The 261,151-nt window shown below is 41.4% G+C and overlaps 1 protein-coding gene across 1 annotated transcript; it reads left to right on the forward strand.

Annotated features, from left to right (window-relative positions):
- Window positions 1-36,212: 36,212 nt before the first annotated feature.
- Window positions 36,213-241,552, forward strand: RALYL (RALY RNA binding protein like). The gene is made up of 8 exons (XM_054985052.1): window positions 36,213-36,471; window positions 178,171-178,246; window positions 185,052-185,084; window positions 205,092-205,139; window positions 207,130-207,293; window positions 211,954-212,067; window positions 218,344-218,522; window positions 241,521-241,552. Exons 1-8 carry the CDS (start codon window positions 36,216-36,218, stop codon window positions 241,536-241,538), a joined length of 888 nt encoding a protein of 295 aa, XP_054841027.1. The 5' UTR covers window positions 36,213-36,215; the 3' UTR covers window positions 241,539-241,552.
- Window positions 241,553-261,151: the final 19,599 nt, after the last annotated feature.

A 261,151-nucleotide genomic window follows, 5' to 3' on the forward strand; every position in this document is an offset into this window, starting at 1 on the left:
GTGTTCTAAAGGGTAGCCCTGACAACATGCTTTTGCCTCTCCTTATGAACATCAGGGTTGTGTTTATTATGGAATAAAATTATGCCCTTTATAGCTAGCAGCCTTTCTTGAAATATTAAACGGGTCAGAGACCATATAAATGTCCCCTACAGGTTGGATGCAGTGGCTCTTCTTTTTCCAATTTACTGACAAAAATGTTGTTTCCTGCTCCTTCGTTCCCTCAAATCAAACTCTCTGCATCATCCTGACCTTTCCAGTTTTGTTCACAATGCCAGTCTAAGGTTTTTAAAAATGTGCTAACTGACCACTCACACAGTGTGGGAGTGGTACTAGCCAGGCATTTAGTTTATACTGAATGTTTAACTTTATTTTGCTATAGGTAATTAAAATACTGTTGTAACATTATCAGCAGAGCACAGGTGGCCTTTATATTGGGGTAGCATTTAAGCATATCCACTTAACCACCAAAGAAACATAGTAGAAGTTCAAGGTGTAGCTCTTCTATGTAACAACTTTTATTAAAAATTTAATAGATATGTTTATATGCTTTTTATTTGGTGAGAACTGTTTGGTTGGATTTGGGGGTGTGGTTTAATGGATAATTTAAAATTTGGCTTTTGAGTATACTTGAAAAATAATGAAAATTACATCTATGGAATGTGCTTGGGTTGGAAAGATTACCTGGAACATTATTTGGATTCACAAATGCACTAATCTAACTTAGAAGTCTGTACCACTGCAGGCTACAGGTTGGATGACATACAGTTGAATGTTGCTGCCATTCCAGTAGAAAATTAGTATAGTTTTCTCCCTAACATGCTAGTTTTCTGTGTCCAGAGGGTTTTTTTAAATCCAGGAAATCATGTGATCCCCATCTATATTCTGAAGTATAGTTGAACTTTATGATTTTAATGATTATATAGATTGGTTGTTCTGGATGAGCTAGCCAAACAAAGCATTCACAAAATTTTCTTTGGAATGAGAAACTACCAAAGGTAGAACAGCAAAGTAGAAAAGAAAGACCATTTGGGTAGATGCTAGTTCAGCAGATTGAGGAAGAGGTGTTCTAGCCTCCCCTGGCCTGTTCTACACAGAAGAAACTCTGGCAGGGGCTTCCTTGCCTACAGAATGAGGAGCTCACAAGTTTTATCATTCTTGTGACTGCCACTAAAAACATACTATGTTCTTATACATAGTGAGCTATGGCACCAGTTATTTCCTAGATATAATACTCCTTAGAAATATTCACTTATTAGGATTTCCTAAGGAATACTTGTAAGATTAATTACGATAGCAGGTACATTTATGAAAACTGAAGTGCAAGATGAGAGTGGGTCTCACCATTCTGCCTGGAGCGACCTATTCAAGCAAAATGAAATTTTCACTCTGTCAGGTGTAGAGATGGGCACGAAGAGAAAAAAAAATGAACATGATGTTTGTTGTTCATTGCCATTCATGAACAGGGACTCATGAACAACCACGAACATGGCCCTGTTCATGAACATGTTTGTGGTTGGCTGTTAGTGGGGGCCAGCAGGCTCTCCTCCAGCCATCATCCAAGTCAAGATCCCTACCGCACCACTCCCAGAAACCTGACCTGAGCAGGCAGCAGGAAAGGTACCAATAATAAATAATAGCTTGACCCAGAGCCTGGCAGCAGCGCTGGAACTTGAAGGGGTAGATCCCTATCCCACCACACACAAAGAAAATTCAAGCTCCAATGCACTCTATCAAAATGCCAACAGCAACTGTCTCTCTCCCTCTCCACTGTCTGTAAAGTTAGAGCTGGGAGCCCCCCTCCCCCCTGGTCTTTGCTCCCTTGTTGTAACAAATTTGGAGCTCCACACTTGAAAGGAAGACCTACCTATCAAGCTAAATTGGGCTTAAATTGGGGTTTCCAGGGCAACAGTAGGAGTTCAGACAGAGTTCAGATAATCCCTGCCTACATTTCCAAGGGAATTGATTGCAGGTGCCAGACTGTCTTGCTTGACAAACAGCAACGAATGAGGTTTACAACAACCACCTGTCCGTTTAGAATGGGGCCTCACAAACAGCTTGTTCGCGAACAGCAGATTGGGCTGTTCGTGGCTTTTTTTTGTTCGTATTGCTGTTTGTGCCTATCTCTACTCAGGTGTCATCTTCAGTGGTGATCTTCCAAGTTGTTTACCTAAAAGGGCCCAAATGGTCATGCTACCTACATGAATCTCAGATTATCTCGTGGATCCAAAGGTTTTCTAGGATCTGTCCTGACTGGAATTGATTGGGACTTTAGCCAGTACAACGTATGCTTCTTTACCACATCCTTATGAAATGACATCCAAGTACTGGACATTAAAATGAATTCACTGAAACTAACTGCGGAAACACAAACACACATTATTTATATATTGTATAATTCTGGTTTACTTTTGTAATTCTGAAAATGAATTAAATACAATAGTTAATGGTTACAATTTTATTTTACAATATTAAATTGTGAGCACAAAACAATACTTTTTATGTTATAATGAAATATTTCAGTCTTTATATATAAATTCTTCATTATATTTTACTTGCAGATCTGTTTGTAATATTCATGCAGTTTAGATCAGTGAACACACATTATTTATACTTTCAAATAAAAATGCTCAGTAAGTCAGTCTGTCAGCAGGCCAGTCTCTTAGAAGAATGAAAGGTGTAATGGGGAGAAGAATCTGCATTTATCTTTATTACATCTTTACTGCATGCAAATTTATAGCCTAAAATAAATTGTGTGTAACAGACAAGCTACTACATCACATCACTGTACCAGAGACGTAGATCTAACAAATTCCAATATGAAAGTCTAAATATAATTTCATATTTTTAATGATACATTTCAGGTTCGTTCCAGGAGGTAATGCTGGGGGACTGCTCCTCACCACAATATTTATGCCTTTGGGGATCCTTGTCTCCCATGCTGTTTAATATGTACATGAAACCAGTGAGGGATGTTATTCAGGGTTTTATAGATTATAGCCGTCCAAATCCTAGTGCAGGCTGTCAGGTTCCACTAAGGGCACCGCCCTGTGAGATGCCAGCATGCCTGACTTCAGCCTTAAAAGACCTTCAGGGAATATGTGGGATCCCGCTTTGTGGAAGGTGTGTGTGGGGGTATACCTCACCCTCTCAGTCCACTCTCAAGTCCCTTCAACCTGACATTGTCCCAGCTGCCTTCCATGACAGTTATCCCCATCCAGCTGTCGGTCTTACTCCTCCTCCCTCTCCTCCCCCTCCACCACCTCTCCACTGTTCTCTCATATTCTCTCCCTCTCCCCTCCCCTCCCCTCCCCTCCACTCCACTCCACTCCACTCCTACACAACAACCCACCCTGCCCTGTGGGTGGACTTCTCTTATACTCTTTCCCTCATTCCTGGCCCTACCTGCCAGCCACACCCCTCTTTTGCCCTCTAGCCTTGGCCTTGGCTGCCTCATGCAGCTGCACCTGGGGTAGCTAGTCTGGCTGCTTTGGGCAGCTACAGCTGTGTTCTCTTGGCTGGCTGCCAAGCCTCTGCTCTGAGCTTCAGGACTCCTGGGCAGCTACAGCTGTGCTCTCTTGGCTGGCTGCCAAGCCTCCTCTGCTTGGAGCTTCCAGCAGCCTCAGCTGATCCCTATTATTCTCTTCCTCCCTCTTTGCAGTTTGGGGCATGGCCCTGTGCTGTTTCTGCTGCCCTGCTGGTAAAGGTTGCTGTCTAGCTGGATGTCCCTATCTCTTGTGCCTTTCCCCTCTACCCTGGTCCCCTCCTGGCTGTCCTTACTCCCCCTGTCAGGGCTCTTAGTCTCCCACTGGAGGGTCCGGGGGCAGATCCTCAGACCCTGGACACAGTCCATGATGAGTCTTCCATAGTTTTCTTGACTTGTGTATAATATTCTACTAAAGGCTCTCTTATGCACTCTCTCTGTCTTGCTCCCTCTGTAGGTGTAATGATGCAAATGAACAGGTCTCTGGAATTGCCAATAGGTTGAATAGAGGTCAATAAACTTAAACTAAAAGATGAATGCATAATAGTTGGGTGACTGACTCATTCCCCCAGTAGACTAGGTTTGAGATGCTATTGAATCTACCCATACCCCTGCAGATGAGCATTCATGTGTCATTCATGGCATTTGTCAGGAAATATGATAGTTTATTGAATTAAGTGTAAGGGTGGTGTTCATGTTTTACTAAAAATGGCCAGTTCTCAATTAACAAACCTCAATGCTGTGTGTGCTTAGCTTAGTGCAGAATCAGTTATTGAGTGTTTGGTTTTAAGAACTCAAATATACAGTGTATTTCATATCCCATAAGAATTGTGCTTTTCAGAAGGAGGGATATTTTATGATAAAAGAAAAGGCAAGAACATTTGTCAGGGTTGGGGGTGGAAACGAGGGTTTTTGTGTGATGCTGGCAATGTTGCTAGTTCACTTCCAGGTAAAACTCATAAGTTACAAGGATAGCTGTAGGAATAGCTGACATTCTGTGATCAAACCATAGACTTTCCAGCAATTCCTAGAGCTACCTAATGATGACATTGAGCAACATTCGTGATGTTGCTGTTTTTAATTTTGTTTCCTGCCACTACTTGAAGTGGTGGAGCGCAACAGAATTTGCTGATGTGGGGCCTGGCAATCTTATGTTTAAATCACAATGATTATGCTTGATTAATGTGTTTATATAAGTGATGGGGTAAAATGTTGTTGTTGTGATCTGGAGAACCACTGGTGTATCATCTATGAGAAGTGAGAAAAGTAAATTACACAAGCCATTAATAGGGAATCATCTCCTTATAGACATACTTAGTTTCTATGTGTAAACAAAGAGTCAAAGACCTGCCCAGTTACTTACCATACAATGGGAGGTTGGACTTCTCCAAGCCATATGGAACACTACTTTTGAAAGTCAGAGACATTTCAAAAGCTATTTGGGCTTATGAAACAAACCTATTTCGGAAGAAAAAGTACCACTGACTCACATGAGCCTTGAGCACACTTAGGTCTAGTTAAGTTAGTTCATTTTTATCCTTCCCTGGCTCCAAGGAGCTCAAAGCATGTATATGGTTCCCTTCTCCTTGATTTTATCTTCACAACAACACTATGAGGCATGTGAAAGAGTGACTGGCAGAGTGGGGATTTGACCCTAGGTCTCCCAGATGCTAGCCTTACACTGTAATAGTTAAGAAATCCACTTAGGACTTCTGGGATGAAGCAGTGAATTTACGGCAGCTGAGTTTTACAAGCTCTCTGCCGTGACCTTCCTGGTTCCTTGGGACTTGAGAATTCGGGCCCCCAAGTCCCCCCCCAGAGAGGGGAAGCAGGCTGGAACAAGGTGAAAGAGCTCAAGGGGTCTGGCAACCCCTGAGCAGTCCCAACACCAGTTCTGAAAGCAAGGACCAACAAAGGAGCCAATATGGCTACGAAGCTGCCAAAACCGAAGTCCGACAAGTCAAAATGAACTACAGTGAATAAAGCAGATTCCTAACAAGACAGATAAAAACAACTCGAAGACAGCTCAAGAGATTCCACAATGCTTTCCATCAAGTAAGGAGATTGTTTTATGGTTTTATGAGGGCTAACCAGCCTGACTGCGAGGCGGCTGCCTGGGGCAAAGCTGGGAGGAGGGAGAGATGGAGAGAGATTGTAAAGAGATTCTCTTAGCAGACGGCTGGAAAGCAATAAATCTTTGAACATAATTAACAAAACAAAGCTGATGACTTTGGACATAACACCTATAACGTAATTTGAAATGGCTTCCTGGGAAGAAGGAAGTATTTTCTAAATTGCAAGAAATTTCTAAATTAATGACTGAACTATTAATTAAAGCAGACGGGATATTTGGAGTAGACATGGATAAAAGTAAGACAAAAAATGACAATACAGAAGAAATCTCTAAAGAGACAGATCTAACTGAAAGAAAAATAGAGCAAAATGAGAAAAAATATAATCTACAAACTGAACAACTGTACCAGTACATCTTCTTGACGATACAAGGCAGTAGCAAGAAAGGGGCGGAGCTACGAAGCAGACCTGCAAAGAGAGAACCTAGCATTCTACTACTGAAAGTGGAAAAAAGAGTGCAGCAGATTTCAAAGCAGAAAAATGAACAGACCCTCGTCAGAATTGGCTGGAAGATAAGGAAATCCACCTTTGGCGGTGCAGATGGCATAAGGACTGGATGTACCATTTTACAGGAAGAAAGAAGAAAAAACAAAGATAAGACTCAGATTAGGAAGGAGAAACTCGGATTATGACCTAGATTTCCTCTATATGTTTAATGATATGCAATACAGATTTAATGAAAGTTTTAGCGGCTCTATATTATAATAGATTTTGAATATCTACTGTCAAAGGGATAGTGATGATGTGATAACTGGGCCCTTGGAGCTTTTTAACTATTCTTAAATTATAGTCCTCTCTCCAGAATATAAAAGAGTGGTTAAGCTAAATGACTATCTGCTCTTCTCAACCTTATGATTATGAGAACCCAAGTAAATAAGTGCAGATGGTTAAGACAAAACAGATGAAGGAGCTACTCTTTCTAAAATGTAAAACTGTGTTTTACCCATATAGTTATGTGGCCATTCCAGCCTCATCAATATGAAAACACAAGTAAATAAGTTTGGCTGGAACAAAATAGAGGAAAGAGATATTCCCTATAGAATATAAAATTGTCTTTAAGCCAAATATTGATTTGGCCTCCCCACCCTTATTACTATGAAAACCTAAGTACACAAGTTTAGAAGGCTTGGCCAGAACAGATGTAAGAAAGAGGGGAAATTAGCACAAAAATGCTCCCTTTATATATTGATGTATACCATTATTTTGCTGATATATTTTGTTCTACTATTTCTATCTCCTACTCCTGGAATGACTAAGGGATTAATATCTCTGGCTAAAATGCAAACGATGGGAAAGGTGATCTATCTATAATATACACAAAAGAAAAGATTATTAGAAATGACATAAGAAATAGAGTAAGTGGATTAAAAAGCATAGAAATTAAATAATGACTATAGAAAATAAAAGGGAAACTTGAAGGTATATGGGGCGTTAATTACTTATTTAGTGGCTTTTTGTATTTGGATTAATGGATATATGTCTTGTATATGAATCTGCTAAATGTTTGTGTCTTGTTGTAACCCTTCCCTGACTAATCCATAGTGCTGTGTGGAGAATGTTCATTCTCCCTAATTGATCACTGTATAACAACCCCCAGTTTACTGACTAAGATCATATCTTTATTTATTTGTTCCAAGCATCGGGTAAGAAACTTGTATCCCTAGCCAAGAATCCTTGTGTTGTATTTAGAGCTTTTTATTACAATTAATCTAATTATTCTTGAAATGATTAAATAAGCAGGAATCACAAAAATATACAGATAACACTGGCATATGTCAAAGAGATTAGGCATACATGTCTTATTCTACTTAACTTTAATTAATTGTAATGTATAAAATTCTTACCAGAGCCTTTGCAGAAAGATTATTGTCTTTCTGAAATCCAAATCTGAAGACTTGGGCAGGGGGCAGGTAATAAAGTGCACGTAGCTTATATAGACCCAATTACACACAACCTTATTAAGCATATGGTCCATATCCTATAAAGGCATGATGAGATTTACCTCAGAAAAAATGTGGGCAAATGTTTTTTATATCTGCAAATAAGAAGGAGAGGCAGGTTCATCCAATGCTGCTCCTCCCTGCCATGGTGCATTTTGTCTATGAAGGTCTTCCCCTTAGAGAGGATTTTTGGGCAGCACAGGAAGCTGCTTTGGTGAAAAGGAAGGTGGGGAAGGATCTGCCTCCATGACTTCTTTCCCTTCTGCTATCATCAGTATCTATTAATATGTGTTAGATGGTTGCATTGTCTCAAAAAGTGTTACGAGAGCCTGTAAGTGATTGAAAATGGACATGTAAATTTATCACATTTGTATCTTGCCTCTCCACTAAGAAGCTCAGTGTGGCATACATGGTGGTGATCTGATTTTATCCTCATAAAACTCTATGAAACAGGTTAGGCTTTGATGCAGGAACTGGTCCAGTGTCACTCTTAAGCCATAAGGCTTACTGAGTGACACTGGACCAGTTCCTGCATCAAAGCCTAACCTATTTCATTGGTTTTTTGTTTCAGTGATTTTTATGCCATGGCCTCCTTGCTCTCCACTCTCTGGATTATGTTGCCGTGGGTTGTATACCACAATATCCCTTGCAGAAGCAGAAAGCACTTCCCTCATGTTGAGGGGGAAACTTTCAAGAATTTCCAGAGATTTTTCCCACTCTAATTGCTTGGGGGGGGCAGATATGTGCTAAAATCCAGTCCAATGTCTGTTAATAGCCATAGCAATGCTAGCAATGCTGTAAGCATCCTATATTGTTCCCAAAACTCAACTCTCAGAAGCATTTTTTCATGAAGCCTGGTTAGCTGAAGAAGATGAGAAGTGGGAAATAACCATTCTGCTAGAGGAGCTCCATTTATGCTTCTTTGAATCCAAACACATAGCACCAGTTATTAGAATTAAAGAATGGTGTGATGGAACCTGCACCACTTATTTGACATGTGTGAACAATCCCGTAAGGAAGCAGAAGGTCATACATTTTATTTAAAATTACCTGCTGGAAAGCATGTAGACTTCATATGTATTGAGAATATTGTTTGGTGAAATACATTAAATGAATTGAATTATTTTATCGTATTTTATGCAACTGCTTTTTTTTACATCTTAACAGCTCTTTAGAGCTTGATTGGACTAACCTTGATTCAGAGGGAAAAGAAAAGCCTGTCTATTGAATTCTTCTGTGCTTATGGCAGCCTCCCAGAGCTGCTTTCTAATGTCTAAGTATAAACAGCTCAAAAATTCCTAGAGCTCAGCATTTGATAAGTTCAGAATACATGGGGTTTTAGGTAGCCAAGTCAATCTTTGGCAACCTGCTAAAACTTCAAAATCAAGAATAATTAGTAATTTCTTCTAAAATAAACAATCACTGACCAAAGATTGTGCAAAGAACACATTTCAGATTCAGGGGCAGCAGGAGTCATAAAACTATTAAACAAGAGTACTGCATTAATTCCATTTTTATCCAATAAGGCAAAAATAATTTTAATTAAAGCACTCTGGCATAATCTGGATTGTTGATGAAGCTATAGGTCTCTAAACAGCTTTCAAATAATAAGTGGGTTCCAGGCCTACTTTGGGGGGCTAAAATTCAATTTGTAATCATCTGAAAAATCTGTCAGTGGTTTATGGGAAAGTTTTATAAAACTACAGTAGAACTGCATATTCAGAGATACAGCCATTCCATGTCACAGAGAATATTCTGTTATGGTCAAAGTTCACACAGGAAGAATTGTGGCTTATCTGTTAAATGCATATGTATAGAAGGGAACAGTCTTGCTTGTGTAAATACAATTTATGTTATGTATAGTTTTACTGATGAAGCATGCAAGAGACAGAAAGTTTAATTCTTGCAAATATATTCCCAGAGCAAAGGTATTAGAGTGTTTTCTCATGTTTTTAAGAAAGGCATACTAATTTGCTTCAACTGAATTATTTATACATAAAGTGTCAGAAAAAAGAGGGCACAATTTGATTAGAAAGCTGTCTTTATAAAGCTGGACGTTGATTGCTGACTCCAGAGAAACTGAGAGGGAATAATTCTCCACGGCTGTTTGAATATTTACCAACGTCCATGAGTGACAGTAATTCCTATGAAGGACTTTAAGCATAATCTTTAAATTAAGGATGAAAATGATGAAAATGAAAAGGAGTTACTATCAGTTTTCATACTTCCCTCCTATTTTTCTTGAATTCAATCTCTTAAGTATTTTGTCAAAAAAAGGATTGAAATGAAAGTTTTTATACTAATATGTGAGGAATGGAAGAATTTACATTAGTTATGTCAGCAATCCTTACAGGTATGTACGAAGTGTTTTATAATTCTTATGAATCATAAGTGTATTTATTCAGAAATAATATGTATATGTATATGTATGTATATATATATACACACATACATACACACACACACACACACACCTTCACAGAGATCAGTGGATTTACTATCAAGAGTGCACAGAATTGTGGCCAACCCTGTTAATGATTTCATTAACGAAAGCCCTACTGTCTTCAATGGTGTATATGTCTGTTTCAGAAGCAACATCAAAGCACAGATGACTGCTTTTGGACTGTATATTCTTTTGCTTCTTATTTGCTCTTCCTTAATGAGAATTCTTCTCTTAAAGTAACAGACACATTCTAGAACTTCTTTTTAATTAACTTCATATATACCCCAACTTATTTCAGAACGAGGACCCAAAGTGGCTTATAGAATTTTCCTCTACTCCATTTTAACACCACAACAGTTCTGTGAGGTATCTTATGCTCAGTGTGTGTGACTGGCAGAGTAGGGATTTGAAGCTGGGTCTTCCAGACCCTAGTCCAATACTCAAACTGCTACATCCCTCAGATATAGCATATATCATATTGTATCGTATTATATCAGTAGGCACTCTATATCACCAAACAGTAAGTTCAAAAGGAAACATTATCAATTTTGATAATGGGAGAAATGGGATTCCTATAATGTATGGTTTGCTTGCAAAATGCACTAGTAGAGCATAGATGGAGTCATGATGAGGCACACCTACAAGGACAGCAGATCCACTGTTCCACATCAGATTTTTGTGTTCAGCTAGTTATAGTTGTCCGTTTTGCTCTCTGTATTCTGACATCATGACAAAGTTTTATCTGTGATGGGCATGAACACAGCTTGGTGCTGTATGATGTTACATATCTTTATTGCTTCAGCACAGCCATAGCAAATAACAAGGAAATTACAAAATTATTAATACAAATTACTACATCATAAATTTAAACCAAAAATGACAAACTCCATCAAGACATTTAAATCCATAAAATCCATACGATCATGTAATGTATTTAGTACCACTAAAGGGAACTTATTAATACCTTTAAGTAAAATAAAACTTACTTCCATAGTCTTGACTGTATTTTGTTTACTGATGTTACAAACTTTGCCACTTGCATTGTAATCCATTTATCCTTATCTGCCAGCAACACCACCAATTTATCTTGCTCTGACCTCCCTGGCACTTGTTGCAGAATATTTCTAAGATATTTCTCCCGAATAGTTGCAAATCTCGGGCATTGAAACATAACATGGGCCATATCTTCAATGGATTTATGATCACAGGAGCACACACAATCGGCAAGTGGGGTCTTGTTATAACAGCCTTTCAGTACTGCCAAATGAAGTATATTCATCCGGGCCCTAGTAAACGACGTTCTATATTCTGTGACTGTTAGGTCATCAAAATAAGATGGCCGGGTTATAGGATGGGATATAAGATGTTTATATAGAGTTGTTGAACTCATAATACCTAGCAACCCCTGATCTTGCTGTGCACTTATGTCCGATAGTCTCTGTTTAATTAGAGATCTAGCAGCTATAAAGTCGTAACTCCTTAAATATTCTTCGGATAATCCTAATTTAGCCAATAGGGACAGTACCTGGGATTTCCATGATGTATCTTTCATCTCTTCATATGCCATTGTTACCAAAAGTGATGCTTGGGAGAAAAAAATCTTCAACCAAAAGTATATAACAAGTTTATGCACTGTTGTTGTTACTGGTGGCAAGGCCAGCTCTGATCTGACCATAACTGATGATGTGGAATTTGGGACTCCCAACATCATACGTGCAAATTTATTTTGTATTATTTCCAATGGATATAGATTTCCAAATCCCCAGATTGGTGCACCATATAACATTTGGGGGAGTAATTTAGATTTAAATATTTCCAAGGTGGGGGATACTAATGAACCACCTTTTGTTCTATGAAATCTGTATAGGCCAGATAATACTTTATTAAGTTTCTGTCTTGTTAAATCAATGTGAGTTGTCCATGACCCTGTTTGATAAAAATTAATCCCTAAATATTTATAGGTGGTCACCTGATCTAATAAGTTACCATCCATTTTCCATCTATGTCACTGCATTCGCTTGCTAAAAACCACAACCTTTGTTTTAGCATAGTTGACCTGGAGTAAATTCCTTTTACAGTATAGACTAAATTGATTTAACAATCTTCTAAGACCAATTTGTGTATAAGCAATGAGTAATGTGTCATCTGCATATAAAAGCACAGATATGGCCTTGCTACCAAGCCTTGCTGGAAAATACTATCCTCCTGTAAGGGCCTCCACCATGTCATTTATATAAAGGTTGAAAAGTAATGGTGCTAAAATACAACCTTGACGAACTCCTTTTGACGTTTTTACAGAATCAGATAGCTGACCATGTAGGCCAAGTCTAACTTTTATTAAAGTATTAGAGTAAAGTCCTTTTATTCGTTCCAGCAGTTTATTTTCTATTCCCAGCTTACACAACTTCAACCAGAGGTGCTGCCTAGAAATTGAATCAAATGCCGCATTAAGGTCTATAAAAGCGACATATAGTTGTCTCGATTGTTTATGCACATATTTATTTATAAGAGTCTGTAATACGAAACAATGGTCAATAGTTGAACATCCCTGCCTAAATCCTATTTGCTCTGGTGCCAATAGGGATTTTTCTGTCACCCATTCCTCTAACTTTAGGTAAAGATGTCTAGCGTATAATTTCCCTATAACATCCAGGAGTGAAATTGGTCTATAATTAGATGGGTCTTTTCTTTCCCCCTTTTTATATATAGGTACAATAATAGACGTCGTCCATTCATTGGGAATTTTGCCAGTATTATCAATATGTGTAAATAGAGTAGCCAGAACCGGTGCCCACCATTCTTGAAAGGACTTAAGGATGTCAGGGGAAATTAAATTTTCCCCAGGGGCCTTATTGCTCTTGATCATAGCTATTAGAGATTTTATTTCGTTAGGAGTAACATGGGACCAAGCAGGTACAGGATCTAATAGATTTGCTGTATGTTTGTCCCTCTCCCCTCAAACACAGAGCATGATAGAAGGTTTCAGAGCTCTTGTGCAAGCGTAAACATAAGGCAGAGAACTGCTTGCGCTGAGTCAAACTTACTGTATCCCAAATATGTGTATTTCTGCTTGCACAAGATATTTTACAACCAATTTCTGTGTCCTGTAATATATAGGGAAGAAAGTACTAGGCATTGCATAAGTTCTTATACAAGCAGAACTGTGCTGTCCGTTTAAATTTTCATTTGTGTGTCTCTGGATCCAAGCCCAGTATTCTAATTCTCAGTTTAAGCCCAATCTAGAATCCTACTTTGTGAGGACAAAACGAATTCTAGTTTGCCCAGATGCCTATGTTCAACGGCACAGCAAATTGGAGTTTGATTCGAGGCTTCCTAAACCTAGAAGCTGTGACTTACTCTCTGCATGCAAGGGAAGCACACAGGTACAGCAACAAGCTATGCGTGTGCTCATCATGTCCAAACCTGTTTATTGAGATGCCTGAATTAGGTCTCTGTCTGTGTCAACCTACAAACCTATTTTTTTTACAGATGCTCATGCATCTTCTTCTCCCCTCATCTGGGATGATGATATTACTTTTTCTAAGCTCTTGTTCAAGGATGAACCCAGCCATCAGGAGACCATTTCTACAGCCATTAAAGAATATTAATATTCTCTGTCAAATTCCTGTCAAGTGGTGTAGACTCATTTGTTCAACTCCCATTAGGGCCAAATCATTTTGATAAATATCTTTCACAGTACTCAGTCACATAAGAGTATGTATTCCATTATAGGATAAGTTCTATTAAATTTAAACATCCTTAAGTAATTGGGCAACTGATTTGAAAACCCTCATTATTCCATCCATAATGTAAAGCTATCAAAAGCACTACATGTACCGATTCCAGAGGTGTTATGTCTGCTGCAGCAAAATTAAACATAAGTCCAATAGAACCTTAAAGGTTAACAAGTTTATAAGTGACATGCATTTCTTAGTCTTTAAGGGTTTGCTGGATTCCTGTTTAATTTTACTGCATATATTGAATACTTTTTCTGACAGAATCCAGATAAAGTCTTGGACCACAAGTATAAACAATAGGTTATTTGTTTAGTTTATAATAGTAAGGTAAGTAATTAACAACATGTGTGATTAAAATAGGTAATGCAAGGCTTATTCCATCTCAAAATGCCACTAAAGAAAGTGAAGTATAGTAAAATTCTGTTAAACATCTGTGATGGACTCAGCTTCAAATGCTGAGATTGCTGGACAGTAAAGAGGATGATTGATATGTTCTTTCCCCCCTCCCACAATGTGGCTAACCTGGAATGGCAGTTGGAGATGGAATGTTGAGGGGTTGACAGTTGGAGTAAACAAAAGAGTGAGAGGAGTTGGAGTCTGGCTTCTGACCAGAGAGGTTCAGCCAGAGAATCCTCTGAGTGAGGAAGGGAAGGTGTTCCCTTAAAAGTGAAATCAGTTCCTGAAGCACTTGTAGTCCTTGGACTAAAGTGAGAAAGACAGCACTAACTCTTGCATAGACACAAGAGATCGGGGAATTATAGTGGGCCAAGGAAGGGGGTAGAAAGGAGTCTCCCCTTTGGCAATAGGAACAGGGTTATAGCTCATAACTAGAGATGGGCACAAACGGGGGAAAACCCCCATTGCATTTCACGAACTGCGAACTTTCATGAACCTGCCCCAGTTTGCAAATTGGTTCGTTTGGTTTGTGAAAATGTCACATCCAGGTCAGCAAATCGCCAGCAAATCTTCAAAATGTCATTAATGTTACTGCTTTCTCTCTCAGCTGTGAGGCTGGAAGGAATACAAATTAACAATAGCTCACAGATGCTGCTTTACTGTTTTTATTTCTGATATTGACAATATATTTGCTTTTTGAAAATTTTCATAGCCATTATCAGTAAAACATCATGATCCTGGCACAGCCTCAATCACACACAATCTCGATTACACCAGTTACTGCCCAAAGGATGTGTTGCCACTTTACAGTAATTTCCGAAGCAAGAAGCTACAAATACAGTAGAAACTATTTTGGAAGAAGGCAGAGCTGGAAATGATGGAGTGGCTGTTTCCTGCTGCCACTGAAAATGACCTGAAATTAAAATAATTATATAGTGTATATTTCTGTACCAACATCCAATCTGACTGGAAATGGAAGGATATTTTAGTAATGGTGCAACCTGCCTGATGTGAACTACATTAATGGGGAATATGGCTTATGTTTCCTGGTGATGCTTTGAGGTCTCATTTCCTTTGGTATTTTACAGCATGTCAGCATATGCTGTATATCAATGCATCTTGCCAATCATCTCACCTTTGGCATATGCTCCATAACCTGTTTTTCCAAGTCTGAAATGTTATTTTAGGTTATTTTTTTCATTGCCTCTAATTCAACATCCATTGTGTGTAATTTTAGGGTGGGTAAATGATTCCAAAGAATTATAATCAGACTCAGCTTGTTAGAGTATAAAGCTCTGGTTGTTAATCACAATCTTTTAAACAAAAGCTAACCCCCAGTAAAACACAGATGGCATGCCATTATCACTTCAAACTCCCTAAATCTCCAGTTGCCAGTGTTGCTTCAAGAGGACGTCATTCAGCTTCTTCAGCAGTGTTTCTTCAAAATGATAACCATTTGATTTGATAGCCTCTCAGATTCATGACAGCTTCTTTAATCCCCTCAAAGAAAAAATAACCCTTTTTCGCTCTCTCTAAATGAGGGTTTTATTATTTATTTGTTTTTTATTTACGTCGTTTATAGTCTGCCATTCTCACTAAGATTCAAGGCGGATGTGAGATTAGCACCCAGACATAGACATATATGTAAAAAAGCAATTTGTGCAACACGCAAAGGGCTACTGTGACTCTAAAAGGCTACTCAGTGGCCATTTTGTCTCATGCCATCATGGCCAGACAATTTACTTTAGGCAGAAGGCCTTCTGCAGCTTATTGGAAAAATCTTGAGGTGATTCATCTCCGGCCCTGCTTATAGTTTTATTTCTTATTCTACTGGATAGAAGCCTATCCTGCGAATCCTGGAATGTAGCAGGTTGCTAGATCACCATGTGTGAAATGGAGAAGGACATCTACTTGGAGTCAATTGTTTGGCCTAAATGGCTTGGCAACATCTTGCCTGATGGCATGGGTACAAGACAGTGGCATAGGTATAAGGGGAGGATATAAGGAGCCCTTAGCAACCTGCTTTATTAAAAGCAAAACTGCAGCCAAAGAGCGTTACGGTTACTTACGGAAAAACAGTCTTATAAAAATGCACAAAAGTATATATTACTCAGGAATGACTTTTCTGTAATTGGTAATAGATGTTCAGAAGGTTGATTGGTAACGGAAGTTTAAAAGAGCCCATACATCCCTGTTGAGAAATGAACATTAAGGTTGCAGTAGGTCATAAAATAAGTAGCTGCTTGTTGTCTTTTTCAATGTTACTGACCTAAATAAAAGCCAGCTGCTGTACATCAAAGGTTAGAACAAATCATAGCATCACTGTCAAGCCTTTGGGCACGGATTGCTAATAAGAATGATGAACTATACAATACATCTCCCAGTCCACTGCACTGCCTCAAACCCTGCACTGTGGTCAGAGATAAAATACATATGTTTACAAAAGATGAATTGCAGCACCGAAGGACCTGAGCTGTGCAAGCCTAAGTGAGTTCTGCCCTTCTAAGCCTATTGACATCAGTGGACTGGTAAGGTTATAACTCTGTTTAGGATTCCACTGTGAGACTGACAAGCAACATTATTCTAGGGAGGCATAAATTGAAACTACTGGTCCTAGTTCTGTTGCATTTTTTATATCAGTAGAACATTTTCAGGAGTCCAGAACCCAATCCCATATTTGACACTTCACAGAAGTAATATTTTTTAAATAGGATCTTGTTTGCCTGTGACTGCTTTACAGAATGCTATTGGGTGTTAATTAATGTTGCCATTATCATTCTCTTGCTGCCGGTTGGCCTATCAGGAGTTTTGCCTGGATGTTTGGTGCTTTGGATCCTGCCTCTCTAAATTTATCTCAGGTTTAACCTTTGACTTAGGTCTTCATTTGTCAAGAAGCTTTAATTTTAATTTTAGCGTTGCTATGCTCCAGTCTTACCAGATGGTTCTCTATGGTCCAATAACCACAAAACAAGATTTATGAAGGTTAAAATAGTGTTCTCGTTCAGACAGTTTCTAACAGTCACCACTTTGGAACTCTATTTGGGTGTAAAGGCAACCCATAAATGTTTCAAATAGAAAAAAAAATAACATAAAGGGTTAAAAGACATAACTGAAAATGCTTATGTGCAGATTTGATTCTGAAAGGCACAATAAAAACATTGTGGTAGCTAGGTCTAGGTTTGCAAGTAGGGTTGTCAGGTACCCTGGAGCCCAACTTGGAGGACAGGAGGGGTAGTGGGGAGGGTGCTGGGGAGGGACTGCGTGTGGGGGTCTTGTTATTCCTGGCAAAATCTCAAAAGTGCAGGAGCACACTCCGGAGGTACTGAGCCCATTCCCCCCCCACCGCCGGCCCAGTGAGTGGCGAGAGGGGGCAGGGGCAGGTGCTCCCACTACGGGACTGATAACCCTATTTGCAAGGCACAATTGCTGCTTTTTCAGGTACAACAGATAGTTTATTATTAATAAAAGAGGATTTTTACCAACCATAGTATACAAAGTACATTTACTCAGAAGTAAGTTCTGTGGAGTTCAGCTTGCTTTAGTCCTAACTATGTATGTATGCATTGGATTCCTGTCTTGGTTTCTAAGACAGCAATCCTAAGCATACCTACTTGGAAGTAAATCTAGTATTATTAAATGGGACTTACTCCCAGAGAATTGTCCTTAGGATTGCAGCTTCAGTCTTTCATAGTAGCATTTCATATTAAATATTTTCAACAAAAAAGCATTTTCTTACAATGCTTGGTTTCATTAGCACATAGCAAGTCATTGAAATTTAGGAATAATTTTTGTCCTTTTAGCACTGATGGGTTGTGCAATCAAGTCCTTTGAACCAGAGCTTTTGAAAAGAGCAAATATAATGAGCGATGTTCAAATGCAAATTGAATTAGTTTGTTGCTTTCATTAATTGATCTCCTTTGAATTAATTTTGAAACTTTATATGTTTGCTTTCTCTTAAAACCTGATTTATTCATGATGTTATTCTCTTGTGCTTTGAGATAGCCTCTGTCTAATCATGCGTTTTCAATGAGATAAAACTTTCAGAGTTTTAATGAGGGTTCTTATATATGACTTTTAAAAAAAAGGCTGTGGGGATTATAAAATATTGGAAAAAGTGTGTCTATTTATGAAAATTTCATCAATTTAAGGGTCCAGAAAAAGCCTGTCAACAGTATTTCATCTGCAAGCACTGTTTGTTTGTTTTTCCTGGCATTTATTATAAGGCTTGAGTAGATCAGATAGTCTGTATATTATGCAGAACAACTCTTGGGAGTGTATTTTCAATTTTTATTTAGGTATTAAACCAAAAGATTAGTGCCAAAGTGCCAAGACTTGATGTCAGCCAGAATTAAAGACAATTGGATCTTGTCACAAGGAATTCTTACTGCTATCATTGCAGGTGACGTACCCATTTCAAACAGGTAGAGGTTCTGATACATAACATCAAGGGACCACCAACAGCAGCTCATGGATCCTAGTTTCCAGAATGCTCTGGGGAGTTTTAGGATGGCACATGCTCTGTTGAGGGTGTACTGGGAGCTTGGAATGAAAATGTCAAGAAACGAATTTGTCCCAGTCTGATGGTGGTTGTGGATTTTCCGGGCTGTATAACCGTGGTCTTGGCATTGTAGTTCCTGACGTTTCACCAGCAGCTGTGGCTGGCATCTTCAGGGGTGTAGCACCAAAAGACAGAGATCTCTTGGTGTCACAGTGTGGAGACAATGTTGGCAGGTCATTTATATCTACTCAGGAGGGGTGGGGTTGAGCTGAGTCATCCTGTAAGAGTTTCCCAGGGTGTGGAATGATAATGGAGGGAGGCTTCACTGTATCCTGAGGATACTGTATCCTGACTATTCATAGAGCATGGTTTCCAGTCCTGAAAAACACCAGGTTAACAAAACACTCTATACCCGACAATAGCCCTGCAGAGAAGATTAGCACATCATGCACCAATCCATATGCAAAAGAACCTCCTCAGGATACAGTGAAGCCTCCCTCCATTAGCATTCCACACCCTGGGAAACTCTTACAGGATGACTCAGCTCAACCCCACCCCTCCTGAGTAGATATAAATGACCTGCCAACATCTTTTCCACACTGTGACACTGAGAGATCTCTGTCTTTTGGTGCTACACCTCTGAAGATGCCAGCCACAGCTGCTGGCAAAATGTCAGGAACTACAATGCCAAGACCACGGCTATACAGCCCGGAAAATCCACAACAACCATCGTTCTCCAGCTGTGAAAGTATTCGACAATATATTGTCCCAGTCTGTTTCTTGGTTCAGTTCAGGCTTTGTAAAGTCATCCTGACTCAGTAGTTCCAGAGCTGGGATTGAACTATGCAGGTGCAATGAGTTCATAGCTTCAAGGTCTTGTGCATACATGGCATCATTCTAGCAAAGGACCTTGGGTGAGAGTACATGCACTGTCCTTGATTGGTTAATTGGGATCAGGCCAGTGGCTACATTTTTGGATAAAACAAGGGTCCTCATTCTAGCTTGCACCCTATTGCTTTTGGATTCCATATGGTTTTCTGTTAGGATTTCTGTTACCTGTTTTTGTGTTCTGGACTTGCTCATCTGGATTGGTGTCAATCCAGCATCTTTGTCTCTGGATTTTGAGACTTTGGAACTCTCTTTGTACTATTTTGTTTTAGCCTGAAAAATAACCTTGGGATGGAAGACTGAAAGTCTGTGTTACAGTGCAATCCTAAGAAGAGTCACTCAAGTCTAAGCCCATTGATTTCATTGGGCTTAGACTGGAATAACTCTGCTCAGGATCACACTGTTAGTTTTAGTTAAATAATTTTTTTTATTTTCCTCTCTGCTTCCACATTTCTATGTCTGAACCATTTTGCACTTCTGTTAATAAACTCCTTTGTATGTTCTTTTGGGATTTGAAAACTTCAGTCTTAATTCAGTTCTTTGGCTACAGCTACCTAAATAATTGTTTTGAAATTCAGTCTGGAGATGTCCTACTCTGCAGGGCTGCCTTCTTGGTAAAAACCTGATAGGGCTGGGAACTTGCCTCTCGGTTCCATAACCGAGTCAGAGAGGCTGATGGCAGTGAGTTGTTACCCTGGAAATGAGGAACCATTCCTAGTTTTTAGTGTTTTGTTCTAGAACTCCCACTCGGGCCAGCCATTCGTGACAGTAAAGCTCTGCGATGATATCAAAAAGATTACTTCTCATTGACTTCATCCATTCTTGTGGTAGAAGCCATCCCCATTTTTTACCAGGATGCTGATTGACCTTACAAGGGCTGGAAGATCTACAAGGACACTGGCAGAAAACTTGTACTGAATCCAACAGAACATTTCATAGAGCTCACTGGAAAACCTGTGAAGTGATAGCAACAAAGAAATATTTGTCTACAAACATTTCATCAGCTAGCTCACGGCCATCCAAATTGTTTAAGGTATCTCAACACCTCTTAACTCTTAAATCTGAGCCCTTTTCTGAGACAATTAACTGTGATACCTTTGCTGAGGTTTTTTTAGAATTAATGTTGTTTACACTTCATTACTCACAATGGAAAAAAGTTTTAATTGCCTGAATTAATGAATAGATGCCTTTACAGAAGGCATGCTACTGGTTCTGTTCGAATAATATTACTAGAAAGCAGTAATAGTGAGAGGATCGCCTGTAGTCAAACCCCATAAGCTCCTCAGTGCAGCACTGTTCAAATTCAGGATTAGCGAAGCCTGTAAAGATAAACAGTAGGGTGTGAGAGAAGATGTCAAGATTATCACTGTGATTATCTGTATTTTTGAAATACACCACAACTGTTGGAGGGATGCAAGTTTTCAGCTCTGCTTTTTGAAAATCTTCCCTGCTACTGTAACTGAAAGGCAGGTCACAAATATTGTTACAACGCACTGTTGAAATGCAGTTGCGTGGACTTGTAGCCTTAGGAGAAATGCCATGGATTCCCCACCCCACCCCACCCCACCCCACCCCGCTGCCCCTTTTCTGGATCAGCTGTTTTATTTTCTAGTAGTGCAGTGCTCTTTTTAATGGTAGATAAAAGAGCGCAGTACTGAATAAAGATTTTATGAGCCTAGCTAGGTAAGATGTAAAATGGGATCTAAAGGTTTTGTTCAGTAAAAGCTCAATAGATGGTGTTTTTAAATGTTTATTATGTATGAATTTTGAAATAAAATGTCCCTTTATGCATTTACACAGGTACAATACAATAAATTTTTAAACTGGTGTATATTCATTGAAAACAATATACACAAAAAACATTTCAAATCAATCCTGCTATAACACAAATCTTTACCAAAAATTCTATGATACTTACAACAGAAAGAAGGCAACCTGTATATTGAATCAAGTTCTAGCTTTATCTGTAATGTACGTCCTCTCCTCCCCTTTGTTCAAATTGTGCTAAGCGTATGGTTCACAGGCGCATCCAGCTTCCATTATGTGAATTCCAATTCACATCACAGGACTGTAGTAGACTTGTTAACATTTTTAATGATCATCGTTTTGAAATAACTGAAGAGAAAGGTCAGATTCTATTCATTTGAGATTGATTTCATACTTAGTATCTGCCTGTAAAGTTGCTGAAAATGTCTCTTGAACTTCTTGTTATACAACTTAATCAAAATATCATCAGGTCTCATATCTATACAAGTGATATCCATAATTATGATGACCCATAATTTACCTGTCAATCTGTTAATTTTAACAAAGATACAACTCCACTTTTCCATGGAGAAGGTTAATTAGAAACATAGAGCTGGAATCAAAAAGAGTCCAGTAGCACCTTTAAGACTAACCAATTTTATTGTAGCATAAGCTTTCGAGAATCAAGTTCTCTTCGTCAGATGCATGATCCGAACTGGTGGGAACCAAAGGGTAATCTAATCCAATACCCTGCATAATGCAGGAAATTCACCAGCAAACCCCCCCCCCAACTCACTCACTGACCCCTGCCCTATACCCAGAGGAAGACATCTGGCCTGGAGGAAAATTCCTTTCTGGTCCCAAAGTGGCATTACCCTGGAAATGTAAAAAAGGGCCACGAGAGCCTAGCACCAGCTCATCCCTTCCTGCCCTCCCTCTCACAATCTGCCTAAATTCATACTGATTTATAGAATCAGGTTTGTTGTCAGATGGCCATCTAGCCTTTTCTTAAAAACTTCCAGAGGGAGAGCTTACCACCTCCTTGAGGAAGTTTGTTCCACTGAGGACCCACTCTGTCAGGAAGTTCTTCCTAATGTTTAGCTGAAAACTCATTTGCTTTAATTTTAACCTGTTAGTTTTGATCTGACCCTCTGAGGCAACAAAACAAGTCCGCTCCATCCTCTATGTGACAGCCCTTCAAATACTTGAAAATGGCTATCATATCACCTCTCAATCGCCCTCTCTCCAGGCGAAATATGCCAGCTCCTTCAATATTTCCTCATAGGATTTAATTTCCAGATCCCTAACCATCTTTGTTCCCTTTGGACATGTTCCATCTTACCAACATCCTTCTTAAACTGTGATGCCCCAAACTGAAAACAGTTCTCCAAGCGTGGGCTAAGAAGAACAGAGTAAAATGATACCATCACTTTGTGTGATCTGTACATTGTGCTTCTGTTGATGCAGCCAAAATCCCATTTGCCTTTTTAGCTACAGCATCACACTGCTGACTCATGTTCAGTGTATGATCTATAAGACCCCTAGATCCTTTTCACATGTACTACTGCCAAGACAAGTCTCCCCCATCCTATAATTATGAATTTGACTTTTCTTACCTAAATGCTGAAATTTACATTTCTCTATTGAAATTCATTTTGTTACTTTTAGCTCTTTTTTTTCATCTGTTGGTTTACTCTACAATTGGTTTACTTTACAAACCAATTGTATCTTCACTAGTGAGCTTTTCATTTTAGGCCCAGTACACAAACACAAGCAACCATGTGGACACTGCTGTATATACTGAGCCATTGTGTATGGTCCCCTCATAATCTGGATCTTGACATGTTCACCATGCCATCTCAGCCACCAATAAAACAGAACCAACAATATAGGAAAAACTGGAGAATCTGTTGGGTGAGTGGTTGCATACTTTTAATGCAGTTCATCTGACGCTTGCTGAAGAACCTAGGGATTATCCTGAATCCAGCACTACTGTTGGAGAAACAAGTCATGAACTAGACATGAATGAGATGGATAATGAATAAGACTCAGAGTTCTAGGGTGAGATGATGCTCATGATTACTATGTAGAGAAACTGGAGAGGTGTTTCCATTCATTGCGATTGTACTATATTCCACAAAACTAGGCTACATAAATAGCTTTAGAAGGCAGCACCAACTGCCAGACATGTACAGGGTACAATGTTTCGCAGATCTTTGGGGCTATAAATTAAATATCTTGAATTTAGGATGGCTGTGCCTATACCTGTAGAATAGCTTCTGTCAACAGACATCAAGACCTTGGCCCACTATTTACACAAGTTATTCTATAGCTAGGCATGGATAAATAAAGATGTCACCCTAGCAAATGCTCTTCTGACCTATACAAGAAAAATACTGGCAACAGTGACACCTTGAACTTTCTCAATTTCCTGAATGAATGGGAAAACACATCATAAAGAAAGCTTAACACATTGCAAGGGATGTGTTTGAGTTATATTGCCACCTTGAATGTTGTTGTACACCATGTCCAGGTTTGCTTCTAAGTCCAAGTTAGTATTAATTATGCAAAGCCAAGCATATCCTACTGAGATCTTGCTCCACACAACTACATGCTGGGTACACCACAATATTTGTGGATGTTTCTAAGCACAAGCCAGCTAGCCTCTTTACTCATTTTACCCTATTTATTGGGGTTTCCCCCTTGCATTTGGATAAAAAAGCATAATGTAATACTTAGACCTGGAACAAATGCTTCAATACACATACATTCCTACTAATTACAGGAAATTTTAATTGAGTAATAACTGCAACAAATATGTAATATGGAATTAAACAAAACAGCAACATATTGAGGAGGAAGAGGAGGAGTGTTGGTTTATAATCTTTCCTTGAGCAGGTGCTCACAATATTTGTATAAAAATGATGGCATACAAGTTTTTTTTTTAAAAAAATGAGAACAGACATTAAAGGAACCAGATTATCCTTCAAAACACATCAATTCTAAAGAGAGTTTCAGTGATTGTTTTAAAATGAGAAAGAAAGAATAGATATCTCATGAAAATTGCACATCTGTGTAATTATAAATTACACATCTGTGACTTGTCACAATGAAGGCATGGTTTTGCCTATTATCTTAAAGTACAATAGCAGTATCTCCTAACCACGAGGCAGCCTCCATGGTGAAGTTTCAGGAACAGGTTTTTTTACCAGTCTGGCTTTCAGAACTCTGTCTGTGTTTGATCATAATAGCCCTCTTTACTGTTCCAGTTTATAGATGAAATGTAATCATTTGGCCACACTTTGGAGACAAAGGAAACAAAAAGCAACAGTAGCATCTTTCAGCTTTGTGATGGGGAGACAGGAATGTGATTGAATGCATATCTGGAGGCAGTGGAATATCTTGCATGTATGAGTGTGGGAGCCCTATCTGGATGACTGTGTGGGAATATAAAGTGTTACCTAGAATATTTTGAGTGGTTAGGCACGTTGGGTTTTCTGAAAATAGTTTTTAAACCACCAGTATCCACCAGATATAAATTCATTTTTGACGCAATAGAAATATTAAATAGTAGTAATAAATACTTTGTCATAAATACTAGTCTAATAACAAATTATAGAAAAGTTTTTGTGATGTGAAAACTGGAATCAGAGAAAATATTTCATGCAAATGTCTGTTGAATCAAACCAAAATGAAAACCTGTTTTCTACAGTCTAATAGTGATGGCAAAAAGGCAATATTCTATAGCATTGCAAAGAAGACTACATTGTTATACACCCTGCAAAAAATGCTGCTCTTTGATTCTCAAAAAACTAATACCCAAACTCTAAGCAATTCTATTCAATTAGATACTGTAATTATTTTGTTTGTTCTAACGTTTACCTTTGGACCTTCAGTTCCTCCTTATGTTACTTTAAAACTTATACTTTAGGAGAGCTTACACTCACACAGACTTCAAGTATTCTCTACTTTACCCAGGCTTTTACCTTGAGAATACCTTCCTTTTTTGTTTGAGTGACCTATATATTCCTGCCTTCCTAACTCCCTCAAAAGGTTTTTGCTGCCATGATAGACTTTCATCTTAGACCTCCTCAGTTTAACTGGTAATATAGGAAGGCTTGCTATAAATGGTAGTTTGACATAACGGTCAACATGTGACAGTGGTTGTAAGGTAAAAAAAGGATTTTTTTTAAACGAAGTAGAATTTATTTATAACTACCTAAATATGATGGTTGCCAGAGGACATTTCATAGAAAAAGAGCTGCAGGAACTCATGAGCTATGCTCATGAGCTCATTAGCATATGCTACACTCCTTGATTGGGCCAAAATGGCCAGGATCTGGCTGCTGCCAGATGGGGGAGTGTTCCCCCACCTGGCAGTGGCCTGATCACGGCCCTTTGGCCCCAATCCAGGCCCAAAACAGGCCCAAAACAGCCCAGATCGGATTAGTGCTGGGCAGGGGAGGGGTTCCCCACCAGGCACTGACCCAATCCTGGCTGTTTTGGTCCTCATTCCTGGCCAAAACAGGCCCCAAATGGCCAAGAATGGCTATTTGGGCCCGGATCAGGGCCAAAACAGCCAGGACCAGTCAATGCCAGGCAGGGGAGGGTTTCCCCACCTGGCACCGACTTGATCCCAGGCGTTCCAGCCCCAATCCCATCGGGAATGGGGCCAAAATGGCCCAAAATGGCCATTTTGGGCCCATTTCAGCCCAGATCAGGGCCGAAATGGCTGGGACTGGGTCGGTGCTGGGAGGGGGAGGCTTCCCCTGCCCAGCACCAACACAATCTCAGCCGTTTCGGACTCAATCCCAGCAGAAAATGGCCCCAAATAGCCCAAAGTGGCCATTTTGGTACTTTCAGGCCCAGGTCATGGCCCGGATTGGGCCGGAGCTGGGCAGAGGAACCCTCCCCTGCCTGGCACTGACCAGATGCAGGCAGTTTTGGCCCTGATCCAGGCTCAAAAGGGCCCCAAAAGGGCTGAAAATGGTCCTTTTGGGCCAGCATAGGGGCTGAAATGACCAGGGTTGGGTTGCTGCCAGGCGGGGGAGGCTTCCCCCACCCAACACTGACCATATCCGGGCCCATTCGGCCCCAATCCAGGCCAAAACAGGCCCCAAATGGCCATTTTGTGCCCGTTCCAGCCCAGATCGTGGACAAAACAGCCGGGATCGGGTCAGTGCCGGGACTGAGATCGGGTCGGGAAGGTTTCCTTGCCCAGCACTGACCTGATCCAGGCCATTTGTGCTCTGATTTGGGCCATTTTGGCTCCAATCAAGGCCTAAACGGCCCTTAAATCAGGTGGGCGAGGCCACCTTACTTGGGGGAACTGCCGGAATGCTGTTCCAGTGTGTTCCCCTTCAAAACGTGCTGTGATGGTTGCAGAGTATTTATAAGTGTGTTCGTTTCAGAAGAGTTTTTAAGCTTGACGGTTCCGAATACAGCTATATAGTCATAGACCCAGTAACAAAGACTTATCTTCTACACAAATCTTCACTAACAGAACCTGTTAACAGAACGTATTAAATGATGTGGAAACTACTCAGTAGGAATATACTTACAACTGCAGGCAGTACACAGTCGTATAGTCTGCAGTCCCTATCCCTTTATCAATGCAACGTATTGCTTACTGTTTCATAACAATTGTTCTAATATTTAAATTATTGCTGTTGTATAACACCCTAGTACTCTGTAGAAGGGTGGAGTATCATTTTAACCAACAAATAAGCTAGAACTGCAGGTAAGTCCCTCCAGATAGGTAAAATGACAGTCTCATGTCAGATGGAAAACAGGTGGTCACTCAGAAACCCTGGCCCAAGACTGTGTAGAGTTTTAATGGTCAGCACCAGCACATTGAATTGGTAGCAGCAGAAAGCTTGAAGTCAGTGCAATTGCTATAAAATGGGGACAGAGATTTTGTGTTGCTGTGTCCTTGATCAATTCCATGGCTGCTGCATTCTGTACCAGCTCAAGGTTCAGACCTGTTTTCAAATGCTGTTGTAGGAATAAAGTAGAAGTTCTGTGTGACTGATTTTTGTAAGTTCTGAGATAGAGTTCATGTAAAGAATTTGAAAAATACTATGATATCAAAATAACAGTGTTCAAAAACAATGGGTGAACATTTTAATTTTCAAGGACGTTCCATTGGTGACCTAAAAGCTGCAGTTCTCAAGAGGAGAAACTTCAAAGGGGAATTACTACATGAGATAGTTGAAATTGAATTTATTTGCAAGTTTGGAACAGTAACCTCCCCCCCCCCCACGCCCAGGGCTGAATCAAGACAGGATTTTTTCATGCACTACAGATGATAATTTTCTACACTGCACCACTGTTCTATCAAGATAATTACAACATGTATTATATCTTACTTCCTGACACTCTAATTTGCAATACTACCACCATCCCCTGCCTGGATTTTAAAAACTCTTACCTTTTTGTACTACTTTTATATGATGGAATTTTGACTCTTGAAAGCTCATACCCTAGAAATCTAGTTGGTCTCTAAAGTTCAACTTGACTTTAATCTATGTGTTAACAGTCTATCTTTCCCACTTCGTTGTTAGCACGCTCTGGTTGTCAGTTATGCTCAGTGCTCTCTTTCGTGTGTGATGTGCCGTAGTCACCACCATCAGTGTTATGTACATTAAGATGTAAGGACAAAGCAATATAATTCCATGCCATGCACGTTGATATATAAGGTGTGTATTCCATAGCTAGGGCTCTGTATTGTGGATGGTGTGCAGTGATTAGATGCAGAGTAGTTGAATTCCTACCCAGTCCACTGCAGTTCTGGTTTCAGAGGAGTGAGAGACAGTTTTCTTGGTGACTCCATTTTTGTGAGCTAAAAAATGTACAAGAAGCAAAAAGCAATATACTAGTCTATCTGACTTTATTCAGTGTATAAAATGGTACTGATGTTTTTAATACCTTGAATTGCATTATGTATAACTGACTATGTTTTCATTGAATTTGATTACACGCTGATTGCAGATGTTCTTCAAAGCAACTCAATCTTGATTATAAGTAACATTTTGCCAGATGTTGTGAAGTTAGAAACTAGAGTGTCAGAGCCAAGTGTAGGTGCCAGACATTTCAGAGAAATTGAAATGCACCCACTTACCAATTTCAGAAATTAGGTCTTTTATGCAGCTAAGCATTCCATTAATGTTAAGAGGCTTCTTCTTCTGTGCTGTTGTTATGTTACTGCTCGGGTTCGTTTTGGAGCTCACAAAAAATGATATGCCTTTTCTCCTTCTGTACACATTGAATCAAATCTTATTCATCCAACTCCTATTCTAACTAGTTGCATTAGTAAAGGAAAAAGAACAAACTGGAGGGGTTCATTTCTTTTAGAATTAGAATGTATACCTTGGCCGTTTCCAGATGGCTTACCTGCCTCCGGAACATTGCGCCATCTTGCAGGGAAAACGCAAAATATCGCGTTTTCTCGTGCGAGTTTTGCGCGACGTTTTCGCGTTTTCCCCACAAGATGGCGCTACGTTCCGGAGGCAGGTAAGCAGTCTGGAAACGGCCCTTCATTAGGTGATCAAAAATAATGAATCCTATCATGGCTTTATCCATTTAGGCCATGCATATTTTGTTGCAGTTGGAAAGTCATCTTCTCCAAAAGTTAGGAATCTGTACTGGCAGCTGATATGGGAGAAAAGTTAGGAGTAAGCTTTAGACCATCCTTCTTTTTGTTCCTTGGTGTGGCAATGGTTTCATACAAAGAAAATTTAAGCAAACATAATTCTCCATTTCACTTGCAGATTTTTAATATGTTAGTACAGGATTGATTTATCACGTCCCCTTTTCCTCATCTTGAAAAATAATGATTAAATTATATTAACAGGTTGGGTTCATTCACCACCACAATATCTTCTCTATTGCATTAAAATAAGTTTTTCAAGTGAGTTCAGTAATATCAATTCCAGGTCTTTTAAGAAGCAGAATCCTTGAAACAGTGATAGACATGGGGAACTGAAGGCGTTTGCCAAGCTTGAAACTTGTTCACAAACTAATTAAATGAAATCTTCAACAATATCAACTGCACTGTTGCTGCAATACCAACAACCACCACCCAGCAAACAAACCAGTTGCTATATAGTTCAGCTGTGGTCATAACAACAGCTTAGATAAGAGATTGACAAAACTATTTTTAATTGTTGGTTTGAATGCTGATTTTTTCTATTTTAATCCAATAATAGTTTATGAACAGACAAGACAAATCTTCCCACATACCTGAAAAATGTCCCAGGTTTACAGAAGAATCTAAAATCTAAATTAAAAAAAAAACCCAAATGGTAAATGGAGCACCTGTAGCTTTAACCCGATGCCTTCAGTAGCTGTTGCTAGGCAATCATAACAGTTTAGTTAGTATTCCAGGTTTCATTTCCATCAGGAAAAGGCATGGGGCAGGGTTTCCTTTCCAGGGCTGTTTTGGCATTTGAGGCTCATTGGACCCAAGCCCAGAAACAATCACATGGCCACTTGATTCTGCATGACTTGCATGACTCACTCAAGCCTGGCTGCTTGCTCCTGTTCAGCAACGGCCCCCACTCCCACAAAACCCATTACAGTGGTTAGAGTTTCAGAGTAGGATGTGGGAGACTGAAGTTCAAATCACCCCTCTGCTGTGGAAGCTCAGTGGGTGACTTTGGTCCAGTCCCACACTCTCAGCCTAACCTACTTCTCAGGGTTGTTGTGAGGATAATATAGAAGTGAGGAGAATGATGTAAGCTGCTTTGGGTTCCCATTGTGAAGAAAGGCAGCATATAAATAAACTGAGAAATATAGATGGAGATGGGGGACAGATAAAAGGTAAGTTCTTTAGTGGGTTTGAAGGAGTGAGGGAGGTAGGGAAAGGTGAACATATAGGGGCTACCAGGAGGAGGCAACAAGGAAACAGTGTGGGAAAGGGGATACAAAGAAAAGTGAAGTATCCCCTGCCAGTCCTTGCAGCTTCTCCACCATGCCACTGGGGCCAGCACAGTTGGGGGGATAGGCCATACAACTGGGCCATAGGGGAGAGGCTGCCAGAGGGGGAGAGGGAAAGGTGAAGACTGGGGCAGACATAGGTGGGTGGGAAGGAAAGAAGGATAGCTGTTTTGAAATGGATTCGAACCCCATTTACAGACAATCCTGAAATTATGTCTCAGATGTCAATTTCTGCTCAGGGCTGGCACAAGATGTTTTGGCACTCTGGGCAGTCTGTGCTGCTGTCTGTCCTCCTCCCCTGTCACCCATCCTATTAGGAAGCTGCCCTCATTTTCCTTCTGGCTGGGAAATCTTCACTTCTCAGTACTGTTACCCCCTGCCCACCTTCAACTAGGATCTGGGAGACTGAGGTTTAAATTCGCAATCTGCCATGGAAGCACAATGGGTGACCTTGGGCCAGACAGACACTCTCAGCCTAGCCTACCTCACAGGTTTGTTGTGAGGATAAAAAGGAGAATGGGAGGATGTTGTAAGCCACTGTAGAGAGAAGTGGGATACAAATGAGGTACTATAAAAAGAAGTGCCTTGCCAATACCTGGTGGGAGGGAAAGTTGTCTGTTTATCTGCAAGAGGCAGAGGCCCCACCGCTACAGACCCTCAGCCAACTGAGTGCGAGGAAGAGTGATGGACGGGCCAGTGGGATGCTGATATAGAGCAGCTTGTGTAAACAAACAGCTGGTACCCAGAACTGCTCTGGAACCTTTTTCTTTTCTTTTTTGGGGGGTGAGGGTCCTCCTTCAGGCACACTTAACTGGATGAGGGAAGGCAAAACAGATGCATTGGTGGCAGCACCAGCAACCTTGACCCAGCTGCCTTCCTTTATGTCAAGTTGGGTAGCTGTGATCCTGACACTGCCATGCCTGCCTGTACACAACCATGCACAGCTCTAGGCTGGATGGATGATAGCAGCTAGGCAGGCCAGAACATGATGTTCATTGTTCGTTGCCATCCATGAACAGGGACTCACAAACAACCACGAACATGGCCCTGTTCACGAACATGTTCATGGTTGGTTGTTGTGGATTTTCCAGGCTGTATAGCTGTGGTCTTGGCATTGTAGTTCCTGACGTTTTGCCAGTAGCTGTGACTGGCATCTTCAGAGGTGTAGCACCAAAAGACAGAGATCTCTCAGTGTCACAGTGTGGAGATGATGTTGGCAGGTAATTTATATCTACTCAGGAAGGTGGTTTGGGGCTGAGTCATCCTGTAAGAGTCATGGTTCATGGTTGGCTGTTCGTCATTCTGTAAGAGTCATGTTTATGGTTGGCTGTTTGTGGAGGCCAGCAGGCTCTCCTCCAGCCATCACCCAAGTTTGGTCAAGATCCCTACCGCACCACTCCCAGAAAACTGACCTTATCAAATCCCATAGATTTCAGTACTGCCTATACACTGATGACATCCAGCTCTTCCCATGAACTTTTTTACTCCATCCAGTTTCATATCTCCAATTACCTACATGATGCTCCTGAAATTACAACTGATCTCCAGGCCATAGAGATCAGTTCCCCTGGAGAAAATGGCTGCTTTGGAGAGTGGACTCCATGGATTATACCCTGCTGTGGTCACTCCCTTCCCTAAATCTTGTCCTCTCCATGCTCCAACCCTCAAATTTCCAGGGATTTCCCAACCTGGAGCTGGCAACCAGAAGGCCTGTACAAAAATAATTTTCAGCCAATAATTAATGCCAGCTTTTGATAAAGTGTACAGCTGACCTGCAACCACTGCCCCTTTTTGCTCTCTGGGGTGTCTGAGGTTCACCAGTGGCAGTCCAAGAATCCTTCTGGCATATGCTGTAGGGTATGGTATATCTTAGGAATGATCTTGAGTCTGATTAAGGAGTGAAAAAGTTTATTCAGGGGTGATAGTTTTAAATGAGGGATCCATTTAATATTAGATCTAGGATTAACCATTATTTGGATGAAAATTATATGATAAACTGCAGAAACATGGGTTTTATTTAATTATTTCCATGAAATATATTATAGATAATGGTCTCTCTGGGTCCCTGAGTATCAGTTTAGTTTCTCTGTTTTTGCCCAAGACCCTGTAGGATCCACTAAAATGTGTATCTTTTTAGATATGGGCACAGGGATCAGATTAGAGAACATGCATATATTTCAGTTATATGATTCTGTAGGTGAAGTTGTGAGTGACTCTAGTTTGTCAGTGTATGCAAATTCATGTTGTTTGTATGATAAAAATACTTAATATGCCTTTTTTCTCACTGCTATGGAGATGCCTTTCTTTTTTGAAATATGGAAATTCAAACAATTGTGTTGTACTTCTTCCCTGCAGGCAATCAAATCTCAGTTATGCAAACATTAATATTATTCTTACTTTTTACAATTTCTGCAATGCATTTGCCTGGTTGCATATTTTAATATGAGAACGACCATCAGACAAATCCTTTTCTTTGTGATAGAAAGTGTGGTGCATTTTGCAATGCTAATTTGGCTATCAGAAAAATAGTTCAGGGTCTGTTCACAATTTATTCAAACCGTAGCAAAAGAAAACTGAATGTAAAATGTGACATTGTTATGGAATAAAACAAAGCAAATGCTCTAGTAATTCCTGTGTATAACCAATAGCATTATGGAAGGCATTTAGGTCTGGGATTGGCTGACTTGCATGGCTACTTCTGTTTTTTTATTAAAACTCTAAATTGCGTCTTTGTGTGTTAAATTTACAAACCAAAGTGTAGTCTTGGAATTTCTGTACAGTTAGATTTGCTACATGATCTTCAACATACTTAAGAACTAAGTATTGACCCTTTCCACTGCTAGCTAGGTTTTGGAGGAGTTTCATGTTTCTTATTTTTGTATAATAAAGGCCTCTGCTCAAAGAATGTCTCCTTCAAACACTCCTCTGTATCATACTCCATTGAAGCCTTTCTCCAGCCTGTAGAGCCTTTCTCCAGTTTTGCAGCTTCTACCAGAAGAAGAGCTACTGAAGTTGGATGACAGCTTCTTAGGCTGGAGGAAGGCTACAGTGTTCAGATACAGGTTTACGGTATAAAAGTCTACTAAATTTGTTATGTCAGTCCAGTTAAAATGTATAAATATGGCTATCAGGTGCATTGTTCTTCTTATCTGTCTTCCCCCAGCCAAGTACATAATCTTTGTCTGGTTTTAGGACAATATCATCTAGAGTTGCATTGTAACTGGCTTCGCAATCTTGTTTGTTATGGCTGTTTTATAGATTTGCTGTAATGCCCGGATTGGATGGCTTAATAAACAGTTATTTTTGTTGTTGTGCCCACTTTACCCTGCTTTAGAATCCTGGTTTGTAGACAACTCCCCCCTCTCAAAATTAGAGGTGAGCACGAAACACAAAAAACCCAAACCATGCGGTTCGTGGTTCGTGCATTTTCATGAACCACAAACATCCATGAACTGGGGCAAGTTCACAAACCAGTTCGTGGTTCGTGAGGTTTAAATGCCCCTTTCTGTGCCACTTCGGGAGATCCCCAACAAGCAGCTGATCATTTAAACAGCGGGGCTGTTTAAATGGCCGCTTCAAGTTGCGGGGAAATGGCCATTTAAAGAGCGGGTGGGGCTTGGCTGGCTGGCCGGGAACTCCCTGCAGGGTAGCCAAGCCCCGCTGTTTAAATGGCCATCCAAGCCTCACCCACTCTTTAAATGGGCATTTCCCTGCCGCTCCGAGCTGCTGGGGAATGGCCATTTTAAACAGCGGGGTTTTGCTGGCCAGCCAGGAACTCCTGGCCAGCCAGCCAATCCCCACTCACAGTTTAAATGGCTATTTCCCTGCCACTTGGGGTGGCGGGGAAATGGCCATTTAAACTGCAGGTGGGGCTTGGCTGGCTGGCCGACCGGGAACTCCTGGCCGGGCAGCCAAGCCCAACTGTTTAGATGATCAGCTGCTTATCGGGGATTTCCCTGACAAGCAGCTGATCTGTGGGTTTAAATGCCCCTTTGCGTGCCGCTTTGCAGTGGCATGCAAAGGGCATATCGGTTTAACATGAACCAAATGAATCAGTAGACCAGATCTTGGAAGTTCGTGGTAAAGAGCTTCCATGAACCGCTGGTTATTTTTGGTTCGTGTTCTGTTTTGTGCCTATTTCTACTAAAAATTGTTGAAGAGGAAATTCTAAGGACCTGACAAATTGTGGTTAGTTGTAAACCAATACATTTTTCATTCTTGGCGTAGTGCACAAGTAGAAGATTGGGGGAGGAAAAGTGTGTGAGCCCGATGACTTCCTTGACTTGATCTTCTTGTGATTTCTTTGGCATGTGACTGTAGCCCAAATAATAATGGTTGATGGTCCAGATACAGAATCATTTTTGAATATTGGTTTGTCACATCAATCTGCCGTACCAGGTGGTTTTCACCTTGCCATCACAAAATCTTTGAACCAGAGTGATTCAGCTGTGTGCAGAGAACTATAACATAACATAATGACATAAATAAAATATAAGGGGGGTGCTGGTCTTGTGGGGCAAGCTGTTACCCACCAAATAACTTTTCATGTGGAATTGTTGCCAACAGAATTCAATTTCAAGTGGTCTCTACACCAATTAATGTTTATTTACAATGGCCCAAAACATGAATACTTAACCACATTTTTAGTATTTTAGAAATACTATTATTTCTTTTTCCTCTTGAGGTTTTTAAGTTGAGTACCATCTCAGCTTTAAAGCTTACTTGAAAAACCATAGTGATAGGATTTAAAATGTTACTCCCACAAAGCAGAAAAGAACAGCAACTTAACACTTGGTTTTGCCCAGAAAGAAATTCTATATACTTAATTGCTATATAAATGGCATCTTATTCACTGAAGTTGTTTTTCAGTCTTAAGAAATATGTGTTTTTGGAAGTTTGTTACATAGTTAGCTGATAAATACAAAACTCATATGACTAAGGTTGGTTTGAAAATACACTGTTGAAGCTGACAAATGACAGATGGCATATTTATTAAGAAAACAACATTTAAATATTGATTTCCACAACACTCTTAAAAGTCTCCTTTTTATGTAAACAATTTAAACAAATTGAGAGTTCTGGAAGTGTTTCTTAGCAATTAGTTGCCCCAAAGTAGTCGTAGAATGGCAGAACATGTTTTGAAAGTTTAGGATAACTGCCTAGAAAGTAGTGGTTATTCTGTTAATTATATTAGAGTTCCCTGCTTTCCTGGATGTTTTTTAAATAAAAAGACCGCATAAACATGATATAAAATTATTTAATGTAACTACTGCTTCTATCAATTTATGTGTAGCTACAAAAAGAATTCAAACCATTCTCTCTCCAGGACACAACCACACAGTCTTAATGCACAAAAAAGACCCTGCTGTGTCGTTGGAAGAAAATTAGCTGTTCGTTCTGTTTCTACTATTAACATATTTTTGTTTACCCTTCTGAGTTGTTCTGAAAAGAAGAAATTGCTAGTTCTTAATGGAAACCTATTGATCGCATGAGGCAGCTGTATATAAACTGCTCTGCACTTCTTGCAATGACCTGTAGTATTTAACAGGCTGCAAAAGATAAATGTGTACTGATAGACATGAGCCAGATAAAGAAAGAAAAGCCTTTCGACATTGTTGAGATTCTCTCTCCATCCGACTTTGAATGTTCAGTTCATTGACGCACAGAAATGTTTTAGGCCCTTCCTTTATATGATGAAGATGGATAGATATTTAACAAGCTGGTGACTGACTATTCAGTTGATGAATATGGACAAAGTGGTCAATTGTAAATGGACAGATTTATGAGTATACTTTTATATCCCTAAAAATATAGGATTTTAAATTGGCTTTGGGGACTCGACTTTGCCTTTTCTTATTGTTAATTGTGATTAGAATATATATTATTCTCATTTGTCTATCTTGAGACTCAAATCGGTTATTAATTAATTTCTATACCTGATCAGAGCTGATTGTGTGAAGTTAAAACATAATTTTTCGTCATCTTGTTTTAAGGACTGAAGTCAACTGAGCCAACCATGACTGGCAAAACACAGACCAGTAATGTCACCAATAAGAACGACCCCAAGTCCATCAACTCCAGAGTCTTCATCGGCAATCTCAACACAGCCATTGTCAAAAAGGGTGACATAGAGGCAATCTTTGCAAAGTATGGAAAAATTGTTGGCTGCTCAGTCCACAAAGGTTACGCTTTTGTACAGTACATGAGTGAGAGGCACGCAAGAGCTGCAGTGGCAGGAGAAAATGCCAGGATCATCGCAGGGCAGCCACTAGGTGAGTACTTACATGCTATTTCATGTATTCATTTATTGTATATACCCCTGAAGTTTCATCCATCTCAATAGGAGCAAACAACATTTGCCACTTTGCCCACATTATGTATTTGATGCAAAATACATTTTGTTTTTCCTACCAGTTTATATTACTTTTTCAGTGATCTTCCAGATTTCATGATATTAGTGAATAATGCAAGAAGGGAATCAGCATTTGTGCCAAACTAGCAGGTTAGGGGCAGGCTGTGTATTACATGCTATTATGGAAATCTCTGATTTTGAGAGGAGTAGATACGTGGTGAGGGAAGGAATAAATCTTTCCTCATCAACCATGTTCCTCCTCAACAGCTGTCCCCCCACTCCGTATTTTCCAGGTACATAATGTGGTATTTGTTCATTGAGTGAGACGGTAGTCAAATTTATCTACAATAAACAGGTTTAAAAACCAAGTAGAAAAGTGTATTGCATGCCTAAAACATTCCCCAACACATAGAAGGTAGGCCAGTGTGTTGCCCACTGAAGACATGGGGTTTACTGTGAAACTTTTCAAATTGGTCTAAAATCAGGCTTCTGAGTTGCTAGGAGAAGGTAGTATTTCAGGGGGAGAAATCTATCAGAGAGCAAATAACATGCAGGACGTAATGTAATGATGTAAAATGAAATGTGGCTATCAAGAGCTTGGTTCAAAAAGCTTCATCTCTCTGCTGCCTATAAAATGCAGCCAGGAATTATGAAATGCTGTAGGCCTTGGTGTGCTGGTTTGCTGCCCAGCAATCGTAAATTTCACTCAACGTCTCTCGTAGCAATTGTGTGAGATCTATTTTGTTACTTGTTTATTGATGTATAGCTACTTGTTTGTGGAAACTTTATATTTGTTTTATATGATTTGCCTTTAAAATGAATGATTGAAACCAGCAGCTACCAAGTACAATTTGATTTTCTAGATAACTAACAGAGTTAAGAACATGTTCCATAAACTGTGATCCTCACCATGGAACAAATTTGGGTAAGCAGGGAACTGTTAAAATTCACCTCACAATAGCATCAGTGTACGTAGCAGATGACAGACTCCTCCTACAGCTATATCAATATTGTGGTTAAATTTCTAGTTGGCTAATGGAGGTCCCTGTTCACTTAAAGTACAACAGCTGTCTAAAGAGAAGTGTTGATTGAAAGTTGTTACTGGACTATTTAAAATGGTACTGGCCAAAAAAAAAGTTCATAGTGCTCTCTGTGAGTCAGCTTCATTTACAACAGCAGTTACTACTAGATGAATCCTAATCATTTCCTACCAGTTTTTTCTTTACCAAACCGTAAGATCCCTTCCCCTCCCTGGCTGTCACAGAATAGCATAATTGCCGATGAACAGAATAGATACACAAAAATGCAGTGAAGATCTGAAGAGCACATTGTCTGTATGATGGTTGATTGGATATAACAAATACAATGCCTGTGAATCTGATCACAACCTTTTTCTTTTGGAAAAGAAACTTCCAGACAGTCTTATCCGAAGAACAATCTCAAACATGCAGTATTTATTCCATGCTCACATATATGCATATCACTGTTCATATCTTGAAATGACTGAAGCAGCCTTTAGAAATAAATAGCTTGATATGTGCATCAGAGGACCCAACCCATGAAACACTTCACATTTTGAAAATAGTTTTGGGCAGGTATCTGTGTGGGTCTGCAACAGAATAAAAGGATTGGAGTCTAGTGGAACCTTAAAGACCTTCAGAAGGAAGTTTGACAAATACGTTCGAAGTGTTTTGTCAGAAGTCAGCATTATGCAACCACATGATCTATTGATAGAAGTACCATGGGCTAGGCAGGGGGCATGTGTGGATTTTTAGGGGTTGTATTAGATAATTGGGAATTTTATTCTAACCATCATTGAATTATGTTGCCTGTAGAGTTATCTCTGAATTGCTTCAGTTCCTTATTGTTGCACATCTACAGACAACCAATTACAATGAAGCAAGAGCACACCATGACCTCAGAATACAACTTTAATTCCTTAAAAGAGCTTTACAGTTTCTCCTTTTTTGGCTGGAGTTATTTGAAGCTACCACAGATATTCATTATGCATTGGTGAAAGGGGAAGAAAAAAGTGCTCAGAAATCTAACTCTGGAAACATTCAGTCCCTTGCTAGGAATAACAAAGGATTGACTACAGCTGCTTTGGTTGGTGTCCTTTAAAACTAATAAATTAGTTACACTGCGTTTCCATCCTGTTTTGTCTCTGTAAGTATTATTCTCGTACACCAGTCTTCAGGTCCAAATTAGACACAGTCTCCAAGTATCTACTGAGCACTGACTGACATATGGCCTCAGGCAAAATGGCAGTTACAGATAATTATTTTGGACAACATACTCTATTGCACAACCTCTTGGGAAGTACGGGAGCCCGGCAGGGCTTTCTAAATCATGACAACCCAAGAAACTATATGAAGTTTGGGGCAGGTAATAAAGAACCCTTTTAGCAAGAATGCAACATGTACTTTTGTTGTAAACTAAATTGATGTGGCGATAGGGCCATTCTTTTCCTGCACATGTCCTGTGTCCTTGCTCTGAACATGTCTTTTGTATCTTGTGCTTGCAGTGGAAGTGAAACACCCTAGCCATGTGTGCAGATTTGGTAATCAGTTCCTCTCTACAGCCTGAGTGTCCTGTACAGCATGAGAAATGTCACATGTTTATAACAGCTGCAGACTGCAGTCTCGTTTCTGAAAGAGAAGACAACTTTCCTGTACAAAACTATTTATGTGCACATAAATACTTGCAAGGAATTCAAATGTGCATGCTTTCTTTTCAATGTATAGTCCACTTCTGGAAAAGGCAGTCCTAAATACGGGTTTTGCAACTAGGGTTGAGTAAATTCCCTCAGTTCCACACAGGTATTGTTCTGTGGTTCCAATATTATTTGTGATCCATTCCAATTGTCTTCCAGCAAGAAAGGAGGATTTCAGTAAGCTGATAACAAATGTTAAGCAACAAAAACGTTTATTTCATTGCAGTTTATAAATATATTGGAAAAAATGGCTTCCCTGAATTTTTTTTGTTTCATTGCATTCCACAAAAGCATATCATAATTGCCACTGTGGAATACAGAAACAAAAACCCTTTAAAAGTAAGCTGTTGTCTGGTGAAAAATATAACTTTTTCATTGTGATTAAATGTCAAATGAGGATTCTGTTCACTTGTTTCTGTTTTTACTTTTTCTGTAACACTATAACATAAAAGAGCAAAAAAAGGTAGTATGTATGTTCGTATTAACAGTGCTAATTTTGAAGGAGTTTATTTAATTTTCATTATTTGTTTATTATTCCTTATGCATTCATATGCTAAATTCCAACAAAATGATTTTTGCTGTGGTAACACAGGACTTCAAAACCTAGGAGAAGTTTGGCACAGCACAATTTTGCAAGCAACCCTATTTGAAACTCATCTTATTCCAAAAGGACTTATGCAAAAAGGACTTCCTTATTACCTGACATCATAGTGGACACACATCTACATATGATCTGCAATGGACTGTAATCTTAAAGTGCTTGTGTGGGACTTACCAGCTTTTTTAACCATGCCATAGTCTATCTGACAGAGGTTTTTATAATACATTATACTAACACTTTTCCTGGCCTCAGTAGTCCAGGCTAACCCAATCTCACCAGATCTCAGAAGCTAAGCAGGCTTGGTCTTGGTTTGTAATTGGATGGGAGATTGCCAAGGCAAACCTTGGTTGTTATGCAGAGGTAGGCAATGACAAAGCACCTCTGTTAGTCTTTTGCCTTGAAAACGCCAGCAAGGGTCACCATAAGGGGACACTGACTTGACGGTACATTCTACCACCATCATACATACCTCTACATTTTATTTAATAATTTACATCTGTCACTCTGTCTGTCTCCCATCCCCAGTCAATGAGACTTATGTATAGGAGTAAGCATTCTAATCTGACTCATGTAGGTGATAAGTTATGTCTAATTTTCAGTAAATTATTCCCTATGCCTACATTATAGGGGACAATTTATTAAAAATTATATTTGAAATGAGTGGCTAGAATACTTAGTTCTACATGCAAGTACAATTAATTTGAACAGTTCTGACATGACACCACCTTGAGCTTGACATTGAAAAGGAAATAGTAGAAATCTCTATTCCCAGCTAAAATAAAAATGTTGGATAATGTTATTCTTACCTGTTAACTTGCTTCAAATAACATTATGCTTGGTAAATGTGAATAAGGCAGTATGTAATGAAGCTTAAAACTTTAAAAGTAATATGTGAGAGGACTAATTCACACTTCTGTGACAACATAGCATGACATTTGACCTTGCTTATAAATGTTCTACTGTTTAAAACTTCTTCTCTTGACATCAGGGGATGTAGTTTGGAACCATGACTCCCAGCAAGCAGGCTTTGGAATCTTCGCCTTTTCACTGTGAGGACAATCTTTCTGTACAAGAGTTCAGAGTTTCTCAAGAGCACCAACTTGGCCACAGTATGGACTCTACTATGCGTTTTAGTCCTCCCCAGGACCATTTCACTTGCATCAGATCCTTTAGTGGGAAACACTAAGGTCTTCAGACTGACAGACTTTCCATGCTGAGAGACAATTCTCTTGCCATGCTAATATCTTGCACCTTTTCCTCACATTACTTTCTTTGGCTTTGGATTACCTTGGGCTTCATTTCCTGCTCTTTTGCTCTCCAGTTCCAGCTTTGCTAGGCTGTTGTCTGGTGCAGACTATACTACCTGTGTATGGCTCCATTGGAATAAGAGGACTCCCCCAGACTTCGATACTTGGGGCCAGCCCCATCACCCTGACATGGGAAACTTTAGCTGTATGTCATATATTCTCTAGACCGATCTCCTGGCTTTAATACTTTACAGTGCTCCCCAAGATGCAGATGCTACCATCCAAACATAGATTTAAAGTTAAAAGCATATTGTACTCAAACAAACTGAAGCACACTTAACAGCTGGAGTGTGACATTTATGTCTAAGCAACACATTTGTACAGATAGTGTGATTTACTGTGTGGTACACAGCCATAGTAGTAGAATGAGCTATGTGCTGAATGTTTTACTAAGTCAAAGTGGAATTACCTACAAACTGTGCCCTAAAAATGACAATTAACTGCCAAATAAATGGTACTAAAAATAGTTTAAGAGCCTGAATCAGCAGAACAGATCCATAACTTCTTGTAGCATGTATAGTCCCATAAGAACCATTATCTGCCAGAGATGTTGGCTCTTTGTGCAACTGATTTATTGATCCTATATTCGCCAAGTGTATTCCTGGTATTTATAGAATATTTCATGAATCAAGGCCTGCCTTTTATTTTCTGTAGGATGGCTGATTTAGAAAAAATTTAATATACTATAATCAAACTGAGAAACAAACTAGTACTACGACATTTCTCTAGGCACAGTCCTTCCTCTTCTGGGTAAGCATTGAATCATGATAAATGGGTAGGGGGGTAGGTTACATCGGGGTATATGGCCTTGCTGAGGAAAAATAAGCCTTTGTTCCTTTTAAAGAAAACTTTCTTAACTTTCAAACATATAAATTAAACATGGCACAAATTTGAACTTAAGAAGAACCCTTCTGGATCATATCGAAAAGTTCCATCTGGTTCAGCATCCTGTTTTCCACAGCATCCAATAAGATGCTACAGGAAGACATAAGAGCAGGGGTTGGAGACCAACATTTGCCCATTATTGCATTCTGACAGCTGCTATTCAAAGCTATTCTGGCTCCTAAACATCAAATTTACATTTAGCTAACAATGCTTATAGCTGATTGACCCATTCTTCATAAAAACAATTACAAATCAAAACTGGAAGTACCAATCAAGGTTCTGCTTAAAAAAAACCCAGGAGTGCTGGTATATTACTTTTGAAATACGTTTTAAAAGCATATATTTGTTGGTTGAAGATCATTATTGTGAATATGCATTAGTCACGCAGTTTCTGTTAACGAGCCACGTAACAGCTTATGTGGGTAAGCATTTATCTTTTACCTTGAAACAAAATCTTACAAAACAAAATTCAGACCTTGAGAGAGGAGGATTGTTACATGTCTTCAGTGATAGTTATGCACATCTGTGGAACGATCCTTGGTCACCATGAGAGGTTTACTGAGGTACAACTTAAAATCTACACAACACATCCAGAAGCAACACATATACCTACAGCAGACAACAGATACTTCATAATACTGCCCTAAGAACTCTGAATTTTTACTTTCCATACATTGACATAAAGTATTAATATAATCAATTATGACGGTCAGACCAGGAATCACCTGGGACATGCTGCCATTTTGTAGAATGAATCTCTGCCAGAGAACTCTTTATACTAGTGCCGTGGAGACACAATTTTTCTGGGGGGGATGTTGGCAACTAATGCCCCAGGAGCCATTATGGCTTAGGGAGAAAAATCACAGAGGAGGCTGGTTTCCCACTTTCCCTCTTGCTGCAGGGGTCCCAGTACTGCTGTTAAAAGGAACTCCCCAAGGTGACTCACGCTAGATAATGATGGCAGATCTCTGGAAGAAGAGAGGTGTGTTGTGTTTTAATAGCTGCTTTGCAAGTTTTCACATTGTTAATATTTGGAAATTTGTCCCATTAGAGAGACTGTAATTTGTTGCTACATGGATTCGGCCCTTTAGACCTGATGGGAGCAGAAGAAAAGGAGAAAGATGAAAGAGAAAGTAAAGTAGGGCATGTAACAGAAGAATAAAACCACATGTTATTTATTCTGCCTGTGTTGTCTCCTTGCCTCCATTAAGCCACAAAAAAAGTGTCTTCTGTGCAGTCCCACATGGGAACTGTGCATGTGCTGGCCAGTAATGGACGTTCTAAAGCTCCTAAAGGCATAAGATGTTCGCCTAGCCTTTCCCCAAGGGTGAGAGGCTCCCTCAGTACTTCTTTAGCCACTGCTGAAGAAGGATGTCTCATTCCTTGGTTTTCACCTGTAGATGACAGTTAGGGCCTTCAGCGCCATGGCATCTTCAAGAAGTATTCGAGTTGTGGAACTAAGATGGCCCAATTGGATGGGGACAACAAATGCCTGCTATGTCCAGGCGAAGGCCATGACACATTGTGCTGTGTGGTCTGTAAACAATTTACACCCAAGGTATGCCAATTTACACCCAAGTCACAACTGAAATCAGCTCTTTGGGAGTCATCCCTGAAGGGCACTACTGACTGAGCATAATGCCACAGATAACAGACCACAGCACCCAGAATGGGCTTCCTTGGTCCCTCCAGCGTGCTCAGCACCTATTATTGCTGAGAAGGACTAGTCTGTTCCAGTTGCTCCCTTGACAGTTCCACTTTGGTGCCAGTCAGAGCTGCCTTGGAAAAAGGCTAAGCTCAAAGCAAAGCATGATGATAAACCATCAACTTCAAAGTCTCAAAAGAGGATAAAAATCCCCCTCTTCAGTTTCGACTACAGCAGTTGCATGGAATCCATCCAGGATTCTGAGAACTCCCATCTGCAACCCCCAACCGGCGTCCCACTTTGGTTCTATCCCTTTCAGAGGGTGAGATTCCAGAAGTCATAGAATTGTCGACAACCACTTCTCCATTACCACCATCACCAATATGTCCTGTGGAAAGACAGAGGGCTTCCTGGGGCCCATCTGAGGATGACAATAGCTTGGAATTGGCTCCTCTTCATAGATGCCCTCGATTCCATTATTCTCCATAGGGTTTCCTGTATCATTACTACATTTGTGGGTTTGAAGACTCACCGGGCATGTACCCATCTCCTCATTACTTCTTCCATGACAAAGACCCTTATGTTGCAGTTCACTCAGAACCTAAAAATAAAACTAAATCTACATCGGTTCCAGCCACAATTCCTGAAGACGACACTGTCCCAGAACTGACATTAAACCACAATACACAGGCTGATGAGGACTCTGAGTTCGGTTCCAATTTTGCTTCAGAATAATCTCCACCAGAATTCCTTATTGAAGATTCTGCTGTGTCCCCGTGTGAGGATCTCCGCTTGTACACCAAGCAGTTAGTCCAGATGGTGAGATCCCTGGACTTTGAAGTGACCTGTTCTACTCTGACCTGGTCAGATTCAGTCTTCAAGATCCTGCACTCGGAAGCAGTCAGACTGGTGGTATTTCCAATCGTGCAAGGCATGCTTAATGTGACAAAAGATGTATGGTCTAGGCTGACTTCAACTCTGGCAACATCGAAAAAGCTGGACAGTATGTCCTCCAAAGAAGCACAGGCCATTCAGCTTGGAATGATAAGGACGGCAGGAAACTAGACATACTGGGTAGAAATTGTTATGCTTCTACAGCCTTAACCTTTAGAATTGGGAATTATGAGGCCATTATGGCCAGCTATCAAGTTTTCCTGTGGGAAATGATTGGCCCATACTTAAGCCTAATGCCTAATGATAAGCAAAGTTTTTCAAAGAGTGGCTCTAAGGCTCTCCAAACAACAAATTAATATAGCTAGACATATTGAAGATTGTTCTTCCAGAGCTATGGCCTCCATAATTGGAATACATAGGTATGTGTGGCTCAGAACCACAACATTAGTTCCTCACCATGGGATGAGGGTAGAATACCTTCCCTCTGAATGTACAGACCTATTTTCATCCACTATGGATTATGCATGGAAATGATTAAAGATGATAAGGTGACAGCACAGTCATTGGGTATCACACCTCTTTACCCAAATGCTTTTAGACAGAAATTTCCCCCAAGGACATATACACCTTATAGCAATAAACACATTCGGTTCCCAGCCGATGAATGCACTGCCCAGAGGTTCTCAACAGCCTTCTTCCTCAGCCTCTGTTCAACCTTGGAGGAAATACTTCCGAGCCAAATCAAAGGACAGCTCGCAATCTTCAAGGGATCAGTCTGGGTGCAACAAAAAACATTTTTAATGCCAAGCCATCTTGTGTCATGTCAGTCAACCACTCACTTTCTCTACAGGCCTGGGAGTCGATCACCAGGAGGCTTGGGCTGTTATCCATATTCAGTCAAGGCTACTGCCTGGAGTTCCAAGACAATTCTGCCCAACATTCCCCTTCTGTCCAACCCTCTCCATCCTCCCACCTTACTCTTAGAGGAAGTGCAGTCATCACATCATAGAACCATTCCATTCGGTTGTACCGATGGGGTGTTTTCCCGCTATTGTCAACAAAAAGTCAGAAAGCTCCCACCCAATTTTAGACCTCTGTTCCTTAAACAACTTTATAGTTTTCAAAAAGTTCAGAATGTTGTTGTTAAAAGATGCTTTACCGCTGTTGAAACCTTAAGATTGGTTCATTACTGTCGACTTAAAGGATGCATATTTTTATGTTTCAATACATGTTCACTACAAAAAGTTCCTTTGCTTTCAATGTGGCTTGGAGAATTTCCTTTCTGCTCTCCTCTGCCCTTTGTATTTTTATGAAAGTAATGGCAGTAATAGTAAGCCATTTCAGTGTGAAAAGGTGCATCATTTTTCCCTATCTCAACTATTGGCTTCTAGTGGGCTGCTCCAGAGAATCCCTGTCTCAGGACATCTCTGGTCCTGACCATCCTCCACCAGCTGGGCCTGAGGGTCAATATGGAGAATTCATCCCTGGTTCTCCAGCAAAAGATAATATTTGTGGGGGCAATCTTGGGCTCTCCTCCCTAGCCCTTGCTTTCTCTACCATGGAAAGGATAGGGAAATTTCTCAATCTGAACAAGGTCCTTTCGTACAGATATCAAAATGCAAAACAAATTCAAAGACTGGCCTTTCTGACACTGATATTTCCATTCACCAGGTTGACGCTTTGTCCCCTGCAGAACTGGTTCATCAGGGTTATCCACCCACACCAACAGAATCTATACAGGTGATTCTCTGTCCCAAGGTTCATCTACAGATCCCTGGAGTGGTTGAACAACAAACAAAAGCCTTTTAGTGGGGACCCCCTTTGGATCCTCCCCAGTTCACATAGCGATCTCTGCCCAAGAAAAGTTCTACTGGTGGAAGAGACTGCTGATGGAAGAGGCAAGCAGGGTGCTGTTGACCATTATCTCCTCTTTACTGCAATGTCCTGTTTTGCACAGCTTTAGTCCATCAGGCATTGTTAACCCCAGCATTGCCTTTTCATTTTAGGTGGAAAGGTGGAAAGATCCTTCTCTGCCATCACTTTCTGCTAGTAATGCATAGGATCTTATTATATATGCATATATTGAAGAAAGTCACACAAATTTGATGTATTCTTTTATATATTTACCATAGTAGCCATAATAGTCAAAAAGACAACTACCATTTTGAAAGAGGCTTGCATTTTTGGCTGTAAAAACACTGTAGTGAAGATATGAACAAAAACTCTTAAGTATGCACGCATCTCTCTGTGGTTGAACTGCAGTCATTGCATATATTCTGATGCATAAATCATTAGTGAGTTGTATATACAGCTGCCTGAGCATTTTAGCATGCTGGCTGCTATCATTTGCTCATTGAGCAAACCTGAGAGGCCCTTAAACTTTTAGAACAGTGTTTATGTGCAAATAACTAGAAAAACTCAGTGGCACTTTTGTATGTCCCAAATGGACACCAGGTGGTATTTGGAAAAAGAGGTTTAGGTGGACAATAACATTTGAGTGGAAAGCTGCACTAAGCTACCATCAAAATGTCCAGGTGAAACTGGAACTGCTGTGTTGGATGGAGATCAAGGAAGAAAGATAAAAGACAGTTTACTAATGTGCAGCATTTGTACATACTGGTGGTCTGTCGTGTCTAGTACTTTCTCCTCCCTCCATTGCTATGGTACCAGACTTCTTTAGGATAAAAGAATATTTTAGGAGAACCAGGGCTTTTTTTCAGGGGGAACATGGGGGAACGGAGTTCCGGAACCTCTTGAAAATGGTCACGTGGCTGGTGGCCCTGCCCCCGATCTCCAGACAGAGGGGAGTTGAGATTGCCCTCCGTGCCGCTCAGTGGCTCAGAGGGTGATCTCAACTCCCCTCTGTCTGGAGATCAGGGGGCGGGGCCACCAGCCATGTGACCATTTTCTCTGAGGGCAACCCACTGAGTTCCACCACCTCTTTTCCTAGAAAAAAAGCCCTGAGGAGAACTATATACTTAGGATTTTCAAGGGGGTGTTTTGAAGGAGGGTATCAAGCTTGGTAAAATGGCTCCTCCAGTGATGGAGAAGTGCTGGTTGCAACTGTAGTCGGTGTACCTGAAAATTTTCTTCTTGGTATTCTATGTAGGTCCACCTTCTAAGGGAAATATTCTATCTGAAAAATGATCATAATGAATGCAACACACACATACACACAATCAGCTGTTGCCTATTAACTTTTTTGCTTCTACTAGGTTTTTCTTTCCTTGCTTGAAACAATTCTATTTTCTATGTATTGTCGAAGGCTTTCACGGCCGGAGAACGATGGTTGTTGGGGGTTTTCCGGGCTGTCTTGCCGTGGTCTTGGCATTGTAGTTCCTGACGTTTCGCCAGCAGCTGTGGCTGGCATCTTCAGAGGTGTAGCACCAAAAGACAGAGATCTCTCAGTGTCACAGTGTGGAAAAGATGTAGGTCATTTGTATCTACTCAGGAGGGGTGGGGTTGAGCTGAGTCATTCTGTAAGAGTTTCCCAGGGTGTGGAATGCTAATGGCGGGAGGCTTCACTGTATCCTGAGGCGGTTCTTTTGCATATGGATTGGTGCTTGATGTGCTAATCTTCTCTGCAGGGCTATTGTCGGGTGTGGAGTGTTTTGTTGGCCTGGTGTTTTTCAGAACTGGAGCCCATGCTCTGTTCATTCTTAAGGTTTCTTCTTTCCTGTTGAAGTTTTGCTTATGCTTGTGAATTTCAATGGCTTCCCTGTGCAGTCTGACAAAGTAGTTGGAAGTGTTGTCCAGTATTTTGGTGTCCTGGAATAAGATACTGTGCCCTGTTTGAGTTAGGCTATGTTCAGCCACTGCTGATTTTTCAGGCTGTCCAAGTCTGCAGTGTCTTTCATGTTCTTTTATTCTTGTCTGGATGCTACGCTTTGTGGTCCCGATGTAAACTTGTCCACAGCTGCAGGGTATACGGTATACTCCTGCAGAGGTGAGGGGATCTCTGCTGTCTTTTGCTGATCGTAGCATCTGTTGTATTTTTCGGGTGGGTCTGAATACTGCTTGAAGGTTATGCTTTTTCATAAGCTTTCCCATCTGATCAGTAATTCCTTTGATATATGGCAAAAACACTTTTCCTGTAGGAGACTGTTTTTCTTTGGTTGTTTGATTCATCCTGGGTTTGATTGCTCTTCGGATTTCATTTCTGGAGTAGCCATTTGCCTGAAGTGCGTGGTTTAGATGATTAATTTCCTCATTGAGAAAGCGCGGCTCACATATCCGTCTTGCACGATCCACTAATGTTTTCATTATGCCTCTTTTCTGTCGGGGGTGGTGATTGGAGTTTTTGTGTAAGTACCGATCAGTGTGAGTTGGTTTCCTGTAGACCTTGTGACCTAACTGAAAGTTTGCTTTGCGGATGACCAAGGTATCCAGGAATGAGAGTTTTCCCTCATTTGATGTCAAAGATTCAGCAGATTTCATCAACAAAATCAGTTCTCTGAAACTCAATCCACAAGACATACTTGTCAGTTTTGATGTTGTATCCCTGTTTACCAAGGTTCCAGTAAAAGACACTATTGCACTGATTAATCAGATTTTCCCAGAGGATGTAACAGCCTTATTCCATCATTGTCTGACAACCAGTTACTTCCAATGGGACAACGAATTCTATGAACAGATGGATGGGGTGGCCATGGGGAGCCCACTCAGCCCAGTTATAGCAAACTTCTACATGGAACATTTTGAAAAAACAGCTCTAGAATCAGCACCCCACAAACCCAGTGTTTGGTTCCGGTTTGTGGATGATACATTCATCATTTGGAGCCATGGGGAGGAAGAATTGATGGAGTTTTTGAATCATCTCAACAACATCCACCTGAACATACAATTCACAATGGAGAAAGAAAGTGAGGGAAAACTCTCATTCCTGGATACCTTGGTCATCCGCAAAGCAAACTTTCAGTTAGGTCACAAGGTCTACAGGAAACCAACTCACACTGATCGGTACTTACACAAAAACTCCAATCACCACCCCCGACAGAAAAGAGGCATAATGAAAACATTAGTGGATCGTGCAAGACGGATATGTGAGCCGCGCTTTCTCAATGAGGAAATTAATCATCTAAACCACGCACTTCAGGCAAATGGCTACTCCAGAAATGAAATCCGAAGAGCAATCAAACCCAGGATGAATCAAACAACCAAAGAAAAACAGTCTCCTACAGGAAAAGTGTTTTTGCCATATATCAAAGGAATTACTGATCAGATGGGAAAGCTTATGAAAAAGCATAACCTTCAAGCAGTATTCAGACCCACCCGAAAAATACAACAGATGCTACGATCAGCAAAAGACAGCAGAGATCCCCTCACCTCTGCAGGAGTATACCGTATACCCTGCAGCTGTGGACAAGTTTACATCGGGACCACAAAGCGTAGCATCCAGACAAGAATAAAAGAACATGAAAGACACTGCAGACTTGGACAGCCTGAAAAATCAGCAGTGGCTGAACATAGCCTAACTCAAACAGGGCACAGTATCTTATTCCAGGACACCAAAATACTGGACAACACTTCCAACTACTTTGTCAGACTGCACAGGGAAGCCATTGAAATTCACAAGCATAAGCAAAACTTCAACAGGAAAGAAGAAACCTTAAGAATGAACAGAGCATGGGCTCCAGTTCTGAAAAACACCAGGCCAACAAAACACTCCACACCCGACAATAGCCCTGCAGAGAAGATTAGCACATCAAGCACCAATCCATATGCAAAAGAACCGCCTCAGGATACAGTGAAGCCTCCCGCCATTAGCATTCCACACCCTGGGAAACTCTTACAGAATGACTCAGCTCAACCCCACCCCTCCTGAGTAGATACAAATGACCTACATCTTTTCCACACTGTGACACTGAGAGATCTCTGTCTTTTGGTGCTACACCTCTGAAGATGCCAGCCACAGCTGCTGGCGAAACGTCAGGAACTACAATGCCAAGACCACGGCAAGACAGCCCGGAAAACCCCCAACAACCATAATTCTATTTTCTTTTTATCCTTGATACAACAACTGCAAACATTTTATTGGAAGATACATACAAAAGGAAGTATATTTTCCTTGAATGCGTAGGCTTGTATTTCATCATTTTGGCAATGCATTAACTAAAGATAAAATGCATTAGTCATTAGGCTAATCCTTTCATAGCCCCAGAAGTTGTTTTGCAGAATTATCTCAAGCTCTTTGCCTTTCTGGAAGTGTTTTCAGCCAGGTCCACTAAACTACATGTTGATTATTCTATTTAGCACATCCATAATGATGTGAAAGGAATATTCAGTTAACTGAGCCAAATGAGACCACCCAAATTGGACCACTACTACTTTCCCATGATAGGAATTTACTTGCATCATGAGTGGGTTTTTTTCACCTATATAATACCAGTTCGTTTAATACTCTGTATGCACAACAAAATTAATCCCGTTCACCTCACCCGTTATTTCTTCTCTTATTTTAAATAATATTAAGATGATTGGATCCAACAGCATGTTGTTGTTTTTGTTAATGATCCAACCAATTTATCTGCTGGTGAAAAGGTAAGGTGCATCCTCCCCCCTTGACAATCAAAAATGCCATGCTGGGGATCATGATGAGATCTACAAAAGACAGGTGTAATGTGAGCTGGATTAAGGAAGGGTATTAAGTAAGAGTGAGTGAAAAACCTCACTGGATCAAACCCATTATTTGTACTATGTCATTCTTATGCATATTTTTTGTTACATTCCAATGTATAAAATAATTTTTAAAGAAATAAAGTGCTTTCAGAAATCACGAGTGCCAGAATGACACATCTTGTCAGTATAATAGTATAAAGAATGCGCAAGTTGGTTGTTGTGGGTTTTCCAGGCTGTATTGCCGTGGTCTTGGCATTGTAGTTCCTGACGTTTCGCCAGCAGCTGTGGCTGGCATCTTCAGAGGTGTAGCACCAAAAGACAGAGATCTCTCAGTGTCACAGTTTTTCTACGAAATGACCCCTGGACTTAAGAACGAAATTGAGATAATTCTGGCGAAACGTCAGGAACTACAATGCCAAGACCACGGCAATACAGCCCGGAAAACCCACAACAACAGTGCGCAAATTCTTTGTCCATCTTTTAGTGAGAGCTTCTACTTTAAAATGTAAACTCTCCCCCCTTCAAAACTGAAAAATCTTTAATGAATCTTGCTTAATACTTACTTTGTGTGCATATTGAGAAACGGGTTATTATATAATGAAAGAATGTTAACTAAGTTAATAGCTATAGTGTTAGAAGAGGACTTAAAGCCATGCTTATGAAGCAGCTTTTGTTGGCACAGAGCTTAAATTTGAAGAGTTTCTTTCTGTTATAACTCAGTCAATTAATTGGAATGGTGCTGAAATTCAGGAAACTGCCGCATCATATTTTATTGTAATTTCATGCTTGTTCCCTCTGAAATTGCACACAGTATGACTAGGAATACAAATAGAAAATAAAGATCTGTGCCGTACTGGAATCTGTTGGAGCCAGCTCTTTAATCTAGTTGTCTTCAGAGTGTGAATTATCTTGTGCGGTTGCACAAGGCACAATCTTATCCCCCATGTTATTCAACCTGTATATAAAGCCTTTAGGAGAAATCATCCATAGCTATTGTTAGAAGCAAGGCTTTTTTTTGAGGTAGAATGCCCCGGAAGGTGTTCCAGCAGTTCTGGAATCTGCCCATATGATTCCTTCCTCCTTCAGCCCCGTGGGCTCTCAAGAGGAGCCTAAGCTGCTTTGAGTTCATTCTGCTTTCTTTTCATTCCTCTGAGTGTGTGTGTGTGTGTGTATGAGAGAGAGAGAGAGAGAGATCAGATGCTGCTCAGGCCTGATGCGGGCTCTGCAGAAGAGGTTAAGCTGCTTTGAGTTCATTCTACTTTCTTTTCATTCCTATATGAGAGAGAGAGAGAGAGAGCAAGCTGGGGCCCAGTGCGGGCTCTGCAGTGGAGACTAAGCTGCTTTGAGTTCATTTTGCTTTTTTTCATTCCTCTGTGTGTGTGAGAGAGAGGGAGAGAGAGAGCGCAAGCTGGGGCCCAGCATGGGCTCTGCAGAGGAGGCTAAGGTACTTTGAGTTCATTCTGCTTTCATTTCATTCATTGGGTTTTGTGGTTGTGTGTGCTGCTTTGAGTTCATTCTGTTTTATTTTCATTGGGGGAGTGGGTGGGTGGGGCTGTGTGTGTATGTATGCTGCTTTGAGTTCATTCTGCTTTCTTTTCATGAGGGTGGGAGCTGTGTATGTGTGCGTGCGTGCTGCTTTGAGTTCATTCTGCTTTTCATATTGTGGGAGCTGTGTATGCTGCTTTGAGTTCATTCTGCTTTCTTTTCATGCGGATGGCTGGGGCTGTGCATGTATGTGTGTGTGTTGCTTTAATTCTTTTATTGACTGAAGTTGGCATTGTTATGGTTCCCACAGCTTTTGAATGCAGATTGGTTCTGGGTTAGTTAAATATATCGGTTATGGTTATTTGTATTAGTTAAAATATCAGTTATGGTTATTCCAGTTTTATGCTAGGAATGGATAGCTGTGTCCAGGTCACAGAAGGCTTTCATCAATATATTCATCAACATATATGTGTTCTTAAGTCCAGGGGTCATTTTGTAGAAAAAGAGCTGGAGGAATTCATTAGCATAACTCATCAGCATATGCCATGCCCCTTGACATCACCGGAAATGTTTCATTAGCATAACTGATTTGCATATGCCACACCCTCTGGCATTACCTATCCTGGCTGTTTTGGACCCAATCCTGGACATTCAGGGCCGAAATTAGGCCCAAAATGGCAAAAGGGGGCTGAAAATGGCCAAAAAGGGGCCCAAAATGGTCAGGAATGGGCTGCTGCTGAGCAGGAAAGTGATCCACCACCCATCAGAGGCCCAATCTGGGCCGTTTTGGCCCCAATCCAGGACGAAATGGGTCCTAAATGGCCAAGAGTCAGGTGGGTGGGGCCACCTGACATATGACCTCTTTTGGGAACTGCCGGAACTGTGTTCTGGCACGTTCCCCCTTGAAATGACCCCTGCTTATGTCTTAATAGCTGTAACTCAAATGGTTCTCCTCACCCTCAGCTGATTAACATCACTGAAATTGCAGTGGGCATATGGGTGTTAAGGAAGTTTTTATGAATATTGTTTGTCTGGGACATTGGAATATTTATGAGCATTTCACAATGTCACAATCGCTTAGCCATTGGTAAGGTAGAGTTGGAAGGCAACAAAAAAAAGCCATTTTAAACTAAGTATGAATCTAATGCAGCTAAAGTTGAGTATCTTCTTTTGAATTGCTCCAGTAAAGCAAAACCCTCCATGAAAATTTGACAATTCAGTATTCATTAGATTAGGGATTTCAGACACTGTGGAATTTTGAGAAAGAATTTTGGATTTTTTCCCCCTTCGCTGGCAGAGGGAATCTTTTAGAATTTAGATTTGTGAGATGGGTTTTGGATTTTTAGAGGCCTCCTCCTCCTTGCACATTTTAAAATATGATTCCAAAGAAATGAAATGTTTGGGAAAGGGAATGGAAGATTTTACTTTTTGTAGAGGATACATAAAGGAAAAAAACACTTTCTCGTAATAGTTTAATTTTCCAAGCTTACTAACATTTATCTCATTGTAATGCATTGTGCTGGCTTCCGGGAAATGGCATCACTTCTGGGAGCAGTATCATTTCCGGGAGTGACGCCATCACACATGTCCGGGAGCGAGCACACAGTTTGCGCATACACATGTGGTAAAAAAGAGTTCCACCACCTCTTTTCACAGAAAAAAAAGCCCTGGTTAGAAATCAAACCCTACCCTCCTGCTAATAGGGAAGTTTATGAATATGGCTATATCTTCAACCCTCTTGTCAGGGCTTGCCGCCGCTGCCGCTGGGCGTGGCATTGGGCGGTCTGCTCCTGACGTCATAGGGGGGCCAGGGATGCTGCAGGACCCTGCTCTGTTAAAGGAGGGGCGGTATACCTCACCCAGACTCCCTCTCAGTCCACTCGCTGGCCTGCTCAACCTGGCCTGCTTGCCCCCTGTGTCCTTCTTCATCCCCTCCTTCCAGAACTCTCCTCCAAACCTCCACTCTTGCATTGCACCACTCTCACTCCACATTATCACTCCTTACTCACATCCACCACCACAGGGCTCTTCCCAGCCAGCTTTTATAGGGCTTCCTTCTACTGCCCCACCCCTCTTCCAGCCCAGTCTTGGGCTGCACCAAGCAGTTGCAGCTGGGGTAGCTGATCTGACCCCACTGACCAGCACCAGCTGTGCCTTGTTCCCTGGCTGCCCAGCCTCCCTGCCTTGGCTGATTGCTGAAGGCCTGTCCAGCTGCAGTCCCCTGGCTAGCAGCTCGGCCTCCCTGGCTGAGCTGATGGCTGAAGGTGGGTCCAGCTGCGGCTCCTTGGCTGGTTGCCCAGGGTTTCCTGCAGAGTGCCTCCAATAGCCCCACCTGGAGTGGCTTGGCTTTTGGCAACTCCTGGGCCAGGCTACTATTTTCTAGCTGGGGCGTGGCTTTGGGCTGTTGGGGCTGCTGCTGCTTCTCCTCCTTAGGTAAGGTCTTTGGGTGGGTGACTGCTGGGCCCCCAATCCCTCTGCCCTTGCCCCCTTCTGCCTTGCTTAGTCCCCTTTCCTTCCCCAGGGGAGTGGGACTCGCTGGCTTCTCTCTGTCTCCCCCTGACTCCTGAAGCCCTGGGCCTTTGCCTCTTGCCCCTGGCGCTGGCAGGTTCTGGCTCCATTTGCCCGTGGGAGGGGATGACCTGCTGTCCCCAGGCTGCCCCCTCTGCTTGCCAGTCAGACCGGTTGACCTACTGCCTGCTGGCTGACCGGTTGACCTGCTGGCTGCTGGCTGCCCCCTCTGTTTGCCCGTCAGCCCGGTTGACCTGCTGTTCCCTCTTGTCAAGTCTGGGGGCTGGGGCTCAGACCCCGGACACCTCTCATGTGCTTCAAGCACAAGACATGCTGCCTGACCAGGCAGAACAGTTCCTGATCTGGCTAGAAGGGAAAGGTACTGGAATGTGAGTCATAGGCAAGGTTGACTAGCTGCCCCACACCCTAGAGATGTCCAAATATTTAAAGACAAAATAGGTCTTCCAAGAGTTCCTCAGTTAATCTCATCCATACCCTTTCGAGCTTCCTCCTCCTCCTCCCCTAATCAAGGCTACTCAGGGATCTGACAGCCCTTCGTATCCAACAATCATGGGTCATCAATCACTTTTCTTACCTTTAGTAACACCCAGAGGGTCCAATCAAGTCTTTCCTATTTTATTGTCTCATCTCCAGAGACAGCCATTAAGCCATTGTTTTGGGGCAGAAGATGTGATCCTGCTCAGGGTATGTTCCACAGTATAACTGGAATGCCCTACCATGTGCTAAGTGTGTGTGTGTGTGCGCGTCCGTCCATCCCTGGTTGCTATGCACACTCTCAGATGCATATCTGAGTCTTCTCCTTCTTGCTTCAAAGCGCTGGTCGCTCAGCCGCTACTCTCTATGGACGTCCTCTATCTCCTAGACTGGTAAATATCACCTGGCCCTGAATCTCCCTCTTCCTCCAAATTTTCTTAGTTAGCTCTGTGTGTATGTTGTGTGTGATGTGATGTGATATGTGTGTGTGTACTCTTGCTGCCCCTTTAATAAAACCATTCTTGTTGAACACCCACCTGGTTCTTTTAGAGAGTTCTTTAAGGGAATGATATTGATATACATTGGTGGAGATCCTGCTAGTTACCCCCTCTTGCTGCGTCTTCTTGAATGCTAATTTCCCTCCAACTCGCAAAGAGACACCCCCCCCCCCAATTTGGGTAACACTATGGAATTGGATGCCATCATCATGCAGATGATACCCAAGACTATATCTTGCTATCCAAATCCTCTGGTGAGGCAGTAGAGGTCCTGAGTCGCTGCTTGACAGTTGTGGTCAAATAGCTGAAAGGAGATAAAACTGAAACTGAACCAAGACAAGATAAAAGTGATGCTTTGGGGGAAAACAGAAATCTTGACTGACATTGTGCTTTCCCCTTTCAGTAGCGTTCAGTTGATCCTGTCTGACTTCGCTAAGATGCTAGGGATCATACTGGATCCAGCACTGCTGCTAGAGAAACAAGTAAATGCAGCTGCAAAAAAGGTCTCCTGCCAACTCAGACAAGCCTGGAAGATGGCCTCCCCTACCTTAACATGGCAACCTGGATTCACACCTGAGTAACATCAAGCCTAGGCTACTGCAATACATTCTGCATATGTCTGCACTCAATAACAACTTGGAGACTCCAGATGATGCAGAACTCTGCAGCTCACTTATTATCAGGAGCTAGGTGGAACATGCATATTACTCCTGCAGTAACTCTATTGCCCACTCATTAGTTACTGGGCTCATTTCAAAATTTTGATTATTGCATATAGAAAGCCCTTCATGGCCTTAATTCCTCATATCTGCCGGTCGGTCGGTTGTGGGACTCCACTAATTGAATTGATTAAAAACTTTGAGTTTTACTGTCACTATTAAGGCTTGTCTATTAATGTGGTGAAAGCCAAGGTCATGATATTTAGTAAAAGGAAAGGGGGGAAATCTTCAGATGGTATATAGCAGGCCAATCTATGGAACAGGTTAACCAATTTAAATACCCGGGAATCGATTTTGAAGCATCCCTTGAATGGAAAACACATTTGGATTTGGCAAAAAATACTGTCTTGAGAGTAGGGAGGACAATTGTAAAATATTTTTATACATTGGGAGGTGAATCGGTCCCCTTGGCTTTAAAGGTATATAATGCTAAGGTTCTAAATCAATTTTTGTATGGTGCAGAAATCTGGATTCAGGCTGCTTCTAAGAGAATGAATTACATCCAGTATGATTTTTTACAACGCTTATTGACTACTCCCAGATGTGTTTTGGGAATAGCTCTGAGAGCTGAATTGGGCGAAATATCGATGGAAGCTAAGGCATAGATAAAAAGCATTTCTTTTTAAAGTAAAGATTTTAATATCTGAGGGAGGGCCCATTCTACTTGGACTCATCCAGGCAGATAAATATAATAATGAACAACACAAGGGAAACGCCCGGATAGTAAGAGCGCAAACAAACAACGATTCCGGGAATCAACAGTTAATAACAATTCATTTTCATTTTATAGTGCAAAAGTGCCAATGTGCAAAGTGCAAAGATACAGAACAATAAATATAATAAATACAATAAGAACTTATGTTTCTCGTGTCCAATTGATCATGGAATAATGATGTCCAAAAAGGGAATAGCATGAAAACCCACACAGGGGCTGAACATAGAGTCACAATATGGGATAAGAGATGACCCCAGTCCAAATTGTAGTAAAATCCAAACGTGCCGACGGGATTATGCGAGCATCTTATACAATTCCCGTTTCGTATAGATGATACTTCTTCCTGGGCACAGTTAATTCTGGACTGTAACAAAAATATAATCTCTTCTTAAAATTGTGAAATTTCCTTAAAACATTCAACAACAATTTATCACAATACATACTTACTGGTCACCATATGAATAGATACACCAATGTGACAGTACATATGTTCATCCCAACTTCAATACTTCAATACATCACAGCAATGAACAATAGCATGGACATGAAACATACAGGAAGAGGGAACCTCCTAAATACATAATTAACAAATGAATTGATTAATAGGTCCTGTCATCAGGGACCACAAAACTTACAGCAATCATACAGCCATCAGATAGTAAAACTTACAGATAGTAAAACTTACACACAGCTAACAAGTAAACCCATCATATCTATGTATCTGAACTGGTTACCTAGTTGGGCTTATACTATTGTGCAAGGAGAAGTGGAAGGATTACTGGGGAAAGTGGAAACAATACCGGCAAATTTCAATGTTACCCCAAAAAGCAGGAATAGTCAATTTCATTATTAAGCCCGCCCGGGGCCAGGCTCCGCAATTTGAAAATCCACCTCGTTTCCAATTGCAATAGTCTCCTAGGACTATCTTCAGTGAATGGTTCTTTAATCATGTCGGCCACTGTAACCCTAAGGTCCCCCAAGCTATGATGATAATTCAAATAATGCAAGACCAGAGGTGCCTCCCTGACTTGGTTCCTTATCCTGGACACATGCTCCTGGACTCTGATTTTGAGCGGACGCGTAGTGCTGCCCACGTAATACAGTGGGCAGCTGCACTGGATGACATAAACCACGTATGAAGACCTGCATGTGGTAAAGCCGCGGCAATATTCCTGTCTATCCCTAATTATTTCCTCAAATTTAACCATATATGGGCAGACATTACAATCCCCGCATCTAAAATGTCCCTTGGGAGCCGTTCCACCACGATTCTGAGAAGGATCGTAACGTTCAAATTCAGAACGTGTTAGTATATCCTTGAGAGATTTAGTTCTACGGAGGCCGATAGCTGGACTGACTTCACACCCAGGGATATTATCTATTAAATGCCAATGCTTCCGAATAATGCGGGAAATTGGGGTAGCCAAAGTTGTGTAATTAAGAGCCCACTTTAAACGGTTATTGCCTACGCGGGATTTTGGAACAAGTAATTGTTCCCGTGGCGTGCCCATAGCTCGATTTTTTGCCGAGCTGATCGCTGGCAATGGGTAACCCCTGCTAGAAAATGCCCGTTCTAATTGGGTGCAGCTGGTCCTAAAGTCCCCTGTATTGGAGGAATTTCGCTTCAGCCTCAGGAACTGGCCCACTGGGATATTGTATTTCAAGCGTTGCGGGTGGAAGGAGGAAAAATGGAGGTATGAGCACCTATCTGTGCCTTTCTTAAAGGGCCGCACGCCAAGTTTCCTATCGTTAATTTTATAGACACTAACGTCCAAGTAGTTAATGCATGCGCTGCTACCCTGCCAGGTAAACTTGATATCAGGGCTGATGGTATTTACCCATCTGCCAAACTGCTCTCCAATCTCCCGAGTCCTAATAATGGCCATGATGCCATCAATATAACGACAATAATATACAATATTGTCCTTAAGAGGGTTGTTGTCCCTGTTCAAAATGTAATCTCTCTCCAGTTGGGCCATAAAGAGGTTGGCGATGCTGGGAGCGGCAGCACACCCCATCGCCACCCCTTTAGTTTGATAATAGAAAACCCCATCAAACTTGAAATAATTCCGCTCTAATATAATATCTAAGATGTTAAGAAGAAATGGAGTAGAGGGGCTTTGATTAGATCTAGTTAGTAAAGATGTTTCTACCACAGCCCTCGCCCCGTCGTGGGGGATCGAGGTATATAATGAGACCACGTCCAGTGTCATCAAAAAAGCGGTGCTGGGGAGCTCCAATTGCTCCACCGAAGAAATAAAGTGCATCGTATCCCGTAAATATGCCTCAGTCTGGACCACAAGTGGCTGTAAAAAGTGGTCCAAAAAAATGGAAAGTGGTTCCATAACATAAGTTCTTATTGTATTTATTATATTTATTGTTCTGTATCTTTGCACTTTGCACATTGGCACTTTTGCACTATAAAATGAAAATGAATTGTTATTAACTGTTGATTCCCGGAATCGTTGTTTGTTTGTTTAGATAAATATAATAGTCAATGGGATCAACTATTGGGAAAGAAAATGAAATGTCTAGGAATAACAAACAATATGATCAAGACTACAGAACCAAAGATATAATTAGGCAAATAAAAGTATGTGTCAGAAAGTTGAACATTACTAGTACGTCTGTTAGGGCATGGAGGGTATGTTTGACACTTCACTTAGTATTGCCCTCCTGATGCAACTGCTGAAGTATTTTTATCCTCTGACAGTACCAAAGCTCAAAAGAGCTTTTACTCTAGCATTGTGACACTGAGAGATCTCTGTCTTTTGGTGCTACACCTCTGAAGATGCCAGCCACAGCTGCTGGCGAAACGTCAGGAACTGCAATGCCAAGACCACGGCAATACAGCCCGGAAAACCCACAACAACCATCGTTTTCCGGCCGTGAAAGCCTTCGACAATACATAGAACTTTTAAAATCAGGTAATTAGCTATACTGTAAGAAATGGTTCAGAGGGATGCCTTGGTAAAGGGGGAAGGTACTATAGATTATTCTACTGGGTTCTACTGGTTGATGTACATTTTAACATTGTTATAGATGTCATGTTTAACTACTTAAGCTTTGTTTCAGCAATGTTTTCATCTAGATTTCATCTGTGTTTGAATTTGTTTTCAAACTTCTGTAAACCATGCTCTATTGTAATCCATACCCTTGCAATATTATACAGCAATTTATTTTCTCCTATATGAAATTAATGGCAGAATGGAAAAAGAACTTCTACTGGGACTGGAGCAGGAAGAAAGGAAGGACTCCAGAACAATGGAGAGGCAATTTCGATAAAGAAATCTCAAATCAAGACAATTGCTAAAAGAGGGCTTGGACCTAAGAGAAGAAGAAAAAGATGGATCTCATACGTTCCTCCATGAAACCATTCTGTGCTTCTGAACTACACTTTAGGCAATTGGAAGTGGGTGGGTTTTGTTTTGTTTTCCAAATGATTTATCTTCATGAATAAATTTCTCCATTGACCAGGATTTTGAGGAACCTCAGAACACTGCAGAGTGTTCTAGGGCACTTGGTTCATACTGGGCTATTTTTCAGCCCTCTCTTAGTTCTCATGACCTGCTTGTATGTTCCAGAGCACACCCTTTGATCCTTTATGGTTGAACATCATAGGTGGGGCTATCAGTTTGAAGGGGGAAGCTGCCTCATCTGTTGTTACTGGTTTTTTCATGTGGAATTTCTGGTAAATCTCCAAGGAACCTTAGGTTTCCCTGAACACAGTTTGACATATTCTATATTAAACCCGTTCTTTATACTGAGAAGCAACTTGTAGGGGCTGTTTGGAGACCCTGCATTCTGAGGGTCACTTTCAGGAAAGCTAGTGTGGAATTTTCAAAATATAATGAATGCCAAGAACCTAGTAGTGTATGTGTTTATTCACCAGTGAGAGATCACTAGCAGTGCATCAGGAGATTGCAAAAAATATATATTGAACTAATCTTCATTTAAAGAAGATACGTCATTTTATGTTAAATTTAGATATGGACAAAATTTGGAACTTGGAGAGATTCTTAGAATCAGGTGGACATATAGCTCGGTCTGTATGATCTATTCACCATGTGGATGCCAACCCATCCCCAACCATATTGTTTATCTGAACTCAATACAACATCCAGGGCATCGTATAATAAGGGTTGTTTATCCTGCCTCTATCAGTTGTCCCGCATTGAGGTTGAGGTGTTACTCACAATTACGTTAGAATGCCTAACAGCAAGTATTCAGCTGTAGCTGGCATTTGTGGCTTCTACAATGTTGAAAATGGCATTGGGTTACTAAAAGTTACTTTTAACTAGACTAGAATGCTGGCTGATTTTTAGAGTAATAACACAAAATTGGCTTTCTTAAAATTTAGCCAGTTATTTTCATGGAATACATATACTCTTTATTCAGTCACCATGTCAAAAATAGAGTTTTTTCCCCCTGTTGTATGCTTCAGGGAATAATGCCTCCACTAGGTTGGTACTACCTTTGAATATGCCATTTTATGTTAAATTCAGATATGGACTTAAAATTTGGGGCTTGGAGAGAGAGAGAGACGTGATTAGGGGGAAATAATGGTAGTCATTCAGGTTCAAGCAAATACTTTTCAAGTGTAATTCCTGGAAGAACAGCTTAATGCAACTGTACAGCTGCACAACATGTCCCTTGATTATGGTTGATTCAGATCTTTATTTATTTAGGTAAAAGCAGCTTTACTATTTTCCCATTCCTCGTGACCTTTATGTCTCATTTAGTCTGGAAATTGACTGCTGCTCAGCATTTTCCCTCCGTACTAAAAGCTGTTACTCTGCAGGGTTTATATTTAAAGCATGCCAAGCAGCTATTTGCAGGGCTGGAGGAAGAAAGGGGCTGCCTGTCACACCACTTATGGGCTTTATTTATTGTAGCGGTTGCTTGGAAAAGAGTCCCCACCATCCACATGCCATTATGTGGCTAGCAGGAAAGGCTTTTGTTTTTCTTAGTTCAGATTTTTTTTTTACTGAGAAGCTTAAATGTTTGGGGTGAATGCCACACGATTAACTTGGGAATGCCTCCCAGTGCAAATCAGTAAACAAGGGACAGGTTGGCAACTGGGTGACGTGCCAGTGCATGGTGGATGAGTCAAGCTGCCCACTCCTGACTTTACACTTCACAGAATCTGCCTGAGAAGCTGATCCGGAGATTGATTTTCATGAAATGAGACAATGCTAAATCTGTGTGGGTTTTAAAATCTATGTTTTCTGTAAATTAAGGGCACCATTCATGACTTATTTGAACACACAACATTTTTTACATTATGCCTGAACTCACAATCCTCCCACCCCTCCAGTCAATGAACATAGAAGGGGGATGAGTATGAGTGTGCTACCCCCACGCCTTTCTATATGTGATCACCACCTTGTAAGCATAGTGTCTACATGCAGAGGGAAAGTATTTGTGTAATCATCGCTCCCATTATTGAAAGAGCTGTTTTTTGAACATGCCTGGTCGCAGGGAGGAAACCTGTGCACATGAAGTCATGTTCATGAGTTGGCAATTACATGGAAGTGTAGGTTGGGGCAGCGCAGCCACACATACTCCTCTTCTACATTTACTAAGTGAACATGCAGAGGGATAATGAATCAGAACATCAGTTAATTAAGCTAAGTATCTGCCTGGCATCAGTGCTCAGTCTTTTGCATCACCTCCTATATGATCCTTTTAACTGGGGATGCCACGGAGTGAACCACAGAGTCCCAGCTCATCCCCAGACCTCTTAAGCTCAAAGCAAGTCTGTATGATGGGCTTTTAAAGTATATAGAAAGGGCAAAAATAAACATCTAGATGGCACTAGGCATGCCATTCGGTACAATCAGTTATTAAGTAGGCATTTCATGACTGTCCTTCATTTGCTACCCCCTGTGGCCTGGTTTGTCATATATTGGTTTGTCATATATTGCAACCAAAACAGCATTCTCACAAATGCAAGTGCTATATATTTATTATGTGACATCCAGTGCTGGTTTGATTGATCGTTCATGTTTTTACAAATCGTAGTTCAGTTGGACAGCAATTAAGTTTGCCAAAGGCGCCTCTGAGAAGGGACGGGAAGGTTGGCCAGAATATGTATGTATGTATGTATGTATGTATGTATGTATGTATGTATGTATGTATGTATGTATGTATGTATGTATGTATGTATTTGGCTTATAGCCCACCCTTTCCACAAGTAGACTCGGTGACTTCCAACAAGATACACAGTTAAAAAATACAATTAAAACATTATAACCACATTGATCCAAATAATATGAAAAAGCAAATCAGGCTACTGCAAAGTCACCAGAAACCATGAGTACTGCCATGATGTAAATCCAGGGCAGCTGCAAAAGGAGGGCATGGCTGTTAGAAGGGGGACAAGATGGTGGCCCCTAGTCAAAGGCCAAGCAGAACACCTCTGTCTCACAGGCCCTGCGGAACTGTAGAAGGTCCTGCAGGGCCCAGATCTCCATCGGGGTCTGCCCCAATCCAGGTGTCACCGCAAATCATCTGTTAGGGCAACCAGAGCCATCTCTGTACTATCGTTGGCCAGAAGCTGGACTGGAGAGGGTCCAGGGTAGAGGAATCATCTAAGAATACCTGTAGCTGTTCCACCACCGCCCTCTCAGTTACCTTGCCCTGGAACGGAAGATTTGAAACTGGGCAAAATTGGCTGGATCAACCAAATCCAGTTATGTTTTTTTTAATAAGGGCCTCACCACTGTCTCCTTCAATGAGTCTGGGAAAATCCCAGAGCTCAAAGACAAATTAATGATGTCATCTAAAGGGGCCCGGATCCCGGCATCACCAGCTTTCACCAGCCATAACGGGCACAGGTCCAGTGGGCAAGTGATAGGCTTCACAAAATACAGGACCCTATCCACCTCATACTGGGAGAGTAGCCTGAACTGATCCAATATCAACCCTGAAGGTGGCCAAGGGGCCTCTAGTTCACATACTGTCTCAAGCAGATCCCAGCAGAACAAGAAGATCTTATCCACAAAAAAAGCTTCCAAATACCTCACAGCTTAGTGCTGAATTAATCATCTAACAAGCCTCCAGGGGGCATCAGATCCCACAGGGCATTCTGGAAACTAATTGGGTCCATTAGACACTGTGAGCAAGCATAAATGCACTCGTCGCCCAAGCAGGAGGGGTCAAGGTGCCCCAAGTTTCAGGATGAAATGGTCTGACCATGGCACTGCCATCTGCACATCCAGATCCACCTGTATCCCCATCCCAAAGATCAAGTCCAGCATGTGACCTGCCCAGTGCGTGGGAACTGAAACAAACTGGGAGAGTCGGCATGGACATTGAAATCACCCAAGATAAAAAGTTTAGGGTGTTCTAAAGTTGAGTTGGCTACTGCCTCAGCAGGTCAGGCAAGCAGCTGCTGGTGTGTTGGGTGATTGGTACACCAGACAGATAGCTATAATCTCCTCAGCATCCCACATCAGGGTCACACAATCAATGCTGGCAATCTTTGGAGTGGAGAGCAGACTGATGGAGAAAGACTCTTGCATGAGCACCCCCACCACCACACCCAGCCACTATCCCAAGACTGGTGAAGGACTGAGAATCCTAAGTGCCAGCTCTTTTAAAGCGACAGTCTTGCCTTCTCGTGCCCAGGTCTCAGTCACGCATACCAAGTCCACCTTCTCCATTGCAAAAAATTTCTGGAAAATTGCAGTCTTATTATTTATAGACCTGGCATTGCACAACAGCAGCGTCAGAAGAGGGCTTTTCTTAATCCTAGCCACGCCCCCCAGCAGCATCCCTCGGGATGAGACAAGGTTGGAAGGGGTCCAAGCATAACCATATATCCAGCTCCTTCCCTTACAAAACCTATCCCCATTGCCATATTTCTCTCGCTCCATAAGCACTGGGATCCCCAAAGCCATACTGACCCTGTATATTGGAGACTTCTAAGCACCTCCTGCAGCCACCCTACAATACTTTACACAATGTGACCTGGGCAAATATTAAAACAAACTGCCCTAACTTTCTAATTTAATCTCTCAACACCTGCCTCCTAATCTAATAAACAACTCACTTCCCTAAATAAATCCCTAGTCAGAGCAGGTCTATTTAATAGACAGCAGAGGGCTATCGTGACACAGAGTGGCAAGCTGCAGTACTGCAGCCTACACTCTGCTCACGACCTGATTTGGCTCCTGCCGGAAGCTGGGTTCAGGTAGTCAGCTCAACGTTGACTTAGCCTTCCATCCTTCTGAGGTCAGTAAAATGAGTACTTAGATTCCTGGGGGTAAAGTGTAGTTGACTGGTGAAGGCAATGGCAAACCACCCTGTAAAAAGTCTGCCAAGAAAATGTCATGATGCAACGTCCCCCTATGGGTCAGTAATGACTCATGGGGACTAACTTTACCTTTAGAGGGTTATTCTAATACTGCCTACAATAGGCAATACAAACCAGTGGACAATCCCGCTACCCAACCAACCCAGCCCTAACACAGACATCAGAGGGAGGACAGGCGAGGACAGAGGGAGGACAGATTACCCCAAATACAATTTCAATAGGAACAGAATTTCAGCATTTCCTCAAAGTGGATTGCTGACAAGTACTATTTCACAGTTACTACTAATATTCTGGTAACTGGAGACACTACTAGAGCCAGTTTGGTGGGGTGGTTAAGAGCAGCAGGAATCTAATCTGGAGAACCAGGTTTGATTCCCTACTCCACTTGAAGCCAGTTGGGTGATCTTGGGTCAGACACAGCTTCTCAGAGCACTCTCAGCCCCCCCCCCCACCTCACAGGGTGATTGTTGTGGGGATAATAATATAATAATAATGGCTCTGAGTGGCCATTAAGTTGTCCTGAAGGGTGGTATATAAATCAAATGATGTTGTTGTTGTGACTTCAAAAGAGTTGGATTTGGCCCAGGACTCATAAAAACATAAGCCCTGCTAGATCAGACCAGTGGTCCATCTAGTATAGCATCCTGTCTCACACCGTGGCTGACCAATTACTATGGAAGGCCAACAATAGGGCATATAGTCCATGGCCTTCCACAGATGTTGCCTCTAGCACTGGTATTCAGATGTGTACTGAACCAGAGTTCCCTTAGATGTACATCTTTCTGACTTCAGCCTTCCCAACTCATAAAAGGGTATCCTAAATAAAGATAGGCACAAACCTGAATACGAACCAAAAAACCCGACAAACCAACCCGGTTCATGGTTCGCGAACCAGTGGTTCATGGAAGCTCGTTTCCACGAACTTTCATGAACTGGTCTACTGGTTCGTTTGGTCCCTATTGGTCCCTTTAAACTATCAGGTGGCAGGGGGAGATCCCACCCTTGCTGCCTGCCAGCTGATAGTTTAAAGGGTCCTGCCGCTTGCAAGTGGCAGGGCCCTTTAAATGCCCAAATCTCACAAGCCCCAGCCTCCCAGCCCCACACTTACTTTGTCTTCTTCGTGGCCGTGGCTTCCTCCCCCTCCTCTCGCAAGGGGCAGGAAGGCCATTTTTGGCTTCCTCCACCTTTGCACGGGCCCACAAAGCAGCGGAGGAGGCTGAAAACAGCCTTCCCGCCCCTCAAATGGCCGCCGCCAAAAACGGCCTTCCCGCCCCTCAAATGGCTGCCACAGTAGCCATTTGAGGGGCGGGAAGGCCATTTTCGGCCTCCTTTGCTACCACACAGGCCTGCAGGGCGGCAAAGTAGGCCAAAAATGGCCTTTTCGCCCCTCAAATGGCCACCATAGGGGCGGGATGGCTGTTTCCGGCCTCCTTTGCCATCTCGCAGGTCCGCAGGGCAGCAAAGGAGGCCAAAAATGACCTTCTTTCCCCTCAAATGGTCGCGGCTGCATTTGTGGGGTTTGGGCCATTTAAAGGGCCCTGCTGCTTGCAAACTGTCAGCTGGCAGGCAGTGGGGGAACTTGCCCCAGTTCGTGGGAGTTTGTGGTTCCTGGTTCATGGAAACCCACAGACCATGAACTGCATGGTTCTTTGTATTGTCGAAGGCTTTCACGGCCGGAGAACGATGGTTGTTGTGGGTTTTCCGGGCTGTATTGCCGTGGTCTTGGCATTGTAGTTCCTGACGTTTCGCCAGCAGCTGTGGCTGGCATCTTCAGTGACACTGAGAGATCTCTGTCTTTTGGTGCTACACCTCTGAAGATGCCAGCCACAGCTGCTGGTGAAACATCAGGAACTACAATGCCAAGACCACGGCAATACAACCCAGAAAACCCACAACAACCATGCATGATTCTTGTTTTTTGTGGTTTGTGCCCATGTCTAATTCTAAGCCACTCAGCCTTGTAGTTTGTTCTGCACCCTTCCTCTTTGTTGTTTTCTGGATATTTGTTCCTCACCTGGATGACCAATTCTTAGTTGGTTTTGGTTTCGAACTTCTTCTACCTGGGGAACAAATCAGCTCTTTCTCATCCTGCCCTGGACCTCAGTGCAATGGACTCTTCACTTTGGGAGAAACAAAAATAGTATGTTTTCATTTCTCTCTTTGTTTTGCCTTATATTTCCCCCATACCCCAATTGGGCAACATCCAGCGGCAGCATTGCTAGGATTCTGTTACTGTACTGCAGTACTGTTTTATTGTTTTGATCTGCCTTGCATTTCAGTTTTTCTTTGTATCTTGTTATGGAAATAAACATTGTATTATTTGAGACTCTCTATGTTTGTTTTATATTTCCTTCTTAACTAGAGTTCTGTATCAGATCAGGTCCCAGGAATACACTATATTGATTGGTCGCAAATAATTGTCTTGGTGATACTATCTGATCCAACATGTGTAGAGGACACTTTGCACATTATAGACACTACTCATGGAATGATTTGGATAATATTGTGGGACCCCACTGTTCATTGCCCTCCATTGAGAAAACTGTCCATTTATTCCAGCTCTCTGCCTACCCTTCTCTTCGTTTTGTCTAACCAATTTTTAATCCATAAGAGGACCTGTACTGCTCCAACTGCTAAGCTTACTCAGAAGTCTTTGGTGAGGTACCTTGTCAAAAGCCTTTTGGAAGTCCAAGGTATAATATCTACTGAATCTCCATTATCTGCATGTGTGTTTACTTACTAAAATAACTCCAAAAGCTTGGTGAAGCCATGCTGACTTTCCATCAGCAAGTTTTTCTTTTCAGTGTGCTTAATAATTCTATTTAAATCTTTTAACATTTTTCCGACCAATTCACCTGGAACGGTCTATAGGCTAACTGCCATGTGATTTCCAGGTTCCCTTCTGGAGCACTTTTAAAAATCAGCATAACATTTGCTACTATCCAGTTCTCTGGTACAGTGGCTGATTTTAGCAACAACTTACGTATACTGATTAGTAGATCAACAATTTCACATTTAGGTTACTTAAGAATAGAGATGGGCATGACCTGAATTACGATTTGAAAAAAACCTCGATAATGGCGTTTGTGCCATCGGGATCGGGCTGATCGATTCCGTCCATGGCAACTGATCCAGCAGTCAGGTGGGGCGCTTGCTCGGGTCTTGATTGGATCGATCGGTTTCTGTTCGGGATTGCAGACACTCTGGCGCCAGCCATCTATTCCCGGGGAAACGGAGCCCTGGGGAAATGGAGCCAGGGGAATGCCTGAGCTGTTTCCCCTCCTTCTGTCACCCTGGAAACGTGAATGGAAGGCCAGCTTTCCTTGATCAGCAGGGCTTTCTTCCAACCACGGAGCAGCCAGCAACGTGCCCATCTTGTCACCATGTGGGAGAAAAGAGGGGAGGGCGGGGGAAGGAGTGTTCTTCTGTAGCCATGGGCACTCGAATCTCATCCCTGCAAAGCCTGAGAGGCAGCTCTTACGGCCAAACACAGCCCTCCTGCGTTGCAGACCCAGGCTTATTGTGAGTGAAAAGGTGGCTTCCTGAGAAAAATATAAGCAAAGTGATTGGGAGAGGAATGGGTTAAGAGAGAGAGAAGCAAAAGCTGTTTTGCGCTCCTCCTGAGTTAATTCAGTGCCGTTGAAAGAGTTAAGAAGAGATCTCTTCTCAGTGTTAACTCTTTCAAAAAACCCTTGCTTTGAGAGCAGCTATCAAGCTGTTTTGCGCTCCTCTCCTAGTTCATTCAGTGCTGAAAGAGTTAACTGAAAAGAGATATATCTCTCCTCCTCCTGGCTTCTCAGCCCAGTGCCTGCCTGCTTTTTGCAAGAAGTTGGTATGTGATTTGATGTTTCATTTGTGTTTTTCCTATTTAAAAAACCATAGGATCCACGAGGATCCGTGTGGATCCTGGTTTTACTTTCTTCCTGTTTAAAATATGCTTTTGGAAGACTGGCTGCTTGCTTTTAAAATCGGGTGGGATGTAGGATTCTATCCCTGCTTTTTTTTAAAAGCTGGCTGAAACTTGTTAACGGGGTGTCTCTCTCTCTCTCTCTATTTGGAGAGGCAGGGATGGGTTAAAAACTTTCCCCCCCTCTGCTCTAAGTGTGTGCGTGTGTGTGTGTGTGTGAGAGAAAACTCTGGGTTAAAAACTTTCCCCCCCTGCTCTAAGTATGTGTGTGTGTGTGAGAGAGAGAAAACGTTCCCTCCCTGATGAGGGGAGGCGGCTCGTCGCCAGGTTAAAAACTCCCCCCCCCCTCTGCTCTAAGTGCGTGCATGTGTGTGTGTGAGAAAACATCCCCTCCCTGAGGGGATGTGGCTCGTCGCTGGGTTAAAAACTTTTTTCCCCATCTGCTTTAAGTGTGTGTGGGGGGGTCGCCCCTCCGATCCCAGATTGGAAACGGGACTTGATCGGAGTGAATCGGAGAACTGGGGTCGTCACCAGCATGGATCCACGAACAGCTTGATCAGTATTTTTTTTTGGATTGTGCCCATGTCTACTTAAGAATCCTCAGATGTATGTCGTTTGGACTTGGATACATACTGGTTTTTAATTCTTGTTGAAATTCTAGTAGCTTATTCCCAGCTAATTTATTTTGTAATTCATAAACTGGTTCTCACTTAGAATTGCTACTCTGTTCCAATCCATACGTCATGTAAAGCCAATAAAATTAAAACCATGATTGGCAGTATTTTTTAATGTTTATGCAACTGTCTAGTTTCTGTATTCAGTTGTGTCATGTTGGACAAATCTTTGGGAGTGCTCTCAGAATGCTTCTCTTTCATAATAACAAAAGACACAAGAGTTTCCAAGGCATGACTATATGGCCATGCTGTATTTACATTGAACAAAGTTTTGCCTAAGATACACAGTGCCCTACCTGCTCCTAATGCCTTGTCCTTCCAGCTGTCAGTTGCATATGTAAGAAACACTACATTTGTGCAGCTGAGATAAGAAATTGTTTATTTTAAAAGTCTGCAGCTTCAACACATTTCCCATCTTTATGCTTTATAATATTTACAGCATTGAAAAACATACAAAATCCTACTGATACAGCACTGATCATTGTGACTATAAGCCTGATACAGAACGAAGCAGATTTCTGATTGTGTAGCATTAGTTAACAATTCATGTTGCACAATGAGTAACAGTTGTTTAGTGATCTCTTTGACATTTTGTGCGGGAGAACATTGCTTCTCTTGAAAGGATGTTGATCACAATCTTACATTTCTTTCAGTTGATTTGTTCTTCTGGTTATACTTCTGAATTCAGTTGTATTTTTTTAGCTATCCAGCACAAAGATTTTAGAATAATTGTTCACAGATTGTCACATGCTGTGGAAAGATTCTTCTATAAGCACAGTAATTTTGCAGTCTGATACTCAAGTATAGTTGGCATTATAATTGCACTAGGGAAGGCAAGAATAACACCTGGTGTATCCTTCGCAATAGGTTTTGGTCAAGTAGTTTGTCATTGCTTATTAAATGCTGTGACATTTTCACATATAAAAGAAAACAGTCTGTAGGAAGATATTTGCATTTGATCCAGAGCCCTTGGTGAGTCTTGGCCACGCATTTCTAATGGCAAAATTCAACACAAAGGGGATGTTTACTCAAAATGCCCCCTGAAGTGAAAAGAAATGTTTTTGTGGGTATGAATTCTCTACTGGTGGAGGCTTTTTCTGCAAAATTGTCTCCAGGTGCAATGCTGGCGTTGCTTCAGCGTGCTCTGGAACCAACTGAGAGCTTAAATATTAGGAGGTGAAAGACCCATGAACTGGCACCCAGGATAAAACTGTTCCCCACTCAGGTACAGAAGTGTGTTAGTGTAGCTGGGCTGGAATGCCTCCTTCTAATTCAGGACTTAGTGTGGTAGTGAAAGCATGCCCACTGAACTGCAGATAGTTCCAGAGACAAATGATCAGGGAACAGGATAGCCTTCCATCCTATCCTTCTGATCTTTCTTGGGAGCCCCTAATAGGATGGCTGCCTCCTGAGGTAGGTCCTAGACCATATTTTTAGATCCTTCCTAGGACAAAAAGGGATGGAAATCCTTGGATATGATAGGCATTAATCAAGGGCACTATTGGAGTGAGGCCTGCTAAAATTCCCCAGTGGTCCTAATGAATGGAGAAACAGATCCCACCTCACCCCCCCACCCCTGCACACTGTGTCCCAAATTCAGGCCATTTGCATTGTTCCACAGAATGAAATGAGATCCATTGAGAACCATTACTACCTTATTACCATATACTGGAAATATATGGATTGCACTGTATCGGTTTATTAATATGATTCATGTAATCAAGATTGAGTTCCTTTTTTCTTTCTAAAGGAGAACTGATTCTCAGACATGTAAGTGATGTATTTAACATGTTACTGATATACATTAGTTCCTTTCATGTATTCTTACAGATCCTTCAGTACTGACAATTATTTGCTAGGATATTTGTATCTCTTGATGCTGTTCCCTAGAAACTAATTAGCATTTCATTGTGCAAGTACTTCTGCTTACATGGTGTTTTTGAACTAAAAATTTTGCTAATCTCTCTGTTAATTTATTCTAAAATGTCATAAATAATGTAAAAAAGAGAGAAATTAGATGGTAGGTAACATTTTAAGATAATTGTATTTTAATTGCAAAATTACTAAGCAGTTCCCATAAATTACATATCACATCCACATAACTACAAAGTGAATTAATTCATTATGATTAATGTAACAGAAAAAGCCACAAGAATGAATGATCACTGGCCACTTATTTTTTTAAGGATTTCCAGAGTAGGTTAACACCCTAGATGCTTATTAACATTAATTAATAACATAAATCCTTCTAAAGCATACTGAGACACATTGACAATCAATTGAAAAGTCAGGTTAATTAATTATTGGGTGTCTTTAAAATGAAGAGAAATAAAATTACTGCAAAGGGGCATTCTAAAAAATTCTTCCTCTGCTGTCTGTCAACAATCTCTTTTAATATTTTGAATTAGTGCTGTTTCCTCACGGTCTAAAAAGAGCACGATACTCATGGAAGGCTGCCACTGTAGGCTTCCTCCCGTGATTTTTGACGCTATCCGTTTACAAAACATCACAAACAGGATTTATGGCGTTTTGTAAACGGATGGTGTCAAAAACCACACAAGGAAGTCAGCAGTGGCAGCAGCAGCCTTCCGTGAGTATGCTCTTTTTAGACTGTGAGGAAACGGCTCAAACTGTACAGACTATTGGGAAATTTAAAAAGTCATTATAAAGGAACAATTACCTTATGAAGGTACAAATCACTAAGCTTTTATATTCCAGTCAAAATGGTAAACCTATCAGATTGACCTGTCACTTGAAAAATGGAACAACTTCTAGAAGTTTTTCTTACACACACCTCTTTTTCCAACACAGATACATACGGCATTTATTATAGTTCTTATATTGAATTTTCATAGATAGGTTAACTAGGCAAGTGTGTGTAGGATTGCTCAAAATTGGATTTAATCTGTCTTTGCTTGAGCTTTTAAGAGATGGTGCTTAGATACTACTGTTGATCCCATAGCTGCTAGTTAGTGAGGTTTAGCTATGTCTGTAGATTGCCTTAATTCCATGATTATTAATTTTGAATTTGCATTTTATGTTTTATAGTCTGTCTTTACAGAAGCAGTTAAAATAGCTAGACCACTTCATTTATCAAATTATTGTTTTGACGTTGCAATTGGTTACATTCAAGTTTTGAGCTAGCATTGCGTATTTGAATATTTAAATACAGTGTTGGTTAGCTGCTGTGAGCATTTTGTTTAAAGGGAGGATAAATAAAAGAAACAAAGCTCCTTAGCTTGGAACTGCACAGCTGGTGGCCTTCACATGGCTAGGAAACCAAGTTACTATTTTTCTGAAGAAAAATTAAAGAGAAGGAGACTGAAGTAGGAGTGGTTGACTGTTCTGGCAATTCAGTGCTAATGTTTTAAAAGTCTCCTGCCTGTTGAGCTGCATGTCCTCATCTGAAATTCAGTAGCCCTCCCATAAGAAGATAAAACCCAATGCTTTCTAATCGTTGGGATTTTCCCCCTTGATGTCACTAGTGTTTGGAGTCAAAGGGTTAGAGCCTGTATTTACACAAGTGAAAAGAAATAACACCACAAGATCACCACCAACCCCCGCAGCAGGTCCTATGAGAGGGGGGGGTGTCAGCAGGTGCATCGCACCAGGACCCTGAAAACACTTTCCTGAGACTCAGGATTACATGGCAATGGGGTGCAGCAAGGAGAGAGGGCTGAGCAAAATCACTCTCCCTCAAACTTACATCAGTGCAGCAAGCCCTGAGGCCTGTTTGCTCAGGTGTTCAAGAGCCAGAGAGCAGGATTTTGCCCTGTACCACTTTTTTTACTGCATCCACCATGCCAATTGGTACTTTGTCCATAAGGGTCACTCAGGCCTCAGCACACAGATTTGGGAGCATAAGGGGATGATGAGGAAAGGGATGATGAGGGAAGATCCTGTTGCACAAGCTCCTTCCACTTGTGCAACTGTAGGATACAACCCTAAATATTTACTGACCAACAATTCCTTGCATAGTGGGCTTACAATCTTTTTATCATCTGATTCCCCACCTCTCACATTTCATTTAGGTTTCTGTGTTTGATGATTTTCATTCCTTACTTACGTTCATTTCTTTTTATGTTCATTTCTTTCTCTAAGAAAGAAAGAAATATGTAAAGGATAGGTATGAAGGCCAAAAAAAGTCCTTCCTGTTCTTTCATATAACAATATTGGTTTTCATGAGCCCACTAAAACATCTCGCCTTTCATGGCAGTAGACTCTTAAATGCATTATCAAATACCAGTACCAGTCTATTAACAGTCTCTATATCATGCTGCAGCTCTGGCGGTGAGCTTCAGTGTGGAGATGTGGGTGGACAGCTCAGTCAATGAAAGGCTATCCTTTCTAGACCTGATTCTCTTGTGACAAGGATGGCTCATTCTTGACACACAGGTGAATCACAAAGGAAGCTCTCTGCCATGATAGATATGTACTTGGACATCTGTTCCTTCTCATTAATCAGGCTTAGAAAAATGACAGGAAAAATTACAACATGTCTATCTACAGTTCCATGTTGAGGTGCGGTAGGGTGAAAATGAGCTTTGCAATCTGAGCCATATTGGTTGTACTTAAAGGAGACATAAATACACAATTCAAAACAAGAATGACATAATAAGTAGTATTAGCAATATTTACATCAATGTGATTACAGTTACACTGTAATCTAATAAAATCCTTAGCACACTAAAGATTAAATATTTGCCCTAAGGCATGCAGTGAAAACCCTCCTGTCTTTAAGACCCAAGACCTGACCTGATAAATTTCAGGTAGAATGAAATTGGATAAACATGGAAGCATCCCAAAGAAGAATCTCTCAGTTATGCAAGATAACCTCACTCTATTACTTGATTTCAGTGTGAAGATTTCAGTGTGAAGATTTCAGTGTTAGCACTCTCCGTTTCTGTGACTCCAGGCTTTAACAGTTAAACTTGGCACCTTAAATTTAACTGCCCTCTCCCCCAAAATAAATAAGTAACTAGTGGAACTCTTGCAAAATTGTTGATATATGCTCCCAGTAGTAAATGCCATTTACCAGAATGGCTGCCACTGTGTAACCCAACAGATGCTTCTTATCAGTCTTCAAGTGCAACACTATGCATTACACATTACAATAACCAAGTTGAAAGGTTAGCAGAGCATGAACAACAATGGCAGAGGCCCTCTTTTCCATCAATAAGTATAGCTATAATAGTAGCTGATAAAATGCTCTACAGTGAGCCCTGTGGCCCAGAGTGGTAAGCTGCAGTACTGCAGCCCAAGCTCTACTCACGACCTGAGTTCTATCCTGGCGGAAGCCAGCTCAGAATTGACTCAGCCTTCCATCCTTCCGAGGTCGGTAAAATGAGTGCCCAGTTTCCTGGGAGTAAAGTGTAGATGACTGGGGAAGGCAACGGAAAACCACCCCGTAACAAGTCTGCCAAGAGAACGTTGTGATGCGACGTCCCCCATGGGTCAGTAATGACTCAGTGCTTGCATAGGGGACTACCTTTACCTGTTACCTAAAATGCTCTACAGACCATTGGGATCCATCAGAAGAAGGTACTAATGGTAAAAGATTTTCTGCACTTGGTTCTTCCCCCAGAAGTTATTTCCAACTGCATAAAAGTTGATCCCAGAGTCATGGGTCCATGTGGAATTACAGCTACATGAGTCATTGAGCTGCAGTGTGGAGGAAGAAGGGGAGAACATGAGCATGGCAGCTTTAAGTGCACAAAAGGAATGTACATAGGTTCCATCCTCAGGACTGGAAATGCTCCTGTTTAAAACATTCCTAATCACAGTGGCAGTTTATACTATGCTCACATTGCACAAACAGGCATAGGTGGGGACCAAGTATGCTTGTTCCTGCTCTTACTCCTTGCACTTTCTTTCTACGTTATATATTAAGTGAACAGGGCATCTGACTTCAGACAAGTGTCATGGAAAAAACATTAAAGATTATCCAGAGCACCTCATAAAAGGGGGGGGGGGCAGCTGTTAGGAACAACTGTAACATCTTTGCATCAACTGTTTATAGAATGAACTGATTACCAAGAGTTGCACTATGCAAGTGTTCTTTTGCTCTTCTTCAGATGGGCTGATAGTGCAACTCAGATGCGGTGTGTGTGTTGTATAATTATTAGCTTCCTCTTGACAAAGAAAGGAGGCAGCTCTGCTCCAAATAGTTGGAGCCTGAGAGTTGGGTTTGCTGTCCCTGTTGGTTCAAGCTATTCTTACCCCTTGCTTGCAAGTAACTGTTAAAAACAAGTCTCCACTCTCATACAGGAAACAGAAAGGGATGAGTAAAATGTACTTGCTCTAGAATTCTAGACTAGATTGATCTTGGTTGCAAATATTTGATGTGCTAATATTTGAAGCCTTTTTGTTCAAATTGGCTTTTCATAGTGTGAAACATACCTTTCTTGGTTTTTAAAAGCTATGGATTTTTCTTTTATTGATGTTATGCATGTTCTGGATCTCTCTTGGAATGTTCAGAATTTTAAAAAATCAAGTAAAATCATCACAATGTCCTAATTATTACAACTGTACCCATTGTAGCTCCATCTTGGTACACAGAGACATTTTCATACTTACATTTCGTCCTGCAAAACAGATTTCAAAACATTTTGCTGTAGACGTGCATCTTTAAAAGCATTTAAGATTTTAATGAGAATTATATTAATTTTGTAATTATAGCTTTTTTAAAAAAATCTGATCCAGATGATTTTCCTATTCCTTGAAAAAGTGTGTGGCAGTGAGATGTTTCTCAAGTACAACTTTTTCTATCAGTGCTTTCTAAAAAAATAATTTGGAGTCTTTTATTTTCATTGTTAGTGATGTTTTAGATATAAGTTCTTTTTACTGAATCAGGTTGCTGAGGTTACAATGCAACATACACACAGGATTTGTATAAGTTCCCAATATTTCTCTCTTACACTGTATCTACAACTTGTTCCCTTAAAGAGAATACCATTCTTCAAAGAATGCTCTGTTTATAATGCCTTCAGCAACGATCCAATATTATGAGTTTAGATAATGTTATACTGAAAGCGGTTTTGGAGGCAGTTAATCTGAAAATCACCTTTGGTATCTAAAAGTAGTTCAGACAAAGGCAAACAGGTGCTTAGAGTATCATGACTTTAGTCATTGCTCTCTGCCAATCATCCTATTTGTCCTCCTTCTTTTTGGTTTAGTGACGGTTGATTCAAACATGCTTCAATAAAGTAATCAAACATCTACCATTTCCTGAAGCCATGTAATTGCTGTTTGTCTCACTCAAATACCTTGTCCAATTTGGAGCATCTCAACCACATTTAACTGGTCTAGATTGGAAAACCTGATAAGTAGCAATTTATGGCAGCCAATCTGTCCAGGAATGCTACCTGTCCATTTCTGCTATCTTAGAACTGAAAATAAAATAATGGGTCCAAGTTAGAGATCCTGACAGGCTCTTATTTCTGACTGTCAGATTGGCTCAACTACATCTTGTCATTTTGTCCCTTTGCCACAAACCCTATTAGTGATTTAGGTAGGGAATACTTACAGATAACAATTTTGACGGCTACACTGTCCAAAAATTCTGTCTTTCCATTTCTCTCCTGCCTTAAGAATTTATAACCTCAGCTTTCATACAGTAGACAATTTTAAAGTATCTTTATGTGAAACTTTCACCCTAGGTGAAAACTTAACATTTTGAGAGTCAATGCATGAATTCTATCCTTATTTTTCACATGGGTGGAGTTTTCAAATAGGTGTTTTCAAAGAAACACTCTTCACTGTACAGCATCTGCCTGAGAACTTAATTACCGTAGTTAAGCAGCTACTCTTATATGACTGTTAACGACTGCATTGTTTATACTCTGTAATTGATTCAATTTTAGTATCAGGCATGGAGAAGACATTCAGAAAAAATAATACAAATAGAAAAACTCCAAATCAACATCACACATTGGATGGGGCATTTAATGGAACACCCACTTTCCTGTCATGTAGACATGTGGAGTAACCAAAACTTGCCCACAGAACAGTTGGTTTTGAGGGTTTACGTACACTGAATGGGTTAATCCAATCCCTGAAAAAAACCCTGTTCAGACATATCCTTTATGAACATGAGTAATGTTGACCTCTATGTGAAAACAGAGGTGAAGATCACAGGTGTTCCTTCCTTTCCCATCCCCACCAGCAGTTTCAATTGCAGGAAAATTGATTCCCTCATTTGTAGCACCAATGTGGAGTAATTAGTAGCCATGGCAGGTCAGGAAGCTGTGGTGGGAATGGGGCAAAATCAGAAACCTTTCATCAGCATAGTCTTCCCTTTCACTGCAGCCTCTCCCCGATCTGGCTGTTACTCCATGTTTGTCCTGCGATCCCAGGGTTGGAATGGTAGCTGATGGGAGGGGAACTAGGGAAGATCCATAATCATCAATGCCTCTACAGATGGATTGCTGGATCCAACTCAGAGACGGTGGTTTGGACCCAAAGTCCTACAAACAGAGGTAGTGTATCTCTCCTGACTTCCCCTCTCCTAGCAAACCTCAGTGCCCCTGAAAAACTGCTGAGAATCATGGAGGCAGAATTAATTGGAACAGTCCCCTGATTTTTGCACAAGTAGAGCCCCTACCCCACCCCTGCATGGGGGCAGCCTTGCTGTGCTCAGACATGAGTGAGGGGCCAATTCCTCCTTGCTGCAGATTTCCTTGCCATATATATATTCTCAGGATGATTACATGATCCTTGACGATGGCTTTTGCAGGATACAGATGCCGTTGAGGAAGGGACAATTCTCTGCTGTAAACACTTCCCATTCAAGAGCCTCTTGATTCAACCCAAAGTGAGTTCCAGTACAACATTCCATGGTTTCTCACTAGTATTACGAGCCTCCAGGTGGAACCTGGAGTTCTCCTGGAACTGATCTCTAGACAACAGAGGTCAACACTTTTGCAGAAAACTACATTTTAAGAGGACAGACTCCAGAATATCACATCTCTGCTAAGCTCCCTCCTATCCCCAAACTCTGCCTTCCCCAGGCACTGCCCCCACATCTCCAGGGATTTCCCAAGCCAGAGTTGGCAGCCCTAGTTCTCACTATTTGTTTTCAGTGGGCTTGTCTGGATAAAGGTGTTAAATTAACAAATATACTTATTTTAGAGAGAGGCTATAAATGGTCCTTGTGTTTTCCCAAGAAAACAATATTCCCTTTGATGTTCTGAGTGCTATGAATAAGTGGACATTTTCTTGCTGCTTAGTGTAAATAAATACTTTAGTTCAATGTTTTGTTGTAACTTTTATTTGTAATGGATTTACTGCTCCTGAGACTATATAATATATGCTGGTTGGTAAGCATTTCCAAAATACCCGATAATGTATTACTATTTCATGACATGCCACCAGAGGAAACATATTTTCCAGAAATAAGGATAGCAGCAACGTTCACGGCAGATATTCCACCTTGCAAAAACGTATCCTAGTCTGACAAGCAGATTTATCTGAACAATCCAGACACCAAGCAACCGCCAGCTGAGACACTGATTGGCATGTAGAGTGATGATTTCTGGCCAATCACCTCCAAGACAGTCAAAAGTAAGGGTTTTTTTTATCACTCAACCACTTTAGTTGTCTTCTTACTTATTGAACTTGGGGTTGTACCCAGGAGCTGACAGGTATTTTCCCAAGAAGCAGTACAAATTTCCTTCACAATGCCATTATCTGACAGTGTTAAGGGTCCCCCATACAGAGCATTTGACAGAAAGGCTATCAGACAAGGAGGTAAAACAGTTGCACTTGGCCCAGCGTTGGACTTCCTAGAGGGAAAGAAACATTCAATCTTACAACGCGGGTCTGACTGACACTATCCAAGTATTTGGCAAAGTGTTCTCAAAAGTTCAAGCAGAGAATAGTGTTGATTGACTAAAGCTGAGGAAGAGGCTAAATGTCAGCCTTTCAAGTCTGAAGTTGTGGCAACTCTAACAGGCTGGCAGCTGGAGTGAATTCGAGAATGAAAACTGACAAAGAATAGAAGAGGATTTTTTTAAAAAGAAGGACTGAGTTACATATTTTAAAGTGAATCCATGGGTTGATTTTTTAAATATGTTATTACTTGTAGAGAAAATAAGGATGCAGTTAATACAGGAGAAGGCAATTCAAAGTGGAGAAGGCAATCCAAAATAACAATGTCCTTTGTTGGATCTTTGGATCTATTGAACAGATTGGTTGCCTGATGAATGAAACCTCACATCAAATGTAGAATTCCCAGTTGTCCTCTACTCTATTAGCATATTTCCAGTGTCCTTTTGCTCATACTGTATTAGTTAGTAGAGGTGTGTGCTGAGAAAATTTTCATCTGTTTCAAGTCTAAACTAACTATTTGCTGTTACTGTTTTTTTAGGGGGAGGGGGAGCATTGCCAGTTTGGCTTGAATCCGTTTGTTGTTTTATTGTTATCATGAGTTTTGGCCCCGTTCTTTTCAATGAGGCCTTCAAGACTCTTTGGGACAGCTGATTTTGCAGTTAATGGCACCAAAATTGCATGGACCATAGTTCTCCCTCTAAACCATCAACCCACACACAACAACAGGGTTCAGTGTTTACAGATCCCGAAAAATGCTTGGGGAAGATGTGAATGTGAAGTGAATTTAATGTTGGCTGTGCATGTGTACACTCTTCTTTTTAGGACGGTTGGGGAAACAAGGCAGCTGTTTTCACTCTTAACCAAAAACTGCATGACCATTAGTCCCCCTCCCTCTACACCATCAATCCACCAGTTTTTTTCCTTAAGTACACTACACACACACACACAACAGCTGGCAAGTGTCAGCGGGCGAACACTATGTTGGGAAACTGGCAAACAGTCGCAGGGTATTGGTGGTGGGCTTACACCCAAGCAGGAGAGCACTCCGCAGCAAAAAAAAATTTAAAATCCTACGTTAGGTTTTTTCTTTTTTTAAGTGATGATAGTAACAATAAAACGCTACCTTTGCATCCTGCTGTTGCCTGTTTCTGCCATGTTTCCTTGTCCTTTGCAGTTTAATTCCTACAATAAGGCAAATCCTTCCTTTTGACACTCAGCGTTCCGCTGCAAACTAGGATCTGTGGTGTTCTCACTTAATAGCCAAGAGCCCTGATGGGAGTGTGAGAGACAAACCAGTGCCATTGATGTACATCTCTCTGGCCAACCTGCATCCTCCCTGAAGGAGACCTCCACGCGAGACCTGTCCAGTTCAGTATTTTTCCTTACGATTTTTGCATGGCAAATGAAGGGGAAAATATCTTCCTTAATCTATTGTGTATTTTTAATCTCAGTGTGCTACAACTACTGGAGTCGTCTTCTGATGTTGCATAGTGGCTGCTGTTTTGTAAGCCTTAACTGCTCCATTCCCACAAGGAAACGGCACAGAGAGACTTCCATTTCTTGCTGAAAGTGACACATGGAGGAGATACAAGAATGTAGCTCTTTCATGGCACTCTACTGCCACCTCCAGATACCTTTCTAGATTACCTGGAGGAAATGGTTGATGAGTATGTTCTCGTGTCTCATACTCTTAGGATCAAACTAGATGAGTTTTTGGGAAGTAGTTTCTGAATTTCCCTTCTCCAACTCATGTTCTATGCAGTCAGAGAATGTCATTTTAAAGATTAGAGGGGGGGCTTTTCTACTTCAAACTTGTAATTGGGGGAAGAAGGACTCCTATCTTCTCATAGTGTTTTGAGAAACTGAAATGGCCCCTAGCAGGGAGATATTTTCAAAACCAATGGAGCTAACATGAAGGTAACGTGTTGTCTGTCATCTCCCCAGGTGCCTGTTCCACAAGTTATGGCCCTTTCATGTTCCTTGTTGCCCTGCTGAGGTTTAAAGAAACAAGAAAAAGCCATTTGCCACTCTTTTCAGTTGTTGGGAATCTGAAAAAGGTCACATTCCTCTTCTTCCTTCCAGAGGGAAAATGTGTGTGTATATGTGTGTGTATGCATGTGCACTTATGGGGTGACTCCCCACTGAAGGCTTCTGTACACACACAAGATACACAGAAACCTGCCTTATACTGAATTAGGCCAGTTTTCCATCAAGGTCAGTATTGTCTACTCAGACTGTTACCCAAATGGGAAGGGGTCTCCTGGTGAGTTGGGAGAATTAGCATATAAGGAGAAGTAGCGACGGGGAATAACTAGCAGGATCTCCACCAGTGTATACCAGGATCATTCCCTTAGAGAACTCTGTCTGAAAGAGCCAGGTGGGTGTTTAACTGGAATTTTTTTTTATTAAAATGGCAGCAAAAACAAACACAGGAGAAACCACATACATATACACAGAGCTAAATGGAAAAACAGAAAGGAAAAGGGAGAAGAGATTCAAGGTCAGGTGATATTTACCAGTCTGGAAGATAGAAAGTTAGCAACTGAGCAGCCAGTGTTTCGTGGCAAGAAGGCTCAGATGTCTGAGAATGTGTATAAGATCCCAGGACATACACAGTGATTAGCACATGGCAGGGCAGTTCAATTATACTATGGAACAGGATTGTGTCTTCTGCTCTAAAAACAATAGCTTAATGGCTGTCTCCAGAGGTGAGACAGTAAAACAGGAAAGACTTGATTATACCTTCCTGAGTGTTACTAAAGGTGATTGTTGACCCGCAGTTGTTGGATAGGAAGGGCTATCAGATCCCTGAGTAGCCTTGATTAGGAAGGTGGATGAGGGAAGAGCGGAAAGGTGTGGAGAAAACTCCTGGAAGATCTCTTTTGTCCTTACATCTTTGCACATCTCCAGGGTGTGGGGCTGCTAACCAGTCCTGCCTCATGACTCACCTTCCAGTAACTCTCCCTTCCAGCCAGATCTGGAACTGTTCTGCCTAGCCAGACAATGAGCCATGTGCTTGAAGCCCATGAAGAGAAGGGTTTATGATAGCCATGTTCCTAAACTTCCCTATTAGCATGAGGGTATGGCTTGACTGCTAACAAGACTAGCAGCGACTCTCCGGGGTCTCAGGCTGAGGCCTTTCACATCACCCATGGCCTGGACTTTTGACCTGGATATGCCAGGGGCTGACCATAGAGCCTTTGGAACTCAAAGCCTTCTACTGAACTACAGCCCCTTGCCAAGCTCTTTCCAAAATTATAGCCAGCACAAGTTGCCATAACTTACTGACATCATATTAAATTAGTCTTTCTGGAATTTTGGTTACTTAGGAGGAATAATAAAGTATCAAACCATTTTTATTATCTACAGTTTCTCTTTCCCATAAGACTCCATAGGCAACAGCTTCTTATTTCTAACTTTCAATGAATCAGCTGCAAATTAAGATGCCATTTTCTGTCAGAAGAACTAAAAAAAAATGCATGTTGAAGCTGATGTATAAATATAATCTGGTAACATCACATATCGAAAACCTTAGTATCTATTAAATCATGGCTGTTTTTCTCTAAGGTAAGAGATCAGAGGGAGCTCGACAGCCCTGTGGTGATCCAATACACATTTTATTCATGCTAAGGGGATTTAAATGAACAGAAACACATGATGTTTTGCCAGAAAAAGGAAGCAGAAGGCTATATTTGCATATTATACAGTTGGATGCAAAGCCATCAATCATCATATTATCTGTACATTGAGAATGATAAATGGCTTTCATTGTGATGAGAGAATTTAATCACATGAGAGCTGAAGAGGGCACGTAGCACAAATGCTTCATCGACAGAAGCAATATTTTTTCATTAAGCATATACATCTAAGCATGCCTCTAAAACAGCACTGTGAATTTGCATACACACACAGGTAACTTTGAAAAAGGTCAAAAACAAGCCAATTTTCACCGAAAGAGACTAGGTTAAACAAATGGGGGAAGCATACTGTGGAACTCTTTTACCGGATTTAGAGCATTTGAAAATGAGTGCTTTGTCAGAATCTCATCCCTATGTAATTCTTTACACTGAGGGGGATAAGAAATGTAGGCAATGGCATCAAAAGCATGGATTTTCATACCATGAGTGGAATTGGCCATGTTGATCCCTATTGCTATAGAAGACTTCAGCAGGGGAGGAGGGGATAGAAGCAGCCCTCCCCATCAAAAACAACTTCAGTTGTGCTATGGTAAGGGGAAAGCGTAGTCAAACCCTGCCAATCCTATCAACCCATCTTATCAACACACAAACGTTATCTCCTTGCATACTGGTTCCACTGTTTAGCTTGCGTCTGCTGTGCTCCAATCAGCATTGACTGTAAGCACCTGTCAGTGTCAAGCTGGGATGTTGGGTAACTTAGAAGGATCTGTGAGAAGAAAGTGTATTTTGGCAGGATTGTGAACAGAAATTCTCTAGAAGAGATAAGTATGAAATGGGAAGACAGGCATGTATAGTACTCAAGGCCGATGCTTGGGAAAGGAGCCAATGTGGTTACGGAAGTCAGAAAGAAAGAGAAACATCACAGGCCTAAGGAGAAGCATGAACTGGCTGACAGCCAGCTTGCAACACATTCTGACTTGGGAGGCTGGAACAACAGTAACCAAGGAAGGAACAGTGACCTTTACTTCCAATGTAAGTACAACGTGCTTAGGAGAGAGCAAGAAGGCAGAGAGGGAAGCCCTTCCACGCCCTCCAGATGCAAATAGGCTGCGTAAGGTTCAGCAGTGGTGGAAACAGAGAAGCCTACATGGTCAGAAGTAATCTGGTAATTAAAAAGGTTCCAGTTATACACTTAACATTAATAGTTATGTCTTATTTTATTGTATGAGTGTATTTGCTGAGGCAAACAGGAGTCATATGGCCTTTTGGTTAATGGTAAGTGCAAACGTGAGCCACAGAGTGAGTACCACTGAACTAAACAATAAAAGCGGAAGGCTGAATGAAAAAAGAATTACACCAACATTAAAGGTTTTTTTAAAAAAGGTATTAAACCATAGTCATAGTTGAGACACACACACATATATTTTACCTGAGACAAAGTGCTTTGAATTGAGAGGTGAACATCAAACAACTGGGACCACAACTGGAAGGCTATCCTTGTTGCATCTGGCTTAACTTCCAAAGATGGTGGAAGGTGGAAAATAGCCTCTGACCTTAATATTATTTACTTTAGCTGACAGTGGCTTCCAGAGTCTTCGGCAGAGAAGGGTCATTAGCAGCACTTAATATCGGTAACCCTGTAACTAGAAATGCCACTACAGGGTGTGGAGGGCAGGGACTGATCCTGTAACTGGAAATGCCAGAGACTTTCTGCACACAAAGCATCACCTCTGCCTCTGAGCCACGTCTCCTCCATAACAGGGGTGGGTGGCAAGTTAGTTTTTCCATCATACTTCCTCAATAAACTCTGTGCTCTCAGGAATAGTTTGGGATAACAAAAGTGGATCTTTATATATTGTTTGAAGGATTATATTCAGTGACACATGTTTATCCATCCTATTATTCTCGAGAAATTTCCCTGTCACTGTGCATTTACTAGTATGCCATGCACTACCACATGTTCTTTTCAGTAAATGTTTGGTGCTATGATATATTGACAATATCCTTTTCTCATTTGTTACATCGCCAAAAAACAGCATTGCTTCGTCAAAAATATTTGCAGTAGGGAAACGATCAGATACCCAGTTCAGACCTGTATAACACACGGATCATTTTTCAATAATTTCTACACATATAGTTCCTGTCTGCTCAAAGTTCTTGATGAGAAAACCTGTGCAATTTAAAATGTGCTAAGTGGATACAGGTATGGGTAGCTTAAGGAACTCTTTTCTGTTGAGGACAACTGTTGGCATTCAGCAGGTGCAGAAGATCACTTGGGGGTGAGTGGGAGACAGCTGTTCTCCCCTCCTTCAGAGCTTTCTAATCACTTTCTTGCCCTTCCCTTTTAAGCTACTAGAGCAGCTTCTCTCCTTCTCTTTCACCTTTGTACCTTTGCTTTGGATGTACCTGTGTACCTTTGCCCTACTTTCCCATCTGCTTCTTCTCCTCTTCCCATATGCATGCACACATGTACACCTGCTCTGGCCATGAAAGCAGTGGGCTGTTGAGTAGGGATGCTGCAAAATTTGCAGTAAACACGTTCAATAGCTGGATTTACAGTTAAATCAAATAGTCTACACATGTCTAACCTCTAACGTAAGGAATGCTGCTCTGGGTGTGTCAAAAATGCACTCAGATGCAAACCCGAATAACTTTATTATCGAGATCTTTTTTGCCTGATGTATACCAGAGTCCCAGATTTGAGGTGGTACAATAAGAGTTAAAGTGGGCTAGTTCCCAGGAAGCAGTTGAAGAGAGTTAAACATGAAATTCAGATTTTAGTATAACCAGGGCTTTTTTTCTGGGAAAAGAGGTGGTAGAACTCAGTGGGTTGCCCTCAGAGAAAATGGTCACATGGCTGGTGGCCCTGCCCCCTGATCTCCAGACAGAGGGGAGTTTAGATTGCCCTCCGTGCCACTTGCGGCACGGAGGGCACTCTAAACTCCCCTCTGTCTGGAGATCAGGGGGCGGGGCCACCAGCCATGTGACCATTTTCAAGAGGTTCCAGAACTCTGTTCCCCTGCGTTCCCCCTGAAAAAAAGCCCTGAATATAACTAAATAAATGAACGGGTGTAGCAGCAGTTACAAGAATTAAGAAGATAACTCCTATGAAAATGTAGAAGAACAGTGGACTGTTGAAAAACATAAAGAAAAGATGTGCATAAGTAAACATAAGAGCCTGCCCTGAAGATTCCAGTGGAAAAGGTGATGCAAAGAAGTGTTACATGTCTTGGGAGCAAGCTGGAAATGTTAGGCAGCACTTGCGCTTTCTTGGGAATCTGAACCAACAGAACTAGGAACCTTGGGTTTGTGAAGCAAAACAATTGAGCAGGTTTGGGGAGGGGGGCTATACTTCTACTTCAAAAGTGTGGAAAGAGGTATGAACAGCAGGGGCAAGGAATATGAACCTCCTTTGGTATTGGATGTAGACCAGAAAATCTGAAATGTGCTGGAGAATTGTAGCCTATAACAACTTGGCAGGAAAAATATAGTATAGGGAGGGGGTTTGTATGGATGTTCATAGTTGCCAGAAGGGACATATGACAAGAGAAGTATGGATAGGTGTCAATTAAGAGTAGATTGATGAGAATAACTCCCGTTGATCAGGATGTTCTCCAGTGGAGGAAACTACCTTGAATTGTAATAGACCATTTGGTCTGTTTTTATTCTGTGTATGGGAAACACAGAAACAGGAAAAGAGAGAATAAATTTCCTTTATTGAGATGTTGTTATGTTCTTGTATAAATGCAAGACTGATTTATCCATACAGCTGGTACCACGGGGAGATCAATTGAACCACAGCTAACACTGTAAGAGAGTGAGGGGAACTAGGTTACTGAAGTCTTTTCCATGCTCCTTGTTATGCAAGCCAGTTGTGCATGAAAACTATTATCTTATTAAAAATGCTTGACACAGTTCTATGCAAAAATACAAAATTTTACTTAGTGCACAAAATGAACTCGAAGTGGGCGATGAAGCAAAACCTGCTTAAACAACCGTGGTATAATGTATACCACACCCTCACCTCGAAAGGGGGGGGGGAACATTCAAACCAATGCCCAATGTGCACAGAGCCGATACAATTGTAATCAGGCAGAAAAGCCTATACAAAAATACATCCACGAACCAATACACTTGTTACAGAATAACACGTGTATGTCGCCAGAATCACTGGTCAATGAAAATTCAATTCATAAACTGTAGTAGAAACATTCAAATTGTAACCGCAACGGGTTAGCTAGCAAGAGGTCCCGTTTCCGGTTTCCCCTTCTTCAGAGCAGTTACAAAGAAAGCAAAATTAAAGCAGTTCATACTGTCCCCCCCCCCCTTTTCGAGGTGAGGGTGTGATATACATTATACCACGGTTGTTTAAGCAGGTTTTTCTTCATCGCCCACTTAGAGTTCATTTTGTGCACTAAGTAAAATTTTGTATTTTTGCATAGAACTGTGTCAAACATTTTTAATAAGATAATAGTTAGTAGGTGACGGTTATATTGTTTGTTTTGGTGCATTCATCCGTTACTCTCTCTCTACCTGGATGTTCTAGTTGTGCATGAAAGGCTGGCTTCCTTTTGCTTGTTAGGGTCACATAGATGACAACTGCCTGCTTGATTCCTATTCTCAGCAGAGACCAAATGAAGAAATAAAATAATACAGTGATTTCTCCTTCTGGAGTGTTTTGCTAGGTGTCTCAGCTTCTGTGTGAACGTGCCAATACGATAGCATGGCTTCTCGCTACACTACTATGTTTGAAGGTAGTAATCAGACATGAGCCAAGCACTTAGTCTTTATTTATTTATTTATTTATTGATTGATTGATTGATTGATTGATTGATTGATTGATTGATTTATTTTTCAGATTTTAAAATCGCCTCTCCCTCAAAATGAGGGCTGAAGTGGTTTACAACATTAAAAATGGTTTGTGCTGAGCAGCCATGAATGTCTGCTGAACCGGTTTGGTCAGGTTGTCACAAAACTCCACATAGACAAAGATGCTGCTTTTTAAAACTGATCAGCAGCCGCAAGTATCACTAAGGACTCCTTAGATGGACACTAAAGGGAAGGGTTTTATTGAAACACATCATTTATTGATGTCTGATTTATCTGATCTAATTTTCTATTTAAACTACCCACTGAGCAGAGCAGTTATGCAGCAAGGATGGGGAGGTAGTAGATCTCAACTGGGCTGTGTTAGAAACCACATACACCAAAAGCCAGTTGCATTGTACTGCATAGTTAATAAGGAATATAGTAAAACAACAAAGAGTTCAACAAACTATTAAACTCGTGTTGAAAAATCACGTCTCTGTTTGCAACTGGCGAACCAGACACAAGCTGAACTGGAGGCTATTTGAGCATCTCTACTGTTGGCTGTTTTGCACTGCATCGTAGGTGCAATTTTCCCCTTCTAAGGAAAACTCAGGGGTAACCATATTTTTCTCCTGCAGAGCAAGTTCAAGTTGGGGGGGGCAGTTGTTTGCTTGGAAAGACACCAGAGGAAAGGTTCCCTCCCCCCACCCTGAGCACTGCAGACCTGCTTTGAAATGCTGTAATTTATGTACAAGCAGTCATTTTGTTACTGGCTTCACCACTGAACCACTGTTTTGTGACTGGTAGCTCCCAAGGGTCTTTTAAAAAAACTAATTAGCTCCCAGAAACATGTTCCACCATGCCATTAACTTGGACTGGAAACTTTTTTCTGACATCTCCCCTGCCCTGCTTACCTGAGATCTTGAATTACGGATGCTGGTGATTTGATTTAAGCAAACTGATCCATAAAAGTAGTAGGATAAATCATCTCATGGCAAATGGGCATATGCTTAGAAAGATAGGTTCTTAACTGGTGCAAAAAATCATATGAACTGAAGCACGGTTCACCTTTACAGCTTTTTCTCTTACCTGTTCCAATCCTATGTTTCTGTAGCAAACTTGCACCAAGACACAATGTAGCTTTCCTTGTGATCCTACCCTATCATCTATTGAACCACCTGAAAACCAGGAAGTGCATTATGGCATTCCAGCAAAACATGTAATGGATGTGCTCCTGGGGAATCTCATTCCAGAAGGAAAAAAACTGACTGCAAAGCACAGATATTTATGCATTGCTGAGATGCAAGTTATGCAAAAGTCAAGGTTATAATGATACATTTTGTCTCCAAGCAAGTGGGGAAGGCAGAGCCAACATTCTGGTAAGGGACTTTTGCTTGCCGTTCTACATAGGAGACAGCTGCTATGTCACTGAGTCAGCAGGAAGAAGGTGCTGTATTAGTCACATGAAATTACCAGAAAAGGAGGTGACATGTTAATGAAACAGGATAGTAACAAATGAATCAAATCTTTTTTTGTTCAGTCTGAATTATTACGCAAACCAATGAAGCTTGTGTGCGAGTTCTGTTTAAATTAACGTGATTGGTATTAGGGGGCACGGTACTCTGCCTTGGATCCTTGCTTCCAGTTGTGCTGTGCCTTTTCCATTGCAGAAGCAGTCTTCTGCTACCGCATTCATTCCTCTCACACTAGAAGCCTTATGCAAGGCCAGCATCATTCAAGGATCCAAAGTGCAACTTGTGCCAGAGGAAAGTGCTATGGAGCAGAGACCAGTTCCACAACAGATGAAGAGGTGCCAATGAAAGCAAGGTTTAAGATCCAACTCGTTGAAGCCGCAGTCCTGAACTTACTTATCTGGAAGTAAATGTGGGTAAAATCAGATTTATTGGCAAGTTAACAGGATCAGGGTGTAATTTTTTTTTTAAAAAAAAGCTGGGAATAAACACTTGGAACACCTGCCTTTGTATATGAAGTGAAGGGCATAAAATCACAGCCTTGAAAGTGGTAGGTTCATGTACAAAGATAAGTCAATGCTATTATGCAGTTCAACAGCTGCTTTTGGGACATATTGATGCAGATAAAATCTAGTATAAGATTAATGCCTGGGCAGCTTCTTGTCTGAATAAATACACTGGAGAGGACTATCCTAGCAATTGGGACCAAACCACAGGATGCTGCTTCTTGGGATATTCATCTCATCTCCTCACACCTCACCTTCTGACATCAGGTCAAAGTATTTCTGTTTTGAAAGGCAGATAAAGGGATTTGTTGAATTGGAATCTACTCTGCTGCAGTTGTTTTTCGATGTTCACAGTTACTCTATTGTAATGATACTTGATTCTGCTATTTTTGTCATCTCAAATTATATGGTTTTTATGGTTGTTTTAAAAACTTTGTAAGCTACTCCCTAGTACCATCATCAGTAAAAATTTAATGCATGGAATTTGATACTGACATTATATCCAGATCACTGTGTGGAATTAACCTACTTGGGCAGGGCAGGGGGGGGTATTCTATCCTTTCTGGAAGAAGAATAAGACTGTAAGAATTCTGTATTTTGTAAGAATAAGAAAAAGACTGGTGAATCTAATCCAGTTTTTTGTTTTACATAGTTGCCAACAAGACCTTCTAGAAAACCTACAAGCTTCCCTTGTTTTTTGCCCCTCAGCAATTGGTATTCAGAGGCATATGGTCTCTGAGAATGGAGGTGCATCACCCATCATACAGCCATATTGCTTCAGTTCCATTCAACTGGAACTTGGGCATTTTGCTGAAACACATGGCTGTTCTCTGTTAAGAATATTAAAAGATGCATTTCACCTCTTGTTCACTGACATACACATCATAGAAAATAAATTTTAGAAACCATTTTCATTGTACATGAAATGTTATCCTTATTCATTAAAAAGTTGCCTTGCAGCCATCTTATGATCTGTGTTAAGATTAATTGCAGTTGCTGTTTATAGTTTGTACATCAATTGTACTGACACTATAGAATTTGATCACTGCTAAGAACATTGTTCCATTCCTACTGACTTTAATGGAGTTCTGGATATTTGGAAAATCTGGATTGTCTAAATTCCAAATCTGAATTCCAGATTTGGATTTTGGTACTAGTATACATCCCTATAATATTCTTCCTTCTACTCACTTCCTCATGGTCCACTTAAGAGACAAAATATATTTCTGATATACAACATAAAAAAGAAACATTTATTATCACTATAGCCCAACATTTATTTATTTTTATTTATTTACTTTATTTGTACCCCCATCTTTCTCCCTAGCGTGACCTGAAGTCTCTCACATTATTTTCTTCTCCTCCATTTTATCTTCTAACCAACACTGTGAGGTAGGTTAGGCTGAAAGAGCATGACTGGCCAAGGTCACCCAGCAAACTTCCATGGCAGGGCAGGTTTCAAATCTGGGCCTCCCAGATTCCAGTCCAGCACTCAAACTACTGTGCTATGCTGACAAGGGTGATTATTCTTATTTTTAAATGTACAGGTGCATAAATCTAGGATTAAGACTCTCTCATTTTAAAGAAGATACTTGAACAAAACTATCTCTTTATCTAGTGATTATTTTAACACGCTGCTTAAGGATGCTGAAGTCTACCTATGTACAGATTGACCATATAGACAACACTGATTAACGCAATGGCTGCTTCTAAGTGATAAAACAATTTGTTTTTATTCAGAAAGATCAGCTGCTGATAGATACAATGCCAAAAGAGCTTATTTTAGCCAACCTGTTTGCTAATCACAGTAAACAAGATTTAATTAAACAGATCAATTGTTTGACATAGAAGCCCTACAGCACAGCCCGCACTGCCTTACCCTGTGCTGGTGCTGAGACTGAGGGCTGGCCCCGCATGTTGGGGGTGCCCCACACCCGACCTAGTGAGCAGAATTGCTCCACCCATGACCTGTGAAGGCCTCCCACTGCTCCTGGGTGACTGGCCCGGGTCGGGCAGCCAAGGTCACTGCTTTTGCCTTGGATCCAGCTGCCATTCCTGCAAAATACACGCTTGTAAAGCTGCGAGACCAATCCCCGTAAGAGCAAGCCTTCGAACGGTTAGTGCAAGCCGCTGCCTGCCTGCAAGCAGCACTCCATCCCCCCTTCTTCACCTGTTGTGGTGTGCCGTGTGGCTGGGCCCTGTGGGCCAAGCGGCCCAGTGGGCCAGCACCCCAGCCGGTAAGCATCATTCTCTAAGCCTGGCTCCCCCACAGCCCTTCCCAGCAAGGCAGCCCTGAAGTAAATGAGTAGCATTGCTTCCATTGCATTGATGATGGTGATGAGGCTGGCCGCTGAATGAAGGGTGGCCCATCCCTCCCCCCAGGTTGAGGAGTCCAGTGGCCAGCCCCTCCACTGTGCCCATGCCATCCTCCCCATTCCCCACCTGGGACTGCCATTTTGCTCCCCACACAGCCCAGAGGCTGCCACGCTGTGGCTGCCACCACAGCTGGGCCCCAGACTCTCTGTCATTGCGCCATGTTCTGTTGCATGGGGCCTGCCCCAGGGGCTTCCGGCTGCCCCATGGCCCAGCTGACCCCATGGTCTGTGGCTGACATGGCTCTGGGAGGATTTTGAGCATGCGGCCCTCTGCTCTATGGCCCCTACTGTCACTACGCCACCCACAGCCCTGTGGGGGGAGGCGGCCTGCTGCCCAGCCCAGTCTCAGCTCAAGGCTTGGATTGGCTCCAGCCTGGGGGGGAAGGTAAGCACAGCTGAACTGAAGCACAGACTCGGGCCCACAGGAGTGCCGAGGCAGCCACCAGGCAAGTGTGGCGTATCACTGCCAAGCTGTGGGCCCACTCCTGCTCAGCCTGGGAATGAGGCAGGAGAGCCACAAGACAAGCTTGCGCCGCACAGCCAAGCCGCTGTTCTGGGCCTGAGACGGCTCTACAGAGAGGGTTGGGGGAGAGCTAAGGCCAGCTGGGCTGTGGCCTAGCCTCCTGCTGCACTGCCAAAGTGGTGGCCATGGAGGTGCGGGCAGCCACAGCCCCGACTCCAGGGAAGGTGAAGTGGCCATGGCCCAGTACAACGTCCCCAGATGGGGGCTACGAGGCAAGCATGCACCACCAAGCCGAGCCACTGCTTGAGGCCTGTAACAGCTCAGGGAGGAGAAGGAGGTGAGCACAGCCCCATCTGTTCAGCGGTGCGTTGCCCGGCCAAGCTGCGGCCGGGCAAAACAACTCAGCCGGCAGCCACAAGGCAAGCATGCACTGCCAGGCCGAACTGCCACTCAAGAGCAGCTGCAGGCCCAGCTACGCTCCGAGCTCCACTTGGCCTCAGAGAACAACATGGCCACTGGGCAAGCCCATGCCACCCGGCCAGTCCGTTGCCTGTCCCTTTACCCCAGCCGTGAGCCCTGAGGCAGGGGCACGCTGCCTGGCCAAGCTGCCACTCCAGGCCAGGGCCACCTCAGGAGCACAGCTCCAGCTGATCCGCAGTCCCACTTCCCGCTGCACTGCCAAGGCCGCTGCCATGGAGGCATGGGCTGCGAGCCCAGCCACAGCCCCATCTCCTTCCCGCCTGAGCCGGCGAGGACCCTGTGGCAAGTGCGCATGCTGCCTGGCTGAGCCGTAGCCCAAGGCCCATCTCTGTGCAGTAGTCCTGGATCTATGGGGGGACATGATAAAAAGCAGGAAAAACCCGGGAGGGGCTTCCAGCATGGGAGGGGGGCATCCCAACCCACAGCAGGGTGGAGGGGGTGTCAGGAAAGGACCAGTCTTCCCACTCAATTGCACATGCTCTGGACCCTAAGAGCAAGCTTACCTGAGTCAAAAAGAAAAGCATCCTGCTCTTGCTGGTGCTGCGCTGGAATGGCACCAGCACATGTTGTCTCAGAAGAGGACTCACTGCTCCTCCTCTTCCTCCTCTGGACCACGCCTGCTTCCACCTCAGCCTGGCCCTTGGTGGCAACTTTGCCCACAACCTTTGCAAGGTCTGCAAGTTTGCTTTAACATGGTAATCTCAAGCAAGTTATCAATCTATTGAAGTCAATGGGTTTAGAAAGGTATAACTTGCTTCACATGGCAGTGTAAATTACTTCCAGATACACCATAGTCAACTCCCTCAAAGTAACTGAATACCTTATAAGTTTGAATGAACATTTATGAATATGTGAAACGACCTTCTTCCAAGCTGGACCATCAGTCCATTTTGCCAGTAAACTCAGATTCATGAATTGGAGATGCCAGAGACTGAGAGCCAAACTAGACGAGATGAATTACATGAAGTCATGTGAGTGTCTAGAATCATGTCTGTTCCTACCTGCCCATGTCCATTTTACCCCTGGTGAACACCTGTCCTGTAGCTCTAGTCCATGCACGTGTCGGGTAACTGGTGTGGTCGCAATTGCAAGTGTCCATAGTCATAATCAGTGAGTCACCATTGCAGAGCAGCTTCTGCTTCCCTCTCCCCTCTTTTTGCCCTTAGATCTGACTTACACTCAAACTATTTTGCTTTTAATCTGGCAGGTTTTAAATTCACCCGTTTTCTAGTTGATGGCGCCACTTCCCTATTCCTCTTTCCAGCACCCTCCTCTCCTCTTAACTTCCTCCTCCTCCTCTTCATGCAGCATCTTTGGTCAGGATAAGGATGAGGTTCGAAGAAAGATTGTGGCAACGCAATTAAGCATCTGGGCAAAACTTCAGAAACATGCCTGATACATGAACCTGAAAAAGATGGGGTGGGGGTACTCATTCTCCAGTTCAGCTTGGCAATACAGAGCAATTTTGGGCATTGTTTCCAATGAGAAATGCGATTTGGGGCTTTCCAGAGGTCTGGGGGGTATTTTATGACTGAATTTTACCAAATCTGCTGGGAACCTACTTCTAGCTGTTCTCTAAAGACTTGCCAAGTTTAATGAAGATTGGACTGGGGGGGGGGGGGTCCCCAGCCACCTTCAATCTCCATTATTCCCCATGGGGAAAACTAGGGGAGCTATCTAGGGGGCGGGGGTAGGGGTGGCATTTGCAAGCAAAATTCACCAAATTTGCAGGGGAGCTAGTCCTATCTGTCCCCTAAAGACCTCTTAAGTTTCAGGGAGATTGGACCCCAGGAAAGGCATGATCTATGGGTTTCCCCAGTTCCTGTCAGTATTTCTTCACAATAGGAAAAATCGGAGTGGCTGATGGCACCTTCTTTGGGGGACTCTAAAATGACCTTCCCAAGGCCCAAATTCCACCAAATTTGCAAGGGAACTAGTTCTATCTGTCCCCTAACACCTCCCCCCGAGTTTCAGGGAGAATCAACCCTGGGAAAGGCATGATCTATGGGTTTCCCCATTTCCTGTCAATTTTTCCTCGCAATAGGAGCGAATGGGGTGGCACCGTCTTTGGGGGGCCAAAAATGCTTCCCCAAGGTCCAGTCTCCCTGAAACTTGGAAGATCTTTAGAGGACAGTTAGAAATAGGTCTTCTGAAAACGTTGTAGATTTGTTTTGCAAACTGCCACCCTCATCCCCCTGGATAGCCCCCATAGTTTTCCCTATAGGTAATAATGGAGATCGGATATGGCTGGGGACAAACATGCAGGAAACAGTTGCTTCTGGTTGACAGCAGGAAAAACTCCCACAGCTCCTGAAGTGGGGATCACCCACCTCTCTTTGCATAGATGCTCCCCTTTCCTGGTGGGCCGAGCTGCAAGATCTCAGCAGAAGTGTGGAACCCCCATTTTTTGCCCTCCCCAGGACACCTGGCAGGTTTTTTCCCCTGATATGTCCAACTGAGTAAACAAGTCTCCCGTGCAGAAAAGCTACAGGGGAAGGTTTGAGCATGTGCAGAAAGAAGTTGTATCATGGGATACTATCTCTCATCTGGAAGGAATGGGGAAGAAACACATGCCAGTCCAAGCACAGGATCAAGTGCAGATCAAGTGCAGTGTGGCTGCGGTGTGCAAGTGAACAGGGAAAACGTGTAAGTACATTCACATGTCGTACACATGTAATTTGTCTCGTGTAGTTTGGCTCTGAATCTAGCACCTTTTGCAAGCAAAGCACGTTTCATCACCAAATCATGGCCTTTCATCAAGCTTTTATACCATAATTTAAAAAAAAGCCTTTATGCAAGAATTGAAATTTAAAAGCAGCACACATAAGGATGCTCTTACTTACCCAAAACAACCATTAGTGTCATTGCAGCTGTGCATATCCATAGGACAGAATGGAAATTGTCTGTATATTCCTTTAAACTTTTGCCATGGTAAGGCAAGGCTCAGTTCATAAGAACAAAATGTTGTGTGCTTCCTTGTGCAAGTAAATCTTCACTTCTCATGAAGCAACCATTTTAGTATTGATTCAGTAGTGATGTTCTATAGGCTTTAGAAATGAGGGTCATTCCCTATCACCAAAATAAAAATAAGGACCGCCCGAGAGATATAATTATCGAGATACCAGATCAAAGAACAAGAAGAAAGATAATGGAAGAAGCCAGAACACGAGGATCATTCAAATGTGAAGGCAAATTGGTATATATTTTTGCTGATCTACCAAAGGAAGTACTTGCAAAAAGAAGAGAACTCAAGCCAATTTCTGAGACTCTGCAAAGAGCGAACAGAAGATATAAATGGCTGGATCAATGCAAACTTATGGTCTTTCATCAAGGCAAAAGGTATACAGCAACAGATATAGACACGGGACTGGAGTTACTAAACACAGTCGGGCTGGAAACGCCGATGGAGACGAACAAGCAAAACCAAAAAAGAAAATCTTCTGAACTACTATCCCCTCAGAAAGGGAGCAAGATCCCCATCAGAGACACTTGAATTATCTTATCATTGTCTCTCAACGTATTGGTAAAATGATTGATAGTATAACAGCCTGTTTAAATAAGAAGTGGTGTAAATGTAGATAGAAGTACAAACTCAGAGGTTTTTGGGGGAGGGGGGGGCTCTTAACATAGCTCATATAGATCTGTTTAGCTCTCATAAGTGGATAAGGAGGGAGGTTGATTTCCACAACCGGTGAGTGAAGTTAACTCATCAGTTTGAGAGGGCTAACCTTGAATAAATTTTAATAGGAATATAGTACATTGATAATATAATCAACGAAGTGATACGTTTAGTTCATTACGGTACAAGGTGGTAATAGGGAGGGAGTGAGGGTGGGGGTGAGGGTGGGAGGGAAGAAAAGGGGGGAAAAGGGAGGGTGTTGGAATAGTTAATTAGTTGCATATATCAGTCATATAGATTTATATAGTTAGCAATCTTTATAACAAAAAACAATATTTGTTAAAAACAAAAAAAAATAAAAATAAAAATAATAATAATAATAAAAAAGAATATTTATATATAAATATTACAAAAATTATAAACAAAAAATAACAATAAATAAAAAAAAATAATAGCAATAATTTTAAAAAAAAAAGTAATAAAAATTTATATTCCATAGTTCATTGATATAGTTCATTAGTATAGAAGGGGAGAGAGGGGGTATAAGAAAGGGAGGGGGGTTAGGGGGGTTATAGGGAGGGGGAAGGGGAAAAAAAAGAGAGACGAATACAAGCAGTTTAAAGTTTGCAACGAAGATAGGAAACCAAGAGAAGGAAAGGTCATAAAAGGGAGAAAGAACAACACTACGAGGTACTTACACAGAGAGGAATTAAAACAGTACTAAGAGGTGAAGAGATATAAGTGGTTTTATTGGACTGTACTCTAAATAATTTGAAAGGTTTATGATACAAGGAGAATAAAGAAGAATTGTATTAATAATATATATACACCGATTTGAAGAGAGTGGTTTAAACAGAATATCTTTGAAACAGCATACTAGGGAAAATATTGTGATAATAGCAATACCTTTTAAATAATTTCCCCTTTTTTTTTTTCATTTTGAGACGGATTAATCAAAAAAACCGGTATTATAATGTATGCCTGCTTATAATTGGGAAAATTCAACTTGCAGTAGTAGTTTATACTTTAGACTATAAAATATAAGCCAAGTCGGAAAACATAGAGTGAGTCAACAACAATATAGAAAACAAGAGTAGAACTTGAGTAATTATTACAATCAAGGATAGAAATGTGTTCTAAAATCAAAACTTTATCTTTCAATGTTAGAGGTTTGGGAAATCCTGTTAAAAGAAGGAGAGTGATTTCGAATTTAGCTCATACTAAAGCACAAATAATTTTTCTACAAGAGACCCACTTGCGGTATAATAATACTGATTCATTGAAAGCTAGGTGGCTACAAGCACAATACCATGCACCTGGTAATTCCAAATCAAGAGGAGTAGCCATCCTAATCGCAAAACATATACAATTTCAACAAACAAAAACTCTCAAAGACAAAAAAGGTAGATACATCTTTGTTAAAGGGAAAATAGGGGAACACAAACTTACACTAGCCTCGTTATATGCTCCCAATATACACCAATTAGACTTTATAGAGGAAGCATTGCAGAAATTAACTACATTTCAGGAAGGAGACTTAATAATCGGGTGTGACTTAAACTACATAATAAATCATCAATTAGATAAATCGAACTTCAATAACCAAAACACAAAAAATATACACAAAACAACAAAATTAGCAGCTATTTTAAAGAAATATCATTTAATAGACACTTGGAGACACTATCATGAAGGAGAAAAAGATTTTACATATTTTTCACAAAGACATAACACATATACAAGAATAGATTACATATTAAGCTCCAATACTATTATAGACAAGGTAGAGGAAATAGAAATTGGAAATAATACAATCTCAGACCATGCATGGGTAACAATGACACTCAACCTAGATGACAAGACACAGAAAAGCAATCAATGGTGCCTACCAAAGCACTTATTATTTAATCAATACGCAACTAAGGAAATTGGGAAAATAATAGAAACAGCTATTGCAGAGAACCTATCTAATGAAATTGGGGCGCACATACTTTGGGACACAATAAAAACAGTGACCAGAGGTCACATAATAGCTCTTACAGCAAAAATCAATCGAGAAAAACTGAAACAAAAGCAAGAGTTAATAAATAATATTAAGGCTCTAGAAATCAAACACAAGTCAACAGGTAGTAAAAAAACATATAGTGAGCTCCTAACGCAAAGGAAAATCTTAGAGACCTTGGAAAGTCATACAATATATAAACAGCTGCTGGCTGCTAAGCAGACACACTGGTCCAACTCTCCCAAAACTCTTCGCATTTTAGCATACAAAGTAAAACAAAGAAGGTCACAAAATAATATTAACAGAATTTATAACAGCAAAAATGTCATACAATATAAATCAGAATCAATCCTCAAGGTCTTCAAAGACTATTACACACAACTATATTCTTCAAATAATCCTGACCCAAAGAAAATAGCCTATTTTCTAAAATCACTAAAAAGTCTCAAGAAATTAGAGGAAGTACACAGAACGCTTCTTGACAAACCCATCACTATACAAGAAACAATAAATGCAATAAAAAATGCTAAAAATAATAAAGCAACAGGACCGGATGGCTATCCGGCAGAATTTTATAAAAAATATACAAATTTATTAGCAATACACCTGACTAATTTGGCCAACTCAATTCTAGATGTAGGTAAAATGCCTCCTACCTGGGAGAGAGCTGACATTATTGTGATTCACAAACAGGGAAAAGACCCTTTGAAATCAGCATCCTACCGCCCCATATCGTTGCTCAACCACGATTATAAAATTTTCACTTCCATCATAGTGAATCGTTTAAACACATTCATATCTAACTACATACATACAGATCAATCAGGATTTATACCAAAAAGAGACATTACAGATAACATTTATAAATCACTAAACCTTATAGATCATTGTACACACAACAGCATGGAAACTATTTTGTTATCATTAGATGTCGAAAAAGCTTTCGATTCGGTAGAACTATCATACCTCTTAAAAACACTGTCATACATGGAATTTGGAGAAAAATTTTTAAATATAATTAGAGCAATTTATCATCAACCAATAGCAAATATTAAAGTAAATGCTATGCACTCAGAAAACATATATATAAAAAGAGGCACAAGACAAGGATGTCCCCTATCTCCCCTATTATTTGCTCTTGCCCTTGAACCCTTCGCGGCTGCCCTCAGAGAAAATGATCAAGTAAAGGGAATAAAGGTTAATTCCGCAGAATTCAAAATTAGCTTGTTCGCAGACGACATGTTGTTATACATAACTGACCCATTAAATTCGCTGCCCTATCTCTCAACCCTACTTACAAATTTTGGAGCAATATCAGGATTAACAATTAACCAAACAAAATCTTATTACCTTGCCATTAATATCCATAGCAAAATGATCCAACAAATAAATAAATTATATAATTATCAGTGGTCTCCATCATACATAACTTATTTAGGTGTTAATATCTCTCCTAACCTAAATGAACTGGTAAAATTGAATCATCTTAAATTAACAAATCAAATTAAAACAGACATTACTAACTGGAATAAATTAAAACTCACGTGGTATGACAGATTTCATTTAATAAAGGCTTTTATATTACCAAAATTTCTCTATATGTTTAGAGCGATCCCTCTTACCATAAACAGATCGCTAATAGTACAATGGCAAATACTGATCAATAAATTCCTATGGCAAAACAAACATCCGAGAATTGCGTTTAATACTATGAGGAGGAAATCACTAAATGGAGGTTTCAACTATCCAGATTTATCACTATACCAATCAGCAGCAAGACTGGCCAACCTCTTGCAAATAACATCTAATTCAACTCTACCAGATTGGATTAAAATTACACAATCCTTTTTAAGGCATTATGACATCACAGACATAATTTGGAATAAACCAATTAATAGACCAAAAAATATTAAAACCAGTCTTGTGATATCGTCTATTTTAAAGACGTGGGACCAAATTAAGAGCAAATTAGTCCCAAAACTATCCAGATTCTCATCATTTATAAATCAAGAATGGTTCTCACCGGGGTGGGACCGATCCCTCATTCTAACACTGCAACAGGCAAAAGTAACCAGACTAATTGACATCACCACACAGTCAGGACTATTAGAGAAGGTAGATATAGAGAGAAAACTAAAAAGTAAACTACAATGGTTTAGCTATCTACAACTTTTGCACATGACGGAGAAAATAAAACTAAGGAACATCATGAAAGAACCTCTGACAGAATTTGAACAAATTTTAAATTCCTCCTCACAACAAAAAAAAGGGATGATAGCTCGTCTATACAAAATACTATTAAACGCAACGGAGAACAAGCAATTAAGTTGCCAAAATAGCTGGAGTAAGGACTGCTCGATTGAGAAATCCTCAGAGGCTTGGAATGAGGTATGGTCATCTGGCATATTTACCTCAAAAGTCATTGTAACAAAACTTCAAACATTCAAAGTGATACATAGGTGGTATCTAACCCCCCAAAAGTTAGCATTGATATCTAATAAATCGTCCCCTAAATGCTGGAAAAATTGCGGTGAAAAGGGAACCTTTGCCCACTGTTGGTGGGAATGTAAAAAAATTAGACAATTTTGGGAGGAGATATTAATGAAAATTAAAGACATTACTAATTATGAACTTCCTTTTGACCCGAAAATGATTTTTCTAGACCTATGGGGAAATTTGCATATCCCTAAAATCAGAAAGGAACTCATTGCATCACTCTTTATTGCAGCTAAGAGTACTATTGCAACAGTCTGGAAATCAAAGAGTCTACCAACAATTGAGACTTGGTTCTCCAAAGTTTGGAATCACTTTATTTTAGAAAAAATAAGCAACGATATACAAAATGCAGAGCGTTTCACAGAAAATACCGGTTTTATTGATAAATGGCTCCCTTTCTTGGAATATATAGAAGAACACAATTTGCAGCCCAACTCAAAAATTTTCCAAGTTATAACAAACAATGGTTACCTCTCGTTCTACTAAACTAACTGTATATTTGAGTCATCATAAAGAGATATTATTGTTAATTCTCAAGAACACAAGGTTAATAATGTATTGTAAACTAAACTTTTGATCTGACTTGAAATGATGTTTATGATTGTAAGTTATATGTTGCAACAAAATTCAATAAAAATTAATAAAAAAAAAAAAAGAAAAGAAATGAGGGTCATTCAGATCTGAGGAGACAGCTTGTTTTTTGGTATCTGTGTGTGTGTGCGTGTGCGTGCGTACGTGCGTGTACACACACACAGTTGAGTCTTCTAGAACAATTTCTTGTCTGCTACCTGCAAAAACTCTCAGCCATTTCGATAATATAATGATCTGCAGGTCATTCCCTGGCTGAAATTTAATTACTGCCTTGTGAATTTTTGCCAATTTCTCTTGATAATTCTTTGTGACACAGCTTTGTATGCTCCCCACTGTGGTTTATGACACCATTTGACCTGAATGGTTCTAAAGCCACACGGCCCAATTTAAAGACTTACCATTGAGGTGCTCTCATGTTTAACTCCTTATTGGGAGTGAGAGTCTTTTCCTGCCACAAATAAGATTTCTCGTGCAAGAACAAGCCTTATTAAAGGTTCAAATTCTGAAAATTCGCATTTTCTCCCGTTGTGATGTTTTTATTTGCTGCAATTATTGAGGATGCCTGAGATCTTTTTCAATGTGACAAAGCACAAATTAACCAATTTAATAAACTGCACTGTCATTGGCGGCTGCATTCAGGCATCATTCAGACATCACAATAATTTGTGGCTTGTTTAAACTTTATCTTATTGCACAAAAATAGATTCAGCTTCCAGTTGTACCTAACAGATCACAGATCATTCATAAGTCCCAGCTGGTCCCCTGTTTGCCTCCTTTCCCATCTCCCTGCAGAATCCCCAGAGGCTATTGCAAGCTCCCTTGCAATCAGGCAGTGCCAGGCTGTTGGCAGAGCTTCACTACATGTGCGACACTTGCTATTGGTCAACTGCAACAAATGGGAGGGGACTGGAGAGAGAAGTCTGGGGCAAGCCGAAACTTCTCCTTTTTGCTCTTAGCAAAAGGTCAAAGGTTTGTCAGATTGCCGCTTCACTGAATTCTTCAGCATTTCTTTATATTGAAACAAAATGCGCAAGTCTTTCAGCCCTTTGTTAATCATCAGCTCTCCTCCCTCTCCCCTTCTCCCTTCCTGTGTCTAGCCATGTCAGTGCACTTCCTAAATTGTTCTTCAAAATGGATTTATTTTTTATGACACTCCTTTCACCTTTCTGTTTTGCCACTTTGCAAAAAATTTCCTGACGTTTCTGAAGAACATTCCTGCATCACTCACAGGGAGGTAAATCTTTAACAGAAGGCAAATGAATGAAGGAGCAGTATTTGTGGAGTTTAACTGCACATTTAACCATTACAAATATTTTTTATGGATCTTGAAAATGGAACAGAAACATTGCTGTGTGTCAGCCACTTAGTAAACTACTGTTTCTCAGGTAATGAACAGTTATAAAAATAGAATAGTATTGAATAATATATGAATGCCTTACAATTGAACGTAAACTTTTTCTAGAACAGGAAGAATGATTTTAGTAATGCGTGATAAATGAGATAAAGAAATGTTTCTTGCTTTTTATGTTAGAGATAGCACGAGGGTAACACAATAGTAATTATGTTTCTTTAGAAATCCCATGATCAATTTAATATTCCAACAATATGGATTAAGAAACCTATAATGTGGATTACAAATCTCAGTGCATGTTACCTTGTATTGACTAAAACAACATTATCTGGATTCTGGATTGTTCAGTGATGAATTTGTTTTGATAAAAGTGATCTGTCAACCTTGCCACTAGTTTTCTGTTTCAGAAAAGAAATGCACTGTGTTTAGCCCTAATCATGTTTTTATACTCTACAGGAAAACATACTGTGACTGTAAATATTTGAAAGTGGATGAATGAAGGTTCTGTGGAAAAATCCTTTGGTGCCACCATGTGGTGAAACAAAGCAGTGCATTTCCTTAGATTTTGTGAAAATATAGGACAGAATCCCCTGAACGGATGTTACTTTGGCATAGACTGAATGTAAGGAACAGGGGAAGTAGGATTGCATCTGCTGATCCCACCCCTGCCTTCAGCATAATGCCTGATTAAGTAATCAGAGACCCTGGTTTTTGTAGGATCCCCAATTGCATGGACACAGCCTATGCATGTACAATTCATAACTGGGTAAGCTCAATACAAACATTATGCCTAATGCATGCACAGTCAGGGATGAAGCCAGTAAGCTTAAGGCATATTCACTCTACATGGAGATAACACCATTTAGACTAATTTAACAGAATGCGCATCAGAGACACTGGTTTTTGTAGGATCCCCAATTGCATGGACACAGCCTATGCATGTACAATTCATAACTGGGTAAGCTCAATACAAACATTATGCTGAATGCATGCACAGTCAGGGATGAAACCAGTAAGCTTAAGGCACTCTACATGGAGCACTATTCACTCTACATGGAGATAACACCATTTAGACTAATTTAACAGAATGCACATACAAAGTCATGTAGTGTTGCTAAATGATCTCTAATGTTATCCCAACCATTGAGATTTATTCTGAGCAGCTCAGGGAATGGCAGAGATTTATCAAAGGGTCTCTAGGGGTAATAATCCTTTATTGCATTCTTCCAGCCATTTCTATCTTGGCAGAATGAGACAGGCTGCTAGTAATCAGAAAATCTTATTCTTTGTCGGTATTCTTTGTTGGTATTGTTTCTGAGCTCTCCTACAGTTCCTTGGCTTTTAGTGCCCCATCTTTTAATTTGACAGCTGTCCCTTTCAGTCAGTGCTGCCTCACACCAGTGACAGTTTAACTAGTTCTCCCTGCTTTTTACGCCTACCATATTTTGTTGCCTCTCACACACACAGCCTCTGCTGTTGTCCCACCATTATACTTAGCCCAATCCAGAGCAGGCAGGCCCCATTTTCTCTACTGCTCTTAGACTCATCTCTGTCCCACTTCTTGCCATGACACTTGAGCCCTATCTGGGAGCAGGAGAAAGAGAAAGGGGTTCTGTCCACAAGTCCTGTCTGCTCGTAAGTGGCTTCTCTTACCACTGTTTGTCAAAGAGTAGTCAAGATGCAGGAGCACCAAAGCAGCCTCCTTCGGCATTGGGGTGAGAAGAACACTGGGGAGGGGATGTAGCTCAGTGAAAGAACCTCTGCTTTGCATGCAGAACATCCTGTATTCAGTGCTCGGCATCTCCTGTTAAAAGGACTCCGCAGTTGGTGACGTGAAAAGCCGCAGCCTGTGACCCTGGGAAGGCACTGCCAGTCTGAGTAGACAGTTCTGAACTTGGTGGACCGAGGGTCTCATTCAGATTCAGTATAAGGCCACTTCATGTGTCTGCCTGTGCTTGTTGCAGATTCCGCTTCTGTCTGGCCTACACCTCATGGATTCCAAGTGACAACGGTAATAACAGGCAACCACAAAAATATACGTTGTTTCTCCATCAGACCAATAATGCTTCTTCCCCTATAAGGGCCAAGTTGATAAGGAAACAGCAGGAATTTCAATAATAATATTTGATGTATATACCGCCCTTCAGGATGACTTAACACACACTCAAGAGTGGTTTATGAAGTATGTTATTATTATCCCCATAACAACAAACACCCTGTGAGGTGGGTGGAGCTGAGAGAGCTCCTAGAAGCTGTGACTGACCCAAGGTCACCCAGCTGGCTTCAAGTGGGGGAGTGAGGAATCAAACCCGGTTCTCCATATTAGAGTCCTGCGCTCTTAACCACTACACCAAACTGACCTATACCAAATGGGGCCTATAAGCATAGAAACATGAGCTAGAAGAATAGTTCAGCACATTGTGGCTAACTAATGTTCTTCTAAGATGACAGTGTGAACAGTGCCATCTCCTGAAAGTCCATCACTATTGTTGCTCACAACTGGTTCTGAGAAAACTCATCATAGGCTACATTCACACACCATTGGATATTGTGCTATTATTGTGCTATCGCAACCATTCATGACTGGATTTTCCTTTGTAGGCAAGGCAATCCAGGAGATGGATGATCATGTTTGATGTAGTGTCACCAGTTTGGTGTAGTGGTTAAGAGCGCGGGACTCTAATCTGGAAAGCCGGGTTTGATTCCCCACTCCTCCGCTTGAAGCCAGCTGGGTGACCTTGGGCTAGTCACAATTCTCTGGAGTTCTGTCAGCCCCACCCACCTCACAGGGTGTTTTGTTGTGGGGATAATAATGACATACTTTGTAAACCATTCTGAGTGGGCATTACGTTGTCCTGAAGGGCAGTATATAAATTGAATGTTGTTGTTGTTGTTGTTGTTGTTGTTGTTGTTATGTGGTTGCAGCCATTGTGATAATAGATCTTCAAGAAAGTGAGAAAATATCTTACCGCTTATTATTATCCCCATAACAACAAACACCCTGTGAGGTGGGTGGAGCTGAGAGAGCTCCTAGAAGCTGTGACTGACCCAAGGTCACCCAGCTGGCTTCAAGTGGGGGAGTGAGGAATCAAACCCGGCTCTCCAGATTAGAGTCCCGCGCTCTTAACTACTACACCAAAGTGGCTCTCGCATTGTTACACATCTGAGATTATGAGACAGAAGCAAGATCAGATGAGTGGAATCAGATCCTCCATCCTTGCTTTGAGAGAAAAGAAAAAGAAATCTCTTGCCATTTCTGTATCTATGCACATGTGAAATTGAAGCACATCACAGTGCAGCAACACCCAAAGAAGTAATCTTTGACTCAGGAAAAATTGTTACAGAAAGCAGGTGTGGTCCCAAGCAATACGTGAAAGATGTCGTATCCTAAAATAGTTAATAACAAAATAACTGACTGAATAGAATGTCTAGTCACTGTGTGTGTAATTAATGGATGCCCATCTCTCTCTTTATTTTTTATGCAGAGCATGGTCCAAAATTAAATACTCTGAAATTCCAGTGATTGTAACGGAAGCATGAAGACTATGTTTAAATATTTCTCATTGAAATCAGTGGGACTTGAAAGTATTTATCATTGACTGGATTGTCCCTCTATTTATTTGCTTGTTTGCTAATTGTATTGGTGAAAACGAGTATGTCAGCAGATTAGCAGGTCTTTGTACATCAACTAATAATATAAAATGTGTAAAAATAACCACATTTAAAATTTCACCAAATGGCACCACTTTGAAACAGTGATGAAATATAGACCTCTCCACACACACACCCTCAGATCCCCGAGGGGTACAGATACAGCGCGGCAGCATCAGCCTGCCAGAAAGCTTTGGACTGGTGATGAATGCTAAAAATAGAAGGGCCAGGCAGCAGTGTCTTTGGCATTCCAAGCCAGCCTTTTTATTATCCTGGCTGTGCTCATCTTTCTTGTCTTCCTCTGAAGCAGAATGCTAAAGAGCCTAATTAAGATTCGCCTCATGCTGGAAGGTATACGCCAGATCAAAAATGGATGATGATATGCACTAGATATGTTAATAGCAATCAGCATATAGAATGCTTGCTGTTCTTTGAACAAATTTAATTCAGCACGCATAATTCAGAATCATATATTCATTACTGATGTCAGTAGGTAACCCAGAGTTTGCAAGCCTTAGGTACTTTACTACTTCTTGTTCCTGTAGTCCTGCTTGTTGCTATTTTGGAGAGACTGGGAGGGGATTGGATTTGCACAGAGTAAAAGCACTGCTGGGTCAAATGAGGACTGCGTTGTCTACTTGCAAAGTGGAGTGAATGTACCTAGTGAAACAAAAAAACTTTTACTTGAATGCTGCCCTCCACTTCTGTTTCTGCCTAAGGATAGCATATGGTCAGGGGTGAACCATTGCTGAGAAGTATGACAGAAGGTTCATACATTACAGTAGCTGTGTCATAGCCCCTTCAAAAAAGGAACCATTTGATGCTAGTCTATGTAGGAGTGAAAGTAAGGAGTACCTACCAGTAAAAAAGTGAACAAAATGGTATCTTTGAGTCAGTGTGGTTAGTGTGTTAGAGTAGGACCCAGTTCAGCTCCCCACTCTGCCATGAAGCTTGCTAAGTGACCTTGGGCCAGTCACACATTCTCAGCCTAACCTACCTCACAGGGTTGTTGTGAGAATAAAATGGAAAAGAGGAGAATAATATAAGCCGTTGGTGAGAAAGGTGGGGTATAAATGATACAAATATCTCCCATCCCCTGGTTTGAGCCTCTCAAGACAAGGGTTCCAGCAAGAAATTTAAATTCCTTTCATCCTGGTTCTAAGTAGCATATGGTTTGCATGAAGCAGCCTCTCACCCCCACCCCACATTCAGTTATCAAAGCTTCAGACATTTTGATGTCCCATGTTTATATCTCGTCTAATCTTCAAATTTCTATTTGAAGTAGCCAGGTACGTTTGAAAATTCTAGAGCCATGAGTGAAAAAAATAGCACCCCCCCCCCCCCGCATTTGCACTTTCTGTTCAATTCATCACAATTACTGATACCCTACCCAGTGCTCAAGATGTAAACATTTTCAAGAATGCGAAAGCCATGGAAAATAAGCAGGCCTTTGGGGGAAAGTTAAAATTATTTATTTTTTAAAAAACCTGTCCTGAAAGCTTAGGGTAGCTTATACGAAGTACAATGCCTCCTTTGTCATGAAGGAGGCATTGCTTCCACGATCTGTATCTTGGTGGATCATATTCATGTTTAGGCTGTGCTGTAAATTTTCTAAGGTTTAATGTCTGCTAAAGATTCAGGCCCACTCCACCAGGGCTCAGGCATCCTCAGTTGTGTTTCTAAGGAGACTTTGAGTAGAAGACATATGCCATGCTGTGAAATGATCTTCTGTGTCCACATTTATGTAACACTGCTTTATGGAAGTCACTGCCCAAATAGAGGCAGGCATAGGCAAGACACCCCACTCCCTCCATCCAGGTGATAGGTTATTTTGCTAATCTTCCTTGTGGGATTGTGCAAAGACCATGGTGATCAAAATAAGGTTGCATTTACCTATAACTGAGGTTGATTAGTGGTTATCTGAGTGGTTGATTGAGTGCACTCATACCTTTCTCATACCTTGCCAGTACTATTGCTGAGGAATCCTTGCAGTATCTCAGGAGAACGGAGGGAAAGGAGCATGCCCCCCTCCTTGTGGGAAAACAGGTCAGGAAAGAGCCTCAAAGTCCAGTGAGCTCGGGAACCTTGTGTGGCTCACACATGCTCAGTTCCCAAGCATGTGAAAAAGACAACAAGCTGTGAAAACTAACAAAGTCTCCAATCAAAAAGTATATCTTACTTAGTCTAAATGGAAAATTTAGAAAACCAGAGACAATTAAATTACGAAAATATATAACTAATACTTAGAAGGATTTTTTCATAGCTAGCACAATTTTCTAATAGTTCAATACATGCTTTATAATAACAGGGTTATATGACAATTGATTGTAAACTTTGTGAATGGTCAAAACGCACTAGCACTTCATTGGGCTGAGATTCTCTTGTTGTACATAGGAATTTTGGTTATGTTGCTGTTAACACTCATTGAAGCTCATGCAGCACTTTGAGTGGCTTAGAAGTTTACCCAACCTAACCCTGTTGTTGTAGAGTATATTGAACTATTAGAGAATTATGTTAGCCATGAAAAAAGCCTTCTAAGTATTAATTATATATTTTCCTAATTTCATTGCCTCTGGTTTTCTAAATTTTCCATTTAGATTATGTAAGATATGCTTTTTGATTGGAGACTTAGTTTTCACAACTTCTTGTCTTCTTTGCTGATTTGGTTCCGTGATACACTCTCTTGTTCTCAGTTCCCAAGTGTGACTGCACAACTGTCTACTTGATTAACCTGTTACATTGCAACTCTGTTTTTGATGATATACAGTAATCAGACAGCTCCCTCACAGTACTACCTATAGGAAATTGAGTGTTAGAAATCACTCACACTCCATTCTCCATCTTGAAGCCATGAGGGCAGGGTGTGATTCCTGGATCTCTTGGTGTCCTATCTTAGATAGAATGCTATCTGTACTCCTTCCCTATCCCAAGTGGAGTCCCTTAAATAAAGGACTCATATTTCTTGGCTAGCCAGGCTCTGTTTGGATATTTGTTCCTCAGCACATGCCTGCACATGCTTTGGTGTGTACTCACTAGGCAACTCTGCCCTTCAAGCTATTAGCCAGCTGGACAGCTGTGATCCAAAAAGCACCTGGAGCAGCTGAGAGGCTGTTGCAAAAACCTGATATCTCATTGATATCTTTGAAAGATGGGACAGGGATGGATTCAGTGTCTCCATCTCTGCTGCTGTCTGTCAACCACCGATTAGCATGATTTCAGCTTTTTTTGTGCACTAGGTAGAAACAGCAGTGTGAGCACTCTTCGTTCAATCAGGAACAGAATATATTAATGCAAAATATGTTAAAAATAGGAATTGGAATGAGATCATGGTTAGATTAGAAAATTAGATGTTTTACTTGCTTCATTCTGAAACCATTATTAGTTGGCCAAGTAGCATTTGGATCCCTTTTTTAAAAAATTAAGATCAGGAGACATGGCACAAGTATTTTGTTTGAGAAATCAGCTTGAATTAAAGTGATAAGCCTGTGTTGTGATTCTTTTCCACATATTAAATTGGATCTCATGGGAGTATCCACTGTGAGCAGAGTAAGATTTCCTCACCTCAAATCCTCCCCCCTCCAGCAGCACAGCTCAAAATATTTCCCCAAATGATATTCCTGGGATCCTCTGATGAATGAAATCTCTTCATCAGTTATGCTTTCTGGGATCCAGGCAACTGTCTCAACATGATGTATTCAGGTTTTTGCTATATTTTAAGGTCAGTTCAGGCAGACGATGATTTGGTTTGGAGTGCCAACTGAGGGGCAGCTTAATCTTTTCCCTTCTGGCTATTCTTCATCTCAAACCCTCCCCAAGCTACTTTTTAAAATGATTCCAAGTTCCCATATCTTTCTTACTATCTCTCATTCAAAAACAACAAACAAAACAAACCTGGGGAGACTTATTTTGAACAGGGCATTGCATCACCCTTCTACCTTTCCATATAGCTGAGCTTTTGGGGGTCAAAGTGCCACTCTCTGTCTACTGCAGATTGATGTAACACACCCTTATTAGACATGTGCACGAATGGGAAAAAACCGAACAAGCTGTTCGTTGTTCATTGCCATCCACGAACAACGAACAGTAATGAACATGACCCTGTTTACAAACATGTTCATTGTTCGTTGTTTGTGGCCCCTTAAAGATCGCTTTAAACTATCATCTAGCAGGTGGCAGGGGGAATTCCCACCTGCCACCTGCCAGCTGATAGTTTAAAGGGCCCTTTCTTGCCACATGCAAGGGGCAGGGCCCTTTAAACACCCCACAAACTGACCTTCCCAATGTCTAATACCCACCAAATATGCAGGGGACATAGTCCTCACTGTCCTCCAAAGACCCCCCCAAGTTTCAGAGAGATTGCACCCCAGGAAAGGCATGATCCATGGGTCATTCCCTTTGTTGTCATTTTCTCTTCACAGTGGCAAAAACGGGACTGCCTGTTGGAAGGCAGCTACTTTGAGGGGTTACAAACTGACCTTCCCAATTCCAATACCCACCAACTTTGCAGGTGACATAGTCCTCACTGTCCTCCAAAGACCCCCCAAGTTTCAGAGAGATTGCACCCTGGGAAAGGCATGATGCATGGGTTGTCATTTTCTCTTCACAGTGGCAAAAATGGGACTCTCTGCTGGAAGTACTTTGAAGGGTGAAAGCCAGAAGAAGTTCAGACAGAGTTCAGTCCCTGCTGTTGCCAGGGAATTGATTGAAAGGCCCCAGACTGTCTGGCTTGACGAACGGCTGATGAAGGCAACGAATGAGGCTTGCAATGACCACTTGTTCGTTTAGAATGGAGCCTAATGAACGGCTTGTTCACGAACAGACAAACGGGCTGTTCATGTTTTTTTTCCATTCGTAATGCTGTTCGTGCCCATGTCTAACCCTTATACATTGGAAACCAATCCTCAGGTTGGTTTGTGATTGAGTTTTGAGAACCTGGGGGTGGTGGTTAAGAGTTTGTAATGGTATAATTATTTGATTAGGTATATTTTTTTCTATAGAGTACAATAACAGTGTGTGAGTGCAGTCCTGGGTCTGCTGCCACAATTGTATTTTATCACACAATACTAGAGGTAAATTTTGATTTAGTATTTTACCTAAAATAATTCTAGAACATAATGGTTGACTACATTATATTTTTTTATTAAAAAAATCCTCCCCCCTCCCCTCTTCTTTTGTTGCAGTTTTGGATAAAACACCAGGAGCATTTCATGATTGGTTTCTGTATGTGTGTATGTGTTTGATTATAAATAGTTTACAGTTGACCACTGCAGAAGGCCTTAGAAACGCGTCTGGTCAGTTTTTGTACTGTTCCATGGACTGTTTGTATTGGTCATTGCACTGTACCGTCATCTGTACACTGGGAATGTTCTAGCAAGTTTTAGCATATGTATGTAGCCTGCCATTCAGGCCTTATGTTTTAAATTTGTTTTTAATCTATATTTGTGCACATTTATGACAAATACTTTATAAATATATTTTATTTTAGGTTGTAACTTGACCCCTCAATTTTGTTCCATTGTTATTTGCTACTCTGAATAATAGGTGATTTCTCTGAGATTTTTCCGTACACTGAGCCCAAAAGCCAATAATAAAATTCCTTTATTCCAATCTTTTTCAAGGGCAACATAAAGTTATTGAAATCTTTAATGGAGATGTTAATATGAGAGAATAGTATTTCAAATTGAACACATGAAGCTGCTTCATACTGATCCAAACCATTAAGGTCTGTACGGTCAATTCCTGGCAGAACTTTCCCAGGGTCTCAGGCAGAGGCTTTTCACATCATCAGTACCTAATGCTTTTAACTAGAGACATCAGGGGTCGAACCTGCAATCTTCTGCATGCAACACAGGTGCTCTGCCACTGAGTCACAGCCCCTCCCCCAGACATGGCCCCCTCCTCCATTGATTATTAATTGATTAAATTGATTGTTTTCTTACTATGACTGGTTTGTTGTTCAAAGAGCCAGTTTGGAGTAGTGGTTAAGAGCATGGGACTCTAATCTGGAGAACCAGGTCTGATTCCCCACTCCTCCACTTGAAGCCAGCTGTGTGATCTTGGGTCAGTCAGAGCTTCTAGGAGCTTTGTCCTAAATTGTCCTGAAGGGCCGTATATAAATCAAATTTATTATTGTTATTAAATGTTATTCAAAGCACATTTTTAATGCAAGCAACTTCAGAGTCAGTAGACTATAATGAAATGGAAAAAGAGACCCTTAAAATCAGTTTCTGATCATAAAGGGAAGTATATGTGGAGCAGATTGGATTAAATTTCAATATACTTGAAAATTAATATAAAATTGTAATACAGTAGGAATTGAATCCCACAGAAACTTGAAAAATGAAATTATCATACATGTTATTACAAAAGCTGGTTTCTTCTATATTTGGTGAAGACACCGATTAGTTGGAAAAAATTAGATCTATATCATTATTTGAATTAAAAGTTCCTTGGGAATAAAACTTTTATTTAACTGGTTGGCCTCTAATAGAAACCAGATTCTGGATTAGATGGGCCATGTGTGTGGGTAGGGGAAAACATGGTGGTGGGAGAAAAGTGCGCAAGGTAGAGGGAGGGGCAACAAACCTTTGCATGCTGTTGCATGCCCTCTCTGGCTCATCCTCCAGCCAAAGTGATGTTGGTAACCATATCAACAACCCACCAGGCTACAAAATCCTGCTGCTAAATGCCAGGCCAGTCAAACAGTAGCCATCCAGGATTTATGGGGTTAACCTCTCCCAATTGTGCCCTCTGGGGTATTAGGTAATATATCAACACAGGCCTGGTAGGTGTCACTGTTGTCTATAAGGACTCTGTCTCCTTAGCACAGTGCCCCATCCAGGACACCACCAATTCTGAGGCTAATGTTGAGATGGAGACAGGATTGGGTTTCTGTTGGTACAGAACCCCGCTGCCCAACAGTCTTCCTGCCTCAGCTGACAGAGGTGGTCTTGGGTGCAATGTCCAGGTGACTTCAGTATTCATGCCAAGGTTGTCTTGTCAGGAGTGGCTCAGGATTTCATGGGCTCCATGACTGCCATGGGCTGTCGCAGGTAATAGCTGGTCCTATACATTGTGCAGGTCACACTCTTGATCTGGTATTTTATTCTGGGCAGGATGATTGTGGTCTGAGGGTAGACGATGGTTCTTTTGTCATGGACAGATCACTATTTGCTCAGGTTACCAAGGATACCAACACTTTGCAGGAGTGGGGGATCTATTATCAAAAGGGTCTGCCCCTGGAGCCAGATGGATCCCAGTGGCTTTCTTATGGCTCTAGGGGATTTTCCTGTTGATACAGCTTGTGCTCCCATTGATGCTCTAGTTGACCTCTGGAATGTCCCGGACAGTTGACACAATTGCTCCCAGGCACCTTCTCTCAAGTGTTAGATCCCAGGCAGCTCATTGGTTTTTCTGAGGGGCTGTGGATGATAAAAGGACAAAGGAGATGGCTAGAGCAACTCTGGAGGACGACTTGGGATGAATCCAGACACAGGCAAAATCTCATTTTAAAGCATATTTTGTGGTGGTGACGGTGGCAAAGAAATGACACTTTTTCACCACCATTGCGTCTGCACAGTGTAACCCAGCAGAGCTGTTTCAAGGCGTCAGAGGCTTGTTGGGATGTGGCTTGGAGGAGGAAGCGGCCTGCTTGGTGACCCACTGTGATCATTCTGCTAAGCACTTTGCAGATAAAATATCTTGCATCCATTCTGACTTAGACTCTATATTAGCTGTGACAGGGTCAGATAATGCCAGGGTGCCAAATTGTCTGGTGTGAGATACTTTTCAGTTTGTCTGAGGATGTGGACAGGGTGCTTGGGAGCTTGAGGCCTACCACCTGTTTGTGTGACCCTTGTCCTTCCTGGTTACTTAAATCTGCCGTGTGTGTGTGTGTGTGTGTGTGTGTGTGTGTGTGTGAGAGAGAGAGAGAGAGAGAGAGAGAGAGAGAGAGAGAGAGAGAGAGAGAGAGAGAGAGAGATGACTTGGTCTGAGCAGTAATTAATGCCTTCTTGAGAGAGGAGGTGATCACCTCAGCTTTGAACACAGCTTTGATCCACTTCTAAAGAAACCTACTGAGGACCCAGGAGATTTCAGTAACTATCTACTAGTCTCAAATGTTCCTAAGCAAGGTGATTGATCCTGTGGTGGCTGGACAGCTTCAAGCTTTCCTGGATGTGGCAAATTGTTTAGATTCTTTCCAATCTGGTTTTAGTAGGGATTCCATTCCCCCAGTGGGAGCGGGGAATCCCCTGCTCCCACTTTTCTCCCCCACCACTGGGGGAAAGGCAGGGAACAGGCTTCCTAGGCATGCTACAGGGGCTGGCATGAAAACATCACTGACATCATTGCACCACCCCAAGACCACTCCCACACTTTGCAGCAGGCCAATTTGGGCCTGAAACGAGCCTAATCAGGCCGATTTGGGGCCCAAATCAGCCCACTATGAAACACGCGTGCATTCCCCAGCCTTGTGTGATGACTTCACTCCCCAGAAGTGATGTCATCACACCAGTGTAGGGCCGCGCATGCACAAAGTGAGCACACAATGAGGAAGGTAAGCACAAGATTATCCCCCTCCCACCAGGAGGGTAAGGGGACCTGGCAACCCTAGGTTTTAGGCCTGGTTATGGGGCTGAAACAGCCCCATAACTGGTGGATGGGTAAAAATGCATAAAATAAAAATAAACTGAAAAGTATCTCACACTTCAGAACTGTTGTACCCTCTCTCTGCTGATGACCTATACTGGGAGATGGACAGATGGAATGCAGTTCTGTTGATTTTCCTGGACTTCTCAGTGGCTTTTGGTATCATCAGTCATGGTATCTTTCTGGACTGCCTTTCTGGGCTGGGATTGGGAGGCACTACTGTGCGGAAAATAGGTTACAGAAGATGGTGCTGCTTAGCCATTTGGTCCTGCAAGGTTCTGTCTTATCCCCTAGACTCTCCAACATTTCCAAGAAACTGCTGGGTGAAGTCAGCAGGAGATTTGGGCTAGGGTGTCACCAACATGTGGATGATACGTGGCTCTATCTTATAATTCTGGCTGATCCCAGGGAGGGGTCTCCTAACCTGTGCTTGGGGGCAGTTTTGGAGTGTATATAGGCTAATAAACTGAAGCTTAATCCCAACAAGATGGAAGTAGTACTGGTGAGAAGAAGGTATGACCCATATGAATCTATCCAACCACTGTGGTCATCTTCAGAGGCCCTGCTTCGGATGCCCACTCCTTCCAAGATGAGGCAAGCAGCAGCGCAGGAAAGAGCCTTTTCAGTCATGGCCCCAAAACTCTGGAACCCTCAGCCCAGGGAAATTCATCTATGCCCTTGTTTCGTTTGGTGTTCCCTCAGTGATATCCCTTCTTCGTGCTTAATGTTTTAATTTTAAAAAATGTTTTAATTGTTGTTTTTATGTTTCTATGTATTAGCTGGTTTTTTTCCTTGTTTTAATTATGTGTTGCTGTTGTTGTTTTGGTCAGATTTAATGGTTTTAAAATGTGATTTTATTATGTATGTTTTAATTCATTAGCCACCTTGGTGGTGGCTGTTATGAGGGCAGAAAGGTGGAACATAAATTTTGTTAAATAAATGAATAGTTCTTTTTATAGTTGGATAAAAGACAATTGCAAGATTATTTAACTGCAGCTGTATTTGAGGAGCAAAAAATATTAGATATCTGATTGATAAGTATTTGAAAAGTAGCCAGCATGGTTAAATTATCCAGCATGATTTTTGAAAAAAATTACAGTCCAATAAACCCAACAATCTGAGTTGATTTTAAATTAATCAAAAGTCTATGAAGCAAGTTCTGTCACTTGAACAATTCCCTGACCTGTAATGTAAGGTTTACATGTGCCCACTAGATGGCACCATTTCTCCATTTTTGGTTTTTAGCAACAATAACTGTAGAGAGAAAAATGAGGTGTGCAGAAATATATTAATAATTTGGGCAACAATTAAGTTTTTTCAGTACTTTTCCACTGATGACCAAATGCAACATTTTGTTTCAGGCAATTTTGCTATTAAACTGAAGAATTGTGATTAATAACACTTTTACTATTCTTTTAAAAGTTTGCTGTTCAATCTCCATGTAAAGCCCTTAGGAGAAATCATTCATGGTTTTGTAAATGGCTGTCATCAATATGCTGATGACATCCTGTTTTATATTTCTGTATCCCAATTGCCTAGGGATGTGGTAGAGGGCTTGAGCCACAGCCTGACTGCTGTGGTAAAATGGCTAAGAGTGAACAAGTCGAGACTAGATTATTATAATACATTTTAACAAAGTCTACTCCTTGAAGCCCCCTTATCCCACACCGGCTCAAAGTGCCAAGGGGGTGGCAACGTGTGACTTACCATTCGTGGCTGTCGTACGGCTAAGTGTGTTGGGTTGGGGAAAGCAATGGTGAACTACCCTGTAAAAACTTCACTGCGAGACTCTGCGGATCTCTCTCGACGCGCTATAGGACAGAAAGGCCTGGAGGGGGACGATCTACGGAGTAGCCGAGGGTCGGACACGACTGTGTGGCTTGGATCGGATTGGACTCCTTGAAGTCAACTTGGATACTCCGGTTGGTACAGTATGCTGCAGGTTGGTTCCTATAAGGAGCTAGGCTCAATATGCATATAATATACACCCATTCTGCAGTCAGTATTGAATACCTATCAGTTACCAGGTTCAGTTCAAGGGGCTAGTTACCATAAAAAATGTCCTTAAATCTTATGTACAGGGCTGCCTCTCTTGCTTTGCAGTGAGTTGACAGCTTCGCTCATCTGAACAAAGCCTTTTGAAGATGCCACTTTGCAAATGAATAATATCAACAACTGCCTGTATACGTGAATTCTCTGTTGTGGCTCCTACCCTGTGAAACGGCACTCCTGAAGAGGTCAAGAAGGCTTCCACATGTCTGTCATTTTGCAAACAATGCAACGCAAAACTGTTCGGAAAGTAGGGGCAAAGTGTTTTTAGAAAGTGGGTGGGGCAAGCCCCAGCATGGCTTCTCACTTGCCATTGGAGATGTGATTGGCTGTGTGCAAATGTTGTAAAAGTTGTTTCAGCAGCAGCTGACACCACAGCACAGGGATCTTCACTGATACTCACTGCCAGCGCCAGGGTTTCTGGCACCTGTGGCCACCCTCCCCTGTGCGCGCGCAGAGCACGCGCACACCTGGACTGTATGATGATGACATCACGCAGCAAAGCTGGGGCCATTGGCCAGCGGGTGGCTGGGGCAGCGCGAGGAGGCTGCCCGCACTCTGCACTCCGCCCTGGCCGCCTGCCGTGCCTGGCCTGTGGCTGCTGTGCCCGGCCGGGAGGATGTGGCGGCGGCAGCAGCAGCGCGGGGCTGACTGGCTGCAGCAGCTGCAGGCCAGGCACGTCAGCTCCGTGGCACGTGCCTCCACCCCTGGCACCCCCTCCAGTGCCCCCGGCTCCCGCCTCACCGCCTCAATGGTGGTGCCAGCTCTGCTGATACTAAAAATAAGCTGTGTGTGTGTGCATGAAAATATTTTTTTAAACCAGACAGATTTTTAAAAGTCTTCCTGTTAAACAGAGCTTCTGTCTATAATGTTGAAGAGTTATTACTAAAGTTATGCATAATCTTAGTCTCTGATATTTCATGATTGGCTCTGCCTCCTGCAGCAGCCACCTTCTGTTAGAATTCCAAATGTGCCCATGGGCTCCAAAAGATCAGGAACCAATGGTATAACAGAATGGTTTAGGAAGGTGCTTTTATAAACAGAAACAATCTGTGGACTATGTCACTATGTATGCTATATAGTGCTATTGGAGAAGAGCGAATGTTATCCCAATCTTTAAGAAAGGGAGGAAGGATGACCCGGGAAACTACAGGCCGGTCAGTCTGACTTCTGTTGCTGGGAAGATATTAGAACAGATTTTAAAGGGATCAATCTGTAAGCATCTGAAGGACTGCTCAGTGATCCGGGGAAGTCAGCATGGTTTTGTTCCTAACAGATCTTGCCAGACCAACCTGGTTTCCTTCTTTGATCGAGTGACCAGCTTACTGGATCGGGGGAACTCTGTTGACGTAATTTATCTGGATTTCAGTAAAGCTTTTGATAAGGTCCCCCATGACATTCTGATGGGCAAACTGGAAGACTGTGGAGTAGACTATAGGACAGTTCGGTGGATAGGGAACTGGTTGGAGGACCGCACTCAAAGAGTGGTGATCAACGGCGTTTCATCAGATTGGAGGGAGGTGTCCAGTGGGGTGCCACAGGGCTCGGTTTTGGGCCCGGTACTTTTCAATATTTTTATCAATGACCTGGATGAAGGAGTGGAAGGGCTGCTCATTAAATTTGCTGATGATACCAAATTGGGAGGAGTAGCAAACACCCAAGAAGATAGAATTAAAATTCAACAAGACCTGAATACTCTGGAGAAGTGGGCAGCTGTGAATAGGATGCAATTCAACAAAGACAAGTGCACAGTATTACATCTGGGCCACAAAAATGAGAAGCACAAATACTGGATGGGGGATACACTTCTGGGCAGTAGTATATGTGAAAGGGATCTTGGGGTGAGAGTGGACCGTAAACTGAATATGAGCAGTCAGTATGATGCGGTGGCAAAAAAGGCTAATTCAATCCTGGGTTGTATCAAAGGGGCCATAGCATCAAAATCACAGGAGGTCATAGCCCCTCTCTATACTGCCTTGGTCAGGCCACACCTGGAGTATTGTGTGCAGTTCTGGAGGCCTCACTTCAAAAAGGATGTGGACAAAATTGAGAGGGTGCAGAGGAGAGCGACGAGAATGATCAGGGGTCTGGAGACTGAGCCCTTCGAGGAAAGGCTGAGGGCCTTGGGAATGTTTAGTTTGGAGAAGAGGAGGTTGAGGGGGGACATGATTGCTCTCTTTAAATATTTGAAAGGCTGTCATTTGGAGGAGGGCAAAGAGCTGTTCCAGTTGGCAGCAGAGGGTAGGATGCGAAGCAATGGGCTAAAACTACATGCACAAAGGTACCGGCTGGATATTAGGAAAAACTTTTTCACGGTCAGAGTAGTTCAAAAGTGGAATCAGCTGCCTAGGGAGGTGGTGAGCTCCCCCTCACTGGCAGTTTTCAAGAAGAGGCTGGATGAATACTTGTCAGAGATGCTTTAGGCTGATCCTGCACTGGGCAGGGGGTTGGACTAGATAGTCTGTATGGTCCCTTCCAACTCTATGATTCTATGATTCTATGATTCTATATATTATCTATTTGTTGTATGTGCTCCTGCTCTTAATGCATTGGTTTCTACTTTGTAATCCCATTTCTTGCATTGCTTGATACTTTTTTCTGTTTATAATTTTTGTAATCCTACTCCTATCACAGTGCTTATTAGATCTCTTATAGTCTTTGAATACGTTATTTTACACCATGTAGTCCACTTGGCTTAAATCAGTAAGAAAGGCGGACTATACAATTAGCTAATTAAAATACAATGATAACCAAAATGTCCATCCAAAGGCTCCCTGTTGAGGACCCTGTTGAAGTCCTAGGCAGAAGTGGAGTCCGTGAATCTACTCTTGCTGCAGAACAAAGTCTGAGCAAAGTGCATTTTGCTTTTTCTTGGGACTTTCTGCCTGGTGTGCCTTGTGCTCCAGGTTTTGTACTATAATACTGCATAATTAGCCCGTGAATCCACAGTCTGTATCAATCAAAAGCGCTCTTGAATTTTAAGATAATAAAGTAAGTACCATTTTTGCAAGCTTTGTAACGCACCTAAGGCTATCAATGGAGTACGACTACATTTGAGGACAGAGTTGATTACTTTGATTCTGGGTAGCACTCTAAAACAAAAAATGGCCATAAAAGGAACACAGAAAATTGAACGCGCTCATCTATTTTTTTTTAAAGACACAGGGCTTCAGTTATTAATTCCTGTCTGTTGATGTCATACAGTCTTGGGACTACGAGTCTCTCTACACGAGACATCTTACACGAGGACACTCAAGTTTAGGGAGACACAATGTTTAGCTGGGAAGCGTAGTTTAAAAAGTAGATTCTCTGTGCCCCCTCCCAAACCACAGATGAGCGAAGCTGCCATGGAGGAATATAGGGAGGGAGGCATCCTGAAGGTATGCCGGGCCAAGGCCGTGAAGAGCTTTGTATGTAATAAACAATACCTTGAACTGAGCTGATGGAGTGATTACAGAATAAGGGTGATGTTCATGCTCCTGATCGCTCCTGATAGCAGTCATGCTGCAGTGTTTTGCGCCAATTAGAATCTCCTAGTTAGATGGGAGACCTGTGTATAGTGCATTACAATAGTCAAGTCTTGATATTACCATAGCATGGATCTAGGTGGCCAGGTCAACCATGCCGAGGTAAGAAGCCATCTTCCAGGCTACAGTGTTGCAGCTGCCTTAACTTGTTGTTATAGTAGTAGCGCTGGATCCAATATAATCCCTAGACTCTTAGCCATGTCTGCAAAGGTCAGACGAACTCCATAGAAAGTGGGGAGTACAATGTCCTTCAAGGTCTCTGCCTTCTCAACAAGCATCACTTCCGTCTTGTCTGGGTTCAATTTCAATTTGTTTGTTTTTAGCCATTTTACTACAGCAGTCAGGCAGTGACCCAAGATTTCTACTGCATCCTGAGGGGACCTGGATAGCAAGATATAGAGTTGGGTGTCATCTGCATATTGGTGACATCCAGCTCCATAGCTGTGAATGAAAGGCTTTACATAGAGGCTTTACATAGGCTTTACGTAGAGGTTGAATAACATGGGAGATAAGATTGCGCCCTGTGGAACCCAGCAAGATAGCTTCCATTCTGGAGACAGCTGATCTCCAACAGCAACCCTTCCGGTCCATCCCATGAGAAATGATTTAAACCAGTCCAAGGCACATCCTTTGATGCCCACTTCTGTGTCTAGATACCTCAATATGATGGCATGGTCTACTGTGTCAAAGGTGGCAGACAGATCCAGGGGAGCAATAAGGAGGCATGGCCTTTGTCTATATTCAGATGGAGAGCTGTCTGTGTCCCATGCCCTGGTCTGAAGCCAGATTGGAAAGGGCCTACCACACTAGTGTTTTCCAAGAAGATCTGGAGTTGGTCAACTACTGTTCTCTCAATTACTTTGCCCAGAAAGGGCAGATTAGAGGCTGGGCAATAATTGGCCACATCATTTTTGTCTAGGGATGGTTTTTTAATTAATGGATAGATAACTGCCAGTTTGAGCGGCTCGGGGAAGATGCCCTGAGTAAGTGACTGATTTACAATAGACCTCAGTGGTTCACTTATGTGGTCCTTACTTGATTTTAACAGCCAAGATGGGCAAGGAAGGAGCACAGGTTGTGGCTTTCATAGATGTCCGGATCCGGTTAATATCTGATATGCTGACAGAAACGAATCAATTGGCAGAGATAAAATCTTTTTGATTCATTTCCAGTGTTGAATTGTTCAGAATTTTCCTGGTGATTTTAAAGCACAGTAATAATACCACTACTCCTGACCCAGATGGTCCAGGCTAACCCTATCTCGTCAGATCTTGGAAGCTAAGCAGAGTCGGCTGTAGTTAGTATTTGGATGGGAGACCACCAAGGAGGGCCAGGGTGAGGCAGGCAATATCAAACCACCTCTGAATTCTTTTGCCTTGAAAATCCTATGGGGTCATCATAAGTTGGTTGTGACTTGATGTCACACACAAAAAATTCCCAGTAGATGGCATCAGAGAGATAGCTATGATAACTTATGATTTTCCTAGCTCTTTGAATAATGTAGGTAACATCATATGTTCCATCGTCCTACAACTTTGGTGCTGAATTGCTGTAACCCTGGAGCGTCATCAGTCAGGATCCAAAGGGCTACTCTAGCCACCCCCCAAAATGTGGGCATACCTGGTGGAAGTTTTCCCTCTTAAGAGCAGACTCCTGGGCCACATTGCAAATGGGTTTCGAAAGCTTCTTCCATTTCAAAAGCGACGTGCCTTGTGGCATGACGTTCAGTTCTTTGAGAAACACACCCCAAAGAACCTTTGGGCACATGGAAGTAATTGCATAGTTCTTTGGTTTCCAGCTATTGTTTTGTGGCGTTAATGTAGTTGTGGTTGTGTCCCCTTGTGAGCTCCTTTATCTTGCTTTCAGACTGCCAAATGTATTGTATGCTGTGTCTTTTGTATGCTGTATAGTGGTGCTAAAGTGTACAAATACATAACATTGCCAGACTAATTAAAGAATGATTTATATGCAACTTTTCTGTGAACCACAAACTTGACAGGGGAGAACTGCAGAATTATTGGAAAGTTTTCCAAATGAAAGTGGAGTACAGAGTGAGAGGCATTTAATTAAAAATGCCTAGCAAAGCGTATCACCCAAACACAGTGGCAGGCACCTGAAAACAGCAATTCCTTGCTTTAAATAGCACAGTCAGGACATGATTTTTTTCTCCCTGGGCTGCTATATGCGCTTTCATACTGAAGACAAAAAGAATCTATTTTTAAAAACAGTTTTCTTCTATCATGCACTCAAACTGAAGCTGTGGGACAATTTGCAAATTAAAGTTCATTCCATAAGAAGCTTTTAAAAAGTGAAAGAAAAAGTAAAGATTAATTTCTTCTGTTCCAGGTCAACAAGTACTGGAAGTCACTCCACCATGTATATTTATCATCATTTTCTCGGCCTGAATATTCCTATCTTTTAGGAAGTACTGAACACAGGAACCTAAGAAGAACCCTGCTTCTTACTGAAGAGCCAGAGGTCTATCTAGTCTAATGTTCTGTTTCCCTCAGTAGTTGAGCAGATGCCCCTGGAAGGTTCACAGCAGGGACACAAAAGCCAAAGCCGCCTCCCATTGCTGCCCTCAGCAACTGGCATTCAAAGATACACTGCCTCTGAACATGGACTTTCAGTTTAACCATCATGGCTGATAACTATTGATGGATCTACGCATCATGAAAGCACAAGCTTGTAGGTATCACTGCTTAATCAGTAAACACTACACCTTTCCCATTCTTAGAGTAGATCCTGTGCATGTATGGCTTGCTGCAGATAGGGCTAGAACCAGTAAGCTCACTTCTCTCTACAGACATACAGTGTATCCAGAAGCCCTCCATTCACACGCTTGATCATCACAAGCTGAGAAGAAACTGAGCATGACCACATTGTCCCCACCTCCACCTACATACATTCACCAGCTTGTGAACATGACTCTTACACATGAAGGAACTGTATGCATGGAGTGACCATCCCTGGGATCAGAAATGCTGCTTTGCTAACATTCCCAATGGCGAGGAGAGAGCCTACACATGAACTTCCTCCATGCCTAGATGATCCAGCAATCACTTGTAGGCAGGGATGGAGGCAGTGTGCTTGTGCTTGCTCCCATTCTATTTATGATGACTGATCCTGATCATCTTATAGAGGGCTAGTTTTAAACATCAGCACAGAGATTGCATCTGCTGCAGATCTACAATATATTGGAAAGGGTTTGGGGCATGTCCTAGGACTTACAAATAGTTTACTTAGGGCATTAGCTTGGCCTTTGGGGCTTCACTGGTACTCACTAGAATTCACCTCAACACTTCATGTGGCTGAACATTGTAGGAAAAGATGGACAGTAGTGATCAGGGGGTCTTCCAGGCAGACTTGTCCTCCCATTGCTGATCTATACATTGAGGAGCAATTCATACAATTCCAAAGAACACCACCCCAGTATGCAGCCTGAAGACCACTGAAAGCTGCTTCTGTTTCAGAAATAAATTGCCTTGCGACATGAAGTCCTGCTGTTTGGGAAGCATATCCTAAAGACCCTTTGGGCACATGAACTGCTGACCACACTACTGCAGTATATGTACTCATTTCAGAAAAAAATCTTATTAATCAGCAACAATTCCTTCTTTCTCAACTGCTAAAACTCAGCAGATACCAAGAGCAAACTGAATAAAGTTGTGCATAATATATTGGAAAGGATAATTGAAATATTTATTTTAAATTGCTGCATCTTAAATAGGATTATAATGAGCCCTGGTTGAGGATTTTCAAGTAGTGAGGAATTAAAATGCAAATAATTTTTTTGCTTATGTGGAATGAAAGACTCTTGAAGTTCATAATCGGGTCTCAGATGCTTGATAGCCATCATTTGCTGTAAGCATGGTAAAAAAGAATCCCTCAACTTTACATATCAAACTGTTTTGCTTTCAGCATAGCAACTCTTAAAGTGGCAAAATTGTAGTCAATAAGGATTGTGTCAATAAGGATTGTTGATTACAGTTTCCTCGTGATTTTTCTTTTGGACAAATTCTGGACATTTTTTCTTTGTATTGCGAAATGTAAGATCACTATTTGATGTGCAAAGTAGAAAATCAGTTCTAGATGGTGAATTAAAGATATATTGTACATTAAACTTGGAATGAACTCAGCATGTGAAGCAGTAATTCCTGCTATGAAATGAATAAAACACCCGTTGTTCTATGGGAAAAAATTTCAAGCATTTCAAAACTGCCATCAAACTCAAGTTTTATTTTATTTAGTTAGAGATTATAGAGCATTTTTTCTAACCCCCCCCCAAAATCTTGCACAGAAAACTCGCATTTTACACACAGAAGAAAGTATATATTGTCTGTAATTATGCCTTATCAATACTAGATGGACAGTAGGATATAAGACATAGAGGAGTAGCAAAATGTGGAAATATACTAGAAAATTGGGTGTATGGGGAAGGGGCTGTGATTCAGTGACAGAGCATATGCTTTGCATGTTAAAGGTCCAAGGTTCAATCCTTGGCATCTCTGGTTAAAAGAATCAAATAACATGTGATGTAAAAGTCTTCTACCTGAGACCTTGTGGAGCTGCTGCTGGAGTAGACAATAGTAGAGCGCACAGAAAAAAATCATTGTCTTAATTCTGTATCATAATTTTAAAAAGGGAAAGTCTACTGTTTTAAGAATTCTCAGAAATGTCACTGCGAAGACTCATCAGGCTCCATTTCTGTTTCCATTAAGATCAGATCCAACGTCTGCCCATAGTTTTTCATGTGCTTAAAATGGCACGTTTTCCTGAGCAGCCTTTTCCCACCAAATGGTAGCAAGATATCGGAGAATGTAATCCACCATCTCTTCTAAAGAATCCCCAAGTTTCAAATGAATTGTCAAAGGGGTCCGATTTTCCTGCCCTTACAAGAAGGTACCCCAGGGGTCATTTTGTAGAAAAGGAGCTGGAGGAACTCATTAGCATAATTCATTAGCATATGCCACACCCCTTGACACCACCAGAAGTGTGTCATTAGCATAACTGATTTGCATATGCCACACCCTCTGACATCACCTAGCCTGCTGTTTTGGACCCAATCCAGGCTGAAACGGGCCCAAAATGGCCGAGAGTCAGGTGGGCGGGGCCACCTGACATGTGACCTCTTTGGGGAACTGCCGGAACTGCATTCCTGTGCGTTCCCCCTCGAAATGAGACCTGAGGTGCCCCCAGATATCCCCTCTCCATAGTGGAAAAAGACATGAAAATGGCCACTAGTTTTCTAGAGTGGCTTTTTAGAAATCCAGGCTTAGTATCTATGAGTAAAAGTAGTCTTTCCAGAGTATCTGTCTAGTGAGGTGCCCACCTGCTCCACTGATCCCATTGTGGAAGAAAGTAAGCCTACCTATGTAAACCTAAGCCCTGAAAAATCCAAAATTAGTCTACAGAAAAGGTAGAAAACAGGTAACCTGCTAACTGAAGGCAGCTAGAAGAGCCAACAAACCAAAAAAAAAATCCCACAATGAAAAAAAAGAAATAAACTCCTCAGAAGCACAAAAAAGGCAGAAGATAAAAACAGAACAAATATTAAATTGCACATATTCCAAAATGTCAACAACCAGGGCTTTTTTTCAGCAGGAACACAGTGGAACAGATATCCAGCACCTCTTGAAAATACTTGGCAATAGCACATGAAAATAATATTATTTCAAAGAATCCCGTATGTTTGTCCCTCATTTCCCTTGAGAGTTTCACCACCTCTTTTTCCGGGAAAAAAAGCCCTGCCAACAACAATAACACTTCTCCTGAACTGCCTCCCCCCCCCCCATTTACTAACCCTCTCCATTTTGTGGGGAGGGGGAGAACAGAGGAAAGGCCAGCTAGTAGTAATAATAAATTAACTAGACCAGACTGTCAAGAAGTGTTCTACAGGAAGAATCCAGCTGGAGTCCATCATAATCCAAACAAGGCATATCTCCCAAGACACAAGGAGCAGTGAGCACAGCACACACATGACACACATGCAGTGTAAAATGGCCAATGTAACAGACTGCTGTATTTTAAAAGTTCTCTCCCCTCCAAGAAAAATTGTGTGATTGCCCACGGCAAGTCGCCTGATGAGTCCCAGGGCTAAGATCAGCTGGGAGAAATTCACATTCCCAAGAAATGTGGAGAGGTTTTTGTTAATGGACAGGGCAGCTCCATTAAATTCCCAATGTTACGAGATCTAGGAGTTGTTCCTGGAAGTTTTTGACTGCCTCAAACATAGCCAAACTGATCTGATGCCTAGTAAGTCAGACAACTTGGCAATATCCAACTGCATATCCCAGCAGACAACATTGAGCCAGACAGACTAATGGTCTGTCTCAGTAGAAGGCAGCTTCAGGTGTTCTTAAAGGTTGCATTTTATTCAATGCAGCTTCCTCCCAGGAATGTGTTCTTCAGACTGCACCCATTGTTTCCTAAGTATTGAAAAACAAATACTGTTATCTTATACCAGCTCAATCATACAATACCTAAATTCTATGACCTAAACCTCAGTAACTCAATTAATTTTTTGTTTGAACCTCCAGTGGCATACATCTGTCCTTTCTCATATGATACTGACTCTGAATTTTCCAATATTCGTGATTTTTTGAACCTCATAAATGGATGATATCCCATTAAAATAATAAATGACTTCATTCCCTCACTCAGTCCAAATCAAATAGCATATGAAAAGAATACGTTATGCAGTATATCTGTTAGAACCAACCTTTGCATTAGAGCTTTGGTTCCCAGCTGTTTTGGTATGGTGACCCACATGTCCAAATTTACTTTATATGGTGATCCCATAATCACCCCATATGGTGATTCCCTCTAATCCTTCCTAAGATTCTAAGAAACTCGCTCTAATAACCACCAGGGCACATTTTACTTGATTCTTTATCAACCAACATGCATATGCAGTGAAGAAAAAATACCAACTAATGTATAATGTGGAAGACATCAGGGTTAAGTCCAAAATACAGGTCAAAGCCTTGCCTCAAAGTAAGCACCGAATTTGGTTCTTCTGGAAGCCACTTCATACACAACAATTTTTCCCACAGAGATATAGGCATGTGAAAGTGTGTATATACCTATGATGTATGTAACCAGGGTTTTTTTTTTCTGGGGAAAGAGGTGGTGGAACCCAGTGGGTTGCCAGCAAAGGAGGCAACTCTTGGTGGGAGGTGGTGCCCCTGGTACCACATGCATGTGCGCACATGCTCCCAGGACCACACAATGACATCACTTCGGGTCAGCTGGAACAAGGGGGGAGTTTTTTAAAGTTTAAATCGCCCTTGGAGAAAATGGTCACATGGCTGGTGGCCCCGCTCCCTGATCTCCAGACAGAGGGGAGTTTAGATCCCCTCTCAGATCTAAACTCCCCTCTGTCTGGAGATCAGGGGGCGGGGCCACCAGCCGTGTGACCATTTTCAAGAGGTTCCGGAACTCCGTTCCACTGCATTCCAGCTGGAAAAAGCCCTCTGTGTAACTGTCTTCGACTGCATATATACCTATCATGGTTTGCTTACTGAGATACCAGAATTGGTTACGTTTGTCACAAATTACAGCCTCTGTTCTTTTCTCTACAAAGCAGAAATACCAATGCCAGGAAACCATGTAAAAGACTTAGGCTGCATCCACACACATTGGATAATGCACTTTCAATGCTTTTTAGTGATCATTTGGAACTGGGTTTTTGTGTGTGGAACACAAAATCCACTTCTAAAGGATAACTAAAGTGCATTGAAAGTGCATTATTCAACGTGTGTGGAAACGGCCTTAGCTGTGAAAGCATCCCTAGTTTTCATCTAAAAAGTCAGACAGTTCTTTTACCACTAGGTAAGGACACTGCTTCTGGTTTTTTTCCCCAAGGCTGAATTCCAAGTGTTATTTTTTAATCCTAAACTCTTAATAGCCCGGGTCTGAAATTCCTGAAGGACACTCTATCCATCCATATGTTCCTGCTGGTGCTGTAGATAATCAGAGAAATGTGTGCCTTAAACAAGCATCTGTGTGAGTATGGTCCGCTTTCAAATAGAGCCCACACTACACTAAATAGTCCAGTGAAGGGAGTGATCTTTTTCTCTGCCACCCTTTACTCCTTGTCTAGGGAGCTGCTGTCATGGATTTTAATACTGGCTGTTACCCGGAGCAATGACCCGCACATTGATAATTAGGATCTGTGACTAGGTGATGAAGCATCACCATAAACTTGGAAGGAATAGATAGCATTAAAAATCAGGAACAAAGTTTATTAAAGTGGGAGGTGGGAGAGGGATGGAATTGATATAGATTCCAAGCATCATGGATATGTTATGGATTCTAAGCACTACAAGTCTGAGGCAGTCACCCACTCAAAGAGAAGAAGAGAGCATGGGAAAGAAAAGATGAGAGGAAAGAAACAGAGGAGCAGGGAGAAGAAAAAGCTACTCAACACATGAAGCAGCCATATACTGAGTCGTATCATCATTCTGTTAGCGTCAGTATTGTCTACTCAAACGAGCAGTGGTTCTCAAAGGTCTCAGGTAGAAGTCTTTCCTATCACCTACTACCTCATCCTTTTAATTAGAGAAGCTGGGGGATTGAACCTGGGATATTCTTCATGCCAGTCAAATGTTCTGCTCATGGCTAGAGATGGGCATGAACAGCAATACGAACAAAAAAAAGCCACGAACAGCCCAATCTGCTGTTCGCGAACAAGCTGTTCATGAGGCCCCATTCTAAACAAACAGGTGGTCATTGCAAGCCTCGTTCATTGGTGTTTGTTGGTGTTCGTCAAGCCAGACAGTCTGGCACCTGCAATCAATTCCCTTGGCAACTTAGGCAGGGATTGTCTGAACTCTGTCTGAACTCCTGCTGTTGCCCTGGAAACCCCAATCTAAGCCCAATTTAGCTTGATAGGCAGGTCTTTCTTTCAAGTGTGGAACTCCAAATTTGTTACAACAACGGAGCAAAGAGCAGGGGGGGGGGCTCCCAGCTCTGCCTTTGTAGACAGTGGAGAGGGGGAGAAACAGTTGCTGTTGGCATTTTGATAGAGAGAGTGCATTGGAGCTTGAATTTTCTTTGTGTGTGGTGGGATAGGGATCTACCCCTTCATGTTCCAGGGCTGCTGCCAGGCTCTGGGCTAAGTTATTATTTATTATTGGTACCTTTCCTGCTGCCTGCTCATGTAAGGTTTCTGGGAGTGGTGTGGTAGGGATCTACCCCTTCAAGTTTCAGAGCTGCTGCCAGGCTCTGGGGCCAAGCTATTAATTATTATTGGTACCTTTCCTGCTGCCTGCTCAGGTCAGGTTTCTGGGAGTGGTGCAGTAGGGATCCTGACTTGGATGATGGCTGGAGGAGAGCCTGCTGGCCCCCACGAACAGCCAACCATGTACATGTTCGTGAACAGGGCCATGTTCAGGGTTGTTCGTGAGTCCCTGTTCATGGATGGCAACAAAAAACGAACATCATGTTCGGGTTTTTTTCTGTTCGTGCCCATCTCTACTCATGGCCCCTATAGATCCTGAGATTTGATGGAAATACACAGATGCTGATACAAAAGTCCAGGTGTTTATGCAACAATATAGTAGGATAAAGCAGAGGCATATGTTGGGTGCTGGACTGGAGTTCTGCAGCTCACAAAACACAGGTTGCCAGAGCAAGAAGATATATATTTTTAGCTGTCTCCAGCTATAGGGGGAAATTATGTCTTAGAAATTGAGAGGAAAGAGGCAGGGGACGGGTATGTATTTAGGAGGGGTGGTTTGTGAGTCAAATAAGATAAAATGGTTTAAGAAGGAGGACAGGATTTCTAGGGTCAGATTCAAACCTGGGAAGAATCAGGCATTGAAATGGAAGTGGCTGACCCAAATCTGGGCATAGATCCCGTGTGAGGTAATCAGCTATGGTAATAGCAGTGGCGCTTGTTGTAGTAGAAAGCCCTGTGATGAGATTCTGGGATCTTGATGAATGATCTGTCAGAAGCTGCCTATCCATCCACTCAATGCAATTGATTCAGACATTGTGCTACTTACTCCTTTCATTCTCTGCCTTTTGTTTTGAATTTACCTGCTTTTATTTACTTTATTTACATTATTTATAGTTCGCCTTTTCAATGAGACTCAAAGTGGATTATATAGTATAAGTCAATACAAACATCAAATACAATACAATAGGTTAAGGTTAGCAGAACGTGGAAAACACGAAGAAATCCAATACAGAGCTAAAAGGGGAAAAGCAAACAACCAAAAAACATTCTGAAACAAAACATAAAACAGCACAGAGACTATCCAGTAGGAGCATACTTACAGTAACAGACGGTAGTACAATCCGCAGTCTCCAATGCAGTCTAAACCACTTCCTTACAGCTTAGCCCTTTCACCTTGTAAGAGACCCATCCCAAAGCCTTTGGTGTTGCACAGTTTGAGGAAAACTAGGAGAGTGGGAGCTTTCTTGCCCTCTTTGGGCACCACCACATAGAATGTATGTGTATGAGCAGCTGTTGATTTAAACCATAATAACTATATTGTTTATAGACAATAAACATAAAAGATTAAAAACAACATTCTAAAAGAAAAAAGACACACTAACAATACATAAACAAATGAAGAAGAAAGAAAAAAAAACCTGAACTACAAATTGAGTTCCGATTTTCCCCGCAACAAGTATACATCATTTTCATAGTCTCACTTATTCCAAGTTAAACATAAAAGCCCTCTTTTTTCTTAATCCATAAATCCAGATGTCATCAAGTCCTTATCATCTGTTTCATGTAAAAAGTCTATAAATGGTTTCCATTCAGCCAAAAATGTAACTTTTGTCTTTTCTCTAATCAGTGAAGTAAGTTTTGCCATTGATGCAAACTCCAGTATTTTTATCCACCATTCCTCAACTGTAGGCAATGTTGGTGTTTTCCACTTTTGTGCATAGAGTACTCTTGCTGCTGTGATCAAATATAAAAACAAATATCCAAAGCTTCTTTCCAACTAGCTGTCCATCATTCCCAACAAAAATGTCTCTGGTTTCAACTGGACTTTAATCATCAAAATCTTTTGAATAGATGATTGTATCTGCAACCAGAAACTCTTTGCTTTCTACATGTCCACCACATATGATAAAACATCCCTTCTTGTTTAGCACATTTCCAGCACACATTTGAAGCTTACATTCTAGCCAAGTTTTTGGGAGACATATACCAACGATACATCATCGTATAAAAATTTTCCTTGATACTTACTGTAAATTTTTCCTTGATACTTACTGTAAATTTCAACCCCCTTGTCCAGATGTTTTCCCATTGCTCCATTAATATATCATGTCCACAATTGCTTGCCCATTTAATCATACATTCTTTACTCTTCTTTTGTCCCAAACTTCAACAAAAGTTTGTATGTTTTAGAAATAACATGTTCATCATTTCAAATTTCAAATTCAGTTTTAGATTGCTCAAAGTCATAATATCTTTTGTCTAATTTAAATCTCTCCAAAATTTGCATATAGGGAACCATTGGCAAACATGCCCTTCTGCTAAATCCTCTCTTGACTTTATTTTAACTTGACCTTGAGGAAATTCCAAGAAGTCATGATAAGCTAACCATTTAGTTGGGCTCACCATTTCTCTTCTAAAATGAGCTTCTTGTGATGATAACCAGAGAGGTATTTTCAAACAAAACCTAGGTTTGTATTTATTCCATACTCTCAAAATGGCACGCCTTACATAATGATCATTAAACTCTGTATTAGCCTTAAATTTGTCATACCATAGATACCCATGCCACCCAAATTTTAAGTCATGCCCTTCAAGGTCTAATAGTCTTCTGTTTTTTAAGAATATCCATTCCTTCATCCAGACCAGACAGTTGATTTGGGCTTTTTTCAGGGTGGCTTCTGGAGAAAGCCCTATTCTGATGAGCAAAGCTGTCAAGGCAGAGTATAGGGAGAAAGGTGATCCACAGATATGAGGGGCTAAGGTCGTGAAGGGCTTTGTATGTGATAGCGAGTATCTTGAATTGAGCCCAGTAGCTGATGGGTAACCATTGGAATGACTACAGAATGAGAATGATATGCGTGTTCTGCTCGGTTATCAAGCTGCGTTGTTCCACACCATCTGGAGTCTCCAGGCTGACTAAGGGGAGACCTATGTAGAGTGTGTAGAATGTAGATCCCCAGTGGAAAACATTTGTTTGGGGGGGGGGACGACAAGAATACAATGAAGCCAGCATGGTAAGATTGTCTGTCCTCTTAAGATCATCTGAGTGGGCTTTGCTATGGGAACCCACACTATCACAAGCACATGAACTGAGAACCCAGCAAAAGCTTCCTCTGCCCAACTGAGGAACTGCTATCCACAGGAGATTCCTCTCACTCGCCTATTGCAGACCTACTGGTGTCTATGCTAGAGGTTATACAAGAAAATGACTTATAGCTCTCTTTAAGTCTTATTTAACTGTTATTGTCTTGTTATAATTTTATGTGTATAGTTTTGTCTCTTTTTAATCTTATGAATTGAGCTCTAGGTTTCAGAAATCTAGGTTTCAAATCTTAAAAAAATACATTGAGGGGAGCTTTAAAAAATCCAAAATGATAAAAAGAGCGCTTGTAGCTTTATGAAAAAGATGCTCTCACTGGCCATTGCTAGGCAACCACAGCAGTATTCAAGCCTTGGTTTCTGTTAGGAAAAGGAAGGAGGATTAGGAGGGGCCATTTATCTGCCTTGAACCAATAAAAGACTCCCTGAGACTAAAGCATGGATTAATATATCAAATTTTGGTTACATCTACATTTTAAGAATAATGAGGATAGCCTCATCTTTCACATTCTGATGGAGTCTCAGTCATCCACGTGGCTTAACCACATAGAAGAAAAAATGAACTCAATAGGGATAAATATTGAAGATTTATTTTTCCTCAAAAAAATCAGCTTATGCACTGATCAGACAAAGACTCCTTGACATCAAGATTCAGACTCTCAGGAGTCTTGCAAAAGGCAGATGCTCACCCCTGGGTTTGGGGTTTTTACTTCATGGGTATAAAGCAGAATACCTGTTTAATGGCCCCACATTATCACAGAGCTTATTTGTTAGCTCAGTTTAATGTGCTACCTTCCGCGATACTTTATGGGAGATTTCATAAAACACCATATGCTAACAGGTTATACACTTGTGCTCAGTGAGACATAGAAACCCTGGAAGACATTTTTTTGTATTGTACTTATTACTATGATATATGCCCCACACTTACTGATCCGTTGCTGAGAGAGCAAATTTGGAAATCTGATAAATGTAAAATCTTCCTATTGGCTGCTCGTAACCAAAAGGTTATCGAAACTGTAGCTAATTTTTTGTATCCTGCATCTATGACGCGAGTTGTGTATTTGTAGACTGAGTTTTGATTGCATGGGAGGGGGCATTTACAGAGCTGTTTTGCTCTTTGAGGCAGGACTCATTGGGGCTTGCCTCAAAGAGCAGCAACTGGGAGCATTGGAGCATTGGAGCAACAACTGGGAGAATTGCTACTACACAAATTGCATGACACATCCAGGTCTGACTGCTTGCTAGTCCAGTGAAAACCAGTGAAGAGATTATTCAGAGTAGGATCTGGGAGACTAGGGTTGCCTGGTCCCTTTAGTCCCCTGGCAGGGGACTGGGAACCCAGCATTCACCCTCCGTTGTGATTGGTGTCTTTTGTTTTGTCTGCGTGTGATGATGTAACTTCTGGGAAGTGATGTCATCATGCAGGTCAAAGAACAGCCTGCAGTGCGCTCCCGCACTCGCTGAAAAGCTCAGTCCTCCCCCCGGCCCAATTCAGCTTGAAACAGGCTTGTTGTGGGGCATGTGGGCGCTGTGGTGGGGTGCAGGGGTACACCACACTGCCTGGGGGTGTACTGTGCCTCCCGGGAGCATGCCGCACTGCTGGGGCGCCCCAGGGGGCCTACCCTCCACTGGCCAGGTAAGTAGGGTGGGGGGGAGGTGAGAATAGGGGATCCCCCACCCCAGGTGGGGGATTGGCAGCCCTATGGGAGACCCAGGTTTGAATCCTCACTATAATATGGAAACTCACTTTGAACCAGTCACTAGGGATCCCATTCCCCTGGTGGAGCTGGGGGATCCCCTGCTTTCACCCTCCACCCCCACCTCCACTTACCTAGCCGATGGGGGAGAAAGACACGAGAACTGGTCTCCCAGGCGCACTCCCAGGGCAGCGCGACAATGTTGCTGACGTTGTTGCATCACCCCAGCAGTACTCCGCTTCATCATGGCCAATTTGGGCCCCAAACGGGCTGGATTTGACCCATTTGAGTTCCAAATCGGCCTGCTGTGAAGCAGGTGTATCTAAGGTTGCCAGTCTCCAGGTAGTGGCTGGAGATCTCGCAGAATTGCAACTGTTATCCAGGTGACAAAAATCAATTCCCCTGGAGAAATTAGCGACCTTCAAAAGTGGATTATATGGCATTATATTTAATGGATGTCCCTCCCCTTTCCAAACCCCACCTCCCCCAGGTTCCACCCCCCAAATCTCCAGGAGTTTCCTAACATGGATCTGGCAACCCTAGGTATGCCCCTTGTGCCTGCACAGCCGCGGGACCGCACACGCACAGCTTGTGCAAGTAGAAAAGAAAGAAGGAAAGAAGGAGCTAAGAGCCAGGTCTCTCTCCCCCCTCTCCCCCACTCCCTGCCGGTTCCTAACTTAGAAATGTTTTTCAGGAACCAAACTCTTGTTGAACAAGTGAAAAATCAAGACAAGTGAAAAATCAAGACATTTTCACACATTAAGTCAGTGTTGAAACCTATTGAGGCCTTTAGAATTGCTTGAGAAGTAGACAGAATTTTCTCATCACTCATGTCAAACTGAATTGCTCACTTCTCTAATTAGAGCCCAACTACAGAATTGGTCATTAATTCTAAGTGTCAAAATCAAGCTCTTGAAAATTATACATTTTGATTGGCCTTCACGCTTTGGTTGACAAGTGGAGGGTGGTTTAGGGGTTTGTGTATACATGTGTGCATAATGTCCTCTTCAGGAAATGTCAGTAAGTGAAAGCCAAACTCCGATGTTTTTTAGCCCCATTGCTATACTTTTGAGGCAGTTTTATAGCATACCTGAAGGTTTTTTTCCCCCTATGCATGTCTTGGTGACAAAATGCCTTCCAGTCCCTCAGAATGCCTTGAGTTTCTTTTACAAATGCTTCCATGGTATTCATTCAGACAAAAGTGTGATTCTGGTTTCTTCTACAATTTCCCTCTCCTGTTTCTTTCTGCTTTCAGCAATTTTCCATAGAATGTTTGATTTTTGAAACTTTGCCTTTCCAGTTTCATGGACAGCTTACTGGCAAATGAAGCAAGGGAAGGAACTGAGCTCACTTTCAGGGTTGAGGAACATCTTTGGCCAACTGTTTAACATCTTTGCTGAGGAGGATTGCTTTTCTCTTCCTATTTCAGGTACTCTAAATCTTGGGCAAGGCTAGAGGTGTGAACCAAAGGACAAGAGTCAAAAGGCTCATGGCTGTTTGGCCCTTAGCCTATGGCTCACAGCCTGTGTCTTTAGCAGAGCCAGCCAATAAAATCAGGACCAACCCAAGATGCAATTGTTTGATCGTTGTGTCCTGGTTTATTTATATAGTATTTTTCTATTGTAAGCCACTTTGGATTCCTGTGAGGAGAAAAGATGGGTATTCCCACGTATTCCAAAAATATACAGCTGCACTCAGAGAATGGAGCTTTCCTGTCTCTTTCCAGCTATAGCCCCAAGTCCCTCCATCAAACCAAACCTGAGAGTCAGGGGACAATCAGGAATGGAGGAATATGCATTGTGGGAATGTGGGTGTTAATGGAATTCATTCCACCTTCTTGCGTGAATGAAAATGCCCTTCTGCTCAGGGAACTGAGACTTTGGATTCAAACCATTTTAACACAAGTGTAGTATGACCACCTAATATTTTCTACCTATCACATGTTTATCAGCCCTTCCTCCAAGGTAGCTCACAGAGTTTTAGCTTGTTAGGTCAATGAGGATTTGAACCTAACTCTTGTCTGACACTCTAAACATTATACTTCACTGGTTTGCATTTAAATCCTTTTTTCTTAATTAAAATGAGATATGTACCTCTTTTCGGAAAAATCAATCTTTTATGGAAAATTAAATCTCAGAAAGTAGAGTGCCTGTCCCCTGGCTCTACTATACGATATAATTATACCAATTTGGGTCTTTAAGAATTGAACTATTAAAGAATCCTTCTGCAGCAGACACTAGGAACTGTGTGTGTGCATGGCTAACAGATAAAAACAGATTAAAAATGTAAGATTGACAGAATGAGTAATTTAATGATACGAATGGGTGCAGGCAGTGATACCTTTCTACTTGCTGTTCTTTTAACAGAAAATGACACTAGACAAGGTGTGAGAGGAACTCATTTTCCTCCAGTTTTTTCCCCTGAAGTTTGACTTTAAATATTTGTAGCAGTTTAGATAATCATCTTTCTGCTGGGAAAACAGATTTGCATTTCTGTTCTTCACATACTTTTATGCATGGCAAAAAGGAAGGATGAATGTGCAACGTTGGTCTGTGATTTGTACATACAAATGTGTCTTACTTGTGAGAGCTCAACTAAAATCAAACAGCATTATATTATCTGTCCTTACCTTGTGGAAACTCACATTCAGAATGATTGTCGAGACTATTTACATTAAGCAGAATTTTACATTGCAATTACATTACATCAATACATATATTACATAATGTATGTTACAGAATGAAAATGCCATGAATATGAGGGTGGCAGACCTTTGTTCCCATTTCAGAAATCTCAAGTCGGCAATAAAAAGAAAAAGCAGGAGCAACCTGTTGCAAAACATTTCTAACTCAGATGATTATAGATTATTTACACAATCCTAGTCCACAAGAAAGAAGTGAGATATTCTAGGTATTCAGTGTAAATGGCCTCACACTCCATAGTCTTAATTTTGGATAATTAAACATATGAGATGTTTTGAATCTCTTTTGCACTCATATGGCATATTTCAGCTCTTTTAAGACATTATGACCATGTATATCAGGAACGTGCCATCTGTGTGTATCAGGCGTGTGTGCTGTCTAGAGATGGGCATGAACCACAAAAAAACAACCATGAGGTTTGTGGGTTTTCACAAACCAGGAACCACAAACTGGCATGAACTGGGGCCAGTTTATGAACCGGTTCGTGGTTCGTGGGGGTTAAATGTCCCTTTCCAGCCGCTTAGCAGTGGCAGGGAAAGGGGCGTTTGACAGTTTAAAGGGCCCTTTCCTGCCTTGCAAGTGGCAGGGCCCTTTAAACTGCCCAAACCCCAGCCCCCACCCCCGCAGCCCCAGCCTCACACTTGCCTTGTCCTGTGGGCGCGCAGTGTCCTCCCCCTCCTCCCGCAAGGGGCGGGAAGGCCGTTTTTGGCCTCTTCCACCACCACGTGGGCCTGCAGGGCAGAAGAGGAGGCCAAAAATGGCCTTCCCGCCCCTCAAATGGCCGCCCCTCAAATGGCTGCCGTTTTCAGCCTCCTCCACTGCCCTGTGGGCCCACGCAGCAGCAGAAGAGGCCAAAAACGGCCTTTCCGCCCCTCACGGGAGGAGGGGGAGGACATCGCAGGCCTGCAGGGCAAGGTAAGGCTGGGGCTGGGGCTGGGGCTGGGGTTTGGGCAGTTTAAAGGGCCCTGCGGCTTGCAAGCAGCAGGTCCCTTTAAACTCTCAGCTGGCAGGCAGCAAAGGGGGGATCCCTCCAGCCGCCTGCCAACTGATAGTTTAAAGGGATCTGCCGCTTGCAAGCCACAGGAAAAGTTTATATGGCCATTTCCTTGGGGAAATGGGCATTTAAACTGCCCCTTTACGACCCAAATGAACCAGTAAACCAGTTTGTGGAAGTTCGTGGAAATGAGCTTCCACGAACCACTGGTTTGCAAACCATGAACCAGCCTGGTTTGTGCGTTTTTTTTGGGGTCGTAATTCGATTCGTGCCCATATCTAGTGCTGTCTGCAGTCTTCCTGATATGGGTGGTTGCCATTTTATCTAAAAGACACTATGTAAGGATTTTTATATGCACATACATAAAATGATGATTTTTCAGGGTTCTGGTTTGTATGTACCAAACTGAAAAAAAATCCATGCATTACCCTTTTCAGACAACATCGTGACCCCATATAATGGGAGAATCTAAATGCAACCTCCTTGTATACATGGATTGTATACAAGGAGGTTGCCTTCCTTACACTTGTCTTCCCTTTCACTCCCAGTGTGAAATCTAAGTACATTGCTAATGAAAGTAGAAGGCAAAACATTATTTCCATGACTAAGGGCATCTTGCCAGGATCCAGGCTTTATATGAATGCAACACTATGTGGTTATTTTTCAGAACCTCCCAATACAAATACATATACACCCATAATTACACTATGTTCAGGTATTTCTAATCTTCCTGTCAGCAGTGCGCTATGTGGATTTGAGATGGAGCTTTGCAATGTCCCTTGGTCTATGAACGGTGAAATGATACCATTTGCAGCTCAATTCAGCGTGGTGAAAGAGCTCATCAGTGTGGATAATTGCAACTAAATGTGATGGGGAAAGGAAGGAAGATAATAGTAATGATATGCATGCATAATCTTTTGAGTCAGCTCTTGCCGAATAAAGGTTGCCTATGACCTCGCTGCATATATTGCAAAACAGACAGCATTTGCTTATTTGAAATCCAAGGATTTTTACCCCTGATGTACAAATGGCAAGCCATTTGTTACCAATCAATAAGTAAGAGGATAAAAGACAATTCATAATATAGATTAAGCCTGTGATGCTAGTGACAGTTCCTTGGAAATTCCATGGAACGTAGTTACATTTATATCTGCATATACCTATTATTTGCTCCATTCTCTATTCATTTACTTCAAAGTAAGACCTATTATGTTCAATGGGGCTTAGTCGCAGTTAAGAATTGAACAATATCTTACATTGGAGACATGTCTGTCACAGGGACTTACAGTCAGACATCAGTTGCACATTCCCTCTGAGAATTCAATTCTCAAGCTCTTGGGGGCCCCAATTTTGAACAGGGCCATGGCACCTGACAAGAATAGGGTCACCAATCTCCTGATGGGACCTTGAGCTCTTCCAGGATTACAACTGATCTCCAGGCTATGGAGATCAGTTCCCCTGGAGAAAATGGCAGCTTTGGAGGGAGGAGTCTATGGCATCGTATCCCTGCTGAGTTTCCTTCCCTCCCTGAATGCTGCCCAAGCTCCACCCCCCAAACCTCCAGGAATTTTTCAAGCCAGAGTTGGCAACCTTAGGGGAAAAGAGATTTTTGGCTTCAGCTCCTGCACTGTTTCCCCAACCCAAAATGCCCCCCAGATGTGCTATTTGGCCTGTTGGCAATTGCATTAGGCTCAATACATGAGCTTCTGCCATGGGGGCAAATGTCACCCTTCCTGACCCATTTGGTCATGGCACAGGGGGAGTAGGATTCCCTTCTCCTTGTGCACCATCCCAATCTGAATTGGTTCATCACCCACTTAAGAACTGAGTTTGCACCTTGGGGAACTTACAGCTGATTTCTTTAATGTGTAGTTTGGTCATAAACGTGTATAAAACTACAATTCTGTGAGCACATATTTGTAATAAAATCTGTTGAACTCAATGGGACTTTCTTCCAAGTAAACATGCATAGGCTCAGTCAGTTAGGTTATTACTTGTTAGGGTGTTATTACTCTCGAAAATAAGGTGAACAGACATGAAAGAAGATCTGGATAAGATCACTTACACAAATACCGTTATCATCATATTTTTCAGAAGCTGCTATATTCATGATGAAATATAGTGTATCTTCATGTTTTCCTTGTTATTTGTGACTTGCGCTTGGCAACTGATTGGAGTTCATTTATTTAATCACATCTATAGCTATATGCCTACCTGTTGTGTGTAGGATTAAATATTTCAGAATTCATAATACACTATTTTTAATTTTCAATTTGTATTGAACTTTAAAAAATAAATAAAGGTTCAATACTTTTGTCTGTAGTGTCTGAAATATTAGGAGAACTGATAATCAGCCATAAGTATTTAATATCATATTCAAGGTTTAAGGTATGGTAAGTCATCTCCTTTTCTCCATCAATAATCCAAGGCAACTGTAAATTTTACATTCATAAAAAGAAAATTTAGGGTCTAAAATTAATTTATGCCTGAATTATTTCCTTTGCACTGCACATTAACTAGACAAGCTATTTAAAAAACAATTTAGATCCTCCTATTAGTTTCTGGTGTTGCATTTATTCCAAGTATGTCTGCCCTCACTAGAAGTCACTCATTTACAGTGGTGGTGACCCTTTACCATCTGAAACAGCCTCCTAGAGGAGGTTCATCTGCCTTGCCGGCTCTTTGCAGAGCTGCACTTGTTTCAAGGAACTTTCTCAGACTGATTCTATGGCTCTGGAAGCTTGTGCAAGTTGGCAATGATAAATGTTGGTTCTTGGATGATGAAAAATATTGGATTGGACCTGATGGACCCATTGTGCTGGCAAGCATATTTTCTGCAGAGGAAGGAACCTTCTCCTCCTGACTCAAGACACTCAGAAGAGAGCGCCTTCCTCTGGAAGAAAGCTCTTCCACTCACAGAATGGATCTGTGGGATCCAACGCAATGTACAATTATTCATTTTGTGTCTTCAGTCCAATTTATATTGTACTTTAACTTTTATATCAGCTTCAAACTTTGCTGAGTAGGAGTGCTAGGTTACAAGCCATGGACTTTATTTTATTATGAACTGAAATGTCTTTACAGAAATACATTTTCAAATATATGAAAAGTAGGTGGGCTGAAAGAGTAATTAATTGTTCTTCCTGGGAACAGTTCTTCAGTTATTCAGGTTACTAATTCAGTGCACCCTATGACTTAAAGCTACACAAGAACTGTACAAGTTTTGGTGCTGACGCAAGTGCTAATCAAAATAGTATGTCTGGACTAAATAGGGTCAATACAGGAAGCATATTCCAAACAAAGAAATCCCTAGGGTTTGATATGTGGAACCCATGTCACACCCTAGGGGTTTCTTGCTGTAAAACTCTTGCCAGTCTGATTTTAGCACTAAATGATGCATCAAGCAGTACTATATGAATATTGACAAACTGACACATTTAGCAGAATCTTGCTCTTTGGAAAGCATTTCCTTTATTCATTTAGCGTTCAGACATTTCTTGCATCTCACCCCCTTGGCCCCAGTGACTCAAGAATTAAATGTCCAGCAATAACAGCTGAAGGTTAGCATTTAAAAATGGAAATTTGGCTAATCTCAGTGGAAATAAGGGATTCTATTTAATATATTAATATCTAGACAAGGAACAGAATACCTCTGCAAAGCTGTCAGTTGAAAGACGCTTGACTATTCTTTGCCCAGCAGTTGAAAAAGGTGTGAAGCACATTAATCAGTCATTTTGGAAATGGTAACTGGGCAAAAATTGAACAAATTGCCTTTCAGGATTTATATTACACAGTGTGAAGAGACACCAACTGCATCAGGCATATCCAGAACCCCTGAGGACCTAGAAGGTTAGAGATAAATGTATAGATACTACTTTAGTGAAACAATCTTCCTCAAACACCATAGGCCAACTTCTACCTTCTGGTACAACACCTATTACTTTTTTTTTTAAGTGACTGGGAGAACATTATGAACTTCATGTCTAGCTGATCTTTTGAAGATGAAAACACTCCTCTTTAAAAGAAATTACGTATTTGGGTGGATTGGAAGTCTGCTTTTACTCAGAGCAGGGGTAGGCAGCTTCTACCCCCTTTAGAGCGCTAGGAAAGATCGGCCACTTCAGAGATATTAGGGAAGAAAAGTTCCCGGCCAGTGAGGAGGTGCTGGTCCTATCAAGGAAGTGTGTAGCAGTAGCAGCAGGGGCTCTCTCCTTGTCAGAAACACAGAAAGAACCAAGGGGACAGCCCAGTGGCGAGTGACCTGCTCTCTCTTTCAGGATTTGAAAGTGGCAGAGGGACTAACCTGAAATGAGTCACTTGTTAAAAGTACCAGCTGAAGTTGTTTTGCTGTTGGAGGCAGCAACTGCCTCCTCTGTCTCCTCCCCACCACTGCTTCTGCCACTGTTCGTCTGTAGAGCCAGAGGTGATTACCCTCCTTATCTCTTTGCTGTTTAACTCCCTTTAAAAAATAGACATGCCTATGGTTCTTCCTGAGCTCTTACAAGATTATTTACTCTTACAAAAGTTTGGCCACAATTTTGATTGCCCCAGAAATAGACATGCAGAAATGGTCGCTGAACTCTTGGGAAACAGACTGTCACAAGAGTTTAATAATTGGTGTGTGCAGTTTGCCACTTTGCTTTTAAAGAAGTCTGGAGGATTATAGGAGGATTATATCCTCCACCTCCTGGGCAGGGTTGGCAGTTGGTTGGCTCGCTGATGGCAGATAGGGCAGGTGGTTGCTCCTCCCCATACTGGCCACCACGGGCAATCACCTCAGATTGCCTCATTAACAAAGTCAGCCCTGTTCATTAAGGGCCAAACCACACAAGACAAAATACACTTGAATTACACTCGAACTACACTCAGATACACTCGAACTACACTCAAATACACTCGAATTACAAAATACTCGAAATACAAAAGTGAATTTTGTCTCATGTGGTGAGATTCTAAGACTATAACATGTGAATCAGCCTTCAGTGTCCTTTAAGGGATTAAAGAAAACCAGTAACAATCTTGCAATTTAACGTGATCAGTCCCTGGACACTTGAGATGAGTAGTGCAGAATCCTTTGTGCTTATGATCTCTTTGCTCAGATAAAATATCTGTGGTTTGTTAAAGTGTGAAGAACTGATAGTCTATAGTCCCCCAGACTTCTTTATGGAGATAGGTGACATAGAGAATAAGACTTCTCTTCGCTGTTTCCATTACCTTGGGCATCTGACAAGCGGCCCAGATTTTCAAGCCCAAGAAGGGTTGATGGGTACTTAAGTTTATATACAAAGCATAGACCTTGTGGACCCCATGATGACCCCGGTCCGTTAAACACTGGACCTGCAATAACATGGCCCATTTTAACAGGGGTGGGCGGGTGGGTACATGGAGACTGATCATAGTGGGCTGCATTTCTATTGTCCTATTAATTAAGTTTTGATGTTATCTTTCAGAGCTTTAATGTAAAGGAGAAAACTAATTTGTCAGCTTTAGGATAAAAGCTAATCCCTTTGTTACCATAACAACATTGAGAAAACTCCCTAATCAAAATTCAACCTCAGGCATATTTAAATACTTTTATTTTTTTCTTTAATCACTTACTTTTAAACCCTTAATAACATAAATGCAAGATTGGTAGAAATACTTGATTAATGGTAGAGTTTAGGCTTCAGATGTCCATGATCTGTAGCAGATTTTGCTTTCCTATCTAGGATCGGATTATCTTCCTGCCTGAAAGTGAATAATAAGACAAAAGTTTAATTAACTTGTATTCAAGTTATGTCTTTACTAAAAGAAAAAAAAAGCATGTGATGCGTATGCAACATGGGTCCCCAGGTTAAATTACCATTAATGTTTATCAGAAGTGCATTGCAAATTATGAGGTTGCCTGGCCAATTTGACAAAGAGCGGAACTACAAGTGACAAAAGGCACAGGTTGGACACTTGTCAGCTTCCCTCAAGTTTTGATGGGAAATGTAGGCAGCTTGGCGGAATGTTGGACAAGTGACAGTCGAAAAGTCCATTGGACAGCAGTCAGAGAGCCAAGCTGCAAGACCAGGATGCCTACAATTCCCATCAAAACTTGAGGGAAGCTGACAAGTGTCCAACCTGTGCCTTTTGTCACTTGTAGTTCCGCTCTAATACACACTCCCAAATGCAACCTCAAACCAGAGAAAGCCAACAGAACCAAACTGAAGTCCTCCCAAAACTTCAGCTGCCCAGCTACACTCCATTTTTTAATATGGGGAAACATTTCCACACAGGCACTCAGGCTGAAACACACAGGGCCAAGGCTGCCAGTGGCCAAAGGCACACTTCCAAATGCAAGAGGAAAGCCCAACAGAGCCAAAATGAATCAAGGGGACCAACGTCAAACCAGAGAATCATGTCAAAACAGAGAATTCCACCCAAGTCAAAACAAAGCAAGGGACACTGTTGCAACTTAGCCCAATTGAACTAGTGTCAATTGCCAGGCAGGCAAGGAGAGCTCCTGCATGGATTGGCCATTCACTCCCCCTCCCTCCTGCCTCTGGCTCATTCCCCCCTCCCTCCTTTCCTCCCCTCTTTGAAACAAAGTGGGAGAAGACCAGGAAGGAGCCAGCCAGAGGCTGAAGCCACGTTTCTCAGATTTACCTGAATTTATCCAGGGGGCTGGATCCATGTTCCCAGACTCTCTGATTTGATGCCAGAGAGCTTGATTTAGCCAGATTGGCAAAAATTTGGGTTTTTTCCCCAAATCCTGGATCCAGATAACATACCCTAGTTCCAGTGACATGAGTACTGTCATTGATCTTTTAGATTTGTCTAAACCTGCTCTTTTAGGTTAGTCTGAACATGCTAAGGCTGCTGAGTTCTCTTGCAGATCACCTTGAGATAATGGCACTGCTATCCAAGATGGCACCTTTCAAGATGCTGAAAGCAAACTTTTTTTCCAAAGGTAATTCTAAGCTGAACTGTGGAAGGTGCAATTTTATGCACAAATGTGATGCAAATCATATATTGAGTAAATTTTAGACATTGAAGTAATATAATTTACAATTCAGACACAGTCATATATTTTACAGTGTTAAGGAACTGGTAGTTTGTGGACTTGTCCTAAGATCACATAATCTTAGTTTTTCTAGAACAGACCTTAGAGATTGCTGTACAAGATCTGTTGGTTGCTGTTCATACTAAAGCTGTTGTATGACTTTTCTTACTCTGCTAGCCTGACTGCAGACTCAGAAATGTCACAGACATTACTTGTAATCAGTCTGAGCAAGAATTTAAGGGACCATTCAAATATTAGTGAGGCTTCCGTTTCCCTTACATGGTGTGACACAGGAGTTCCCTAGGCATTTCTCATACTCAGAGTGTTGTACAGGTAGGCTTGCCATTCCTCCACCTGGGGCAAGGGAACCCCCACCTGCCCCCAGTTCTGCTCACCTGGCCAGCACAGGAAAAGCATGGGGTGGGGAAGAAGCATGTGCACACACTCCCATGCCCCCCATTACGCTGGCAATGAATTGTACTGAAACCCAACTGAGAAAAATCACCTTCAAACAGGTGATATTTAATGAGTTGGGCTTTAGCATGACTCACAGCTCCCCCATCACACCAGAAAATGATGTCATTTTCTGGCACGATGGGGAAGCATAGGACCTAAGTACTCTGCTGCCCACTCCCCAGCCCCCTGTGCCCATTTTGGCTGCTGACACCCCAAGTGTAGGTATATCCTATTTCCACTCTACTTCGGTCCTTTATATGGGAAGGAATATCCCACACAGGCAAATTGCACATGGAAATTACTTGCACTGTCAATATCTGAGCTAATCCTAAACTATCGCTGTAGATAGCTGAGCGCATCGCTGAAGATACAATATACCTCTTACCATGGCAACTAATAAGGAAGCAATGGGAACAAGCTATACCATAAAAAACAAGTTCATTTTTAAAATTTCACTTCATTTATGCCCTTCCTTTCTCCTCAGTGGGGACCCAAAGTGGCTTACATCATTCTCCATTTTCCCCCACAACAACCCTGTGAGGCAGGTTAGGCTGAGAGTTTGTGACCTGCCCAAGGTCACCCAGTGAGTTTCCATGGCAGAGTAGGAAACTGAAACCACATATCCCAGATCCTAGTTTGTCAGTCTAGCCATTACACCACACCGGCTCTCATAATCATTCAACTTGGAACATCTAAGCCCTAGAACCAAATGGAAAAATCAAAATTGACAGAAGAGCAATACTGCCCATTAATTTAAACCAATGAAAGGCATTTAAATGTTTATATTAAACTATGCATTATATCAATCCAGCAGAGGTGAAAAGAAGTCCTATTCAGGTACATGATACCGTCTATATTAGGAATTCAACTTGGTTGATACAGCTTCCTTTGAATGTCTTTTACTATTGCCTCTCCATGAATAAGTCAATTTTTGATCACACATACATTTACTTAAATACTCTTCTTTCCAAGGGGGGGGGGGGATGTTGAGGTCACTCTGGAAAATAATTCATACTTATATTCATAAAGCAACGCACCTCAACTGGCAACCTTTAAATAGGTGTTTCAGGACAAGAGCTTAAATGCTACGAGCACTGGAGAAGGTTTGTTTTGCCCTCTACTTTTGCCTTTGAGGAAAGAGAGCCAGCTATATCTCCCCAGGATATGATGAGAATGGTATTACCCTAGCTTTCACTGAGAGAGACTGCTAGTTACCTTCTGTCAGTGAGCAACTGTCTTCGCTGCAAAGCAGAAGCACAGTCTTGCCTCCTTTGTCTGGGTTGAGAATTGTTTCTTGGATAGCAGGGTTGCTTCAAAATGACGATGTACAAGAGCAAGCGCAGAAACCAAAGGTGTAAGTAGCCATCACTCATTTTTTATGTCTGTGAGAGAGACAGTCTGTATATGTTTATAAAAATATAAAATTAGATCGTTGAGGAGAATCAGGAGATGTCTCCCAATTTGATTGCAAACTATGCCTTACTTTCTTCTGTTGTGGATAAATAACCCAAGAATGGCACTTGTGGAATTTTCTCTGCTTTTGTACTACAGTATCTATATTATTAGGTAAAGGAGACATCATAAGAATGAAAAATAAGCTCACTTGTTCCTATGGAAACCAACAGTAAGCGACTGCTTTGTAAAATCAACAAGGAAATAGAGATCAAATGCAAGTTCACACTAGCTCAGCATCCTTTATGCAGAGCATAACCATTGGCTAGCGTAAGCCTGTTCTCGGAAAAGGAGAGGACAGATTTTTTTGCATTGCAACATTATTGTATGCAAATTGACTTAAGGCACCTAGAGATGCTACAAGTTCAATGGAGCTCATTTTTCATACACAGTTGTGAAGTAAGGAAGAAGTCTATGAGGACAGAAGGGAGAAATTAGAAAGTGTGCCTTTGGGCTGCAAATAAAAATCTAAGAAAGAGGCAAGTAAAATCCACATAATCGACAGTTCCATTATTTCTATTGCTTCAAATGAGTACAGCACCAACTATTCAAGTAGCCATATTGCACATCTGAGTTAAATAAAAAGATCTATATGGTTCAAGCTATCAAGTCGGTACTCCTGGAGTTAGGATCAAAGGCAGCAGGCATCAACAAGGAGATCGGTACAAGTCTTGCCCTCCCAGTAAGATGGGTGGGGGTATAGTGGTGTGAAGAGGAAATTATTTTTATAAACTTTTGGAAGACAAATAGAGAGGCTGTGAGCAAGGGAAACAAATGCAAGCTTATTATTAACTGGAGTACTGATAGTTGCTATGATTTCCTATGTTTTTGGCACATAAAACCAATTATCCGCTTTAAACACTCGAGCCTTTTCTTGTCTTTTAATCTACAACCAGAGTTTTGGATGTTATAACTACAACTTTACTTTCAGAAGTGCTGAGAAAGGACAGAATTTAATTTGTTTGGAGGAATGTATTTTCCCCCAAAGCAATGCTATAAGATTCCGTTGTCCCTTTATTATGCTAAGAAAATTTGTAAGAAAATATAAAACAGTAGCAATCTTAATAACTGGTAATGGTGGTATATTACAATTTAGTATTTGCCTATTTTCTTAAACAACTATGGAAGAACAGTAATTGCAAATGTTGCTCTGTATTTTATGAAAGAAATGATGTGAATCCAGATGTTGAAAATAGCTGGACACTCATAGAAACAGCAGATTGTTTTTCACCATGTATAAACTTGACTTTTTCCACTTCAGTTAAATTTGCCTCTTTATGTTATCCGCATCCATTTGAATTTGGGGTTTGGGGGGGGGTTCTCCATTTGTATTGGGGTATTGTTGATCTTTTGGGTGGGTGAACAAGAAATGCTGATATATTATTCAGAAGAAAAATGAATAATTTACTTTTAGCATAAGTTCTAAAATCATACTTGAGGCTGCTTGTATGATTGTGTAGGGGAGCTAGGAGTTTCTAATTGGATTGCATCAATGTACTTTGTTATGTAATTAAGTGATAATATAAAAAGGTATTAATTTATGTTTCATGCTTCACAGTGCAAAGGGGAAAATAATTTCTCAATGGAAGAAAAATTAGCATTTGAAAGAGTGTAATGCTTTGAGGCTCATCTCTCCAATGTTACAAACCCAATTTTACATTAAGTATAATAAAAACAATATAGACTATTGTTTGAAACCTATCAATATGGTGTAACTATTTCCCAGATTATCTAAAAGTTGATTTTTTTTTCAGGTAGCATTACTTTTAATGCTTAAAAGCATTTGGGTAACAGACATAGGGAACAGTCCTAAACAGATCTGCTCAGAAGTAGGTTGCATTTTATTTAATAGAACTTACTCCAAGGAAAGTGTTCTTAGGAATGAACCCTTAAGGACAGTTGAGATAAATTCCTTGTTAAAGTTGTATTGTGGTGTGAGCATCTTCTTTATCACAATTCTACCTATGACCCATTTGAGAGACTGGAGGGTATGCAGTTGTATATATGGCAAACGGAGAAGAGAATGTGAGGCTAAAGGGCTGTATAGGCAGCTAATGGCTGTGCCTCCCTTCCAGCCATTCCCTAAGTTCTAGCTGGGATGGTTAGACTAGCGGGTCCATAGCTGAGCGAACAGATGTGATCTTTCTTAATACTGCAACTGATCATTTGTGGAAATTCACATAGATGCAGAAACAGGCTTGTCAGGATCTAATTAGTGTCAGACAATCATAAGCCTACCTCAGTGTCTCCGTAGATTACATTTTTATGCTGCCCTTTCCTCCAAGGAGTTTGTGATGGTGTCCATGGTTCTTCCATCCATTTCAGCACCACAACTAGTCTGTTGGGAAGTTTGGACGGAGAGAAATGATGGACCCAAGGTTTAGCCCGCAAGCTTCATGGCCGAGTGGATGTTCAGATCTGGATCTCTCTGTCTCTAGTCCAACCTGACATCATTTTGGCTCTCATATTGCATTTTGCAAATCAAAACCATGATCTGAGGTGTAGACTTTTCTGTTCTGTTCCCGTTTAGAATTCCTTCACAAGAGAGCAGCAAGATATGAGTCCAGTGGCACCTTAGAGACCAGCAAGAATTTCACAGTGTAAGTTTTCAAGAATCAGAGCTCCCTTAGAAAGCTTACATGAAAATCTTGTCTGTCTCTAAGTTGCCACTGGATTCAAATCCTGCTTTTTTGTTGCAGACCAACACAGCCACTCACCTAAAAATATTCACAGGAGAAGTTCACCTAAGCCAAATCATTTAGGATTTTTTTCTAGGAGGAAGGCAAAATCTTTTCTTTTAGTTATCTGTTGGATAGGGTTTTTTAAGCCATATGACCTTAAATAATTTATTGGCACTGTTATAAGAATGTGATAGCATTTTAGATTGATTCCATTAATATAATTTTTATAAATATGCTATTGAGTATGCCATGTGTATTGTTGGAAGTTGGTTGGGTTTTCAAATTTGTGAGGCTGGAGAGAAAAACTTGAAAAAGATGAAGTAGATGAGGTGGGAAAGGTGTATTTATTGCTTTGTTTAAATGTTAACACATTTTTTTCATTCTTTCCATAAATGCGTCTCCAAGTAGCAGAAAGTATGCAGGCATTAGGGGGAACGAAAGACATTTTCTACTACCAACAATATAAAAATAAAGCCCTTTGAAGAAAAAATATGGCAGTTTTAAAAACCCATTAACCTTTTTACATTCTCAACAGCAGTGTATGTTTGCTAGATACTAATATGTAGGGCTTGGCTACACTGCCACTTTACTACTGATCTATTCCTTTGACTTAATGCATCAGTATCCTACTGCGTCTATTCTGAAAAATATTTGGTAATTGATCACGGGGACAGTAAATCAGACTGCAGAGCAGGTGTGCATGTGTAAAGTGTTGTCATGTCACAGCTGATTTATGATGACCCCACAGGGTTTTCACGACAAAGGCTAACAGAGGTGGTTTGCAATTGCCTGCTTCTATGTAGCAACCCTGGGCTTCCTTGGTGGTTTCCCATTCAAGTACTAACCAGGACCGAGATCTTAGGAGATTGGGCTAGCCTGGGCCATCCAGGTCTGGGTAAGAAGCACGTACCAAAGGTCAAATAAGATGGGAGAGTTGGAAGAATAGGCTTTTGTGTGTTTAAAACTTGTGATTATATACCATATACCTTTTCACTGAATGTTCAGACCAGTTTCATTTGCTGATTGCAGCTGCTTCCCCTGCACAATAATTCTGGGACTATATGGGGGGAAGCTATTTGAACATACCCAGGGAGTTTTTTATATCAGTCGATGTAAGCATAATCCTTTTGCCACCAACATATATCGAAATGGTCAGTACCAGAATGTACCTTGGCAGAATCATGGCCAGAGGGCAGAAGCTCAGACAGGATTATACCTGCTGTGCTCTCAGTTTTGTGTCGGGTTTCAAGCAAGTGGTCTGAAAAGATTGAGAAGAGCCAGGAACGTGAGCAAAGCATAAAGCTGGGACTGCCTTATTGCAGCAGGCAAGCTAGAGGCAAAGTAGGAAGCAGATGTTTGGGATACAGAATGTCAGCTGAGTCTGCAATGTCAAATTGCCAGGAAGCTGACTGCAAAAGACCTTGTGGAGCTGCCAGATTTATATGAAGAATACTGATTAGGAAGTCACAGAACCACCAGCCGTTATCACAGTTTTGAAGTTTCCTTCACTAGAAAGCAAGTAAGGGATTGAGAAGGCCTAAAGAAGTCTGCTCATGGCACCTGGATATATGAGTCTTCTAGCAGAATATGAGGCTGTCTCTAACAATCTCATGCTCAGATCGTAGCACCTGAAGTTGTCAAGCAGCTACAAAATAGCTACTGGTAAAATGTATATCAGCTCAGTATTTAGCCATTGCATCAAAACAATCGGATGTTGTGGCACCCCCATTTTTTTAACACTATCCATAGCTTTTCATGATCCACACAGTCAAACATAGGCTGTAAATATAGGCTGATTTTCTTCTGAAATGCCCTGGTATGTTCCATTAGCCATCATAAATTTGCAATGTGATCTCTAGTGCCTCTTCCTTTTCTGAATCCAGCTTGAACATCTGGCATTCCTTGTTCCATATATAGTAAGGGTCTTTGTTGTAGAATTTTGTGCATCACTTTGCTTGCATGGGACTTTGATACACTTTGCTTGCACCTGTACTCTGAACAAGAGGCTACTCTTAGGACAAAATACAGAATGGTTTCCAATTGGCAAAGGTGTCAATCAAGGATGTATATTATCTCCCTACCTGTTCAACCTCTATGCAGAGCATATCATAAGGAAAACTGGATTAGATCTCAAAGAAGGTGGAGTGAAAATTGGTGGAAGGAACATTAACAATTTGAAATATGTTGAAATGTGGTGCTGGAGGACAGTTTTGCAGATACCAGGGATGGCAAAAAAGACAAATAAGTGGGTTCTAGCTCAAATCAAGCTTGAATTCTCCCTAGAAGCTAAAAATGACAAAACCGAGGTTATCGCACATTAGTCACATCATGAGAAGACAAGATTCTCTGAAAAAGTCAATAATGCTAGGAAAAGTGGAAGGTGGTAGGAAAAGAGGAAGACCTAAAATGAGATGGCTTGACTCAATAAAAGAAGCCACGTCCTCCAGTTTGCAAGATCTGAGCAAGTCTGTTAATGATGGAGACATTTTGGAGGTCTTTCATTCACAGGGTCACCATAGGTTGGAGGTGACTTGACGGCACATAATACACATTTAACCATACTTCGATTCGCAAACATTCCACTAATCTGTCAGAAGATGAGAGACTTGCTCAAATGTGGAGCACTTCCATACCCATTTCCCATTCTTATTCCCCAGTGAGAAGATGGGGGAACTGAAAGGGGGCGGGCTTTGCCTCTTGCTCCACACCAGATCCCATCCGGGTGAAGTCAGGGGGCAGGAATTACCACTTGCTCTGCTCCTGACCCCTACTATGTGAAGTTGGGGGCAGCCATTGCCCCCTCTCTGCTCCTGATCCCAGCGGGTGAAGGTGGGGGGGGGCAGGCATTGCTGCCTGTTCCACGCCTGATCCTGGCCTGGGCTTCCTGCTGTGGCACACTCTCTGGATGTCTGGCTGCTTCATCTGGGCTTCCCTCCACAGCAGCTCCCTGTGGAGGTGCGCCAGGGTAATAAGTGAGTTGTCTTGAATATGCTTAGCCTTTTATATAATAGGATTTGTATTGCATAAGGAAAGATATTTCTTAAAATAACATACTGGCTATGTTTCGTACTGTTTTTACGAATAAATATTTTTTCCTCTGATCAGATGGTTGTTGCACAGATGAGAATGAATCCCACAAAATATATTTAAAATGCATCTTTAGATAAATGTGTGAAGCAGCTGTAGAATGGGCAGAGTCACAGAACCCATTTTTGGTAAGCATTCCAGAGATATTTAGATGGTGGCTGCTTTGAAGGATTTGAGGGTTTGTCTGTTTTAAAGACAAGAACTCTAGCAAAGGATCTGTGAGTTTGTTCAAAATAATGCTAATATCTTTTTGCAGACGTGTGCACTTGAATTAACATTTAGATTTCTATCAATATTCTAATATTGTCTTTACAGAAGATATTAAAAGGAGCCATTTTATAACCCTTAAGCTGCTTGTTCCCTAAATGGACATTGTCGGTGCCAGTTAGAATATTCTATCTAATTTAACTTTCACATATGAATTATTCACACATTAAGGGAAGCCTGATTTAAGCCTGTTTTATATGAAAATGTCTTGGTTCTTAAGCAGGGGGTTTGCTTATGGACTTTCACACTGAGATCAGGCAGGGAAAGCCACTTCTTTATTTTAAAGACTCTGTTTCCATGTCTAATAATATCACTGTGAAAAAGCGACTGGCTGGCCTGTGCCACAGATTCTCTGACCTTATCTTGGGAAATTGAGCCATTTGACCTCTCTTTGTAGTAATTTCCCCTCCTCCTGTTTATAGCTTTCTGTGTGCCAACTGCATGTAGCACTTCATGCATCTGCTGAAGTGGGGTTCTGGCTCACAAAAGCTTATGTCACAAAAAGTTCAGTAGTCATTAAGGTGCCAGAAGGCTCTTCATGATTTTGGTTACAGCAGACTAACACAGCAACCCTCCTGGAAGATACTGTGATATTTCTGTTTCATTCAAATCATTTTCTTTATGTAACAGAAATAAATACATGTTCTTCCCTTTCTCTTACTTTGGATCTCTTATGTCAAATGGTAGATTGCAAACCCTTTATTATAAGAACATTTCTTGTAATGTCTCAAAAGCCACATGTATTTGGGGAGGGAGCCGTGGCACAACGGGGAAGCATGCATGCAGAAGGTCTGAAGCGCATTCTGCAGCATTTCCAGATTTAAAAGAACAGTTAGTAGGTGATGTTAAAGACTCCTTAAAGACACTGGAGAGCCACTACCTGTCAGTATAGACCAGGGGCTGCCAACATGGTGCCTGTGGGCACAGTAGTGCCCATGGAGACCTTTTCTGGTGCCTGTTGAGTATTTTTAGAAAGTTGGTGGGGCCAGATGGGGCTTTTGACAAGCATGGCTTCTGATTGGCCATTTGAGTATTGATTGGCAGTGCAGATTTTTAAACAACACTGCTTTGGCACAAACTACAGTGCAAGGATCTTCACTGTATGAATGAAAAGAAGCTGTAACAGCCATTTTGTGGCTGGTTCCATTTCCTGCAGCAGCCATTTTGTGGCAGGCATATTGTTGCTGTGCCCAACACACAATTCCAGATGTGCCCACAGGCTCAAAAAAGTTGGGGACCCCTGGTGTAGACAGTACTGACCTTGATAGATCAGTGTTCTGACTTACTGTAAGACTGCTTCATGTGTTCACATTGATAACGTTATGTAAATAAATAATAACACTACCACCACTGGAAGTAGGGTTGCCAGTTCCTGATTGAGAAATTCCTGGAGATTTGGGGGGTGTTGCCTGGAGAGGGCAGGGTTTGGGAGGGAGAGGGATTTCAGCTGGCTATAATGCCATAGAGTCCACCTTCCAAGACAGCCATTTTCTCCAGGGGCTCTGTTGCCTGGAGATAAGTTGTAATTCCAGGAGATCTCCAGCCACCACCTGGAGGCTGGCAACCCTAACTGGAAGATTTAAAACTTGAAATGGAAGTAACTGAACATCACTCATAAGCACATCTGCCACAGTGTGCTCACAATAAGATTGTGAACCACATTTGTCCTCACTTTATTTTCTTTGTTCTTGAGAATGTCAACCAACAAAGAACTAAAATGTCAGAGAACTCAACCAAACCCTGATTTTGTTCTAGATAGGCTCCTGAACCTTCCCCCCCCCCTCATGGTAGGGAAATTCAATGACAAAATTAAATCCTCAAACTACCATCACATTATTTGTTTGTTACCAGATTCTATTATTCAGTCAGGTGAAATAAAAACAACTATTTATATGAGAAATCCTAGGGAGAAAAGAAAAATTAGCTCACAGAAATGACCACCAATTTGACCAAAATGTAGCATCATTGGTAGAGCTGGAGAATTCTGTTCTATACAATATTCAGCAAAGTATGCCCACAATGTTATTTTTTAAATTTTTTCAGTAACCGAATAGTATAGTATGCCAAACTGAGAACCCATACCCAGTTAACTATAAGCATTATTTTTAGGCCAAGACTCCACCCTGCAATCTGAGCCTCGTTGTTGAGTTTTGGAAAGTGGACACTGTGCTCTGCTGTGATTCTGAGCAAGTCATGGAAACATGCTTGTTCCATTATTTATTTACTTGTTTAATTTATACCCTGCCTTTGTCCCCAATAGGGAACCAAAGCAGCTTACATCATTATCCTCTGCTCCATTTTTATCCTCACAACAACCCTGTGAGGCTGAGAGGGCGTGACTGGCCCTAGATCACCCAGCAAGGTCACCCATGGAAGAGTGGGGATACAAACCTGGGCCTCCTGGATCCTAGTTTAACATTTTCACTGCCACACCATTCCTGCTCTCTATGAGCATTGATGATGGCAGCTTTCCATCTCCAGTTTTGCCCGTATTTTAAAAAAAAACATCCTGGAAGTGGCAGGCTATGATTTCCTCTTTACACTAAGCTGCTGAATCCTCTGTGTGTTTACAAGAGGTCAGAAATACCCAAAGTACTCATAGCTCCTTGATGAGTTGTGTTACATATAATTATTAGACTCTTCAGAATAAAAGTTTCAAATCTGTTTCAGTAAATCTGGTGACATTCTTGCCACCCAAAATCAGAGCATTGTGAAGGCATTCACTAATTAGGAAGAATAACTTCAGCATTTCTTCTCTTGATGTGATAACAGCCTTTCACTTATTATGTTCGCTGTTTTGCAGCATGTGTGTTATTAAACTGCATTTGTCTGATGTCAGGTTTCAGCCCAAGTTCCTTACAGTGTTATCTAACATTGTTCAGATGTTGGAGGGCATCAGATGCATCTGGGAGACGAGCTATTCAGCATTTTATACGTATAGTTCGTATGGGAGCATGGCGTGCAGTGGGTTTTGATGTGAAGTGATTAAATAAACAATGGGACAAGAGTGCCAGGAGAGCACCAAACCTAGAATCTATTTGGACCACACCTGTTTCATTTCCAGCACTGTGTACTTTTCATTTGCAATGATGCCAGTTAATTAGCGTGATGAATGGATCTATTCAGTCTTGCCAGGTCACTGAGGAAACCAGTACATTTTATTTCTAGCAACCGTCATAGAAGTCTGCACAGCTATCATGACTGATAAGTCTTCGTTGCATTGAGAGTTGAGGGGAGGGAGGATTCCTGAGGTACCATAACTTATGATAGAGAATACTTATTCCTTCCATGGATCAACGGGTATCATAGTTGTATATTTACTTCCCAGTTCTTACATCTAGCCTGCTTAGGTCCATAATGGTCCATATTCTCCTGGCTCTTGTTGGGAAAGATCCTTTGCTGATAAAAAACAACGGAGCAATGGTGGCTCTGATGTATAAAAACAGTTAAGCTTTATTCGTGTTCATCTCCCTTGGGGTCCTGAAACAAAAACATAACTATCTTCATTCTGTTCAGATGAATCAAATGGTATTTAGCCCTGGAATTGAACAGGAGTACCCAGAATTTATTAGCCTGGATAAAGGATTTAATAATTATTCACATGCTCCTTGCCCAGTGACCTGGCTCTGATCCGTACTAGATCTCCCCACCATGATTCCTTTTTATAGTCCTGTTATATAAGTCAACCATGGACCACCAGCATCACCTGTGGCTTGGCTCTTACGTGAAATATTAACATGTTTTGTGACTACTTTAATCAAAGACCAGCATGTTTTACCTCTTCAAGAGATTGCTTTTGTTCATGCTTAGAAGGAAATATTTCTCAAACTATTTTAAATTTTTTTAAAAAATTGATCATAAGATCATTGTTTCTCTTTTAAATCTTATAACGAGAGTCCTGAATTTAAGAAGATGAACCTGAGTGAAAAAGTAACCACATTAGCAAAGTTTTTAATGGAAAGCTACTTAAATATCTGCCTTATGCTGCTAACACCAGCAGTTTGTGGGGGAGAATATAATCACATTGATAAATAGCTCACATAAGGCATTTTAACTTTCCCTGGCTGTGATCAGAGGAGTAACATCCGTAAGCTTTAGCTAATGCAAGTATGAAATTGTTGCAGCTGTATGTAAATTGGAAGTGAGGACTGAAATTTATATACACAGAGCTCAGAATAATTGGCTTTTCCAAAACAATTTCCTTTTACAAACTGACACCTGCATGACTGAAAATAACTAAGCTTTGTGTTTGAAAACCCCAAGAGAATAGATAGCTAAGGCCGTTCTTTGTAGTTGCTTCTAAATAATTTCCCATATCATAATAACATTTCCAACACAAGTGACACTTGAAAACAGAAAGTGTCTTAGTTACTAGTTCATGAAAAATAAAATGTGTAGTGATTATTTTTAACTCCCAGTGTAGTTCTGTTGAGAAATCTCCCTTCTTGGAGTTCTCTAAGAAAAGGGGCCAGACATTTGTTGGGTATGTTTTGCACGGAGTGGGTAACATAATAATAATAATAATAATAATAATAATAATAACATTCGATTTATATACCGCCCTTCAGGACAGCTTAATGCCCACTCAGAGCGGTTTACAAAGTGTTATTATTACCCCCACAACAATCACCCTGTGAGGTGGGTGGGGCTGAGAGAGCTCCAGAGAACTGTGACTCGCCCAAGGTCACCCAGCTGGCTTCGTGGAGGAGTGGGGAATCAAACCCGGCTCTCCAGATTAGAGTCCTGTGCTCTTAACCACTACACCAAACTGGCTCTCATAAGAAGATCCTTGATAGATCACACAGATGGTTGATTTTGTCCAGCATCTTATTGCCCACATTAGTACACAAGATAACCCCAAAGCCCAAAATTTCTCATTTTGCTCCCCGGAATCCATTATGTATGTGTACCCTGCTTCTGAATATAGAGATGCCAGTTAGCCCTCATGGCTAAAAGACATTAATGGAAATATCTTTCATGAATTTCCTTCATCTCTTTCTAAATCCATCAAAATCAGTGGCCATCACTACATCCTGCCTGAATCTTCACCCAACTTCATTCCTAAGTTCTAGTATTGTGATTAGATTTGCTTTGACCTTTTACATTTGCACATGTGAGCAAACATCTCTTTATTCCTTTGATTGATTGTCCTCTGTGTATTATCATAGAGATGGTGATCTGCTGTAGAATAAATTGGCCTATTCTAATATTGATAAGTGCCTTTTAGAAATGATAATGTATCTTTGTGCCTGGATATGGGCAACATGGTTAGAGCTGGGAAGTGTAAACAAAATAGGAGTCCACAAACAATGTTTGTCGGCTCATTTTTATTTAGTTCTTATGTTAATAACATTATATCAGAGTTAATGAGAAATTATTTGATTTCCCCCTCATAATAAATTACCATCTGTTTAAGTTATGTAATTAAGTTATAATTCACAGCTGAACAGAAAAGCTTAAGAACATTTATCAGATACAATTATCTTCCAAAGCTCTGTCATGCAAGGAAAGATGCAACTGTCCGATGGAAGTGAAAGGAGCAATCTCTTTCACGTTGATTCTCCCCCCCCCACACACACACACACCACATCAGCACCCAATAATTGTTAAAATATTTCAGTGGTTTTTAATGGATAATTGCAACCTTTGTGAGAAAATTTAATTGCAATTACAGCCTGCAATGGTTGAGGAAAGCAGGCATTCAAGTGTTACTGAACTCAGTTGACAATTTAAAATAATAGCATAACTGTCCTAAACTCAGACAAGTACAACTTTAGGATTAATGATGTCTGCATTTCTCAGACAGTATCCCAAAGGCATAGACTGACAGTGTTGTAAATGAGTTTAGACAGAGATTTCTGATCACAGTGATTGGATGATACAGCTTGGATCCACCGGAGTGTTCACACCAACAGAAATATTACTGTCCCCCCCTGCTCCTTGCTGCAGCCCAAATGCCTTCCAAAATGCTGCTGCTGCGGGAAGCAGTATTTCAGGCAGCAGTGGGAGGATGAGGGGAGAAAGTGACTCTGCTTGAATGGAAATACATCTGCAGAAACGCTCCACTGGATCCAAGCCGATATATTCATATATATATTTCACACATAAGCACTAGATACGGGCACAAACAGAAAAAAAAACCCGAACATGGTGTTCGTTGCAATCCACAAACAACGAACACTGACGAACATGATCCTGTCACGAACATGTTCGTTGTTCATGGGGGCCAGCAGGCTCTCCTCCAGCCATCAAGATCCCTACTGCATGACTCCCAGAAACCCTACCTGAGCAGGCAGCAGGAAATGTACCAATAATAAATAATAGCTTGGTCCCAGTACCTGGCAGCAGCCCTGGAACTTGAAAGGGTAGATCCCTATCCCACCACACACAAAGAAAAGTCAAGCTCCAATGCACTCACCCTGTCTCTCTAACAGTAGCTGTCTCCCTCTGAAAGCCAGAGCTGGGAACCCCCCTCCCCCCTGGTCGTTTCCTCTTGTAACAAATTTGGAACTCCAGCCCTCACTTGGAAGGAAGACCTGCCTATCAAGCTAAATTGGGCTTAGATTGGGGTTTCCAGGGCAACAGCAGGAGTTCAGGCAGAGTTCAGACAATCCCTGCCTGTGTTGCCAAGGGAATTGATTGCAGGTGCCAGACTGTCTAGCTTAACGAACTGCAATGAACAGCAATGAATGAGGCTTGCAACGACCACCTGTTCATTTAGAATGGGGCCTCACAAACAGCTTGTTCGCGAACAGCAGACTAGGCTGTTTGTGGGGTTTTTTAGTTCGTATTGCTGTTTGTGCCCATCTCTAATAAGCACTAGTTAGCTATGGTCCATACCATCCTTTGAAAGCATCCCCCTCTTGCAGGATTTATCTGCACAGTCGGGACTCTAGCATATGTTGGTTGCTCTCCCTTATATTCAGTGCCTCAATTTGATTTACAGGAATTGAGCAGCTAATAATAGTAAGGTTAATGAGAATACTAAAAAGTATTTAATTGAAGGTACTCTCTTTTACTGAGCGCCTCTTCATTTACATGTTGCTCTGCACAGTTCATTATTTTTCCCCTCCACAGCCATGGCCTATGTGGTGGTTAGATGGATCTGCGTAGCTAAATGTTTTTTTTAATTTATTTTTTTTAGAATTTCAATTGTTTTCAGAACTTTAAACAATATGAAAGTCTACTCTGCAGTTGGTAGGAGAGAACCTGGGATTGGAGACACTTAACTGTTGTATCACCAGGCCTGCAGCAGTCCTCTCTTTGTCCTCAAATTTCAAATTTGCTCACCCAAACACCCCATAAATATAACCCAACAAGAGCCATCCTCTTACTCATGAAGATGAGCAGACAAGTGGCTAGAAGAATTAATCTGGAGGTCCAAATGAGACCAAAACCTGTGTATGACCAGTCACAGTACTGTACACCAGGCAATGAGGTGGGTAACCCCATCTCTTAAGATAAAAGAGCCCATTAACTGAAATGCCAGTAGATACAAAAGAGCTCTGGTCCAATATCATCCTCTGTAGGCCAATCTGGTTCCTGCTAGTAATACACCCTTGTGTAGCGAAGGAAGCTGGGTAAGTCCAAGAGGGGGAGACATTACACGTTACATATATATATTGACTATATTTGTGCCTAATTTTGCAAGCTCATAAACCTTTCATTCTCTTGGATGGAATTTTTAAGCTGGTATCAGGACAGATACTAATAATTTTAACAGTCTTAAGCTTGGAGTTTCATTCCACTACAGTTCCTTTACCTCAATAGCAATCTGCTTTTATGAAGGAAGATGATGGCTGTGCTTAACAGACTTTAGTCCATTGTTCACACTAAAGTCGATTTTTGCTCTTGTCAGGCTTTATTGTTCTTCCTTCACTTGCAATTGCAAAGCAGCAGCTCAATAGTGACTGGCATCCTTTACAATTTAAAGGGCTCTTTTATTTTTGATTTAGAACACTAATTAGCTTAGATATGAGTATATTGTTCTTTGTAAACCTGAAAAACTCTTTGAGTAATAAAACTCTAATTATTGTCAGTGAATGTTTCTATGAAAATTATTGTTGTCATTTGCAGAATCCTTACCCCTTCAGGGTTAAACAGCTGTGATGGACGTGTCATGTTATTCTCTCTGCAGTTTCAACAGACTTGACCTGAGCTGCATATGGAGAGGCTATGGGAAAGCAAGTCTGATTCTGCTGTGCCCATATATGAATTGGTATCATCAGAGGTCAAACTGAGATAAATTGTCAGATGATTTGTCAGGGCAATTGTGAGGGATAGACAAACAGAATAAGTAGGAGTATACAGACAAACTTCCATATAAAAATGTCCCATCCAGTTCTAATGAGGTTTTTCAACATCCAGAGTTCAGAACCATTATTTTCAGTGGGGAATGTATATGAGGGTATGAACAGTGGTTTATAAAGATAAGGGCATTGAATTTGCATAAAACACAGCCCTCTCTCTTATCTACAGACTGCTAAGTTTCAAACAAATTAAACAAAGGAATTCTATTTTACAGATCTCTGAAATGGGTGTCTGTCTGCCCAGGAGCCTCTCTCTCTACTGATTCCTATGAGGGGAGGAATGGCGGTTAAGCAGCAGCCTAGCAGGAAAACTCCAACCAGCCATCTGCATTTTTTTTAAAAAAAATGTTTGCATTCATTTAATTCTTCTACTCTTACAGTGACTATTTTAGAAATTACCTTTCCACTGAAAACATTCTGTTTGTCATCCTTCCTTGTTTTGATCTGTTGTTTGTTTTCCTTTCACAAAATGAGGAAGGCTTCTTTTGCAGAACGCCCCCTGCCCCATCCGTCAGGTCTGCTGAGGGGACAGGGGGGACTTTTGGGGGGAGGATCTGGAGTGTCTGTTTTTCAAACAAATGACACCAAAATTGCAAAGGAGATAGTGATGTCTGTCTACTAAAGAACCCCCAGGTTTCAAGCAAATTGAACAAAGGGGTCCAGTTCTACAGGGCCCTGAACAAGGTGCCTTTAGGCATCATACTTGAAAAGAAAAAATGGTTCCACCCCCACAAATGAAGGAGAAAAGGAGAAGGCCAGAGATTTGGGGGATTGAGGGTGTTTCATAATTTCCAAGAATCCCAGATTTGTGATACTTCCATTCCAGAAATTCATGTTAATGACCTGAACCACTGATTTTCGTATTTTTGGTTTAGGAATTTCATAATGCATACCCCTACTGGAAGATTAAAGATCTCAGCTGCCTGCCCCCTGCAGGCACTCTGGGAACACACACAGTATGTGCACTCCCATTGGATGCGGTGACGTCACTTCCAGAAGCACTCCTGCACTATGTTTTGTGCTGATTTTGGTTCCAAACGGGCTGATTCTCAAAGAATTGGCCCGACGTGGAGAGCAGAAGTGCTCCCACAGCCAGCATGATGACATCATGGGATTATGCACATGCAAAGAACACACTCCCAGTAAGTACCGGGACTGTGGGAACCCTACTGAAAATCCAGGATGAAATGTTTTGAAATAGAAATTGTAGACCTGGGATGGTGCAATTGTAACCATTCCTCCCTAGAAATTCAGTTAATTAAACCTTTCCCTTATACATGTACACAACGTATTAGCTCTGAAAGATATTAACCTTTTCTTTATGTGTCTTTTTCCCTTCCAGAGTAAATAATAACCAGGTAGATGATTTCAGTAATTAAAATCACGCATGGTAAGAAGGTTAAACGCCTCTCACCATGCTATAGGTCTGATTCAAATCAGTACCGCTGTAGTTGCAGGTTACCTTTAAAAATTGCACAGCATTCACAACTTATCTTTACATTGTAAATTATTTCTTTGCATCCTTTGTTATTATGTTAATTTAGTTAATAAGATTATATTCCAAATACAATTAACAGTTAAATCCTAAGCAGAGTTACTCCAGTCTAAGCCCACTGATTTCAGTAGGCTTAGATTGGGGTAACTTTCCTTAGGATTTCACTGTAAATCTTTTATAGAAGGCGGTTCTGGTTTTTCCCTAACATGTCTCAATAAAGTTTCTTAATAACTATAATCAGAGCTGAGACTAACTCAGTGTCTAATGAAGCTACCAATCTTTTAAAATACAATAACAGAATCATCTTATGATCTAGTAGTATATTACTGCATAACATGTCATGAATGAAATTGCTTTGTGCCACAAGAGGTTATTACATACTGGAATTAAAAAGTAATCATATCTTTTTGCATTTTATGAATAATTGTAAACAACCTTCTTTTTTTCCACCTTTCTTTTTCTCTTCTTTGTATTAAGCAATTATGGAATCCAATGTCTGCAGTATTTTTTTTAAAGGCTGGATCCTCCTAAACATAGTATTCATGGTCACCTTTGCATAATTTAATTGGAGGTACTTCATTCATTTGTAAGCAGACAAATCATTCATTTCATATGTGTACACCTACGCTTACTGTCAGCTATACTGCTTAAAAAGCTATATTCTTGTTTTCGACACATCAGGAGGAATTGAATGAGCTTACAGAAGGAGAGAATTAGTAACCAGGAATAAATATAAACATTATTTGTGTTGAGATAACAGCATACTATTTGCTTGTAAATCATTGTCCCTGTAAAACCGTCTCCTTTGTCATTACCGTTGGCAGATTAATGCACATCTCTCATTTAACTCAGTCTTGAGGAGGTTGCAAAAATGATGGCAGGTCAATGAGTTCAGCGGGATGTTTTAAAAAAATACATGAGAAAAAAATTGAGAGTTTGAGTGTTGTTTTGTATGCATGTGTACTACAATCAACATGTTGATTCATATATATGTTCTTCAGGTGATAAGTATACAACACATAAGGTGTCACTTTTATTTTATAAAATGTACAAACACACATACACATATACATATGATAGAGCTGACCATAGAACTATGATGGGATCCAGTAGTCCATGCAAGATTCTCCCTGCCACAACTGATGCCTATTGTCCTCTTGCACCAAGGTTACGCTGCTCCTTACATTGCTGGAATTTGGATATGCTGATGCCATGTTCTTGCCATTTAGGAGAGAAATTTGGAAATTCTTGAGGTTCGATGTGTTCATTAACTAAGTGCACCTGTTTTTTAAAAAAATTAATAGTTGTTAGGATTTCTCAGTATATTCTACTTGTGTGTGTGTGTTCATCTTTCAGAAGATTGGAGAACTGAAAAGATTTCAAAAGCATAAAAGCATACAAGAAACCATGGGCTGGATCCAACCAGTATTTTCTGCTAAGTAAGGAGTCTTCCTCCAATGGAGCAAGCTTGTTTGGTTTCAATCCAAATTAGACTGACACCAAAAGTCTTATTGAAGATATTAGCTGTCACATGCAAAGCTCTTCACAGCCTTGATCCTTCATATCTATGGGGACGACCTCTCTCCCTATGTTCCGCCACAGCAGTTTCCCTCATCTGAACAGGGCCTTTTGCAGCTGCCACCTTGTACGTGGGCAAAATCAGCACATGTATTCCCTGTGGAGGCCCGTACCTTATGGAACAGCATACTTGAAGGGGTCAAGAAAGTTCCCACTCTCCTGGCTTTCTGCAAACTATGCAAAGCTGAATTATTCAAGAGAGTTTTCTACTCAGATAGGAGGGCAGTATTGTGAGGTAGTGATTTCAGAGAGATGCATCAGTAAAGTGATAGGGAGGGACTATAGACTATTGCTGTAAGTATGACAGACTGTAGACTTTACTGCTATTGCTGTGTGTATAATCCTACTGGGTAGTTCCTTTGTAGTTTAATATGGCAGTCTTAGAATTGCATATGTTCCGTTTCAGCATTTCTTCGCTTGTATTAGATTCCTGCTGGTTTTAAATCTTTGCAAATGTGCATGTATATATTCCCTATTACATTGTTTATTGAAATGTCTTTGAAATTGACTGTAGGGGCGCAACACTGTGTAACCCACCTTCTCGCTGGGACTCAATGTGGAAGTAAATAACTTCTAGCCTTATTAAAAAAATGACAGCCAAATTGCTGAGAATATGTCCCTATTAAAGACATTTTGAGGTTATTTTAATCTCTTGATAGTTTTGTTCAAATATAAAGATGTAATGAGAGCAGATTTTAACTTGATTATCTGTCAACAGCTGTCTTCTAGTCATTACAGTTGGTGATTCATACAAGGTTGGTTTGAGTTTCATAAAAATATTTGTGTTAGCAAGATAGTAATACAACTGTTGATGTTTGTTGCCCTTGTTTGCTTTAGCATACACCCAGAAAGAGGAGGCCATTTTCGCACTGCTTACCAGCCGTGGAACATTGCGCCAAGCTCCTGGAATGACAGTGTCTTCCTGGCTCGATTTCACATGAGTATCTCGCATGAAATCATGCCAGGAAGACACTGTTGTTCTGGGAGCTTGGCACGATGTTCCGTGGCTGGTAAGTAGTATGAAAATGGCCCAGCAGCTGTGTCTTTTTGTAAAATACCATTTCCATTACTGTCAAGAAACGCAAAATGTAATAAAAGATCCTTGTTCAACATGTGAATGTTTTAGAAATCTATAGGCTTTGCCTTCCATCCTTCCGAGGTCGGTAAAATGAGAACCCAATTTCCTGGGGGTAAAGTGTAGATGACTGGGGAAGGCAATAGCAAACCACCCCGTAAAAAGTCTGCCAAGAAAACGTCTTGATGCGACGTCCCCCCATGGGTCAGCAATGACTTGGTGCTTACACCGAGAAACCTTTACCTTGCTGACATGATCCATTCAATAACAAATAATACAATTATAGAAAATCCTAGTTTACAATGGAGTTAGCAGCAGAGGCATCAAGAGGGCAAGAAGTGCTGATGGGCTAAACTAATGATTTCCTCACTGTTAGTAATAGAAACTTCAAGTCAAGGATGGGAAATATTCATTCATATCAAAGTATTTGTGAGAACTCAACAGCCTCTTTATTTGGTCTCTGGAGCAGCAGCATGTACATTTCTGAGCAAATAAATAAATAACTTCCCCAGACTCTCTAAAACCTTTCTTTTCCTCACCTGCACCCACTATAGCTGATTACAATTTTCTTGTATCTTAGGAGAAAAATTTCAGACATCTAAATCACATGATTAGTATGAGACACAGAGGTGTTTTGGTAGCTATGGGGAGCTTGTCCTGCTCCTCTTGTGGCCATGGCTCAGGGCAAAAACACATGCTTTCCATGGAGAGGGCACCAGGTCTAACACCTGGCATCTCTGGTTTTAGGAGCTCAGCTAGCAAGGTGAAGAACTTGGAAAGCTGCTACCAGTAGATTGTATTAGGCTAGAGAGATAAATGGGTTCGCTGAGTATGTATATATCTTAGATACATAGTTTTATGCAAGATCTGCTTAGTCAGGCTGTTTTCAGAATTGATTTATGTTCCTATAGGTAAGAAATGAATGAGGATTCCTTGGGGTGGGGGAAAATGATATCTACAAATTAAGAACCATTGTTCACATAATCAATCAGCTTCATTTCTTTGGGGAATATTTAATAGGAGAGGTAGCCAAGCAAAATAGTTTCCTGTGCAATTCAAGCCATGGCTCTTTCTGTCTGCAGAATTAGCAATAGCTGTTGCATCGGGAGGGAGAAGATGCAGAAGGCTTCTAACTGGTCCCATCAGAAGAGAGAATACAAATTTGATAGCAGACTTTATGATATCCCTTTATGGAATGTGCATTGTAAGATATTAGATATTTTACTAGCAGCGACAGTTAATATGTTGTCAATTCCTTCTGGCCTACAACAGTAACAAAAGGCACATAAGGCTTGAACTATCTTCCCCCACTCATCTGTTCATAAATCTTCTTTTCCAAAATAAGTCATTGATGGTGTTTATGATCATTAATGTCTACAATCCTATTCTATAGGTTAAACAGGAACAAATAAAGGGCATATGGGGACAGTGCCCCCCTTTGAAATATTCAATGCCCCTCTCGGTCTTAATTCCCAATTTTAAAAGTCTTCTAACCCTTTTGGATTTGAAGATATTTGGGGAAATGTGCATGCAGTTTTTGCCCAGATTGCTTGGGAAGGAATGGGTATGGGGAAACTTCAGGATGGCAGTCAATTATTCCCTTACTATCTGAATTCAATCTCATCTGCTCTGTTCTGTCATTTTTCCTCTGAGTCCTTTGATTCTTTGTTTGTTCCTGTCCTTTTTAATATCAGCTGTGACAAGTGAAAACATTTGGGCTAAAAATTAGAATGTGGTTTATACTATTGGGGAGGGGGGATAACACCTCTGTTTACAATGACAAATTTACTTCCAGTGTGAAGCAGAAAAATGAATATCCAGATATCCAGTTTCACTCAGCCCAGATTTGTTTTTAATTGTTGATTGCAAGCCACCTTGTTGCAACTTGTCTGTGAATGTGTGCCTCTGAGCATGTGCAGGATGACCTTAATACCCACTGTTAAGATCCTGTCCTTGTCTCTCCCAAACCTGGGATCAGGAGGACTAAAAGAGTTACAATGATGAGTAGACTTAAACTCCAGAAATTCTCCCTATATAAACAGAAGGCTAAGGGGATATTATATCCTGTCTTAATCCCTCACTACTACACGAAAGCAAGATTTTTGCAAGAATTTATATCAGTCTGAGCCAAGCATAATTCTTGTTCTGAATGCCAAGACTGCAAACACCCTACATATGAGCAGAGTGCTATGGGGTAATTATGTCCGTCTATCTACCTGGCATTAGGGGAAGAATTTCTAGGGTAGAGAAAATAATAATAATTTGCAGGCAGATGTAGCTCAGGAATTTCCCATTTTAGTAATTAAAGCACTGATTAATGTAAAATTCCCCAGTCCTCAGGTTTCTCAACACAATAATTTTACTACCCCAGACCTTCTTTTGGGAGAAGAGTATGGGTACACTCCAAAAAAATTAAAGGGTCCATTGTATGAATGTAAGAAATTATTTTTTCTGATATTATACTTTGTACCCTCTATGACTTCATAGCTCTCCACTCCTATACAGTTGTTTCTGAGGTCCATCAGCTAGCCCCCTATCTTGGATGGCTTCTAACATGCCTGCTTGCAGAAACATCTGCACATATAAACTGGAGATCAGAGGCAATAATTCGGCACTAAGAACTTGGGGGGGGACACACATTCACAAGTCTGAAGAAGCAGGTCTATCATCCACGAGAGCTTATGCTGGACTAAAATCTTGTTAGTCTTAAAAGGTCCTACCTCATGACATTGTTGGATGCTATGATGTCATTGGACCCATCCAATCACTCTCAGGATTTGGAGTAGCCCTACTCCCCCTCAGTGTACTCATGCTTCCTCACCATACAATTTCTGACTAGAAAACTATATGATTTCCTTAGTCCTTTTCCAGGTATATACTTTGTATGATAGTAACAACTTTGAGTACTTTTCTCTTGCTTACCTGATTAAGAGATAGATTCAGTGTGAGAATGAATTCAGCAGCTTATTTGTGAAGGCAGAAATAGATCCGGCTACTCACTGGGATCTCGAAAGTTCTGATATGATTCTAGAAGACCTCAATAATTATGTAGGCTCTGCTATACATATGTATGGATTTCCAGCACTGAAACGATGTAATGATTTCATTATGGTGCTATGACATTCCTTCATCCTTAAACAGCAGAAATGTCACCAGAGTAGCACCCGTGGGCAGCACGATGACGTTGCTGCGCCAGTTGGGAGCGTGCGCCTGAGGTGCCTGCCAGTGGCAGGCAACCTCCAGGAGCTTGCTCCCTCCCGCTGATTGCTAGGCAATCAGTGGATGAGGGGGAAGATCCCCGGGAGTCTGCCACCACTGGTGGGCACCTGGGAACCCTACATCAGAGGCATTTTTAAAAATTCAAAAAAACTAACTAGTTTATTTATTTTAGAGGAGAAGGTCAAGAGAAATAAGGGGTTGAACATTTCTGAGGCAATTCAACATATATACATATATGCATGTAAAATCAGTGCATGCACAGACTTTAGATCTTATGCTCTTCAAAGATACTTAAATGCTTATGTTTTGAGGATTTCCTTGATTTCCCCCAAACATTCTAGTATACTTTCTTTTAGTATTCTCTTTCTATTCTGGAGTTAGGAAAGCTAGTACCCACTTTCTAGGAGCCCAAACCCCTTCTCTCTTCAAACATCAGTGCTTTCCTTCAGTTCTTAACTAAATCTGAAGGTCTACACAGGCAGTTTCGAATCACACCTGACCAGGGATCTCTTCACTCTCCAGAGCTACCTCCCTGTTTGACTGGGTAAGGAAAATCTCCTCTCCTTAGATCTATCCCTTTTCTTTGGTCCGATTGGGAGTCTGCATCTACTTCCCAAACTTCCTTGCCAACTTTTTCCCATTTCTCCTGTCTTGCTTTCAGTTAGGTCTCTATCTCCCAACTCTTCACACTGGATTCCTCCAGCTAGGGCTGAAAACCAGCACCTTCTCTTTTCAGCTCATGCTACCCAATCAGATTCCTTGGAGTAGCCTGTCACCCAAAGCTCTCTGTGTCTGTGAGGGAGTATCCTTTAACAGTCCCGCAACTTTGTGTACAGCACTTCCAGGCTTTTTTTAAAACATTCAGTCCGTCACAGATGCAGCCATGTTAAAAAAACCCATGTGCGTGCAGGAAACTCCTGAAGCCTTTCTCAGACATCAGAACTCCTGGAACATACACAATTCATACAATCTGGTCAGATAGTCTTCAAAGCCTTCTGGAGTGTGCTATCTAGACAAATGGCAGATATCCAGAACAGAAACACAGTTCCACTAAACTCTTTTTAAAGGAGATCTCTATTGCTGTCCCCAGTCTTACAGTTCTTATAATAATTAATGTAGAAAGGAAGATATCTTCAGCAAATTCATCTTATCTACTAAACCTCCAGTTTTAAGACTATAAAGCCAGCCACTTACCTGAGTTGTCAGGTTGAGGTTTTTATGTATTTTATGCTTGCTGCAGAGTGCCATTAGGTAGAAAGGTGGCTAACAATGTTTTAAATAAATAATGAACATATTGCCATAGAATCCACTCTTCAAAGCAGCCATTTTCTCAAGGGGAACTGATGGAGATCAGTTGTAATTCTGAGAGATCTCCAGGCCCCACATGGAGGCTTGCAGCCCCATAGATACTTTATTGGTCTGATATGGCACTATCTCACACTTTAGATTTGACTTGTGGCACATTTCGCCATAAAGATTGGCCATTACTTTTAAAACAATAATTTTCTAAGATGCCATTATTTTCATGATTGCAGTATAACATCATTATAATTCAGTTTCGATTTTTCATTTAATGCCTTCAGGGAAGTATTGCTTAGGCTCAATGATATTTATAATGAACCTGAGCAACTCTAGTGAACTGGTTCCCTAGAGGAAAAATATTCCAATCCTATCTGGCTAAAAGAGGAGTTAAAAACCAGATAAACTGAATCAATGTATTCCGTTTTATTAATCAAAGTCTACAAAGCTGAACTGCAAGAAATAAACATCACTATCATATCCCAAAGGATATGGAAATGCCAAAATAATTCTTTTCATGTTAAAATGACTAAGAATATAGTGACCTGGTCAAACATATGCAAAGAAAAATAATGAGGAATGACTGGGAAAAGGATTACTGATTGGAGGAAGCTATGGAGGTTAATGCTACATCTTCGGTTAGGTAGGTCCATAAATACATTGGAAATAATTCTTTCCAGTGTATACTCCTAGCTGCAGAAGATCATATGGTGAAAATCAATGACCTTAAAATTGCCACATTAAAATATTCTGGAAGGCTGTAATTATAACAAAGGTCACCCACTGAAATGTCTATTATAATTATACTGTACAAGTCTCCAAAATCCCGATGGAAACTGCACAGGTAAAAGCATTCCATAATCATTTTGTGCAATACTGGGAAAATTACCAGCTGCTGTTACATTCTATTTAAATAGACACTTTTCAAAGCATCTCTGAGGTATATTTAAAACTGAAGAAGAGTCTTTAACCTTCTGTTTAATAATACATTCATCTTCAAGCTTACCAGTGCAGAGTATTGTGTGGCAAATAATGAAAACAAGCATAGAAACATCTCAGCATTATGTTGTTTGTTTGGAACAAGCATGTCTGTGTAACCATTTTGTACTGAGGGTGGGGTACAGGCTGATAATGTTGAAAAATGTTAATTTTGCATTTGCAAATACTCATTTATATTTATAAAGCTGAGTTTCAAAGTGCTGCATGGCTAAAAAAAACCAATAAAACAAAACAATAAAGCTAAAAATAAAATACAATATACTTCAAAATAATATTAAACCAAGGGCAGCAGCAAAATAACAGGGGAAAGAAGAATTAAAATTATGTATTAAAGACCTGCTGAAACAAAAATGCTTTTTATCTTTTGCTACACCTCTGTCAAGATGAGCCCAAGTGGATTCTGTAAGGAGGATATTCCAGGTTCTGGGGCAATTACCAAGAAGAAGAGCCCCGTGGCACAGAGTGGTAAGCTGCAGCACTGCAGCCCAAGCTATGCTCACAGCCTGAGTTTGATCCTGGCGGAAGTCAGGTTCAGGTAGCTGGCTCAAGGTTGACTCAGACTTCCATCCTTCTGAGGTCAGTAAAATGAGTACCTGGTTTCCTGGGGGTAAAGTGTAGATGATTGGGGAAAGCAATGGCAAACCACCCTGTAAAAAGTCTGCCAAGAAAACGTCATGATGTGACGTCCCCCATGGGTCAGTAATGACTTGGTACTTGCACGGGGGACTACTTTTACCTTTACCTACCAAGAAGATGTGACATCTGTGGAAATCAGTCTGACCTCCATGTAGGGTGCTGCAGCCGGCGGCATCCAGGTGACGGAGTGAAGACATGAAATTGAACAGAAAACACAGCTTAATTTAGAACATTAAAAGTACTGCTAAAAGTACTACTTACTTTGTACCTGCTGGAGCATTTGGATGAGGTCATCGACCTGTATCAAGAACAATAACCAGGCTGGCTCTTTAAGAGCAACAAAGTTCAAACAGACTGTACCTTTAAGCATTGATAGTGAAATTAAATATAGCAGATTCTGATTTTTTGTGTAAGATCATTGATTATTTCTATTTATTGATATTTATTGTATAAGGAATTGTGATTATGTGATTTGATTCATTGAATATATTGTACATGTATTTATAATATTCTTGGCACTATTGCACTTTCACACTTTTGAAGAGTTTTTGATATATTATTCATATTTATGGTATTTATTGTTTAAGGGGGATATTTGGCTTGGCTCCATATAAGGTTGCCAGTCACCAGGTGATGGTTGGAGACCTCCCAGAAATAAGACTGATCTCCAGGCTACAGAGATAATTTCTCTTGGAGAAAATGGATGCTCTGGAGTGTGAACTCTATAGTTTTATAGCCCGATGAGGTCTTTTTCTTCCTCAAACCCCACCCTCCCTCAGCTCTACTCCCAGAATCTCCAGGAATTTCCCAACCTGGAGCTGGCAACCCTATTAATTCTGTGTGAATTGGATTCTTTTCCAAAGCCACGTAAATATTCTTAGTCAATTCAGATAATTAAGAAATCATTAACCAAGGATCAAATCTATTCATTAGGTTTTTAAAATTTCCACATTTAACTTACAGATTTTAGAAGAAGACTTAATTTTAACTCTCCTTCAAAGATAAAGCTCATTCTGAGGAGGAATTATTATGTAGTTCTTCCAAGGCTAGTTGTCTTTTTTTATGGAAAGACAGTTTCCATAGAGCTGGCAATGATTTTTTTTTTCTTCTTCTTTGGTTCTTCTTTTACAAAAATAGAGGCAACATTTATTTTCTCTTGGCAAGAAATTTTATCCGAGTTTGACTCCAGAAAAGGAAAGCTTCAGTAAGATGAATAGATCTGTAACACAATCTTGAGGCAGGCCTGTGAGAGGAGAGGAAAGCAAACTAAAGTACAATTCCATTGTTCTGATATATGTTCAGATAATATGTATGAAAGCAGCTTTTTTCAAGTGGACAACTTGACAATTGCAAATGCTGTCTTGAAAAGTAATGCTTTCTCCAGAACTTCTGTTGTATCATCAACATCAACCATAAAAACAACAATACAAATTAGTATAAAACCAAGATTCTCTCTGAATCAAGGGCCTTCTGAAACAGAATTTTGTATTCTGATAGAAGGCCAAACTAATGTTGCTTAATGAGTATCCCATCATTTCAGAGCCATAGCTGAAAAGGCCGTTCTCATATGGCCATTAGGCTTGATTTTGGATAACAAGTGCTCATGGAGCAAAGTGCCAAAAACAGATCTCAAACTTGGGCATGTTCAGGGCTTTTTTTCAGCAGGAACGCGGTGGAACGGAGTTCCGACACCTCTTGTAAATGGTCACATGGCCGGTGGTCCCGCCTCCTGATCTCCAGACAGAGGGGAGTTCAGATTGCTGCATGGCGCGGAGGGCAATCTAAACTCCCCTCTGTCTGGAGATTAGGGGGCGGGGCCACCAGCCATGTGACCATTTTCGCCAAGGGCAATTTAAACTTTAAAAAACTCCCCCCTTGTTCCAGCTGACCCAAAGTGACATCATTGTGCAGTCCTGAGTTTTACCACTGAGTTCCACCACCTCTTTTCCCAGAAAAAAAGCCCTGGGCATGTTCATATGGATGGAGAGGCAAATGTTCATTTACTTTGGATCTACACATTGAGAACGTTTGATTTCCATAATTCTGGGCCAGGGGGATGCAGGTGGACCATGTTAAACTTCTGGGCCACAGCAGAAGACTGCTAGAATAAGAAATAGTTTAAAAACAACTTTAATATGAAGAGGTATTAAATACCCTGTACAAAAGTCTTACTGCTTATAAGCCTTATTGGAGAACAAAATAAGGTCATACGATCATAGGGCAAACTACCAATTCCTTAATACTAGTGTAAAGTATGAGGGAATTTAAATTGCAAATTATGTCAGTACATGACTTAACAGACTGTGCATATGTCAAGGGACAGCATTAATAGCTATTAGTGTGACTAGTGTTGGTAGACTGGGAAGCAAGATGGAGAGCAGTCTCCATAGCTTCTGCTGTCACACTAACATTTTACTGCACCATTTTGTTGTTTTGGTTTTCAGCTGCACAGCTTCCCTTAGCTCAACAGAACTACTACTATGGAAGAACTACAGTGAGAAAAGCATTCTTGTCTACAGCAGTATGCAAAATGTTGTGAGCTCAGTTACCTAGAGCCTTAGTACATGTATATGGGCTATACAATTCAAACATCTTAACTAAATGAAAATCCTGCTTTGTCATTTACCCTAGGGTTGCCAACCTCCAGGTGGGGCCTGGACCTCTCCCAAATTATAACTGATCTCCGGGCTACAAGTTCCCTGAAGGAACTGGATGCTTTGGAGGGTGTACTTATGGCATTATACTCTGCTGAAGTCCCTCTCCTCCTCAAACCCCACCCTCCTTAGGCTACACCTCTAAATCTCCAGGGATTTCCCAACCCAGATTTGGCAATCCTAATTTATCCTCAGTTATAGATATAGATATAGGTGTTTGCAGCAGTGCCTGCCTGCGAAGTGTCCTATGCTGAGTGTCCCTTTTAACTTTGAGGGGCTGCACTATCAAAAAGGTGGTCCTATCAGTTAGATAATTAGTAGTGAGCCATCTGAACTTCCCGTGATAATGGGAAACATAATCCCCAGAGTAAATCCTATTGTCTCCCTTTCTCATATATTATGAACACTGTACTCGTTTTCATAGAGTGGGAGAGGAGCAGGAAAGAGAGGGTGCTACTTGACCAGGCTTAGCAGGGCAACAATCAGGAATTAAGAAGCAAATAATATCACCATTGTTGGATTAGTGAGATTAAAATTCCAGTTTACAGCAAACAGGCACAATTTCAGTCACTGCTGGGGCATTCAGGAGCCAGATGTCACAATGACAAATTAAATTCTGTTTTCCCAAACTATTCTAGGAAAGGTGAATAAGGGATACTTGACCGTCACTGAATCACCTCATTCATAAAGAGAATTGTTAGAAGAAAGATAGTTCAATATACTGTAATTTGTTTCCAAATATGCACAGTAGACAGGAGTTATTTTACAGCTTTTGCTTTCAGCAGCAACCTTTTTGTTAACTGTCTAGAAGACAAAAAAGGGTGTTTTAGTGCACACTTCTGATAGTGAAACCTGTAAGAATCAGTACACTTGAACCAGATGCATTCCATGTTGGCAGTATTAGTAACGATCCCCAAAACTGCAATTTGAGTTTGAGGATGTTTCAAAGAGGGTTTCACTGATACATAAATGCTTTGATACTATTGGATGCATAACTCATGTGTACCCGTAAACCTGATCGAGGAAGAAGTGTGTTTAAGTTTTATTTCCTAGTCCCAAAGATTATGTCAAATATCTTTTAAGGGTTGGGCTTTAAAGATTTCAGAAGGCCCCATCTGTTTTGGGACTGTTCCTGTTGATTGCGTGGCTGTAAAGTACAAACTAGTGAATTTGCATTTAGTGCCACATTGAAGTGAGTGGAACCATGGCTTCAGTCCAAGCAGACTGGTTTAAGTGGTTTATGATTTGAAGCATTGCTTCATCCTAAACTAATTCATTTTTAATTTTAGTTCAATTTGCTTTGCAGTACAGCATCAGCAATATGCATTGTTTATTAAGACAATACAGAAGCAAATCCATAATGCTCACAGCAAACTATAAAGAAAAAGAAAACATGGAAGCTCTTTAATGATGGGGAGAGGGGAAAGACCCAAGAATTAACATTAGAATTGTGGTAAAATGTAGTTGCACATTTATTTAGCTTAATGATGCTGGTTGGGCATTTATTTAGCTTAATATAGTGGCACGTTTATTTAGCTTAATGATGTTGGTTTAGCTTCAGCAGCAGCTGAAAACTGTAGAAACAGAAGAGTTTTGAACAAAACTTTGGAGAGGTAGCAGGGGAGCAGAACCCACCATTAGATACAAGGGGCAATAAGAGAAGTTTCACAATGACAGGAATGAAGAGCATGGAAGTGAAGGTCTCCTGAATGGATTAATGGTGCAAAGAAGCAGTAAGAGCTAGGAGACTGGTCGAATATAGAAGTGTGGTTCTGTCACGGTGAAGAGCAGACTGCAGTTTTATGAATTGTTACTCCCTCTAATTTGTTTCATTTCATCTCATTTCTTTTCACAGATTATTATTCTGTTTTGTATTGTCGAAGGCTTTCACGGCCGGAGAACGATGGTTGTTGTGGGTTTTCCGGGTTGTATTGCCGTGGTCTTGGCATTGTAGTTCCTGATGTTTCGCCAGCAGCTGTGGCTGGCATCTTCAGAGGTGTAGCACCTCTGAAGATGACACTGAGAGATCTCTGTCTTTTGGTGCTACACCTCTGAAGATGCCAGCCACAGCTGCTGGCGAAACGTCAGGAACTACAATGCCAAGACCACGGCAATACAGCCCGGAAAACCCACAACAACCATATTATTCTGTTTGATTATTCTGTTTTTATCTGAGGACTATGTTTTAATTTAAGCTTACAATATGTTTGCTTTCAGACATCAATATGGCAGGAGAACCCAAACCATACAGACCAAAGCCAGGAAACAAGCGGCCAATTTCTGCTCTCTACAGGTATGTTGTTTTATAAATTCTAGTAAAGGGGTGTTTTTCCTTAGGTAATCTTCCCCGCTAATGATGAAAACTGCAGAACATCTGTATGTCTGTCCTGTTTGCCTTGGCACAGGAGCCTTGCCTGAAAAAAATGGTGGCAACTATTGGACAATTTCTGAGAAGCTACAGCTCCTCAATCTAATGCTTATATTCAACCCACCCTTTTCCTACCAGGGTGATGTATATTTAGTCATATGTCTGCTCATTTGTCTGGGAGGAGGGTGAGAGATGGAAAAAAAGAGCATGTGGATAACAGGAAATAAGGCCTGCCCCTACTTCAGTTTGCTTTGATACTGTTTCAAGCATTTTTTTCTCAGCCCAGCTCACTTTTGGTGTTTTCTTCCAGGATGGGAGAAAAATGCTTCAAACAACTGGGCAAAGCAAGGTAAGGTGGGGTAGGGTTGCCAGCTCCAGGTTGGGAAATCCCTGGAGAGCGGGGCGGAGCCTGGAAAGGGTGGGGTTTGGGGATGAGAGGGACTTCAGTGGGTTATAATGCCATAGAGTCCATCCTCCAAAGCAGCCATTTTCTCCAAGGGAACTGATCTCTATGGCCTGGAGATCAATTGTAATTCCAGGAGAGCTCCAGTCACCACCTGGAGATTGGCAACCCTAGGCAGGGGAGGGGGAGGTTAAAAACAGGGTTTTTCTGTTTTAAAAGGAGCACCCCCCCCCACTTTGCCCATGAAAGACCCAAGAATTAATATATGTGGATCTTCTCCTACCCCCACTGTAACTAGTTTGGTCCTAAGAAACATTTCCCCTGAAACCAGGCTTCTCAATGGTCCAGGCCCACTGGAGAGTCCCTCAGCCACAGCCTCCTGCCTTCAAGAAACTGAGGAAATGAAGGATAAGTAGCATAAATAGTAACATATTCTAAGACTTTTCCCTAGTCTCTATTGACTCTGTTGACAATAGATATTAGGATAGTGGAGAATCCACGAAGGCTTTCAGGGGGGCATCTCATTACCCCCTACTTCACTCTATATTTATTAATTTACTGCATTTATATACTGACTTTCTTCACAATAGGCAGCCAAAGCAGCTTACATTATTTTCCTCTTCTCCATATTATCCTCATAACAACCTGCTGTTGCTGAGAATGCGTGACTGGATCAAAGTCACCGCATGAGCTTCCACAGCAGAGTGGGGATTTGAATCTGTGTCTTCCACATCCTATTGTGAAATCTAACCACTACAGTACCCTGGCTTTGGGGGAAGGGAGACACAGAAGCAAGCAGCCAGTCCTGAGTTGTCATGCAAGTCATGTGGTATCAAATCCCCTGGGGGTTACATCTGACCTGACCCCTATGAATCCACCTTCAAAGTCCAGAACAGTTCTGGAAAGGGCCCTGTCCCCTCTCACTTTCTTTTTACTGACAGAAACCAAGCCTAGAATACTGCCTGAACTGTTATGTTTGCCTAGCAATAGCCACTGAGGGCATCTAAGCCTTAATAGGCAAGAGGCGCGCACACACACCTACCTGGGACACTGATGCCAGGACAGACAGGCTAGAAGCCCCTGCCCAAGTCCTAGGGGGAACTGGCCAGAACCCAGAAGGCCAAGGTGGCTCCTCATGAGCAGAGGCAGCCAAGCCACATCACCTGGAAAGGCCCTGCCAGCCCCATCCTGCAGGAAAAGATAAGGGAGCAGGGAGGAATGAGAGGAGGAACACCTGAGGGTGTCCCCAGCTGGGCTATATCTAGCCCCACCCTGCAAGAAAGAATAGGAGGGCAGAGAGAGAGACTGGGACAAGAGAGGGAACACCTGAGGGCATATCCAGTTGGAGGGCATCAGGGATAGGAAAGAGCCTGGGAGGGAGGGGGAAGTTGGGAGAACCCCTATAAAGGCAGGCTCAGTAGAGAGCTCATGGTGGATTGTGTAGGAGTGATGGTAGAGTGGAGGAGAGTGGTGAAGGAGCAGGGAGTTTAGGAGAATATGCAAGTGAAGAGGAGAGAGAAAGGGAGAGATAGGAGCAGAGGCAAGAAGCGGAGGCAGTAGGGATCTTGACAGGTTGCGCAGGCCTGCAAGTGGTAGAGAGGGAGCAAGGGTGATGTATACCTCCCCTTCTTCCACAGAGCGGGACTATGTGCTGTCCCTGTCCACGTCTGGGAGCTGCAGTTCAGGCACACCAGCACTCTGTGCAGCTGCACCCCTGCCAGATCCTGACACTATTCATAAACTGACTTAAACCTATCCCTTTTTTCTTCATAGTACTTGTCTGTAAAGACCTAACAATGCTTTTGCACTCTACTAGATTGTTTTTATGTTGTATGTGATACTAATTGCCTCCACCTGGGGATTTTGCCCTGTGTGGCCAGCCACGTGGACTCACTTTTGGGAGGAACATCCACTTGACATTATGCTCATTCTGAGCATGATCCATGGTGCTTCCATACATGCAAATGAACCACCTCCTTTGTTCCAGCTCAAAAGAAAAGGATGAAGTGGCTACAGGCAGAGCTTTCATGTGGATGCTGTCCTTAGACTCCTTACGGCTCCAAAATGGCCAATTAAGTTCCACATTCCCCATTTTAAGCCCTTTAGTAGGCTTGCCACACACACACGCAAAGCTCCTCTGCAATGCTTGGCACACCATACCTGAGCTCTGGAACAGAGAAAGAGGGTTGCTGGGCTACAAAGGGGGCAATATTACTGTCAGCCATCAGTGCTTCTGCAGGAGTGTGGTGGGAACAGCAGTGAGCATTGCAAGGGACAGGGGTGGTGTCATCATCCCCACACACCACTCATTGCTGCTTCCGTGGCTTTTCTCGTCTCACGTGGAAGAAGACATACAGCACAACTGCACTCAGAGGATAGCACTTCCATAGGTTCTTTGAAAATATGAAGATCCTGCAAGCCCATGAAGCCAAACAAAGCGCTGTGTTTTAGAAATGCATTGAGAAAGGTTTTTTTTTTTTAAGTCAACATTAGGGAGCCTTGAATGATACAGTGCAACAGGAAGTCATGCGTGCCGAAGAGTGGTGTGGTCCTGAGGACAGAATTCTCCTCTTATAATTAAACACTTGTTCCCACATAAAAGAAATGCTTCCTAATTGTACTGAAGTCTGAAATTCAGTAGCTGAGCAGTTGCTATTGACAGAAAGGGAATAATGAAACGGCCTTTTAGTAGAAGAGAAGTATGAGATTTGATGATCTCTTTATTATTCTCGCTCTCTAATGAACATCATTGTTCACTTCAGAGTGCTGATTTGGAAATACACAGAAGAGTTCTATGTTATACCACAAATATAGTATGAAAGTCTATAGATTTAGGAGAAGAGAGGTTAATGACTCACTAGAGGTAACAAAAATAACATAACTGAAAAAATCTTATAAGAGAAGCAGAACACAACCCCCATCTCATCCACAGTGTTGGAGCAGCCATTGTGTTTTCTACACCAGTAGCTTCCATTTGGACTTGTTCTGAAGCCACTGTGCCCTGCAAGGGCACTTATGTTGCAGTGAATAAGAGAGATGAAAGATTCTTTCTCCATCTTCTCTTTTCACAGCCTAGTATCAGTTTTTCTGACCTACCGGTCAGCTTGTGCTGGCCAGATAAAGTTTGGATCCTACCTAAAATTTCCATGCACAGAAGGATCCTTGGCAGCTGTAACCCAAATCCCCCTCCCCATTAGGACAGGGGACCCTCAGAAATAGCTTGGGGGCATTAGAGGTTAACTGCAATGGGGGAATCAGCAAACATTGCTTCCCCCTTGTGCACATGGAAGGATTCAACCCATAATAACAAGGCATTTGAATAAATCTGCTATAGGGACGCTAGTCAGCCAGACTGCCATTTACGTCAGTACTCAGAACTCAGTGAATACTCAAAAAGTGTAATTGCAAACTGCATTAAACATTCTCTTTTATGAAATCTGCAATGTATAACGGCATATTTAAACTCATCAAAACTAATGGGGATAAAAGGCACAGTTTAATACATATAAATGTACCTACCTACCGTGTTTGGATTGCACTTATCCCATGAAAGCTCCTTTGATTTCAGTGAACTTCTATCAATGTTTAATCCTACACCCCTGTTAGATCAATGCTGTATTCTTCTGAGTTTTATCTTGCCAAAGCATTTGGTTGTAGTTTTAGTTTTAGTAGAAGTGGTTTATAGCATAAAACTATGCTATAACTATATCACCTGCCTTGACGTAATGATTTCGAGAAAAAGAACATTGATGAAAAGTGATCAGCATATTCATTGGTTGTGATGGGAATCTGCACATAGTAGAGTAATATAATACAAACATCCATGTAACTAGTCCAGGGAAGCTTTGGATTTACGGTTTCAAAAGGAGTTTGCACTGTTGCATTAGGGTCAAAGTAAATAAGAACAGAGATTTCACAGGGTTAGTGCAAACCCAGATTGGCTCTTTAGATCCTGGCTGTTATCCTTATGATTCTGATTACAAATATTCTTGAAATATGCACTGCTGTTCAGATATGTTCAGTATTCAGTTGCTGTTCTCCCCAAAAGGAGGATATTACAAGAAATTGCTTGATAAACATGAATTGCATTTTGTCAGCACAGTGCATAATCAACTGAGTTGCTTGTAAATGTTAGCAGAGAAACTAGAAATAAGAAAATGAAATCTCTGAAGGTGTTAGAGAGGCAGCCAACAGCTTTTGATTACTAATAGACATGTAATAAAGCAGCTTGGATTCTTTGTATTAGAACAGTCAACACCATTTTGCTGAGCCAACCTGGATGAGCTCTTTACAGCTTGTAGATACATAATGACTTTGCTATTCATACTTTGATGCAGGGTATAAAAAAGTCAGATGGCATCAGCTTCATCCCAGAAGTCATTGATGCAGTCAGAAGAGCAGTACTTAAGAATGACAGCTGGACATATATTTTCCTATATCATCACAGCTGATCTTAGCATTTCAGCCACATTGATCTGATTCAATGAAACCCTTTAGGTAAATGACTTAGAAGTTGAACTCTGTTAAACCTTTTATGTGAAAGAAAATAGGATAGAACAGTGATAGTGATTGGCTGTGCAGGTGCTTTCTTCTCAGAGCTCTTGCACACAAGCATACAGTTAGGAAGGAACTGTCTTGGAAGGAAAAGCTGCAGTATATAAGGGCAGAGAAACCAGTACCCCAGCCCCTGCATGCATTCTCTCCAAACACCTTTTCCTCAGATAACAGAAGTGTTATTCAGGGTTTTAATATATATAAGGTAGCCTTGAAATGAATGGGTTGGATCCAGCCAGTTTGTTTGGGTTTTGTTTGTTTTTTTGCTTCATCTCACCCAATTCCCCTCTTTACTACAGCCCTGACTTTTGTACACAGCTCTTGGACTGGTCAAAGTGGACTGGTCCTTCCTTTTTAACTAACAGAAAAGGTGGCTGTGTCCAGCCCTGTAACTCCATCTTCTGGTTTCTAGTCACAACAGTGACATATAATCCACACTCAAAAAGCCCTAGTACTTCCCATCATGTATCACAGAATTCTACTATCCTTAAAGAGCTAGTTCTTGCTTTTATAATTGTTTATAGTCTTAAGTTTATTGATTTAGAACACTTCAGAGTAAAATTCATACTATTGATTCCTATAAAGAATACTCGTGTTGATTGTTTTAGAGCAATTTTGCCCATTTTGCTAAGCAAGTGAAATTGAAAACTATTGGTCTCAAGCCTGCCATTCTTAGCAGAATTATCTCTCTACAAATCCACTGACCTGGATAGCCCAGCCTAGCCCAATCTTGTCAGAACTCAGAAGTTAAGCAGGGATGGGAGACCACAAACCAAGGAAGTCCAGGGTTGCTACACAGAAACAGGCAATGGCAAACTGTTTGTCTCTTGCCTTGAAAACCCTGTGGGGTCTCACCAGAAGTCGGCTGCATCTTGACAGAAAAAAGTTGACTGAAGAGTTTAGAGGGGATGGCACTGAAGGCATGATATAATGTGTAATATTTCACTAACAGGAAAAAAAATCAAATGCTATCTGAGATTCTTCATGAGGAACCCTGAAAAATGTGGGTGCTCAATGGCAATTAGACAGTGTGTGAATAAACTCACATCTTCAAAGTGTATTCTGTTCTATGTAGTGTTGCCATTTAACATCTTGATTTTAGTTTCATTATACTGTTACTAATTTAAATTAAAGAGCAATTGAAATTAAAGGCCAATGGATAATTGCTTTCCTCTATTGCCTGAAACGCTCTGAAGTAATTTACTGCATCACTACAAATCACCTAAAACCACTTAGTCAAATATATTAAGAGAGGGTCAAACTGAGGGCAGCCCTTTTTCGAACAAATTGAATTCCTTCTTGAGAATAGATTTCAAACAGATTTTTAATTGCTATGGTTTATTCACAGGCCATCACAGAGTAATATGTATCTTCAGAGATGACCATACCCAATTGTATCTTTTTATCAGAATGCAGAAGTTTGAGTTTTTGACTTGATTCTAATCTTTACTCTAAAGTTGAATTAAACTGTCACCTTTTTCTTTTGGTTGAAGGGGCTTCTTGTGGATGCCTAACAGTGATGGTTCTAGGATTTGAGGGCCTTCATGTAAAAACCTGGACCAGGTGGAAAATGCAAATAAAGATCTTACCTTCTTGGGTGTTCCATGTAAAGTAAAAATGGTGATGCTGTAGAGGTTTGGGGTCCATGCTCAGTCTCTCTATTCTGTTTGGCCAGCCCTAAGACCCCCACCAGCATTCCCTAGACTGAGTACATAATTTATGGATTTATATAAATTTCACACTATGAATTTTGATATGTTGTTTGTTTAACAGACTTGAATCAAAGGAGCCTTTTCTGTCCGTTGGGTGAGTACAAATCTCTTGCCAAGTGTTATACTATTTTATTTTATTTTATTTATGTCATTTATAGTCTGCCTTTTTCACAGAGACTCAAGGTGGATTACAGTGTGAGATTAGTACAGTCAGTTTCAAGAACATTTCCAGAAACAGTGCCATAGGGTAAATAAACACAGTTTACAAAGTCATAGCATTAGTAAGAATCCATATAGAGTTTAATTTAAAGAAATGCTGAAACCAAACATAAACAATTCTAGGGCTGACATTAGACCACATGAAGTACAAGTAGCTCATAGGAGCACATATTTAAGACAACAGGTAGTATGTAAGGCAACATAGTGGTGAAGTCTATGGTCCTTGTCTCATTAGCACAGCATCTGAGAGCCCCTCCCTACAATACAAAAGCCTTTTTGAATAATTCGGTTCTGCATCATTTGCAGAAACTAGGAGAATGGGGGCTCTCCTGATCTCAGGCAGGCCATTCCACAAGGTAGGGGCCACCACAGAGAAAGCCTGCGTAATGGCTGCTGTTGATTTTGCCCGTGTGCAGGGTGGCACCTGTAGGAGACCCTGTTCAGATAAGCAAAGCTTCTGTGGAGGGACATAGGGAGGGAGGCAGTCCCAAAGGTATGACGGGCCAAGGCCGTGAAGAGCTTTGTATGTGATAACTAATACCTTGAACTGAGTACGGTAGCTGATAGGTAGCCAATACAGTGACTACAAAATGGGGGTGATGTTCATGCTCCTGCTTGCTCATTCTAGTTCTGTTAATAGCTTTCAACAGCAATTAGGATTTAGTATCACCCTCAGTTTCCTGTGGAGCTCATTAAAATTCTGAGACAATATTAAAATCCGTTTATTTATAAGAAGCTTTTCTCTTGAAGTTCTTTCTCAGTACTTATTCTGTTATATATGACTGCTGCAGCTCCATTTCCAATTATTCTGTTGTTCAGTATGTAGGTCTTATCACACATGGACAGAGATCCTAGTCTGCTTATTGTTACATTTGGCTGCAGCCTGACTAACATTAGTACTGGCCTAGTAAAACCTGGCAGTTATTTGCAGATAATTGTATTTCAAAATCATAAGGTTGTTTCGTGATTACACGTCAAATGAGTTTAGCTGGAAACTGTCTAGGCTGGTTTTCCGTAAAAAAGGAACTACACATCTTGGACAATGAAGCAATATTAAAACAGTAATCTAAAAAACTAAATGCAACTAGTTCAAGTTCAAGATTTATTGCATTGGGTGAAAGGCCATTGCAAACGATAAAACAGTAGCAAAAATATAAGCGACGATACAGATAAAACATACAATACAAACTGAATAAAACACTATTGTGCTTGCAGCCTATTGACAGCCCTGTGCTGTCACGAGTCACGACCTTCCCTTGAATTTTCCCTGCTGCAAGGGCAAAAAGAGCGACGAGGTCTCTGGGTCCACAACTAAATGCAACTAAAACTTCAAGGATCAACAATTTTATTCAAAAGCCTTCCAAAAATATTGAGTTGGTCATGTTTTTTTTGCGGGGGGGGGGGGCGTTCTGATGCCACAAGGCATCATGATGATACTTCTTGTAACTCTCAGGAAAAGAAATTCCACAATTTAGAGGCACTGCCCAAAAGACCCTATGGGTCCTAGTTAAGCATCCTTTTGAAAGTGTGAGTTCCTGAAATAAGGCTCACTTTGGACAATCCCAGAGTATAGACAGTTACTTAAAAACATAAGTAGGAATAATGGAAATGATCAGTATATCAAGAGATAATTTTTCCCACTCCTAATTATGTTGTGACCTTCCTATGATGTTCTCTCTTTCTTTTTGGTATCCACTTTTTTACTTACGTTTTTCTGCAAGCTGTGTATAATTTTATATCCTGGCTCTCTGATCCACCTGCTTCTTACAGGCACATGAGCAGTAGCGAGTAGCAAGTGTGAAGCTCTTTGATTTTTAAGACTGTCCTTGTATTTTCTTTGGAGGCAGCATTAGCCATTTGCCTTTAATATTACTGGAGCAGCCCACACAAGCAAGAGCTCCTTTGCAGCACATCAAATACTCTGATCAGGGCTCTTAAGGGTCTGTTCACGAGAGTGTGAAAGCTGCAGTTTTCTGTCACACATGCTGATGTCCAGCTGCGTCCTCCCATAATGCATGGATCTCATGCATTATGCGCTGAATTCAGCCCAGATCAACTTTTGGAATATCACTACAAATACAATGAGCTTTCCATCAATTTGACTCTTTTGAGAGAATCAGTGGTTTACACCTAGAGACTAGAAAACTGATGACAGCTCAAATTGAGCTCATACATCAATAGCCAATTTTGTTTATCCATTGTGTTTACAGAAGTGTCATAGTTACTTTTTATCCTGAGGTGTCTTGAAATCTGTACATGGTTACTTTAAAAACACTTTGGAGATCAAAATGTTAGAGATCTATAAACTGATCTTTCTCAGAAATAGGCTGCAAATCCAGGATCTCTTTTTGAGATGGTCGGAGTATTAGCAGAAGCTGGTTGTGCGCTAGTGAAAGGAAGAGGCAGCGTTAGAATAAAATCCACATGCTTTAGAAAAGAAATGGATACTCTTTGTTGTTAGAGAAATCCATACTGAGATAGGAAAGAAGATGTAGGCGTTCTCGCTATCTGTCTAAGCTAGGATGTACAGAGATTCAGAAAGCACATGTACTTTCATGGAGGTCAGAGAGAGCGAGAGAGCACAGAGGCAGTAAGAGAAAGAAGCAGCCAGAAGGAAAGAACTTTGCTGAGAATAGCAATCTGGGTAACAGAGACAATGGAGGAACAGACAAGAAGGAGGATTACCACACTAGCTCTACTGCCTCTGAAATATTGGGGCATTTAGTGCAAGGAAACATTGCACATTCCTTCACTTCCAACAAGGAGCATAGATACAAGGGACATATCTAGAATTCTGAATCCTGGTTAAGAATAGATCCATTTTGTAATCTGCAAGGTTCATTTTGCAAAGGTAAATAACATTCTACCAAATTACATAACTGATATATTCCAGGCTGGAAATGTGAGTTTCTCTTGGAGAGGAATGATTTCCAGAATAGACCCAGAACTTCCTACACTCCACCTCACAATTTGCTCTGCACACTTGTTGGTGCTTGTAGGTGGGTGGCTTCTACATCGTTCCTCCCTACACATCATTTAAAGGGTTGGTACCACACTCTAGCTGTCCATTCTGGAATTGCCCGATCATTGGAAGAAAAATCAGAGGCTGTTATTGGTTTCCTTTGAAGGTGGCTCTCTGCAATCTTAGCAGTGACTCTATGAGGTTTTACTGCTGATTTACTGAAATGATGGTTAGCCACCTTAAGCCAGAGCCTGTGGTCAGGGAAAGGAAGGAGAGAAATATTTTAAACAGAGAAGCAGCACTTGGCAAGCAGTCACGATTCAAAGAAATGAGCATTTTATCTGCACATGAATTGGCCCGCTGCAAAGTGCAGGATCGCTTCCAGGGCGGTGTGCAATGATGTCACTCCTGGGAGTGACATCATCGCACCACCCCAGGAGCACATCCGGGAGGCCTGTTTCCTCACCTTTCACCCTCACTGGCCAGGTGAGTGGTGGCAGGGGGCAGAGGGTGGGAGTGGAGGATCCTCTACTGGGGGACCTGGGATCCCTGTGAAGGCCCTCTGATATTCAGGTTTCTGCACTGTTTCCTCAATACCAGCAAAAACATTAGTTGGTAATTACTGGCACCACTCAGCAGAATGTACATTGTATATTGTCCAGGGGAAGATAAAGCACAATCTGATATTACTTTGCTAATTTTCTAGATTTATGTATATTTAGTAAATAATATGATTCCTTGACTTCTTTTCCTTTTTTCTGCTGATACAAGTTTATTGATGTTCCCTCTGTTCTATAAGAGGAAACTTCAACAAACTTGCATCAACAGAATTAGATTGCACTAGCAGCCCCTTGAGGCAAACAGTTTGTCTTTTTGATGATACCATTTGGTAGATAGCAGGTAAAACTGAGTAGACTCTACTTTTTTATATAGAACAAAGACGCTATTACTAAATTGATAGTGTTCAGAAAATCCTTTGGTTCCATGTAAGTTTCATAGAAAGATGAATTTTATATTCTGGTTTATATTTTATCAGCTATAAACTTGTCCTGCTGTGCAGAGTATTCATAGAAAACATGACGGGTCTCAAAGCCCAGTATTGATGAGTAAAGATAATGGGCTCTCGCTAGAAGGAAACTGAAAATGCTAAAGCTAAAATAAGCAATTGTCTCACAGGTGAGAAGAAGAAACTCTTTCATGCAGTTTAGAGGATACAGATAGGATAGTTTGCTGTAGGCTGTTCTGAGAAATTATTATGATAGCTTGATTCAGTAGACTGTATCAAAGCAATGGTGTGTCTGCTGATAATGTCTAAGGTAGCTTTAGAGACAAATATGATTTAGGTTTACTGTGTGTGCAGATAAAATACTAACTCACACTAGAATAGGGGGAATCTTACCTTGTCCAGTCTCAGCCATCATATCAAATGGAGTATGTCACACAGTGTGTGGAAGCTTGGGATATTTGGTTTCTTTTAGTGGTGTTCTAGTGTTGGATATGTATATTGAATGCTTGATATTAAATGCATTGCTTCAGTTTGCTAATTCTCCAGACCAGATCCTTGTATTATTCCTCTTAATAGATTTTGGAATGTTGAAAATCTCAGTCTTGGAAATGAATAGGCACCTTGCCACTTGACCAAAGATCCCTTATAACCATTGGGTGGGTCACTGCAGATTAGGGGGCATTCCTTTGGCCAGGTGCATTCCCTAATTCAGTATCTCCAAAAGCATAAGCATTAAGGAGTGGTGGAAGGAAATGACTGCCTACTGGGGAAGCAGATGTGAGCAAGGTGGAGGCACGTGGGGACAGCATCTGCATATTCCACCCCCATGCCACTCACTGCTGTCCCTGCCCCCCCCCCTGCTGGCGAAGAAGTGCTGATGCACCAATGATCACACCAGGTTTTTCACAGTGGCACCTCCCTCCTTTTCTTCCTTTGCTCTCACTTAAAACGGAAAGCCCTGGGAGCCTCACAAGCTGTGCTTAGAATAAGCATGACATCATGAGAAAGCACCTCCCAAAAGCGAGGGAATCCATCTGTCCACACAGGGCAAAATCCCCATATAGAAGCGACCTTAAATTCAGACTATTTTAGTGTGGATTTGGGCCAAATTAAAACTAGCTCACATTCATACTGATCAATGTCTGATACATACTCCACACAGTAAAAATGGACCTCAAGGAGAATTTTTGGTCTAGGACTCTTATTCCCCTGGTGACCCAGGAAGAAAATAACTGCTGCAGCAACTCAGACTTCAAAGTATGGTACTTGTTATAATTTATACTCAATGACCTGCTATCTATATTTATTGTTGTTGCTGCATAATAGAATTGAATCCAATGTAAATTTCATTGATTTAACACCCTTTACTAGAGGTTGGATCTTATGACAAACTTCCACTTACTGAGAAAACTTTCCTCCAGTGAAGCAGAAGCCTCATTCTGCAGAAGCCTCATTCTGCTGGAACAAGGCTGTTCAGAGGATCTAAACCTGGAAATCGTTTCTGGGCTGTAGAGCCATTAAAATGACTGGGAAAGGCAGTAGTTGAAGACAGTATAGTAAAGTCATCATGCATATTCATTTCTTTTGTTTGGTCAAAGAAGATTTTGAATTACTTGATTAGCATATTTTATACAGGTTGTAAAATGTGGATTATTTGGTGTAGTTTTTTGGCGGGGGAGTGAGTGTTTAAATTGAATCTATAGTAAAATGACTACTTTCTAGGCATATGATAATGTTGTGGCCAGACCAACTATAATCACAGTTGTGTATATCATAGGATTACTTCAAGGAAACAGATACAAAAATCCTTTCATTCATTAATTATAGTCACTGGTTAAAAACTTTTGCATTGACCAATAAACTGATCTTACCACAGAAGAAGAAAGACCTTGCACCTATTTCTTTGGAAATTGTTTTCCCCATTTTTCTGAACTCTAGTTGTCATCTGGTAATTAATGGTTGTTTAACATATTGTGCTTTTCCACTGCATTTAGTGCTCCCTGGGCTACTATTCCTTCTGGGAGTACAGAATGTTTCCAGAGTTCTGTTTTTGTGCTTGAAAGTGATTATTCTTTCAGGTCTGATGCTACAACAGTAATTTTAATTTATCAAGGTGCCATTCAGTTAAATGCAGTAGGAACATTTTCAAAGCTTGAATTCATCACTTATTCCTATATCTGTCAATGAAACTCTTCTATACCTGTCATGTCAAACTGCTCTACAGCAACATCTAGCGTATTACCAATAAATTGGCTAATCAATCATACATGTGTACAGTTTGACAAGAGTGCCCTGAATATACATTGAAGGTGGCATACATTTGCAAGAGTGGCAACTCATTACCTTTCAGCCTAGAAATATTGTTACACCTTACACAGTGGAAGGAAACCATGACACTTGATTTGTCCATTTACCACTGGAAAACTTTTTCCATTTAGAGATGAGTACGAACCGAAATACAAACCAAACTTCATGATGAACCAGGCTGGTTAGTGGTTCACGAAGCAGCAGTTCATCAGAGCCCATTTCTGACAAACCGCCACGAACTTTAGGCTGGTTCGTTTGGTTCATTTTTTTGGTTCATCACTGCAGACAGCCTGGTGCCAATCAATCAGTTTTCTAGGCAACAGGGGATGGACTTCTTGCAGACCTTCTGGTGTCCTGGAAATGGCCTTCTGCTAGCCCGGAAGTGACCTTCTGCTGGCCCGGAAGTGACAATTTGCTGACCTGGTTGGGACGTTTTCACCAACCAAACGAACTGGTTTGCGAACTAGGACAGGTTCATGAAAGTTCGTGGTTCGTGAAATGCGATGAACCACGAACCTCACCATTCATTTTTTTCCCGGTTCGTACCCATCTCTAGTTATAAAGCATCAATAGGTAAAGGAGGAGGAATAAGGGCATCATACCTCACATAATCTCAAAGGTCATGTCTCAGGTGGGAAAAGGCAATTGCTTTTATCAGATGCTAATTCTGCTAATGCCTTACTGAGGTAAATGAGGATTATGCAGGAGAGGGGAAAGATTTTGTAGATGGCATCTCTTTTATCCACTGTAGGTCGAATTCTTATGCAAAGTGCTAATAAGGCATCCATAAAGCCCTGGTGAAAGTTCAGTTCATTTTGAATAGGAGCTTCCTCTCTTACAGTCTCTCTTAACCCTCTCTTTCAATTAAGCTCTAGTTCTTTTGAGCACTAAACAAGCAGAGAGAACACAATGGTTGTTGTGGGTTTTCCGGGCTGTATTGCCGTGGTCTTGGCATTGTAGTTCCTGACGTTTCGCCAGCAGCTGTGGCTGGCATCTTCAGAGGTGTAGCACCAAAAGACAGAGATCTCTCAGTGTCATCTTCAGAGGTGCTACACCTTCGACAATACAGAGAGAAAACAGATTACTATATTTAGGATTTGCACGTAGTGTGGTAGATTAGCTGCTCTAGTCAATTTCACATTTAGCATTTAGCATAATTACTACAGAACATATTTATTCACTTCTTCACAATGATGTATGGCCACTCAGTCCTCAAGTTAGTTTATGAGGCTGCTATGCAGCTTGCAACCTGCCAGCAGTTACCTGAAGGTGCTATTTATGGGATCAGGTGCTTTCTACACAGGGGCTATCAAGTCTACAAGGGCTCAGTAGTATTCCCTAGCCATTGTTTCCTTAGTAGACAGAAGCTGACAGTTGAGTAATTTGCCATTGTTTCCTTAGTGGACAGAAGCTGACAGTTGAGTAATTTGCCTTTTGGGATTTTTGTGTTTTCTGATGGGGTCATCAGTGCTGTCATTGTATTGGAAGTGATTTCTTTGCACATAGATTTAGACATGGGAGCAGTATTTATAATGAGATCACAACATTATCCCAGTCATATTAGTCTTCTACTGCTGATTTAAACTGTTGCACTGCATTTGACAATATGTGGAGAGTTGACCAGCCTTCCACTGCTGAATTAAATATAATGCACATACTCTCCCAGTCACATAAAATGGACTCGGTATCAGAGTTACATCCTAAAATTGCCAGCCTTGTTCCACCCAAATATATCTATGTAAAAATGCCACCTCTGCTCCTTTCCATAGTAAAAATTTGCATTACCCACTACATTATTAACCCACCCCTTTCCCCAGGTTTTCTGGAATACTCCGTGGCTAGGGTTTTTTTTTTCCTGTCCACAAACACCATCCAAACCACATACCTTAAATATTCTGACAAGCAGTGTTCCAATAAGACACCCACAAAGCACCAAGAGTAAATACTATTGTGACAGAATGGGATTTTAAATTAAAGGTTTACTAAGTACAGCACCCAAAGATTGGTTGGGAAAGGGTTAAAAACTGCTTGAAGGGAGAATGACTGACAGGCTGCTCCCTTCCTGTGACTAGCCAGTGAAAAGGTAACAATTGGTGCTGACAGAATTGTTGAAGGAGTTGAAGTTTGGAATCCGACAAGAAGGATCAAACTAGTAACCCTCTGTGTGAGGAAAAAAGGAATAAGTTTGTCCTAACTGGGACAGCTTTAGGTTTAAAGAAGACTTTTCGTTAAGTACTTAAGGGTGAAAGCCAGCACTGATTTACACAGACAAGATAGAATTGGAAGTACAGAAGAAGTGGGTAGTGAAAGGAGACTCCCCTTCAGCCAAGAGAACAGGGTTATGTCTTTTGGTGAAGAATAATTGCTGCCAGGTGTCTAAAAAGGAGGTTTGGCTCTGAGTAGGGCCCTGGGTCTAGTGTGTAAAGGGAAAAGAGTGTTGTATTGAAGTCAGAACACCTAAGCTGTAAAGTGAAATCTATGAAGAAACCTTGTTAATGTAATCTAAGTCTGAAACCACCAAATTCTCACTTTTAAGACCTGTAACTACTGGAACTAAGCTTTAAGAAGATTATTGTGCCGAATGCTTGTGAAGTATTCTGTTCTACAATTAAAATTTTCCTCAACTTTTCTTTCCCTGCCTATCTATATACCAACCCTGCCAGTTTAATAAACCTGCTGTTTCCGTTTGAACTTTACTTGGCCTCTAGTGCCATTTCATTTGCAGAAGATGTGGGCTCTTGCTTCTCCCCTACCAAGCAATTAGGTTGGAATATAAGTTATCAATATATATGTCTTAAGGTGTGGGAGAAAAGGAACTTTAAACTATACCCAGAGACACACTACCAGAAGCTGCCCAGCCCCAGCAAGCAATCTTGACCATTTTGGAGGGAAAATCTGCCAGTGAGAGAGTAAGTGAGCTTGTGTCATAATAAGTATCCTTGTGTAAGTAACTTTACTACAGGAGCATAAATGCTTAAAACAGATAAAGCTCTATTGGCTTCACTTTATTTTCCCTATATGTAAAGAAGGAGTTTGCTGGTTTCCAGGACCACAGCAGAAGTGGTTGGAAGAGAAGACACTATTGGAAGGCAGACTATCAGCATAGAGAGCATAGAATGGGAGACTGCTAACAAGAGATGGTGAAAGGCATCTTTCAGCTTATCACTGTAGCTTGGAGAGTGTGCAAAATGAAGCTGGGAAACAAGCCAGGGTTAAGCTAGGAGGTCTGAGATCATGGTCGAATCCACATTCACCCATTACCCGCATGTTTATCGGCTATCTTCCGTTTGCCTCCAATCCGTGATTTTTTCCTCTTCGTTCACATTCCTGCTTCCAATCCATCTTTCTCACGCGTCCCTCTGGTCACACGGCCGCTCGAAAACCGCTTTTTTGGGCGGTACCTTTTTTCCCGCCCATTTTTTTAAATTTTTTTGAGCGCACTTTTCTGTTATTTCGATCTTGCCTTATAAAGAAACATCATTGAAGATAATGATGCCTCTCTTTCCCCCACTGACAGCACTGATGGCTCTCTCCCGTTTCTTTTTTGGAAATTTGGAAGCATGTGGGAAGCTTTCGTGGGCATTTCCTATGCAGGACAGTTCAGTGCCTGAATTTTACTGAAGTTTCACTTCCTTGGAGTGTCATTATTTCGATATTTCATAATTTCGATATTACAGTAATATAAAATAAAAAAAATAAAAAACAGTTAAAAAGGAAGTTTTGCGAGTCCGTTCTAAGGGTGGATTCACCCCAAAATGATTTTGCAAACTACCAGATTTGATTCAGAAACAGCATAATCAATAAATCCAATGCTATGAAGTCAAAAACAGTCTTTTGCAGACTACGGAGCACTTGCAAGTTGAATCAGCCAATAGGAACTCTCAGAACGGCCGGAGAGACAGGAAGAGGGGTGGTTTATTAAAAAAACCACGTAAATTGCGCATTGGCCCGTTCACGGCCACCGTGAAACTCCCGTTGAAAACCTGTGACCACATATTCGGGAGAAATGCGAATGAAATGCGTCTGTTTAATGAGGTAATGTGACCAGCACTGGGGATTGCGTGGGGAATGCGGGGAACATGCGACTTAGAATGAGTAATGTGGATTTGACCCATATGTCACATGAAACCAAAGTAAAGATTGTGATTAAAAATAAACCAGATCCTGGTTTCAGGTAATCAAACTAAGCGTGCAGTTAATGGGTTGGTCTGCATTTAGATGATCAATTTACCATTGTTAGTTTAATTAAACTATAGCTTTGCATGACAGCTGAGCCATAAAATCAGAGCTCCTTTCAACGTAAATTACACTATTCCTAGTCCAGTGCACTTTGTTGATGTCATTCCTGGAAACTGGATAGCAACCCTAAAAGCATATTGCAACACCGTTCGAAGTCCTTGAGCTCTATAGCTTGTTTTCATCAGAAAAACACAGAATTTCAACAGCTGAAAATTTATAATGGTTCATGCCTATACAGCACATAGATTTCATATTGTCTGACAGAAACACTTGATGATGTTGCACATTCTTATTTCCTTCTTCACTTAAAAATGGAATCTGAAACCTGAAAACATATATTTACTTACCTCATTTATAGTCCACTTTTCTCTCTTAAGGCAGATTACATCATTTTAAAACAATACAATAAAAATAATGTAATATATGCAACAAAATGTACTAAAACAGGATTATGAAATTTGAGGCCCTAAGCTGGATGACTCAGCTAGCCTGATGTTGTCAGATCTCAAAAGCTATGCAGAGTCATTCCTGGTTAGTACTTGGATGGGAGTCCACTAGGAAGTCCAGGGTCACTCACTACACAGATGCAGCAGACAGTGGCAAACCAGCTCTGTTTGTCTTTGGCCTTGAAAACTGTATGGGATCACTATAAGACACCTGTGACTTGATCGCATTTTCCACACAAAATTGAAGAATAGTACAATAAAAACAGTGTAAACAATAAGAACAATAAACTGTGTGATGAAAAGTGCCCAAGACATTAAAACTATGATGGTGGAAATCAGGGCTTTTTTTCTGGGAAAAGAGGTGGTAGAACTCAGTGGGTTGCCCTCAGAGAAAATGGTCACATGGCCGGTGGCCCCGCCCCCTGACCTCCAGACAGAGGGGAGTTTAGATTGCCTTCCGCACCACCAAGCAGCGCAGAGGGCAATCTAAACTCCCCTCTGTCTGGAGATCAGGGGGCGGGGCCACTGGCCATGTGACCATTTTCAAGAGGTTCCAGAACTCTGTTCCACCGCATTCCAGCTGAAAAAAAGCCCTGGTGGAAATCAACCTCAGGTCATAGCTAACTTATGGAGGCCACTGCTGGGGTTTTCAAGGCAAGAGACTAACAGAGGGGGTTTGCCATAGCCTGCCTCTTTATAGCAACCCTGTTCTTCATTGGAGGTTTCCCATCCAGGTACTAAACAAGACCAACACTGCTTAGCTTCTGAGGTCTGATGAAACCAGGCTTGCCTGTCTATCCTACAACCCTGTTTTCTTGATAAAAAAGTCATCCAGAACAATTCCATTTTACACAGGAGCTCATTTTATTAGAAGCCCTGAGGTTCCTGGTTTAAAACTAAATTAATACCTGACAAACATGTTTCATGCAAGAGAAGGCCACTTTACTCCACATGAAAAAGTCCCCTGAAGCAGGCTTAATCTCTCTTCATGAGCAAATTGCTTTTTACTTTCTTGGTGGAGACACATAAAACACTTAAATAGTAAATCTAGGCTAATTGCTGCTCTTTGTTATGTAGCAAAGTAATAATGTTTAGTAACAGTGTGCATGTCTGCATATAAATTAATAGCTTTCATTTGCAGAGTGCTTTAGGTTTGTGCTTAATGCACAATGACTAAAATGTAAGAGACAAATGAGGAAGCTGTAGTTATGGTTGGAGATGGTAATTATTGTCAGTTGGTAAATTTAATTTGTTGAGAAACAGACAATAAGGTCTCCCTAAAAAGTCTTTAATGACCTATATGAAGAATATATGCAATAATTTATAAAGCTGGATGATGCTTAGTAATAACCCAGAAAACTATTTCCAGATGATGCAAATATGTTAGTTTGGGTTTCTGTTTTTTTTAAAAAAATTATTATTTTTCACAAATACATAAAACAAACATAGATGCAGAGGAGTTAGCCGTGTTAGTCTGTGGTAGCAAAATCAAAAAGAGTCCAGTAGCACCTTTAAGACTAACCAATTTTATTGTAGCATAAGCTTTCGAGAATCAAGTTCTGTTCGTCAGATGCATGATACAGAGACTGGTCAAATACAGAGGAGGAGGGAGGAGAAGAGGAGGAGAGAGAAGAGGCAATTAGGGGGGGGGAGGGAGCAACCAAAACATTCCTTTGCCATCTCCTTTTAGTGTGTGTATCAGTTGGCTTCAAAGGAAAACTCCTGTTAGTCTGTAGCAGCCAAACATGAGACAGTTATTATGCTTGCCTATATCCATTATCTAGTTCTTCACCTCCTGTATTTCATCCTGCTACATCTTTACCTGTGAGTTACATTGTATCATATATTGCCCTTAATATTACATTTACGTTTAGTCATTGTAATCGTTTGTCATCCATTTATAGAAGGGATCCCATGGTGCGGAAAAGTCTTCTTCCATTTGTCCTTTCATTAGTGAAGTTAATTTGTCCATTTCCGCAGTTTACATTGCTTTCTTTATTAGCTCTTCTTGCTGTGGAATTCTTTGTTGTTTCCAGTAAGACACTAGTAAAATTCTAGCAGCCGTTACTACATGAATTATCAAATGTTTTTGCTCTTTGCTCATATCTGGCATACAGTTTAATAAAAAAGTTTCTGGTTTGAGCAGAATTGGTATCTGCAAAATTGTTTGTATTCGTTTGTGTACCATTATCCAAAATCTATGCACCTCTTTACAGGACCACCACATATGAAAGAATGTCCCTTTTTTACATTTCCAGCACTTATTTGACATATTTTTAAACATTTTAGCCAGTCTATCTGGTGTTAGATACCACCTATGAAACATTGTATATAAGTTCTCTTTGAACGTAGCAGATTTAGTTATTTTAATGTTTACTTTCCATATCTCATTCCACTGAGCAGAGTCAATATTATTACCTAAGTTCCATACCCATAATGTTTTACATTTCTCCACCCCTTCATTTTTTTTCATTTGCATTAGGAAGATATATCTGATAATCTTATTTGTGGAGTATACATTTGGTTGTGTGAATGCCTCTAGTGGGGAGACCTCTTGAGGGGTCTTCACATATATTTGTGGTGCAATTCTTTCCCATATTGTTATAAGGGACCTTATCAAATGGTTTTTAAAATATTTATATTCTAGTTTGGTGTTGAGGGCAGTGGGATGTTTGCTTGTCAGGAGATCCTTGAGTCAGCATACAAAAACAACCTGGCTAACCTTACACTTTTTCCCATGGAAAGGAGTCGTATTAAAGGCAGCATCTGATTTAGAATTGCCAGGTCTTCCTGGCAACTGCTGGGAAGCGGGGCGTGTAGGTACTCGCCGTAATGAACCTGCACATGTGTGCTTCCAGAAGTGACATCATTGTGTAGGGCACAGGAATGTTTCAGGCCAGTTCTTAAAGAATTGGCCCTCTTGCGTTGCTGTCCAGTTATGCCAGAGGCAATGTCATTGCACGGAGTGTAGGAGTACGTGCGCAGCCATTTGCCGGGGCTGCCTGCCAGTGGTGGGCAATTGCCAGACAGCCTGCCTCCTCCTGTTCATTGCCACTGATTACTGGGCACAGGGGCAAACCACTGGGAGTTTGTCTGCCACCAGTGGGCACCTGGCAAACCTAGTCCAGAATTCTGAAAGCTCCTTCAGAAGTGGGCTGGTGGGGATTGTCCTAAGGATGTGAAAAGTGGGGGAGCCAGGAGGACAACTAGCTGCTATGGAGATATAAAATAACCATAAACTGGGCTTGGAAATGATATTTAGTTGCTCTGAATTGTGTTATTGACAACATTCACAATCACAATTACAAATTTGTCTAGGTAATAGTGGTCAATATATACAAATCAAATGTCATTTCCCTAAAAACTCCTAAATCATTATAAAAAGGGTGAATACAAACTAGATTGCCATGTAAGAAAACTACATTTAAAAAAATATTCTCTAGTATTAAAAGGCTTCCTTCAAGGAGAAAACTTACACATCAGAAGAGAGATGGACTGGGTTAAAATGTGTCTCCTCAATTTTGATTGTTTTTACATCAGACAGCAGTATGTCAAACAGTGGTATACACCATCTATATCTAAAGTGCTGTAGTCTCCCCTGCCATCTAAGTCTTCTACTATTCAGATCCTGACTATACATACAACAGAATTGGTGGTAAGTAGACTCTATGCAAGTAAAAATGAGTGCATCAGGGTGATGGACCTTAGCTCAGTTCCCGCTCCTTTTGTGATAGTTTTCTACTTGCAGGGTTTTTTTTAACATGAAGGAACATTCCAAAATGAGATTTTCCCTCTTGCAGTTTGAAGTGCAAAGTCTATTCTATCGCCTCAATATAGTTACCAACTCATTCCATTTTATTCTGCTGTGTGTGTAAAACAAACTATCATTACATTAAGAAATATTAAAGGATAAACTTCCCCCATCTTGAACTGTAACTGAGTTATCAACATAAGCAACGTTGTAGAATACTTCAGGGGGGAGAAGCCCTCTTGCTTTTTATCAAGAATTCTGACTGTCCTCCCATTCCAATTTCTTTCTTATTTTGGCAGAAGGGATGTGTATGTCCACACAACTGAAGCATCATTTAAAAATTAGCCGAATTACATGTACCAGGGGTGTTTTACCCACCCTCCCTCAATCCAATCATATAGAAACAAAGAACTGGGAAGGGGTGACACATGAAGGGATAGGTGGAACTAACATCTTCTATCTTGACAACAAAGGAGTCAGGAATTATGGATACCACCACAAAATTCTACCATGTCAGTTGGTGTCCTGGCCTAAAACCAAAGTTATACATATGAAATCCAGACAGTAACCTTTTTGGCTGTGAGGCAATGTGGCTAGTGATAGGCAGCTCAATTCTATTCTTACTGACTTTTAAAAGGATAGCAACTAGCAACAGGATTGGCGGGAGGGAGGGGGGTAAAGACACTATGTATCAATAGTGTCATGCTACACCATGATGTCATTTCTGGCCGAAAAAAAAGAAGCGATATTAGAGAATCATTAGAATGGAGCACAGGTGCAATGGCACATCCCATTCCCATCACACACACACACCCCATTTCTACATAGCAACTTTGCACAGTAATACTGCACGCAATCTGGTTGGTCATAGCTCTTCTGAGTATAGTGAGAACAACTTATTTAATTGTATTGTACTGTGTTGTTTTTGCCATATTTACTGGCACAGGATCAGGCCTCAAAATATTATTCCTTATTGTTTGATCTCCTGCTGATTATATTTTAGCATTGATGTTTTCTCCATCTTCTGTTCTCAACCTCCACTTTGTTTCATTTCTCTTTTTCATTTTAAAAAGCTCTGCCACATCACCAGTTTGAGTTCAGGTGCTTAAATTAAAATAAGATTGGCTATAATTATATGTCACTTTCCCTGGCTTCTCATTTTTACCTCCTTGTGTTTGTGTCAAAAGAGGATGGAATTACTAATGTAATTTTATTTCCTATCTCCTATTTAGAATAGGTTGGAATTTCAAAATAGAGTATCTTTTAATCCTTTCACTTTATTCTAATCTATTCTGGATAAGTCTGGATGGGCAAATAAGTGGCCACAAAAAACAATTCTCCCCTTTGGAAAACACGCACACACACAAACCCCCTGACCATTAATAATATCTTCAGAGTTCTTTTGCTGTGTTAATACATAGTAAAGACCCAGCCATTCAGCCCTCAGTGTTTGACTATAATATGCATTGTCCTAGGGTCCATCCATCCCAGATTCTGTCAAGCAGACTTCCTAGGTAAAACGTAGACCCCAATTCAAATTGGCAAAACTGCATCTAGGGAAAGAAGGCTTTAAGCCTTCCTTCCTGATCAGGTTTTCAGACCTGAAAGGGTCCTGGGAAGCTGCTATTTGACTCACTGGGACTGCACATGTACCAGTGGGCTACATGTAAGTTGAACACATGAACCTGCCTTATACTGAATCAGACCTTTGGTCTGTCAAGGTCAGTATTGTTTAGACTGAGTGGCAATGGCTCTCCAAGGCCACAGGTAGGGATATCAATTCCCTGCTCCCATCCTCTACCCCCCTACTTACCTGGCCAGCGGGGGGGAGCACCTCCCAGGCCGCTGTGGAGCGTAGGAGTGCTCCCACGCTCTGTAGCAGCCGGATATCGGCCAATACAGGCCGAATCGGGCTAGATCCAAGCCAAATCGGGCCGGATTTGGGTCAAATCAAGCCCAATTCAAGCCGGATCGGGCAGCTGCAGCGTGTGTTCCCTCGCTCTGCAGTGGCCTGATCAGGCCTGAATTGGCCCAGATTCAGGCCAATCAGGCTTGAATCAGCCCAAATCGGGCTGAATCAGGCCATTACGGAGCGCAGCAGCACTTCCATGCTCCACAGCGGCCCGATTCAACTGGAATCGGGTTGTTGTGGAGTTCAGCAGCATTCCCACACTCTGCAGAGGCCTGATTCAAGTTGATTCCAGTTGATTCCAGTTGGCACCAGAGGGTAGGACCCGAAGCAATGGGCTTAAATTACATGCACAAAGGTACCAGCTGGACATTAGGAAAAACTTTTTCACAGTCAGAGTAGTTCAAAAGTGGAATCAGCTGCCTAGGGAGGTGGTGAGCTCCCCCTCACTGACAGTTTTCAAGAAGAGGCTGGATGAATATTGCTTTAGGCTGATCCTGCACTGGGCAGGGGTTGGACTAGATGGTCTGTATGGCCCCTTCCAACTCTATGATTCTATGATTCTACAGGCGTTTCAGTTTCACAGAACTCTAATAACTGGGATTTATTTAGATTTCTTTTTTACCTGATAAAGGACTCAGGATTCTGTAAATATTGAACGTTTGCAGGGGCCTACACTAACAGAAGCTGGTCCAAAATAAGATGTCACGCCTACATCTTCTAGAGTGCCCCCAGTGCAACCCATAACTTCTTCTTTGCTCCAGGAATGATGTAATTTCTGGCACAACAAGGGGTTTTCCGGAGCACTTCGCTCCCAACACCACATTCCCGCACCTTTCTCCCCACCCCCAGCCAGGTGGGGGGGGGGTGGAGGCTGGAGTGGGGAATTATTTTTGCACTCTACTGCTAGCCTGAGAACTGTTTTATGAGAGTCATTATAGCTTATTAAATGTTTCATTTTGTTTTTGTGCTCAGGCTGAGTTTGTAATGGCTGGGTTTTTATAGTTTGGTAATTTTAATGATTTGATGCTGTTTTCAAGGATTTTATCATGTTTTATTTTGTGAGCTGCCTCAAGCTTGTCTCTGGAGGCAGCATATTTGTTTTCTAAATAAATAAATAATAGAGATCTCTTTATCTGAAGTGCTAACAGTCCAGTTGGTGGCCTAGTTTTGATTACATTGAGCAGAAGTAGAAGAGTGAAACCCCCCACACTGTTAGACACCAATCTGAATCAATGTGCATTCTTTTGCAATTAGCCAAACGTGTGTTTTTCTATCATATGTATGTTGGCCCTTAAAGGTAATTTTGAACCCCAAAGAGCTGTTTACACAGGGAATAAGTAAGATTTGATCTCTTATCGACAGAATGAGGTAGTGAATTGAGATGGTAGAATTATGGAATATATCATTTCAGAATGAAGTATTGAATACTCTTCCACTAAAAACTCTTTGAACATAATCATAAAACAGGAAGGTTTATCATAGCTCTCTCCTGATTCTGCATGAACGGAATTTTTCATATGTGGAAAATTAAAATGCAGTTCCTATCTGCAGTTTGAATGATAGAAATGTAGCATTAGATGTGCAGACTAGACATGGACACGAATTGAAATACGAATCAAATTTAATGACAAATTGGGCCACATTTTTCATGAAATTCATGACTTTTGGGGCCAATTCATTCGATTCGTGAATGCTTCATGATGCCAGACAGGCTGGCATCGTTCCATTGATTCCCTAGGCATCATAGGCCCGGAATGTCTGCAGACCTTTTGTTGCCATGAAAACCTTAATCTTCGCCCACATAACCTTGATAGACAGCTCTCACTGCCAACCTGAGAGCTGAGCAAAGCTATAAATGATGAGTTACACGTGGTGGGTCTGCGCAAGTTTACCTGAGAATTGTAGTCTGAGACTCCTTCCCCTCTCTGTTTCCCTTCTCTGTTTTTAAGAACAAGATGGTGGAGTAGCAGCGGCTGTGGCAGCCTCAGCAGCTCCTGCCACTGTTCACTGCTTGCCAGCTTCAGGATCCCTTCTCTGACTCTCTACCTCCTGTCCTCCTGCTGCTCTGACATGCCTTACCACCCCCTCCTGCCCCCAAGCTCTCCTGAGCAGATCCTGAGTGGATCCACTCTGTTCAGTTTTTCCTTCGAGAACTTGGAAGCGGGGGGGGGGAGGGCATGTCAGAGCAGCAGGGGGACAAGAGGACGGGAAGGAAAAGTCAGCAAAGAGAACCTGAAGAGAGGAAAACCCAAGTAGATTCGCTCCGCTTTTCTTCCAGCAGCAGCAGAAAGCAGGTGGCCAGGAGGACGGGAGGGAAAAGTCAGCAAAGAGAGCCTGAAGAGAGCTACTTGGAGGGTGACTGAAGGAGAGTCTGCTGAAGTCTCCCTGCAAGTTTGGCATCTCTGGGTATGAAGGGGGCCGTTATAGGGCCCTGGGATCTGAAGAATCACGAACCTAATGAATCATTTCACGAAATGGGACAATTTTGTGAAAGTTCATGTTTCGTGGTTCATGGAACATGACAAACCACAAAAGTTAGGGTTCGTTTTTTTCCCATTTCGTGCCCATCTCAAGTGCAGACACATTCTGATATTTGATACTAATCTTTTATAGATCCAGAGGAGTTAGCTGTGTTAGTCTGTAGTAGCAACGTAGCACCTTTAAAACTGACCAACTTTATTATAGCATAAGTTTTCAAGAACCACAGCTCTCTTCGGCATGGAGGGTATGAAAAAACTGGCCAGACAGAAGCTGACAGTTTCCCATGTTTTTGCATGGGAAAATGGTGGTGGGAGGGGAGCGGGAGCTCTTCTTCCTCCTCACCTCATGGTGGTGTGTCTAAACCCAATTGGGCTTTCCTTTGTTTTTTAAAAAGCCATTCCCCACAGCTGCTGTGTGTCCAAGCACACAACAGCTGTGTGGCTGTGGGGAATCTGAGTTGGGTCAAGGGAACACAAACATGTAGTTTGCCTTTGACAAACCTCTTTGATAGAACTGGAGTGTCTTACCGAAGTCTTTGAATATGGTAAAAACAGAGGGCATGGACAAGATGTGTTCATTCTTTTAATTAGATCTAAACTAGTATTTCCTTTATGCCTTGCAGTCCCAACAATATTATGAATAATATTATATAAAGTAATTGTGAGGAAAAAGGCTCCAAAGATATAAAACTGAATTAGGACTGAAATGCCATAAAATTATTTTTTGGGTAATGCCACATGGATCATCTCATGTTACTTTTTTTGTGTTCTTCTTGCAGCAGTTATGTCTTTGATTATGATTACTACAGAGATGATTTCTACAGTCGGTATGTGTAGCTTTTATTCTTGTTTTTGGGTACATAAATTACACTCCTTTACTTGTCACAATTTCATATAATTGGGTCAGAAAAAGTTTGGAATTTATTCCTCATAGGACACAATTTATTTTTATTGCTTCTTTGTGACTTCAACTTTCTAGTTTACAGTTCATCTTCAGGGCACATCTCATCAACACTATGGCTCCATCTTAGGGTGCTGAGCCATAAAAGGCACTGAGGCTTTGGATAATGGTTTCATCCTGTCCAAGTCCCAGTGCTTGTTTCCTAAGCCATATTTTTCACAGCTATGCTGTATAAGGGCCACTTGTGGGGAGGGATGAATAGCATATGTAAGCCACAGATAAACATAAAGCCACAGATTGCATAAGCAAATACCATCCATTTCAAACAGGATAAGAAAGGGAGGACTTCCTTTGCTAGTAGGGTGGTACCAGATGGCTCCACTTCACTCACCATGCATAGGATTTTGCATATGATTCAGATCAAGCAGTTGTCACTGCTTATACCCCTGCTATTAAAATTGATCCATAGAATTAGGCAAGTCAAATATAGTATAATATAGAATGGCAGTTATCAAAAATATTTCATGTCGTTACGCTGGCATGTTCTCTCAGCTGAAAAGCTCTTCTGAGCTTTGAGTTTTCTAAACTATTAAGACATATTCAGGGTATAACTGACAGATGTTGATTCTTAAAGAGCTTTTCTCCTGCATATTCCATTTTCTATACAGTTCAATCTGGAGCATAGCTTACACAATTTACTATGCTACTGTTTGTGTATGAAAATTGGGTTGAATGTCTTCTATGAGCATCTTTTGCATCTATCATCATGCAACCTGTTTATTAGCATTACAGCAAACCATAGATCTCAAAAACATATGTATTGGTGGGAGGGTGAGCTTTTGCATATATTTTCAGAGAGGCCAATTCCAGCAATCTCCAAGAAGGTGTTTTCTGGCACTCACTCTGCAATGTGTTTTCTGGCACTTACTTCCTTTTCCGCAGAGCATTTCTATCCCAAAGCAGAGGCAGTCCTGGCTTTCCTCCACCTCACTGGAACAGGAGGTGCTTCAGAATAGCCCAGAATACACCTCCAGGGGTATCTATTTGGAAATGGCTGCCTCCATTGCTGGTGCAAGTCAGTGCCTGTTCTCAAAATTCTAAAAAGTGTCCACAGGCTCAACAAGGTTGGGAGGGGCAATGTTCTATTGTCTTATTAGACATTCCCCATTCACATATGAATTGGCATGAACTAGAAGCCTGAAAGACTGAAAGCTATCTGGAAAAACTGGATCTACAACCTTTTGCCTACTTAGGAAGGCTGTATAAAAGCCTTAACAAAGGGCAATTCGTATTTGTCATTCATGATTGTACATTTTACACAAGCTACTTGTGGGATGAGGTGTTATTTCAACAAAGGGACAAGCATAGTTCTGTATCTTTTTAAGCACTGATCTCCTCTCATTCAATCAGATATATCTCCCATTGATTTTTATGAATAGTGAAATTAATCATTTTGTAAGCAGATTTGTTCTTCATTAAGGAGATTTTTCCCCCCACCCAGCAGGGTTTAGTTTCAGAACAGAACATCCTAACTGTTCCTATAAATGTTACTCTGAATCAAAAAACTATAACTAAAAACCATTAATGCCATAATAGAGCTATTTTTAAAATCAAAATTTCATGATATAATTACCAAGATATGTGAAATTATTTGGAACAAATTTTCCCTACTGAAATAAACAGCCAATTGTAATGCTCACTGAAATTACACATAAGGCATGCACTTGAGTGTGAATGAAATACGAATGTTCCTCTCAACATACAAAGATCCTTAAAATCTAATTTTACTCTGATGTAAAGTCGTGATTTCAGAGGGCCATTTTCTCTTAGAAAACAGGAAACTGTGGTCTGCGAGATCTCCCTGACATCAAACCACAATAAACTACTCTGGAACCTCTGTTTTCGTTTTCCCCAAGATTGTTTGATTACCATGGCCGGGTCCCTCCACCACCTCGTGCAGTGATACCACTCAAACGTCCACGTGTAACAGTCACAGCAACTCGCAGAGGAAAGGGTGTGTTTTCCATGAAAGGAGGATCACGATCTGCGTCAAGTGGTACTTCTTCATCAGGATCCAAATGTGAGTTAAATAGTATACTATTTAGGTTGCATGTGATACTGTGTAAAGTATGTGACCTAGTAACTTCTTGGTTCATGAAGAATTCAGTTTTATGAATAAATTCTACATTCATTGCTCTACCAAACTACAATATAATTAGCAGCTGTCAAAGCAAAATTTAGCATGCTATTTCGTATTGGCAGGAAACCCTATTATGGCTCGGTTGACACTTGGGGTCCACATAGATCATATAAATCAGGATCTATCCTCATAACTATCCTCTGAAGTGAGTTAGACTAGGAAATAGCAACTGGCCTCAGTCCACCCATTGAGTTTAACAACCACTTGGGGATGTAAGCCAGACTTTCACCAGTCCGTGTCCAGCAGCGTAGGATGACTGCAAAGATCAGTGTGAAATGAAAAGGAATCATCTGTCCACCTCTGGATTAAAATGAATATAAGGAGAAATGTGTGCGGCGTATTGGTTTCTAGACATACAAATAGGTCCGAGGTGAGAGTGAGGATTGACTGGTAAATTATCAGCGATTAGCTGCCTAAAGGAGAGGAAAGAAGCAAAATTTCCATAAGCAGTTCCTTGATGAAATGAGGCAATTGCAGGACTTACTACCAGCTGAAAAACTGTGTGTTCCTTTAAAAGCCTGTTACCTTCCCTTGCCTTCTTCTCTCCAAGATTTTTGACAATACCTCTGCCAATCACACTGGCAAAGCAGTTTATGAGTAGAGAGTGGCAGTTGGCCAAATTTGAAGACAGGTGGGACATGATTATAGATACTTTATATCGTGCCCCATTCATGATATTATATACACTCCACACACTTATATAAGATAAAATCAATTAAAACATTCTTGGCTGGGAAGGGACTTTAAAAGACAATCATATAAAATCATATATAAAAAACAATCACTCGTGTAATGTGAAAAGCAAAACAAAACATTTTCAGCTGCCTCAAAGGCAAACATTCTATAATATCCAGAACGAAATAGCCTCACACTGATGATGATAGTGGCATCCCCAAGGAGCTAGAAGTGTGTGAGTACACAGCTTCCCAAAAGAGATTTGTTTAATTGTCCTAAATAGTGCAATCTGTATTTGCCATTCTGTAGTCAGCCAGCATAAAGACCTGGAAGACAGCCGTGTGACGAGTAAGCGATTGTGTTGGTGCTTTATAAACAAGCTGCTAAGCAATAGAGAAGCACAGCTGAAAGCTTGTATCAAGCATTCCCTTGGGGCTCCAGAGCTCTCTGTAACAAAAGGGACATAGTGTCCTTCTTGGATTGTCCTCAGCAAAAATGTCGCAAATCCTTTACAAACGAAGAGACTGCAGTCAGGTAAAAGCAATCTGAATGTACCAGGCTGGGTTATGGCCTAAGTATGGTAGGGGGATTCACGTTATTCCCAAGACTGGATGTATAGAGTTGGGATCAAATTGGGAGGAAGCATACTGCTGTTACACTCAGGGCCTCTGGTATAACTGCCTGCCATGTCTGTGGCTGAGAAATGATTCAGTCCCCGGCTCCCCATCCTGATGTTAAGCCCTGTCTGCACTGCTAGTGCCGTCTATGGATGTGTGAGGAGAAGGATTAATCCCTCCCCTTTCCCCTCCCTTAAGTCCAAAAGACCCTGTTGAGTCTAAAAGAACCCAGAACAAGCCAATCACTTCATTATCTCTGTATAGTAGGGCGTGTGACCTTACCTACAAAGTCATTTGGGGCTCACGGATCAGTCTGCCAAGTCTACTTCCCACAGTAGATATACAGGTGGAAGAAGCCCAAGCCACTTACATTTGCTTTCTTGCTTTTGGGCCATATGTGAACATCCTTAGACATGAATATTAATGCCATTAAACCAGAACAGAGAATTGAATCTTGAGTGAGAGTATCACAGCAGAGTGACCTGCAAATGGGCAGTATGAGTGCTCCGATGCCAAGTGCCTGCAGATACCACTTTCATCTCCTTGAATTAGTTTGAAAATTGCATTTATGCAGCTGCATTTTTATGTCAATGGCCTGAAATGGCGGAGAAACTTTCATGATCTCCGTGAATTACATTAAAAATATATGTTTCACATTCAGAACATCTGGAAAAAATTGGGGAAGTCAAGGTTTTGGTGGTGTTTTTTTTTTAAAGGAGAGAAAGAAAAAGACTTTCATGCTTAATTTCCTCTTGGAATTGCTTCCTTTCTCATCCTCAGCAGGCAGACTTTAAAAGGGAGACAGGAGGGAGACATGATTTTTTGCTGATATGTGCAGGAATGCAGCCCATTTTGCAAGGCATTTTGAAGAATAAATGAACAGCTAGTTTGTAGAATGCCACTAGTACTTACATCAATGGAGAAATTCTGATTTACTTGATGTTTGATTGTGCTATTCATCTTTCCAAATTAAAATATGTATCCTATGTTACTGATTTATTTTTAACTGAGGAATTTTACTAATAAAGGTGGTGCGGGGGGGGGGGGCGGATTTTCCAGCTTCTAAAGTTCATAAAAGCAGAGTATTGCCCAAGGCCCCCAGTAACCCCAAGACTGACATTGCTCAGTAATGGCTGAATGAACCATGTAGCAAACGGAGTTCTGCCTAATTTACCTTCAGAAGAACCAGGAGAACAGACATGTGAGGGAGCCAGGGCAGACAGAGGATACTGTAGTGTGAGGCTTGTTGGAGTGTCTCCAGAAAGAGCACACTCTTGGCCGTGACAATATACAAGGGAAAGCATCCGCAGCCAGGCAGTTAGCTTTGCAGAGGAGAGAAGGGAAGGTTTCTAATAGTTTCCAGTGGAGCTAGGCTGTACTTCTCTCTCTCCAGGCAGGACAAGCAAGATTACACTCCGGAGCAATATAGGGTGGTTTTGTGTGGGTGTATCAGTAAAAATAGCGGCAGGCAGCCCATCTCTAAAAGCAGCAAATTGTCTGCTAGCTGTACAGCAAGACTTAAATGGTCCCAGCTTGCCTGCTTAATGAACTTGAGAGATTTGCATCTTTCTTTGAATCTGACTAATTGCTGACCAAGGGGTTTGGATAAAATCCAGTGGCTTGAAAAAGAAATCTTTCCATCTTGAGCAGAAAGTTCCTTTAAAATTAACAGCTGACTTGGGGCAGCAGATGTACATCGCCATGCTGATACTCTATGAGAAACATTGCTTTCTGCATGAGAATAGTAAACAGATGTTCCCTGAGCATGAATGCTGAACAGTTCTTTTCATTATTGTGTTTATGCATCCAGGGTAACATTGGGAGAAAACAATGTATAGTACTGTTTTCATAAATAATTAATTTTGACTTGGTAACTTCTAGCAGTTTTGATATTAGTGCATAAGATAAATAACTAGAGTTAGAAGTATGTGGCATATGGTTGGATCTTCGTTGGATCTTGTGCTAATCCAAGGACTTACCTCCTGGGTTTTTCTATGAAGACAAGAAAATCCAGGGGGCCAATTTCTATATAAGTGCAATATCTAGCAATGTCTGAATCCAGGCTACCAGTGCAGTCCAGAACAGAGTTATGCTCATCTAAGTCCATTGAAATTGATGAGCATAGAAGGTTGTAACTTTTCTTAGGATCGCGCTGTATGTCTGCCACTAGATGCCCTTGTCATTCTTTATACAAATCAGATAGTTAGAGAGAAATCCTAAGTGGAGGATGACTTCAATGGACTTAGAAGGGTATGACTGTGCATAGAATGGCACTACAAATTGTTATTATACCCAAGGCTAACATAAACATCTTCAAAAAGCATCTGCCCTTACAGTGTAGTTTCTAAGTACTGCATCAAAATTAGATGGAAGTATTTGTCCACTGAGGGGGCAATGCTTCCTGAAGCCAGCTTCATTTGTCCTCAATGGCCTCAACACAGAGCCAAATCGGTTTGGCTCCATACCATTTTGATGACACTCCATGCACTACAAGTGTCCAGATTGGCTGGGATCACCCATGTGACTGATGCAAGACACATTGTCCTCTCTTTCCATTATTCTTCTGTACTTTTCAATCACATCATCATCTAGTGAGACCTGACTGGTGACTTGATGTCGTGACACCATCATGTTCACTATGTGATCCCTGAAGGGCTGTGACCATGTGACTATTCCCAGGGAGGACACCCAAACGAGGAGAAAAGGCAGTGCATAGTCTTGAGGCACGGTGCTTATCTTTAGTAGCTCAGAGGAGATACTTCAGCACTCTCCTATAAAGCACATCTCCTCCAAATTGAAACAGATAACCTTTCAGTATCGCCTGGCTGAGTTATGACATATTCTAATTTCCATACTCATTGGCATTTCCATTTCTTTTAAATGCAGTCGACATACACGATGCAACTTCATTCTCTGTTCTATACTGAATGATGACAATTGCCATTGAGACTGAACTGACCTTCAAGATGCATCTATACACATGGCAAGAGAAAGTTAAGGTCTAAGTCCCTCTTGGATATGTACCAATATAGAAATTTACCAATCCCCAAAGACCCTAATGTATAAGATTTTTTTTCTTCCTAAAGAAATAAAAATATATAGACTTAGGAATGTATAAGGCTTGATCCTGAACACACATTGTAGGATAAAAAGAAGATTTTATGTTAGAATTCCTTTTGTTAAAATTATGATTTGTTCACGGTTGGTACCTCTTTTGTCGTTGTTGTTGTTATTCTTTTTCCACTTAGTGAAATCAGATGAGTTGCAAACAATCAAGAAGGAATTAACTCAAATCAAAACAAAAATTGACTCTTTGCTAGGGAGACTGGAGAAGATTGAAAAGCAGCAGAAGGCTGAAGCAGGTAGGTGAAAATGATCTATAGCTGTTGGCAGCTCATTAAAGGGTGAATTAATCCAGCGCAGAATTATCAATCATATTGACAGTTAAGGGTGGGAATAGGCTGCTACCCTCCTTTCTCTGTAGTCAGGACTGGTACATTTCCAGGTAGGGCTTCTGATTTCTACATAACCAAAAGAAACTTCTGTAACCCTGTTACCAATTCCATTGCCTCTGCGCATTTTAGTATATATGAATTGTTAGCATCAGAAATGTGTAGGATGAAGAATTAAGGAAGACCTTGTTTAAAAAATTGTATTTCAACCACTCGTTCATTATGAATTTGGCAGGGTGGTGAAAGGGACTTAAAGGTAACTTTAAGGAAAGCCATCTTAGGAACCCCTCCCCACCTTAGTGATGGTAACCGGTGGCTTGAAGGCTACATCTGACTCCCCTATTTTTTCCCAGCCCCTACTTAACTAGCCTTTTCTGTGAGAAGTGCTGACTCACTGGGAGGGAAGCCTGCCTTTTGCCTTCCTGTGACATTGCAGAAAACCCAATGGAGTTGCCATAAGTCAGCTATGACTTGATGATAACACTTTACACACGGCATTGCAGAGGTCTCACAGGAATCTTCTCATTTCACGAGGGGGCGTGTGTGTGAAGTGGCAGAAGCTTTTCAACTGACCCAAAGTGAGGCTGTATATGGAGCTTTGCAGTGCACAAGGGCCTGCTTCTTACCCAGTAGGCTCTGTGAAAAATGAGACGCTGCTGGAAAAGCCTCTTCAGTGCTGCAGATCACAAAATGAAGACCGTATCTGGTGGTAGAAGTGGCTGGTGGTGGCATTGTTGTAAATGGTCACATAGAATATTTTCCCAATAATAGGCCATGTATCATTATAAGAGAAACTGTTGTATGTGTTGAGTGTTTTCAAATATATAAGCTGTGCCATCACTACTAGGCAGAAATACCACAGCTCACACTGCTTTTCAAATTCCTTCAAAGGAATCCTTTATTACCCTCTGGCCGTACTGCAGCACCTCACAGCCATGTGGCAAGATCCCATCTCACCCTCTCTATCCACATTCACATGACTATATAAATAAATAAATATATATAGCCACTCATTTACCAATAAGCACAGCTTTCTACATATGTTGGCAAATGCTAAAAAATGACAGGGTGGTTAGAGTTCACGTTTCTGCTGGAGACTCCCTAGGGAAAGCATGGAAAGTCACTCATGGACCAAACTTTACAAGAAGACCTGTGACTAGATCTCCTAAGTGTTTTTTTTAAAATTATTGTTAATAACTAGCAGCCACAGGAGGCCCCCAACTTGTATCAGGGCTGCAACATGAGGAATTAACTCACAGGAGGTATTTGCCCCACTGTGCTGTAAGTTCTCCCCAGCAAGACAAATAGAAGCTTCAGGGGGGGTCATTCAAGGTTGGGAAAACAACTGGAAGAAAGATGAATGGCACACTACAGTCCAGAGGCACTCATTATAGCTGTCATTTATCAACCAGATCACTTCGGAAGTCCTTTCATGGATCTGTTTCTGGATTTTCTACCATCTCATCTAGTTCTGTAGTTTGCTTTGTATGAATTCAAGTGATCTATTTCACTGTGAATCTTCCTCTCAAAGAATAAAAGTTAAAAAGGAGAGTTCACCAAGGTGCAGTACAAGGTCTACTGAAATGAATGGAAGCTTCATTGAAGCTCCATTGAAATGAATTGAAGCAGTGCAATAGTGTGTTACAGAAGTTATTTTGCACAAAACAGGTGCTATGGACACAGTCAATAAGAGCTTCTACAAACTTACAGGCTTGCCTTAGTCATTGTTTCGTTGCTTATTTCCTTTGGAGGAGTTCAGTCACCTGCTTCAATGATTTATACATTTCACAATTTGGACTATAATGATATCTCATATGGGAGAAAGGTATGGTGAGCATGAATTAATTAGAAAACTGCCACTAGTGGAAATGAGATTTTCTCAAGTGATTCTCTATATGCCATCCACAATCAATTAACACCCTCTTTGTATGTCAAAGGGGCTGCAGTTCTGTTTAACAAATCGGTTAGCCCTTCAGACAGTACATCACAACTAGAGGACCCTGTGGGATTGTACAGGGTTGAACTCCAGTAATGAAAGCAAACTTAACGTAAAGTATCATGTAAGAGATAGTAGATCAACTTTGTGTTTCAGTCTCTTAAAACTATAATTGGTTTTCTCGAGAAGAAAGTACATTTGAAAGAACTTGATAAAGCTCTGTCTGTGGATTCATGCTATTACAATGGTAAATTAATCCAAGAATTAATGGGAAAGTACCTAAAGAATTATTGGAAGGTTGCAGTTCACTGCAAACATGCAAGTAGAGAAAAATAATCAATACAGGTTTGGGGGCCGATTTTATTCCATTTTTTTAAGGACTAGAAAATAGCAGGAATAAGCAAATGACTCCACATTAAGGACTTGTGTGCATATAAAATCAAGAGCCTCCAAACTGTTTTTGAAGGGCTACTAGCTGAAGAGCCTGATTCTCATTAATGTTTGTATGAATAAGCAAGAGTACGTACTTCTTTTTTAAAGAGAAGGCAGCAAAAGTTGTGATTGCAGTGGGGCTGTCTTTGAACTTCCTTTGTTCCCAAATGCAGCAACAACACTGTTAGAAGATGTTGCTTATAGGCAGCTTATTTTGCCATCTGCCATTTTTCCCCCTGGGCTCCATTCAGTGCTAGTTTTCATCTTTAATGCCCGACATGGTCTGGAGCCAAGGTATGTAAAGTATTTAGGGTTGCCAGGTTCCTCACGGTCCAAACCAGGGGATGAGAGGTGTCTTTGGGGGGGGCGCTCAGGGGGGAGACTCATCAGGCACACGTACAAAGTGCATGCGTGCCCTGGAGCTTTCATTGTTGTGCCACGAATGACATTGTCCCCAGAATGACAGTGAAGTCTCGGAGCACGTTCCAGGGCTCCTGGCCCATTCCCCGCACCTGTCCCCCTGCTGGCCAGGTAAGAAGGGGCAGAGGCTGGGAGCAGAGAGACGGAGAATTCTAAAAGTATTGCCTCCTTCTGTATAAGCCAAAAGATCTCCTTTTGAGGTCCTGCTCTGTGTCCTACCTTTCATGATAGAGGATGAACAGCAGAGCATTTTCTGCTGTGGTATCTTTTTTATATATTGCTCTGTCCCTAAAGCATCATTTGGTACCAGAGCTGTTAATATTCAAGTGCCAGGCAAAAATTTGCCTATTCCTCCAGGCATTTAGGGAAAGGTGAGAGGAAGGAGAGGTTTGGAAGGTGGGGGTTCCAAATAGTTTCCTTCTCCCATGATTGTTCACTTCCCTCTGCTAGCTTGTAAGTAATAAATATTAAGAGTTCAAGGAGCATTGTGAACTTGCTCTACTTGTGCAAGTGAATACAACATGGCATTGCTGTTTCCAAAAAAAAAAAAAATTAAAAAAATAAATCCTCAAGTTCTTGGAAGATGTAACTCAGAGGCACTTTTTCAATGGGACAGGGAAAAGCTACCCTGCCATACATGGTTATTCCCCAGGAGCATCTGTGTCTCTGTCTAACTCACCAAGCTTACTTACAGAGATAAATATTGTTAGAAAAGGTAGATTCTCACAACTAATGTAATCCCAGAGAAAATAACTGTCTAGGATTATTTTGCAGAGGACTCTGATTAGTGATCCATTTAGGAGTTTGTGTATTCTGCTCCTCTCTGAAAAGGTATACAATACAAATTCTTTGTATTATACCAACATATTGACACAAATTTGATACAAGTTGATATTATTAATGTAGATAAAGTGCTGAAACAGTAGCATATAGTATTATCTTCTGGAAAGGAGAATCGCCATTATGGAAGATCCAACATAAAAGCTATTACTATGCAAAAAAGCCTCCCTGAGAATAGATGTTGGCATCTCATTTGCAATTTTTATGGAATAGGCCATGAATTCATTTAAATACAAATCAGTGAACATGACGATCTGCACTAAATTATATTGTTCTTAAGGAAAAGACAGACATAATGTAAAAAGAGGTTTCAAAGCGTATTCTTCAGATCTGAAATGAGACAAGTATAGCAGCAAACCACGCACAAGCTGACTCTCCTCTTCCCTCCTGTCGCCTGACACCCCCTTGTCCTCCTCCACTACATTTTCTAGTTGAGGAAAGGTAACATTTGAGACACCTGTCAACCTTCCACAGTTGGACCACAAGGTGGTTGTGGAGAGGGAAGAAAAAGGGAGTGGGTAAGGAGACTAGAACAGGAGTAGACAATCTTTTTGGCCCAAGTGCTGGCAAACAAAATGGCAGAGGAAAGTGAATGTTGTAGTTGTTCAGACATGGCAATGTCAGCATCTCAAAGGTTCACCTTGGCGGGTGGCTGCACCATTGTGGGAGGCAGTGGTGGGCAAATGCCATGACTGTTGCCTTCTCTCTTGCCCACTGTCAGTGCCTTGGTTGCTTAAGCAGAGAACACTGGGAGCCAATCAACATGGTCTAGTGTGCTTCCGTTGGCACGCATGCCAGAGGACGTTTACCTCTGGACTAGAACATTGTTATGAACTGTAAATATGTTTCAAGCTGTATTAAAATTGATATTCTCCCCCCCCCTCCTCCATTTTGGTCATGAGTTCTAAATGGAGAAAGAGTATGTGGGATGAGGACTCTAGTAAGAAAGGGAATTACATAAGATAGAGTGAAAAAGATGGCTAGATCCAACCCACGCAGTTGCTCTGTTTCTTGGATTTCATATATATAGAAGGAGAGGAGTTAGCCATGTTAGTCTGTAGTAGCAAAATCAAAAAGAGTCCAGTAGCACCTTTAAGACTAACTAACTTTATTGTAGCATAAGCTTTTGAGAATCACAGTTCTCTTCATCAGATGCATGATGAAGAGAACTGTGATTCTCGAAAGCTTATGCTACAATAAAGTTGGTTAGTCTTAAAGGTGCTACTGGACTCTTTTTGATTTCACATATATATAGAAGTTGCTCAGATATAAAATTTGAGTCCAGTAGCACCTGAAAAACCAATAAAATTTTCCAGGGTATAAATTTTAATGAGCCAAAAGCTCACTTTGTCAAATACTTATGGTATCTGATGAAAGGAGCTTTGACTCATCATGAACCTACAGCCTGGAAAAATGTGTTAGTCTCTAAGATGCTACTGGGCTCAAATTTTGTTCTTCTACTACAGACTAACATGGTTCCTCACCTGAAACTTGTACAGATATATTTATCTTAGGCTCAAAAATATTTGTGTCTTGGTTACATCATCCCATATCCACCTTTGCTTGCATAATATTAACAGAGCAAAGTTTCCCCCTGTCCTGAGGACTTCCTAAAATCAGTGAGACAGAAATTAGTGTTGTATATAAGCAAAACAATTTGATTTTTCACTATTAAATTGCTGGATTTGTTTAAAATGTACAATTTACAATGAAATTGCAGATAGTTGAATAATGCAAACCACTTTGGGTATTTGGGGAGAAAAGGAGGTGTATAAATAAAGTAAATACATTTATCATAGTGTTTTTCAGCCTTTTTGAATGTCTTGTCTGAAATGTTTGTCACTCACTGTGACTTTTTCAAAACATTGTCACAATTAAGAGGTTTTGGTAAGGTTTCAGGAATCAGGAACACAGATGTACATATATTGCTTTATGTCACAGATTACATTATATGCACAGCTGGTTATTAACAGAATTTCTATAATTGGTCATCTGTGAAATGGTCCATAGAAATGATAAGGGCTTAAAAATGTCTTTGCCTTGGCCTTCTATTAAATTGCTAACCTATTTCTGATCCTTTAATCATATTTGCAAACATATCCATGAAACCTTGGTCACTTGGAAAGTACTTTTGAGAGAAATGATGACACAGAGTCTGAGCAGACCTGTACAGTTTTCAGAAATCTGTGTGGAGGTTAATAATACTGGCCACAATTCAGTCAACCATACATTGTATGCCTTGCCCGGGTCCTTCTCTTGAGCAACAGCTCCCTAGCACTCACAGCAAGCCACTTTTTAAACTCAAATGAGTTTCAGAGGTAGCTTGTGATATTACCTCGAGGAGCCGGAGTTCAAAAGAAAACAGTCGTAAGTCCTGTTACATGCACACAAGTCCTTGGAGTTCCCTCAAGGAAATCTCTTCATTGTGGTTGCTGTCCTGGATAATATATACTCTTATAACTGGCATAATTCCAGGAATGGAAGAAAATGCCCTGTTGCCTAGATCACAAATTCATTTTCAGAAAGAGGCAGATTTTGCTGTTCTGTTTCCGTTACAGAAGCCCAAAAGAAACAAATAGAAGACAGTGCTGAATTGATCCAAGAGGAATGTATATCAGAGAATGCAGATAACTCAACAGAAGAACCAATTGAAGGAGGACTAGATGCAGATGGTGATGGAGAAGAGATGACTGATGGCATAGAAGAGGATTTTGATGAGGATGGAAGCAGTGAGCTGGTAAGGAGTTAACAAGAGCCCCATCTGTAACAGTTGACATTCCAACTGTTATTCCGGAGATCAGCCATTACAAATGTTTACTAGCTTAATAGCAGAGAAATGGCCAGTTTACTGCTATTATGGGATGGTCAATGTATTTTTCTTAATGGTGTTTGAATTTTCCATAATTGCATTTCACCTAGTACTTCTTGCATTTCATGACCCCTTAACTTGCTGTTGTTTCTTAACGCCATATATAAATGTCTGGCTTAGTGAGAGCCCACGCACTGCCTGCATCTGTTGAAATGGGCTCTAATCCACTCAAGCTTATGCAAGGTTAAATTCTTATTAGTCTTAAAAATGCCACTAAACTCTCATTTATTTTTGTTAACATGAATGCATGAAACTTTTTTTAAAAGCATTTTAGCACAGATAGATGAAGGCTGCAATCCTAAGAACACCTTACTGGGAATAAGCCCAGTTGAATAAAATGAGACTTACTTCTGAGCAGACCTGTTTAAGTTAGCTCCCTAAAGCTCTGTTCTGTAAGCATTAGGCAATGCTATTGGCAGTGCTCCGCACTTCCCACACGTGACATCATCGATGATGCAGACTATTCAATAAAAACTGCTTCATCAGTAGTTTGCCAGCCCCGCCCCCCAAAGCTGGAGAAAAGTAAAATTTAAAAATGGGCAACTGTGTGATGTCACCTCTTTAGGAAGCACTGAAAACTCTATCCAGGGCATTTTTTCTGTGGAAACAGGTGGAGGAACTCTCACCCGAGGCAGCTTCCGGCAGGAGGTGGCGCCCCCATCACTACATGCGCATGCGCAAAGCACACGCACGCTCCCAGAACCGTGTGATGATGTCACTTCCAGGAAGTGGCATCATCATGCATGGTGCGGCCGCCTACCAGGAGCGCTCCCATGATTCAGGCCCACGCTCATGCCCACCCCTTACCTGGGAGCTGGGCCCTTCGCCAGTCTGGAATGCTGAAGGGGTGAAAAAGCTGAAGGTGAAAAAACCAGCAGGAAACTTTGAAAGCTCAAAGCTGCGATTTTGAAAAGTAGAGCTTTGAGCTTTCAAAGCTTCCCTCTTCTCACTCCCCTGATGGGAGGGGGGGAGGGAGTTCCCTCCTCCCTCTCCTCCCCCCTCCCATTGGGTGAAATAAGCAGCTGGAGCTTCTCCTGGCTGAAGTTTAAAGCCCGTTTGGGGGTTCCCTGGCTTCAGCTGGCCCGCAGGGAATTCAGAGTGCCTGTTTCCCTGTGGCTTGCAAGCTGAGGGGGAAGGGGCTCTTCAACTTTTAAACCCCACGGCTTCAGCTGGCCAGCGGGGAAGTCCTGGATTGCATGGGAGGAAAGGGAATCAGGTGGGTGAGACCTCCAGACATGGAAGGTTATACCATGTTCCAGCTGAAAAAAGCCCTAGTTTTTACCCCTTTGTCTCCCACTGGTTACCAAGCCAGGACTGGTAACCCTACTAATCTACATAATTCTTTGCAGTTCTGTACAATTCAGGTTACTTTATCTCCCATTCCTATCCTCCATCAATCGGAGAGACGAGAATGGTTCTAAGCAGAGTATTACAGTATGGTGCCATTTAGGTAAATTTTGCTAGTTGCGCCATAACCAGAACTGAAACACCCTCACCCATCCAGCCCGCCACACTGCATTAAATGATGAGCCATATTCTCCATCCAGTTCTCACCTTGAAGATTTTTAGAACAACATCTAGTCTACCATGCAAAAAATAAGATCTTCTTCCTTTAGGCATCGTTTTCCTGTGCAGAAACAGTGCTAGGGGTGTTATTTTCCCACTTTTGTTGCTCCCCATACACAGTACCTAGACCCAATTCTATTAAAAACTCGACCTGAGATCCTCATTATTTCATCAGTTTTAAGTAATGAAAGCTGTTTGTTTTCTTCAGGGCAGTCTGTTTTCAGCTGCAGTGATGAATGGTTCTTGTGTAGTTCATTATGCAAGTCTTTCCTCACATAAGAGCCTCAAAGCCTGAGATTCAGGTAACATGTAGAGTCAATTTCTCCCTTGTGGTGCTCTAGGCCACCCTTTGCAATATGTTGATCTCCATCAGTTTCTGGTCCCAGCAGTGAACAAAGTTACACTTAATTTAGATTTGATTATTTGTGGATATAAAGAAAAGATACACTAACATAAAGAGGAGCTTGGGAAAACAGATGGCTCCATGAAAGAATACTAGAATTAAATCTAAAGCTGGAGACAAACAGTAGGTTATTTACAATGCAATCCTAAACAGATTTACACTCTTTGAAATCCACTGAAGTCCATAGGCTTAGAAGGGTTTAACCATTTAAGATTGCTCTGCCAATGAGTTAAAAGTGGAATGATAGCACAACAGTTGCTCAGTTTACATACATTAATTTTCTGTCCTACTGTCATCTTAATAAATCTGATTTTAAGGCAGTTCAACTCCACTTGACAAGATACAGTAGTGGGCCATAAGAATTCTGTGTGTACCCTACTAAATATGATGACTATCATAAAAAATTCAGCTCTCTAAATAAGCCCCTTAAAATTGTCTGCTTCCAATTAAGAAATGGGTTAGTTTTATCAGCTTGGGATTTGGTAATCTCTCTTATAATTTTCTAATAAAATGTTTAGTATGCTGTGGCATAAACAGATGATTATATACAGTGATTTAAAAAACAGCATCTTGCTACTTGGATGTATCATGGAACTTTTCAGACCCTGTACATATGGTTCTTGGAGAGAGACCCTACTCCTGCAGTAAGGACCCAGCTGCCTTCTTTTCTTTTTGTGAGTTGCCACAGACGGTAGGCAAGAGAGGAAAATAGATTGCTGCCGTGACCTCTTCCACTTCCATGAGTGATGTGTTCAGCTTTGCAGTTCAGGCAGGGAAAAATTTCCAGCCACCAGATTGTATATCTGTCTATCCATTTAACCATCTATGCCACTTCTGTCTAGTGAAGTGCACTTACTTTTAATATGACATATGCAACTTTTCAAAGTTGTATGGAAAAATCAATTAGGAAAAGCTCTTAAAAATTTGCAATGTATCAGCAGTACTAAAATATTCTGTTAGTATTTCAAGCATTCGTTTCCGATGCCTGAATTACAAAAAAGTTTTCTTGGGAATAACTTTAACAGAACTCATGCTTGCTTGTAAAACTTGCTTTAACTATTGTGCTTAGGATAACAGCATTTCAGTAAACCAATCTAGTTTTGCCAAAGGGAATGGGGAGAAATGAACTTAAGAGTCCAATTTTATGCACATTAACCCATAAGTCTCCCTGTTTTCCTGGCAGCTGAAACTCAAGAAAGTGTGCAAAGGATTGCAGCTCACTTGCTTTGCCTCAAGAGGACCTTTCTAGACAATAACATGAAGTTCAGTTCACTTCTGTCTTAATGCTATATTTGCACTAGGCCCAAATCAGTGTCGATGTATGATATCCTACCACCATGTAATGGAAAGTGATAGAGGTAACTTTGCTGTAGGGAAGACAAATCCTGCTGCTCTATGATACTTTCTTAAAATTATTAGAAGAGATTTGTGCTTCTGTTTTAGGGAGGAGATCACATAGGCTGTAAAAACATATGTGAAAGAAGAAGCAGTTATATGTAGAGGAGGACTGTCTTGTCTGCACTTTCCTCTTTCCTCCCATCTGTGGGCTCAGGCTGCTCCATAGGTAAGAACACCCTTTCTAGGGTTGCCAGCCTCCAGATAGGGCCTGGAGACTTCCAGGAATTACTACTCAGTTCCCCTGAAGAAAATCCCCAGATCAGTTCCCCTGAAAAAAATGGCTGCTTTGAAGGATGAAATCTATGGCATTACAACCCATGAGATCTAGGGTTGCTGGTCCTCTGGTGGGGACTCCATGCTCTCAGCCTCCGCCCCCTGCCACCATTCACCTGGCCAGCAGGGGAAAAGGTGTGAGAATGGGCCTCCCAGGGCACGCTCCCAGCATGGCATGATGATGTCACTCCCAAGAGTGACATCATCATGCAGCCTCCAGAAGTGCTCCTCGGCTTTGGGGCTGGGTCAATTCTTTAAAAATCACCCTATTTGGGATCCAAATGGGCCAGGTGTGAAGCTCAGGAGCACTCCCCAGGCCTGCACAATGATGTCACACCCAGAAGTGACATCATCATACTGCACTGGGATGTCTTAAAGGTGAGTGCTGAGTCCTGCCCCTCCCACTGGGTGGGGGTAAAGAGACCTTGCAACCCTAATGAGATCCCTCCCATCCCCAAATCTCACCCTCCCCAGACTCTGCCTCAAAATCTTCAGGAATTTCCCACCTGGAGATGGTAACCCATAATCCCTTCCCAAGTGTGTGGGGAAGGAGGGGACATTTTTGGATTTTGTGGCCTACTTATCAAACCACATCTTCCAGAATAATTCCATGCTTCAGTTAAGCTCTTCAGACAGCCCTTTTCTGGTGATACACTTTCCAAGGCTTGTCTGTATGGCAACTGTTAGGTCATAAACTTTTTTGATGGTAGTACGTGCAGAGTTGGTGAGGAAGGCACCTTCTGTCGCAGCATTTAGGAAGGCATGTAAGGTGGCTTTATTTCAGAGAGCATTTGGTTGAGAGAAAACTGACGTGGCTGCATTTTTTAAACTTAGTTGATTAACTGTTATGTCCTTGTATCAAAGAGACAAGATGTGATGTAAATATTTTAAGTAAGTAAATGTTCATTTCATAAAAACTGTGCTGTATTTATGTAATATTACTAATGAGACACGCCATATGCAAGAACTTGGAAAAATGCACTAATAAGAAAAGATGGTTGGACAGCAATTGAGTAATGTCAAGCAATTTCTGTAAGTTTTTATTAAGAACTTTTGCACTGAAGCCCTTGTGGGTTGCAATGTATATGTCTTCCATCTTCTGATACTGCAACCTCTTAATTTGCTTTGCAGAAGAGCCAGCTTTCTTTAACCTCATTAACAGTGCAATCAGTGGGCTTACACTAGAGGAGCTCTGCTTAGGACTGCACTGTGTAAGTCCTGCTAGCCAATTATCTAGAATCATTCAGGTTTGAAAAGAGGATTCTCTTGACCAGCTTCTGTCCTGTTCTGCAAAAAAAAAAAAAAATGAAATTAAGCAGGGGGTAAAAGAGAGCAGAATGATATTTTGGGAGGAACTGATGCCTCCATGCATGAGAAGGCTGAGGATAAAGAATACATCTGCTTATGTGAACAAAGCTTTGAAGCTGGCTTCATGTAAACTGATGATGGGTATACTTTCTGAATTACAGGTAGTTGAGCCCTCCTATTCTGTGCAATTTCTGCACAGCAGTTGTTCCAGGCAAATGTCACACTCTGTATAATAACCCAAAGCTATGGTTTGGAGTGAGATTTATTCAGGCAGTTGCATAGATCATGTTTCTAACACTTTATTGATTTTGTGGCTACAACATTGATTGCATTTCTATCCATCACACGTTCCCTTACTTTTGTAAAATGGGTGGTGCTTATCATCACGTCTGGACTTGAGTCACAAGCAAATTATCACTGTCCTCTGTAAACAATAAAGATGATACCTGATTAATCACTTGGCAACAAGCAGGGTACTTTGTAATGATAGGAGACGGGAAAAATGCAGTAGATAATATTCACAATTATATTGCATTCAGAAGTTCCAAGATCAACATATGTGGATGTCATTGCATGAACAGGAGAAACTGTCACATTTTTTGTTATAGTGGAAAGAACTTGAATGTTTTTTGCTGAATAATATATAGGACCATTATGGATAAAAAATGCAGATCTTCCTTAGAAAGCTTATATATATAAATGCTTTGAACAAGATGGGAATATGCCCATATCCATCTCTTTCGGGCTACATGTGAAGAACTGATTGCATGGTTAAATGCCTCCATTTTAACAAAAACCTGGTGTTTGGAAAAACTATTGGTCAGGAGAAAAGGAAATAGGGTAGGTAGTTCTTTACCTGATGTGTAGTATGTGCAGACAGATTTTTGTTTGGGAGAGGATTGTAACATGGAACGTCTCTTTCATAGTGGTCAGAAGAAGTGTTGTCGTGAAAGAGCTCAGCTGTTATCATGTAATGTGAATCTATAGATCAGTTCTAGCGCTAATCTCACCTGTATTTTGAAGCATAATTTAGCATTAGAGGAAATGAAGTGTGTTGAGAATTTTCTGCATGCCTGGGACCCCTTTTCGACCATTTTCAGCCCCTTTTTGTCATTTTGGGCCCAATTTCATCCCTGAATGGCCAGGATTGGGTCCAAAACTGCCAGGATAGGTCATCACCTATCCTGGCAGTTTTGGACCCAATCCTGGCCATTCAAGGGGTGTGGCATATTCAAATCAGTTATGCCAATGACACACTTCCGGTGATGGCAAGGGGCATGGCATATGCTAATGAGTTATGCTAATGAGTTCCTCCAGCTCTTTTTCTAGGAAATGACACCTGGTGTTGCCAACTGAGATTTAGGAAATTCCTGGAGATTTTGGAGGTAGAAGCTGGGGAAGGTGGGGTTTGGGAAGGGGAGGGACCTCAACAAGGCATAATGCCATAGAGACTACCTTCCAGAGCTGCCATTTTCTCCAGAGGAATTGATCTCTGTAGCCTGGAGATCAGTGGTAATTCCAGAAGATCTCCAGGCCCCACCTAGAGACTGGCAGCCCTATAATAATACAAAGATGCTTTTTAATAAGCCTCCTCCCCACCACCACCCCAACCCATGGAGCCACTTCTGAGGAGCAACAGATTTCTGTGGTCTTTCTTAGTCCTGCTGCCCCAAGATTTGTTCAAAGAAAATGCAAATAGCCGAACGTAGTATCTTCTCTCTGCAAAGTACATCCTGTATGCTGAGTGATAGTTCCTCCTCTCCATCACCAGGCTGTCTCTAGAACGAACTGTGTCTTCTTGGGTACTGATGAAATTAACAATAGACTTTATAATAATTCCCAGAATACCTGACTTTTGAAATCAGACCCAAATGTCTCCATTGCACTACAGTAGAATCTTATAGTATGCTTGTAAAACAGAGAACAGGCTATACATAAGCTTCAGCACACTAGGTGAGTTCAATTTCAAACAGATCATATTACTTTAGAGTCAGAAGTTTGCAGTGTTGAGTCCTCAGATCATTTTTTCATTAAATCATTTGGTATTATTTTATCTATCCTCCAAGGAGTATTGGGCACTGGCAGCATATATTGTTTTCATCCCCTATTTTATCTTCAGAACAACCCTATGAGGTATCTTAAGCTGAAATACAGCTGACCCAAGGTCATCTGGTGAACTTCATGACAGAGTGGAAATCTGAATCTGGGTCTCTCTCATCCTAATCTAATACTCTAATCACTATATCAGACTATCTTTTAATTACCATCCTGTCTCTCCCTGGTGTTCACTGCTTCCCTGAAATGGTATTCCCACCACTGGCTTTCATCTTCCTTTCACTGTGAAATGTCTACTCCAGCAGGATAAATTCTGTAACCTTCTTAGCAGATCAGATATTTGTACCAAAGTTGGGTACCCTCCAAAGAGCCTTGAACACTGAAACTTGTGCATAATTGTATTTATTTAGAATATTTATGTCTCAAAACCAGGTCTTAACTTAAGTCAGTGTAAAAAGGTCAAGGAAGGTTGCATCTCCTGAGAATACCTGGATTTGCATTAGTACTAGCCATCCCAACAGCTTTCCCAAAAGAATAACTGCACATTGGCCTATTACCGTCTAGTACTTCCTTATTCAAGATTGTTTTAGGAAATGCTAAATCGCTACCACTGATGGAACACTAATCTATCTGTCACACTGTTACCGTGCCCCTACTCCAAGAAGTGAGTGAGTGCTCACTGGTCCTTTTTATTCTCACTACAACCCTGTGAGGTAGGTCAGGTTGAGAGTGATGGACCGAAGATCACCTGGTAAGCTTCATGACTGAGTAGGTATTTGAACATAGGTCCCTGCCCCGCCTGGTCTGCCTGTTTGCTTATCTTTCTAACAGCCCAACAAGATCCTGTTGGTCAGATTTCAGCAGCCATGATGGTCCAGAATAGAGGTGGGCATGAACTGAAATACAAACCAAAATTCATCACTAACCGGGCCATTTCTGATGAACTGCCATGAACTTTAGGCCAGTTCATTTGGTTCGTTTTTTGGTTTGTCACTGCAGACAGCCTGGCGCTGATCAAGCAGTTTCCTCGGCAATGGAGAGGATGGGCTTTCCGAAGCCCCAGAAGTGATGTTTTCACAGACCAAACAAACCAGTTCGTGAACTGGAGCAAGTTTGTGAAAGTTCATCATGGGTCATGAAATGCAATGAACCATGAACTGCACAGTTTGGTTCGTGCCCCGGTTCATGCCCACCTCTAGTCCAGAATCTAAACCACAGAAAGTAGTTTTTACAACATCCAATATTTACAATGCAATCCTAAGAGTACTTCCCTAGGAGTAAGCCATACTGAGAAGAGTTGAGTGGGATTCCAAGTAGATTTGCTTAGGATTGAATCAGCAGAACTGATTCAATCAAAGTACCTGCAACAAGTGGGTGCATTTGACACTTCCAATTTAGACACAGTAACAGCATCCAAGTTGGACTGAATCAAAGAGATTTTTATTAGCAAAGAATAGATCAAAATTGTCACAATGAGCCACAGATGATTCACCATTCAGGATGTTGACGCTCAGACAGAATAAATTCCAAATGCAACTGGACATGATTCAATGGTGGTAGAGCAAAAGAAACTTCCCTGCCCCCAATGTAATTTCAATGGTTTGCAGGTGGGCTTTTTGGCATGCTTGAATAAATACTGCATAAATCTTTTACCACTTATGTTCAACTCCAGTTCTTCCAGCTCTGAGGTAGCCATTCCCCTTTGAAACCAGGAAAGAGGAATGCTGGCAAACATCCCTGTCATCAAAGGCATGGAATTTCCTATTGTTTAGGCAACTTTCCTTTATCTCCTACTCCAGTCCAACCCAAGTAATTTGTTGGGCTGGAGTAGAAGACGTGTAAATATGTAGAGGTTCTCATTCGTAGTTGCATACACCTGCTTTTACTTGGTGGGATCTGTGGATAAAGGAATAGATCAGGAGGACATCTCTGGCCTCCTCTAAAACCACACTTCTGTCACTACCAGTAGACCAAAACAATGGCTTTTGCTGTGCTTCCTTCTTCCCAGATCAGATTGGCACAAAAGGCAACTGCAGCAAAATGTTGTGGATTGTTTTTTTGCTGGATCATCACATGCCTTGTAAATTCAGCCCTGTATATAAACTGCAGCATGGAGTGTGAATTATGGAGTTAATGGGAAACAAATTAAAAACCCTTCCCATTACTTCTAAACTAGCTTCCTTAACTGTCTCACCCCATTCTGCAGCCCACAGCCCCCTTTAGACTTCTCGTTTTCCTTTCCAGTATTCTCACATGCTCTCTCCTTTGGCTTACTCCATGTGCACAACTTCAGTTTTTTGACATCTCCCATTCTTGAAATCCCTTCAGCCATTCTTCTCCAGCACTGCACTTCCAAAGGCCCCTCACCACCCCTCCAGTCTTTGGTAGCCTCTCTTCCCCCCCCCCCCACACTGAAGTTCCTCACCAGATTTGGCCCCTACAGATTTTACAAGAATATTCTCCATAGATGGTGTGAGGTAATGAGGAAAACTAGTTGAAAAATAAGGCTCAGAGATCTCCATTCCTATTTATGTCTGAAGAAGGGAGCTCTGACTCTCAAAAGCTTACACCCTGAAAATCTTGTTGTTCTTTAAGGTGCCACTGGACTCAAATCCTGTTGTTGTAAAACATATAGTATAGTTTGGCCCTGAGTCAGCAACTGTCAGCTGGACCCCATGAAATTTGGGAAGTAAAACGGCCTTCAAGAGCTCAGCCTTCCAAACCAGCATCACCTCCATCTTGTCAGGATTCAGATTCAACCACCATTAGCCATTTAACCACAGCAATGACTCGGGCCTTCTACAGCATTGCCAAGCAATTTGGATAAAGAAATACATGTCATCAGCACACTGATAATGGTCCACTCCAAAACCATTAATGATTTCTCCAAAGGGCTTTTACACAGAAATTTAAAAAACATGGAGGATAAGAGAGAGCTTTGTGCAACCACACAGGACAAGCCCCTCAGTGGTAACAACTGGTCTCCATCAGCAGCCCTCTGAGTCCTGTCCTTAAGAAATTATTTAAACCAAAATGATAAGCCAACACCCTAACCATATGCCATGCTGCATCAGTGGGGCACTGTGGGTACAGATGCCCCCAGAAGTCAAGTGTGGATCAGTTAGGAGCCATTCAACCTACACAGACTGCTAGGAGAAGGATGGCTGATCCTATAGATCAGGGGTGGCCAAACTTGCTTAATGTAAGAGCCACATAGAATAAACCTCAGATGTTTGAGAGCCACAAGACATGATGCATTGAAGTGACTTCAGATGAGGAGGCGAGTTTGGGGGAGTGTCATGAAAGTGACATCACAGAAAGGGGTGGGGTTTTGGTGCAGTATGCTGGAAATGACATCATCAGAAGGGGTGAAGCTTGGGAAGAGCCATCACCTGGACCTTTGATTTGGAAGTGGCATCACAAAAGTGATGTCACATCCTTGCTAGGCTTCACCCCCAAAGTCCCCAGATATTTTCTGAGTCAGACCTGGCAACCCCAACATTTTTATTGAAAATATGAAAGACATGGGAAGAAAGAAGGAAGGACGGGAAAAAGGAAAAGGGAGGGAAAGACATGGAAATGTGTGGCCACGGCGATACTCGGAAACATCTGGGAGCCGCACAATATGTCTAGAACAGCCACATGTGGCTCCCGAGCCGCAGTTTGGCCACCCCTGCTATAGATCCTATGGCAAGCTGGAATTTTGCTTGTCCATGAACACATATCCTTTAGGTGCCCCATGCACCCAAGTGGTCCTGTACCACAGTTTGGTATAGGTAACAGGTTTGCCTACTTGATGAATATCAATGGAAGCTATTTACTTGAGCAAAACTCATTAATATAAAAGCACACGTGATAAATACTGAGGTGCTGCATCCTCTAAAGCAGGAGTGAACCTAATAATCTGTGACTGCAAAAAATGTAATAAAAGCACATCATGAAACCAGAAATTGCAAAATATCCTGATGCTTATTGTGCTTAATATTTGCCACATCACAGTCAACCAGTTTATTGTTCCTATTTTGTATAGATGAGCGGCTGAGAGGTCTTTTGTCCTCAGCCCATTCGATTTGGCTGTCAATTGCTCAGGGACAGAGTATTGTGCTAGATTTAACTGCGTTCTTCTCACTGCTCTAATAGGATTTATTTTGCACCAGATTCCCTGTATGCTGATTTTCAATGAGCGTAGCCAGATGGGAGCATTTACCTCGCTCAGTTTCTTTCTATTAGAACCTTAAGCGTAGTAATTTATTTTTGTGAATGCTCCATAATTCACATTTTTGAAAACAGACCGAATGGCGAAATGAGATTGCATGTCATTCTTTCACACATCAGTCTGCAAACTAAGGACCCAATCTGTGCGAGTTGCAGTCCCGTCTTCTCATTAATTCTGGTTAGGATTTGGAATGCCAGTGCAATGTCAAAACTGATGGTATTATGTCAATAGCCAGCCTAAGTTCAACTGCTAGACAGCAGAATCTGTTGGTTATTGTATACACAGATTCCCCTTTTTTCCTGGAATAATGGGCTAGTTTACTTAGCATAAGATACTGTTTGAGACACTGTGGTTATATTTATTTATTTAGATATTTATATTTTTCATTGCATCCCAGTGGAAACCCGCAGCTATTTATAACATCATTTCCCCCTCCATTTTAGCTTCACAATAACCTTGTGAGGTCGTTTAGGCTGAGAATGTGTGACTAGCCCAAGGTCACCCAGCAGGTTTCTGTGGCTGAGTGAGGATTCAAATCTGGGTCTCCCAGATCCCTAGTCTGACATCCTAGCCCAGGGGTCTCCAACCTTTTTGAGCCTGCAGGCACATTTGGAATGCTGCCACAAAATGGCTGCCACAAAATGGCTTCTGCATGTGGTTGCCAGCCTCTGGGTGGTGCCTGGAGATCTCCTGGAATTACAACTGATCTCCAGCTGACAGGGATCAGTTGCCTGGAGAAAATGGCTGCTTTGGAGGGTGAGATCTATGGAATTATACCCTGCTGCAGCCCCTTTCTTCCAAAACCCCACCCTCTCCAGGTTCCATCTCCCAAAATCTCCAGGAATTTTCCAAACAAGAGCTGGCAACCTTACTGCTGCAGGAGATGGAGCCAGTCAGAAAATGACTGCTACAGCTTACCTTCAGTCACAAAGTGAAGATTCTCGTGCTGTGGAAGCAATTTCTGCCAAAGTAATGTTTTTAAAAATCTGCACAGCCAATTAATACTCCAATGGCCAATCTGAAGCCATACTTTGCAAAAGCCCAATCAGACTCCACCTACTTTCTGAAAACACTTGGTAGGCACCAGGAAAGGTGTCAGCAGGCACAATTGTGCCCATAGGCACTACGTTGGAGACTGCCTACCACTGATTCGGATTGAGGTCCAAAGTGAATAAAGAGATTAGTGAACCAAGAAGTAGGCCAGCTCATGTCGCAGCTATAAGTATTCCAAACCTAACCTGAGGATAGAGGATTGCAGCCAGTTTTTGGATATGTGATCAGGGCCGGATCTACGGTTGCCAGCGCCCAGGGCAACCGTAGTCAGGCTCTACGCGCACATGCATAGCGCACTCGCGCTCCCGTGACATCACGCTGGGGCGCCCCCCTGCCCCCGCAGCAAGCCGGCTGTCCTGGCGTGCCGCAGAGCTGGAGGCAGCTCCATAATTCCCTTGTCCTGGGGAAAGGCAAAAGGCAGCGCGGGTGACTGGGAGGCCGCCCGCACCATTCGCCTTTCCCCAGGCGTGCTCCTGGGGCTGGCAACGTGTTCTTGGGGCTGGCAACTGCGCCCGGCGCCCCCTCTTTGGCAGCGCCGGGGCAGACTACCCCCCTGCCTCCCCCCCGTTGATCCAGCCCTGTATGTGATTCAACCATTTATTCCCTCTCCCATGAAACTGGAAAGAGTTAGCCAGTGGATCCAATGGGAAATAAGTTCAGGGCAACCAAAAGGAAGCATTGCTTTACACAATGCACATTTAACTGCAGAGTTCCTCCAGACCAAACCCTGCAATTAATGAGTTTAGATTGAATAACTCTGCATAGGATAGTGCTGTACATCTGGGGCTCAGTCACTACCACAAGATTCTACTATATCTAATTCTCAGCATACCCAAATCTGTAGATACTTAAATCCAGACTTTGGAGCCATGAACAGACAAGACAGATGTTTCTATTAAACCTGAAAATGCCACAGATTTGCCTAAAAATCTGAAATTTTAAAAAGGAGGGGTTTAAAAAAAACAAAATAATAGAAATGGAACCTGTAGCTTTAGGAACAAATGTGCTCAGTGAAAATTTCTAGGCAACCACAACAGTATTGCCAGCTTTCAAGCCTTAGTTTCTGTCAGTAAAAGGCAGGATAATGAGGAAGGGTCCCCTCCAGGGTAGTAGTGAGGATAAAATGGATAAGAGGAGAATGATGTAAGCTGCTTTGGGTCCCCATTGTGGAGAAAGGCAGAGTATAAGTGAAGTAAATAAATAATAATAATAGCTGAAGATGGGAAGGGAGAAATAGTAGGTTGGCTGATGGGTGAGAAGGAGAAAAGGAAACAGGGAAAGGTGAGGATGTGGGTGTTGCCAAGAGGAGGGGAAAGAGGAAATAGTGTAGGGAGGAAGATACTGGAAAAAGTGAGGTGCCCGTTACAAGTCCTTGTGGGTTCCCCACTGTGCAACTGAGCCAGCCTAGTGGTTGGCACTATGCAACTGGGCCTGCGTTGGTGGCCAGCTCTGCACAACTGGGCCCAGTCCAGCAACCAGCATTGTGCAACTGGGCCATAGTGGTCCCAAGTAGAAATTTCTGGAGGTTGGGGACAAGGAGGAAAGTTGGGAAAGCTGAAGACAGAGGGGCAGATAGGTAGGTTGGCTGGTGGGTGGGAACGAGAGAAGGAAGCATGAAAATGGAAGGGACTATGGGGACTTTCAGGGATAGGAGAGAGGAAATAGGGGAGGAGGGGAAACAAAATGTCCCCTGTAGTTCTCCAAAGATCCCCCAAAGCACCTAGGTACATTCATGAAAGATAATTCTGTCTGTGACAATTATCAACCATGACAGCTAAGCAGAGCCTCTAAACAACAGGAGTTGGGCATTCCTTCTTGGGAGTTTCCATAGGCATATTGTTAGCTGGTGTTGGGCAGATAAAGTTGCGCCTTTGGTCGAGCAAGGCAACTCTCATAGTTCTAATTAGATAGCCAAGGGGGAGGCTGGCACTGATATGTCTGATTGTTACATGAGACAAGCAATGGGAACCTCAGCCCTAGACCCCTTCCAGTCCGGTTTCCGCCCAGGACATGGGGTGGAGATGCTGCTGGTCGCCCTCACAGACGATCTCCGCAGGCAGCTGGATCGGGGTGGATTGGCGCTGCTGATTTTATTGGATCTGTCAGCAGCGTTCAATACGGTCGACCATGACCTTCTGACCCACCACCTCGCCAATGTGGGGATATGGGGGACAGCACTACAGTGGCTAGTCTCCTTTCTCCATGATCGGGGACAGAGGGTGGCACTAGGGGAGAGGCTATCATCTCGTAGGCCACTAAAATGCGGTGTGCCACAAGGAGCGATACTTCCCCGTTATTGTTCAATATCTACATGCGCCCCCTCACCCAGCTGGTGCGGAGTTTCAGGCTTGGGTGTCACCAATATGCAGATGACACCCAACTTTATCTGTTGATGGCCGGCCGGCCCAGATCAGCCCCAGATGTCCTGGAGCGTGTTTTTGAGGCTGTGGCTGGATGGTTGAGACAAAGTCGACTGAAACTGAACCCTACGAAGACGGAGATCATGTACTTGAGTCGTGGAAATGTGGATTCGAGACCCCGGCTTCCTGTGCTCGATGGGGCAGTGCTTACACTGGCTCCGAGAGTTAGGAGCCTGGGGGTGATTCTTGATTCCTCCTTAAAAATGGAGGATCAGGTCTCAGCAGTTGCCAGGTCCTCTTTTTACTATCTCTGTCAGGCCAGGAAGCTTGCCCCCTATCTGTTATCTCGCAACTTGACTACAGTGGTCCAAGCAATGGTCACCTCTAGACTGGACTACTGTAACGCACTCTACGCTGGGCTTCCCTCGAGCCTGATCCGGCGGTTACAACTGGTGCAGAATGCAGCGGCGCAAGTTATCACCAGAACACCAATATGGGAGCATATAACACCGGTACTGCGCCAGCTGCATTGGCTACCCATGGAATACTGAATCAGGTTCAAGGTTTTGGTACTAACCTATAAAGCCCTAAGTGGACTGGGACCATCGTGCTTGCGGGACTGCCTCTCCCCATATGAGCCCCAGAGGACTCTTTCAGCCCTGGGGCCAGGGCATTTTCAGCCCTGGCCCCAACCTGGTGGAATGCTCTGTCTTGCAAGACCAGGGCCCGGGAGGACTTGTTATCATTTTGCCGGGCCTGCAAGACGGAGCTGTTCTGCCAGGCATATGGGTGATGCTGGGCGGTGCCCCTCCCCCCAGTGGGGGGAGGTGAGTTTCTGTGCCCTTCCGCCCAAAGTCATCTCACATCGTTATACGATCGTCTATAGGTGAATGTATAACGTGCTGCTATGTTTGCAATTTTGATAGCTGTATTTATATGGTGCCAATGTTTTAAATGAATGATTTGTATTATTTATATTTTGAATGGCTATTCCTGATGTATTGTGTACTGTGTTTTAAATTGTTGTAATCCACCCTGAGCCCACTTGGTTGGGGAGGGCAGACTATAAATCTAAGTAAATAAATAAATAAATAAACCAACAGGGAAGGAGGCAGAAGATGAGAACCAGAGAAGAATACTGAGGCAAGTCTGATTAGATGTCAGAATAAGCACGTGTGGGTATGTGTGCATATGTGTTCATGTATATGTGTGTGCGAGCGTGCATACGAAGGATTGCTATAGTCTTGAACTAAACATTTGTGTTTGTCAAGTCACCTGGATAATTTTTATTGGCCTTAAGCAACTATGCCAATATATACACAATATGGCTACTGGGTACAATTTTTGAAAGTAAATTATTATAGACCCCCTGACGAGCATTTACTTTCTGACAAATACTTTAGGTGCAGGAATGCTGATCAGATATTGGGATTTTTTCCCCTGTTAGATGAAATAATGTCTTCATGAAAGGTAGGGTCACGCCTGAAAACTCAGGGGTGACTACTACTGCTTTTTCAGTATTTTATATCCATTCCCTTGTATGCTCATCTCTTGATTGCTGTGCTTTGTAGTTGAACACAAAAGTGCAAATGTACATTTTATTTATAAACTGGTTCTGAGGCTTACTATACAAGGAAGTAATTGCTTAGGGAGGATCGTACTGACTACAGCTTCGGTAGCACTTTATCACAGAACATCACATTGAGATGGTGCTAACATGTAAGACTAGAGCAGTAGAAAATGGAAGTCTTAAAGCTTATCTGTACATAAAAAGTGATAAAGCTGAAGAAACCAAAACAAAGTGAAAGATGTTGGTGCATATACAAGAAAGGAAATGCTCAGTCCTTACTCCCTATTGACTTCTTTTGCTGTTGTAATGAAAAATGGGATCAATGGGCTCACACAGCCTGTTTCCTCTCATCTTTCCTCCAAAGAGCTTAAAGCAGCTTATACAGGGGTCCCAGGAGGTCCTATCCAGGCAGCTTGCAAGATCTCCTTAGCTTTAGTAATAGGATTGTGTGATGTGCCTTCAGACCATTCTTTGAAGTCCAAAAAATGGAGTCCAATTGCCTTACTAATACAGACATTCAGAAAGCATGGGAGTGACCATTGGGGCTCAACAAGTGGAGCTTCGTGTCTTCCCCCACCTCTTACTGCCAGTGCCCTCTGCCTCTGCTAGGAATTCTGGAAACCCCATGGGGCATGTGTGTCTTGCCACACAGTATTGAAAGATGTCTGAGGAAGCAAGGTGGGAAAGACCATCTGTTGCTGTCAGGGGCAGGGAATGAGGCAGAGTCTTATTATAAAGCCACCTTGGTGAATCTTCTCAACTCATGCTTGCGAAAAGCCTGACCCAGCAAGCTACTCTCTCTCAGCCTTATGTCTCCCTCTTTGAAATTTAGGAATAATCATACTGGCTTACCTTACAGAGATATTGTAATAACTACAGCAAGATAACATATGGGGAGAATTTGAAATGGGAAAAAAACCCTACGGAAATGCAAAGGAAGAGACCTAGGGCAGTGCCTCAGCTCCCATGAGAGTCAGGCTGAACTTTGAAGCTCTTCCAGAAATGGTAAACTGTCTTCTCTGATACAACCCTCCAGTAAAGTAACCCTCCTGAAAGTAACCGGAGGCTATACCTTTCTGGGATACAGGGGCGGCTCAGTGTTGGGGCTCAATGATATTGTATTGGATTCTTCATTACCAGTAGTGTGTTCACCATTTCTGGACAAAGTCTCCACCATGGAAGGTTGTGTTTCCATGTTTCCATAAACACAGCTCTGCTGCAAGTTATGAGTTCAAAGAAAAAGCTGATTTGAGAGGGAAAAAAGAAAAGGGGCCACAGCTAGAGCAAAGTTTATAATAGAAAAGAGACTCCAAGAACTCAGTTCCACTGCATCAAAGTGTTGTATGGTTCCAAAAAATTTATACACCATAAAATATCTCTTGAACCATCATTTCACTTTGTCATTTATTTTTCAAAAGGAAATGCATACGCCTAGACATAACTGGGGGGATCCGTTGCAGGCCTTACAGGAGGAGACCAGGATGCTGGTTGGCCTCCATATTAGAGGCTGGTGCAGATTTCCAGCTGCCCTGGTGGGGACAGAGCCTACATGGCCCAGATTCAAACGCCGGGCCAGCCAAACAGAACTGGCTGGCCCAAGTAGCAAGGGACGAGAAGAGGGCTGAGGACCTGGGAGGTGCACTTACCATGCAGGTCCACCACTCCTTTTGTAGAAGGAGGTGGCTCCTGCCCCTCAACATTGGCTCTTGATCAGCATTGGAGACAGACCCGCCTGAGCCAAGCTGCCAATCAGACTCTTGAACCATCATTTCATATTGTCATTTATTTTTCAAAAGGAAAGAATTACCAGGAGCAAAACTGGTGCTGCTTCTCTTCCCTGTTATGTGCAGGCAAATCAGAATCAATGGGAAGAAATCCTAAGAAAAACTATTTTTCACATATGCAGCTGAAATGGTTCAGCTTTAATATTACTGTTTCTCCCATGGGTTAGTAATCCTTTCTTGATCTTTCACAGCAGTAATTTTTCACTCCATCACAATCAAATAGTCATTTGTCTAGTGTAAAGCAAGAAAATCTGTTCCTGTATACTGACCATGGCCGTCGTCACACGGGCTTTTATTTAGCGCTAAAATGGCACTATTTCCCGGCAAACACCCACCTTATTCCAACACTGATGCGATTTCCTCATTGCTGTTTTTTGCTTGATAGTTGCGATATTTTGCGCCTCAGTGTGAATGCCTCACATCGATGTATTTCGCCTCGCAACGTCCTATGCCCTCCCTTCAATCCCAGAATCCATTTCTTCCTGCGACTCCCTTTTTTTTATTTTATTATGTCCTTATAACGCCATAACGACATAACACAATGCAAACTTTCTGCTGAAGTAAAAATGACTCAATCGCCATGGCAGAGTCTTCAGCGATGGGGATCACGTCAGACAGGGAGTTTTCTGTGGGCAAAGGGCTATTTATATAATTTCAAAGCTGGAAAAACAAAAGGGTCGTAATGTTTTGCTCTAACGGAATGTTTATATGCTGTTATTCCGTTATAGCGGAATTAAACGCCTGAATAATTTTTTTTAAAAAAGGGGGAGGAGCTGCTTCTGCGCAGTTAGAGAGAACAGAACAGAGTGCTTCGGTGTGGACAGCTGGTGGCGCAAAGAGCCGTTAGGTGACCCAAAGAAACGTTACTGTGCCGATAACAGGTAGGACGCTACATGCTGTAAATTTAACGGAAGAGATGCCCGTGTGACGACGGCCCATGTTCAAAACAGCTGAGTTCTGTGTTGTTCCCTCAGTGCTGCGACTGCTTTGACTGCTTTCCTCCTCCTCTTTCTTATCCTCTTCACTGACTTCCAGTGCACCTTGAATGTTTTCCACATACAGCTGTCTCCAGTGAACACATCTTCTCAGTATTCGATTTTTCATGTGTCTTAGAGTGTCATTAGGAAAAACTGTCCTTGAAAATGTTTTTTCAGCGTGGAAACTATATCGTGAAAAATATGCTTGCCTGCCCTCCTTCCTTCTCTCCTTCCTACCTTCTCTTTTTCTTTGATATGCAGGCCATATCTATAGGGACTTTCTCCCGTTTTGACCCCCTCATCTTAAAACTCTGTTGTCTGTGATCTTTTAATCTAGTCTCCTAGCTGTTTGTAAACATGCAGCAATGTCACCGACATTTTCCTTGCATAGAACTCTGTAGCCCTGTTGACAGGTTACAGTGAATGTGCATACAGTCTGTGTACAATGTATGCTCGCTTGATTATTCTTTGTATATGCATTAAGTAATTCTCATGCTACAGACAACACATCTACAGCTGAATGTATGATACAAACCCGACATTTACCCAGGTACTGGTCCCTGGTTTCATTCATAAACTGAAGGTGCATTGGGTCTTTATTACAAATATATGTATGCACATGCAGGCAGAATATCTGTGCATTCACTGTAACATGTGAATAGAGCTTATGATGAGCAATCTGTACTTCCTTAATTATAATTATAAATATAACGTCCCTTTAAAATGATCTGGAAGCTTGCACTGGTACAGAATACAGTTGCAGAATACATATCATTCCTATGCTGAAACCAGTAGCACCTTTAAGACTAATCAACTTTATTGTTGGTTCTCTGACGAAAAGAGCTGTGGTTCTCGAAAACTTATGCTACAGTAAAGTTGGTTAGTCTTAAAGGTGCTGCCGGACTCTTTACTGTTTAGCAACTACAGACTAACACGGCGAACTCCTCTGGATCTGTCCTGAAACGGCTCTGATGCAGTTCCGCAAACAACACAAGGCTGTCTTATTTAGATGGACATTTGATGGAACTGAAATTGCTGGGCTCTCGGTCTATGAACGTTGTAAGGACTTGGTATTAATGTTTTAGTTATTCTGAATTAGACTGTTTTTGTCTTCCCGTTTTGGCTAGCACCGTATGCACACCACCTTGAGTCCCTGTTCAGAGTGGAGCCTGTAACTTAGCTCAGTACCACAGTCAAAGAAAGGCCATTTTATCTGGATGGATATCAAGCTGGATCATGTGCTGTTTGTATGTAGGATGGGATGGCTTGTTGCTGTCAACATCATTTGGAAGCTCAGCGTTGTGATGTTAATATCTTGTCTGCTAGCTTAGGCATTCACTGTGAGCTCTCTTGAGTGGCTGTGTACAGCAAGAAATGCAAGATAAAATGCTTAACAAAAATGCATTTTACTGCCAAAAGAACCCAGAAACTCCCCCCCCCCCCGCCGCCCAGTTCTTGGTGTTGTGTGTGTGTGTTTATTGAATTATTTTTATACTATTTTAAATGCTGTTTTAAATGTTTTAATATTTTAATGTTCTCCACCTTGGGAGACCCTACTTGGGTAAAAAGGTGGCATACAATGTTTTAAATAAATAAATGAGTGAATTAACTAATTAAAAAATAAACACTTGCAACACAGAATGTGAAGAAAAATAATACATCTTACACCTTGGCATGGGTTTCGATTGAAACAACGTATTCCAGAGAGAATTCCTATCAGGAAAGAATTCAGATGCATGCTTAGCTTAGCCTTATGACAGCTAAAGCTGTGATGATATAAGCCTTTCCATAATACCCCAAACCATCCTGCAAGATGGAATGGCAACTGTGTGAATCCTCTCTGGGGAACATAGCTATGTAAAAAGTTATAGCAAAGGAAAATGATTGCAGATAGGAGTAAGACGTTTTCCCATGGGGAAATGGTAATAATGGTATAATGAATAAGAATATTTTATTTAGTTTTGACAGGTGATATGAGTACAAAATATTTTCACATTAGCCACTTTTAACGATGGTATGAATCATGATAAGGGTGGAGGGGTAATGATTTTCTTTACAGTGGCATCACATGAAAATATGTGTTGCTAGAATTTAGTTAGTTTTCATCCTTGTTTAGGTTAGTTGTTCATCTTTGTGTTAATGTCTCATTTGTAAAATAAATAATTTCCCCCCAGAAAAGTGAGTTTGTAGATTTTTTTAAAAATTGCCACAGCTGCCCTCCAGTAAGTGATAAATTTTACAGAATTTAGCAGAAAATACTGAAATTAAACACCTTTTCTATTATTTGGAGTTAATCATATATCTATCATTCTGGCAATAACAGAGTTTTGAGTGTTGTTAGATGTTTTATTTTCTATTCCTTTTAAAACAAATAAGAGAGCAAAGTAGTACATTGAAATAAAACACCATCACCATTTTGCTTATGAGACTGCTTAATTACCACCAGTTTTTGAATGGCAGGTGCAACATTTGTGTCTTTGATCCATATAGTTAGCAATGCTGATTCTGAATCATAGCCAATGAGGCTTTTTAGTGCACATAACTGGTTTATGAAAAGATCTTCAATATGTAAAATGAAAATCAGACTCTGTTCTTACATAACTGAGGAAGGCAATCAAGCAAAAGTAAAGATAGGACTAAAAAGTGAAGGGTCATTTAGAGCTGAAAGGTGCATGTAAAGCAACACCAGTTTTATTCTTGCAAGGTCTATAGAGCTACTTATTACTCAATCACCATCAGAATGTCTGCTATGCAAGAGGGTGCAAAAATGTACATGTAGATAAACAAGCTTTGCAGTTGTGCTAAAACAGGGAAATTGGAAGGCATATAGAGGTATTGATTTAAAAGTTACCTGGAATTGCTGTACTCTTATGTGTGCTTACAAAGGCAGAATAACATAGATACTGTTCTCCTTTGTGTGTGTTTGACCTCTCCTTGACATGGACAAAATATCAATGCTCTTGACTCCATAGATCTGTTACTATGCTTCAACAAGGACTGCCAATTGTATGGTTTTACATTAATGTAGTTTTGCTCACTCCCATTTCAAAAACCTAAGCTCTTCACGCCAGTCAGCTCATCTTAGATCTCCACAGAAAGGATATTTCAGTTAAGTGGTTGTTGAGGGTATTTCAGTAAATACAGAGTGTCAAGGCTTTACCCTGAAAACAGTATAAAGCTGGAAATGAATGATTCTTTGAGAGTGTGTTGTTCAGGTAATCAGTTAGAACATAATTAAAGTTAAGATGCTCGTGTGTAGTGTGGATAGAATGTTGATGGGATGGGACTTAGGCTCAAGCCTCTGCTCACCAGCTGGCTTTGGATACTTCAGCATCAGTGTGGGAATGAACTGGATCGGACAACTGACTGAGCTCCCTGTTTTGAATCCATTCCTGACCTAAATGTGAAACATCACACTTGGAGTCTCATCAGTATAAGACTTGTTGGTCACCTCAAAAAGTTGTCTGCAGGGCATGGTATAAATGGGACAACTAATGAATGAAATAGTGAATGATGGGACGAGAATGGTTTGGATCTGACAGTGCACATGTAGAAACATAAACAGGCATAGCGCAGTTCTGCCTGTTCAAGATTTTGTGCAACACCTAGCAGTTTCCTCCCTATATATTACAGTGCCTAGAAATTGGCTGTACAGGATCTTGCACGAATGAAAACACAAGTGGAGATACATTAGGTCTGATTTAATGCAAGAGGACTCTGCAGTCATTTTATTGTATTTCTGCTTGTGCAAGAGCTCTAGCACAAGGGGGGATTTTGTTCAGGATCCAACCCATTGGGTTTAAGTAGGATGATGGGGAATGAAGAAGTGTGATTCAGTATTGATGTATAATTTATTATACCTGTTTCCTCTTTTCAAACTAAAACACTTGTTTTATTTTATAGTTTCTACAAATTAAATGAATTGGAAATCCCATCCACTCCCTTTGGAAACTGAGAATTCACCAACTTCCTCATGTGGAAATGTGAACTTAAGTTTCTCGCCAGCTAACAACACTTTTGACTCAATTTTTATGAAAAACTGAATCTATTTCTTGAAATGGAGATTACATTCAAAACTTAAAAATTCCATTTCTTATATGTTCTAAAGCTGTACAATTGTCAGATTTTTATGGTTTAGATTGTAAATGTGTTTTTTCCTGGCTAATTATTGGTATTATTTTTTTAATTTTGATGTCAAAAGGGCCAATGAATTGTATGATAATATGAAGGACATATTTAAAAAGTGAAGGAGACACTGTATACAAATGTATATTTGTAAAAGCTATTTTTATGATTAGCATGTTTTATGGTTCATCATATTTAAAGTCAGGTGATATTGCACTTAAATGTTTACAGCATAACAGAAATGAGATCATCAAAGATTTATGATTCAATATGTTGAGTAGTATTTTAACTATTTTTATTTATTTATATTCATGTTTAAAACTAAATACATTCATTAGCTGGGGGTCATAATGAAGGGCAAAATAATATGTTTCGCATTCAGTTTATTTCAGTGTATGACTTACACTGCAAAGGCTACAACTTGCAAATGCTAGATTTGATTCTGCACAATGCTATCCTGTTGAAAACAATTGAAACAATAATTTTGATTTTTAATTACTCAAAACTTTCACACTCAAACGTTCTTTTATTGTAATTTCATCCTTCTTGTTACCCCATTGTACTTTTTGATCAGCACGCTCTGGAGGTCCTGGATAAACATGATTCAAAAAGACGAACCTCCACAAGTGTTGCCATACTGAACAATCGACATCCTTGGCTGGGTGTGGGTGCCCCTCCCCCATAAAGTTAGCCTCTTGTGTGAAATGGCTTTCTTTTTGATGTTCAACTATAAACTTCATTTGTCCTTGCGTTAAAAGTGGCATTAACCCACTCATGTGTTGTTTCACACAAGCAGCTAATTGAACTGAGAGGCCGATCAAGTTCCTGACAGCCGCCTCACTAACAAATATGAAATTGGGCCTTAAGTATTGTGTGCCATGTTTTCTCCACAGTAATTCCATTAAAATGTCTCATTCTTGAACGCTGTGATCAGATCTCCCAGAGTGTGCTTCAGCCTTTAAAAGCAACCACAGGGAGCTCTGTTTGGCCTGGGACTGCAGTGCTGCAGTAGGGTCTTTAAATCCCACCCCATTTGTTTTCCCCTTGGGAATCACAAGACACACATACTGAGCTGATTTTAGTAGTCTTGGGCGGGGCGGGGGGAGATAGGCACAAAACCCTGTCCTTTCTCCTACCACGGCTAATGGAGGGTGAGCATTTCTATCCAGCGAGGTTAACCCTTACTGCCCTAGGTTTTGTTGCCATCAAAAGCCTACCCCCTGCTGCTGCTTTTACACATTACAGACTCCCAGCATAATGCACAGTTTAATCCTGAGTGTTCCAAGTCCTTTCATAATGAAGTTTGAAACTTTAATTGTTCCTGGTACTGCCAGTGCTTGATTCAGCGTAAATTCTTTCCCCTCTCCACAAATACAACCCTCCTGCAAATAGTCAAGTATACCTACATTCTATCAATGTGGCTGTTTCTTCTGTCCTGGGAAAGGGCCTGTAACTTGACAATTCTGAGAATAAAAATGTACAGCTCACTTTGGTTTTCATTCCCTGGTTCAACTATGATTTATACCAGAGAAAATGCACCAAACTTCTATAAATATAATAGTTTGGATCCAATGGTTCCATTCCATTTTAAAACAAACCACAAATGGGAGGGAATTTATGTACAACTGGAAGCAGCGCTAGACAATGATACTACTTAACGGTGTCCTCTTCTTACATAATTCGCTGACAGCACAATTTTCACTTACAGTGTTTTGATACGGAATAATTATTTCCAGTATGTCACTGCGATTTTGTCCAAGTATTTTATATGAATAACACACACCTGTGACCCACAACAGCAGACTGGCCACTCAACGTGCAGGAAAAGTTTGAGCCATTGGCAGCCTCAAGAGCTGCTGACAGCCCAGGAGGTGGCAAGTGCAGTCAAGACCTGGAAGTTCTACCAGTAGCACAGGAGCTGCTCTGCTCAGACCTAGCCAGTGGCACCAGCAATGGGAGGATCAGCTGTTGCCAACTGGCAGTAGCACAAGAGGACATAATAGGTGAGCTAGCATCCATTGTTGGGCTCTGCTAGTCAGGGCTGAGCTGTGGTCCCTCTGGTGTTGGTCTGTAGTCTTGCAGGGGCAATTCAGCCTGGCCTGCTCTTGGGCCATTTAACTTTCCAGTCCACTCCAGAGTGCAAAAATTTATCATATATAATACGTGTACATGTGTACAAAACACATGTACAAAAGAATTGTTTTTTTCATTCAAATTACCTGAAAAACTTAATGGGAAAAATAAATCTGAATATTCCAATTAAGAGAAAAAGAACTCATGTTCATCTAAATCTATGAACTATACATAAAGTTGCCATATACTAATTTTGATCATCTGTTCATCTAGCCTGACTTACCATTGACTTACCATATTCTCCAGCTCAGGTCTTTCCCAGTCATACCTGAGATCTTTTCTAACTGGTGAGGCCAAGAATTGAGTCTGGGACTTTGTGTATATCAAGCAAGTGCTTTACCATTGAGCTAGGGTGCCTCTATTATAGCATTTGCAACAGCAAGCCGATCCCCATAGAAACAACAGCTTCCTAACCCCCTGCAGCTATTTTTAAAGGGTTTTTATCTGAGTAAAAACATACAGACTGATCCAGCTTGCTGTGTTGCATGAATAGTTCTGCACACAGGGACAGGACAGCTCCAGAAATGAACTGTGTTGTACCTTCAGTTTACAATCAGATCAGTACAAGATATTTACATTGGTATATCCTTGTATTAAGTGCCGTAATTGCTTTTTAGTCTAAAAATCACTTTGAGGAGGGAAAAGTTGTCCCTAAACTATGAAAAATGTCATAATCTGTCTACACAACTGCAGCCCGTAATGCCGATACTTCATTTGCATTCAGGCACTGAAAATCTTGCCCATGTGTTCTTGTGTAAGCATTCATGATGGTTTTGTTCCAAATGTTGTAACATAATTTTTACATTCTTGTAAATAAATATTTTCTCTGACTAATGCACTAATTCTCTGTAATTGTTTCTGCTGTCAAATGTGGACTCTAGAAATGGGTAGACGCCCCCAAATAAATTCAGTTTCTGACATTGCTCATTAGAAATATTCTGAGGTCTCTCACTGGCTGAATGGTAGCAAGAATCAATGCACAATCTTCTATGCACTGTCCTGTGACTGTACATTGGCTACAAACTTATTTGCAACTGAATAAAAAAAAATTCAGTAAAAAGGTGCACATGCTAGTAAAATGATTCCCTGACGCTTCTTTCAGGAGCCATGTTGGCAGAGTTGCCATGCCACACTGGCCTTTTCATTGAGGGACTTCCCCACCTTGCTTTCTGCACATATAACAAATTCTTCAAATCAGATTTACTGACATAAGAAGCATTATAACCATCTCTCCAGTTAAGGTCTTCTCAAGCCCTGCTCTCTGTGCCTCCACCTGCAAAGGTAAAGGGGTGCTTACCAGAGACAAGGCTTTCCAGTGGTGGCACCTTGCCTCTGGAAAGCATTCCTCTTTGTACCTCAGCTTACTTATCTTTAGGGGCCAGGCTAAGATTATTTTTACCTAAGCCTAATACCTAGAAACAAAATGAATGTTTATTCTTGGCATGTTCTCTGCCTCCACCTCCTTACCTGTTGTTCTTCTGTCATCCAATTTTAGATTGTAAAGTCCTCAGGGCAGGGGTCATCTCCCTTGTACTCAGTAAAGTGCCATGCTCATTAATGACACTGGATACAGAGTAAGAACGCAAAATCAAAAAGAGTCCAGTAGCACCTTTAAGACTAACCAATTTTATTGTAGCATAAGCTTTCGAGAATCAAGTTCTCTTCGTCAGATGCATGATACAGAGACTGGTCAAATATAGAAGAGGAGGGAGGAGAAGAGGAGGAGAGAGAAGAGGCAATTAGGGGGGGAGGGTGCAACCAAATGAAGTTTGACCAAAAGTTGGTATTACTGAACAGAACTCTACATACAAAATGCAAGTATCAAATTACGACTTTTTACAAACGCTGAAAAAATTAGGCCTTTTTAAAAAGTTTGGTAGTACTTTCATACATTTTCGATGGGAGACCTCCAAAGAAGACCAGGGTCACTATGCAGAGGCAGGCAATAGGAAACTACCTCTGTTAGTCTCTTGCCTTGAAAACCCCAGCAGGGTTTACTTTAAGTCAGCTACAACTTGACAGCACTTTTCACCAAATATACATTTTAACTCTCAAAGCAGATTTCAGTTGCTGAGTTAGTTTTCTTATTGTTAGTATTCTTATTATTTCATTAGGTCATCCAGACATTTATTTGGTTAGCTATTTTCCCCCTATTTCCCCTAATTTCCTTGAACTATATGAAGCTCATGTGCAAAACTCACAAATGCAATCATATCTATTCAAGGTGTCAAAAATGGTTTCCCATGCTTAGTGCTTTGGAGGAAGGACGCGATACGCATGAGGATGCTAAGAAGTTGGATCCAAAGGTGCTCCTCCCAATTGACAGATGAAGTCCTTGTGTTCACTAGAATTTAGTTTAATTTCAATCATTTTCTGCAATAAAGTGTATTTTAAGGGCAGAAGAAAGCAAAGCACAAACACTGGAGGAGAATGCCTCCAGCAATGCATTTCATACTGCTTCATCTTGCTTTCTGAAGCATCTGTATTTACAGTGATAAAGGCAATTCTTAGGTGAAAGGCAGGGATTTACTTAGGCACTGATAAGGACCCACATGAAAATACTCAAATCTTTATTTAAAGGTAGAGAAAATACCCTACTTTCTTTTGCTCTTAATAACCTCCTCGCAGACCAGCTGCTGGATGAGCGGCATGGAAATATTTTGAGTCTGAGACATGGTCTGGAATGTTTACATAACGTTCTGTATCAGAAACAGTATTATTAATTCACAACCTCAAACTAGGATACTTTAATAAAACAAGAGGTGGATAATTCCTAAAACGAAAGATGCAGGAGCCGCAAACTGCGACAACCAACCCTGGGAGAAAACAGGGACATCTGATGGTGATTTTTCCTGGTGTAGGGCAAGGTCTGCTTCTCCCACCATCATTTTCTATTCACACGTGTACCTGGCACCAACTTCAGGTGGATTTTTAACCCTCCCATGCTTCAGAAGGTTTTTGGGTTTTTTATTCCTTTTCTCCAGCACTGTACACATTCATCCATTTAAACGCTTGCTCAGCACCTTTTTAAAAAGCCATATCAATTTTTTTAAGTGAAATATTATTTTATGTGAAGGTGAGGAATGGCCTTATGATCACCAGAAGGGTCAGCCAATCAGTATTTTGCACAGCCAGCTTCTGAAAACTGGAAGAAACATTTGCTCAAGGGTCAAATATCCCCAGTAGAGCCCAACTCATAAAAATGAGATCCCAGAACAAGCCAGATATAAGAGCGTGTGTTCTGTGTTCTTTATGATTATCATATACAAGAGAGGCAAAAAGGCAAGCATATACCTGAGACAGAGTAGCCCACTGTTGCTCTGAGTCTGGCAATTCTAGTGCTATCTCCTTAAAAAAGCAAGTAGTAATCTCGGCAGCTTGGTCCTTATGTCACTTATAATCAATATGTCAGTCATGTCGAGACACACAGCAGTGCTATCCAGCAAGGATATTTAAGGAAACATGCTTTGGAGAGCTAACTGCAAAAGATCACGTCTTGGGAACATAAAGTCGTTTTTTGACAGCAAACTACATAAAATCAATTGTGGTGATTTCAAGGATGAGCAGCCTTGCAAGGCTGGTTATCTCTCTGCTCACTCGGATATCGTCTCTAAGTGAATTTTGAACTCTCACTTTCTCCTTCAGTACAAAGTCGGCAGAGTGGAAAAGCAACACGCCTCCATGGCGACTCGACTCGTTCAATGCTGGTCATTCTGACCAATTTGTTGGGAGCTTTGCTTTGGGTGACTGGAGATGAGCCAGCATAAGAGCAGTGGATCAATAACAGCTATATGAGAAGAAGAACGGTGAGAAACATCCATGTAATTGCACGTGGGCAGCTTTGAAGATACTGATTACTCTGTCAAATTGAGAGTTCGTCAAGAAAGGCAATGTCAAAACCACAATATACAGAGGCAGTGAGAATATTTTGGAGTCTGGTGTGCAAGAATATATTTGACATATATATAATGGGCTCCTGGTCTGCAAAAGTTTTCCCCACTTACGTACGTGCGTACATACATATGGAAAGAGAGAGACAGAGAGAGAGAAGGAATATTGCATGACATTCCATCAGTAGCTGAGGTTTGGTTTCATTCAGTGAAGTTTGTGCTTTTCAAAAAGCACAGTAACCTGGTTTAAGGTTTTGAGTAATCTTCACAGAAATGAATGGAACTGCAACTGGTTCAGCATAACTTTATGCAAGCCTGGGAGAAATTGCATCCGGCTACAGCAATTAACTGTTCAATGTAGAATAATGGAGAAATGCAGCATCTAAGTGAGCAGCTAAGCATTTTAGCACGTGTTTAGATTATGACTAGAGATGGGCACGAACAGCAATATGAACTAAAAAAAGCCACGAACAACCCAATCAGCTGTTTGCGAACAAGCTTTTCTTGAGGCCCTATTCTAAACGAACAGGTGGTTGTTGCAAGCCTCGTTCGTTGCTGTTCATCAAGCCAGACAGTCTGGCACCTGCAATCAATTCCCTTGGCAACTTAGGCAGGGATGGTCTGAACTCTGTCTAAATGCCTGCTTTTGCCCTGGAAACCCCAATCTAAGCTCAATTTAGCTTGATAGGCAGGTCTTCCTTTCAAGTGTGGAGCTCCAAATTTGTTACAAGGAAGCAAAGAGCAGGGGGGAGGGGGCTCCCAGGGGCTCCCAGCTCTGGTTTTGCAGACAGTGAGGGAGAAACAGTTGCTGTTGGCATTTTGAGAGACAGGGAGAGTGCATTGGAGCTTGAATTTTCTTTGTGTGTGGTGGGATAGGGATCTATCTCTTCATGTTCCAGGGCTGCTACCAGGCTCTGGGCCAAGTGATTATTTATTACTGGTACCTTTCCTGCTGCCTGCTCAGGTAGGGTTTCTGGGAGTGGTGTGGTAGGGATCTTGATAGCTGGGGGAGGGCCTGCTGGCCCCCACGAACAATGAACAACGAACATGTTCATGAACAGGTCATGTTCGTCAATGTTCATTGTTCGTAGATGGCAACGAACAACGAACACCATATTTGGTTTTTTTCTGTTCGTGCCCATGTCTAATTATGACAGCAACCCCTGTTGTTTTTGAGATGGAGAAGAGGATATCTTCCAAGAAGATTCAGAGCCAAAACACACTATTCCCTTCGGAATGTAGATGGCAGAATTCCATCAGCATTGCCATTTCCTGACATGCTAAGTTTACACAATCAGGATAGAGGTTTCTAGCACAACCCTCTTCCCTGATGTGCTAGTTGTCACATAGAAGAAATAGTTAGGAGGTGATTACCGTTCTGGACCTGTCCCACACCATGTCTGGTGTTGCTAGTAAATTGTGTAGATTCGTTAACTAGCAGGATTTTCTGAGCCCAAATTTAGGCCACAAGTACCTGCCCACAACTATTGTTTCCTCTGCTGCACAAAGATCTTTTCCTAGATTTCAATTGGAGTAACTCTGCTTAGGGATTGCTGTGCCCAAAATCTTTTTTAGGATCCTTTGTAGCTGTAACTGCTTCTCCCCATCCTGAAACAAAGTAAGAGTATCACCCAAAACCCTGAAAACCATTCCTGAAAGTTAGGGCCAAGCTAGACAGTACATTAGACATGTTTTTGGGTTTCCTGTCTCTTCATATTTCTTTTACAAGCAGATGCAGAGTGATCCAGAACTGGCTTAGGACCAGTGTTAACTCCCTCCCCAACATATAAATGCTTACTGGGGAAAACTTGTACCAGCAAGAATGTGGCTTGGAGATTCTTAATTGTGTTATTGAAGGTTTCATTTCATCGGGGTTGACATCAGAGGTTATTCTTCAAGACAGCGTGTTAGCAAGGGCAGGTTAGGATAAGGTATGTCGTCAGCAGCTGGGATCATATCTATTTCCATTCTCAAACAGGCTGAGAAAATGAAACATCACTAAAGGAACATTTGATGCTCTGATCCAAAGTGTTAAATTAGAGCTGACATGCATTAAATTATATCCTCTTTTCATGTATGCAAGATCTCAGGCTTTAGTCATTATTATCTCCTCCTGATTGACTATAGTCCAAGCTGAAATAAATTAACTGCAGCTCTCTTTACAGTTTCAAAACACAATCCTAGGAGCTCCCATTCCACCCAGCAGGAATTTCATTTAAAAAGAAATTATTTTTCTAAATCTACAAGTTTAAAGCCTTAAAGAAATAAGATTGCAACAAGCTGTGAAATCTCCAGGAAAACCATTAAAAAAGAGAGAATATAAACCTGCATTTTCAATTGTGTAACAGATCATTTTCGTATGTTGTGGTGACCTGCCTACTCACCTGCTTCACAATTTCCAGGGCTTTGGGGTCAGATTTCTTCTCAATTATTTGTCTTCAAAAGCTACAGTGACCATTAAACAGAAACTTGTACAAAACAACAACAATGGACTTTTTCCTGTCAGAAATCTGGCTATTCTTTTCAGTCACAGGTAAGGAGGGATATAGGTCGGTACACCAGCTGTCAATTAAAACTAGACCACATGACAGCAGGAAACAGAAAATGTGCCCTCACAGGACTGAGTGTTGCAAAAGGCTCGTTTGTGCTGCTAGCTTTTTTGCTAGTGCAAGAAGAAGGATTTGACTCAATTTCCTTCTTTTCTACAGTCCACATAAAATGTGGCTTTTGCCCATGTGGGTCTCACAATCCCTCGTATGGCCTTCTCAGCAGTTCATAAAGATCCATCCTCCCTCTCACAACAGCAGAAAAGTTAGCAGGATCCAACACAATATGTCTAGAGAATCCAGAGAAACACAGACAGGTTTGTCTAACTTTATGTGACATACTATTGTCCCAGGCAGCTCCCTGCAAATAAGGATACAAAACACAATGCATGGGTCTAATTAGCTTATTCAAATGTACATTATAATCTATTGAAATATGCTAATATATTTTAAGGGGCAGGCTGAGCTAGGCAGCCTTATCATGGCTGCTGTTATATGGGCAAATCCACTCCATCTTCACACTTGGCCAGTGGTTACTCCAGCCTTGTTTATCCTTGCCTGTACATGGCACACGCTGAAAAGTGCCAAACTTCATCCCCCTTCCTTTTGCACTGAAAATGATCATACCACTTTGGGGATGATGCTGTTCAGCACCAAGCACCTTTCCAAGGCAATGACCCTCCATCACATCCAGTGCCTCAGGGTGCTTGCCAATCCCCCCTGCCTATCCTGAGCAATCTGCTGCACTCTCACTAAACTAGTCACAGCCTAATCAGTCGATGGACCAGGCCTCTACATATGCACCCCCTAGGAACATTGTGAAGCAGGCAAAAAAAAATCCCCTCTATAACCAAGCAGGAGAGGCCCCAGAATTCCTGCCTGGCTCTGAAGTGTCCCACTAATCACAAAATATCCCACTGGAGGGAAGGCGGGTTCTGTAGCAAGTGGCAAATCATAGAATCATGGCGTTGGAAGGGGTCTTACAGATCAGTTAGTCCAACCTCTTGCCCAATACAGGAACAACCTAAAGCACCCCCAATAAAGATTTATCCAGCCGCCCCTTGAAGACTGCTAATGAGGAGGACCTCATCCCATCCCTAGGCAGCCAGTTCCACTGAATTACTCTTAACATGCAGAAGTTTCTCCTAATTTCCGGACAGTACCTTCCTTTCTGTAGTTTAAACCCGTTATTGTGAGTCCTATCCTCCGTTTCCAACAGGAACAGCTCTCCTCCTCTAAGTGACAAGCCTTTTAAATACTTAATAATCATATCTCACTTCAAACTCCTCTTTGCTTTGCATTTTTGTTACCCAGGTGGAGAACCTGGTACTTACCCTTGTTAAATCACTTCTTGTTCAAATCTGCCACCTTTTCCAATGAGTTCAGAACTTGTTGAATTCTATCACTATCTTTAAGGGTGTTTGTTACTCCTCCCAGTCTAGTGTCATCTGCAGATTTAATGAGTAATCCTTTCACACATTTGTCCAGATCATTTATAAAAATATTGAAAAGCTCTAGGCCTAGAACTGAGCCCCGTGGCTCTCCACTGGACACCTCCCTCCAATCAGACGAGATACCATTGACAACTATTCTTTGTGTGCAGTTATCCAGCCAGTTCCCTATCCATCTAACCATCCAAGAGTCCTGTCCACAGTCCTCCAGTTAACCCATCAGAACATCATGAGGAATCTTGTCAAAAGCTTTACTGAAATCCAGATAAACTACATCGTTAGCATTCCTGTGGTCCAGTAAGCCAGTCATTTGGTCATAGAAAGAGATGAGGTTGGTCTGTTGGGACCTGTTGGGGACAAAGCCATGCTGACTTCCCAGTATGACCATGTTGTCTGTCAGATGTTTGTAGACTGACACCTTTAATATCTGTTCCAGCATCTTCCCTGGGACAGAGGTCAGGCTGACTGGCCTGTAGTTTCTAGGATTGTCCTTTTTCCCTTTCTTGAAGATTGGGATGGCATTTGCCCTCCTCCAGTCTTCCAGCACATTATAATAGAAACATATAGAAAGAAACATATAGAATACAAGAGAAGGCTTGGGATATGTGAGAAAAACCATGGCATTCATAGTTTCTGGTGCCCCAGTCCTTCCTTCAGCATTTATGTAGCTGGTGCTGGAAATCTGGGTGAGCAGTCTTCTACATCTCTTTTAGGTAGAGCAGTTTTCCATGCAGTAACATTGGAGCTGTCGCTGGTATTTCTTATGTGATCTGCCATTGACCAGCAAGAAAGGGCTGTGCATTTGAAGACAAATACTCATCCTGTAGGGAAGGGAATCTCATTTAGGTGCCATTGATTACACTTAATGATGTAGCCGGGATGGGCAGGGGCAGGGGCTGAGTCCTACTTGTGCAAGTTCAGATAACATATGAACATTGAACTGTGGCGTTCTCTTTTTTATTTCTCCTAACACCCTTTGTCCAAAAAAAGCAGAGTTGTTTGCCTTTGCCCAATAATATGCAATTCTTACTTAAAAAATCAGATCATTGTCACTTACTTTCTCTAAATGAGCACGTGCAATTCAATGTGCAACCTAATAGAACAGTCACATGAACATTTCTGAAGGGTTTGTTTTGAAAAAGGCTGCAGCTTGCACAATAGCACAAGAGGAAAGTGCTTCTATAAGAGAAAATGGTTCTCTGAAGCTGAGTTCTCAAGATCATTTCTTCTAGATAACCTGTGAAGCTATTTCTTAAAATCCCATAGAAATTCTAGAGAAACCATTTGTTTGACAAAAGAGTGCAATAAGAATAATTTATACTGCAAACTCACTTGAAGATCCTCTTACTATTGACTCTTGATGTCTGTTAGGCTTTTCGTATATTGAATATTCTCCATGAATAGTTTGATCTTCCCCTGCAATTTTATTTTTGTTCTCTTTTTTATATTATAATTCTTGCTTCTATTTTGTAGCACTGCAAAGATTATCTCTTTTCGTAGGGTGAGCAGGAAGAAACTATGGAGACAATTTGCAAGTTTTGCTTTAATAAGTACTAAGCACTCTTTCCCTTCAGGTTTAAATTACCAAGCAAAATTATACTCCAAAAGTTTTTTAAAAATCCTCTCCTACTCTTCTTTATTTCACCAACAATGATTCCCAGTAAATCAGCAGTAAAGTGGTTAGAGTATCAGACTAGGATCTGGGACACCCAGATTCACATTCCCACTCTGCCGTGGAAGTTTGCTGTGAGACCGTGGGCCAGCCACACAGTGGCCGTTTCCACACGGCTCCCCGCTGCTTGTAACAACCCGGAATATTGCAAAAAAATGCAGAAGATCGCATTTTCTCGTGCGAGATTTGCGCAACATCACGTGACGTCACACGAGAAAACGCGATCTTCCGCGGTTTTTTCATGATATTCCAGGTTGTTATGAGCAGCGGGGAGCCATGTGGAAATGGCCAGTGGCTACCTCACAGGGTTGTTGTGAGGGGAAAATAGAGGCAAGGAAAATTATGCAAGCTGCTTTGGGTCCCTGTTGGGAAGAAAGGCAGGGTATCAATTAAGTAAATAAATAAAATAAAAACATAAGGAGCCTCGTGCCAGGCTGGTGCCTGGATGGCAAGCAGATGAGCCAGGCAGTGCATGAGCAATAGAGTATTCAGGTGACATTGCCAGAGTAAGCAATTTAGGGCTGAGTGGGACCCTATTGGCTCCTTGCGTTATCTGAGCAGCAGCTTTAGAGGGATAGGATGGACTTAGGCTTTAGGACCCAAAAAAAGAAAACAGACCCTTACTCTGCAATCCTAAACAGAGTTACTCCAGTCTACGCCAATTAAAATCAATGGGCTTAGACTGGTGTAACTGTTTTGATTGCACTGTCAGTCTACCAAAACATAGGCATGCAAATTTCAGCAGAGATCTTGCAAAGCCCGTCACACTGAGGGAGCTTACTGCGTGACCTTGCTCTTATCCAGCAACTCAATGTTATTGACGTTAATGGTGGCCAGTCAGTTTGGATCAGCAGCATTTCACGTACATTTCTGCACAGGCTTATGGGAATAGTAGTTTCCCTCTGTGCCATTTAATAACCTGTTTCAACCATCTATGACCCAGCAGTAGAACTGATTTTGCCAATTGTGCCCCCCTGATCTGGATGATCCTGGCAGCCCGATCTCATGTTTCGGAAGGTTAGCCCTGGCCAGTATTTGACGAGAGACCTCTAAGGAAGGCCAGGGTTGCTCCACAGAGGCAGGCAATGACAAACCACCTCTGAATGCCTCTTACATTGAAAACCCTATGGAGTCACTATAAATTGGCTGCAACTTGATGGTGCATAAAATGGTGCATGTAGCAGCCCCATGTTAGAAGGAAATGAAACTCAGCACCTCAGCTACTGCACAGCAGCAAAGCTGTTTGGTGTGCAGTTTGACTTGGATAGTGCTCAGGCAATGAGGCTCCAAGGATGACAGCCACAAAAACAGGATGTTCATCCCGGTTTGCTGTTCATTCTCAATTTAAACAACTGGCTGTGGAGCGGGGCACAATAAGTTTGGGAGGCAGGTGAATTTCCATCCAGTTGTGTAAGAATATATGCTCTAATGACATTCACTTCTGTCTGCTAATATGTTTAAACCATTGTACAAGGAGGGAAATGAAAACCTGGCCAGTTCCAAAACTTCATATCCACACTTACTCAGAATGCGTAGATGCAAAGCTTGAGTGTTACGAACTCCCCAGTTATTAGCAGGCTGCATTTTTGTCTTTGTTACCTAGAGAGGCTTCCAGTTTGAAACCTTCACTTCGGAGATGGGCCATCTCTTCTAGAAAAGCGACCTGCCACACACTATATAATATAACGATGTATTCAGTTTTTTTGAATTATCGGTTCATGGTATTTGCTTTCCTTGAGTCAAGCTCTCCATACATCAGAAGGCGGAAAAGCTTTCTGCAAGAGCCTTCATCTGCAAATTACTGTGAATGATTGATCTTGTGTCTAGCAAGTGCAGGTATGATAGGCAGATCCTATTACAGCCCCATGGCCTTTACTGCAGTAACATCAAGCAGCAACTTTGCCTTCAGCATCAGTTTCCCCCCATCTTATTCCAATATGAAATGTTACCCTACAAAACAAATCTTTGGCTGTTGTAGCATTTAGGAAAGCACAAAATAATAATAATAAATGTGTTTCAAGAACATGACTGGAGTGATCATGGAAGATATGGTCCTCAAAGGCTGCGAGCCACAATGGCTGAATGGAACCTCCATATTCAGAGGCAATATACCTCTGAATACTTGTTGGATATCAGCAACTGGGAAAGGCTTTGGCATCTGGCTGGCCATTGTGGGAAACGAAGATGCTGGACTAGCGGAATCCGAAAGGGCTCTTCTCGTGTTGCATTCTTATTTAACTTATTAGGGACAATTGACTCGTCACTATTTGATTTGGATATCTGTGTCCAAACAGCAATATCAAGATGCTGGTGACCTTTGATGGTTCAAAGAAAAACTAGAAAACCCACTAGGAAATTGGGCTGGAGATAATGAAAATGTTCTGAAGATGTTGAAGAAAATAAAAGCAAATATCTGTCACTTACTTAAAAGACACACATGGAGCAGTCTACAGATTCCCCCCTCACCTCCCACAATCCTGGGTGATTTTTGTGCTTGACTTGCAAATCCAAGATTCTTATCAACATGCCACTATTTTGGTTCATATTTCCCTCCCCCTGACTTGGAGTCAAGAAGACCAGCTTTTCTCCTGTCTTTCTTCACCTCAGTTTCTGGGCATCACAGACACAAAAAATAAGGAAATCTGTAAATAGGACTTGGCTTAATCATAGTAACTGGCATATAATGATAACCTCAGGGATAAACCTCATTCTTACCCCTACCCCAATATCAGATCATTAATCGACACCTTGCAGTAACTAAGCATTATGCCTTTAGCCACAAAAGATCCTGCCACATTGTGTGTGTGTTATGTACCATCAAGTTACTTCCAGTTTATAGTGATTCTATGAATGAAAGACCTCCAAAACATCCTATCATTAACAGCCTGGCTTAGATCTTGCAAACTGGAGGATGTGGCTTCTTTTATTGCGTCAAGAAGCCATCCAATTTTGAGCCTTCCTCTTTTCCTACTGCCTTCCACCTTTCCTAGCATTATTGACTTTTCCAGTGAGTCTTGTCTGCCCATAATGTGACCAAAGAACGATAGCCTCAGTCTTGCTATTTTAGCTTCTAGGGAAAATTCAGGCTTGATTTGATCCATTGATTTGTCTTTTCATCCATTCATGGTATCCATAAAACAACACCCCATTTCAAATTAGTCTCTACCACGATCAGCTCCGGGTGTTGTTTTAACAGAGAGAACAGAACTTCTCCATCTTCTGCTTCCGATTATGCAATCTATTTGGTTCCTGTATTGTCTATTTGGTGATTCCCACATATACAATTGTTTGCTCTATTGCTTGAAGCATTTATTTGCAATTAACAAATGGTTAGCGTCACAGAATTCCAAGTCACTCTCCTCCTTCATTTTGTAATCCTAGTATGAAATATCTGCCAGTGTTTGATTCTGCTTTGTCTCCTACTTTTGCATTCCAGTCACCTATGATTATCAGCACAACTTGTTTAGGGGTATGATCAGCTTCTTCTTAGACACTTGCATAAAAGCTTTCAATTTCTTCCTCTTCATCATCTGTAGTGTTTTTAATGAATATGAATTTTTAACTGTATTTTAATTGTATTGTAATATGTTGTTATCCGCCCTGAGCCTGCTTGCAGGGAGGGCGGAACACAAATTTGAAATAAATAAAAATAAATAGTTGAGGCATAAACTTGAATGATGATAATGTTGATAGGCCTACCATGAATCCCGATTGATATCATTTGGTCAGACTTTACATTATGGCACTTGATTGCTCATGCTTCATCTCATCTCACTATTAGAGCAACACCATTTCTTCTGAATTTATTATTTCCAGAGTAAAATAGTTTGTAATTTCCAGGCTGAAAAAGCCCTATTTCAGTGCACTTTAGTTCACTCACACCCAGGACCACAATATTTAAATAGTCCATTTCTTGTTTTACGATTTCTAGCTTACCTGGCTTTATTATTCTCATATTCCATGTTCCTGTTACGTATGTCACACAACTCTGAACTTTCCTTTTGCATCTATTTACACCAGCAATTGGATGTCCTTTTGTCTTTAATTCAGTTTTGTAATTAAGAACAGCACTAATCCTACTTGACCTCTGCTCTTCCACAGTAGCCAATTGAGTGCCATCTGACCTGGGAGTCCTGTCTTCCAGCACTGTATCTTCTTTCATTTTAGATGATCTCATCATAGGGTTTTCAAGCTAAGAGATGATCAGAAGTGGGTTACTATTGCCTTCTTCTGCACTGTACTAACCAGGATTAGCTAAAGTATCACCCTGTTGTCTGTGAAAGATCCTCCGCCATTGTCACCCTCTACTACTGCTGCTTCCCAGTAGTTGCCTTTCAAGGATTCCTCTTCCCCCAACACCATTGGAACTGTCTATTCTCTTCTGCTGATGAGTTCTTTGATTCCTGAAAGGAGTGGATGCATCAGAGGGCCAAGCTACACATGACGAATGACACTTGAACAGCAAGTGTATTTCTCCCTGTTCACTTGCCCTCCACACAATCCACTTGCCGTTCAAGTGTCATTCGTCATGTGTAGCTTGGCCCTTAGTCTGGTATCTCAGCTTTGACCATTCCACCTCAAGTGATCTTCTTTGGAGTTTAGATTCTTGACTTCTGCTCCCCTGACAGTATTGCTCTCAGCTTCACTGACATAGTTCTCTCACCTCATTAAGTTGTATATGCCTTTAGCCACAAAACCCCCTACCATGTTAGCATTTGCCAAAGAAAGTCCTTGCCCCACATTACCATTCCCTTGAGAAAGACGTTCCTAGCTTGGACTATGATGCAATTTAGACTGTTTAAATTGATCAACAAAGCTCCACTCTTCTGATTGATCCGACCAAGGCTACTCCCAAACATACCCTCTCCCCACCAGAACACCAATCATAGAATCATAGAGTTGGAAGGGGCCATACAGACCATCTAGTCCAACCCCCTGCCCAGTGCAGGATCAGCCTAAGGCATCTCTGACAAGTATTCATCCAGCCTCTTCTTGAAAACTGCCAGTGAAGGGGAGCTCACCACCTCCCTAGGCAGCTGATTCCACTTTTGAACTACTCTGACCGTGAAAAAGTTTTTCCTAATATCCAGCCGGTACCTTTGTGCATGTAGTTTTAGCCCATTGCTTCGCGTCCTACCCTCTGCTGCCAACTGGAACAGCTCTTTGCCCTCCTCCAAATGACAGCCTTTCAAGTATTTAAAGAGAGCAATCATGTCCCCCCTCAACCTCCTCTTCTCCAAACTAAACATTCCCAAGGCCCTCAGCCTTTCCTCGTAGGGCTCAGTCTCCAGACCCCTGATCATTCTTGTCGCTCTCCTCTGCACCCTCTCGATTTTGTCCACATCCTTTTTGAAGTGAGGCCTCCAGAACTGCACACAACACTCCAGGTGTGGCCTGACCAAGGCAGTATAGAGAGGGGCTATGACCTCCTGCAATTTCGATGCTATGGCCCCTTTGACACAACCCAGGATTGAATTAGCCTTTTTTGCCACCACATCACACTGACTGCTCATATTCAGTTTACAGTCCACTCTTACCCCAAGATCCCTTTCACATATACTACTGCCCAGAAGTGTATCCCCCATCCAGTATTTGTGCTTCCCATTTTTGTGGCCCAGATGTAATACTGTGCACTTGTCTTTGTTGAATTGCATCTTATTCACAGCTGCCCACTTCTCCAGAGTATTCAAGTCTTGTTGAATTTTAATTCTATCTTCTTGGGTGTTTGCTACCGCTCCCAATTTTGTATCATCAGCAAATTTAATGAGCAGCCCTTCCACTCCTTCATCCAGATCATTGATAAAAATATTGAAAAGTACCGGGCCCAAAACTGAGCCCTGCGGCACCCCACTGGACACCTCCCTCCAATCTGATGAAACGCCATTGACCACCACTCTTTGAGTGCGGTCCTCCAACCAGTTCCCTATCCACCGAACTGTCCTATAGTCTACTCCACAGTCTTCCAGTTTGCCCATCAGAATGTCATGGGGGACCTTATCAAAAGCTTTACTGAAATCCAGATAAATCACGTCAACAGAGTTCCCCCGATCCAGTAAGCTGGTCACTCGATCAAAGAAGGAAACCAGGTTGGTCTGGCAAGATCTGTTGGGAACAAAACCATGCTGACTTCCCCAGATCACTGAGTGGTCCTTCAGATGCTTACAGATTGATCCCTTTAATCCTAGTTTACCATATGTGTACGTTTTCCCAAGATCCTGCACCACCCAATCTTCTTCATCCAGTCAAGCTATGCACTGGGAAGAAAATAATCTTTTACTTTAGGACTTAAAGTGGAGACAGAATTCTTCCCCAGATCAAAGATCTTGCATAGTCCTCTTACCTTCTCTAGAAAAGCACAAGAGTCCAGTGGCACGTATAAGACTAACAAAATTTGTAGGGTATGAGCTTTCGTGAGTCACAGCTTGCTTCTTCAGACTCAGCTGATGTGCCTTCTCTAGGTATACACCTTTGGCTTCTTGCCAAACCCTCTGGACTTGCACAGTTTGATAGGGATGCTGCGAATTCTGCCATCAAAGTGTTTGACTGTTGAACTTTGTGTATTTGAAGCCGTCGATCAGATATGAACTGATGCATCCGGATTTTGCGAAACTGTACACATGCAAAGATGCTGCATGTTCAAACCCATCAACATCACTAGGGACTACTAAGATGAATACTGAAAGAGTACAGTTTTATTAAAATACAGACTGATTTATATGATTTGTGACTTAAACAATCGCCCTATGAGCAGAGCAGTTATGCAACAAGGGCAGAGGCCAGGCAGACAAAACCAATTGGGCTGTGTGAGATCATACACACACACAAAAACACTTCCATGGAAAGGAATACAGGAAACAACTGCCAAACACCCATAAATAGGTCAGCAGTCAAATCAAATCACAAAATCAGCTCCATCTTCATGAGCAGCAAACAGGACATGAGCCAAACTGGTAGGTGTTTGAGAACCTTAATGTTTGGATGTTGGCAATGACCGGCTTTCTATGTGGAATTTTAGTTTAATATATGATTTTTGCATTTTTCTGACTGTTTGAAATTGCTAATCCCACATGCCAAATATTTGTATCATGCCCCTCAATCAACTTTGTTTTTGATTCACTCTATCTGAATTCTCAGTATTCCTTCCAAGTCTGTACAGATACCGCACCACTTTGTCCAAGATCCATTATTGCAGTTGGGTGGGTCACTGCCCCCAGTGGGAGTTTTCCTTTTAGCCAGGTATAGACTTTAAGCCAGCAGCTCCTAGAGACATTGGAAGGGCAGAGGGGGAGTCATCCTTCCACCAGGCTGTTTCACTGTAGATGTTGGTGCAAATTGGCAACTGGGCCACATTCACACTGACACATGCCTAGAGTACACATGTCCTCCTGATTACACATGGAAACAGGATGCTGTTACAAAGGCTTTGTGCTGATACAGTAGGTAGCCATGTGGTAGTAGGATGGGGTTATTACAGCTTTGGGCAAAAGTAACACTTTCCATATCTATCCCACATCCTATTATGGCAGTGAAAAACTTATCCTTAAACGTCTGCATAATCCTTTTACCCATGAGTCCTACCAGGCCTACTCCTTTGGCATCTGTATTATAGAGTGTGATGACAAAGGAGAACAGACAGGATTTGGAGATAGATCAAGATGGGTTGCCATGTTCGTCTGTTTGTAGCAGTAGAAACAAGCAAGAATCCAGTAGCACCTAT

The sequence above is a fragment of the Eublepharis macularius genome, chromosome 7, assembly GCF_028583425.1.
Source record: "Eublepharis macularius isolate TG4126 chromosome 7, MPM_Emac_v1.0, whole genome shotgun sequence".
NCBI classification, from domain to species: domain Eukaryota; kingdom Metazoa; phylum Chordata; class Lepidosauria; order Squamata; family Eublepharidae; genus Eublepharis; species Eublepharis macularius.

Coding starts and splice junctions, on each gene's coding strand:
- RALYL (XM_054985052.1), top strand. CDS start 36,216: ATGACTGGCAAAACACAGACCAGTAATGTCACCAATAAGAACGACCCC. Junction 185,085..205,091: donor GAGCCTTTTCTGTCCGTTGG/GTGAGTACAAAT, acceptor TTCTTCTTGCAG/CAGTTATGTCTTTGATTATG. Junction 212,068..218,343: donor GCAGCAGAAGGCTGAAGCAG/GTAGGTGAAAAT, acceptor TTTCCGTTACAG/AAGCCCAAAAGAAACAAATA.